This window comes from Bubalus bubalis, chromosome 7 (genome assembly GCF_019923935.1).
Source record: "Bubalus bubalis isolate 160015118507 breed Murrah chromosome 7, NDDB_SH_1, whole genome shotgun sequence".
Lineage (NCBI taxonomy): Eukaryota > Metazoa > Chordata > Mammalia > Artiodactyla > Bovidae > Bubalus > Bubalus bubalis.
Genome location: NC_059163.1, coordinates 33,328,026 through 33,616,383, shown reverse-complemented (window position 1 = coordinate 33,616,383; position 288,358 = coordinate 33,328,026). Strand labels below are relative to the sequence as shown.

Here is a 288,358-nt window from a genome sequence, read left to right as displayed (position 1 = left end):
ATGGTCTAGTGATTTTCCCTACTTTCTTCAATTTAAGTCTGAATTTGGTAATAAGGAGTTCATGATCTGAGCCATAGTCAGCTCCTCATCTTGTTTTTGTTGACTGTATAGATCTTGTCCATCTTTGGCTGCAAAGAGTATAATCAATCTGATTTCGGTGTTGACCATCTGGTGATGTCCATGTGTAGAGTCTTCTCTTGTGTTGTTGGAAGAGGGTGTTGCTATGACCAGTGCATTTTCTTGGCAAAACTCTATTAGTCTTTGCCCTGCTTCATTCCGTATTCCAAGGCCAAATTTGCCTGTTACTCCAGGTGTTTCTTGACTTCCTACTTTTGCATTCCAGTCCCATTTAATGAAAAGAACATCTTTTTGCGGTGTTAGTTCTAAAAGGTCTTGTAGGTCTTCATAGAACCATTCAACTTCAGGTTCTTCAGCATTACTGGTTGGTGCATAGACTTGGATTACTGTGATATTGAATGGTTTACCTTGGAAACTAACAGAGATCATTCTGTCATTTTTGAGATTGCATCCAAGTACTGCATTTGGACTCTTTTGTTGACCGTGATGGCTACTCCATTTCTTCTGAGGGATTCCTGCCCACAGTAGTAGATATAATGGTCATCTGAGTTAAATTCATTCATTCCAGTCCATCTTAGTTCGCTGATTCCTAGAATGTCGACATTCACTCTTGCCATCTCTTGTTTGACCACTTCCAATTTGCTGATTCATGGACCTGACATTCCAGGTTCCTATGCAATATTGCTCTTTACAGTATCGGACCTTGCTTCTATCACCAGTCACATCCACAGCTGGGTATTCTTTTTGCTTTGGCTCCATCCTTTCATTCTTTCTGGAGTTATTTCTCCACTGATCTCCAGTAGCATATTGGGCACCTATTAACCTGGGGAGTTCCTCTTTCAGTATCCTATCATTTTGCCTTTTCGTACTGTTCATGGGGTTCTCAAGGCAAGAATACTGAAGTTGTTTGCCATTCCCTTCTCCAGTGGACCACATTCTGTCAGATCTCTCTATCATGACCCACCCATCTTGGGTTGCCCCACAGGCATGGCTTAGTTTCATTGAGTTAGACAAGGCTGTGGTCCTAGTGTAATTAGATTGACTAGTTTTCTGTGAGTATGGTTTCAGTGTGTCTGTCCTCTGATGCCCTCTTGCAACACCTACCATCTTACTTGGGTTTGTCTTACCTTGGGCGTGGGGTATCTCTTCACAGCTGCTCCAGCAAAGCGCAGCCTCTGCTCCTTACCTTGGACAAGGGGTATTTCCTCACCACCGCCCTTCCTGACCTTCAATGTGGGATAGCTCCTCTAGGCCCTCCTGTGCCCACGTAGCCACCCAGACAAACACTAGAGGATTGTTCAAAATTTCCCAAGCATTCACTAATCTCCACCTAGATCTAAGCAGGAAGGTATGAGTTTGAGGCTCATAAGAATGCACTTGTTTTGAATACAGATGAAGCGTAGCTGAAACCATTAGGAAAGTAATCCTATGTATTTCTGAAATTTGTCCTCTTGAAAATATTTAATAGGGGTATATCTGAAAAACTTTTATGGAGAGTACTGATGTTTGGGAGTAGAAAGGGAAGAAAGATCTAACAATGCCCTCCTCATCTCCAAAACTAAATTTTAAGTAGAAGTTGGGACATAGATTCTGATAATGGAACAAAATGTATACAAATAGAACTTCACAGGAAACCTTTAATATCTGGTTATCATACTCACAATTACATAACTCTGTGACTTAAAGAATCTTAAATGGTTCAGAATTTAGTACTAAGCAGAGTACTTGAAATATACTTTGTTAAATTATGACTTCGAAGTGATTTTGATATTTTCCACTGTCAATTATAAGGTAGCTTTAACAATATTCCCAGTTGATTGATTATAGAGTTCTCCAATATATTATGGTAAAATATGTTGTTTAGTTGCTAAGTCATGTCCAACTCTTTTGTGACCCTGTGGACTATAGCTCACCAGGCTTCTCTGTCCATGGGATTTCCCAGGCAAGAATACTGGAGTGGGTTGTCATTTCCTTCTCCTGGGGTTACTCCCAACCCAGGGATTAAACCTGTGTCTCTTGCATTAGCAGGCGGATTCTTTACTATTGAGCCACCAGGGAAGCCCAAAATATGCTGTAAATAAAATAAATAGGGACTGTATTCATTCTTAAAGCTATCAAGTGAACAACAATTTGATTTGCCTGGTAGTTTTCAAGATAAATTAATATTACTCATACAAGCTGTGGAGTTAAAGAGCCTCTTGATAAAGGTGAAAGAGAAGAGTGATAAAGCTGGCTTAAAACTCAACATTCGAAATACGAAGATCATGGCATCTGGTCCCATCACTTCATGGCAAAAGTTGGGGAAACAATGGAAACAGTGACAGTCTTGATTTTATTGGGCTCCAAAATCACTGCAGATGGTGACTCTAGCCATGAAGTTAAAAGATGCTTACTCCTTGGAAGAAAAACTATGACAAACCTAGACTGTATAAAAAAGCAGAGACATTACTTTGCTGACAAAGGACCATATAGTCAACGCTATGGTTTTTCCAGTAGTCATGCACAGATGTGAGAGCTGGACAATAAAAAAGAGCAAGCCCCAGAGAACTGATGCCTTCAAACTGTGGTGCTGGAGAAGACTCTTGAGAGTCCCTTGGATAGTAAGAAGATCAAACCAGTCAATCCTAAAGGAAATCAAACCTGAATATTCATAAGAAGGACTGATGCTGAAGCTTAAGCTCCAATCCTTTGGCCATCTGATGGGAAGGGCCCACTCATTGAAAAAGACCCTGCTCTGGGCAAGATTGAGGGCAGGAGGATAAGGGGATGACAGAGGACAAGATGGTTGTATGGCATCACCAACTCGATAGACATGAGTTTGAGCAAACTCCAGGAGATGGTGAAGGACAGGGAAGCTTGGTATGCTGCAGTCCATGGGGTCACAAAGAGTTGGACACAATTGAGTGACTGAACAACCTGTATGAGCTATATTATACATTATTTCTCTTCAAGAAAATGATAACTATAATTTCAACAAAACAGTGGTATTTGCAAAATACATAAAGCAATACTAATGATAAACACAAATGCTAAGACTGTATAAAAACTTAATGAAATCTTAGTGCGTGTACAGCATCAGCTATTCTGTTACCAGTTTATAATAATATACTTGGCACTTTTCAAGCAGTTTGAAACATTCTCTGAACTTGGACTCTCTCATTCAAGAAGAAAATCTCACGACATTGTGAGGTAGATAGGTTAACGTTCCATTTAAAAAGTTAAGGGCAAGTGGGAGCAAAGATATATTTCTCTTAATTGCCTGACATGATTACATTTCTCTCATTTCTTATTAGCCATAGTTAAAACTTTCAGGCAAGAAAAATACTGAAACATGTAAAAGAATGTTCATTGTAAGTGTTCACAAAATCATCTTAATCAAAACTTCTAGTTCGCTGCATTTTAGTGCACTTCCTGTAGTTTTGTTTATAAAACAGATCTTCTAATGAGGCATTAAAAAGAACAAAGTTCAAAGCAAACACTTTGTTTTAGCAAGATCTGAAATCTTTTGCTGCTCCTCATTTAAAATATGGTATAGATTCTTAATTTATGCCACTAAAGGCTTTAATTAGAAAGTTTAGTGTAGAGGGATGAGAAAGAGAAGGGATATTGTGTAGATTTGTAGGGGAAACTTTCCATGGATTATTCTGACCTGCCAATTTAACTAGCTCTACAACTTTACCTACATTAAAATCATCCTTCATTTCCATAGGTATAGTTGGATATAGTTTTAAGTGGTATTTATCTTAACCATAAAGCTGGTTTGATTAAATGACATACTTTGCCAAACACGATATGAGTTGAACTTTTTTCCTAGGAGAAACACTGGTCTAGCAATAATCATTTCATTCCAGTGATTTCTAGAATCACAATATCCCTGTCTAGTGAACATGCATAACTCATGACTGAACTGGATGAAAGAGTTCCTGCATTCTCTTCCTCTACTGATTATCATCTACTGTGTTTCCTGAGGAAATTCTCTTGGCTTTGAATTCTTGAAAAAGAAGTTTCATATAGATAATCTCTTAGGTCCTGTCTAGCTCTAACAGCTATAACTTTAGCATTAATTTCAATAATTTGTAACAGGTTCATTTTTCACTTCCATGATGACATGAATGAATGCCTTGCACACATCCCATCTCTGTCAAATAAATATATGAGCAAAGCATCAAGTTCATTGGATGATTGCTATTAATGTATTTTTTTCTCTTAGTGCTATTGAATCATGAAGATTTTCCTGAGAGGTGGTTAGACATTGCAAAATTTTTGTTTCAATCTTGTTCTAGCATTAAAAATTAACCCTTTCATCCACATGGCACCCCAAATTCTACCAAGGTTCTACAGGAATTATGTGCTGTCATAATTTACTGTCAACTAAATGTCAACTAAAATGGCTTTGACCTGTCTTTTTAAAAACAATGAGTCAGACAAATTGTAGAGTTGTTATTTTTTTTTTCTATGAAAAGATGTGTGTGTTATTATAGTATTCACAGCATACAAGACACAGCCCAGGCTTTTTTTTTTTTTTTTAACCACAAAACATCAGCAAAATTCACAAAGCAATACTATTGATAAATAAAAATAACACTAAAAAAACCCACTTCTGTGTAATTTTAATGCATTTACAGCCTCATCTGTACTAATATCAGTTTGCAGTAATATACTTTGCATTTTTTGAGCAGGTTTTAAACATTCTTTGATTTTTCAACTCTATTATTTTACAAGAAAGCTTTACAACAATGCCATGCGCTAGATCACCCAATGTCCCAAATAGTAGATGGAAAACATGAGGAAGCTATTGCATGATCCTCATATCACCACACAACAGATCAGAATCAAACTATAAATAGTATATATAAATCTATTTTTAAAATCTGCTTTTCCATTTCTTAGATTTTTATAGTCTATTGCATTTATTCCTCTATATGTGTCAAAATGTCATTGGGCTGAATTAAATTAACTGTATTATAATTTAAATATGTGTATGTAGTTTCACAGATATTTATATTCAAAGAGTAGTCACAGTCTTCCGAAATAAAAATATAGGTACACAAAAGCACATATCCATCCAATCTAGACAGATTTGTTTTCTTGTGTCTACTAAAGGCTGTGTTAGGCTTTAATATAAAGAAGTTACATCATCAATCAAACACATTTTGAATATGTTAAATATTTTCCAAAAAGCTTTGGCTGTATCTCTACATATAAAAGGAAGCATAATGATTTAAATTTTTATTCTGCTTTTTCTGTTGATATTTAGTTGCTAGGAGTCATCAGATCAGAAATTTGGTGATCTTTTGTTTTCAAAAAGGCAGTATATATGAATAACCATTTTGTGACTATTATATCTTAACATTTACATTAAATGACTAGGAGTTGTTTAGTTACATTTTATCTTGTTTACATATATATTACATATAACACACATACATGCAAATTTAAAGTTTTGGTCATTAAAGAAATTAATAGGCTAGATTTTTCTTAGATAAATCAGAGCAACAAGTCTAGAATTTGAGACCTCATGTTTGGGACCTGAGTGTGAATCTAGCTGCATCTCTGTGGCCACAGCCTTGATGACAGATGACCAAGCATCTTATAACTACTTGTGTATAAGCAAACTTGGTTCGACATACATTACTGAGGCATACAAAACTGATTTTGAAAACCTAGTAATTCACCTAATTTTTTACAATGTAATTTAAACTATTCTGAAATCAATTACATGATTTTAAAGAAGCAAAGTACAATTTTTAAAAAGTATTTTGCTTTACTGAGTCCAAAGCACATTAATAATAATTCGTAGCAGCTAATCCATATACGTGCTTCCCAGGTGGCTCAGTGGTAAAGAACCAATCTGTCAGTGCAGGAGACATGGGTTCGATCCCTGGGTCAGGAAGATCCCCCTGGAATAAGAAACAGCAACCCATTCCAGTATTCTTGCCTGGAAAATCCCATGGACAGAGGAGCCTGGCGGGCTTCAGTCCATGGGGTCACAGAGATAGATACAACTGAGCATGCACTCATGGCATGATACACAGTCCATATTGAGAGCCTGTTGTATAAAGACCCTGTTCCAAGTAATTTACCTGTATGAGTGCATTTAATCCTCATAATGATATGAGGTAGGTATCATTTTTATTCTCACTGTAGAGATGAAAGTGCTAATGCAGAGATGTTAAGGACCCATAGTTTACACATGTCAGAGTCAACATTCAAGCTCAAGCAGTCTGGTTCTAAGCCTGTGCTCTCTCCTACTAGACCTGGGGCTGTTTTAAGCCCCAGGTCATTCACTCATTAAACAAGTTCATTAACTTTAAAATTCATAAAGGCATTCCTTCCCATTATAACAAACTTTTATATAGTGTATAATATATGCCAGACACTGTGCCAAGTACTTTTCACAAATCAGATTTCCTAACCTGACATTCTAGTAGACATCTGACTTGTCAGAGAACTGAAGACTTATAAAAGCACTGTATATGATATAGGTATATCTAAATGATAATTGGATGTTTCATTCCACCAAAAATCTAAAGAGTGCTTGTTTTGTTAGTAATCATTTGAAACATCTCTGATAGCCTAGGTTCCATTAGTTCTTTTTATCCTCCTTATACCCATGAAAAATTGCTCCCAGGAGTTGTCTCCTTTTCAGTCTAGCTTCAAATGATGTGTGAATGGAAAGATGCTGTTAAAGAAGAAAGCAGAAATGCTTATTAACAATACAACATGTGTTCTGAAGCTAGCACTGATGTGTATAACCCAATGTTAATAGCAAGTTCAGATATATTTAAACACCTTTTACATGGCAATTCTCATGGTTTATTATTTATTTACTCTGTATTATTTTGTGTTTATTCTGTATTTATTATTTATTCTGTATTATTATTTGTAAACCCAGGGTAGAATTCAAGTTATATTGCAAATCTCACATACTCCATTCAAACCATTGAAGGTCCAGTAATCAGTCCTAGAATACTGGAGCCCTAAATCCTCAAGGATGGTTGCTGTTTCATATTTTGCTAGATGAATCCCAAGTGCTCCAGGTACTATATGAGGTAAGATTTTGAGAGCCCTGGCAGCACTTCATATCCTGTGGAAAATGATGTTCCCATCTTCAATGGAAGGAAAGTATATATAAATATTCATCTGATTAATACGATCACAATTTCCCATGTGAGTGAGGTAGAGAAAGATTTCTGTCCCATGTACACAAAGTTCACCTCATGATATTAGATTGCTCTGTCTCTGAAGGACTTCTTGACATTCAGCAAAAGAACTGATTCAAATCACAAGAATATAAATAATACATAATATGCAGGAGTTTTAGCTCTATGTGCGATGGATAAAATTCAGGGTCAGTTCACACTAGATACCAGTCTTGGAGGCAATCCAGTCTCGATATTGAGACACTCTTGTGTAGACGCCAGGTTTTTTGGGAAGAGCACATGATTGTCCCCAACTTACTATACCAACTAGGTACCAGATTTCATGATTATCATAAACCAGAGGTCCACCAGAATCTCCCTAGAGAAAAAAAAAAAAATTTGAGATTGTTAACTCTAATTTAATTCAGTAGGACAATCACTGCAATCATGTCTTCCAGAGGAAAAATGGAAAAAGTTACATAGAGCATGCAACCAGATTAGAGACAGATTATATGATGGATCTCTTGACTGAGTTAAAATTTTGTGCTAAATTATTAAGTAAATTATTTTCTAGAAAGACCAATACTAATTTATATGGAATGGCTACATTATTTATGCTTCAGCATACATATTTTTTTTGCTAGCTTTATTAGACACTTTAAGCATGATTTAGTAAGCATTTATCTAAAATATTTAATATGAGGTTGGTATTTGTACATTGAAGGAAATGGCAACCCACTCCAGTATTATTGCCTAGAGAATCCTGTGGACAGTGGAGTCTGGTGGGCTGCTGTCCATAGGGTCGCACAGAGTCAGACACCACTTAAGCGACTTAGCATACATGCATGCATTGGAGAAGGAAATGGCAACCCACTCCAGTATTCTTGCCTGGAGAATCCCAGGGACAGAGGAGCCTGGTGGGCTGCCGTCTATGGAGTCGCACAGAGTCGAACACAACTGAAGCAACTTAGCAGCAGCAGCAGCAGAAATTTTCTGTGATCTCTTCTGAGTATGTTAGCTCTTGACTGTATTTTATGAACCTACTCTGGCTTTCTTTTCTTTCACTTACCTATTTCTATCTATGTTTGCTTTCTGAATTTTATATAATCCTTCTTAAATCTCTTTTGAATCAAAGAAGATTATGCAAATAAATAGACGCAAGTATCGAGGTTAAGATTGTGGTCTCAGTAGTTGAACTGCCCAAGTTTCAGGTCCAGCTCTATTAATTACTTGTTGTGTGATCTCAGGTAAGATACACAGGATAAATTCTCTGTGCCTCTCCCACTTGCTTCATTTGTTTTTTCTTTTATCAACTATTTATTGAGTTCCTACTATGTGTCACAGGGCTGCCCTGGTGGCTCAGATGGTAAAGAATCTGCCTGCAATGCAGGAGACCCCTGGGTATTGAGGACGCCTGGGTTGGGAGTATCCCCTGAAGAAGGGAGTGGCTATTCATTCCAGTATTCTTGCCTGGAGAACCCCATGGACAGAGGAGCCTGGGGGGCTGCTGTCCATGGGGTTGCAAAGAGTTGGACACAGTTGAGTGACCTAACACTTCGCTACGTGTCTCAGGCATTTTGATGGGCACTGAGGATTAACAATGACCAAAAATGAACTGTCCCTATGCTCATAGAGCTTGACATTTAGGATAAGAAAAAAAAATATGAAATAAGCCTACAAATATGCAAATGACAACTGTTATGAGTGCTATGGAGACATACAATAGGGGGATTTGACTAGTCAGGGAGGTTAGGGATGTTTCCCTTGGTCAAATGTAATCAATCAAATAGCTGAAGGAAGAGAGTAAATCATGAAAAGCAAGGCGTGAATGAAATGTGTTTTAGACAGAGGGAAGCATGACAAATGCTCTGTGTCATGAAGCAACATGGCATATGCAAAGGCTTGTAGAAATAGGAGACTGGAGAGAGGACAGCAAGTGAGCAAGTGGTACATAATGAGGCCATAGCAGTAAGGAGAGGCTATTCTATATAAAGTCCTATGGGTCTTTTTAAGAAGTTTTTATCATAAGATAAAAATAAAGGTAAAGCACTGAAGATTTAAGTGTTTTTTTCAGATCTGTATTTTTTTATTTTTTTTAATTTAAATTTATTTATTTTAATTGGAGGCTAATTACTTTACAATATTGTATTGGTTTTGCCACAGTGTTTTAAGGAGGGTGTTAACATGATCAGATTGCATCCTGTTAGAAACCATCCTGAAATTTATTTGACTAATGCACTACAGGATCATAAGAATGAATACAAAGAGATAAACTAGATAGTTAATGTGTATGGGAGGTGGTCAAGGGACAGGAAGGGGAGGAGAGGTTGAGAGAGGATAGAAAGACAAAAGATGGTGGAGAGAGATTTAAGGAAGTAAAATCCATGGGATTAGGTGGTTATTTGAATATGGAATAAAGAGAAATTACAATCGTTTCTAGCCTTTGGCGTATCTAACAGAATGAAAGGGAATGCCATTTACAGAAATACAAAACACAGAAAGAAGATTAGTTGGGGAGAAGAATCAGAGCAGAATCGGGTACAACATTTGAATCTGAAGTGCCTTTGAAATATCCAACTGGAGCTGCCAAGTAGGAATAGAATAGATAAATCTGGAGATCAAAAGAGAGGATGGGGCTAAAAGTAAAATTTTATGTAGTATCGGCAAAAAAAAAAAAAAAAAAAAGATAATTGAAGCTATGAAAGAGAATTAGATTCTCTGGGGAGAAAGTATCGAGTGAAAGGATAAACAGGCATAAACTAACATGTAATGGGTGGGATTAAGAGAAGGACACTGAAAAGGAGACAGAGAAGCAAAGTGAAAATTATTACAAGCCAAGAGAAGACAATATTTCAATAAAGAGGGAGTGGTAAGCACTATTAAATACTGGTAAGAGGAAAAAAAGACCCCCTCAAATTGTTGATGGTCATTAGTGATTCATTGAAAACATTAGGAAGAGAGATTTTGATGAAGCAATAGGGCAGGAACCATATTGAAACAGTCTGAGGAGTTAGTGAGAGATGAGAAAATTGTGACAATAAACATTTTCTCAAATATTTGATGGTAAAGAGATAAAATGAGAGGCTAGCTGAAGGCTTTTTTTTTTTTTTTTCCATGACTTGAGAGATCTGAATAGAGAATTTAGTTACAAGAGAAATGTTGACTCTGGAAGAAGAGAGACTGTAATTGCTAATATATGCATGCTAAATCACTTCAGTTGTGTCCAACTGTTTGTGACCCTATGGACTGTAGCCCGCTAGGCTCCTCTGTCGATGGAATTCTCCAGGTAAGAATACTGGACTGGGTTGCCATTTGCTTCTCCAAGGAGTCTTCCTGGAGATCGAACCCTCGTCTCTTATGTCTCCTGCATTGGCAGGTGGGTTCTTTACCACTAGTGCCACCTGGGAAGCCCACTTGCTAGTGTAAACTTCCCCAAAAGGTCAACAAGAAGAGGAATTTGAACAGTGGGGAAAGGGCTATCCTTAGCGAAGGAGCAACTTCTCTGTAGTAACCTAAGCTGAAGGTGGATGAGAAGGGTCCAGATAAAGGCAGATCTGCAACGTTTGATGCTAGGAAGATGGGGAAATTCCTTACTATGACTTTATTTTTTTTTGAAAATTCAGAACAGAATCATCAGTTGAGAATAAATGGACAGGAAAAACTGGAAGTTAAGGAAAGTGTAGAATGGTGGGAGAATTCAGAGAAAGGTAAATTTAGGAAAAAGCAACAAAAATAGTAAGGTTGTCAGCTTTGTTATGTGGAACACATACTGGAGCCATGTGTTCTGCTGTATTTTTTTCAGGAGCATATGACTTCCCAGATGCAGGCAGAGAGTCTGAATAACTGAGTTCTTCCAGGTTTGGAACTTGTCAGACATAAACACTAGGAAGAGAGAACATCAAGTGGGTTTGGGGTATAAGCAAAAATGTTTAAAAAATGATCACAGTGAAATCTAAATTGGACAAGTGAACAGTGGAAGAAAGGAAAGAATTAATGGACTGTGAAACAGCAGATAATCTGTGCTCTACAAGACTCTGTGAAATTGAAGAAGGGTGGTATTCAGCCAACAAATATTTGTGCCAAGACTGGTTGAGGTATTCATAAAACAGAGGTAAATAAAATAGATGCTCTAAAATGAGTGCCTTCACAGAGTTCACTTTCTAGGCTAGTGAGACAGTTAAATAAAATATATTGTGCATTGAATGGTGTAAGAGCTAGAAATGAAAATAAAACAGAGAAGGGACACAAAGAATATGTGTGTAAGTTGTGTATGTTGGGCAGTGAGGATTGGTAGGTTGGATTATAACAGTGTGACCAAAGAAACAGAAGTAGTTGAAAATCAGGCAGAAAGGACTGAGGATAGTCGTTAAATAGGAAGATTTGGGAATTTAGTGTCATTGGAGATGGAACAGTTTTTGATGACAAGGTTCAAGGTGTGGCCCTAGGAATAGGTGACTGAGGCGGAGTGAAGGTCCCTGGAGGTTGAGATCTACGAACTAAGGATCCAGTATTTAAATGAGCTGATGACAATATTGCAGAAGTTAGAACTAAGGTGGAATCTATTCTAGGCATCAATGGCATGAAAGAATGAGTGGAACAAAGTAGAGAGATTAGGAGGTGGGATAAAAACAAGATAGATGAGAGATGATGATACAGCTGAATAAAGTGCTTTTCAGAGGAGAGGTTTCTCTGCCTTTTGATTACAAATTTGCCTTAGAAAATAACAATAGAGCATACGAGGTTGTCTGAACCAGAAACGGGAGCAATAGACTAATTTTCTATTTTGTAAATAGTACTACGTCATGGTACTACGTCAATAGTACCATGCAAAGATGGACACAATAAAGGACAGAAATGATATGGACCTAACAGAAGCAGAAGATATTAAGAAGAGGTGGCAAGAATACACAAAACAACTGCACAAAAATGATCTTCAGGACCCAAATAACCACGATGGGGTGATCACTCACCTAGAGTCAGACATCTTGGAATACAGAGTCAAGTGGGGTTTGGGAAACATCACGATGAACAGAGTTAGTGGAGGTGATGGGAATGCCAGTTGAGATGTTTCAAATCCTAAAAGATGATGCTGTGAAAGAGCTGCCCTTGATACACCAGCAAATTTGGAAAACTCAGCAGTGGCCACAATACTGGAAAAGATCAGTGTGCATTCCAATCCCAAAGAAAGGCAATGCCAAAGAACGTTCAAACTACCACACAATTGCACTCATTTCACATGCTAGTAACATAATGCTCAAAATTCTCCAAGCCAGGCTTCAACAAGTATGTGAACTGTGAACTTCCAGATGTTCAAGCTGGTTTTAGAAAAGGCAGAGGAACCAGAGATCAAATTGCCAACATCCATTGGATCATAGAAAAAGCGAGAGTTCCAGAAAAACATCTACTTCTGCTTTATTGACTATGCCAAAATCTTTGACTGTGGGGATCACAAGAAACTGTGGAAAATTCTTGAAGAGATGGGAATACCAGACCACTTGATCTGCCTCTTGAGAAACCTGTATGCAGGTCAGGAAGCAACAGTTAGAACTGGACATGGAACAACAGACTGGTTCCAAATAGGAAAAGGAGTTCGTCAAGGCTGTATACTGTCACCCTGCTTATTTAACTTCTATGCAGAGTACATCATGAGAAACGCTGGGCTGGAAGAAGCACAAGCTGGAATCAAGATTGCCAAGAGATGTATCAATAATCTCAGATATGCAGATGACACCACCCTTATGGCAGAAAGTGAAGAACTAAAGAGCCTCTTGATGAAAGTGAAAGTGGAGAGTGAAAAAGTTGGCTTAAAGCTCAGCATTCAGAAAACGAAGATCATGGCATCTGGTCCCATCACTTCATGGGAAATAGATGGTGAAACAGTGGAAACAGCGTCAGACTTTATTTTTTGCGGCTCCAAAATCACTGCAGATGGTGACTGCAGCCATGAAATTAAAAGACACTTGCTCCTTGGAAGAAAAGTTATGACTAACCTAGACTGCATATAAAAAGCAGAGACATTGCTTTGCCAGCAAATGTCAGTCTAGTCAAGGCTATGGTTTTTCCAGTAGTCAGGTATGGTTGTGAGAGTTGGACTATAAAGAAAGCTGAGTGCTGAAGAATTGATGCTTTTGAACTGTGGTGTTGGAGAAGACTCTTGAGAGTCCCTTGGACTGCAAGGAAGTCCAACCCATCCGTCCTAAAGGAAATCAGTCCTGAATATTCATTGGAAGGACTGATTGAAGCTGAAGCTCCAATACTTTGGCCACCTGATGTGAAGAACTGACTCATTGGAAAAGAGATACTGGGAAAGATTGAAGGCAGGAGGAGAAGGGGATGAGAGAAGATGAGATGGTTGGATGGCATCACCGACTCAATGGACATGAGTTTGAGCAAGCTCTGGGAGTTGGTGATGGACAGGGAGGTCTGGCGTGCTGCAGTCCATGAGGTTGTAAAGAGTTGGACATGACTGAGTGACTGAACTGAACTGAACTATGTCCATCTCATTATATTAAATGAAATAATGTATAGAAAGTGTTTAGCATTGTTTTTGCTTAATAAACACTCAATATAATAATTTTTATTATCATTGGTTATTTAGGTAAACTGATTCTTTGATAAAATTCATGTCATTTTTTTCTTTCAGGTAAACATATAGGCTCAAATTAGAAATCATTAATGGAAACTTTCCTTTTGAAGTGTCGACCTTGACTTTGGACTTACCTTACATGCATCTACTTTTCCTTCCATGAATCCGGCACACAACATTCCTGAAGTTATCATGCCATCATATACATCCTTTCTGTTACACTCCTCAGTGCTTATGGTTTCTACCCTGGCTTGCCGTAGTTTATTTTGTGTTGGTCCTATTACACAAACAAATGAAAAAACAAAACATGTTCTTTGAACACAGCTATATCTAAGAGTCAGAAGACACATGAATTGTATATTCTTAGGAGTAAAAGCATTAGATTTTTCATTATTAATGATTGCCTAATTTTATTTTCTGTGGCATAAATGTCTACATGCAAGGAAACAGTACACATATATGTGGTGGTGGTAGTTTAGTTGCTGTCGTGTCTGACTCTTGCGTATTTGTGGACCTTCAAAAGTTCTTTGAACCCTCAAAACTACACACAATATTGTGTGCATATGACTTTTTTTCATCATTTTCCACATAAGGAAGTTGAGGCTCAGAGAAGTTCATTGATTTTCCAAAATCTACTCAAGTATAAACCAGGATACAAATTGCACAGGGCCCTGCTCTATGCTGTACAGTGTTATTTCAGAATGTCTCAAAGCATGAGAAACAAAGCAAATGCTGAAGATATACCAACAACATGACACCAGCAGAGAAGAAGGCCAGTGGTTAGGAGGAAAAAATACTGCATACGTTAGTCTCAAAACATTCACAAACCACTTCCATGTTTATGACCATTGTATATCCTCATTAAAATTAGGAAGAATTAAAACAAAACAAAAAAAAGCATATGAAGTATACGCAAGCCAGGAGTGTTTATATCTGGTGAATATACAATTTGTAGTAATTTACTTCCCTGTACTCCCATAGCATTTTGTTCCTTCTTAGAGTACCCAGAACCATCTGTTCATCTTATCCATGTTATTGAACTCTCCTCTGCCCCACGACTGCTACAAATAATTGTGAACTCCTCAAGGATGGGTATATGATTCCTTTTACTTTTTTTACTTTAACACACAGCACCTTGTTCTTCTCAGAGCCATACTTTCCTTCTCCAGGGGATTTTTCTGACCAAGGGATCGAATCCGGGTCTACTGCACTGCAGGCAGATTCTTTACCATTGGAGCCACCAGGGAAGCCCATATACGTTAGAAGCATGAACATTTTAATGAAAAGTCTAAAGAGGTATCCCCTAGATGGCACACTAGATCCCAAGATAAATTTGTACTAAGTAAATTACATTGAACAACTCACCATCATCTACAATGGATCCAAATCCTGTGACAAATACACCTGTTTTAGGTGGCAACTTTATGGATGAATCTGGGAGGCAAACTCTCTGAACTACATTTGAAAACTCAACTCGGGTATCAAGCTGAGCCAAAGCAATGTCATTTTCATTTGTTTCTTTACGGTAATTTTCATGAATGATAATTTTCCTCAAACTTCGTTGCACTGCAGGTGGTGTTATAGTTATACCAAAAGTAACGATCCATCTATTTGGGTCTTTATTTCTGCAAAAAAATAAAGAATACGATTAGTTATACTTAACTGTATCCTCTAAAAACAGTTGAGACAGTATTCTCAGCAACTATTGGAATTATGTCCCTGAAAAATTCCTATAGCGAGAGAATTTGCAATTGATGGCCTTATGTAAAAAAAGTGGTTAAAATACTGATGATACAAGTGAGAGTAGGAAAGCTCTTAAAATATTTCACAAGTTCTAAAATTTAAAAGAATACAATAGCTAAGTGGAATTCCATGCTGCAGTTGGAATAATAATAATGGGTACTATACAATTAGTTTCTCACATTTTAATTCTAACATTTTAATGTTAAATTAACATTTAATTTTGTTCATTAGAAACTCTTCAGATTTGATTTTTTTCTCTAATTTCAGTGAAGTGTATAGAAATTAATTTTGATCTGTTTTGGACATTATCACCCTAAGAGGCATTTCCTTCTGTATGAGGCATTCTCTCCATTCTTATTTTATGATTTAACCTGTTGACTCTTGTTTACTAGGTCTTATCTTGATCTTTGAGATAAAGTATAATTTGTCTTCTTCACAAACCCTCATGTGTATACAGGATTATTTCTCCACCCAGTGCCCATACCCTACCCCAATACTCAAGGGCTAAAAGCAGCCTTAACTCATTGCTGTGCTGTTAGAGCTCCCACTACCCTTTCATCTGCCCTGGTCAGTCCCTTTTACTATTTTTGAGGCTTTCCCTTAACACAGATGCTTTTCTCTACCATGAGATTACACTACAAGCAAATTCTGCATCCTTCTATCATCTCTTTACTCCCTGCTCTACCCTAAACCTCAGTTCCCTGTTTGTCTAATCAGCCCTTTCAAGAATGACAAAAATATATAGAAACTTGAATTCTCTCTGTAAAGGAAAATTATGTAAAAGGAAATTACACATAAGAGAATTTAAAAAGGGAATTTCCCTGTTCATGCAGGATTACTGTGCTGGTGAATCATAAAGCTTTAAGTGTAATGAAAAACCTGAAAGATCAGTGGCTTTCAAAGTACTCTGTACTGCCCCAGGGATAAGCAGGCAGAGCCTAGGGGCCAAGGAATTGGGGTATGCTGTTGGGGAGGGGGGGCTCCTCTCTCAGCTGCTCTACTTATTTACACTTTAAAGGAAGGTTTAATTGCTGATAGTAGTCTCTTATGATCCTTTGTATTTCTGTGTTGTCTGTTGTGATCTCTCCATTTTCATTTCTAATTTTATTGATTTGATTTTTCTCCCTTTGTTTCTTGATGAGTCTGGCTAATGGTTTGTCAATTTTATTTATCCTTTCAAAGAACCAACTTTTGGCTTTGTTGATTTTTGCTATGGTCTCTTTTGTTTCTTTTGCATTTATTTCTGCCCTGATTTTTAAGATTTCTTTCCTTCTACCAACCCTGAGGTTCTTCATTTCTTCCTTTTCTAGTTGCTTTAGGTGTAGAGTTAGATTATTTATTTGACTTTTTTCTTGTTTCTTGAGGTATGCCTGTATTGCTATGAACTTTCCCCTTAGGACTGCTTTTACAGTGTCCCATAGGTTTTGGGTTGTTGTGTTTTCATTTTCACTCGTTTCTACGCATATTTTGATTTCTTTTAATGCATATATATGGAATTTAGAAAGATGGTAACAATAACCTTGTATGCGATACAGCAAAAGAGACACAGGTGTATAGAACAGTCTTTTGGACTCTGTGGGAGAGGGAGAGGGTGGGATGATTTGGGAGAATGGCATTGAAACATGTATAATATCATATATGAAATGAATCGCCAGTCCAGGTTCTATGCATGATACTGGTTGCCTGGGGCTGGTGCACTGGGATGACCCAGAGGGATGGTATATGGAGGGAGGAGGGAGGGGGGTTCAGGATGGGGAACATGTTTATACCTGTGGCAGATTCATGTTGATGTATGGCAAAACCAATACAATATTGTAAAGTAATTAACCTCCAATTAAAATAAATAAATTTATATTTTAAAAAAATAAAGGAAGGTTTAATTCAAAGCAGAAATTTTAAGGATGAAGCATTCATTTGAAAACTAGAATTCTGGAATCTACAAAGACATATTACTTCAGTCCTTAAGGATCTTGTAAACCAACTGAGTAGACAAAACAGAAATACCTATCTCTTCATGCATGAAAAACCAGAAAGGGAGACTCAAGTAATAGGCACAGTTCAGCATGCTTTGCAGATAAGAACACTGAAATTCAGAAATTAAATGACTTGGCCAGGTACATGATGTATTCAGCTGGTTAGTGTCAGAGACAGATGGCCCAGGTCTCATGATATCCTGTCAAGAACTTTTCCCTATATACACTTGTTTCACAAAGACAGGGATCATTTTTCATGGGCATAAAGGTACTAACATTTGTCTTATATATGATTTTTTAAATATAGTATTTCTGTAGGAAAAAACATAAAATTTTAAAAAGTATTTGGATAATTGTGATATTGTCTTCAAAGTACCCTTATTTTTCCTTCACAATAGTGCACTTCATTATGCAATTATATGAAATTATATCACATGCAAAATTGATTCCTTCCTCTCCAGAATCATTATAATTTCAAACTCTTTATTATTAGTGGCAAAAAATATGCTATCACAGTTCTCACATTAAAAAAAAAAATTCCTCCTTAGAATCCACAGCCACCCTGGACTATCAAATTTCTCTGCTCCCATTCATTAAAAACTCCTTGAAAGTGGGGTCTAAACTCACTACATCCTATCCTTCTCTTTCTTTTCTCTCTCATTTTCACCCCTATCACATCATCACAATTTCTTTTATCAAGATCACCAGTTATCTCTGTTTTATCAAACTCAATGGCTAGTCCCTCTATATGTCTGCCCACACAGAAATGGAACTGGACCTGCTAGAACATGGATCTCAGTCTATATAGCTTGTATTCTTCACTCAATAGTTAAAGACTTTACATTCTGAGCTTATTTCTTTTTAATTCATGTAAGCAAATATCAGTTATAAATTTTAAAAATGTATGAAAAATGGAGGACTATATGAGCATGAGAAAATCATAAAGCCTTGAAAAGTTAGTGAGACTCAAGTTTACCTGAGCACGATGATATTACTGAGGTTGTAAATGCGTACATGTGAATCCTTTTTCTCTTTTTTCATGAGACAGTGACAATCAACTTAAATCCATTAGGTCATTCTCATTACACATCTACTCCATAAATAAAGGTGTAGGCATCTTAGAACAATTTGGGTGTTACCCTTAGAAGGATGATCAAGCACCACCTAGACTCACCAAGGATAGTTTCTTCTGAAAGGGTGTGTGAACAGGGTCATTGGCCAGGACCTTTTTCAGAACTTTTGTCTTTTGAGGGTTTAAATGGAAAAACTCTCTGTACCCTGATGTTGAAACCTCAGGGAAAAAAGATAGTGTGTCCCTGATCTTGGGCAATAGCGTGCCTGTGCACGTCTGTGTATGTGAAGTGATATAGCTAAGTGTTAAGAGTTACAACTGTGAAAGCCAACAGAGAGCTCTTTTCAGGTTTTGTAGGACCCATCTTCCACACTGTGAGGCCAGTGATATAGGTTGGTAGATCTCTCCCACCATCCACACACCTCTCTAGTCCAGAAAAGCCCACATGAAATGAAGTGAAAGTCGCTAAGTCATGTCTGACTTTTTGTGACCCCATGGACTATACAGTCTATGGAATTTTCCAGGCCAGAATATGGGAGTGGGTAGCCTTTCCATTCTCCAGGGGATCTTCCCAACTCAGGAATCGAACGCAGGTCTCCTGCATTGCAGGTAGATTCTTTACCAGCCCACATGGTTCTTGGATAATTGGAAGCTGTTGCTGCTAAGTCGCTTCAGTTGTGTCCAACTCTGTGCGACCCCATAGATAGTCCACCAGGCTCCTCCGTTCCTGGGATTCTCCAGGCAAGAATACTGGAGTGGGTTGCCATTTCCTTCTCCAATGCATACATGTGTGCTAAGTTGCCTCAGTCGTGTCCGACTCTGTGAGACCCTATGGACAGCAGCCCATCAGGCTCCTCCATCCATAGGATTCTCCAGGCAAGAATACTGGAGTGGGCTGCCATTTGCTTCTCCAAAATTGTAAGGGAGAGCTTCAAAAATGATACCTTTGCTTTTTTTTCCCCTATAAGTGGTGGTGGATGTTGATAGTTGGAGGATAGATGAAATAATTTTTTAAAAGTAAAAGTGGCAGAATTTTCCTTAAATATACAGAAGTTTAAATTTGTACATGTATAATAGTCTTTAAAATAATTTATGATGTAATAGAAAAAGATCGCATAGTTTCATGATGCTACATACAAGGAAACAGATGGAATGAGCCATAAGAATGGCTCTTTGGTTTGGTTTTCACCAAACCAAACATGATATATATTGAGAGAAGGGTGAGGGGATGAGTTCGATTGGGGCATGGAGCAGCCATTATGCATTTAGGGGATAGCGTCCATCTAGAGTGGAGTAGAGGATACTTTGGTGAGATTGGACTCTTCCCAGGCACTAAATTGATGGTAATTAATAACTGAGTAAACAAGACTCACAAGAGCTCTAATAAACTTACCTGCGGAAGCAGTGAGCTGCCGTGAGCAGCCACGTGTTACTGATGAGGCTGGCTCCACATTGATGGCCAGCCCCTATGAGCTGGAGGCTGGCCTGCCATGGCCACTCCCCTTCCAGAGCTGCTTCACTTCCTTGGACAATTCTTTCCACAGACGCAAATGCTGGTAATGGCATGTATGAAGGTGTCACCCTTATTCCACAGCCTGTCACAGAAACAAGTGTTACCTTGATTTCATGAAAACGAGGGGAAAAAAGCACATCCTGATTTGCATTGGGCGCAGATGCTTAGAGGGTCCATTAAACCTGTTGCTCTTTAACCCATTTCTAGTACTCAGTCTCTGGGGTTATTCTCTAGGGGTGCTACTATTCCCAGAGAGGTACAAAAGAAATATTTACCAACATTTCAAGGTATCCAAACCAGAATGAACTTCTGCCTCTATATGGAGCATATACAGATGAATAAATAGATAAGTAGATAGATAATTTAAGAGCATAAAAATGTGTAGATCCTCTGCTGAGAGTTTTCGATACATGTGTAGCAAAACAGTTTTTAAATGAGGAAACAAAAAGAACATAAATTACTGAAGGTAACACAGCTGGCAAGAGACAGAGTTGGATATTGGAAGGATTAGAAGGCTCTAAATCGAAATTTATATTCTTACTACTGAGAGAGTGCAACACTGAATGTCAGCCATGATTCTGCCTTGACATAAACCTGTACATTGTCTTTGAAACCTGAATTTTAACCATCTTAAATACTAATGACTATCTTGCTTTTCTAAAATTTAAAAAGACTAGTTTTTTTTTTAACATATTCTGATTCCCTGATAACAAATTCTCAGTTGATTAGACTTCAACCCTAAATAATACCTGATAGTGTATTAGTATACTTTATTAGTGTGCCTTCTAATTATTAATGTTTATATTTTTATTAACAATACACTTTTTGAAAAAGAGGTTTTATTAAGAAACAGATTAAAAAATAGTTGCTTGAAATCATATTTATAAATTTATCATAATTCCATCATGTAGAGTTTCTCCATTAATATGGTGCCACATGAGTAGAGTCTAATGCTTCCTCTCCCAATTTCCCCTAAAAATAAATGTGAAGGTAATAATAATAAAAATAATATCTACTAGTTATGATCCAGACTCTGTACATAGTGTTACATGCACTTGCCCTAATTTTAATAACTGTTATTATCTCTCTATGTTATTAGATGTTATTATCCTCAGACTGAAGATGAAAAATTTGAGTCTATGGTATTGCTCAAAGGCAAAAGGAACAAAATCACCAAAAATTAAGGAAAGATAAGAAAAAAATATATACACTTTGGAGGTAATTTTCAGTAACTGCAGTATTCAGTGGGTTGGTTTAAAAAACAACTTCTTGGACTGCCCAACCTATTTCTTTGAACCAGAACTGTGTGGAGAACCCTAACAATTCTGACAAAGCCACTGATATTGTGATTTTCCACACCAGAAGTAAAGCTATAATTCACCAGTCCCTCGCCAAACAGAAGCTCTAGTTTGAACCTTCCAGTCGTGACCCATCAACTCTTTTCTCTATGTATGCATTCAGAAGCCACAATGCCTGCACACCATCTCATCTAGGAACACAGGAAAGATGAAAAGTTCTATGAAAGTGTGGTTACTTCATGCAATGGTCTGAATGTGTACTCCCCAAATTTATAGTTGAAATCCCTAACCCTTAAAGGTGGTGGTATTAATAGGTACAGCCTTCCAGAGGTGCTTAAGTCATGAGAGTGGAGCTCTCATGAATGGATCAGTACCATATAAAATAGTCTGCAGAGGAACTCCTAGCCCCTTCCACCACTTGACTGTACAGCAAGAATCTGTGAGTAGGAAGTGGGCCCTCACCTCACAACAATCTCGGACTTCTAGCCTCCGGAACTATTAGCAATATATTTCTGCTGTTTATACACTACCCAGTCTGTAGTAGGTGTTTTTTTATAGCACTGTGATTGGACTTATGAAAAGGAATTTAAACAGAGAATGACAGAGTACTGGCACCCGTGAATGCTGGAGCTGGTGGTGCCCTAAAGTGGGTGGTTGATGGAATTTTTATATACTCTGTTTTTAAAATCCAAATTTAATCCTGCATCTAACTGTATGGCATGGCTAAGACCCTCTAAATAAGATGATATATAAACTTAGAAGACAGACATATCACTGAAAATTTTCCTCAGAAATTTTCAGAACTTGTGCTTGGTATCAGCAAAGATATTCAAGAAAACATGGCCTTAATAAAACAAAGGTAGCCAAACATAAGGGGAAAATCTAAGAGTACACACAACAAAAGAGTACACACAACAAAAGATTTGTATGTCAATCAAGAAAATTCAAGAAATCACAGAAATGTCATAACAGATAATAAATCCACATAGAAGAAGAGAAAATGTGACACCAGACGATTGAGGTAAGTGGTTGTAAGGAGTATAGATCTGATGAGATCTTTCATAATGCACTGAAACTGAACTGGAACTAGAAATAATGATTGTCATAGAGTTCAGTAAATGGACATTCAGATAATAAATCATTTGTGTTCCTGAGGAAGAAAAAAAACCAAACCAGTTAAAACAGAGTCAATCATCAAATTTATAAAGGAAGAATATTTTTCCAGGATGAGAAAAAACAGTGTACAAGTTGACAATCTCATAGTGTCCCAGACAAGGTTCAGTGTCAAATACACATCTAGATCTCTTGACCAAAAAAAAAAAAAAAAAAAAAGTTATAGGATAAAGATTTCCTACCTTCTTCCAGGAACCAAAAAGATAACCTAAAAGAATAAAAATCACACCAGCCTTAGACTTCTGCTCTATAACAAAACACTAGAAGAAGGTGGAATGATATATATATATATAGTTATTTGAGAAAATTTATGATCCAAGAATCCTATAAAACATTAAGATAAAGGCAATGGAAAGAGATTCTGATATATGCCACTTCTCAAAAATACACCATCTATGTAGTTGTCTTATTGAAAAATAACTTAAAGATATAGTTTAGCAAGCAAAAAGGTGAATTCAAATCAAGACTCAAGAAAGGGAAATAGTAAAAGTATAACAAGAGACTTTGACCCTGAGGCTGAAGTTCCGACACTTTGGCCACCTGATGTGAAGAGCTGACTCACTGGAAAAGACCCTGATGCTGGGAAAGATTGAAGGCAAAAGGAGAAGAGAGCGGCAGAGGATGAGATGGTTAGATAGCATTACTGACCCAATAGACACGAATCTGAGCAAAGTCTGGGAGATAGTGAAGGACAAAGAAGCCTAGCATATTTCTGTCCTTTGGGTCACAAAGAATCAGACATGGTTTAGTGACTGAACAACAATCAAGCAAGAGACTTTAGTGATGGGTAAATGACTGTGACTGTTGGGATAAAATGGAACATATTGTTTTGAAAAAGATTAGTAATAGAGTATATAAAGTTTGTGCTGGTGCTCAGTCATGTCTGACTCTTTGCAACCTCATGGACTGTAGCCTGCCAGCTCCTCTGTCCATGGGATTATCCAGGCAAGAATGCTGGAATGGTCTGCCATTTCCTCCTCAAGAGGATCTTCCTGAACCAGGGATCGAGCCTGTATCTCCTGTGTTTCCTGCATTGGCATGTGGATTCTTTACCTCTGAGTCACCTGGGAAGTCCATGTAAAGATTAGTGATAAGTAAAATGTGAAATTGGTCTTCCCAGGTGGCTCTAGTGGTAAAGAATCCACCTGCCAATGCAACAGACATAGAGATGCAGGTTTCATCCCTGGGTAGGGAAGATTTCCTGGGGAAGGGCACGGTAACCCACTCCAGTATTCTTGTCTGGAGAATCCCATGGACAGAGGAACCTGGAGGGCTATGGGCCATAGGGTCACAAAGAGTTGAAAACGACTAATGGAACTTAGCACACATGCATGCAAGAAATTAGAAATATAGCTACATATGTTATGTATGTAATATCAAGAATACTATGTAATTTTTTACCACATTCTGTAAGTCAAAACACTGAAAATTGTATTTGGCGTAAATGTATAAATTTAAATGTCTTAAAATGTCAACAATAATAAAACATAATAAAAAGATTAAGTGGTTTACAACAGAAAAAAACAGCTCAGGATTACTGTTATGATCATTTTGAAATACAGATATCAAATAATTATACATTGTACATTCAAAACTAATACAATGTTATATCAATTATACCTCATAAAAGAATGTGGTAAATTCTACTTGCAACTTTCTGGGCTTTTATTAATTATCTTTGCTATGAAATAGACAGTTAATCATGGGCTTTGGAACTTACGACTATTGAGAAAATTCCTCATCTTTTTGTTGTCGATAGCTGGAATAAACAAAACATGAATTAGTTGGTGGAAGTGTATGTTCCTATTTTCATGTGATTTTGTTCAAATGGTTACTATAAAATGCCTATTGCCCAAAGAATCCATATAATATATTTTTTGTAACCAAGAAATATATAAATAACCCTCTACTCTGATTTGGCTCAAAAATGTATAATTTTACTCTAAAAAGGTAGCATTTTGTTTTCTGATTTTCACTAAGAAACCAAAAAACAGAAGTTAGGAAATGAGGAGAGAATGATTAGGATAAATGTCCATGATTGATTTCTGTGGGAGCTCCAATAAAAGTAAGGGAAACAACCTCTATTCCCATCACAATTGGTGTTCGCTGTAGCAGTTGGACTAGCCTATGTGTGTTAGGCATGTGCCTGGAAGCCAGGTTGATAGGCATCCCAGGTCCCTCACAGACCAATTCCCAGGCCTTTGACTACAAAGGGTGGGAACTTGGTCATTGCAGGTTGATGGCTTCTCTCACTGAGGATGACTCTCACAGCGAACATGGTGGAAGTCAGCAGGTACTGGAGGGATGAAGGTCTCTTGTATACAGCCAGCCCCCTATCTCTCCCTCCACTTTATGTCTCCCTTCTGTGACACCTTTTCCCCTTCAAACTTATCTTAGTGCTCCTTTATAGTTAGTTTCATTTGATTGGGGTGGTTTGGTATTTGTTTTATTTGTTAGAAAGTAGGAAAGTATATCATATTTTCTGCAACATTACTGACTTTCCCATAAGGGGAATGTGAGCCCCAAATCCTATTAGAAGTCTCCTGGACATTTTACTTCTCTTTATTTAGTGTGAGCTTTGTATGTAGCAGAAGAAAATGTATGTGGTAGAATTTTGGTTATCAAGGATGGTCATAGAATATCATTTAATGTTAAAAGTCAGTATACATGTATATATGTAATATACATGTAATAAATGTATATTTATTTATAAATATAATAATGAAAAGTCAGTATACATGACCAGGAAGGCTGAAAAATGATTTTTAAAATTGTAAAATAAGAAACTCTACAATTTTAATTTATGGTGGATATTTTACTTTAGCTTACATAATCATGTGTTAGGCACAATTACATTACAAGGAATTGAGATTTAGTTTGACATTGCCATTTACAATGCCATGTTTTTCTTTGGAATATAATTGATTTAAAAAAAAAGGCGGATACCATATTCTTAATCATTTCTAATTATTTTATGAAGAAGTTATCACTGTTGTGCATGGGGATTCTATCAAAATGTATTTAAAGGATTTTCCTGGTTTTCTAACAACAGAGAAATTAGACAATCTGTTTTTTAAATTCATAGTTGTTGGGAGGGGAAAAGATTCAAGATTTAAAGGACAAGTCTTATTTTTTGGTATTAAATCAGAAGCAACCACATTTGGAAATACTTAATTAGAAACAATGAACAGAGTTGGAATACCTAATGCCTGTGAGACATATGCTAGAGTTCAGGGGGAGGAATAAGAAAATAAAAAGACACAGTCCCTGATCTTGGCACTTATAGTCTTATTTGAAATACATTATTTTACTTTCTCCAATTTTGTGTTGGTACAGAAAAACAGAAATGTCTCTCAGTTTGGATTCCCACTGGCTGTGAGGCAGTTTTAGTTTTACTTTCATAACCTTTTTGAGCTCCATTTTTTTTCCTGCTTTTGGGGGAAAATGAAATGACAGCTTTCCTGAATTTGTATTCTGAAGAATCTGTGAGGAGATGACTAAAATTGTTTTAAATTGGAAATAAGCTAGAGAGAATCTCTTTACGGTTCATGTTAATGCTTCTTCCAACAGGCTTCAACCTTCATAAAGATTCTGTTTCTTTGATACTATGGAAGCTAACCCCCAGAACTGGCCTCTGGGAGTCAGGATACCTGTGCTTTAATACCGCCCCTGCCCCGCCCCCCGCCGCCAATGCTTGCAGGTCCCATGTTTGACACCTTCCCTGAGCCTGTGAAGTGAAGTGAAGTCGCTCAGTCGTGTCCGACTCTTTGCGACCCCATAGACGGTAGCCTACCAGGCTCCTCCATCTGGTGCAATTATTGCCTACCCGTTCATGCTTTTGAAAAGATCCAACATGAAAATTCACATACAGGGCTGAATTAAAAACCCATAGTGATGCCCAAGTTAAATATGAAAAAAAAAAATCATAAAACTAGACTTTACCTCATAGCAAATTTTTATTTTAGTTTTAATCCACACTGACATACATTTATCAAGGGTGAATTCTTGAAATGAGAGAATACATTGACCTAAATTCTTATGAAAAATACAAAGAGGATTGTGAAGGGAGGGAACCACAAAGATGGTAAAAGGACTTACGTGTGAGTGTAAATGATGGTTTGTATATAGTCAAAGGCATGGGTTCTCTCTTCAGACTTTGATATAGAATCCTTTCAATTTTTTTCCTGACTTGCTCAGCACTATTGGTGGATGGGAATTGAAACACAAGCACCATACGAATGTTCATACCATTTTGATCTGGACTAAAGAGGAAAAAGCAGATAGAGGTAATCATAATAAAGTCAGTTCTCTAACCAGGAACTATTTTTACACATTATGATTCACACTAGATTTAATGAAACATAGTGAGTGGCATGTGTGCATATCAGATTTTTAAATGATCTCTAGGAATACCGGCTAAGATAAATAGCTGGAAAAAACATTATTCTTGCCTCTAACTTAGTTCACCATCTAGCTGTGAGATAATTTTAGTTTCGTAACCTTTTTGAACTTCAAAAAGAGGAGGTTGTGGGAGGAGGAGAGGTTCGTGAAATCATGCTTTACACGTGCACTTAAGTGATTTGCTTTTTAAGGGATTCTAAACCAAGTTGTAACCAAGGTCATTATTCCTCAGTTGTGGTGTGGCAAAGACAATGCTTTGTACTCACCAAACCCTTCTTCTAAGCTTTGTCTTCTAAGCAAGAGCTAAATTTCATTTCCTCGCCTTCCTTGAAGTTTATTGAAACTCTCTAGTGAATCCTGGACAATGAAATGTGGGAAGAAATGATGTACCTGCTCCCAGACCTGGCCCTGGAAGAATCCCTGTACCATCCTCCATGCTGTCACTCTTCCCTTATTTGCCACCCAGAGATTCAGTGGGCAAGTCCATTCTACAATCCCAATCATTCCTACATCCACTTATGCCACATCTGTTTGGACTGTACCATGGAAATTAAATAGATCTTTATTGTGTTGAGCCATTGGTATTTTGGGGCTTGGTAGTCAGTTAATGTGAGTTTGAAACATGGATGATTAAAGAAAGCAATTATAAAAGGAGATCATTTGATAAGTTCAAATATAAAAATTTACAATAATGTGTAGAGGTCTAGAAACCTTCTAGTTATATTTTGAGAACAAATTTAGTTGGAAATATACAAAAAATGAAGGAAGAAAGGAGAGTAGAAAGGGGAAAAGGGATAGAAAAGACATGGACTCTTGACCATATGTATATTTACCATCAAGAAGTGAAGTAAATAAGTATTACAAATATATATGTGTATTTCCATATTTATGTATATGCATATTATCACATGTGTATATATATCTCTATATATAGATATATATGTTGTTTAGCTACTAAGTTATGTCTGACCCTTTGCAATCCCATGGTCTGTAGCCTGCCAGGTTCCTCTGTTCATTGGATTTTCCAGGCAAGAATACTGGAGTAGGTTGCCATTTCCTTCTTCAAGGGATCTTCCGACTCAGGGATCAAATCTGAGTGTCCTGCCTTGCAGGTGGATTCTTTATCACTGCATCACCTTTGAAGCTCGTGTGTATAAATATGTATGTGTGTAAACTGATATCACAATAAAAATTTTAAAATTTCATCAATTTTTATCAAAATTGATAGAAAACAAGATATATTATTTCAGTAAATGCCAAGCCTTTTGGACTTTCTATTAAAATATATTCAGGATAAATTCCAGTAACTTTAGCCTCTGATAATGCATATCTTCAATTTATATATGTTGCCTTTTATCAGAACAGAGTGAAAAGGCATTAGAAATAAAATAATGCAGGAGCATTCGAGGAAAAACCTTATTGAAGAGAAAATCATAGTCTGGTTTTTGGGTAGGTGGAACTGTGGTGTTGGAGAAGACTCTTGAGAGTCCCTTGGACTGCAAGGAGATCCAACCAGTCCATTCTGAAGGAGATCAGCCCTGGGATTTCTTTGGAACAAATGATGCTGAAGCTGAAACTCCAGTACTTTGGCCATCTCATGCGAAGAGTTGACTCATTGGAAAAGACTCTGATGCTGGGAGGGATTGGGGGTAAAGGAGGAGAAGGGGATGACAGAGGATGAGATGGCTGGATGGCATCACTGACTCAATGGACGTGAGTCTGAGTGTACTCCAGGAGTTGGTGATGGACAGGGAGGCCTGGCATGCTGTGATTCATGGGGTCTCGAAGAGTCGGACACGACTGAGAGACTGAACTGAACTGAAAGTGAGGATAATCAAAAGGGGCTGGCCTTAATGGGCTAAGTCACTTCAGTGGTGTCCAACTCTTTGAGACCCTAGGACTATAGCCCACCAGGCTTCTCTGTCCATGGGATTCTCCAGGCAAGAATACCAGAGTGAGTTGCCATGCCCTCCTCCAGGGGATCTTGCCATGCCCTCCAACCCAGGGATCAAAACCATGTCTCCTGCATCTCTTTCATTGGCAGGCAGATTTTTTACCACTGCCGCCACCTGGGAAGCCCCAAGCCAAGTTTACATACCTTAATTTGATAACATGAGATTTGATAAACCGACCCTCTCCAGAATGTTGAAATATCCTAGACATCTGAATAGAAAAAAATTTAAAGTGTTAATCCTAAGAAAGTGTTACTCCTCATCTTATCCAGAGACTTATGGAAAAGGTAAGGATGCCAGTTTATTCCCAGACTTGTGAACTGGCTATCTGCAGTGGTAAGACTTCAACCAACTTCTAATCCTTGTAAAACTGAACAATCTTATCATAATAGTTTGATTCTGCTCTAAAATGATGCAACAGAGTTGTGTACGTTGTAGAGTTGTGTTGAGGATTAAAAGAAACAATGTATACCACATGTCACACATTGCCTGATATACTAAATACTATTCATAATGTTCATTTTGATTGTCAAATAATTTAAACTATTGGCGCTATTTTTCAAGGCAGTGTTTCTCACTTTCAAGAAAACCTACCATATATTTGTCTCATTCTCCAATATGGCATTCTAGTCTACTATTGATATCAATTTGCTCATTTCTCACATGAATATACCTTATGAGAGCATTTGGCATAATATGTATCAACATCTGTCATGTGACTCTGACACCCTCACACACAATCATCTCTTTGGCAGGTCTATATTTCATCACATTTCATACTGTCAGCATTTTATTACTTGGCTTTTCTAGTCTGAACCTTTGAAGGATTTTGGATATTCTGTGAAATTATCTCCTAAAGGTACCTGATTCCCGAGGTACCCTGCCTTCCAGTATTGAGGCACTGCCTGAAAAGATTAAAAAAAAACCACCAGAGTGAAAGTCAAAATTCAGAAATTGCAGGTCCATGTAAGTTTACGTAGGGCCCAGTTCCATGGTAAATCATGCCCCCCTTGGGAAGAGGGAATATTGGTTCCCTTACCCAATAGATTCTTCCTTTTCCTTGATTCCTCTAAATTAATAACAGTGCTCAGTAGATTTTACCTTGTTAAATATTCAATCTCCCTCTCTTCCTTCCATCCCACTGCTGTGGTCTAAAATCAGCTCCTTCGAAACTTGTGTTCAGGTTTTTGCAGTGGTCCTCTCACTGGCACCTTTACGTGGTTCAACTCTGTCTTTCCTCCCCTACTTGTTACCCAACATGCCAGCAGCCAGGATGATATCCCTAAAGCACAAGTCTGAGTATATTACACTCCTGCTTGAAACCCAGCATCTCTTAGTATGAGCTCCACAATCTTAACCCTTCATGGGTCTTGTTGTTATTGCTGTTTAGTCACTCAATTGTATCTGACTCTTTGAGAACCCATGGACTGCAGCATGCCAGACTTCTCTGTTCTTCATTATCTCCCAGAGTTTACTCAGACTCATGTCCATTGAGTCGGTGATACCATCCAACCATCTCATCCTCTGTCGTCCCCTTCACCTTCTGCCTTCAATCTTTCGCAGTTATCAGGGTCTTCTCTAATGAGTCAGTTCTTCACATCAGGTGGCCAAAGTATTGGAGCTTCAGCTTCAGCATCAGTCCTTCCAATTAATATTCAGGGTTAATTTTCTTTAGGATTGACTGGCTTGATCTCCTTACAGTCCAAGGGACTCTCAAGAGTCTTCTCCAGCACTACAGTTCAAAAGTATCAATTCTTTGGCGCTCAGCCATCTTTATGGTCCAACTCTTACATCTGTATATAATTACTGGAAAAACCATAGCTTTGATTATATGGACTTTTGTGAGCAAAGTGATGTCTCTGCTTTTCAATACAGTGTCTAGGTTTGTTATAGCTTTTCTTCCAAGGAGCAAGCAAATTCTAGTTTTACGGATGCAGTCACCATCCACAGTGCTTTTTGGGGCCCAAGAAAACAAAGACTGTCACTGTTTCCATTTTTTTCTCCATCTGATTGCCAGAAAGTTATGGGACTGCATGCCATGATCTTACTTTTTTGAATGTTGAATTTTAAGCCAGCTTTCTAATTACCCTCTTTTATCCTCATCAAGAAATTCTTTAGTTCTTCTTTGCATGCTGCCATTAGAGTGGTATCATCTGCATATCACAGGCCTTTTAAAATCCTACCCCTATTATCTTCTCTATTACCTGTTCTTTCCTAATCTCACTGGCCTGGTTCACACCTTTACAATTTTGCACATTCATTTCCCTCTTCCTTCAGTATACTTTTTTTTTTCAGGTAAGTTTCTTCAATGACAATTATGGTGTTCTCCAGTGACAACTAACTTGTCTTTGACTTGCCTTCCTCAAACAAAATTAAATTCTCCTTTTCATGGCAAATAGATGGAGAAACAGTGGAAACAGTGGCAGACTTTATTTATTTATTTTTTTGGCTCCCAAATCACTGCAGATGGTGACTGCAGCCATGAAATTAAAAGACGCTTACTCCTTAGAAGGAAAGTTATGAGCAACCTAGACTGCATATTAAAAAGCAGAGATATTACTTTGCCAACAAAGGCCCATCTAGTCAAGGCTACAGTTTTTCCAGTAGTCATGTATGGATGTGAGAGTTGGACTATAAGGAAAGCTGAGTGCTGAAGAATTGATGCTTTTGACTGTGGTGTTGGAGAAGGCTCTTGAGAGTCCCTTGGACTGCAAGAAGATTCAACCAGTTCATCCTAAAAGAGATCAGTCCTGAATGTTCATTTGAAAGACTGATGTTGAAGCTGAAACTCCAATACTTTGGCCACCTCATGCGAAGAGTTGACTCATTGGAAAAGACCCTGATGCTGGGAAAGATTGAGGGCAGGAGGAGAAGGGGATGACAGAGGATGAGATGGTTGGATGGCATCATCGACTCAATGGGCATGAGTTTGGGTAAACTCTGGGAGTTGGTGATGGACAGGGAGGCCTGGCATTGCTGCAGTCCATGGGGTTGCAAAGAGTTGGACATGACTGAGTGAACTGAACTGAACTGAAGCCACCCCAGCATCTTGCACATGATTCTATTGTAGCAATTATCACACTGGTTTACAATTGTCTTTCCCACTCTGGACTGTATGTTCAGTGTTTGACACAATGCCTGGTCCACAGTAAATGCTCAATGTATGTTTGATGGATTCAATAAATTAATGAATAAATGAGAAAATGAATGAAAGATCCAGAATACCATAAAGGAGATAAAATAATAACATGGTTGTTTTTGCTTTATCTGAAAATCATGTTGTCAAGGGTAAGTAGAACTCTATGGGAATCTAAAAGCAAGGCAGAAGCCAGGAGACCCCAGTAGTGACCCCCACCCCCTTCATAAGTGGTCATTCCAGGGGTTTGGGACAGTTCTGATTTATGTCACTTATGATTCACTAATCTTTTCAGAACACATTTCATTTTCAGTTCTCAAGGAACAAGGAGAAAATGTGATGTTAAGATCTCTGCATGTGTGTAGGCATGCTCACATGTCTGACTCTTTTGTGATCTTATGGATCATAGCCTTTGCTCGTCTGTCCATGGACTTCCCCAGGCAAGAATACTGGAGTAAGTAGCCATTCCCTTCTTCAGAGGATCTTCTTGACCCAGGGATCAAACCCACATCTCCTGTATCCTGCTTTGGCAGGCAGATTCTTTACCACTGAGTCATCTGGGAAACCCTTAAGATCTTTAGCACTTTAATATAAATGGCTTCTGAAATTCTGAACTGTGTACATAATGGCACTGTAGGAAAGGATGAGGATTCTGTCATATCAGAGTGTAAGAAATTACTAAGAATCTATTTGAACTAAATTGTTATATTAATAAGATCATGGTCCCTTGAGGAGTCGACCTCTATTTAAAAAATGAGTAGCTTCTGGTATAGTACACTATTCGTGTAACCACTAATAATAGCTTACATGTATTAAGTCCATACTACGTGGTAGGCATTGGACCAACTCCTTAGTCAACTTCATACAGCCTTGAGGAGAGTATTTTCTTTATTCTCATCAGTCCCATTTTATAGGTGAAAAAACTGAAGCTCAAGACACTTAATTGTCTAAATTGGCATTAGAAGTGGTTGTTCTGCCATGTGAACCCAGGATATCTGGCTCAACATCTTGTATTCTTAAGCTTTAAGTGACATTGACAACCCTGAGTTACTTATATGCCTGATGACAGATTTTCAGGTTGGTGGGGGTAGAGGTTTGGGGGCAGGAAGCCCTTAAAGAAGTCCTCAAAGCAGCTTTATTTCCTGAATCTAAACCTAATAAAAGATAATCTCCTAGGAATTTGCTTTTTTTCTGCTTCTAGTTTAATAGGGCTATGGGAACCACTTTTTTTTTGAACACCTAATCATTGTTGTAACCAATTTCTGGAGAAGTTAAATCTATGTTTATATTTATCTACTGGAAGCTCAATATATATATAAGTAAATGTTATATTTAGTCCAAATTACAAAAAATTAATTGTATCCTTCTTTTTTTTAATGGTCTAAACTTAAGAATGGTTTGGCTTGGAAACTAACAGAGATCATTCTGTTGTCTTTGAGATTGCATCCAAGTACTGCATTTCAGACTCTTTTGTTGACTATGATGGCTACTCCATTTCTTCTAAGGGATTCTTGCCCACAGTAGTATATATGATGGTCATCTAAGTTAAATTCACCCATTCTAGTCCATTTTAGTTCCCTGAATCCTAAAATGTCGACGTTCACTCTGGCCATCTCCTGTTTGACCACTTCCAATGTGCTTTGATTCATGGACCTAACATTTCAGGTTCCTATGCAAGATAGTTCTTTATAGCATCACACCTCACATTCATCACAAGTCACATCCACAACTGAATGATTTCTGTTCATTTCCAAGGCAAACCACACAATATCAGGGTAATCTAAGTCTATGCCCAGACCAATAATGCTGCAGAAGCTGAAGTTGAACAGTTCTATGAAGACCTACAAGACCTTTTAGAACTAATACCCAAAAAAGATATCATTTTCATTATAGGGGACTGGAATGCAAAAGTGGGAAGTCAAGAAACACCTGGAGTAACAGACAAATTTGGCCTTGGAGTACAAAATGAAGCAGATCAAAGGCTAACAGAGTTTTGCCAAGAGAACACACTGGTCATAGCAAACACCCTCTTCCAAGAACACAAGAGAAGACCCTACACATGGACATCACCAGATGGTCAATACTGAAATCAAACTGATTATATTCTTTGCAGTCAAAGATGTAGAAGCTCTATACAGTCAGCAAAAACACCAGGAGATGACTTTGGCTCAGATCATGAACTCCTTATTTCCAAATTCAGACTTTAATTGAAGAAAGTAGGGAAAACCACTAGACCATTCAGGTATGACCTAAATCAAATCCATTACAGTTATACAATGGAAATGGGAAATAGATTTAAGGGACTAGATCTGATTGATAGAGTACCTGGTGAACTATGGATGGAGGTTCGTGACATTGTACAGGAGACAGGGATCAAGACCATCCCCAAGAAAAAGAAATGAAAAAAGCAAAATGGCTCTCTGAAGAGGCCTTACAAAAAGCTGTGAAAAGAAGAGAAGCAAAAAACAAAGGAGAAAAGGAAAGATATACCCATTTGAATTCAGAGTTCCAAAGAATAGCAAGAAGAGATAAGAAAGCCTTCCTCAGTGATCAATGCAAAGAAATAGAGGAAAGCAATAGAATGGGAAAGACTAGAGATCTCTTCAAGAAAATTAGAGATACCAAGGGAGCATTTCATGCAAAGATGGGCACAATAAAGGATAGAAATGGTATGGACCTAACAGAAGCAGAAGATATTAAGAAAAGGTGGAAAGAATACACAGAAGAACTGTGCAAAAAAGATATTCATGACTCAGATAATCACAATGGTGTGATCACTCACCTAGAGCCAGACATCCTGGGATGTGAAGTTAAATGGGCCTTAGGAGACATCACTATGAAAAAAGCTAGTGGAGGCAATGGAATTCTTGTTGAGCTAGTTCAAGTCCTAAAAGATGATGCACTGAAAGTGCTGTACTCAATATGCCAGCAAATTTGGAAAACTCAGCAGTGGTCACAAGACTGGAAAGGTCAGTGTGCATTCCAATCACAAAGAAAGGCAATGCCAAAGAACGTTCAAACTACTACACAATTGCACTCATCTCACACACTAATTAAGTAATGCTCAAAATTCTCCAAGCCAGGCTTCAACAATATGTAAACTGTGAACTTTCAGATGTTCAGGCTGGTTTCAGAAAAGGCAGAGGAACCAGAGATAAAATTGCCAACATCCGCTGGATCATCGAAAAAGCAAAGGAGTTCCAGAAAAACATCTATTTCTGCTTTATTGACTATACCAAAGCCTTTGACTGTGTGGATCACAATAAACTGTGGAAAGTTCTGAAAGAGATGGGAATACCCTACCACATGGCCTGCCTCTTGAGAAATCTGTATGCAGGTCAGGAAGCAACAGTTAGAACTGGACATGGAACAACAGACTGGTTCCAAATAGGAAAAGGAGTACATCAAGGCTGTATATTGTCACCCTGATTATTTAACTTATATGCAGAATACATCATGAGAAACGCTGGACTGGAAGAAGCACAAGCTGGAAGCAAGATTGCTGGGAGAAATATCAATAATCTCAGATATGCAGATGACACCACCCTTATGGCAGAAAGTGAAGAAGAACTAAAGAGCCTCTTGATGAAAGTGAAAGAGGAGAGTGCAAAAGTTGGCTTAAAGCTCAACATTTAGAAAACTAAGATCATGGCATCTGGTCCCATCACTTCATGGGAAATAGATGAGGAACAGTGGAAACAGTGTCTGACTTTGTTTTGGGGGACTCCAAAATCACTGCAGATAGTGATTGAAACCATGGAATTAAAAGATGCTTATTCCTTGGAGGTTAAAGCATCTGCCTGCAATGCAGGGGATCTGGGTTTGATCTCTGGGTTGGGAAGATCCCCTGGAGAAGGAAATGGCAACCCACTTCAGTATTTTTGCCTGGAGAATCCCGTGGACAGAGGAGCCTGGTGGGCTACAGTCCACGGGGTCGCAGAGTCGGACATGACTTAGTGACTTCACTTTATTTTACTTTACTCCTTGGAAGGAAAGTTATGACCAACCTAGACTGCATATTAAAAAGCAGAGACATTACTTTGCCAACAAAGGTCCGTCTAGTCAAGGCTACAGTTTTTCTTGTAGTCACGTATAGATGTGAGAGTTGGACTATAAAGAAAGATGAGTGCCAAAGAATTGATGCTTTTGAACTGTGGTGTTGGAGAAGACTCTTGAGAGTCCCTTGGACTGAAAGGAGATCCAACCAGTCCATCCTAAAAGAGGTCAGTTCTGAGTGTTCATTGGAAGGACTGATGTTGAAACTGAAACTCAAATACTTTGGCCACCTGATACGAAGAGCTGACTCATTGGAAAAGACCCTGATCCTCGGAAAGATTGAAGGCAGGAAGGAGAAGGGTGTGACAGAGGATGAGATGGTTGGATGTCATCACCGACTCAATGGGCATGAGTTTGGGTAAACTCTGGGAGTTGGTGATGGACAGGGAGGCTTGTCGAGCTGCAGTCCATTTGGTCGCAGAGTGGACACTACTGAGGGACTGAACTGGACTGAACTGAAACCTAAGAATAGATTACTAGAGGGTACTCCATTTTAAACAAGATAATGACTAAGCCCATTTGTTGCGGTTCAGTCACTAAGTCATATCCAACTCTTTGCTACCCCATGGAGTGCAGTAGCCCAGGCTGCCCTCTCCTTTACTGTCTTCAGCAGATTGCTCAAATTCATGTCCATTGAGTTGATGATGTTATCCCACCATCTCATCCTCTGTTGCCCTCTTCTCCTCATGCCCTTAATCTGGTAAAATGAAAATAAAACATTTTCCTTAAAATCAGACACAAACTGTTGTCCTTGATGTGACTCCAGGATCAAAATTAAAATAGCATAATTGAAAAAATATGTATGACTCTGACTAAAAGTACACCCAGTAACTAAAAGTTACTGTCTTTGGCAGGCTTGAGCTTGTGTCTTCCCTCTGGCTGGGAACTACATGCAGATTAGGTCTTTATGGAAGATTAGTAGTTACTGGTGAGAACTAGGAAATCCCTTTCTGGGTCCACCCATGAAAGTAATCAGACAAGTTCTGCAGATACCCTGCTTCTTTCAGGGGAAAAGCTACCAGCAGAGGACAAACATACACACACACACACACCCCAACCAAACAAAAAAACACTCCCCTCCCAAACCACACTAGACTGCTTTCCTCTCCAAGGAAGCTTTCTGCTAGCTCAAAGAGATGTTTACTTCCTCTGAACCCCTAAAATACTGATTGTTTGAGTCACATATTTGACTATTATATTTTGCAGTGTGGCAGCTCTAGTATTATCATTTCAATCTTATAAACTCTTACATGTCATATCATTTGCTACATAAATTTTCTTTTTCTATTATTGTCCATGTCTAAACTTCCACATATAAACAATATTATACACTCCAAATAAGGAAGTAACTGTACTATGTAGACCTTGGCATTTTTCATTAGCTTGCACAAAGGAGGTACACAATAACATTTTCATAAATTCATTGATTCTCCAGCTATGGTTAATCTTAATCAGTGTTACGAAGAAAAAGAAATGCTGGCTTTTGCAGTGCTTCAAGACTCTTGCATTATATCCCATTGTTTCCTTTTTTTTCCTCTTTATTTGTTCATTCAGAACAATTGGCTAGAGTATCCTATATTTCAGATACTGTGACAATACTGGATAAAGAGTAGGAACAAAAAGCTGTGGTCCCTGGGCTCATAGAATAGAGAGATAGCCAGTAATAAATAAATAGTTAAATACAAAGGCAGGAATTTGCTGGTGGTCCAGAGGTTAGAACACACTCTCACTGCTGAGGGCTTATGTTCAATCCTCACCAGAGAATTAAAATGCCACAAGCTGTGGAGTGGCCCCCCAAAAGGTAACTAAAACAGTAAGGTAATACAGGATAATGGCTGAGGGTCTATAATTACTTCCAGAAAGGTAACATGATACATGAAGGATACATGAAGGATCAGAAGGATCAGAAGAAGTAAGCAACAGAAAAAGTAGGATCAGGGGGCAGTTCCAGATAGAAGGAAAAGAATGTGTAGGTAATCTCAAAGAATTGATGCTTTTGAACTGTGGTGTTGGAGAAGACTTTTGAGAATCCATCAAGGAGATCCAACCAGTCTATCCTAGAGGAAATCAGTCCTGAATATTCATTGGAAGGACTGATGTTGAAGCTGAAACTCTAATACTTTGGCCATCTGATATGAAGAACTGACTCATTTGAAAAGACCTTGATGCTGGGAATGACTGAAGGCAGGAGGAAGGGCATGACAGAGGATGAGATGGTTGGATGACATCACTGACTCAATGGACATGAGTTTGAGTAAGTTCTGGGAGTTGGTAATGAACAGGGAAGCCTGGCATACTGCAGTCCATGGGATCACAAAGAGTCAAACATGACTGAGTGACTGAACTGAACTGAATCTCAAAGAAGACCATTATGGTCAGAGAATAGTAAGCAAGGAGGAGAATGTAAGAGTTGGAGGAATAGTCAGAACCTCTGGTTGTTAGATGCCAGCAGCTTTCCTCCTCCCAGTGTGACAACAAAAAGATGTCTCCAAGATTGCAAAATATCTTTAGGGAAACATAAGTGCCCATAATTGGAAATCACTGGACCAGACTGTGGATCAAGGCAACTCAACCATAAAGGGAGTCTCTCTGCTCTAAAAGCCCCCAGGAGAGACTCAGCACTTGGAAATACCACATGTGAAAAAGAAGACAGAGTTAAAAGAGGTTATAAAAGCTTGTCACATTTGTATACACTGGTAAAAACCAGTTTTAAAGAATGCACTTTGATACAAAAAACCTCGAATAGCCAAAGCGATCTTGAGAAAGAAGAATGGAACTGGAGGAATCAACCTACCTGACTTCAGGCTCTACTACAAAGCCACAGTTATCAAGACAGTATGGTACTGGCACAAAGACAGAAATATAGATCAATGGAACAAAATAGAAAGCCCAGAGATAAATCCATGCACATATGGACACCTTATCTTTGACAAAGGAGGCAAGAATATACAATGGATTAAAGACAATCTCTTTAACAAGTGGTGCTGGGAAATCTGGTCAACCACTTGTAAAAGAATGAAACTAGAACTCTTTCTAACACCATACACAAAAATAAACTCAAAATGGATTAAAGATCTAAATGTGAGACCAGAAACTATAAAACTCCTAGAGGAGAACATAGGCAAAACACTCTCTGACATACATCACAGCAGGATCCTCTATGACCCACCTCCCAGAATATTGGAAATAAAAGCAAAAATAAACAAATGGGACCTAATTAACCTTAAAAGCTTCTGCACATCAAAGGAAACTATTAGCAAGGTGAAAAGACAGCCTTCAGAATGGGAGAAGATAATAGCAAATTAAGCAACTGACAAACAACTAATCTCGAGAATATACAAGCAATTCCTACAGCTCAACTCCAGAAAAATAAATGACCCAATCAAAAAATGGGCCAAAGAACTAAATAGACATTTCTCCAAAGAAGACATACAGATGGCTAACAAACACATGAAAAGATGCTCAACATCACTCATTATCAGAGAAATGCAAATCAAAACCACTATGAGGTACCATTTCACACCAGTCAGAATGGCTGCGATCCAAAAGTCTACAAGTAATAAATGATGGAGAGGGTGTGGAGAAAAGGGAACCCTCTTACACTGTTGGTGGAATGCAAACTAGTACAGCCACTATGGAGAACAGTGTGGAGATTCCTTAAAAACTGGAAATAGAACTGCCTTATGATCCAGCAATCCCACTGCTGGGCATACACACTGAGGAAACCAGAATGGAAAGAGACACGTGTACCCCAAGTTCATTGCAGCACTGTTATAATAGCCAGGACATGGAAGCAACCTAGATGTCCATCAGCAGATGAATGGATAAGAAAGCAGTGGTACATATACACAATGGAGTATTACTCAGCCATTAAAAAGAATACATTTGAATCAGTTCTAATGAGGTGGATGAAACTGCAGCCTATTATACAGAGTGAAGTAAGCCAGAAAGAAAAACACCAATACAGTATACTAACGCATATATATGGAATTTAGAAAGATGGTAACAATAACCCTGTGTACGAGACAGCAAAAGACACACTGATGTATAGAACAGTCTTATGGACTCTGTGGGAGAGGGAGAGGGTGGGAAGATTTGGGAGAATGGCATTGAAACATGTAAAATATCATGTATGAAATGAGTTGCCAGTCCAGGTTCGATGCACGATACTGGATGCTTGGGGCTGGTGCACTGGGACGACCCAGAGGGATGGTATGGGGAGGGAGGGGGGAGGAGGGTTCAGGATGGGGAACACATGTATACCTGTGGAGGATTCATTTTGATGTTTGGCAAAACTAATACAATTATGTAAAATTTAAAAATAAAATAAAATAAAAAAAAAAAAAAAGAATGCACCTTGAAAAGATATCCATTAACAGTGACCAAAAACAAACAAACCCCATATACACAAAAAAACAAACAACAACAAAACAGTCATCTAGGATTAAATTTATCTAAGATATACCAGACATTTAAGAAAATTATTTTAAAGCTCTATTGAAATACAGCAAATAAGTATAAATAAATGGTGTCAATTATTTCTCTAGATTTCTAGATTTGGAGCACACTAATCAAAACCCCAATATGAGGGGATGTGAGTGTGTGTGTGTGTGTTTACAGGTATGTGAAATAAAAAGGACAATAAAAACTACAGTATACCTGAAGGAGATGATGATAAATCCAGGTATACGGGTTGAATGTTGGCCTCCTAAAGATATATTTGACTGTGGGAACATGTAAATGTGCCCTGACTTGGCAAAGAGTCATTGCAGATGTAATTAAGGATATCAAGATGAGACCACTGTGTAGGCATCATCCAGGAACACTTTGAATCCAATGATAAGTATTCTTATCAGAGTAGAGAAACAAAGAAACCCAGAGAAGGCCAGGTGAAAATGGAGACAGAAATCAAGTTCATGTAGTCACATGACAAGAAATGCCTGAGGCTACCAGAAGTTGGAAGAGGCAAAGAGAAACTCTTCTCTAGAGACTTCCAAGGCTGCTGACATCTGGATTTTAAGATTTCTGGTCTCCATAGCTGTGAGGGAATAAATTTCTGTTGTTTCAAGTCTTTAGTTTTTTGTAATTTGCTACAGCAGTCCTAGGAAATTAATACAACATGTATCAACACATTGTCAAACTGTAGAGGTTAAAGTGTCATGGTACTGACCCAATGAAAAACAAGCTGATGGATGGAACAGATTAGAGATCCCAGCAACATTCCATATCATATATGGAAACTGGAATTGTGGTGGAAATGACATGGCAGATCAACCAGGAAAGGACTGACTATTCAATCAGTGGTGCTAAAACAATTGTTTGTTCACATAGGGGGAAAGAACAAAATTAAATCCCTAAATCAACCATACTACCACTGCTATTAGTCATGCAATAGCTGAGACAGGGAAGCAAACTAGATGTTCATTGATGAATAAATGAATAAAGAAGAAGTGGCATATACATGCAATGGTATATTATTCAGACATAAACAAGAATGAAATCTTGCCATTTTTGACAATTTACTGATGGACCTTGAAGGCTTTATGCTAAATGAAGTAGGTCAGACAGAGAAAGATAAATACCATATGATCTCACTGATATAGAATCTAAACAAACAAGCTAAAAACACAAATTCATATCTAGAGAACAGATTGGTGGTTGCCAGGAGTGAGAGATGAGAGTTAGGTAAAATGAGCTGAGGTGGTCAAAAGGTTCAAACTTCCAGTTATAAAATAAATAAGTTATTTGGGATATAATGTATAACGTGGTGACTATATCTACTAAGACTTCATTGTATATTTGAAAGTTGCTAAGAGAGTAAATCTTAAAAGTTCTCATCATAAGAAGAAAAATTACTACTACCTGTAGTGTTGCAAATTAACTATACTTATGGTGGTGGTCCTTCTCAATTTATACAAATATCAACAATTATGTTGTACATCTGAAACTAACATAATGTTATACATCAATTATATTTCAATTAAAAATTAAAAATCTAAATAAAGCCACCTACCAATAAAATTAAAAAAGAACTGTGGCAACAAAACTGTAAAAACACTGTCCTATTTAAATGCAAAACTCTATTTAAATAGGTACGAAAAATAAACCAGTGTTTGTTTTCAACATTTAGAATGGAACTACATATAATTGGGCTATATAAGAATAAATAGCCAAATAAAATGCAAATGCTTTCCTATGTTGTTAACAATTAAGAGAAAGGAGAGTACAATTAAGAGTGGGAGTGCTAAAGTCCTCCTCCTTTAATTAAGTGAGAGTCTGTTTGACATATGGTAATGTATATGTTTCAATGCTATTCTCTCAAATCATCCCACCCTGTCTGTCCTTCTCCCACTGTGTCCAAAAGTCTGTTCTTTATGTCTGTGTCTCCTTTGCTGCCCTGAACGTAGGATCATTGGTACTATCTTTATAGATTCCATATATATGAGTTAATATATGATATTTGTCTTTCTATTTCTGACTTACTTCCCTAAGTATAATAGGCTTTAGGTTCATCCACTACATTAGAACTGACTCAAATGTGCTCCTTTTTATAGCTGGGTAATATTCCATGATGTATATGTACTACAAGTTCCTTATCCATTCATCTGCCAGAGGGATGGGGTAGGTGGGGAGTTTTGAGGGGGATTCAGGATGGGGGGTCACATGTATGCCAATGGTGGATTCATGTTGATGTATGGCAGAAGCCATCACAATATTGTAATGTAATTATCTTCTAATTTAAATAAATAAGGAAATAAAAAAGAAAGATAGTGTCTATAGCTAATCATAAAAACCATACTAATTAAGTCCCCTTTCTATAGACCCCTTACTTCCTTAGAATAACTCTCATGACTTTAAATTATACTCTAGTCTAATGCTGTGGGTTTTGCTAAAGAAATCTATAGTCTCCAAAGACATGTTTTTTATTAAACAAAAATAGACTCTTTTATTTGACTTTCTGCTATAACAGGCAAGGATTTTGCTTGCCTGATATACTTTAAAAAATTAGAAATGCCTTGATAATTGCCTAGGTTTTCAAGGAAAGCCAAAATAATTGAGGGACATAACTAAATTTGAGGTTCATAAGAATCATAGGCACACAGTCTTGTATGTGACCCTTTATGTGTTTCAAAAGCAAAATCACAAAACGATGAGGCAAAGCATCACAATCCTATATTCTTAGGTTGAAAGAAAAGTTTAAGAAAAATGAACCAAGAAAGAAAATTAAGAGTTTATAAACTGATCTTTTTTTTTAAACAGAGAAATTTAAATTTAAACATAACTTAAACTGAGAATACCTGTTTCAACCAACAATTTCCTCAGATGTTAATTAGTTGCCTACTCTAATCTACATACGTTTAATGGCATATGACATTACTGTAAATATTTTACATACATTAAGTTATTTAATCTTCACAACTATATGACCTAGTATATTATCCTCATTTTATAGAAGAAGAAACTGAGCCATGGAGCAATTATGTTCCTATAACAATCACATTCAATGTCAGGCAGAGAAACATTCATAAACTTTCAAAATTTCTATTGGGCTTACCATTCTCTCAATCTGATGACTCCTTTCTATAAACTGTTTTGAGGTTCTTATTCCATAACATTCTCTATATTTTATATTTGTAGCTTTAAAAGAAGCAAGATAGTAGAATGACTTATCATCTGAAAGGCAAAAATAAACAAAAGATCCATGCTTAGACATGATCAATTGCTTGACCCCTTCCCCTAGGAAATAGATTTACAATAACACAGCTTATTTCTTCTTAGCATTATACAATTAGTCATAGTCATTTTTAAAAATATTGCATCCAGCTAAAATAGAGTGTACTTTCAGAACACCCATTTATAGTGTCTATGCATATAAAATTTTTCACACAATTAGATACACAACATACATACAACATATACAACAATGAAAATTCAAACATTGCTGACAGTCATATAATAAAAATTATTGTTTTCCTTAAAGAATTGTAATATAGGTATATTATAACTAAGCTGCATTATGAAGCTATATCGAATGGGCGATCACTTTTTTCTACGCTACTGACAAGCTTACTTAAATACAAACCAGTATTTTAAATTTGCATTTTCTTTTTGCCCATGCAGGCATCAATTCTCTGTAATGGACTCCTAACAAACCACTGCAGCTGCTGTTGTCAAGGGCAAAACAGTTGTTATATCTAACATCATGTTTCTTTTGGTCTTTTTCAAAAATCATCTTGATTTCTTAACAGACTTAATCATATTCCTTGAAAGTTTGTCTTTGGCTTTGTCAAGCCATCTTCTAATTTTCCCCTCTTGCTCTTACTTTGGAGAACTCTCTAGTTCTGTCCTTTGTTGTTGCTGTGTAGTTGCCAAGTCGTGGCTGACTCTTTTGCAGCTCAGCAGACTGTAGCCCTCCAGCTCCTCTGTCCATGGGGTTATCCAGGCAAGAATACTGGAGTGGCTTACCATTTCCTTCTTCAAGGGATCTTCCTGACCCAGGGATTGAACCCATGTCTCCTGCATTGGCAGGCAGATTTTTTACCACTGAGCCACCAGGGAAGCCCACTTCTATCCTTAACCAGGGTCATTTACCTCTTTTTAGATTCAAACCTTGCTTCATATCCTCTGTTTTCTATCTTCTTAACAACTTACTCGTCTATACATTCACCCAAAGTATGGCTTAATTCTCATTTGCAATATCCCATTTTTCAGTCTTAAGATCTATGAATGTAACTTATTAATATCTTCTGAATCCCTTATCCTACCCAGAAGAGTTATATCCTTAATTCAGATCCTCATCAACCACCCAGCTAATGTCTATCCAAAACAAAATGACCTTTCTATTAAAAAAGTACTCTGTCTAGATTCTCTATCTTAAATTCTGTCATTACAATCTACTTCATGACCCAGACTGGAATTTTTAAAGTAAACTTTGATCTCTTCCTATTAATCAACAGATTCTGAAAATTTTATCTCCTAAATTTTAAAACTTCATCATCTTTTCACAAACTCTATTGTCATTAGTGCTGTAGTTCATTTCCTCATCATTTATTGTCTGGAAAATGTAACAACTTTCTAACTAGTACCCTGCCTCATGTTCTGTTTTCCTCAGTTCTATTCCCCACATAGCAGCAGAAAAATCTTTTTAAATTGCAAATTTGACAATATCACTTCTCCAATTAAAACACCTTCATTTTTCTCCATTGCCAATGGGGAAGGAGTCACAGCACTTTACTATGATCTACAAAGGTTTTCCTTGACCTAGGTCCTGCTTACCTCTTGAGCATATTTTTTGCCACATTCCCTTAATAATTTCTGTTGGAAAAAAAAAAATTTCTGTTGAAACTATAGCAGACTGCTTATATTTGTCTGCATTCACCACACAGTCTTCTTAAAATTTTTCTTACATTATCCCTTTCATCTTTTTATAGACCACTCCACTTAAGTGTAGGAACTTCAGCTTCAGCATCAGTTCTTCCAATGAATAGTCAGGGTTGATTCCCTTTAGGATTGACTGGTTGGATGTCCTTGCAGTCCAGGGACTTACCTCTGTATTAATTTCCTATTGCTGCTGTGACCAGTGACCACCAGTTTAGGTCAAAAGTCTGAAATGAGTTTTACAGGGCTTAAATTAAGAACTGTTTGTATGTCTATTTGTTTTTCTGGAGGATCTAAGGCGTGAATCTTTTTCCTTGCCTTTTTTGGCTCCTAGAGGGATCCTCGTTCCTTAGCCTGTGGTTATACATCACATTGTTTTCCTCTTCCCTGCTTCTATTGTCACATAGCCTTCTTCCTTCTTTGGGCTTTTTGTCTGTCCTTTATAAGGATACTGGGATTACATTTAGGGCCCATCCAGAAAATCCAGAATAACGGCTCTTCAAAATCCTTTAAGCAATCACATCTGGAAAGTCCCTTTAGCCATATGAGGTAACACTCATCAGTTACAAAGGTTAAGACACGGATGTATTGGGGTGTGGGGACATTATTCAGCCTAACACAACTTCTATGATATTTTTAAAATACTTTATTGGGGGATTGATCATATTCATTTCTTAAACTCATATATTCCCATTATTTGTATTATTCCTTTACTTTTTTATTTCTTGAACACATGAAATATTGAAGATGAACTGCATTCTAAACTCAAAAGATATTAACAAGAAAGACATAGAGGTTAATGTAGTTTATTTTTTATTATATGAGTTTAAGAAATGAATATGATCAATCCCCCAATAAAGTAGGTAAGCTAGTAAACTGAGCACATTGGACAATAATTCATCCCCATTTGGGAATTCTTTCAAATGTGGTTTTATTGTTATGGGTCATTCAATTCTGTAAAATTTTTGGCAAAGTCTCAGTCATATGTGATTATAAATACACATACCAAAGACAAAGGTAAATGACTTTAGTTGATTTTCATTTGGTTTAAATGTGGTACCGATTCTCTATTTTCTCACCTAAGGTAGAATAATTCTGAGTTTTTTCTTCTTCCTTCAGTCATAAAACAATGTATTTTTTCTTTTAAAAATAATGTTTAATCTTTAGCCCTTTAAAGATATTTTTCATGTAACTTTCTCATATTATTAATTTTTCTTAGAGCACCTCATTGACATTGATTTTGAAAAATATATATATTACACTCAACACATGATGTGATTTGTTTTTATTCTAAAGATAATGTTTTCATTCTTTTTTTAAAAAATATGTATTTATTTTCAATTGTCTTTGTAATAATATAAATATATTGCAAGCATCACTGGATGGAAATATGAAACATAGGACTCAATATTGGGGCAAACTATAATTTAACATCAGTAAAAGATTAATAATTAAAATGCTAATAGCATGCAAATAGAATTTTTATACGACTGAGAATTTCAAGATATTAAGTCATGGAGCACTGAGGCAATAGAAATGTGACCTGTATACTTACCCTCAACAACAAAATGAGTAACAATACCAATGGCAATTCCTATGATCACTATGATTGCCAATGTGAAAAGAGATAGACTTATAGGGCCCCAGCATTGCTGTCTTCTTTGATATTCAACTTGTGGGTAATTAGCTTGTGAACATTCAAGTGGCCTGTGATAATAGAAAGAAAAACAGTAAGGTAAAAAAAAATTGTAGTACAGTTCTAATCCAAGTCCACGTGTGATATAATTCTGTGAAAAGAGTTTCTACTGCTAATTCACAATAAGATACTTAGATTTTGATAGGAACACCAGGTTTTGTTTACCCTCCACCAGCACCTCAATCCCTGTATGTTTTAATTAAAGCTCTATTGATGTTGACGTTGAAGGGAGGGCATCTCCCCTCTACATTTTGTCAAACATATTGACAATTTGAAATTTGGGTGGTGAAGTACAAAGGCTCATGTAATAAGAAGGTAATTTATAGATAACATTTTAATATTTTAAAAAGAAACTTTTAGCAACAAAGTTATATAATAATCTCACTAGTATCTCTTGATTAAAAATAAAAGGTTTTAATATGTATACTTTTCAATGACCTTAAACTTTTTATTAATTGCTTATTTTAAAAGGAGAAAAGATAGTCTCTTCAATAAGTGGTGCTGAGAAAACTGGACAACCATGTATAAAAGAATGAAATTAGAACACTTCCTAACACCATACACAAAGATAAACTTGAAATGGATTAAAGACCTAAATAAAAGACCAGAAACTATAAAACTCTTAGAGGAAAATATAGGCAGAACACCCTTTGACATAAATTAGGGCAAGATCGTCTATGACCCACCTCCTAGAGTAATGGAAATAAAAACAAAAATAAACAAACAGGACAAATTAAACTTAAAACCTTTTGCACAGTAAAGGAAACCATAAATAAGACAAAAATACAGCCCTCAGAATGGGAGAAAATAATTGCAATTGACAAAGCATACAAGCAGTAGATACAACTCAATATCAGAAAAAAAAAAAAAAAAGGCAGCCTAATCAAAAAATGGGAAGAAGACCTAAACAGACATTTCTCCAAAGAACTCATCCAGATAGCTAATAGATGAAAAGATGCATAACATCACTAATTATTAGAGAAATGCAAATCAAAACTACAATGAGGTACTACCTCACACTGGTAGGAATGGTCATCATCAGGTATCTACAAACAAAAAATGCTGGAGAGAGTATGGATAAAAGGAAACCCTCTTGCACTGTTGGTGGGAATATAAATTCATATAGCCACTATTGAGAATTCCGGGAGCAGGAGCTTTGCCCGTGGCAAAGGTCATGAGGAAGGAGGCTTGGCATACGCAAAGGCAGGATCGAGCCTCAGGAGTCCCCCTGGAAATTCTTGAGCATCTACCCCGAAAACCAGAGTCTGCCTACTTTCTGCTTTGTGCTCTCACCTACACCTCTGACTTTACGGGGGGCTGTCCCCCACTACCTCTCTCTGAAAAAAAGAGTTAACTTACAGCTCCAGTTAATAATTCCTGGGTGTGACAGTGTTTCAACCTACAAACTCCTTTGGAAATCCTCTAGCCTGCCTGGCCACATGTGATTGTTCAGAGCCTCCCAACTATGAGAGGCAGGAGATGTTCTAAACTGTCTAAATATAGATTCCTTTGAGCAGTTAAAAGATTGATTAGAAATTGTATTGGTGAAGGGTTTTTCACTTGGGCCAATGTTTGCTGCTAAGTCTCCATATCCCTTACCTGCTGTGTCCCTGGCAGTGTATTGATTAATATAATTGGTGTAAGTAGTAGCTTTAATGTGGTTAATTCTTTTTCTTGTTGTAGCCCACCACACCTTTGCCCTATAGGAATGCAACTTTATTTAATGCTTTTGGAGGGTGGCGCCTGACTAATCACCTTTAGAGAAAAATAAGTTTTCTGAAGAAAGGGTCTTAAAATGTTAACAGGCCTCCGGGCCAGAAGATGATGCAAATCACCTAAACTTTTGCATATGATAAGTTTGCAGGAAGAAAGTCTGGCTTACTGCTGACTCTACCCCTTCCCCCATTATCCTCTATGCATAACTTAAGGTATAAAAACTACTTTGGAAAATAAAGTGCGGGCCTTGTTCACCGAAACTTGGTCTCCCCATGTCGTTCTTTCTCTTACCTTCTGGCTGAATTATTCAGCCTCTTTTCTCCACTAAATTTTCTCACTGAGCTATCCTTATTTATCCACTCTTTATATCTTTAATTAACATTTAAATAAGCTGTTGTTTCCTGATCACCAATGCGGTCTCCCCTTCGAATTCCCTGGATCCACCGGGGCTGGACCCCGGCAGAGAATAGTATGGAGATCCCTTAAAAGAAAACCAGGAATAAAACTGCCATATGATCCAGGAATCCCACTACTAGGCATATACCCAGAGGAAACCAAAATTTAAAAAGATACATGTACCCCAATATTCATTGCAGCACTATTTACAATAGTCAGGAGATGGAAGAAGCCCCAGATGTTCATCAACAGATGAATGGATGAGAAAATGTGGTACATATATACAATGGAATATTAAAAGGAAAGAAACTGAGTCAGTTTTAGTAAAGTGGATGAATCTAGAGCCTGTTACACAGAGTTAAGCATGTCAGAAAGAGAAAAACAAATATCGTATATTAATGCACATATATAGAATATAGAAAAATGATACTGATGAACTTTTTGTAGGGTAGCAACAGAGATGCTGACATAAACAGACTTGTGGACACAGTGGGGGAAGGAATGGGTGGGATGAATTGAGAGAGTAGCATTGAAACATATACATTACCATATGTAAAATAGCCAGTGGGAATTTGCTCTTTGGTTCAGGGAGTTCAATCCCATGCTCTGTGACAACCTAGAGGGATGTGATGGGGTGGGAGGTGGGACGGAGGTTGAAGGGGGGAAGACAGATGTATCCCTATGATTGATTCATGTTGATATATGGCAGAAACCAACAAAACCTTGCAAAGCAATTATCCTCCAATTAAAATAAAGTTTTTTTAAGGAGTAACAACATTGCTCTTGAAGTCCTGACTACAGTTCTCCCATTTTTATTAGTGAAACCACAAATTGCAAGTTATACTTGATAAGATTTCAGTCCCTACGAAAACTCTTCATTTCCATTTTACACTTGTTATTGTTGTTCAGTCGCTAAGTTGTGTCTGACTCTTTGTAACCCCATGAACCACAGCATGCCAGGCCTTGCTTTCCTTCACTATCTCCCAGAGTTTGTTCAAACTCATGACCCTTGAGATGGTGATGCCATCCACCAGTCTCATCCTCTGCTGCTCCCTTCTTCTGCCCTCAGTCTTTCCCAGCATCAGGGTCTTTTCCAGTGCGTCAGCTCTTTACATCAGGTGGCCAAAATATTGGAGTTTCAGCTTCAAAATCAGTCCTCCAATGAGAATTCAGGGTTAATTGTCTTTAGAATCAACAATTGATCTCCTTGTTGTCCAAGGAACTCTTATGAGTCTTCAGCACCACAATTCAAAAGCATCAATTCTTTGGCCCTCAGCCTTCTTTATGGTCCAACTCTCACATCTGTACATCACTATTGGAAAAACCATAGCTTTGACTATACGGACTTTTGTCAGCAAAGTGACGTCTCTGCTTTTTAATACGGTGTCTAAGTTCGTCATAGATTTCCTTCCAAGGAGCAAGCTTCTTTTGATTTTGTGGTTGCTGTCAACCTCTGCAGTTTTTTTGGAGCCCAAGAAAATAAAATCTGTCACTGCTTCCACATTTTCCCCTTCTATTTGCTATGAAGTGATAGGACCAGATGCCATGAGCTTAGTATTTTTAATGTGGAGTTTTAAGCCAGATTTCACTCTCCTCTTTCACCCTCATCAAGAGTCTCTTTATTTCCTCTTCACTTTCTGCCATTGAAAGTGAAAGTTAGTCACACAGTTGTGTCCAACTCTTTGAAAACCCATGGACTGTAGCCTACCTGGTTCCTTTGTCCATGGAATTCTCCAGGCAAAACTACTGGAGTGGGTTGTCATTTCCTTCTCTGATTTCTGCCCTTAGAGTGGTATCATCTGCAAATGTGAGGTTGTTGATATTTCTCTCAGCATTTTGAGGAAAAAAAACCCATTTTTGATTCTGGGTTTCCCTAATGACACAGTTGGTAAAGAATCTGCCTGCAGTGTAGGAGACCCAGGTTTGATCCCTGGGTTGGGAAGATCCCCTTAAGAAGGAAATGATAACCTAAATTAATACTCTTGCCTGGAGAATTCCATGGACAGAGGAGACAGACAGGCTACACGGTCCATGGGATCATAAAGAGTCAGACACGACTGTGCGACTAACTTTGATTTTTCCACTTTCAACCTTGATGGCAGCTTGTGATTCATCCAGCCCAAAATTTCATATGATGTTCTCTGCATAGATGTTAAATAAGCAGGGTGAAAATATACAATCTTGATGTACTCCATTCTCAATTTTGAACTAGTCAGTTCCATGTCCGGTTTTAATTATTGCTACTTGACCTGCATACAGGTTTCTCAGGAGACAGACAAGGTGGTCTGGTATTTCCATCTCTTTAAGAATTTTCCACAGTTTGTTGTGATCCACACAGTCAAGAGCTTTCCCATAGTCAATGAAACAGAAGTAGATGTTTTTCTGGAATTCTCTTGCTTTCTCTATGATCCAATGAATGTTGACAATTTGATCTCTGGTTCCTTTGACTTTTCTAATTCCAGCTTGCACATTTGGAAGTTCTCCGTTGATTAGATTGAAGGATTTTGAACATCATCTTTTTGACATCTGACGGGAGCACAACTGTGTGGTAGCTTGAATACTCTTTGGCATTTCCCTTCTTTGGGATTGGAATGAACACTGATGTTTTCCAGTCCTATGGCCACTGCTGTTTTCCAAATTTGCTGACACATTGAGTGCAGCAGTTTAACTGCATCATCTTTTAGGATTTGAAATACCTCAGCTAGAATTCCATCACCTCCACTAGCTTTGTTCATAGTAATGTTTCTTAAGACCCACTTGGCTTCACACTCCAGGATGTCTGACTCTAGGTGAGTGACCACATCATCATGTCTATATGAGACATTAAGATCTTTTTTGTACAGTTCGTCTGTGTATTCTTGCCACATCTTCTTAATATCTCCTGCTTCTCTTATGTCCTTACCATTTCTATCCTTCTTCATGCCCATCCTTGCATGAAATGTTCTCTTTTTTATCTCAAATTTTCTTGAATATATCTCTAGTCTTTCCTATTCTGTTTTTTCCATCTAATTCTTTGCATTGTTCACTTAAGAAGGCTTTCTTATCTCTCTTTGTTATTCTCTGGTACTCTACATTCAGTTGGGTATATCTTTTCCTTTCCTCCTTGCCTTTCACATTTCCTCTTTTCTGGGTATTTGTAAAGCCTTCTCAAAAAATCTCTTTGCCTTCTTACATTTCTTTTCTTTTGAGATGTTTTTGGACACCACTTCCTGTACAGTAATACAAACCTCCATCTATAGTTCTTCAGGCACTCTGTCTATCAGACCTAATCCCTTAAATCTATTCCTCACCTCCAGTGTATAATCATAAGGGATTTGATTTAGGTCATACCTGAAGGGCCTAGTGATTTCCCCTACTTTCTTCAATTTAAGTCTGAATTTTGCACTAAGTTCATGATCTGAGCCACAGTTAGCTCTAGGTCTTGTTTTTTGCTGAGTGTATAGAGCTTCTATCTCTTTGGTTGCAAAGAACATAATCAGTCTGATTTCAGTATTGACCATCTGGAGATGTCCATGTGTACAGTCGTTTCTTGGGTTGTTGGAAAAGGCTGTTTGCTATGCCCAATGTATTCTTTTGACAAAACTCTGTTAGCTTTTGCCCTGTCTCATTTTGTCTCTTGCCTATCCCAACTCATGTATTACCTGTCCACCCAAAATACCTTAAGTAATTTAAATTATCTTTCTCCAACTTGAGAGCTGGTATTTATTTGCTTTATGTTCTGAATCCCCAAATAGGATTCAATATTTAATATTTTACAAGTGAGATATTTTGGAGCAGTTTATATGTTTTTAATTTTGTCTTAAAAATTTAATCTTAATGTATTTGAACTTAAATCCTTTAAATGAGATGATCTTGAGAACATTCTTGAAATTATTCTAGAGCCCAAGAGGTATAAAAATTTTTAAATATGTATTTAGGATGCTCATATTATAAATGAGGACACAGACATGGAAACAAGTAATCAATAGACAGTATTAACTATGCCAAAATAAAATTTAGTACAAGAAGAGAAAGCAACCTCTTTGAGTGCTGTGTCAGGGAGTTTTATCAAGAAAGAAACATGCTTAAAACTTTGATAAAAGTTGTCCAGGAATAAAAGAGAAGAAGGGAACAGAGGAAAAAAATATTATGTGCAAAAAATAAAAACAAAAAACACTAGGGAGGTGAAACAGCATTTTGCAATAATAATTATACTGGGAAAATACATACATAAAATATGAATTTTGCCCTTAAACAATTATGTCTTCCAAAGTATATCCATTATGTCAAGTCTTTCACAGCATTATTGTACTCAAAAGAGGACATGCTAAGGCTGGAGGGTTGGACCAGCTCATGAGGAGTCTTATAACCCAAAGTAAAGAGCTTGAAATTGATTCTGTCGAAGGTGAGGTGAGGAAACAATAAAAGTTTTAGTTAGGCTGAGAATTTACAATAATCACAGAGGTATGAATGAAATTTACAGCAAGAATGCAGATGGAAAGACCAGTTTAGATGTCATTTTGAAGGTCCAGGAGAAACGGTGATGGCTTGGACTAAGGCTGAAGCAGTAAGTAGGGTGGAGAGGAGAAAATGGATTTTGCTCTAGTCCTTGAGCTTTGTTGATTTCTTAGCTGTGAGCCAAAGAAAAGATTAATGGCTCCCTTGTTTCCATGATTGTGCCTCCGGCAAGATGAGGAAAATTAAATGAAGAGAAAATATTTCCATTGTAGACATGCTGCTGCTGCTGCTGCTAAGTCGCTTTAGTCGTATCCGACTCTGTGCGACCCCATAGACGGCAGCCCACCAGGCTTCCCCGTCCCTGGGATTTTTCAGGCAAGAACACCGGAGTGGGTTGCCATTTCCTTCTCCAATGCATGAAAGTGAAAAGTGAAAGTGAAGTTGCTCAGTCGTGTCCGACTCCTAGCGACCCCATGAACATAAATGTTGTTAATAATGAGCAGTGTATGTTCCTCATATTTGGTCTCAAATGGTAAGTATCCAGTTTGCATCTTCTCTTTGACTCATTTTATTTTAATTTTGTCACTAACACCTGTTTGTATGACTCTAATAAAAGTAACTATTAAAGTTGATATCATACAGCCCAGAAATAATTAAAAAAAAAAGTTACTTCTGTCTCCACATAAGTAATATATACCTTCTCATTCATAACTGAAATCTCCAGCTCCAAAATCTATGACATTAAGTATTCTCAATTGTTTAGTTATAGATATTTTGTTTGCTGCAATTTAAAAAAACTCTCACTTCCTTTTCCTGTAAGTTTTGTCAGTTTGGTTTTAGTACTCTGAGCCCTTCAGAAAGCAAGAAATGACAAAAATCAAATTTATGGGGATGATGTTATTAATCATGATATTATATCATGATAACGCTATCTTATGAAGGAGATTTTTTTTTATCATGGCAATATTTAATTTTAAAATAAGTTTTGTTTGGTAATCAGCTATTCTAAGTCTGTTACAGCTGGAATATAGACTTTTTGTCTCACGTGGAAGCCTAAATTTTTACCAAATGCTCATTTCCATGTTTTGAAGTAGAGCTGGAGGGAGCATTATGCAGACACCAGATAATTATAAAGGAAGTGGTTTACCCTAATAGAGAAAAATAAGGTGGTAAAAACCAAACAAAGCATTCAGGAAATTTAAAGTTTATTAGCTAGACTGTTGTGAAATGTTTGTGTAAGCATAATATACAAAATGCATTCAAGGCAATTTTAAGTGTTCAATGAACTTTGAGAACTTGGCTATGATAAAGTGGATTTTTTCAAAATGTATAACTGGTTCAAACTTTGAAAAAATATTGCTTTATTTTAGTTACATTTAAATTCCATTTACATTATTCCCATATGTTTATTCTGATTTGTAGATTACAATGATTTACTCATCGAATGTGATTCAGACAATAAAGGGAATTTTTACTGTCTTTAATAGTGCCTAGTATTTGATCTGTTTAAAAGAGAATTAAGCCTAAGTTTGTCCTTTAAAAAAATAAAATGAACAAAATACAGAAACTAAAGTCTTTTGGTAGCTTAAACAGAAATAAAACTTGAGTGGTTACACAAATGAAGTATGTATGGAAACAGCACTAGAAAAAGTATGACATTCAGCATAAGAAATCTAAGGTTCAAGTCTTTGGTCATATATTGATCCTTTTATCTTGATGCTCTGATTCTAAGAATCCCTTGTCTATCAAATTAGAGTGATGATATCCATCCCCCCCCCATTTTAATGTGGTTGTATTTTAAGAAAGTATATATGAGACATTTCCTAATTCTGAAGAACTATATGAATAGAAATTGTCAGAAACCAGAAGCTTTTTTGAGAAAAGTGAAAGTGAAGTCACTCAGTCGTGTCTGACTCTTTGAGACCCCGTGGACTGGAGCCTACCAGGCTCCTCTGTTCATGGGCTTCTCCAGGCAAGAATACTGTAGTGGGCTGCCATTTCCATCTCCGGGGAGCTTACCAACCCAGGGATCGAACCCGGGTCTCCCGCATTGCAGGCAGATGCTTTACCCTCTGAGCCACAATAATAGACTACTCTAATACTCTGCAACTAATGCTAATAATATCTAGCATAATTCCTGACATAAATGTCGCTGCTCTTGGATGAATGAATGAATGATGAATGAAAGGATTTCAGTCTAGGTCCTACATCCAGAAAAATCACTTGCATATAAAAGCTAAACAATTCTAAAATGTGTTATTATCAATACTTACCAAACAATCATATCACAAACACTATGTTTTAGGCACTAATCATTATTGAATACACAGTAAATAAAAGGAAAACACATTATCCTTGCTGTCATAGTGTTTGTAGTTTACAAGAGAGGAAAGATAAAATTAGTAAGCATAGAGATCCTTAAAAGTAGGGACAAGAGCTTAGAAGAAGTTGAATAAGATATCTGTGGTTGAAAATAAGATTTTATAGATTAAGTTGGGAGAGAGGGAGTACTTGAAAAAAGTAATGGAGTCCTCTGTGTGAAAGTTATATTAATGCTGGGATGAAGTGCGAGGAGAACGTGTAGAATTGTTGCAAGTCCTTCAGGCAGATAGAATGTGTGTGAAGAGCTTGCATTAGAAAATAATTTGGGTGTTTGGAATTGTTAATTAAAAAATATTATGAATAAGAAGTTATAAACCAATGAACATTGCTTGGCTTAAAATATTGTTAATATTAATAGAAACATTTTGGTTTTTTAGCATAAGAAATTTCTTCTATATTACTACAGAGATAGTTCCTATTTGTATTTCTCCTTTGTCTAAGCATATGCTGCTATTTCATTCCTATGACTTACTCACAGACCAAGAGAGGTCTGTTAAAAAAGTCAGTCTTACACCTTTCTCTCTAAACAGTCTCACAAATGTTTTGATCAAGAGAGCAAATATAAAATCTATGACTGCCCCCTCCAAAATGCAGCTGTGTAGATTAGAAATTAAGCCTGAGAGTTATATCCTTTTTTAGAGACAGGTTCTTTAATGATAAGTGCTATAATCATACTTAAATAAACAGGTGAGAGAATTTACCCCTTCCCAATCACTACCTGCAATGAGCTCTGTAATTAGTATATCAAAAATAGCCGATAATTGGACATATGACAAATAATTATTGAGAAGCCTACAGCTAGTTCAGTCTTGAAATTTTCAGTTTGTTTAAGCAATTGAAACAGACGCTTTCCCACAGTTTCCTTCACAGAACTTTTCTTAAAATGGAGACTTTAAAGAAAAATTTGATTGGGGTTCTAACTAGTTTAAATAGCACTGTGCAGAAGTAGGCCACTTTAATTATGCATTACATTAAATAACATGGATCTCATGCCTTGCAGTTGATCCTCATTGCTTATCTATTTTACGTATAGTAGTTTATATCTTTTAATAATAATATACCCCTAACCTCTCACTCCTTCCTTCTCCCCTTTGGTAATATAAGTTTTTTTCTTGTATGTCAAAACAACTAAGCAGATAGGGGTTTTTTATGTTAGGCACACAGGAGCAATTGTTGTATGAGTAAGACATATCCCCAGTTTCTCAAGCCTCAATGTGCTATGCTGTGCTCAGTCACTAAGTTGTGTCTGACTCTTTGCGATCCCATTGACTATAGCCTGCCAGGCTCCTCTGTCCAGGGGATTTTCCAGGCAAGAATATTGGAGTGAGTTGTCATCTCCTTCTCCAGGGGATCTTCTGGACCCAGGGATCCAACTAACCCATGTCTCCTAAATTGGCAGGTGGATTCTTTACCACTGAGCTACCATAGAATAAGTTATTCAAAAGTCAGTCAAATATGGAACTACATTTATGAGTCATAGTATTTTGACCAGACTAAAGAGCAATGAGTTACAAATAAGTCATGACAAAAAAGATTTGTAAAATAACCAATTAATGGATTGTACAAGTCACAAGAGAACACTCATGATAAGAGATGAACCAGCTTGTTACTGAAATATCATTATTGGCACTACTTTTCCCATTTCTAGACTTCACAACATAATTGGTATGTGTGTGCTCATGTGCACACGTATGTGCTTGATTTTCTAAGATTATTTCACCAGCTGCTGCTGCTGCTAAGTCGCTTCAGTCGTGTCCGACTCTGTGCGACCCCATAGACAGCAGCCCACCAGGCTCCGCCGTTCCTGGGATTTCACCAGAGGCATTAATATATTGTTGAATAATTGCGTGTTGGTTTAGCGTTGATTGACTACTTCTCAGCTTCTCTGAACTCATTGTATATATTGCTTTCCAGGGCAATATATATGTGAGAAATATATACACTTATATTAAAAATGATATATATATGAGACATATTATACATCCATAATATATATATATATCTCACACATAAATCATGTTTAAGTTTTTTATAATAGACATACTTCAGATCTATGTACTACAGTACTTTATGGATTCAGATGCAAAGGTTCTTGAAAGCTTTGTAAACTTGGGTATTATCAATATCTACTGTCTCTAAACTCCAATTAGATTAGAAGGTTTCCCAGTACTTTTCTCTCCCACAGTCTTGCTACGAGTATTAAGTTCATTGTAAAGATCCTAAAACTATTTGTTAATAATAAGATAATTACTTATTCATGTTAAATATGTCAGGTGTTGCCAGGCAAAACTCTGGTAGTACTGAACTTGGAACATACCCAGAGCCACATGACACATGATCAGGTCAGCAGGGTTGTCACATGCCCTTTCGTTATACTTGTTTCAATTCTATTTAAGAACCTTTTATTACGTGCCTAATATATTTCAACCACTGGGTGGGGATACAAAAATCTAAAAACAAAACAAGGACACAGACTTGGTATTCAAGGGGCTTATGGTAGAGTAGAAAGACATAATAAAATCAACAGAGTGTCATAGGAAAATAAAATAGATTTTACCAAGTATTGTAATTAGGAAACAGAGAATTGACTAATAAAAGTTGTTTGGGAAAAGAATAGAAATAGATACAGGTAAGACTTCTCAGATAATATGACAGGTGGGTCAACCCTTGAGGGATACAGGAAGTTCTTCAGCATGTGATACAGGTTAAACATATCCTTCCCTTTTTACTCCTTGCTTACAAGCAGAACAAATTCTCATGATCATATTCTCATTATTCTTTTAAAACAGAAATATGACTATAGAATTTATTTGGAAGTCAAAGAAAACTACGTGATTAATAGCATTTTCCACTACTACTGAAAAGAAAATTTGATGAAAATGACAAAAGAGAACAATTCACAGAAGATGAGAAGTGGAAAGAGTTTAAGAAAATCTGGGGAACTATTTTGATAGTTTAAACAGTCTAATTTACTTCAGCTATGGTAGTGCAGTTCTCTTCGAGAGATTTCTTTCTATGGGAGGATTGTTAATAACACTGAAAAACATGTCAGAAACATGGCAAAATGATGTGTAGCTAAAAACAGGAGCTGATTGGATTGCTGCATCACTTAAATGATCCGGCTATCTAGGTAGTGATGACACTGGCATTTTCATGACAAGGCAAAATCTGTCTCAAACTTGATAAAAATTCCAAAGACAAAAGTCACAAATCAAAGGGTGATGGAAAGAAATGTGCTTGGTTTTGTCTGAAAGACACATGTCATATTCTGTAAATGCCACGGTAATAAGTGACTGCAGAAGCACAAGGAGCTGGCAAAGTGGGGAGAAACTGGGGGAATTTCAAGTATGAGTTAGTCATCAAGATTAACTTCCCCACCAGCCAGATACGACTGGCTTGGCAGGCAATGGAGGAGGGCAAAGTTGCAGAGTGTGGGCAGAAATTGCATAGCATCGTAACCCTTTGCTGCAATGTGTGCTCTGTATATGGGGGGAAGGGAGGAGGAGGCAGGATGCTAGTCTTATTAAATCCTATTTATATAGTATAATACAATATAAAAGCATGTGAGATATGTCAGGGTATCACAAAAATGTCATATGTTTTACAAAAATTCCTTAAAATAAATGTTTAAGACCTATAAGTTCTAGAGCCAGCCTAAGATCTATTCCCCTTTATACCTGACCTTCAAAATCATGATTGCCATCTTATAAGCACCCAGAAGCAACCTCCTCCCATGCTTATAATATCAGCAAGTTCAGACCTACCTCTGAGAGCAGCTACATAAACAACAATATTTACTAATTTAATTTAATTGCTTATGCTACAAATATGAGCAACATTTCTACGGTTTCCCTGTGTCCTTCAAAGATATGCCAGAGAATACATAGACTGAGGTGGGAATTCATGCCTGCTCCTGCCAGAGATGAAGGTGGGAGCCCAGAGTGCCTTTTTCCTGCCTGAAAATGGGCAGCAATGGGAGGCCAGGCGCTGAGCAGTCTGAAGGGGCAGAGATAACTCAGAGACGGTTGTTAGAAGTCTGAGAATGTAACTGCAGGAGCACATCTGTGCTCTCAAGCCCCATGTCAGGAGTCAGAAATGGTTACTACAAAAATTGCCTTAGAATGATCACATTTTTCCCCTCAAGAAGACTTATGGCTACTATGACTATCAAGCACACTGCTAATAAGACACCTTTGATTTTATTCATTAACTCACCACATTTTCATTGAGTATTGACTTATTTCAAACACTATTTTAGATAGTAGAGATATAGTAGGACTGAGTATATCTTCTCTGCCTTCATGTCTCCAGGTGGGAAGGTCAGACAGTGAGCAATAAATAAATCTACTCATAAATGGAAAGTGCCAGGTAAGAGGAGAGTGAATGAACAGGGATGCAGCGGGATTAAACAGGTTAGCAGAGACGTCTCAGCAGAAGTGACATCTAAGTGGAGATATGAACAAAGTGCAGGATAGAATCATTCAGATATCAGGGGAGAAAGTATGGCAAGCAAAGGAAATGGTAAGTACAAGTGTCATGAAGTGAGGGAGACTTGGGGTATTTGCAGAAGAGCCAGTGTCATTAAGGCCACAGGGCAGTGAACAAGGAGAAGCAGGGGGAAAGATGAGGTTGAAGAGGGTCTTAGTGCCAGTTTATAATCTCTCAGGCCATAAGGAACTCTTTATGTTATTCTGAATAAGAAAGAAAGACATTATAGAATATTGATGTGTGGAATGCCATGATTGTTTCAAAGAATCACTGTGTGAAGAATACTCTGATGGGGGGTGGGGGTAACATGCAGGGTAGAAGCAGGGAAACTGGTTAGGGGACTACCACAGTGGTTCACGTGAGAGATGATAGTGGCTTGGACTGACACATTAGCAGTGAGGAGATCAGAATTTATAATTAGATTCAGAATGTATTTTGAAAGAAGAGCTGACAGAATGCTGATGAACTGGTCATAGAATGTGAAAGAAAGAGGTTAGGAAGATTGCAACACATTTTTGCCTGGGGAACAAAACATTTTGCAGGCCATGAGACCTCCTTCTCAAAGTAATGCTTATTTGAACTCTGATGTGTAGCACTGATTTAAAACAGAGCTGCTTCTAGGATGCAGAAGGCACACAGAACTCTCAATCAGTTCAGTCCCTCAGTCGTGTCCGACTCTTTGTGACCCCATGAATCACAGAACGCCAGGCCTCCCTGTCCATCACCAACTCCCAGAGTTCACTCAGATTCATGTCCATCGAGTCAGTGATGCCATCCAGCCATCTTGTCCTCTATTGTCCCCTTCTCCTCCCACCCTCAGTCTTTCCCAGAATCAAGGTCTTTTCCAATGAGTCAACTCTTCGAATGAGGTGGCCAAAGTACTGGAGTTTCAGCTTCAGCATCACTCCTTCCAATGAACACCCAGGACTGATCTCCTTTAGGATGGACGGGTTGGATCTCCTTGAAGTCCAGGGGGCTCTCAAGAGTCTTCTCCAACACCACAGTTCAAAGCCATCAATTCTATGGGGCTCAGCTTTCTTCACAGTCCAACTCTCACATCCATACATGACTACTGGAAAAACCATAGGCTTGACTAGACGGACCTTTGTTGGCAAAGTAATGTCTCTGCTTTTGAATATGCTCTCTAGGTTGGTCATAACTTTTCTTCCAAGGAGTAAGCGTCTTTTAATTTCATGATTTCAATCACCATCTGCAGTGATTTTGGAGCCCCCCAAAATAAAGTCTGATACTGTTTCCACTGTTTCACCATCTATTTGCCATGAAGTGATGGGACCAGATGCCATGAACTTCATTTTCTGAATGTTGAGCTTTAAGTCAACTTTTTCACTCTCCTCTTTCACTTTCATCAAGAGGCTTTTTTTAGTTCTTCTTCACTTTCTGCCATAAGGCTGGTGTCATCTGCATATCTGAGATTATTGATATTTCTCCCGGCAATCTTGATTCCAGCTTGTGCTTCTTCCAGTCCAGCGTTTCTCATGATGTACGCTGCATATAAGTTAAATAAGCAGGGTGACGATATACAGCCTTGACGTACTCTTTTTCCTATTTGGAACCAGTCTGTTGTTCCATGTCCAGTTCTAACTGTTGCTTCCTGACCTGCATATAGGTTTCTCAAGAGGCAGATCAGGTGGTCTGGTATTCCCATCTCTTTCAGAATTTCCCACAGCTTATTGTGGTCCACACAGTCAAAGGCTTTGGCATAGTCAATAAAGCAGAAATAGATGTTTTTCTGGAACTCTCTTGGTTTTTCAATGATTGAGCGGATGTTGGCAATTTGATCTCTGGTTCCTCTGCCTTTTCTAAAACCAGCTTGAACATCAGGAAGTTCATGGTTCACGTATTGCTGAAGCCTGGCTTGGAGAATTTTGAGCATTACTTTACTAGCGTGTGAGATGAGTGCAATTGTGTGGTAGTTTGAGCATTCTTTGGCATTGCCTTTCTTTGGGATTGGAATGAAAACTGACTTTTTCCAGTCCTGTGGCCACTGCTGAGTTTTCCAAATTTGCTTGCATATTGAGTGTAGCACTTTCACAGCGTCACCTTTTAGGATTTGAAATAGCTCAATTGGAATTCTATCACCTCCACTAGCTTTGCTCGTAGTGATGCTTTCTAAAGTCGACTTGACTTCACATTCCAGGATGTCTGGCTCTAGGTCAGTGATCACACCATCGTGATTATCTTGGTCATGATCTTTTTTGTACAGTTCTTCTGTGTGTTCTTGCCACCTCTTCTTAATATCTTCTGCTTCTGTTAGGTCCATACAATTTCTCTCCTTTATCGAGCCCATCTTTTCATAAAATGTTCCCTTGGTATCTCTAATTTTCTTGCAGAGATCTCTATTCTTTCCCATTCTGTTGTTTTTCTCTATTTCTTTGCTTTGATTGCTGAGGAAGGCTTTGTTATCTCTCCTTGCTATTCTTTGGAACTCTGCATTCAGATGCTTATATCTTTCCTTTTCTCCTTTGCTTTTCACTTCTCTTCTTTTCACAGCTATTTGTAAGGCCTCCCCAGACAGCCATTTTGCTTTTTTGCATTTCTTTTCCATGGAGATGGTCTTGATCCCTGTCTCCTGTATAATGTCACGAACCTCTGTCCATAGTTCATCAGGCACTTTGTCTATCAGATCTAGTCTCTTAAATCTATTTCTCACTTCCACTGTATAATCAAAGGGATTTGATTTAGGTCATACCTGAATGGTCTAGTGGTTTTCCCTACTTTCTTTATTTTAAGTCTGAATTTGGCAATAAAGAGTTCATGATCTGAGCCACAGTCAGCTCCTGGTCTTGTTTTTGCTGACTGTATTCTATACAGTCTTCTCCATCTTTGGCTGCAAAGGTCTTCATAGAACCATTCAACTTCAGCTTCTTCAGTGTTACTGGTTGGGGCATAGGCTTGGATTACTGTGATATTGAATGGTTTGCCTTGAAAACGAACAGAGATCATTCTGTCGTTTTTGAGATTGCATCCAAGTACTACATTTCAGACTCTTTTTTTGACCATGATGGCTACTCCACTTCTTCTAAGGGATTCCTGACCACAGTAGTAGATATAATGGTATAGAACTCTACCAGTACATAATTTCCCCACTAGGCACAGGTGTAGGAATTCACTTCTGACTTTCATGATGACACACAAATTTTTTAATATAACCCTAAACGTCCCACATGATGGAGTCCTTGGCATCCTGATCTGTCAGCCCCTTCTCATCTCTAACATCTAAGTCTCCAGCCTTTACCGGCCATAAACCTAGAGGATACCTTATCACTTTTAAAGTGTCCCTCTCTACCATCTTTCCAATGTATGAAAATCCTGGGCAGGCTTCGATCTGTAAGAAAGGAACCAGCAAGGTGAGCAGTAGATATAAACATGAGCCGTGTATTCCCTCCATGTCCCAGGGCCTCAGAAGAGGAAGGAAAGGCTGGGATCTAGCGAAGTCATCTTTAATAGAGGGACCTGCTTCCTGAGACTGGTTGTAGATTCAAATGTATTTTTAAGTCTGGGAGTAGGGATATGAAGATGCGTATCTTGATTTTCCCCAAGAATCCATATGAAAGCTTGGAATTCATAATTAAGCATAACTTATAATGAATCCATTCAATCAGCAATGCTACAATGTCCTGTATTATATCACTACTATACTGTAAAGTTGACCAGCATATTCTTGAAACACTTCCTCCCTAATTTTCTGAGGAAATTTCTTTCACCTTTGAATAAACTGATGTGATTTTTAGAAACGCATCCCTAAACTTTATATCCATTACGCTGGTTATATTTCCTTAGGATCAGACAAAATGGATCTAATCCTTCTGTCACATGTGATTCATTCAACAAGTTCTTATTGAGCACCTACTGTGCCCAGCGCAGTTACAGACACTGGGGTATTTGCTGATGAATAAATCTAGGTCCTTGTTGTGACATAAAATCAGGTGAACCTTTCCAGTTCTTTCTACCAGTGGGCCAAATCTTTTTACTGCTTTGGGAAAACAATGAGACATGTTAAGAAAGTGTTTCTCATCACCTCTCAGTACCTGAGAAATGTTAATAGGAATTATATAGCAGGTGAATAGAAATGATGAAAGCAGAGCTCCCTGAGAATTTTGTAAGCACACTTTTTTCATTCAGTATTTTTTTGTCTTTGTTTTAAAAATCAACCAAGTGATGCTTCTCAAAATTAGAAACAGAGAACCAAGAATTTACCTTTGAATAAAGTCATATATTAATTTGACTCGGTAACACAACGGAAAGGAAGATGAGTTGGCTAAGGGTCTTTTGAAATACAAAAGACAAGTAATTTTGTGAAGACTCTATGACCAACTTTATTTATATAAAGTGTGACCAATATTTTTCAAACCTTGAAGATTACTCTTAGATGACTTTCTCTTTGGGCAATATCATTAAATATTTGGGCAATATTATTAAAATATTACCAGGAAACCCTGTTTAATTACTTTGAAGTAGGTGAAGTGAATCCATCAGATAACTATTGATATTCACATGAGAATTTAAATATCTGACTATTCTTGGTACTAAAGACATGTAAATATCCAAGCTTAAAGTAAATAAGATACACTCCTCCATGGGCAGCATAAATATCTATGTGTTAATAAGGTGTTCTCCTGACAGCAGCCCTAAGGGGAATTCTTATTATATCTTACACATGTCTTAACATATTTGTATTCAACCTGAAGCATAGATACATATTAGATATTCTGTTCGGGCACAGTCTTCTCCACTTCTTGCCAAACAGCATATATTACTGGGAATTCCCATGGTTAGTAATACCTCTATAATGACATGGGTTAACTGAGGTTAACAACCTTCCTTAAAACACACACACACACATAGAGTGACACACACACACAGTGACACACACACATAGTGACACACACAGGTTAATGCAGAGAAGCAGCAACAGAAAACTAACACAATATGCATTTTTAATGCAATTTTGAATGCACAAAGGAAGCTTCACACCTCAGCAATATCTGCAGACTTTTTCAATATGCCATTTTATTTTGATTCTCACTCAAATGGAATATATTTCTGCATTCTTATCTGACTTTCTTGTCTTGAAAAAGGGCTCTAGTAGGAGTCCAAGGGTGGAAATGGAGAGTAACACCTCTCCAATCATTTGTCAGACATGGTACTAAGTAACCTCAAAATAATCAAGGCCATCATGCATTTTAATCCCATTTTTATTGCCTTTTTTAGGTGAAGCTCACCCATAATGGGTCGTTTATAAATTCTGCATTGCATTAAGTACGATGCTGTAACATATTGACCTCAGCACTAAAACCCCAAAATGAGGTTGTTTTCCCTGCCTTTACTTTGTTGGCTTAGTCTATAATTGAAGCTTATATGTCTACTAATACAATTTTCACTCATATCAGTTTAGTATTTCTGAAATTATTCATTCTCTTACACTGAATCTCTTAATAAACACATTCTCTTTACAAAAATTGTGTGACTACTGTTGTGACAACCCATTCTTACCTGTTGTATTAAAATACCATGAAATAGATTGCCGAATACTTGCAGATGACAGCAGGTTCTACTACTTATTAATACCGTTATAACTTCTTGATAGATTTCAGTTCTCTGTTAAAAAGCTGGGACAATGGCTCACATTTTCTGTACTATATTAAGAAATAATGGAAATGGAATTCTGAGCACAGTGCCTGACAAAGAATAGGCAGCCAATGAAAGGAAAGTGTTATAATTACAGTTCATAAACTTGAAACTATAATTCTTATGCTGGTATTCCCCAAATGTCGGCAGAAATATCAACAACCTCACATATGCAGATGATACCACTCTAATAGCAGAAAGTGAAGAGGAACTAAAGAGCCTCTTGATGAAGGTGAAAGAGGAGAGCTAAAAAGCTGGCTTAAAATTCAACATTCAAGAAACTAAGATCATGGCATCTGGTCCCATCATTTCATGACAAATAGAAGGGGAAAAGTGGAAGCAGTGACAGTTTTTATTTTTTTGGGCTCCAAAATCACTGTGGATGGTGACTGCAGCCCTGAAATTAAAAGTCACTCCTTGGAAGAAAAGCTATGACAAACCTAGAAAGAATATTAAGAAGCAGAGACATCATTTGCTGACAAAGGTCTGTATAGTAAAAGCTATGGTTTTTCCAGTAATCATGTATATATGTGAAACTTGGACTATAAATAAGGCTGAGTGCTGAAGAATTGATGCCTTTGACTTGTGGTGCTGGAGAAGACTCTTGAGAGTCTTTTGGACAGCAAAGAGATTAAACCAGTCAGTCCTAAAGGAAATCAACCCTGAATATTCGTTGGAATGACTGACGCTGAAGCTCCAGTATTTTGGCCACCTGATGAGAAGAGCCAACTCATTGGAAAAAACCCTGATCCGGGAAATATTGAGGGAAGGAGGAGAAGGGGGCAATAGAGGATGAGATGGTTAGATAGCATAACTGACTCAATGGACATGAATTTGAGCAAACTTTAGGAGATAGTGAAGGACAGGGAAGCCTGATGGGCTGTAGTCCATGGAGTTACAAGGAATTGGACATGTCTTAGTGATTTAACAACAACAAATCCAAATGCCACCTTGGGAAAAGCACTGTTGGTGGGAATATAAATTCATATAGCCACTATTGAGAATTGCCGGGAGCAGGAGCTTCACCCGTGGCAAAGGTCATGAGGAAGGAGGCTCAGCATACGCAAAGGTGGGATCGAGCCTCAGGAGTCCCCCTGGAAATTCTTGAGCATCTACCCCAAAAACCAGAGTCTGCCTACTTTCTGCTTTGTGCTCTCACCTACACCTCTGACTTTACGGGGGGCTGTCCCCCACTACCTCTCTCTGAAAAAAGAGTTAACTTACAGCTCCAGTTAATAATTCCTGGGTGTGACAGTGTTTCAACCTACAAACTCCTTTGGAAGTCCTCTAGCGTGCCTGAATAGGTTTTTCCGGCCACATGTGATTGTTCAGAGCCTCCCAACTGTGAGAGGCAGGAGATGTTCTAAACTGTCTAAATATAGATTCCTTTGAGCAGTTAAAAGATTGATTAGAAATTGTATTGGTGTGTGACTTCCCCTTTGGAACATATCCCCTCTATCACATTGGTACTGAGCATTGATATATTTTATCTCAAATTCATACAAAAATTCTGGTATGCAATCATTAGTAGCCTCTGTTAATGATAAATTAACTAAGATTTAGATTAATTTGGGCAAGGTGAGATTGGCAAGAATTAGGACAAGAATTTAAAATCAAGACTATGATTCTAAATCTCAAGGCACTTCTATGTTCTACATATTTTCCTTTGATAAGTAAACCCGAAGATCTGGGCAATTCCTGCCTCATTATGTTCTTACTGAACTATCATAGTGGAATTTTAGCCACTCTGTTTTCACTTTTCCTCCGCATCAGTCTATTCAGCACCTTGTAAACAGAGATATTTTGGACATCTCATTTTCTGTGGTGTTTCTTCTGCTTAAATGTCTCTTCAGCTACTTTCTGTTTCCTGAATCAAGCCTAGACATTCACTCATAGCTCTAAATCCATCTTTCTAGCCGGTTGGTTGCTATTTTCAGTAAAGTTCCCAGTAGCTTGCCTACTGCATGATCTTTGATCCTCTAGACCTGCTCACACTTGAATGATTCTGTCTAAGCCGTCGTCTCCATATGCATTGCTCTTTCCCACCTCTACCCCAGGCCAAATCCCACCCATCCTTCGAGATCCAACTCAATCACTATGTTTCTGTGAGGGCTTTCTGAATCCCTGGCTAAAAATGATCTTTCTCTTCATAACTACAAATGTCTTTGGGGTTAATATTCTTATATGTTGTGTTCTCATACAACTGTATGTATGCTCCCATAGTGCCCTCTACCTTTCCAAATTTAAAATAAATAATCAAATATTATTTTTATTTATGTTAATGTCTCCCCCCCACCTCCCCACTTTTAGGTGGCAAACAGCATAGATAGTACCAGTCTTGCTCATTGCTGTATCTTCTGTGTCTAGCAGAGTGCCTGGTATACAGTAGTTGCTCAATAAACACTTTTGAGTGGGTACATAGATACTATCTTCTACTTCATTTAATAATCTGTTATACTAATAATCTCCTATATCTTCTCTTGGGTTATAATTTCCTAAAGGATGGAATTTGTGACTGTCTTCTTTATATCACTCACTGAGTTCACATGTGGCTTAAATATATTAATAAATATTTCCCATACAAAACTGGTTTTATAAGAAATAAGATTTAAGAATATTTACATTTCTAATTTTGTGCACTATATTAAATATTATACAGCTATATTCTTATACTTCAAATAAAAATATCCTAAATGGTTGCTTCTAGATAATTAACTCGGGTTTCACTAATCAATATTTTATCAAATACTATTTGGAACTAACTCACCAGTGCTAGTAGGAATAATATATAATCCCAAGAATTTGATCATAGTGGAATAAAGGTTTGAAGTTGACTGAAGAAGCATGTTGATTCATATAAAAACCAAATCAATAGAAAGCCTCACTCAGAGTCTTCTAATCTTGCCAAAGTTTTGCTTTGAATAAACAAATGGTGTGTTGTTGTTGTTTTTTAATTTAAGAAGTTTGTTTTCATAAACAGTTAAGAAATAACATTTAGTCCCATATTACCATTAAATTAAATTATAAGTGTGCTAACTATTTTGGTGGCCCAGTTCTACACATAACATGTGTATCATTACATTTTCAAATATTTCATAATTCAAGATGTCTTATCTCCCAGTTATTCTGGTAATATTTTACTTTGAATCATTAAAAAATATTACCTGCATCTTTGCATTAGGGTTCTCCTTTTGCTTGCCATACTCCCTCCCCAGATATCTACATGTCTCACTTTATAAAGACACTCTGGTTACCCTAATAACCTGTCTTACTGATGGCCCAACTCACTCCCTATCTCTTTATTCTTTTTCATTTTTCTTTGTTGTACTTATTATTACCCAAATTATGATATATGTATTTACTTATTTTCAGCATCAATTAAAATATGTTACCTTAATAACAGACACATGATAGATATCAAGTAGCTACTTGATGAGTAAATGAACTTAACATTTAACTCATCAGAAATCTTCAGAACTCATCAGAAGTATTCATTGCTTTTAGTATTTTATAGCATAAACCTCTTTATCAGGTTGAACTCCAAGTTTGTGTCAAAAATATACTCAGTTTTTTGTAATCGTTTTTCAGATGTTTATACAGCTAAACAAGAGACACATAGCTGCATAATAAAAGCTTCTCAAGGGAAGTTTTTTCTTATGTTGATTTTCCACTTTTTTTTTTTTCCCTATTCAACACAGTAAGTCAGCATCCAAGGGAAATAACTATCTTTCTAAGTTACCCATATATTTTTAACTCTAAAAATGTACTGGACGTAGTTTGTGAAGTACCCACGTTGTAACTTTTAGTTGGTCCTAGAACAATCTCAAGAGTGATGGTCATATCACATGAAAAGCTCCTCTTCACAAGGAGACCTTTCCATTCTAGCTTTTGTTGTCATTAATTTGCACTTAAATTTTAAAAATCTAGTGAAAAAGGCTTCCCAGGTGGCACAGTGATAAAGAATCCATCTGCCAGTACAGGAGATGAAAGAGACACAGGTTCAAGCCCTGGGTGGGGAAGATCCCCTGGAGAAGGAAATGGCAATCCACTTCAGTACTCTTGCCTGGGAAATTCCTTGGTCAGAAGACCTTGGCGGGTTATAGTCTATGGGATCGCAAAGAATCAGACACGACTGAGCAAGTAAATGATGTCATTTTAGTCTTTTTTAGGAACACTTCCATTTCAATATTAAAAACAGAATCATAGCAATGTGATAGTGATGTTTGACATTTAAAAGAAGTCTGTGTACTTGAAATATTAAACAAAATGCACATGCACTTGAATATTGACCTGAATGCTTCTCCTAAGACTGGGATCACAGCAGGGATCACTCCTATTCATAGTGGAGGCCCTAACCAGTTCAAGGAAGCAAGAAAAAGAAATTTAGAACCTACAGAATGAAAAGAATAAACTGCCTTTATTAGCATATTGAAGAAGGCAATGGCACCCCACTCCAGTACTCTTGCCTGGAAAATCCCATGGACAGAGGAGCTTGGTAGGCTGTAGTCCGTGGGGTCGCTAAGAGTCGGACACGACTGAGCAACTTCACTTTCACTTTCATTAGCATATTATATAGAAAATATCTAAGTATTGATCAGAAAGGGATTAGTATGTAAGCTTACAAAGGCTACAGGATAGCAAATTACATATAAACATTGAACAATATGTTCATATATTATCACTGGATGAAAGAGTATTGAAATTATAAAAGCAGTACAATTATACCTCAGAGATACAGGTTCAGTTCCAGATAACTGCAATGAAATCAGATATCACAATAAAGCAAGTCACACAAGTTCTTTGTTTCTCAGTGTGTATAAAAGTTATGTTGATACTATACTGTAGCCCATTAAGTATGCAATGACATTATGACTAAAACAGCAATGTCCAGCAGATCAGATCAGATCAGATCAGTCTCTCAGTCGTGTCCGACTCTTTGCGACCCCATGAATTGCAGCACGCCAGGCCTCCCTGTCCATCACCAACTCCCGGAGTTCACTCAGACTCACGTCCATCGAGTCAGTGATGCCATCCAGCCATCTCATCCTCTGTCGTCCCCTTCTCCTCTTGCCCCCAATCCCTCCCAGCATCAGAGTCTTTTCCAATGAGTCAACTCTTCGCATGAGGTGGCATTGCTAAAAAATGCTAATCATTATATTAGTCTTCAGTGAGTTGTAATCTTTTATCTGATGGAGGCTCTTGCCTTGATGTTGATGCCTTGCTGACAGTAGTGGTTGCAGATGGTTGGGATGGATGTGAACATTTCTTAAAATAAAATGACAATGTAATTTGCCACATTAATTGACTCTTGCTATGACAAATGATTTCTCTGTGGCATGCAATGTGATTTGATAGCATATATCCATAGTAGAACTTGTTTCAAAATTGGAATCAGTTCTCTAGAACCTTACCACTACTTTATCAACTAAATTTATGTAATATTCTAAATCCTTGTTATTTCAACAATCTTCATAGCATCTTTACTAGGAGTATATTCCATCTCTAGAAACCAATTTCTTTGCTTGTCCATAAGGAAAAAGCTGAGCACCGAAGAACTGATGCTTTTGAACTGTGGTGTTGGAGAAGATTCTTGAGAGTCCCTTGGACTGCAAGGAGATCCAACCAGTCCATTCTGAAGGAGATCAGCCCTGGGATTTCTTTGGAACAAATGATGCTAAAGCTGAAACTCCAGTACTTTGGCCACCTCATGCGAAGAGTTGACTCATTGGAAAAGACCCTGATGCTGGGAGGGATTGGGGGCAGGAGGAGAAGGGGACGAGAGAGGATGAGATGGCTGGATGGCATCACTGACTCGATGGACATGAGTCTGAGTGAACTCTGGGAGTTGGTGATGGACAGGGAGGCCTGGCGTGCTGCGATTCATGGGGTCGCAAAGAGTCAGACATGACTGAGCGACTGAACTGAGCTGAACTGAACTAAAGGAGTAACTCCTCATCTGTTTTATCATGAAATTGTAGCAAATTAGTCACATCTTCAGATTCCACTTCAAATTCTAGTTCTCTTGCTATTTCTGTCATATCTGCAGTTCCTTCCTCAACTGATGTCTTGAACCCCTCAAAGTTATCCAAATGGGTTGAAATCTACTTCTTCAGAGCTCCTGTTAATGTTGACAACTTGACATCTTCTTATGAATCACAAATATTCTTAATGATATCTAGACTGGTGAATCCTTTCCAGAAGGTTTTTAATTTAGTTTGCCTAGATCCATTAGAGGAATCTTTATCTGCGGCAACTATGTATGTGTGCCTCAGTCATGTCTGACTCTGCAGCCCTATGGACTGTAGCCCACCGGGCTCCTCTGTCCATGGGATTTCCCAAGCAAGAATACTGGAGTGGGGTACCATTTCATCCTCCAGGGGATCTTCCTGACCCAGGAATCCAATCCACATCTCCTGTACTTCAGGTTGATTCTTTACCACTCAGACACTGGGGAAGCCCATGACAACTATAGTTTTACAAAATATATTTCTTAAATAATAAGATTGAAAGTTAAAATTACTCCTTGATTCATAGGTTGAAGAATGGCTATGTAAATAAATAATAATAATAATGATAGTAAAATAAAATCTGATAATAATAAAAAATTTTATTTATCAGTGCTCTTTAGTGACCAGGTGCCTTGTCCATTAGCAGTAATATTTTGAAAGGAATCTTTTATTCTGAACAGTAGATCTCAACAGTGGGCTTAAAATATTCAGTAAACAATATTATGAACAGATATGCTGTCATCCAGGCCTTGTTGTTCCATTTATAAATTACAGGCAGAGATATATAGCATAATCTTAAGGACACTAGGGTTTTTTGGAATGATAAATTAGCATTGGCCTTAATTTAGAGTTACCAGCTGCATTAGCCCCTAACAAGAGAACCCACCTGTCTTTTGAAACTTTGAAGCCAGGCACTGACTTATCTCTAGCTCTGAAAGCTTTGCCATCTTCTTCCAATATAAGGCTGTTTCATTTACATTGAAAATCTGCTGTTCAGTGTTGCCACCTTCATAAATTATCTTAGCTAGATCTTCAAGATAATTTACTGAAGCTTGGATAATGCATCAGCACTTGTTGCTTAACTTCACACCTTCATGTTCTAAAGATGGCTTCTTTCCTTAAACCTTGTGAACCCACCTCTGCTGGCTTCAAACTTTTCTTCTGTAGTTTCTTTACTTCTCTTAGATGTCATAGAATTAAAAAGAATTAGGACTTTGGCTTTGGCCTAAAGGAATGTTGCAACTGGTTTGATCTTCTATTCAGACACTAAAACTTTCTCCATATGAGCAATAAGGCTGTTTCTTTTCATTCATATATTCACAGGAGTAGCACTTTAAAGTTCCTTCAAGATCTTTTCCTTTGCATTCACAGCTTGGCTAACTGATGCAAGAGACCTAGCTTCTGGCCTGTACACAGGCTTTCAACATGCCTTCCTCACTAAGCTTAATCATTTCTAGATTTGACTTAAAGTGATAGATATATGACTGGTCCTTTCACTTGAACACTTTGAGACTATTGTAGGGTTAGAAAGTGGCATAATTTCAATATTGTTTTATTTTAGGGAATAGGGAAGCCTGAGGAGAGAAAGAGAAAAGGGGAAATAGCTAGTGGATGGAACAATCAGAACTCACACATTTATCAATTAAGTTCACTATCTTACATGGGCACAATTTGTGGTGTCCAAAATATTTACAATAATAACATCAGAGATACTGACCACAGACCACCATAGCAAATATAATAATAAAAAGGTTTGAAATATTGTGAAAATTAACATAATGTGACACAGAGACACAAAGTGAGCAAAACGTTCAATTTGTTAAAAAATACAGTATCTGTGAAGTGAAACAAAGTTAAGTAAAATGAGATGAGGTATGCCTGTATTGCCTCCAATAGCATTAAAATCCAAGGGAATTATAGATATTATCTTAAAATAACTTTTAATGGAATATTATTTGTAAAAATACTGAAGCACAAGCTGGAATCAAGATTGCCGGGAGAAATATCAATAACCTCAGATATGCAGATGACACCATCCTTATGGCAGAAAGTGAAGAGGAACTAAAAAGCCTCTTGATGAAAGTGAAAGTGGAGAGTGAAAAAGTTGGCTTAAAGCTCAACATTCAGAAAATGAAGATCATGGCATCCAGTCCCATCACTTCATGGGAAATAGATGGGGAAACAGTGGAAACAGTGTCAGACTTTATCTTTTAGGGCTCCAAAATCACTGCAAATGGTGACTGCAGCCATGAAATTAAAAGACACTTACTCCTTGGAAGAAAAGTTATGACCAACCTAGGTAGCATATTGAAAAGCAGAGACATTACTTTGCCAACAAAGGTTCGTTTAGTCAAGGCTATGGTTTTTCCTGTGGTCATGTATGGATGTGAGATTTGGACTGTGAAGAAGGCTGAGTGCCGAAGAATTGATGCTTTTGAACTGTGGTGTTGGAGAAGACTCTTGAAAGTCCCTTGGAGTGCAAGGAGATCCAACCCGTCCATTCTAAAGGAGATCAGCCCAGGTGTTCTTTGGAACGAATGATGCTAAAGCTGAAGCTCCAGTACTTTGGCCATCTCATGCGAAGAGTTGACTCATTGGAAAAGACTCTGATGCTGGGAGGGACTGGGGGCAGGAGGAGAAGGGGACGACAGAGGATGAGATGTCTGGATGGCATCACTGACTCGATGGACGTGAGTCTGAGTGAACTCTGGGAGTTGGTGATGGACAGGGAGGCCTGGCATGCTGCAATTCATGGGGTCACAAAGAGTCGGACACGACTGAGCGACTGAACTGGACTGATGCTGTACTCCAGAAGCTAATACAATATTGTTAATCAACTTTACTTCAATGAAAAGAAAAATTGAATAAAAAAATAGAGCAAGGGATCAGGGAAGATTTCCCTGAGGCCATTTGAACCAAAACCTAAAGGATTCTCTGATTAGGTGAAGCTTACGAGGAAGAGAAAGCAGTGTGTGTTAGATGAGTAGGAGCTTGGTTAGTTCATGTTACTGATATGACAAGTGTGTATGAAACATAGTGAGCATGAAAGAAAACAGCCTATAGTTATTGCAAAAAGAAATGCAAAATCACTCCACAAAAATTTTAGTATATGAGTGTTCAAAATTAGCTTCTTAAATCTGGCCAATTTTATAGTATTTTAAGTTAATGCATGCATGTGTGCATACTAAGTCACGTGTTCAACTCCTTGCGACTCTATGGACTATAGCCCACCATGCTCCTCTGTCTATGGGATTCTCCAGGCAAGAATACTGAAGTGGATTGTCATTTCCTACTCCACTGAAGTTCATTAAGGAGTGATAATGTATATGCAGATTTATATCACATTATGCTGAATATTTTCTAAATGTAGTTATTGTGACAATGTTGAAAAAACAGCAATAATAGGAATACTATATAGAAAAAAGGTATACAAATTCTAGAAATGCTTCCTGCAATGATTATATATAAGCATCCTAGCATATTATTAATATTCTTCTGTCTTTTCCACCAGTATTTAATAGACTATTACACTGTTCACTGCTTAATTGAATGCTAATTTAATATTCCTTGTGTGATTAAAATTTACTTCCCAAGATTGTAAAATCCTAAAAGGTAGAGGTTTTCTGCTTCTTTTGTATTTCCAAAAGGCCCTTGCTTAGCATTAATCAGAAACTTATTCACTTGGAAATTTCAACTATGAATACGAATCACAATAAACCTCAGATTCACAACTTGCCAGCATTTCAGGAAGACAAGGAGGGTATAAATCAACATCTGACACATAATTAAGATCAATTAATAGCAACCATAGTGTAACTTCCCAGAGTCAAATTAAGAATTCCTTGTCTGAGGGTAGCAAAGGAGACGCAGACATAAAAAACAGACTGGTGGACACAGTGGAGGAAGGAGAGGGTAGAACGATTTGAGAGAGCAGCGTTAAAACATATACATTACTATATGTAAAAAAGAGAGCCAGTGAGAATTTGCTGTATGAAGCAAGGAGCTCAAATTCAGGGCTCTGTGACAATGGTGGGGTGGGGCGGGAGGTGGAAGGGAGGTTCAGGAGGGAGGGGACATATGTATACCTATGGCTGATTCATGCTGATATACAGCAGAAACCAACAGAATGTTGTAAAGCAATTATCCTCCAGTTAAAAAAAAAAAAGAATCCCTGCTCTGAGGTTCTACTTTCAGTCCCCTGAAACTGTGGACAAATACATCACCTAACAAGGGACAGACAAGATTTTTTCCACTAGGTTTTTGAACTTCAGATTAGGCGACAGGCAAGGCATGTTTTGTCCTCAAAAATGGCCCAGGAGTTCTCTTTTCAAATATTGGCAAAAGAGAAATTGAAAAGAAAAATGCTAAATTTCACGAAATTACATACAAATTTTACCTTCCTTTATATGTAACACTCTCAGCTGACTGGATCCATACCTCCCATGTTAGCTTTTTTTAAAAAATTATAAGATAGCTCAATAGACTCTCAATAAATTCTTAAAAATAAAAACAACAACAAAACTCTAGTCCCATTTCCTTGAACTAAAGTAATTTTAACCATTCTTACCCAACACAGCATAAAATGCTTCTTGAGAAATCAAATTCTGTTACTTGAAACTGAGTTTATTAGAGCATCTTAGGGGACAAAAGCAGAGTTAAAACAGTTTTAATCACTAAAAAAGAATTTGTAACCTGTTAAGCACGCACTCCTCTGACAAATATTTAGAATGTTTATTGATGCTCAATATTTTTAGCATCCATCCTTAAAAAAATCTTCAGAATTTTGTCTCCTAATCAGAAACCAAATAGTTTATATAAAGTGCAATCTTACAATAAATTGAACTTGCAATAAATACATACTTTATATACACACTTGTATACACACATATTGTGGGCTTCCCCGATAGCTCAGTTGGTAAATAATCTGCCTGCAATGCAGGGACCCCGGTTTGATTCCTGGTCAGGAAGGGATAGGCTACCCACTTCAGTATTCTTAGGCTTCCCTTGTGGCACAGCTGGTAAAGAATCTGTTTGCAATGTGGGAGACCTGGGTTCTATCCATGGGTCTGGAAGATCTCCTGTAGAAGGGAAATGTTACCCACTCCAGTGTTCTGGCCTGGAGAATTCCATGGACTGTAGAATCCATGGGGTTGCAAAGAGTCAGACATGGCTGAGCGACTTTTGCTTTCCCATACACAAATATTGCCAAAAAGAATGTGGTATTACTATTTTGTCTCTGGTAAAATAAATAATTAAATGCATAAATATGTATTTTAAAAACACAGTTGCTTTCAATAAGCAACCAGTTTTCTTTCCTTAGTTTCCTGTTAGGTTGACATGCATAAAGGTTTGCATTTCAGTGGTATTTTGCAATCCAGTTCAGAAGGAGGAGCTATGATTAAGATGTAAATGTCCTAGATAAGAGAGAGCAACAATTATTATAATCTGCATATTAAATAAACAAAATTAACATGCTCCAGAATCTGTCACATTTCTAAAGGGCCAGATGTGAAAGAGGTAATGAGTAGGTTAGAGTGCTTGCATATGAAGAAGAAATGTAAGAGTTTCTCATTCTTGGAATTTTCCCCTCAAAAGTTGAGCTGCCATATCATTGACCAGTGAACTAAACTATTATGATGGCCAAAAGGTTCATTTGAGTTTTTCCATAAGCTCGTATGGAAAAACTTGAACAAGCTTTTTGGCTAACCCAATATCATACAGCCCAAATGCTATTTCATTAGATTTATAGTTTTTCTAAAAAGTCATTTTTTATTTTTTGAAGGTCAAGTATACATTAAGTGGTTACTTGATAGCTCTTTGCTATAGTAAAATCATCTAATTCCTAGAAATTTAAAAAGACATACCTAATAGCTATAAAATTACATTGAATAATTAAGCTGTATTTCCTGAGCTTTTAAAGAAAACTGACAAACTGTGTGTATAGCTTAAAAAATGTAACTACTAAATTTTGTCTTTGTAAGAATGAAAGTGTGAAAGTGTTATTTGCTCAGTTGTGTCTTACTCTTTGAGATCCCATGGACTGTAGCCCTCCAGGCTCCTCTGTTCATGGAATTCCCCTGGCAAAAATACTGGAGTGGGTAGTCATTCCCTTCTCCAAGGGATCTTCCTGACCCCGGGATCCTGCAGTGCAGGCAGATTCTTTACCATCTGAGCCACTATCCATTCTTCCTTAATAATAATGACTAAGGTTCTATTATTGAATTTCATTTTCTGAGAGATCCTACTTTTATTTCTATAAATAGGTCAACAGAAATTTCCTTCTCTATTTGCATGAAAATCTATTAATCAATTTATTACAATATTACATTTCCCTATAGATAAAATTTTGAAAAGGAATTACATCCAGAAAAAAAGCTTATTTCATGGCTTTATGTATAATAAATCATATTTCATTAAATATACTGCAGCATTTGGAATCTGGTTTTTATATAGTTTTCCTGATGAAATTAGGCATTATAAATGTAACATTAGCATTAGCAAATGCAACACAAATCATAGAAAATGTAATTCTAATCAATTTGATTCTAAATAATGTTTATTTCATTTATTTTAATGAATGGAAAACACATAATTAAAGTAGATAATCCAGTTCCAGGCATTTAGAACAAATCTTACCACACAGCCTGTTGAATGAAAGACACCTTGTTTAAAATTTATAAAACTACTTTCAGAAAGGCAATCATTAATAGTATCTCTTATCCTTGTTAGTTTAAAGATATGCACATTAGGGTCCTTGAATTCCTGATCCACTTAAAAAAATTGGGAGGAATTAGAAAGATTTTTTTAGTTTGAAGAAATGTAGATTGATGCTTAAATATGAACTCTGACTTTCAAATATCAGCAATAGTATCTAGTTCAGCTTATTTGAGTTGGTTAGTAAGACAAGTATATAGCAATAATTGGCTTTACTACATTCTTTGTTAATAAACTGCAACTTTGCTTCAGCCATGCACATGTCTAAGCAGTGGAAGTTTCTGAGATAATCAACACAAATAGATCCCCATAATATAAATAAGGTATATATAACACTATCAAAAAATCTATTCAAAAACTATAAATTTGTAAATGAATAAATTCTTGGCTAATAAGCCATATCTTCCACATTGTTACAGATCATTTACAAGTAATATTTAAGCAACCAACAAGGTATTAATTTCCAAAATTTACAAACAGTTCATGAGGCTTAATATTATCAAAACAATAAAAAAAATTGGGCAGAAGACTTAAAGAGAAATTTCTCCAAAGAAGATATACAGATGGCCAAGATACACATAAAAAGAGGCTCAACACCACTAATTATTAGAGAAATGCAAATCAAAGCTACAATGAAATATCACCTCACATTGGTCAGAATGACTATCATCAAAAAATCTACAAACAATAAGTGCTGATGAGAGTGTGGAGTAAAGGGAACCTTCCTACACTGTTGGTAGGAATATAAATTGGTATAGCCACTATGGAGAATAGTATGGAGATTCCTTTAAAAGCAAAAAATAAAGCTACTGTATGATTCAGCAATCTTACTTCTGGGCATATATCCAGAGAAAACCTTGATTCAAAAGGATACACAATGGAGTATTACTCAGCCATTAAAAAGAATACATTTGAATCAGTTCTAATGAGGTGGATGAAACTGGAGCCTATTATACAGAGTGAAGTAAGCCAGAAAGAAAAACACCAATACAGTGTACTAACGCATATATATGGAATTTAGAAAGATGGTAACAATAACCCTGTGTACGAGACAGCAAAAGAGACACTGATGTATAGAACAGTCTTATGGACTCTGTGGGAGAGGGAGAGGGTGGGAAGATTTGGGAGAATGGCATTGAAACATGTAAAATATCATGTATGAAATGAGTTGCCAGTCCAGGTTCGATGCACGATACTGGATGCTTGGGGCTGGTGCACTGGGACGACCCAGAGGGATGGAATGGGGAGGGAGGAGGGAGGAGGGTTCAGGATGGGGAACACATGTATACCTGTGGCGGATTCATTTTGATATTTGGCAAAACTAATACAATTATGTAAAGTTTAAAAAAAAAAAAAAAAAAAAAAAGGATACAGGGACCCCAGTGTTCATTACACACTGTTTACAATAGCCAAGACATAGAAGCAACCTAAATATCCATCAACAGATGAATGGATAAAAAAAGATGTGATACAGATTTACAATGTAATACTTAGCCATTAAAAAGAATAAAATAATGCCCTTTGCAGCAACAAAGATGGATGGAGATTATCATACTTAGAGAAGAATAGTAAGTAAGACAAAGAAAGACAAATATCATATGGTATCACTAATATGTGGAATCTAAGGAAAAAAAGGATACAAATGAACTCATTTACAAAATAGAAACTGACTCACAGACTTATGATTGCTGAATCATACAGTAGCTCTACTTTTTGTTTTTAAAGTAATCTCCAAACTATTCTCCATAGTGGCTGTACCAATTTATATTACCACCAACAGTATACGAAGGTTCCCTTTACTCCACACTCTCCCTAGCACTTATTTGTAGATTTTTTTGACTCACTGACTTACATACTCACAGACTTAAATAAATTTATGGTTACCAAGGGGAAGTGTGGAGGGCAGGGATAGATTGGGAGTTTGAGATTGACATGTACACACTGCTATATTTAAAATAGATCGAGTGAGAACCTACTGAAAAAGTAAAAATCAAATAAAGGAAAAAGTGCGGTCAGAAAGAGGTAGATGGCAGTTGACTAGCTAAATAAATTAAAACAAGTAGAAATGAGTGGTTTTACCAACTTTAAAGAAATTTTAAATACTACTTAATTCTTGCTGTTCTTACTAGACCAAGGGGTAAAGAACACAGGAACAATCCTAAACAAGGAATGGTGGTGGTGGTTTAGTTGCTAAGTCATGTCTGACTCTTGCGACTCTACAGACTGTAGCCTGCCAGGCTCCTCTGTTCATGGGATTCTCCAGGTGAGAATACTGGAGTGGGTTGCCATTTCCTTCTCCAGGGGATCTTCCTGACCCAGGAATCAAACACGGGTCTCCTGCATTGCAGGCTGATTCTTCACCGAATGAGCTACGAAGAAAAAAAGCAAGGAGTATTTGCCCCCCGAAAGATGAATCAGGAAAGAAAAAGGACCTAAGTTTTTGTTTTCCTCAGAAGAGGACATCTTTCTTGAGTTAATTTTGGTGGAAAGGAGAAAAGATTAAGGTACTTGTTTCAAGCATTTTATCTGATAATAGCCCACGTGTTGATTTACAATACCCCATGAGTTAATATGTTCTTAAAAGTGATATGATATATAAGTAATGAAAACAATGGATTGATCTTTCCTCTACCTTAACTGTAACAGAAATGATGGCCTATAGTCCATAGGCTTGCAAAGGGTCAAACACAACTGAAACAACAAAGCATGCGCACACACCACCTGAAGCAAAGCAACTGAGGTTTGAGATCAGAATTAGAGATGTAATCAGAGAGCAGTAAACACCAAGAAGAAAAATGATTGTGCAAGGATGGATGGTAAGAAGAGGAAGGTAGGTAGTAGGGTCATAATGGGGCAGGAAATGCCTCATTGACTTAATAGAGACGGGAGCTAAGATGATACCATTGACATAGTTTTGAGGTGATGTCTATGCTACTTAGTATGTCAAACTCAGTTCTAGCCAGGTCTCTACAAGTTATCCAGGTCTATGCATATAACTAAAATCATGACTGAAATCATGATTTCAGCACATATGTAGCTGAGATGGCCAAAAAGTTCATTCTGGTTTTTCTGGACAATGATATAAAACCCTGAATGAACTTTTTGGCCAACCCAATATGTATGAAAATATCAGTGATTTCAGTATGGAAATGACCTAAGTGACCTGATTTTTAGTCTAGTTTTTAAAACTTTTATAAAGATGAAACTATAAATTCTTACTGTGTATAGCTTCACTTATGATTTGACACTGAAATATTGTCCAAAGGCTTTATTCATATTAGGTCTTTCTACCTATTCAAGTTTATTTGGCTGATTATGAAAAAGAAGCAGTGCAGAGCATATACAAGAATCTGTCACTAGGTGAGAGAGGGGAAATACAAAACTTGAAGCAGCTGTCTGGCACTTGTAAATCAAATGATTATCTAGACTATTTTCCTTTTGACTTGCAATAGACACATTTTACACTTTGTTTTGCACTGGATTTTATTTTTTCTGTTTTTAGGACTTAATTCTTGCCAATTTGCTCTATTTTATCTCACTAGATTGAGATGTGTGTTCAAGATTTTTTGACATTCTAGTATCTAAGCCTGTATTTTTTAGGTAGTATAAAGGGTGTTTCAAAGGATGCTTTGATAGGTTTTAAAATCATGTAAGTTTTAAGTTGTATTGCTCATTCCATATATAATATTCCAGAATAAATAAAACAAGACGTGGAAGAGACTTGATAGGTTTGAACCCTGTGAAATTTCTGGTATTCATATTTTTTTACCCTACACAAAGGTCAATTTCATATGGTTTCCACTTGTAGATTATACTACTGTATATTTTCTATAGTTATATTTTAGAGTAATTCATTTTTATTTTATATAAAAGACTTAAAATAGGGTCTGCTTTCTTCACCCAATGATAATGTTATATAAATTGTTGATGCCTCAAAGTAGCCTGATTTCAAATTGTGAGCCATAATAAGCAATTAATTATAAAATCTTAAGAACTGTGCAAAATAATTTAAAAGCAAGTCTATACATTTTAAATACTGGCAACTATAGGGAATCAGTTAAAATTCACGGTTTAGTCATATACACTATTAAAAGAAAATATATTGTACAGAATTGAAAACAACAAATGCAAACATCTCTGAGTGTCTTTGGGCTTTTGAACTTGGATTTTGAGTATTAGGCTTCCTGAAATGCTAAGGTTTCAAGTGCTTCATAATCATTATATGAAACTATATAATGGTTATATGATTCAAGAGTATGAAAACTTTCTTGTCTCTACATATTCATTATCCTAACACATCCAGCCCCACAGTATTCCAAAAACACAATATCTTTTTCAAAGACTACTGCAAATAACTGCTCGAACCAACATAGTCTTATCTTCTTGGTCAAAATACTGGTTTCTATGCTGTCTTCCTACACACATATATGCACAACATATAGCATGTGTATATATATATAATGCACAAAGATATGCACATACGGTATGTGTGTAGTGTGCTACTACACTACAAGCAAAAATAATAAACATTTGTTGAATTAACAAATAAAGAAAACTATAAAATCTAGTGTATAAGCATCTGATATTTTCACATCATCCACAATAAATCCTTATCAGTACCACAAGTTTCAATTCAGTTCGATCGCTCAGTCGTGTCCGACTGTTTGTAACCCCATGAATTGCAGCACGCCAGGCCTCCCTGTCCATCACCAACTCCAACAAGAGAAGACCACAAGTTTACTTGGAATGAATTATTTCCACTGTTCAGTTCTTCACCTTCTGAATCACTATATCTCAAACATTCCATAGGTCTTCTTAAACAATTATGTAATGAAAAACAAACTTGAAATTTACATTTATTCCTGATCTGTTGTCTTTTCTTATTATCTGTTCTTTGGCTTTTGGCATATGTTACCCTAAGTCAGCATACAAATCTTGAATACTTACAATGGGCCAAGCAATGTGTTTAGCGCTGGAAATACAGACAGCTCTCTGTTTAACTAGAGAGACACAACTGTAAGCAAATAATTAATCATACAGAGAAGTGCCAGCAGAAGCATATACCATCTGTTATGCAAGTTTGATTAGGATAACTAAGCCTCGGGAATAATTAGATTAAAGATATGAGGGTAGGAAGACAATACTGCTACTGCTAAGTCACTTCTAGTCATGTCCAACTCTGTGCAACCTCATAGACAGCAGCCCACCAGGCTCCCCTGTCCCTGGGATTCTCCAGGCAAGAACACTGGAGTGGGTTGCCATTTCCTTCTCCAATGCATGAACGTGAAAAGTGAAAGTGAAGTCGCTCAGTCATGTCTGACTCTTAGTGACCCCATGGACTGCAGCCTACCAGGCTCCTCCGTTTTCACCTAATGTGAGAAGGAAATTCATTATAGGCAGAAGAAACAACGTGTTCAAGGATGGTCTCCTTGCTACTCCCTTCATTTAGTTCTGCAACTGTACACAAAAGATAAGTAGAACCATGATACTGCTCTGGTAGTCTACCATAGCATTTCTAAAATTGCAAATTTCATCACTTCTTCCTCTTGTTTAATTTTTCACTCAACTCTCAGAGTTCAAAGATTTAAACTGGGTACAAAAGGTCCTTTTTAGTCTTACTGATCATTTCAGTTTCATTTGATAATTTCCAACATCTATTGGTGAGTGTATCTCAAGTCTTGACTTATGCAAGGGCTATGTTCTTTTAGCTCAAGAACACCATCTTTCTCTTCCAGCTAATCTCTACCTGCCTTTTAAAACTAAATTCAATCATTATACTTTCAGAGAAGTTTTTATGAGATTGAGTAGGCACCTCTAGAGCACTTTGTTTATACTTTCTATAAACATTGATCAGTTCATACAATCAGCATGTGGATTTTTGACTTGCCTCTTGCTTCTAAGATCACTATTTGCTGATAACTATATCTGTTATATATGTCTCACTGGTAGAGAGCATCAGATATAGGGACTAAGAAAAATCAATCTATAATATAGAGTAATTTAAGAGGTTCTCTAAGGCCTTAAACAAGATAATGTTCTCCATATTAACTACCTATTAGCACTTTAGAAATCATATCATTTAAGTATTTAAAAGGACTTTAAGGCTATCTAATGGAAAGTTTTTAAAAATATTTTTGACCATGACCCACCATAAGAGATGTTCCACATCACAGTGTGGTGTACACACACAATCATATATTTAAAATAACAGTTCCACAACATAATACACTTACTACTTACAATACAGTAAAACTACAACAATATTAATATCAGATATTATTAATACAGCAAAGAAAAAACAAAATGAATAATGTAAAAATATGCAAATTATAATCCAATAAACTAATAATAGCTTATCCACAAAAAATATTTCAAGTCCCCTTAATGCTTATAACATCCCCAAGCCCCCATTTATTTTACTGCAAATTCTCCCTATAGCACCAATAAAAGTGAAGTCTTGAGAGGTAAGTGTCTTGTTGAAGACTGGATCTAGAACACATCTAAAGCTCAGGCTAGTATTCTTTCCACTACATCAGTGAGAAAGAACTTCTGCTAAGAAGCCATCACATATCTAACTCATTCACTTTGAGGGACTGGATCCTTTGGCCCAGGTATCTTTACAAATGAATTAAGTGAACCACTGTCTAATCATCTTATTTCTATGGCATAATCTGTATTTTTAGACAAAATACCTGTATTAAAAATAGTACTGATCTGGAATCCGATTAGAAAGATACTTTAAAATCCTCAGAACTATAAGCTGTGAATCAATGCTGATGAAGCTTATATTCAGAAATTTCATATATCTCTAACAGTTCCTTCAAAGTGGAAAAGTGAATGAATAGATAATGCCATAAATTGGGAAGAGGAGAACCAGGCTGATAGATAAGTCATACCACAAAATTCTGAAAAAAAAAAAAAAAAAGGAGAATGAGAGTACTTCAAATCCTTTGCTACTTTTTTAAAATTGAGATTGTTGACATATGTTTATCTGAAGTTTGTTAAATATAAGAGTAAGTTTTTTTTCTAGTGCACATTTTGTCTTCCTCTAACCTTATCTTGGTAAATAAAAAATACAATTTCTTAAAATACATTTTAATAAAAAGTACAGATAATACTGCTATACAATGCTGTCATGAAAGGGTCTATGGGGGAAGCTTCATTCATGAAATGGACATTTTTCCTCAGTATGTGCTGTTGTTTGAGAGTAAAGTAAGGAGGGCAGGAACACTCATTATTTAAGTGTCATAGCCTAATGGCTTAAAGCATTATATTTAATTGAAGACAAAATCAAATGATTGTACAATTACAATGATCACAAAATCATGATTGCAAGTTTGAAAGAGTCAGTGCTGAACATGTGGGAAATTGCTGTCTCTACAGAGATTAAGAATCTTTGAGAAGCAAGGTTAAACTAAGAAGGTGTTTGAACAAAATTACTCATCAAATATCAGTTATTCATTTCCGAGTCTGTAAAACAATAGCCTGAAGTTACCTAAATGTAAATATAAATTTATTTACCTTAAATTCATCAATTAATCAATCACTTTGGAGTTCAATTACAACAAATGTCACATAGAGTCTAGACTTTGTTAATGCAATAAGTCTTTAGATAAGAATATTTTAATTCATTTCATTCATATGGTAGAAACAATCTTATTGCTACATACTTTCTATTATTTAGAGAAGCTATGCTCTTACTTTCATATTTCAAATTTTCCCAGTATATACTTCAATTAGCAACATAGACAAAAATTTATACCAAGCTATTAATCATACTGAAGAAATTAAATGAACTATATTAAATACTTTATTTTTTAAAGCATAGATTTTTCTAAATGTTTAGGTACAATATAATTTACCACTGTGGATCATTTTTATTTCTACCATTTAGAAAGGACCACATTGTCTCATTTTGAGCACAGGAAACTGTCTCTACTCAGTGCTCTGTAGTGACCTAAATGGGAAGGAAAGATAGATAAGGAGGGGATAAATGTATACATATAGCTGATTTGTATACAGCAGAAACTAACACAACATTGTAAAGCAGCTGTATGCCAATAAAAATTTAAAAAAAGAAAATAAAACTTTAACACAAAATACAATAACACACATGAAAAACTCTTATTTTTAAAGCACTCTCCACCAGTCAACATCTGTCCTGACCATCTCAGGAGTAAGTCATACCCATTGATAACCCGGACTGAGAAAAGCTGAGTACTTACTGGTACATCATGGAATCGGGGCTGCAACAGCTTCTATTCAGTCACTATCTGATCTTTATCAGCCAGGTCAGGGTTGGGAGGCTGGAAAATAATGAGAATAATTGACAACAAGAAAGGAAACAAGTCTGACTAGTTTAGTGACTGAGTTCTGCAGCCTGAAAATAGTCTGATAAGAACATGATCAATTTGCACCAGCTGGTTCCACACAGTGAAGTAATTGTCAATACCTTTGTAGAGAAGCCCCATGCAGTAGAGAAGCACAACATCAGCTGCTGATGATTCAGAGAGCCACACTTTTCTGGTTGGAGAAATATGATCAGCATGAAGTGTGGCCTTAATTTGTTTTCAAAAAAAATTAACACAAAAAACATTGATGCTGCTTCATACTTTTTCATTAGAATCATTATTTCTTCTCCATTTTCAGGGAACCATGAAGTGTTGTGATGTGGAGAAGACCTGGGTTATGGACTAGGATGCTTGTCTTTGCTATCTATCTTGCTGGTATGATAGTATCTATCTTGTTGGGATTTATTTTTTTCATAAATAAATATTAGGAGTATAATAGCTTTTGATAATACTGTCCATTGTAACTCTAAAGATAACAAATTTATTTAAATAATTTATTAATCCCCAAAAGTCAAAAAAAGAAGAGAAAATTTCAAAAACTGAACTATTTTTCTCCTTTCTTATTAAGAATACTTTAGTCCATTTTAGTGTGTGTGAATTTCTCAGTATTTAGAGTCACTTTAGATGATTGCATTCATCCACAGAAATTTTAGTCTGACTACATGAACTTCTTTAGAACAGTGAAGTTGCAGTATGAATATTATAATTTTAAGTGCTGCTTTTAAAGGCTCAGAGGTAGGAGATATTAAAGGAAAAAAAGCTTTAAAAGTGCATCTTCGTTGCTCATACAGAATACGTTATATAGGGAATTCCCTGGTAGTCCTGTGATTAAAACTCAGCACTTTCTCTGCTGTACGCCCTGGTTCTTTGCTTTAATTGTAATAAATAAAGGCATTGACGTATTAGGATCTAATTAATGTATCATATGAAGGTTTTTAAATGAATGTTCCTTAGAATTGACAACTCAATCAGTTAATTCTAAAAGTTAGCAGGTAATAGTAACTATAGTAGTGAATTTTTGAATTTGACTTCATTGATATCATCACATGCAACCACATATGGGCAGGAACTATGCTGGTTCTACTGCTGTGCTGCTGATTGATTTATTATCAGTCAAAGACAATGAGTGTATGATGCAAAGCCTCAATGGGAAAAAGTTTACAATAAGATGACCTAACATCTTACATTCTGATGACAGGGCATCAAGGCAAAGTTGAGATACTCCCGAATTGATCATGTTTCATCAGTGTCCAAAGTTAAAGAAAGGAACAGAAAAATACACCTTTTAGAGTAGATTCTAAAGGTACATTTCTCTGTAATTTCAGATTTTTATGGTAAATTAATTAAACTTATGAACATAGTAAGTACTGTCATCACAAAGAAATAATTTAACCTCATACTTTCTAGTAGCCTAAGGTTTGAGTGCTGACCTTAAGTCACCTTGCACTTAGTAAGGCAATCAGTGTACTACTTTGCCGTTGAAAGAATGTAAAGGAGGTTTAGTGGAGGATCACACCTTGCCTAAAAACCTTTTGGTGGTTGTAGTGATGGTTTAGTCGCTAAGTCATGTATGACTCTTTTGCGACCCCATGGACTGTAGCCCACCAGGTTCCTCTGTCCATGGGATTTCCCAGGCAAGAATACTGAAGTGGGTTGCCATTTCCTTTTCCAGGGGATCTTCCCAACCCAGGGATTGAACATTCATCTCCTGACTGCAGGCAGATTCTTTACTGCTGAGCCACAAGGGAAGCCGTAGCTCTCTATCTTTCACCTCATCAAGAATTTGTTCATTAAGTTCAAAATCCTCTAAGAATCAAATTTATCCAACGTTTTCCCCCATAATACATCACATCATGACTTTGTGATTTCTCTTGTTTTCACAACCTCCTTCCCATTGGGGTGTTCTCCTTATTCTTTCACTCACTTCAGATAACATTTAGTAAAAGCCCAACGCAATTACTACCTCAATCAAATCGCTAACTGTTTGAGACAGTTTAACATGCAGCTTCTGGGCATCCATACTTTGATTCAAACTCTTGTTTTGTGACCTTGGTTATCTCTCTGTGCCTCAATTTCTTTGCCATATAAAATAAAAATAACATATAACTTTTATATTATTTTATTTTTATTCTAGTATAGTTGTTACAAAATTTATATTAGTTTCAGGTATACAACAGAGTGATTCAATATTTTTATAGGTTATATTCTTTCTAAAGTTATAAAATAGTGACTATTTTCCCTATACTATACAGTATCTCTTTGTAGCTTATTTATTTTATACAAAGTAGCTTGTACCTCTCAATCCCCTACCTCTATTTTGTCCCTCCCTCTTTCCCTCATCAACATTTTTTATTTGTGTTCTTTTTGATGATAGCCATTGTGACCGGTATGAGATGATAGCTCATTGTGCTTTTGATTTACATTTCTCTGATGACAGTGATGTTGAACATTTTTTCATGTGCCTTTTGGCCATCCATATGTCTTCTTTGAGAGAGATCTGCCCAGTTTTGAATTGGGCTGTTTGTTTTTTATATGGAGTTTTATGAGCTGTTCATATGTTTTGAATATTAACCTCTAAAGACCAACAACCGGATCGTTTGCTTCTGTGATGTCTTCTAGTGTCTCAGGTAGACAATAGTAGTCAATAGTAGGTCAATAGTAGGTGACCAATTAACACTTACTGGGGGATTTGTCACATTACTTTCCAAATCACAATTCATTTTTACCTTCTATGTTGTTTCTGGGCTTCCCTGGTGGGTCAGTGGTAAACAATCTGCTTGCCAAGCAGGAGAATCAGTACATGTGGGTTGCAACCCTGGATCAGGAAGATTCCCTGGAAAAGGAAATGGCAACCCACTGCAGTATTCTTGCCTGAGAAATCTCATGGACAAAGGAGCCTGGTTGGCTATTGTCCATGGGGTCACAGAAGAGCCAGACATGCCTGGTTGACTAAACAACAATGTTGCTTCTGGAAAGTTGGAATTTAGGTTTTGCAGTGGCTTATATTTTATTCATAAGTAGCTTATAATCTTCACTGATAATTTGATAAAAATATGACTCTGGTATGGAATAACGTGGAAAAATTCTTTGCTGCTCTAAAACAGTGGTACACCAAGGTTGGAGTCAGGGCTTGTGGAAGCTGTCTATTCTGCATATAGAAAATAAAGGGGATGTGTTTTCTGTAAATAATTCTATTAATAAAACAAAAGAAAACTGATTAAAGTCAGTGTTGTTACTATTGTCACCATGCACCAGAATTTCTAAACATAATTAATAAAATGTTCCTTCCTGATGAAGGGTTGAAAACTCCAACTAATGCCCCTAGTCTAACTTATCTTTTGCATCATGTTCCAAAGTTATCCTGTGGGCATTAAATTTCTCCTGGTCAGTAATGAGGATCCTGATAGGTCTTAGTGCAGACTTCTCACCCATATTTTTACTATGTGTCACAGTAACAATACATTTCATATCACAGCAAAGTTCCCACACAGATACACATATATGTTTCATTAGTGGACATCTTTATTAGTAACAGAATGGCACCGATTTTGAAAACTATCTCTTTAATTTGATCCGTAGCCATCCAAATTAGAACTTTCAAGAAACTGTTCTACAATGAATTAAATAGTCTCCAGAGGTTCTGTGAACTAGATATAGCACAAAATTGGAAATAAACTTAACTGCTGATATTTAGCGGTAAAAATAGAATTTAAGAAACTGATTTACTTTCTTTAGCACACTAGTAGGGTTATACTACAGAAAAAATAGTATATCAAAACAAGTATTAAAGAAATAAAGAGGCAAAATGGTTGTCTGAGGAAGCCTTACAAATAGCTGAGAAAAGAAGAGAAGTTAAAGGCAAAAGAGAAAAGCAGAGATATACCTATCTGAATGCAGAGTTTCAAAGCAGAGCAAGGAGAGATAAGAAAGCCTTCCTCAGTGGTCAATGCAAAGAAGTAGAGGAAAAGAATAGAAAGGGAAAGACTAGAGATCTCTTCAAGAAAATTAGAGATATCAAGGGAACATTTCATGAAAAGATGGGCACAGTAAAGGACAGAAATGGTATGGACCTAACAGAAGCAGAAGATATTAAGAAGAGGTGGCAAGAATACACAGAATAATTATACAAAAAAGATCTTAATGACCCAGATAACTATGATGGTGTGATCACTCACCTAGAGCCAGACATCCTGGAATGCAAAGTCAAGTGTACCTTAGGAAACATCACTAAGAACAAAGCTAGTGGAGGTGATGGAATTCCAATTGAACTATTTCAAATCCTGAAATATGAGGCTGTGAAAGTGCTGCCCTTGATACATCAGCAAATTTGGAAAACTCAGCAGTGACCACAGGACTGAAAAAGGTCAGTTTTCATTCCAATCCCAAAGAAAGGCAATGCTAAAGAATGTTCAAACTACTGCACAATTGCACTCATCTCACACTAGCAAACTAATGCTCAAAATGCTCCAAGTGAGCCTTCAACAGTACATGAACCAAGAACTTCCAGATGTTCAGGCTGGATTTGGAGAAGGAAGAGGAACCAGAGATCAAATTGCCAACATCCTTTGGATCATAGAAAAAACAAGAGAACTCCAGAAAAAGATCTACTTCTGCTTTATTGACTATGCCAAAGCCTTTGACTGTGAGAATCACAATAAACCGTGGAGAATTCTTAAAGAGATGGAAATACCAGACCACCTTACCTGCCTGCTGTGAAATCTGCATGCAAGTCAAGAAGCAACAGTTAGAACTGGACACAGAATAACAAATTGTTCTAAATTGGGAAGAGAGTATGTCAAGGCTGTATATTGTCACCTTGCCTATTTAACTTATATGCAGAGTACATCATGTAAAATGCCAGGTTTGATGAAGCACCAGCTGGAATCAAAGTTGTCAGGAGAAATAAGAATAACCTCAGATATGCAGATGAAACCACCCTTATGGCAGAAAGCAAAGAGAAACTAAAAAGTCTCCTGATGAAAGTGAAAGAGGAGAGTGAAAAAGCTGGCTTAAAACTCAACTTTCAAAGACTAAGATCATGACATCTGGTCCCATCACTTCAAGGCAAATAGATGGGTAAACAATGGAAACAATGTCAGACTTTATTTTGGGGGGCTCCAAAATCACTGCAGATGGTGACTGCAGCCATGAAATTAAAAGACACTTGCTCCTTGGAAGAAAAGCTATGACCAACATAGACAGCATATTAAAAAGCAGGGACATTACTTTGCTAAAAAAGGTCCATCTAGTCAAAGATATGGTTTTTCCAGTAATTATGTATGGATGTGAGAGTTGGACTATAAAGGAAGCTGAGTGCCAAAGAACTGATACTTTTGAACTGTGGTGTTGGAGAAGACTCTTGAGAGTACCTTAGACTGCAAGGAGATCCAATCAATCCATCCTAAAGGAAATCAGTCCTGAATATTTATTGGAAGGACTGATGCTAAAGCTAAAACTCCAATACTTTGGTCACCTGATGCAAAGAACTGACTCATTGGAAAAGACCCTGGTGCTGGGAGGGACTGGGGGCAGGAGAAGGGGACGAGAGAGGATGAGATGGTTGGATGGCATAACCGACTCAATGGACATGAATTTGAGCAAGCTCTGGGAGCTGGTGATGGACAAAGAGGCTTGGCATGCTGCAGTCCATGGGGTTGCAAAGAATCAGACACGACTGAGTGACTGAACTGAGCTCAACAGAAATAATAGTATGTCAAATCTAGTATCCAGGCTGAGGGATGGTTATCACCCAAAGGCTCCTTGCCCTTCCTCTTTGAAGTCTCAAATCCTGCCCTGATCAGAGTACCATCTCTCAATTTCTCCCCCAACTTTGAAAAAAAAATGTGTGAGCTAGTCACTCATTCGTGTCAGACTCTTTGTGACCCCATGGACTATAGCCTACCAGGCTCCTCTGTACATGAAATTCTCCAGGCAAGAATATTGGAGTGAACAGCCATTCCCTTCTGCAGAGGATCTTTCTTACCCAGGGATCAAACCCTGGTCTCCTGTATTACAGAAGAATTCTTTACCATCTGTGCCACCACTTACTCCTCATCTAATAATGTGTTAATTATTCTCATTCAACTCTGGTCAGTTTCTTATTCCATTCCAAATTCACATAATACTGAAGTTCATTAACATCCATCTCTTTCTAAAGCATTTGTTCATTCCTCTCTAATGAGTGTACCAATCTCTTAGTCATCTCTCTATCTATGCATAATTCAAGTACTTCTTACTGGAGGAATTTCTTTATGCCTGCAATACATGAATGCATCATTATGTAATGTTGACTGGTCAGGATGTCCTCATGAAACCTATAGTTAGATGGCCCATTAACTGCAGGATTAGAAATTTATGCTTAATGACACATCTTAAATATTACAAATTATTCTCCCTTGTCCATTCTTTTTAAGATAGAGACTGGTTGTAATTATCATTTTACAATTTTTAGAAGTTCATTAAAAATAACTAAAATTTTGTCAAATATATTGATAAAAGTTTAAAAAAGGATGATTTATTCTTAGTTCTACATGAGTAAACCTTCAGCTGTTTTATTTCAACTGAGAATATGACCATAAGTCTATTTGAATAGAGACTGTAGGGAATGATTACAGATTAACATGCATACATTTTTTTTTTTTTACAGAGTAGTATTCACATAGGTTATTATTTCCTCTGAGTTGTGATTTTTCTCACTGTTAAAATGTAGGCTATAAATATTAACAGTTTTCTGTATGTTCATGATATGATATGGCATGAAACTGTAAAAGGACATGTAACTATTGAAAATTTGTTAGGTAAAAATAATATTTCTATATAAAAAATGCAGGTTAAGTAAAAGAAAAACTATAAACTAATAAAAGATTTCAAAGTTGCCTGATTCAAGACATAAATATACCAAGCTTAGTAACTTACAATATTAGCCAATTATAAATTATAATAAAATCATTTCTTTCAGAAAGCAAAGAAATTATACAATATAACTAGTAATATCCTTAAGAAATTACAAGACTCATGTAGAGAAAGCTATATACACATTTTAAAAAGGATAAAAAATACTGCAAAGATATGTGCAAAAATGTTACAAAAGATAGAGATTTATATAACGATAAGATGATTTTTATATGTGAAAACTGGAAACATACAATTATTGAATAAATGTAACATTTTAAAATGTTAATTCATTTTAGGTTTGAGGATGGGAAAGGGAAGCTGTAGAGAAGAGAAAAAATGGGCAGAAAACAATTAAAAGATGAAAGAAAATGAGAGAAAGAACATAGAAAATTGATAGAACCACTATGGAAGACAATATGGAAATTCCTTTAAAAACTAGGAATAAAACCACCATATGACTCAGCAAGCCCACTCCTGGTGTATACCCTGAGGAAACCAAAATTGAAAAAGACACATGTATCCCATTGTTTATTGCAGCATTATTTGCAATAGCTAGAACATGAGAGCAACCTAGAGGTCTATCCATAGATGAATGGATAAAGAAGTTGTGCTCATATACACAATAGAGTATTACTTAACCATAAAAAGGAGTGCATTTGAGTTAGTTCTAATGAGGTGAATGAACCTAGAACCTATTATACAGAGAGAAGTGAGTAAGAAAGAGAAAGATAAATATTATATTCCAATGCATATATACAGAATCTAGAAAAATGTTACTGAAGAATTTATTTGCAGGGCAGCAACATTAGGCAATACATATGGATGTGAGAGTTGGACTGTGAAGAAAGCTGAGTGCTGAAGAATTGATGATTTTGAACTGTGGTGTTGGAGAAGACTCTTGAGAGTCCCTTGGACTGCAAGGAGATCCAACCAGTCCATTCTGAAGCTCAGGCCCAGGATTTCTTTGGAACAAATTATGCTAAAGCTGAAACTCCAGTACTTTGGCCACCTCATACAAAGTGTTGACTCATTGGAAAAGACTCTGATACTAGGAGGGATTGGGGGCAGGAGGAGAAGGGGACGACAGAGGATGAGATGGCTGGATGGCATCACTGACTCGATGGACGTGAGTCTCAGTGAATTCCAGGAGTTGGTGATAGACAGGGAGGCCTGGCGTGCTGCGATTCTTGGGGTCACAAAGAGTCGGACACAACTGATGGACTGAACTGAACTGAATGGAGAAACAGACATAGAGAACAGACTTATGGACATGGGCAGAGGAGAGGAGAGGAGAGGGTGAGATGCATGGAAAGAGTAACATGGAAACTTACATTACCATATGTAAAATAGATAGCCAAAGGATATTTACTGTATGGCTCAGTAAACTCAAACAGGGGTTCTGTAAAAACCTAGAGGGGTGGAATGGAGAGGGAGGGAGGATCAAAAGGGTGGGGATATATGTATATCTAAGTAAGAAACCTATATGCAGGTCAGGAAGCAACAGTTAGAACTGGACATGGAACAACAGACTGGGTCCAAATAGGAAAAGGAGTACGTCAAGGCTGTATATCGTCACCCTGCTTATTTAACTTATATGCAGAGTACATCATGAGAAACGCTGGGCTGGAAGAAGCACAAGCTGGAATCAAGTTGCCAGGAGAAATATCAATAACCTCAGATATGCAGATGACACCCCCTTATGGCAGAAAGTAAAGAGGAACTAAAAAGCCTCTTGATGAAAGTGAAAGAGGAGAGTGAAAAAGTTGACTTAAAGTTCAACATTCAGAAAACTAAGATCATGGCATCTGGTCCTGTCACTTCATGGGAAATAGATGGGGAAACAGTGGAAATAGTGTCAGACTATTTTGGGGGGCGCCAAAATCACTGCAGTGACCACAGCCATGAAATTAAAAGATGCTTACTCCTTGAAAGGAAAGTTATGACCAACCTAGACAGCATATTAAAAAACAGAGACATTACTTTGCCAACAAAGGTCCTTCTAGTCAAGCCTATGGTTTCTCCAGTAATCATGTATGGATATGAGAGTTGGACTGTGAAGAAAGCTGAGCGCCGAAGAATTGATGCTTTTGAACTGTGGTGTTAGAGAAGACTCTTGAGAGTCCCTTGGACTTCAAGGAGATCCAACTGGTCCATCCTAAAGGGAACCAGTCCTGGGTGTTCATTGGAAGGACTATGTTAAAGCTGAAACTCCAATACTTTGGCCACCTCATGCGAAGATTTGACTCATTGGAAAAGACTCTGATGCTGGAAGGGATTGGGGGCAGGAGGAGAGGCATCACCAACTCGATGCACATGAGTTTGGGTGAACTCCGGGAGTTGGTGGTGGACAGGGAGGCCTGGCGTCCTGCGATTCATGGGGTTGCAAAGTGTCGGACACGACTGAGCGACTGAACTGAACTGAAGGCTGATTCACGTTGAGGTTTGACAGAGAACAATAAAATTCTATAAAGCAATTATCCTTCAATTAAAAAATAAGTAAATAACTATAGGCCCTCCTAGTGGACTGAAGTAGTGGGTGAAAGCTTCAAAAAGCGCCAATTTAGGTCTGTGGAACTGCTGTATCATTATAATTGAATATTTTTCACTCAAGATCAAAGATTTCACACATCAGAAGGTGGAGAACTGGAGAAAATAATTAGCAATATAGTTAAAATAATATTTGACTAGGAAGCCAGATTCCAGTTTTAGAATTAGTCACTTAATAACTCATGCTTCCCTGGTGGCTCAGATGGTAAAAATCCACTTGCAATGAGAGATACCTAGGTTTGATCCCTGGTTTGGGAAGTTCCCCTGGAGGAGGGCATGGCAACCCCCTCCAGTATTCTTGCCTGAAGAATCCCATGGACAGAGGAGCCTGGTGGGCTACAGTATATGGGGTCTCAAAGAGTTGGACAGGATTGAGTGACTGAACACACACACCACCTTGTTTGTTATCTATCCCTCTCTATGCCTCTACTTCCATCTCTGCCAAAGGAAAGCTTGTACTACATAATCTCTGATGTCTTTTTCTATTCCAGAATAATTATACTTCCATGATTTTAATCATGTAATCTATGACAAACCTAATTGACTTGTAGTAGGGTCTCACAAAGTTCGGATCATCAAAATATATGTATATTTAGAGATCCTCAGTGTGGTTATGGCAACCCACTCTAGTACTCTTGCCTGGAAAATCCCATGGATGGAGGAACCTGGTAGGCTGCAGTCCATGGGGTCGTGAAGAGTCAGATATGACTGAGTGATTTCACTTTCACGCATTGGAGAAGGAAATGGCAACCCACTCCAGTGTTCTTGCCTGGAGAATCCCAGGGACAGTGCAACCTGGTGGGCTGCCATCTATGGGGTTGCACAGAGTCGGACACAACTGAAGCAGCTTAGCAGCAGCAGCAGTGTGATTATGGATGTGATTGTGTTAAATTGCTGGGACCAGGAGATAAACATTAAAACAAACAAAAAATACCACCTGAAACAGTAGTGCTAAACATTTTAAAGCTTCTGATATGCAATCATTAAATGTATAATCACTGTGTTAAATATGTGATGGACTAAGTCACTAAATAAGAAAATAACAGATGACATTTTATGAGATTATATATTTTTAAAATCTAGCTTCAAGGCTATTAAATTAACACCCTTTCATAACAAAGTTATATTCTGATTGACTTCTCCCTTGCAAAGAATTAAAAGAAAGGTACTTAGATATTTTATTCTCATGAAACTGACATATCCTTAAAAATTATTGAGAACACTAAAAACTATGGTTTATATAGACTATCAATATTTACTGTATTAGAATTAAAACAAATAAATTCCAAACATTTATTAATTTAAAATTGAAGATAATCAGCCATTTAAAAATAACATCATTATTTTTAAAACTATTTAATATCATTTATATCTGTATATTTATAGATATATTTAATATCTATATATTTATATATATTTAATATTTATATATATTTAATATCATTTTATATCTATCTGCTTTTGAACTCACTTCATTGCAATGGGTTGTTTTGATTGAAGTATTTTAGGCAAATTCTGTCTCCACAGAGATGTAGTTGAAAAGAAAGAGTATCTTGATAGCCTTTTCAAATTATTATGGATATTCTTTGATTCTACACAAAATCTTGAAAAGCAGTAGTTTCTTAGAGGCCAGTTGTTGCAATAGGAAGCCATATCAATGAAACTGTTGTATTTAATTATGCTAAAATCCCTCAATCCATGTCACTTTGTGAGGAAATCTTTTGATGTGCCTGATTTTGTAAAATATTATGCATTGGCTATTTATGAAGTATAGGTTTACTTAGTTCACACAGTCATACAGATCTCCCAAATGCTGACATATTTCATCATGCAATATCACCACCAACCTCATTATAAAACTCTCCATTTATAAGGATTAGTTACATTTTATAAAATTCTCATTTTCACTTCAGAGTTTAAATTTTATCACAAGCAACACATTACTAATTATTTTTCCTGAAGTGATTGACTCACTTTATTAGTTTTCAGTAAACTGTCTGTAAAAGAACTAAGTTTAAATTACCATGGTATTGTCTGTTAGTTGTTCTTTCAAGTAAAAGTGGCGCTATGTGATAAACAGCAGCTACTTCAGCTTTTGACTCAAATGTCCAAGAACTTTCCTCAAGACAACCACCATCCTTCAGTATGCAGCAGAGGTGTTTATGCATGTTTTCATTTTGTAACCTAGCATATTAAAGAAAATCTGTACTCAGTGGGCAAGATTTAATAAAATTAATATTTATTGCTTCATCAAGAACATTCTTAAATGAAACAAGAACTTTTTTTTAGAGCCCTTAAAAAGAAAAAGATGAGCACTAAGGTGCTAACAATTTTAAACATCACTGCTTTGATTTTATCAGTACCAGTGTCAGCACAGAGCAACCACAAATGATACTTTAGTTTTGATGTTGCCAGCCCATGAGAGACTCAGGGATATCTGAGAGTAGATGGTACCCACTTTAAGAAACACCGAATCAGACTTTTCAAACCAAACAAATACCATTTTAAACCTCCCAAAATATCTTTTAATTGACTAAAAATCTACTTCTAAGCAACACATTGAAAATGCCTTATCATTCATTTAAGGTTCAAGTAGAGAAAATAAAATTTGAACAAGGCAGATAGAAAATGTAAACATGGAAGTACATTTAGGAAAGATCATGCCATAGAAAAGTATAACATGGTATAAGGAGAAAAATAGATTTTAAAGTACACATTAATCTCATAAATACTGTTTTCCATACCTTGAAATTTATGATCTTGAAGTGGTTCTGACATTAGATTGCATCTTCTCCTTTGCCTGGCAGCTGTTGTAAATGGCCCTAGAATGAAACTCTTGAAACTTTCCTCTGAAATCCAAAATATATGAAAGACAATACCATCTCCTTCTTGACTAGGACTTGGGTCTTTAAACCTGAGTAAGGCATGCACCATGATTTCAAAATGATTCTTGACAATCTGAAGTCAGTCACATGCCATCTTTCTTTAGCCAATCATAGGGTGATGCTAAAAACAACAATAGGTCAACTGAGGCATTTTCTAACACACCTATAACCACCACTATCATTATTCCTGGCTCTCTTCCAGAGATCTCTGATGATAGCACAGATCCCATCTGGTCCTACAGCTCCCAACATGTAGCAAGAAAACATCATGCTTAATTTCTTCTCTACAAGGATGATGCAGCTTGCCCAAAGTCTCATAGAAAATTTAGGAGTGAAAATGTTGATGAAAGAACTTGGGTATAGAATCCTTATTTCAAGAAATACCTATTTTACTCATATTACTTTATGCTTTTGAAGAAAATGAATGGAAAATATAACTTACAGTAATAACTTTAGAGTATCCTTTGCTAGTACATTAAATTTCTGCTGATGAAACATTGCAGCATGAAACTAATATTTATTCAGTCCATACTTGCAAGATACACTTTTAATCACTAAACAATTGAAGGATTCAGCAGATATTATCATGGCATAAATTATTCACAGTGCTTTTAGTGTCTGATAAAAACATCTAATTCAAAAGGTTATTGAGTAAATACCCCGAGGAAATAGTTTTGCAGCTACATTTTGGCTTTAAATTATTGCTAATTAACAAAGGAGATATGTTCAAACTACCCCATACTATGTTATTGGTGCACCCTTTGCAGTAGATTGTATCTAATACTTGAAACACGAGTCAACAAAGAGTTATATGAGGGTGGTGGTGGAGTCCAACTTTTGCCACCCCATGGACACTAGCCCTCCAGGCTCCTCTGTCCATGGGATTTCCCAGGCAAGAATACTGGAGTGGGTTGCCACTTCCTTTTCCAGGGGATCCTCCCAACCCAGGGACTGAACCTGTGTCTCCTACATTGCAGGCAGGCTCCTACACTGCAAGTGGATTCTTCATCACTGAACCACCAGGGAAGCCTAAAAGGACTCCTTAACAAATGCTCATTCTTCAAAATTTTTGCTGAATCCTCTACCCCTTCTCAGCTACTAAATTTTGCAAATTCTCTGGGCTCAGCCTTCACATGTTTTCTATTCAGATAATTTCTTCAGATAATTCCTATTTTTTCTCTATCACAGTTGCCTAACTCATCTAATTCCTTTGTTTCAAATGCACTCTCTATGTCCAGGAGTCCTAAACTTACATTTCCAGTCGTTATCTCCTCTCTGAACTCCATATTTGCATATCAAAATCTCCACTCAGCATACTCACTTGTATTTTACATAAGCATCTTATGCTTAATATGTACCAAATTTAACAATTAATTCTCCCTAGTTCTATAACTGCTTCTTTCAGCACTTTCAAATCACAACAAACTGCACCGTTCTTAACCCATTTGGTCATGACAAAAACCTTAAAGTCATGCTAGACTCTTCCCCACATCCAATCCATTAGAAAATCCTAGCATCTCTACCTTCAAAATGTATATTCGAATCTGACCACTAGTCATCATCTTCACTAATACCACCATAATCCATGATCTAATGACTAGTCATCTGAATTACTGCATTGTCTCCTAACTGGCATCACTGCTTCCATAATTAGCCCTACTCAGTCTATTCTGTATACAATGATTAGAGTAACATTACTGAAATGTCAGTAAAGTTATGTTGCTGTCTTGAATAAAACCCTCAAATGCCTTTTTGGCACAGTCAGAACAAAATTAAGTCTTATCTTAGCAGGCAAGATCATGTATAGTCTTGTTCTTCTTGTTCTCCCGCATTTCCAACATCATCTTCACTCAGTTCCAGACATGTTGCATTTAGTCTTTGTAATTTCTATTCTCTCTCTTTGAAGCTCTTGCTGCAAATACTTCCAAGTCTTGCTCTTTCACTTCTTTTACATCTCCACTCTGATGTTACCTTATCAAAGGAACTTCTCTGACCCTGTTGTCTAAAATAGTTACCTCATCACTTTCTATTCACAACTTTTGCTTACTTCTTTTTCTTAGCATTTATAGCTTGTTACCTCTACTTTCTTTTTGTGTACACTATACATATGTATATTATATTCATGTACATATATATTAATTTATCAATTTATTAATAGAATGAAAATATGGGTTATCACTTGAGTAATAAATAGATTAATCAATTATTCATTCATATGGACTTATACATAAACACTATTTATAATAAATAATTTTTGAGTCATTTGCTCAGCTTTACCTAGTAGCCAATGCTTAAACAATTCTTTGATAATAAAGCACTGGAACTTACTGCTGGAACTATATATACTATATAATATTTTGTAAATTGAAACAACTACACGTATATATATCAGATCAGATCAGTCACTCAGTCGTGTCCGACTCTTTGCGACCCCATGAATCGCAGCACGCCAGGCCTCCCTGTCCATCACCAACTCCTGGAGTTCACTGAGACTCATGTCCATCAAGTCAGTGATGCCATCCAGACATCTCATCCTCTCTCGTCCCCTTCTCCTCTTGACCCCAATCCCTCCCAGTATCAGAGTCTTTTCCAATGAGTCAACTCTTCGCATGAGGTGGCCAAAGTACTGGAGTTTCAGCTTTAGCATCATTCCTTCCAAAGAAATCACAGGGCTGATCTCCTTCAGAATGGACTGGTTGGATCTCCTTGCAGTCCAAGGGACTCTCAAGAGTCTTCTCCAACACCATAGTTCAAAGGCATCAATTCTTCATCACTCAGCCTTCTTCACAGTCCAGCTGTCACATCCATACATGACCATAGCTCTAGTATAAAAATAAAAACCAACTAAGTGAAAACAAGTAATGACTATTTATTCAGAGCATGCTATATACAGCCAGGGAGTCAGCCACCATCATTTGTGTTTGGCAGAGACTCAAAGGTAGGCACAGTGGGGGAAGCTTTATAGTATTAAAAAAGATTTCAAATATGCCCTGATTGGGGGCCACTAGCATAGGAAAACTCTAAGAAGGTTAGTTAGACATGAAGCATTGTATTCGATTGGATAAAGCATGCCTATTTAGCTTTCTCTGGTTGGTCCTAAGTTGGAAGTGGGGGAAAATATTAGGAAAGTTATCAGTTATTAATTAAGACCAAATCATTTGCAGCTGATTGCATGTTGTTTGGCCTTCTGGACTGGTTGTTGCAGATAGTGGTTTGGCTTTGTGGGCTGGTTGCCAAAGCAAATGATAAGGGTGCATCTTTTTATATGATCTGGACATTGCCTGTTTGTATTTTGAACCTCTACCTAGGTGACTTTTAATAAGCTAAATATAATTTATTTTACACTCTAAAGTATTTTATAATAATAATATTTTAACATTATCTCATTTAGTATTTTTTTGTACTCAAAAAGGGAATACCTGGAGGTACCTCCAGGTATTGCTATTGATAAATATCTACAAGTAACAGACTCTCCAACTGAATCCACCCAATCTGCCCTCTTCCCCTTCCTGTTGATCTTGCATCAATTGTTCCTATCTGAGGCTCTTGTTCTTGGGTCCTAACACTGATCTCCACTAATATATCAAAAAATGTCACTATAGAAACTAATGGTCTTGCTCTCCTGCAAGCAATTTTTCTACTTTGTACTGGATTGTTGTTTTTAGCATGCAACCATGTTGGATAAACCTACTTTTAAGAAAGAAAGAAAATCCTTGAAAGCCCCCCTACCCCGATTAAGACACTGCCTCATTTTTTTTACTTTGCTTTTGAGCAAATTTCTATAAAGAATTGTTACTTTCTAGTAAATTAAAAATACCCCCCAAAAAGGAACAAAAGTGACTGACAAACATTGGAAAATTTGTAATCTCAGTAGAAATCAGGGAACTCTAGATTTAGAGACATATCATGGGCATCCATTAAATGAGCATTTAAAAATCTCTTTAATATCAGATCTCAACATAGATATGGAGAGAAGGTCCTCTCATATGCTGCTGGGGGAAGTATAAATTCTTTCCTCAAGTCTTTCTAAATGTTAACATTATGTTTATTTAAAAATCTATCAAGCAAGTGCTTCTCCCTTCCTTCCTTACTTCTTTGTTTTCCTCTTTCTTTCCTTGGGTGTTTTCTCCATTCTTATTTTAATAATTCACTCCCAAATCAATTAAATGGGTCTGGGGGACGTAGGTGTCTGTGGTGGTGGTGGTTTAGTTGCTAAGTAGTATCAGACTCTCGAGACCCCTTGGACAGTAGCCCACCAGGCTCCTCTATCCATAGGCTTTCCCAGGCAAGAATAACGGAGTGGGTAGTCATTCCCTTCTCCAGGGGATCTTCCCAACCCAGGGATCAAATCTGCCTCTCCTGCATTGCAGGCAGTCTCCCATATTGCAGATGGATTCTTTACTGCTGAGTCACCAGGGAAGCCTGTAGGTGTCTATATGTGGAGGTTAAAAAAAGCTCAACTGGGATGAGGGCATCCATACAGGGAAATGCCAGTGGCAGCAGGCTGGCTTAAGTCTGGAGTCGTGAGAGTATGTTCACACAGGAGCTCAGGAGCGGGAAATAGTAGATAGAAGTAGTAGAATGAGCAGGAGTCAGGTAATTACTCAGTAACAGCTTGACTGACTTTATCTGGGTTCCAAAATCACTGCAGATGGTGATTGCAGCCATGAAATTAAAAGACACTTACTCCTTGGAAGGAAAGTTATGACCAACCTAGACAGCATATTCAAAAGCAGAGACATTACTTTGTCAACAAAGGTCCATCTGGTCAAGGCCATGGTTTTTCCAGTGGTCATGTATGGATGTGAGAGTTGGACTATAAAGAAAGCTGAGCACAAAAATTGTTTCAAAATTGATGCTTTTGAACTGCGGTGTTGGAGAAGACTCTTGAGAGTCCCTTGGACTGCAAGGAGATCCAACCAGTCTATCCTAAAGGAAATCAGTCCTGAATATTCATTGGAAGGAATGATGCTGAAGTTGAAACTCCAATACTTTGTCCACCTCATGCGAAGAGCTGAATCATTTGAAAAGACCCTGATTGAAAGGAAAGATTGAAGACAGAAGGAGAAGGGAGTGAGAGAGGATGAGATGGTTGAATGGCATCACCGACTCAATGGACATAGGTTTGGGTGAACTCTAGGAGTTGGTGATAGACAGGGAGGCCTGGCGTTGTGCGGTTCATGGGGTCACAAAGAGTCGGACACGACTGAGTGACTGACCTGAACTGAAACAAGTAAATATACCAAGAACAAAAGGGGGAGCTAGGTTTCTCACAATATGAGAGAGAAGTTACAATATTAAAAGAAAGAAAGCTTGAGTGAATCTTGTAACTTTGGATTGAAATTGGAGATATTGTGATGAATTAATTTTCACTACAATGATAAAGATATATAGATGTAAATATGTATATACATATACATAGGTAGTTACTGATACACATATCTTCATTAGCTCTGTCCACTAAGAGAGCTTGGTATAAACAATAACCCAATAACAATGGTCACATCTAGCATTCAGATCTTAGTTTCTAAATACCATTCTCCACTATGGTAACCAAAGATTTTAGAGAAACAACTGGATAACAAAAAGCACAAGATGAGCTTGGAACATTTTGTCCTGACAGAAATTATGGAAGTACTCAATTATGGGAACTTGTCAAAAAAACACTAAAGCCAGAGTAAAGGGGACACCACTATTCAAATCTATGATAATTGTTGCATCCAAATAAATGATATAGTAACAGATTATAATTCATTAAGTAAAATAGGAAGCTACAAAACAACACTTACAAATAACTAAATGTTACATTCATGTTTCTTTATTAGAAATAGTTTTGACTTACAGTGGGATATCCACAATGAATGTGAAATGAATGACGGGATTATATATAAAAATCATCTCTTGGCAATCAAGTTAGTACTGACTGATTCAGGCAGAAAAAAATTGGATGAGAAATCCATTAAGTGAAAGTTGATGAAGAATAGAATATTTGCATAGACTTGGCATATTTCCCACAAATTACATACGATTTAAAAAAACTATCACCATGAAAAGGCCTTAAAGACACCTTCTTAGTTAAATGATGAAAATTAATGGGACCAGCAATGGGGGAATACAAAATTGTGGTCCATTTGACAGGATATAACAAATACAGTCTGAATTTGGCTATAAGGAGTTCATGATCTGAGCCACAATCAGCTCCCGGTCTTGTTTTTGCTGACTGTATAGAGCTTCTCCATCTTTGGCTGAAAAGAATATAATCAATCTGATTTCAGTGTCAACCATCTGGTTATGTCCATGTGTTGAGTCTCCTCTTGTGTTGTTGGAAGAGGGTGTTTGCTATGACCAGTGCATTTTCTTGGCAAAACTCTATTAGTCTTTGCCCTGCTTCATTCTGTATACCAAGGCCAAATTTGCCTGTTCCTCCAGGTGTTTCTTGACTTCTTACTTTTGCATTCCAGTCCCCTATAATGAAAAGGACACCTTTTTAAGGTGTTAGTTCTAAAAGGTATTGTAGGTCTTGATAGAACTGTTCAACTTCAGCTTCTTTGGTGTTAGTGGTCAGGGCATAGACTTGAATTACCGTGTTATTGAATGGTTTGCCTTGGAAATGAACTGAGATCATTCTGTCGTTTTTGAGATTGCATCCAAGTACTGCATTTCAGACTCTTTTTGTTGACTATATTGGCTACTCCATTTCTTCTAAGAGATAAAAGTAGATAGAAGCACACAGTAGTAGATATAATGGTCATCTGAGTTAAATTCACCCATTCCAGTCCATCTTAGTTCACTGATTCCTAGAATGTTGAAGTTCACTCTTGTCATCTCCTGTTTGACCACTTCCAATTTGCCTTGATTCACGGACCTAACTTTCCAGGTTCCTAGGCAAAGACTAATAGAGTTTTGCCAAGAAAATGCACTGGTCATAACAAACATCCTCTTCCAACAACACAAGAGAAGACTCTATACATGGACATCACCAGATGGTCAACACCGAAATCAGATTGATTATATTCTTTGCAGCCAAAGATGGAGAAGCTCTATACAGTCAACAAAAACAAGACGAGGAGCTGACTGTGGCTCAGATCATGAACTTCTTATTGCCAAATTCAGACTGAAATTGAAGAAAGTAGGGAAAACCACTAGACCATTCAGTGATGACCTAAATCAAATCCCTTATGGTTATACAGTGCAAGTGAGAAATAGATTTAAGGGCCTAGATCTGATAGATAGAGTGCCTGATGAACTATGGAATGAGGTTCGTGACATTGTAGAGGAGACAGGGATCAAGACCATCCCCATGGAAAAGAAATGCACAAAAGCAAAATGGCTGTCTGGGGAGGCCTTACAAATAGCTGTGAAAAGAAGAGAAGCAAAAAGCAAAGGAGAAAAGGAAAGATATAAACATCTGAATGCAGAGATCCAAAGAATAGCAAGAAGAGATAAGAAAGCCTTCCTCAGTGATCAATGCAAAGAAATAGAGGAAAACAACAGAATGGGAAAGACTAGAGATCTCTTCAAGAAAATTAGAGATACCGAGGGAACATTTCATGCAAAGATGGGCTTGATAAAGGACAGAAATGGTATGGACCTAACAGAAGTAGAAGACATTAAGAAGAGGTGGCAAGAATACACAGAAGAACTGAACAAAAAAGAGCTTCATGACCTAGATAATCACGATGGTGTGATCACTGACCTAGAGCCAGACATCCTGGAATATGAAGTCAAGTGGGCCTTAGAAAGCATCACTACAAACAAAGCTAGTAGAGGTGATGGAATTCCAGTTGAGCTATTTCAAATCCTGAGATGATGCTGTGAAAGTGCTGCACTCAATATGCCAGCAAATTTGGAAAACTCAGCAGTGGCCACAGGACTGGAAAGGGTCAGTTTTCATTCCAATCCCAAAGAAAGGCAATGCCAAAAAATGCTCAAACTACCGCACAATTGCACTCATCTCACACGCTAGTAAAGTAATGCTCAAAATTCTCCAAGGCAGGCTTCAGCAATATGTGAACCATGAACTTCCTGATGTTCAAGCTGGTTTTAGAAAAGGCAGAGGAACCAGAGATCAAATTGCCAACATCTGCTGGATCATGGAAAAAGCAAGAGAGTTCCAGAAAAACATCTATTTCTGCTTTATTGACTATGCCAAAACCTTTGACTGTGTGGATCACAATAGACTGTGGAAAATTCTGAAAGAGATGGGAATGCCAGACCACCTGACCTGCCTCTTGAGAAATCTGTATGCAGGTCAGGAAGCAACAGTTAGAACTGGACATGGAACAACAGACTGGTTCCAAATAGGAAAAGGAGTACGTCAAGGCTGTATATTGTCACCCTGCTTATGTAACTTATATGCAGAGTACATCATGAGAAACGCTGGGCTGGAAGAAGCACAAGCTGGAATCAAGATTGCCGGGAGAAATATCAATAACCTCAGATATGCAGATGACACCACCCTTATGGCAGAAAGTGAAGAGGAACTAAAAAGCCTCTTTATGAAAGTGAAAGAGGAGAGTGAAAAAGTTGGCTTAAAGCTCAACATTCAGAAAACCAAGATCATGGCATCCGGTCTCATCACTTCACGGGAAATAGATGGGGAAACAGTAGAAACAGTTTCAGACTTTATTTTTCTGGGCTCCAAAATCACTACAGATGGTGACTGCAGCCATGAAATTAAAAGACGCTTAATCCTTGGAAGGAAAGTTATGACCAACCTAGATAGCATATTCAAAAGCAGAGACATTACTTTGCCAACAAAGGTTCGTCTAGTCAAGGCTATGGTTTTTCCTGTGGTCATGTATGGATGTGAGAGTTGGACTGTGAAGAAGGCTGAGCACCGAAGAATTGATGCTTTTGAAGTGTGGTGTTGGAGAAGACTCTTGAGAGTCCCTTGGACTGCAAGGAGATCCAACCAGTCCATTCTGAAGGAGATCAGCCCTGGGATTTCTTTGGAAGGAATGATGCTAAAGCTGAAACTCCAGTACTTTGGCTGCCTCATGTGAAGAGTTGACTCATTGGAAAAGACTCTGATGCTGGGAGGGATTGGGGGCAGGAGGAGAAGGGGACGACAGAGGATGAGATGGCTGGATGGCATCACTGACTCGATGGACGTGAGTCTGGGTGAACTCCAGGAGTTGGTGGTGGACAGGGAGGCCTGGCGTGCTGTGATTCATGGGGTTGCAAAGAGTCAGACACAACTGAGCGACTGAACTGAACTGAACTGATGCAATATTGCTGTTTACAACATCGAATCTTGCTTCTATCACCAGTCCCATTCACAACTGGGTGTAGTTTTTGCTTTGGCTCTATCCCTTCATTCTTTCTGGAGTTATTTCTCCACTGATCTCCAGTAGCACATTGGGCACCTACCGACCTGGGGAGTTCATCTTTTAGGGTCCTATCTTTTTCCCTTTTCATACTATTCATGGGGTTCTCAAGGCAAGAATACTGAAGTGGTTTGCCATTTTCTTCTCCAGTGGACCATATTCTGTTAGACCTCTCCACCATGACCAATCCGTCTTGGGTGGCCCCATACATCATGACTTAGTTTTATTGAGTTAGACAAGGCTGTGGTCCATGTGATCAGATTGGCTTGTTGTCTGTGACTGTAGTTTTGGTCTGTCTGCCCCCTGATCCCCTCTCTCAGTGCCTACTGTCTTACCTGGGTTTCTCTTACCTTGGACTCAGGGTCTGTCTTCATGGCTGCTCTTCAAATCCCTTATGACTATGCAGTGGAAGTGAGAAACAGATTTAAGGGACTAGATCTGATAGACAGAGTGTCTGATGAACTATGGATAGAGGTTCCTGACACTGTACAAGAGATAGGAATCAAGACCCCAAGAAAAAGAAAAGCAAAAAAAGCAAAATGGCTGTCTGGGGAGGCCTTACAAATAGCTGTGAAAAGACAGGAATTGAAAAGTAAAGGAGAAAAGGAAAGATTTTCCCATTTAAGTGCAGAGTTCCAAAGAATAGCAAGGAGAGATAAGAAAGCCTTTCTTAGCAATCAATGCAAAGAAATAAAGGAAAACAATAGAATGGGAAAGCCTAGAGATCTCTTCAAGAAAATTAGAGATACCAAGGGAACATTTCATGTAAAGATGGGCTCAATAAAGGACGGAAAAGGTAGGGACCTAACAGAAGCAGAAGATATTAAGAAGAGATGACAAGAGTACACAGAAGAACTGTACAAAAAAGATCTTCACCACCAAGTTAATCACAAAGGTGTGATCAGTCACCTAGAGCCAGACATCCTGGAATGTGAAGTCAAGTGGGCCTTAGGAAGCATCACTATGAACACAGCTAGTGGAGGTGATGGAATTTCAGTTGAGCTCTTTCAAATCCTGAAAGATGACACTGTGAAAATGCTGCACTCAGTATGTCAGCAAATATGGAAAACTCAGCAGTGGCCACAGGACTGGATAAAGTCAGTTTTCATTCCAATCCCAAAGAAACACAATGAAAAAGAATGCTCAAACTATTGCACAATTGCACTCATCTCAATGCTAACAAAGTAATGTTCAAAATGCTCCAAGTGAGGCTTCCAACAGTACATGAACCAAGAACTTCCAGATGTTCAAGGTGTATTTGGAAAAGGAAGAGGAACCAGAAATCAAATTGCCAACATCCTTTGGATCATAAAAAAAGCAAGAGAGTTCCAGAAAAAAACATCTGCTTCACTGACTATGCTAAAGCCTTTGACTAAGTGGATCACAGCAAACTGTGGAAAATTCTTCAAGAGATGGGAATACCAGACCACCTGTCCTGCCTGCTGAGAAATCTGGTAGGTCAAGAAGCGATAGTTAGAACCGGACATAGAACAACAAATTGGTTCCAAATTGGGAAAGGAGTGCAGCAAGTCTGTAGATTGTCACCCTGCTTATTTAACTTGTATGCAGAGTACATCATGCAAAATTCTGGGCTGGATGAAGCACAAGCTGGAATTAAGATTGCTGGGAGAAATATGAATAACCTCAGACAGGCAGATGACACAACCCTTCTGGCAGAAAGCAAAGAGGAACTAAAGAGCATCCTGATGATGGTGAAAGAGGAGAGTGAAAAAGCTGGCTTAAAACTCAACTTTCGCATTCCTATACACTAATAATGAGAAAACAGAAAGAGAAATTAAGGAAACAATTCCATTCACCATTGCAACGGGAAGAATAAAATACTTAGGAATATATCTACCTAAAGAAACTAAAGACCTATATATAGAAAACTATAAAACACTGGTGAAAGAAATCAAAGAGGACACTAATAGATGGAGAAATATACCATGTTCATGGATTGGAAGAATCAATATAGTGAAAATGAGTATACTACCCAAAGCAATTTATAGATTCAATGCAATCCCTATCAAGCTACCAACAGTATTCTTCACAGAGCTAGAACAAATAATTTCGCAATTTGTATGGAAATACAAAAAACCTCGAATAGCCAAAACAATCTTAAGAAAGAAGAATGCAACTGGAGGAATCAACCTACCTGACTTCAGGCTCTACTACAAAGCCACAGTTATCAAGACAGTATGGTACTGGCACAAAGACAGAAATATAGATCAATGGAACAAAATAGAAAGCCCAGAGATAAATCCACACACATATGGACACCTTATCTTTGACAAAGGAGGCAAGAATATACAATGGATTAAAGACAATCTCTTTAACAAGTGGTGCTGGGAAATCTGGTCAACCACTTGTAAAAGAATGAAACTAGAACACTTTCTAACACCATACACAAATATAAACTCAAAATGGATTAAAGATCTCAATGTAAGACCAGAAACTATAAAACTCCTAGAGGAGAACATACGCAAAACACTCTCTGACATACATCACAACAGGATCCTATATGACCCACCTCCCAGAATAATGGAAATAAAAGCAAAAATAAACAAATGGGACCTAATTAACCTTAAAAGCTTCTGCACATCAAAGGAAACTATTAGCAAGGTGAAAAGACAGCCTTCAGAATGGGAGAAAATAATAGCAAATGAAGCAACTGACAAACAACTAATCTCAAAAATATACAAGCAACTCCTACAGCTCAACTCCAGAAAAATAAATGACCCAATCAAAAAATGGGCCAAAGAACTAAATAGACATTTCTCCAAAGAAGACATACAGATGGCTAACTAACACATGAAAAGATGCTCAACATCACTCATTATCAGAGAAATGCAAATCAAAACCACTATGAGGTACCATTTCACACCAGTCAGAATGGCTGCGATCCAAAAGTCTACAAGTAGTAAATGCTGGAGAGGGTGTGGAGAAAAGGGAACCCTCTTACACTGTTGGTGGGAATGCAAACTAGTACAGCCACTATGGAGAACAGCGTGGAGATTCCTTAAAAAACTGGAAATAGAACCACCTTATGATCCAGCAATCCCACTGCTGGGCATACACACTGAGGAAACCAGAAGGGAAAGAGACACGTGTACCCCAATGTTCATCACAGCACTGTTTATAATAGCCAGGACATGGAAGCAGCCTAGATGCCCATCAGCAGATGAATGGATAAGAAAGCAGTGGTACATATACACAATGGAGTATTACTCAGCCATTAAAAAGAATACATTTGAATCAGTTCTAATGAGGTGGATGAAACTGGAGCCTATTATACAGAGTGAAGTAAGCCAGAAAGAAAAACACCAATACAGTATACTAACACATATATATGGAATTTAGAAAGAGGGTAACAATAACCCTGTGTACGAGACAGCAAAAGACACACTGATGTATAGAACAGTCTTATGACTCTGTGGGAGAGGGAGAGGGTAGGAAGATTTGGGAGAATGGCATTGAAACATGTAAAATGTCATGTATGAAACGAGTTGCCAGTCCACGTTCGATGCACGATACTGGATGCTTGGGGCTAGTGCACTGGGACCACCCAGAGGGATGGTATGGGGAGGGAGGAGGGAGGAGGGTTCAGGGTGGGGAACACATGTATACCTGTGGTGGATTCATTTTGATATTTGGCAAAACTAATACAATTATGTAAAGTTTAAAAATAAAATAAAATTAAAAAAAAATAAAAAACAAAAAACTAAGATCATGGGATCTGGTCCCATCACTTCATGGCAAATAGATGGGGAAACAATGGAAACAGTGACAGATTTTATTTTCTTGGGCTCCAAAATCACTACAGATGGTGATTGCAGCCATGAAATTAAAAGACACTTGTTTCTTGGAAGAAAGCTATGACTAACATAGACAGAAAATTGAAAAGCAGAGACATTACTTTGCCAACAAAGGTCCATCTAGTCAAAGATATGGTTTTTCCAGTAGTCATGTAGGGATGTGAGAGTTGGACTATAAAGAAAGCTGAGCACTGAAGAATTGATGCTTTTGAACTGTGGTGTTAGAGAAGACTCTTGAGAGTCCCTTGGACTATAAGGAGATCCAACCAGTCCACCCTAAAGGAGATCAGTCCTGAATATTCATTGGAAGGACTGATACTGAAGCTGAAAATTCAATACTTTGGTCACCTGATGCAAAGAACTGACTCACTGGAAAAGACTTTGATGCTGGGAATGATTGAAGGTGGGAAGAAAAGCGGACAACAGAGAATGAGATGGTTGAATGGCTCACTGACTCAATGGACATGAGTTTGAGTAAATTTCAGGAGTTGGTGATAGACAGGGAGGCCTGGCATGCTGCAGTCCATGGGGTTGCAAAGAGTTGGACACGACTGAGCAACTGAACTGAACTGATGTGTGGATGTGAGAGTTTGAAAGCTGAGTGCCGAAGAATTGATGCTTTTGAACTGTGGTGTTGGAAAATACTCTTGAGGGTCCCTTGAACTGCAAGGAGATCAAACCAGTTAATCCTAAAGAAATCATTCCTGAATATTCACTGGAAGGACTGATGCTGAAGCTTCAAAACTTTGGCCACCTGATGCGAAGAACTGACTCATTGGAAAAGACCCTGATGCTGAGAAAGATTGAAGGCAGGAGGAGAAGGTGATGACAGAGGATGAAATGATTGGATGGCATCACTGACTTGATGGGCATGAGTTTGGGTAAGCTCTGGGAGTTGGTGATGGACACGGAGGCCTGGATTGCTGCAGTCCATGGGGTCACAAAGAGGCAGACACAACTCAGCAACTGAACTGAGCTGATAGTCTTCAAAAATATCAGAATAATGAAAATCAAAGAAAGACTGAAGAACTCTTCTAGATTGAATGGATCTAAACAACAAAATGTAGTGTGTGATTCTGGGTCCCTTGGCTGTAATGAATATGGTTGGGATAATTAATGACACTTGAATAGAGTATTTGGATTGGGATGTAGTAATGTATTTATGTTAGCTTCCTGATTTTGATGATTTTGCTAAGTCACTTTGGTCATGTCCAACTCTTTGAGACAGTATGATCCATAGCCTGCCTGGCTCCTCTGTCCATGAGCTTCTCCAGGCATGAGTACTAGAGTGGGTTACTCCAGTTGGTTACTCCTTTGGGTTACTCCAAAGGATCTTCCTCACCCAGGAATTGAACCCATGTCTCCTGCGTCTCTTGCCTTGGTAGGTGAGTTCTTTACCACTAATGCCACCTGGGAATATTTTACTGTACTAGAACAATACCCTTGTTTATAGGAAATACACACTGTAGCACCTATGTTGGAGTGATTAGACATGATGATTGCATGTTACAAACGGCACAGAGAAAATAAATTTCTTGTAGTATTTTTGCCACTTTCTCTAATTTTGAAATTATTTTTTAAAAATAGAAAAGAAAAAGAAAATGCTCATGAAGATTACATCTGAAATAAAACCACAGCCTTCACATTATTTTCTGTAACAGAAAAGAAGGAAAGATAATTATTTAAAGTTCAGGGAAAGAAATCCACCTGGCTGAGTTTGTTAAAATTGTATCTTTTTGAGTTAACTTTAAACAACAGTTGGTACAATTTTGTGTCTATTAAATGCAATAAATATTCTTGGGTAATTCTTGTTATTCCCATACCAACAGATAAATATCTATTCCATATTTGAGTTATATAACTATATTAAATTCCTAGAACTTGTACCTGCAAATTTGAAAATCTTGTTTCATTTTTGCTTAAATTCTTAAATCTTGAATTTTCCATATTTTAGTAATTTAGATTCTATAGCATATATAATAGATTCTAAATGTTTGATAATTTGTCTAAATCAGATTAATTTTAGCTTTTCTAAATATATAAATATCTTGTTTAAAAAATAGTTTTTTTGTAAAAATGGCTGTCTCAAGACTTTTGAGTTTATGAAGAAAACAATTGACAATCAAGTGATATCATTATTATCATTATTTTATATTCATGTAAAATCAAAATAAATTAGAAGTCAGGAATTGGTTAAATGTTTACTGTTTCTTCTTTATTAATTCATATTTTCAGTGCTTGCTTTGTTAGATCTGATCTTTTCTGCTGTATGTTTTTTCTGCATTCATGATTAAATGATTTGGATGAATTTCTCATTGAGAAAAAGTGAAAGTCTCTCAGTCTTGTCTGACTCTTTGCAACCCCATGGACTATAAAGTCCATGGAATTCTCCAGGCCAGAATACTGGAGTGGGTAGCTTTTCCCTTCTCCAGGGTATATTCCCAGTCAAGGGATCAAACTCAGGTCTCCTGCATTGCAGGCGGATTTTTCACCAGCTAAGCCACCAGGGAAACCCAAGAATACTGAAGTGGGTAGCCTATCCCTTCTCTAGCAGATCTTCCTGACCCAGGAATCGGACTGGGATCTCCTGAATTGCAGATGGATTCTTTACTAGCTGAGATACCAAGGAAGTCCTCTCTTTGAGAGATGATGCTTGTGAAATGTTAAGTTTATGTGGATCTGTTCATCATTGCCCTTGATTTCTTTTAATATGGTGCGTGGTCTCCATAGCTGGGAGATATGTTATAAATATGATTGAACAGAGATGGCAGGTGTGAGGAGAGAATCAGCTCTAGGTAATTTCTCCATTCTTCATTTATCTATTTTAGGAGATGTATTGAGATCAACATTTACTCACTACAGTCAGATATGCAAAGAAATATGGTTAATTTTCTTTTTCTGTCACAGATGCCATCTTATCCCCTGGCACTTCTTTACCCTGGGCAGTGTGCAACAGGACTGAGATACCTATGTTTTGCATTTAAATTCTTTCAACTTTTAACTCCCTAACTGGAATAGATTAGTTTCTTGAATTCAAAATTACACTTTCTGTTAGGTTGGTTTAAAGATTGTTCTTCAGGTAAATGTCCATTTTTACTGTATTTTTCTCTTGGTTTCTTACTCCTCCCTTGGTCCTCTCCAAGTATATTGATGTATGAATAAATAGTGCTTGTGACTAAGGCAGCTGTGCAGTGGAGACCTCGGATTCATGGGGTATTCTCTTGATCCTTGCTCTTTTCTGACCCAGTCCATAGTTAACACTGAGGTTTTCTTGCCCAGCTTCTTTGGGATAGCATGATGGCACCCAGCAATGTAGTCTGATCCTGGTTGTTTGCTCCTAGTCTCCAACTCCCTTCTTTCTGTGACCAGTTTGGGTCCAGGTCTCAGGACCTCCACACTTCATCACTGAAGTACATGGAAACAGCCTTTTTCCTTGTATGCAGAGTAGGCCTTGAAGAATAAGACTCAGGTTTATCTATATACTTACATTTCTACGTGCAACATCTCTCCTTTATCAAGCTCAGTAAGACCACATACAGGGCTTCTCCTAGAACTTCATAGCTTTCCCTAGCTATCACAGTTTCAGCATTTCTGGACTTACCCACTTCTATTTGTATTTGCTACTCCACTCATCTTAGAGTTCTACCTCAAGAGAAAACAGGAGAACATGTGTATCTAACCAGTCTTCCCAGCTCTGTTTCTCCACACATATTCTCCCCCACCCCCCACCCCCACACACAATTTACCCAGGTAGAAAGAATGGAGTGTCACTTCCTCCTTTTTACCACTGTAGACTCACCTTGCTTCATAACTTCCTTTCCTGAGGAAGTAATCCTCAAAGTTTGGTTTAAAGAAGAAAAAAATATTTTGCATATGCTATGAAAGGAATTTAATGATTTTATCCAGGACTGGATCTAAAAATAATTGGAGCTAAAAAATTTGAAAAATATTTTTATTCCTTGATAAGACTTGGCTTTCAAAATTATTGTTTTCTCTCAACTAAAAGCAAACCCTACTTTGGATTTTAAAAAGTGCATCTTTTTCTTACAAAATTTTCATTGTAAAAATTCCAACCCTGAAGATAGCTGGTCATGCACAAAAAATGTGCCAAAGAAAAAAGTACTGTAACATAATTTATTAAATATTGACTTATTATATGTGTTTTATTATCCTTCACATCCCACAATACTGTGTTTCTTATAGTAGCTGAATTGAATCTTCTAGAGAATAATACTATCTTTTACTCTTCATAAAGTATGGAAACCACTAGATTTTCTAGCTACTTGTTTTGTTTTCATTGTTTTTGCTGCCCACACCCCATCTAGACCCTCAACTGGACATTTTTTTTTTTACCTCCTTGAGTCTAGGCTTCCGTGTTTAAGTGTAATTATTTACCCTTTGACACATCATTGTAGTCATAGGGAATTACAATCAAGAAATTTACTGGAAATAGAGTGTTCTTGTGTAAAGCGCTTGCTTCTGAAACACTCAGGATTTTTTCTTGAATCATAAATTTTCATTTGCTTTTATGTCTAAAGGCACTAATGTACATTATTAGATTCATAAAATTATAAGTCTACACTCAAAAACTGTACACATAGAATGTCATTAAACAATTATGGTATGAGACAGCTGTCACAATATGAATCTATTTAATTTATACCTTAGGCTACAACAAATATCTGATGAAAAAACAAGACTGACACTTATAATACCTTTGGGTTTTTTTTTTTTTTCCCTAATTATATTGTACATAACACTAGAAGATTCTTCTTCTGCAATGAAACTATATATGACCTATAGCCCTTTGGAATAGTTAAAGGACACATCATTGTTTCTCTCATTTTCTCATAGACCAATTATACTGAACAAATTCAAATCACGAGAACAGTTAAAATTCATAGATGCAATGGTAGCTCCACTTACATAAAAAGATATTATCTTAATAGCATTTAACCTTAAATTTCTGATTGCTATTGCTAAGTCACTTCAGTCGTGTCTGACTCTGTGTGACCCCATAGACGGCAGCCCACCAGGCTTCCCCGTCCCTGGGATTCTCCAGGCAAGAACACTAGAGTGGGTTGCCATTTCCTTCTCCAATAAATCTCTGATTAGGAAACTATAACAATAAAGAGAAAATCTATTTATTAAATTTCTATCATGTGTCATGGGCTTTGTTATATCATTTTTAATCTATACAAGAGCACTTTGAGTTGTATTACTATCTTATTAGTAAAAGGTGAAGAAATCAATGCTCAGAGAGGCTAATAAACTCAAAGTCACACAGATAATAAGTAGCAGAATCAAGATTTTAACATATACATGTTTGCTTTTTCCATTGTGCTATGTCAGCTATTAATTTGAAGAGACATCTTGATAGATGTTGGTCTCATCTGTACTCAAGTGTTTTACGGGCTCCCTTTCCAAAATTTAAGCAAGGGCTGCGAAGAGATGGTTTTCAAAAACTACTAATCTCTCCCACCCCTGACTCTACTTCCACAGATATAAGAACTGTCAAATCCCAGATAGTAATTAGGGTGAGTTACAAGTTCTATCTGGTGACTTCCTAATGGAAACAGTTGACTCATGCCAGATATTTTCTGAAGGACAGTTCTTGAAAATCCAAATGACTCTTTTGTCTAAGAAGAGGGAATAGCACAGAAAGATGGGATTGAGAAGAAGAAAATGCAGAAATCCAAATGGCAAAGATCCATTGACCAGTTTAAAAGGAAATACAATCAAGATAAACAGTTCAGAGAGCTGGGGTAAGTCACAAATCACGATCTTAATTAACCAATTGGCTGAGCCTTCAGCTGAAAGCTGAAAAAAAAAAAGATGAAAATGATAAGTGAAGAAGAAAGCAGCAAAGGAATGGAGAATTCAGCTCAGAGCTCATTAAGCTCTGAAAGAAAAGTTTTCTTTCTTTCTTTTTTTTTTTTTGGTCAGTGTAAAACAACTGATACCAGAGCATATATGCCCAAAGACTCTTCTGTGATTCAACAAAGCATGGGAAAGACCATGACTCACAACATAATGAAAAAACACCTCACAGATACAAGGGGACAAGAAAAACAGGCTCTGTTACTCTGACTCAAACTACTTTACTTCCTTAATGTGATGTTTTCATGCTGTTTCCTTCACTCCCTTAAAAAAATAATATAGACTACAAGAATGGAGATGGCAGGTCATTATGATGAAGAGAGGAGGAGATGGTGAGGTGGTAGAGAAGGAGGGAAATGTTCATGAGTGTGTGGTTTTGTGTGTGTTTGTGTGTATGATAGAACAAAAACTCAGGGCTGGAAGAGGAAGAAAAATTATATGTTTGAATCCTGAAGCATTTTGTTTTATTTTTTTTTGTTTGTTTGTTTGTTTTTTAATTTTACTTTATTTTTAAACTTTACAATATTGTATTAGTTTTGCCAAATATCAAAATGAATCCGCCACTGGTATACATGTGTTCCCCATCCTGAACCCTCCTCCCTCCTCCCTCCCCATACCATCCCTCTGGGTCGTCCCAGTGCACCAGCCCCAAGCATCCTGGTGACTCATTTCATACATGATATTATACGTGTTTCAATGCCATTCTCCCAAATCTTCCCACCCTCTCCCTCTCCCACAGAGTCCATAAGACTGATCTATACATCAGTGTCTCTTTTGCTGTCTCGTACACAGGGTTATTGTTACCATCTTTCTAAATTCCATATAATTGGAAAAGAAGTAAAACTCTCAGTATTTGTTTTATTTTTGAGAGTAAGAAAAAGCTACCAACTCTGATCAAAAGATTTGAAAAAAAATCACTCCATATTTAGATCTGGTTAGAAAATGGTGGAGGGGAATCAGCATTAATCTATCAATGGGGTCTAAGAAGTTAAGTTGCCAGATAAAATACAGGGTGCCTGGTAAAATTTGAAATTCACATAAACAATAAATAACTTTTTAGTGTAAGTATATTTTATGAAATATTTAACATCTTCCTACATTTCACAACTGCCCAGGTCTGAAACTCAGCTAAGCCATTTATTTGCAAGGATAAGCAATATTTGAATATATTTATATATAAATATATTTATACTAAATATTTTTTGTTTATTGAAATTCAAATTGAACAGAGGGTGACTGATCTGTGAATATACTTCTCTGGGGGTGTATTGTCGTGTAATAAGACATTACCATATAGAAAAAGAGTGCTACTGCTTTAATAGAATAAGCCAACAGCAGTTTCTGTGATCAACTAGAAGTTTAAGAAGGAGTGAGTTTTTCTATATGACACAACATTATAACTAAGAATTTAACTTTTGGATGAGATATATTTTGGTTTAATCTCTAGTTCTGTAGTTTTCTAGCTATATAAACTTGGGCAGGTGACTTTTCAAACCTTGATTTTCTAATTTTTTAGTAAAGCTACTAAGAATCCCTATCCTACTAATTGCTTCATGAAAGCACAATTTTTATAGTCTTAAAGGATATCTCCCACCAGAAGGGCTCCCACTTGGTTTAATGTTCTATTGAGCCATCTTAGAATTCTTAGTAATTTTATCTGTGAACATATCCGTGAGAGAGGCAACACACTGGGTAACAATGAGCACATATGATTATGAGCAAACATAGTGCCCAGAACTGAAGATTCAAGTCCCAGGGCAGGAAGGGCAGTATAGGTGACAAGAAGTGGGTCATGTTGTCTGGAACACATGTGCATACCTGAGCAGGCTGCCAGAATAGAACCTTGGCTCAGATTGGTAGTGGAAATTGTGGCAGCAGAGATAGCTGTCAGCAGTGGCAGTGACCGTGGTCCAGGAAAGTTCCCCACATGGACACAGGGATGAGACAGATGGTAGAAGACCCTTCTAGCTCATCCTTCTATTCTAAGGCTTTCCCTGCCAAGTCTGCACAAATATTAGCTCTCTATCCTGAGCTTTGTTAAAAGGAGTGCAAGCATTCAATCGGTAAACTTTCTCAATAAATTATCACAAAATAATAATTCCCTGGCTTGCCAGGTGGCACCAGTGGTAAAGAACACACCTGCCAATGCAAGAAACATAGGAGATGTGTGTTCAATCCCTTGGTTAGGAGTTATATAGGTGTCTTCCCTGGTGGCTCAGAGGGTAAAGCATCTGTCTGCAATGCAGGAGACCTGGGTTTGATACCTGGGTCAGGAAGATCCCCTAGAGAAGGAAATGGCAACCCACTCTGGTACTCTTGCCTGGAAAATCCCATGGACAGAGAAGCCTGATAGGCTACAGTCCATGGGATTGCAAAGAGTTGGACATGACTGAGCAACTTCACTTTGAGTTATTAGAATTCTTAAAAATATTTAAAATCTCCAGCTTTGAAAACTGCTCCACCATTGCACAACAAATACCTATGGGCTTAGAAATTAAAATTTCATGTAAAGATCATGGCAGTCAATGGAAAAGAAGACGATTTTCAAATGATACTTTGAATGAAGTGATTATTAATGCAAAAGATAATTTAAAAATTAAGTTTTCTTTGTATAGGCACTTTGAATTATGTACAAATTATGATGCCACTTTCAATTTTTTGTATGACCTCTGCAAATTACAGGAAATGTCTGACGAAACATTAAAATTCCATTAGGTAAATTTGAATTTAAAATTAATTTCAGGCTTATTCAGAACTAATTTCTATGAATAGTTAAATATTTTGAGAAAAAGAGTTATGTAAGAATCATCAGCTCTAGAAGTACTGAAATATATTTTTAAATAATTTATTAGAAATTTATCCAAATGTCAGTTCCTATAGAACACTCTTAAGGAAATTCCCTGGTAGTTCAGTGATTAGGACTCTGTGCTTCTACTGCTGAGAGGCTGGTTTCAATCCCTGGTCAGGAAACTAGGATCCCACAGGCCACATGGTGTGGCCAAAAACAATAAATAAAACAAAATAAAATACTTTTAAGAGGTCCAGTTGCAGTTGCATCAGTGAAAAGAACTTTCTCAAAATTAAAAATTCTCAAAAATTTTAAGACTCAAATGATCCATGAGGTAATGAATTAGATTTAGAGATATTTAGTTGAAAATACATACAAATTGTTACACAGGTAAATATTTATAGATATGTACATATTGTCACCCTGCTTATTTAACATATATGCAGAGTACATCATGAGAAATGCTGGGCTGGATGTAGCACAAGCTGGAATCAAGATTGCCGGGAGAAATATCAATAACCTCAGATATGCAGATGACACCAGCCTTATGGCAGAAAGTGAAGAGGAACTAAAAAGCCTCTTGATGAAAGTGAAAGAGGAGAGTGAAAAAGTTGGCTTGAAGCTCAACATTCAGAAAACGAAGATCATGGCATCTGGTCCCATCACTTCATGGGAAATAGATGGGGAAACAGTGTCAGACTTTATTTTTTTGGGCTCCAAAATCACTGCAGATGGTGACTGCAGCCATGAAATTAAAAGACACTTACTCCTTGGAAGGAAAGTTATGACCAACCTAGATAGCATATTCAAAAGCAGAGACATTACTTTGCCAACAAACTTCTGTCTAGACAAGGCTATGGTTTTTCCAGTAGTTATGTATGGATGTGAGAGTTGGACTGTGAAGAAGGCTGAGCACCGAAGAATTGATGCTTTTGAACTGTGGTGTTGGAGAAGACTCTTGAGAGTCCCTTGGACTGCAAAGAGATCCAACCAGTCCATTCTAAAGGAGATCAGTCCTGGGTGTTCTTTGGAAGGACTGATGCTGAAGCTGAAACTCCAGTACTTTGGCCACCTCGTGCGAAGAGTTGACTCATTGGAGAAGACTCTGATGCTGGGAGGCAATGGGGACAGGAGGAGAAGGGGACGACAGAGAATGAGATGGCTAGATGGCATCACTGACTTGATGGATGTGAGTCTGAGTGAACTCCGGGAGTTGATGATGGACAGGGAGGCCTGGCATGCTGCAGTTCATGGGGTTGCAAAGAGTCGGACACGACTGAGCAACTGAACTGAACTGAACTGAACATATACACTGGACATATATATATATATGTATATAATATATTTACTGTGTGTATGCTATGCTTGTACATATGTATATGTAGTGTATAACAAATCTATAAATACATACATATATTAACTATGTGTGTATATATGTAGGCATATTTCCTCCCTCTTTCAGCTGAGAGGATTTAGAAGCAAGGAAACCCAGTGGCTAGAAACAAACTTCGCTCCCAGATCTTGAATTCTAATATTATTCTTAAATAAAAGACATCAGGACTCCATGAAGAAGTGACTGATTTTAGGTCTGGGACAGGAAATACATAAGATGAGCCCCTAGTACCTTTTACTTCCAGAAAGGAAGTGGTAAAAAACAAACAAACAAAATGACAGTGATATGTCAACTAGTTGGACACAGGAGGCAAGTGAAAGAGCTCTGAAGGTTAACTTTGGACCAATTCGAGCAACAAAGTATTTGATTGTAACTCAAGTGCAAAATAGATATCCTGGAGTATATACTGATGTAAGTAAATGCTTGAAAAAAAAAAAAAAAGTGAGGGAGAAGAGACAAATCTCTTACACTAAAGAATTCCAAACAATTTATGTAGTTACTACATTCTCAAGGAAGTGGAATATAACTCTCCACTACTTACGGATGTGCTGCAAATAGTGACTTCCTTCCAGAGAGTACCATGCAGGAAGGGGAGCAGGAAGAGTAACTTTGCGGTGGAGAAACCACAGAAACATTACCTCAGTAAGGTGAACGAGTCATTAACAGTAATAAATCATGTTAATAGAACATAATGATGTAATGACAATGAAACTTTACCTCTGTGGTCTTCCTCCCTCAAACCTGTGACTGTAATCTAATCATGAGAAACATGAGAAATACCATGTTTTTATCATATTTCTCATGAGAAAAATCATGAGAAATATCCCTATTTAAGGGATAGTCTACAAAATACCTGACCAGTACTCTTTAAAATCATCAAGGTCATCAAAATAAGTTTGAGAAACTGTCACAGACAAAATGATCCTAAGGAGATATAACAACTAAATATTGATATAATATGGTAGCTGGGATGGGATCCAAGAACAGAAAAGGACATTAGGAAAAAAAACTGGAGAAATATGAGTAAAGAATGGGTTTTATTTTAATAATAATGTATTAATATTGGTTCAATAATAACAAATGTACCATATTAATGTTAGATATTAACTATAAAGAGAACTTTGTAGGGACATAAGAACATTGCACTTTTCTGTAAACCTAAAACTGTCTAAATTATGCTTATTTTAAATAAACTTTTGACTAAAATGTTTACATTTCAAAAAGAAAAAAAAAGTGTGGTCTTGCCAAGAGTTATTGATATAAATTTTTAAAATACCAATTGAAAGCAAGGTTGATAAAAGTATAAATTTTCATAAGTTAACAAATAAATTTCCATAAAAGTCCCAAAGTCTTATGATAAACTAAGACGTGATATATAGTGTTGCTGTTTATTGTGACAGCAATAATTATATTTTTATAATTTATTAGTTTTTAATGTTACTCATGCACCATCAATAAATAATAAAATCTTTTTAGAGGGAAAAGCTTAAAGGGCCTCATATTTTCACATTTCACTAGGCCCTACAAATTATATAGCTGATTTGCATAATTTCTATATCATAGGACTGCTAGGAAGTTAAATGAGATTATCTATGTTAAGCACTTAGGTACCACCTGCTACATAAGAACTGCTTGATAAAGAGTTAAGTATTGTTATTGAGGAGTTATTGTCAGTGCCCAGATATTAATACAGGAGAACAATATTCTTCAGAGAATGTTTGCAATACCTCAGTTGGATTTTTAACTAATTCAAAGCAAAATCACTTTTAGATTCAACAAACTGGTGTTACACAGATGGTGAGAGATACTGGTAAATATATTTGCATGTAAAATTGAATATTGGAGAAGAAAAAAATGTGATGAAAGAAAGTTCAGGAACAGTTTCTGATTTAAACAAGATATGCTGATTTCCTGTTGCTGTAATGAGAGTTTAAATACTTTGTTTTCTTTAATTGTCAACAATGCTGTGAAGTGTAAGCACAAAGCAGGAAACCAAACTGAGGTCTGGGAAGCCAAGTAAGATGCTCAGTTCACAATATGAGTAATAGAATTGGGATTGGAATCAGGTTTTTCTTATTTCCATGTAGTTTTCTTATCATTACCTCACAATGCCTCACATTTCTCATGGTGCAGTTTTCTATTTTCTCCCTTTTCTTCCCTGAGATATAGTTGATTTACAATGTTCTTTAAGTTTCAGGTGTACAACATAGTGGTTCACAACTTTTAAAGGTTATGCTCGATTTATAGTTATTATAAAATGTTAACTAGATTCCCTGTGCTTTACAATATGTCTTTGTAGTTCATTTATTTTTTACATAGTGATATGTACCTCTCAAACTCCTATCCTGCCCCTCCCCTCTCCCTTCTCTTCACTGGTAACCAACTAGTTTGTTCTCTACATCTGTGAGTCTGTTTCTTTCTTGATATATTCCCTAGTTTGTTTTATTTTTTAGGTTTCACATATAAGTGATATACTATAGTATTTGTCTTTCTCTGACTTTTTTCATTAAGCATAATACCCTTCAGGTCCATCCATGTTGTTACAAATGGCAAAATTTCATCCATTTTTATGGCTGAGTAGTATTCCTTTGTGTGTGAGTGAGAACACACACACACATATACCACATCTACTTTGTCTATTCAGCTGTTGACAGTCACTTAAGTTGCTTCCATATCTTGGCTATCATAAATAACGTTGCTATAAGCACTGAGATGCATACATCTTTCTGCTGTTGCTGCTAAGTCACTTCAGCCGTGTCCAACTCTGTGCGATCCCATAGACGGAAGCCCACCAGGCTCCCCCGTCCCTGGGATTCTCCAGGAAAGAACACTGGAGTGGGTTGTCATTTCCTTCTCCAATGCATGAAAGTGAAAGGGAAGTCGCTCAGTCGTGTCCAACTCTTAGCGACCCCATAGACTACAGCCTACCAGGCTCCTCTATCCATGGGATTTTCCAGGCAAGAGTACTGGAGTGGGGTGCCACATCCTTCTGAATTAATAATGTTGGTTTTTTTTTTTTTCCCTGGATATATAATTGCTGGGTCATATGGTAGTTCTATTTTTAGTTTTCTGAGGAAGTTCCATACCGTTTACCACATTAGCTGCATCAATTTGCATTCTCAACAGTGTACAAGGGTTCCCCTTTGTTCACATCCTTACCAACATTCATTATTTGTATTCTCTTTTTGATGATAGCTGTTCTGACATGTGCGAGGTGATATCTCATTGTGGGTTTGATTTGCATTTCTCTGTTGATTAGTGATGCTGAGCATCTTTTCACATGCCTGTTGGCCATCTGTGTGTCTTTGAGTACTACTGGCTCTGGTTAACATTTTCTAATTTTAGTGAATGAAAATGGCTGGATATCTTTAATGGACTTAGTTTGAACAGGTAAGAATTAAGAGTGGCTTATTCCCCTACTTCTTTTACAAGCTTAATTTCCATAAATAGTTTTGACTCATAATTTCCATAAATACCTTTCTCCTTATAGTGGCTATAATACTCTGTAATGAATTCACTCCTTTCCATCTCTGTTGGGTTATGACTAGACTCAATTTTTATCCAATGTTTGGTCAGGCAGTCCCATGGAAGTAACTGCTCCCAGACCCTCATGGGATTCTCAAGCAAGACTGACATGTTGTCTCATTCTTTATACATTGTGCTTTCCACCTGGGCCCTTCTTTTACCTATGAGCCACACAGGAGGTGCAGTGGCTTGCCCAGCTTGGTCTTTGAGACTGAATATGGACAGGTAGGCAGTATCACTGACTTGCTTCCACTCTAGCTCCCTTCATGTATTGTGGTGGGTGCTATGAATGCCATCACTCTGGTCCTGCTATTTAGATTCCCCATGGCTCCTGGAAGGACCAAGTGGTACAACCTGAAAGTGTGCCACTATTAATTCACTATATGGTGAACTTTGTTCAAAGGCAGATAGAAGGTAGATCAACTCTTCTTCTTCTTGCTCCCTGGTCAGACTATGCAGCAACACAGTAGCTCATGTAGACTTTCTGAAGATACTATATTTACTTGATATAAAGTTCTAGCCAGTCTGGTAACCTACATTTGCTTTCCATGCCTTCCTCATTGGCACTTTTCCTTCACTGTTTCTTTCCTAGAATTGCATGTCCAAAAGTAAAAGTAAGGGGATTTTTTTTGCTTCAGGCTCTGTTTTCAAGGAAATCAAGACTAAGATTGTTGGTGATTCTAAGATCCCCTGTGTTAGGTTTTCTGCCTAAAGGTCAAGTCCTATTCCCCTTCTTAAAAAAAAAAAAAATCAGCAATAGCTTTACATTGTAGATACAGAATCTTTGTGTTCTTGCCTAAAACTAATTGATTGAGAGATAAAAGATAAATGGAAGGATCATATCTATTGGGCTCCAAGTATGTAGAGGAGGCTGTCCTTCTAGGAAAACCATGATAAATTCATAGGTTAATAGCTGATTTGGTGGGGGAAAGAGTTATTCCTACAACTATTCCAGTCATTAGCACTGTAAAAATTCTTGATTTGCAAGAGGTAGAGTTTAGGCTTTTTAGGGGATGGGCATATCATAAATAACTCTGAGGGAGTAAGAGGTGAGTATATAGATAAACAGGTTATTCCATGTGCAATTGTTTATTTGCTTACTGCTTTGATTTATAGGGCTTCTCCAATGGATCATCAGTTAAGAATTCACCTGCAATACAGGAGATGCAGGAGATGCAGATTTGATCCCTGGGTTGGGAAGAGCCCTTGGAGGAGGAAATGGCAACCAACTCCAGTATTCTTGCCTGGAGAATCCAATGGACAGGAGTCTGATGGGCTACAGGGCATGGGGTCGCAAAGAGTTGGATGTGGCTGAGTGGCTGAGTACAGCACAACACATTGTGATTTATATTAATGCATTCTATTCATTCATGGCCAAACAACTAGAGTAAATTTGCTACTGTAATGTGTTTAAGTAAAAACAACCAGACTGTAGAGAAGAACACAGGATAACCACTATTTTCACACTCCTTTCACAGGAAGACAATGAAGTGAAGACAACAACCCAGTCAAATTCTTGGGAGAGGAAGCTCAATAACATAAAATAATAGAGTTACCAACTTTTGCCCTATAATTAGTGGTAATCTAATTGATATGTCAGAATAAAGGTCAGGGAAATGAGTAAACATGTCTAGGTAACAATAATGTGGCATTGATATTAAAAATTCAGATGTCTCTTGACATGATATTTACTGAGTACTTTGCATCACACCAAATTTCTTGTTAAATGTTTAGTTCTTCCTTTGATGACTTGCTTGCTTAATGTATAATCACAGATCTTGTTTCTAACATGCCTTTAAGCAATATCATGACGTGATCATTTTCCTGTGGTAACTGGGGTTGCAGGAGTTCAAAATGTTTTGGGAATGAATGACTAGGCATCCAAGTGACAACATATATTACCTAATTTTAAATAATATGGTAGAGATTTAATCTGTCTGAGTTTAGGGGAAGCTCTGATTAATGTCTTTATCATTTAAGCACTGAAATGAATGGTTATGTCATTTATTTATATCTCAAAAGCAATGTTCTTTCACATGATTAAGCTGCAGCCTTTTAAAACAAAGAAAACAAAACAAAACAAAACAAAGACTCATTTCCCTCTTATGTGTGTCGTGATTGGGCTAGTTCTTCTGTGGCATCTCTTATATTAATAAGAAATTCTCATTTTATGCAAAGAGATGATGATGATTATAAAGAGGAAGTGAAGAGTTTTCTGCTGCTATTTTAATTTAAATTACTCACTGAGAGGACAAAGATGACAGCCTATAACCTCAATTCACTTACCTTGTAGCATGCATTTGAACCTAGTATTTTACAGACTTTATTCAGCAAACATTTACTGGTGGCCTATCATGTAGAGGCACTATTATAGGTGTTGGTGTTTTGGTAGTGAATGCAATAAAATCCTTGCTTTGAGGTAGCTTACAATCAAAGAGAGGAGACAGGGAGTAAGCAAATAGACACACATAATATACTTCCAGATTGGTTTTTGGTGCTAAAGAAACAAATTAAAGCAGAATGAGAGCTAGAGAATGGAGAGGTCTTGGGCACTATTTCATGGTGGAATGAGGAAAAAAATCTTTGAGGATATGAGATTTAAGTTGAGACCTGAAGAATGGCATTCTTTGAGAAATATTAAAACAGCTTTAATTCAACAGCTCCTTCAAATAAATTTACATTTTATAAATTTCAATAGCATCTATACATATTTGGAAGTGGGAAGTAATATATATTCACAAGGTATTGTTTGGAGCACTAATAGATTTAGGATTCTTTATGATAACTACACACCCCAGTCCTTCCTTTAGGGCTCCAAAGCTGAGAAGCGCTTCTCTAGATTACCCCCACATGCCAGGTCCCATCCTCATAGTCCATAATGTGCATTTCTTTTCTAGTGTGCTCAAATGTGTGCTATCTTCATTATTTTGTTCAAGTTCATTATTCTCCTCACTCAAAATGCCAGCCTTTCTCCACAGTTTCTTCCTGTCTAAATCCTCCCTTTCCATCAAGGCCTAAACTACCCTAAAGCTTCTCTAGCAATAGGTCATATCGCTAGAAAAAAAATATGTACTTTTCCTAACTTGGTCCTGCCTCGCTTTGTCCATAGTATTTCATATATTTAGTTTATACTCTCCAGGTTTGTAGGCAACAAACATATTTTGTATTTCTTGACCAGATTCAGTAACTATGTTTATGGTTCTGAACATACGTAAATTCAGAAAATATTTGGCAGTCCACCTCCTGTGCACAGGCATGGTGTTGGACCCTACCAGCAGCTGTTCCCTGGCCAGCCAGGCCAACCAGCACAACTGGGCATTGTCTGGTGCCAGGTAGAAATGGCTGAAGGAGTGTTGTACTTTCTACATTCTCTTGGGCAGATGCAACAGAGGAGAGCAAAGCCCCTGCCTCTGGAAATTTGCGGTAATCATTACTGTCGCTATAGTCACATCTACAAGCTCCTCAAGGCAGAGGTCTGGAGCAACCTCCTCAAAGGTTGCTGTCCTCTGGGCGTGAAGCTCAAGAGTAAACCCATACCGCTGTACTCTGACTTCTCCCTCGGGCCTCTGGGGTGCTCAGAAATAAGAAATGGAGTTTAGAGGTTGTAAAACAGGCAGTTATTATATTAAATGCCATCTTGCATCTGAGTTTGCTGTGTATTTATACTTTCTCCTCACTAGATAATGTGGTTTCTTTTAAAGCAGAATCCATTATTTAATAGATATATTTTTATTTATCCTGAAACTGTATACTGTCCTCTGCAGGAGTAAATTTGAAAAATAGAACTTAGTCTGTGCTTCTTCCCAGAACCATTTTTAACCTTCCCTAGATGTGAAGCCACCCACATTAAAAGCTGTTTGCCCTCTGAGCTGTTAGCGATCTCCATACACTTGATGCTTGGCATAGGTTGATAAGAATATGCACAAATTATCTCAGTTTATATTCCTTGTATTCCTTATTTATATTCTTGAAATAAGGATTGAAAGGGAATTTTTTCCTTTGTCTATTCTATCTCCTAGTGGGACTATACTTTGCCCATGCATAAGAATTGCCGAGTGATAACTATGTGTTTGACTTTCATGAAAAATTGTGAAGCATGATGCTTGGATTGCATTGCCCTCTGCTGGGAGAAATGATAAAACATAGGTGTTCTCTCCTGCTTGCAAAAAACAAAAAGCCCAGGTAAAAATTAAATGTTTAGTATCTTATAAGCAAATATATATGTCACACACACACATACACATGTACACACACACACACACACATATATATATGGAGAAGGAAATGGCAACCCACTCCAGTACTCTTGCCTGGAATATCCCATGGGTGGAGGAGCCTGGTAGGCTGCAGTCCATGGGGTCGTGAAGAGTCGGACACGACTGAACTATTTCACTTTCACTTTTCACTTTCATGCATTGAAGGAAATGGCAACCTACTTCAGTGTTCTTGCCTGGAGAATCCCAGGGACGGGGAAGCCTGGTGGCTGCCGTCTATGGGGTCACACAGAGTCAGACACGACTGAAGCGACTTAGCAGCAGCAGTATATATATATATATATATATATATATATATACACACATCTTATACAGAAAAATAATTCAGAGTAATACATTATTTAAATACAAGCTATTTTAGTAATTAAAAATGTAATTCAGTGTATAGAAATTGGATTAATGTAAATTTCAGTAACATGTTTGTGGAAAGCAAGAATGTATGTTGTAATAAATATGTATATCATATATAAACATGTCACATTTGAGCTTAAAGAAACGTGATTACAACTTTTCAGTTCTTTGTGGCTATGCAGCCATATGATTTTCCAGGACTACTTGATGCAAAATTTTCAGTCTTGTCAAATTTTATATCAAGCCACACTTCCCAGTTTAAGCTGGGGGAAAGCATGTTCACCACATTAATGAATGTCACATTTCAATATCAGACTTATTATTTGTAGATAAAGTATCATTTAGATTGGCATTTTAAAATGAAGCTTAAGTTTTTCCTTTGGTTACAAAGTATCCATGCTCATTATGGAAAATATAAATATCACCAGAATTAGTTGTTAAAATCATCCTATATTTCCTTTTAGACTTTTTATGCCAGTTTTACACAGTAGAGGCAAACCACATAGTAGTTAATATAACTTTTTTTTCCCTAAGCATTATTATATATTAAAAAAGAAAAAAAATTGCTCAGTTGTGTCCAACTCTTAGTGACTCCATGGACTGTAGCCTGACAGTCTCCTCTGTCCATGGAATTCTCCAGGTGAGAATACTGTCATGGGTTGCAATTTCCTCCTCCAGGGGATCTTCCAGACCCAAGGATTGGACCTGGGTCTCCTGCATTGGAGACAGATTCTTTACCATCTGAGTCCCCAGGAAAGCCCCCATTATGATAGAAATTTGTGTAATTCTAGACTTCTCCCTACATAGTACCTGTTTTACTGTGGAATCTTGAGTCACAAAAAAACACCTTGGAGGGCACTCAAAACAGTGGAGTATGGTTTATTACACCAGATGGTCCAAGGGAATCAGTTCCCAAGGACCCTGATGTTTCTGACAGGCCCGGTTTTATACCCCCACTAAGTGGCTGGTTACATGTTAGCAACCTTTTAGTTGTATATGATTGAGTTTTACAACAAGTAGGTGCTAGGAGAACAAACAATTGAGGTTAAAGGAGGGGAACAACAATGATTATGTATCAAGGAAGGGTGTCTCCATGGTTAATCTAACAGGGGCAGCCTGACCTCAACTATAGTCTCCGTTTGCCATCTGTAGGGAGGGAAGTCTCCAGGAGACCTGGTTTTCACTAGCAATGGTTTCCTCATTCTTAGGCAGGGTTCAGGCCCACTTCACATCCTGTCTTTAAGATGGATGACAGGCCTCAAGATGGAGTTTCTCCTGCTTTCCTCACACTGGCCCCAACAGTTTCTCTTTCCCTCTTTTATCCACTTAAAAAAAGTTAGCTCTCCAATACTAGACTGGGATTTTGCTCTTTATACCACAAAGAATCTCTTGCTTATTATCTGATCTTTCCTCCTTGACTTCTATTCCTTTTTGGTCTGAAAGTGCAGTGTGAATCTCCCTTAATTCTTTACTCTTAGAAATTATCTCTGTGCCAAGGGTCTGTTTTAAAGAACTAGTTTCAGCCAGAGAAGTGTAAGGCTCTCCAAATATCCAAGCACTCCCTCATATTTCTCAGCCGCCTTAAAGTTAGAAGGGGCCATTTGAGGAGTTACAGCTGATGGTCTAGGAGCATTAGTGGATGCATGTTAGGTTCTGTTAGTGGAGCTATCAGCAGCTTTCTCCTCCTGTCATGGATTGTGGAACCCACATGTCCATGTGACAATGCCACAAGACAAAAGAAGCCTTAGTTGCTGCTCCAGGTGCCTTGGAAAGCTGTCCTATTGTTGCAGGAAGGAGGACCCCTTCCAGGGCCCGAAACTGGGCTCTTGTCTAACGCTCAGAAGTGAATTGTCCGAAGAGACACATGTGCTGACAAAGCAAGAGATTTTATTGGGAAAGGGCACCCGGGTGGAGAGCAGTAGGGTAAGGGAACCCAGAGAACTGCTCTGCCACCCGTGGCTCGAAGTCTCGGGTTTTATGGTGATGGGATTAGTTTCTGGGTGGTCTTTGGCCAATCATTCTAATTCAGTCTTTCCTGGTGGCACACCCATTGCTCAGCCAAAATGGATGCTAGCGAGAGGGATTCTGGGAAATGGACGGACATGCGGAGTCTCCTTTAGACCTTTCCCGAACTCTTCCAGTTGGTGGTGGGTTATTAGTTCCGTATTCCTTATCAAGATCTCCTCTCATAAAACAACTCATGCAAATGGTTACTATGGTGCCTGGCCAGGTTGGGCGGTTTCAATCAGTGTGCTTCCCCTAACACTACTGGCAGTGAGACAGACTAGGACCTGGGACCCTTTGCAGCAGTGCTGCCATGCTTGCATTTGGACAAGCCTCTCCTTGAGCAACAAAGTACAAAGAAACTATATGGGACTAAAAATAACTGCATGCATATGCAGCTGGGACAAATTCTGGACCAAAGGATACAAAAAGACAAACAAACAAACAAACAAAAAACCCCAAAAACCAACAGCCACTTCTGAAGCACTGTGCTGTGCTTAATTGTGTCCGACTCTTTTGTGACCCCCCATGGACTGTAGGCTTTGTGAGATGAAAATATCTCCTGACATATTAACAAACAAGAAATGACTCAACCACCAGCAATTTCTGGCCTCCAAATGTGAATGAAGGCTCCCCAAACTGAGATTCAGTCCCTATGGTGATGGCTGAGGAGCTGGGAGAATGCAAGAAGCAAGGTGAACAAGGAAGCAGCCCGGCCCAGATAGCTGAGGTGCATATGAAAGGAATGAATTCAGTGAGCCCAGAGGCTTGCATCTTCCCACACAAAGAAGGCTAAATTCCTTAACTTGATCCGTGATTTGTGATGTTCAGACTGTCTGCTCCCTTTTGTTGCAAGCTTATGTATAGCCTGATTTTCCCTCCTGTCTCCTTAGAGCTGTTTTCTCAGAGCTACTGAGATGGTCTCTCCCAGGCTCAGAGTCCTAAACATTCCCACCAAATAAAATAACTACTTTCAGGTTGTGACTGTACTTTTTAGTTGACACCTTTCGTGTCCTTTAATGGCTCATTTGTCCATTTGAAAAGCCTGGAGCAAAACCAGAGTACTGCAAACAGGCTCTGAACTCAACAGGACCAGAGAGATGGGCAGAGCACAGAAGCCACCCCTCAGGCCTGACCTGCAGGACACAGCCCTAATCTCACCCACCCCTCACCCCTCCTCAAGGAGCAACTGTTACTTGTTCTCCCTCCCCTCTGCTGCAGCAGGGACCCCAATAAAGCAACTTCTGAATTGCCTGAATCTCTTGTCTGGCCTCTAGTTAATGTCTATTGATTGGGGAAGGCCAAGAACCCTAGCCAGTATCAATAATAGTCTTTGAGGGAGAAATAAATTTGGATGTGGTAAACTATGAAGATTTCGGTGTGTGTTAGCACAGTATACGCTAGCCTACCCTGAGTATGATGCTATGTTCAGTCACAGTGTTTGACAATGTGTTTTCTCTATTTTGGATGCCATTGCCAAGTAACCCCACCCCTTTACCAGGAAGTCTTTTCCTGAATTCTTCTTGTGCATGTTATAAGTGCTTTATTTCATAGGCACTTCCTCTGATAAATCTTTGATTGACCTCATTCATCTTTCTGTTTTTTTTTTTTTTGCCTCTTCCACATGCTTCTGTCATTTATGAGTATATAGATTAATGATTTTTGGTTATATATAGTTAATAGGATTATTTTGGATATTGGTTATGAACATTGCCCTTGAGAACAAACAGTGGTTTTAAAACCGTGGCCATTGATCCTGGACAATCCTTAAGATCCTTTCAAGAGGTCTGCGAAATCACACCAATGTGCTAAAGCAGTGGTGGCTAAAACTGCTAGCACCTTAGCAAATCAAAGTAGTGGAATCAAACCAATACTAGGAGTCATCATGTATGCGCTCAGCTGCTCAGTCATGTCAAGACTCTGTGACCTCATGGACTTTAAACCACTAGGCTTTCTGTGCGTGAAATTCTCCAGGTGAGAATACTGAAGTAGGTTGCCATTTCCTACTCCAGGAGATCTTACTGAGCCAGAGACTGAACCCAAGTCTCTTGTGTCTCCTACATTGGCAGGTGGATTCTTTACCATTGAGCCACCTGGATTGCTAAGATTATTTTGGATATTGGTTATATAACCTACCCTTGAGAACAATTAGTAGTTTTGAAAGTGTGGCTGTTGACCCTGAGGATCTCTAAGATCCTTTTGTAAGGTGAGCATGGAGAAAAAGAGAGTGAGCCAGGCATTCAGGCAGAGAAAGATTTATTATAGGAAAGGAAGAAAGAAAGAAAGTGACTGGCTTTAGAGAGAAACCAGTACTTTCTTTTTACATTCAATCCTTCTTATATCCTATCGGTGGGAAATTGTGCTCTGGAGGGTGGGAGCCTCAGTTTATCTTTAGCCAGTAGCTGGGGTCTTATGGTCATGTAGTTGAAGGGGTCTCATGGTCAGGTGGTCATGTAGTCTTAAGAAACTGGCACCAGCAGGGAAAAACAGGATATCACCTTAAGGAAGATACAGGATGCTTACCAAGGCAATGTGGCCACTGTGATTTCATCCCTTGTTTGTCAGGTCACCACAATGAGCCATATTTTAACTATATGCTATGAGTTCCTTCTTTACAGCATTGGACTTTTTTTCCATCACCAGTCACATCCACAACTGGGTGTTGTTTTTGCTTCAGATCCGTCTCTTCATTCTTTCTGGAGTTGTTTCTCCACTGATCTCCAGTAGCATACTGGGCACCTATTGACCTGGGGAGTTCATCTTTTAGTGTCCTATCTTTTTGCCTTTTCATACTGTTCATGGGGTTCTCAAGGGAAGAATACTGAAGTGGTTTCCTATTCCCTTCTCCAGTGGACCACGTTTTGTCAGAACTCTCCACCATGACTCATTTATCTTAGGTGGCCCTACGTGGCATGGCTCATAGTTTCACTGAGTTAGACAAGGCTGTGGTCCATGTGATCAGATTGGTTAGTTTTCTGTGATTGTGGTTTTCATTCTGTCTTCCCTCTGATGGAGGAGGATAAGAGACTTATGGAAGCTTCCTGATGGGAAAGACTGACTCAGGGAGAAACTGGGTCTTGTTCTGATGGGTGGGGCCATGCTCAGTAAATCTTTAATCCAATTTTCTGTTAATGGGCGGGGCTGTGTTCCCTCCCTGTTGTTTGGCCTGGGGCCAAACTATGGTGGAGGTAATGAAGATAATGGCCACCTCCTTCAAAAGCTCCCATGCACACACTGCTGCACTCAGTGCCACCAGCCCTGCAGCAGGCCACCGCTGACCCACACCTCCACTGGAGACTCCTGGATACTAACTGGCAAGTCTGGGTCAGTCTCTGGTGGAGGTCACTGCTCCTTTCTCCTGGGTCTTGGTGCGCATAAATCTTTGTTTGTGTCCTCAAGAGTCCTGTGTAAGTTCTGGTAGGTCTATGGTGGGGTTAATGGCGACCTCCTCCAAGAGGGCTTATGCCATACCCAGGTCTACTGCACCCAGAGGCCCTGCCCCTGCAGAAGCCCACTGCTGACCCATCCATCTGCTGGAGACACTCAAACACAGTTCTGGCTCAGTTTCTGTGGGATCTCTGAGTTCTGGTGTGCACAACATTTGTTTGAGCCCTCTGAGCATCTCTGGCAGGTATGGGGTTTGATTATAAATGTGATTTTGCCCCTCCTACCATGTTGCTGGGGCTTCTCCTTTGCCCTTGGACATGAGGTATCTTTTTTTGGTTGGATCCAACATTCTCCTGTCAATGGTTGTTCAGCAGTGAGTTATAACTTTGGAGTTCTCGCAGGAGAAGATGGAGACAGAGCCAAAGCAAAAACAACACCCAGTTGTGGATATGACTGGTGTTGGAAATAAAGTCCAATACTGTAAAGAGCAATATGGTATAGGAACATGAAATGTTAGGTCCATGAATCAAGGCAAATTGGGAGTGGTCAAAGGAGATGGCAAGAATGAACATTGACATTTTAGGAATCAGTGAACTAAAATGGACTAGAATAGGTGAATTTAACTCAGATAATTATTATATCTACTACTGTGGGCAAGAATACCTTAGAAGAAATCGAGTAGCCATCATGGTCAACAAGAGAGTCCAAAAATGAAGTACTTGGATGCAATCTCAAAAAATGACAGAATGATCTCTGTTCGTTTCCAAGGCAAACCATTCAGTATCACAGTAATCCAAGTTTATGCCCAAATCAGTAATGCCGAAGATGCTGAATTTGAATGGTTCTACGAAGACCTACAAGACCTTCTAGAACTAACACCTCAAAAAGATGTCCTTTTCATTATAGGGGACTGGAATGCAAAAGTAGGAAATCAAGAGATACCTGGAATAACAGGTAAGTTTGACCTTGGAGTACAAAATGAAGCAGGTCAAAGGTTAACAGTGTTTTGCCAAGAGACCACAATTGGTCATAGCAAACACCCTCTTCCAACAACACAAGAGAAGACTCTATACATGGACGTCACCAGATGGTCAATACTGAAATCAGATTGATTATATTCTTTGCAGCCAAATATGGAAAAGCTTTATACAGTCAGTAAAAATAAGACCGGGAGCTGACTGTGGCCCAGATTGTGAACTCCTTATTCAGACTTAAATGGAAGAAAGTAGGGAAAGCACTAGACCATTCAGGTATGACCTAAATCAAATACTTTATGATCATACACTGGAAGTGACAAATAGATTCAAGGGATTAGATCTGATAGAGTGCCTGAAGAACTATGGCCAGAGGTTAGTGACATTGTACAGGAGACAGTGATCAAGACCATCCCCAAGAAAAAGAAATGCAAAAAGGCAAAATGGTTGTCCTAGGAGGCCTTACAAATAGCTGAGAAAAGAAAAGACCCTAAAGGCAAAGGAGAAAAGAAAAGATATATCCATTTGAATGCAGAGTTCCAAAGAATAGCAAGAAGAGATAAGAAAGCCTTCCTCAGTGATCAATGCAAACAAATAGAGGAAAACAACAGAATGGGAAAGACTAGAGATCTCTTCAAGAAAATTAGAGATACCAAGGGAGCATTTCATGCAAAGATGGGCACAATAAAGGACAGAAATGGTATGGACCTAACGAAGAAGATATGAAGAAGAGGTGGCAAGAATACACAGAAGAACTATACAAAAAAGATCTTCAGGACCCAGATTAACCACGATGGTGTGATCACTTGCCTAGAGCCAGACATCCTGAAATGTAAAGTCAAGTGGGCCTTAGGAAGCATCATTACGAACAAAGCTAGTGGAGGTGATGGAATTCCAGTTGAGCTATTTCAAATCCTAGAAGATGATGCTGTGAAAGTGCTGCCCTTGATATGCCAGCAAATTTGGAAAACTCAGCAGTGGGCACAGGACTGGAAAAGGTCAGTTTTCATTCCAATCCCAAAGAAAGGCAACACCAAAGAATGTTCAAACTACTGCACAATTGTACTCATCTCACATGCTAGTAAAGTAATGCTCAAAATTCTCCAAGCCAGGCTTAAATAGTACATGAACCAGGAATTTAGCTGGATTTAGAAAAGGCAGAGGAGATCAAATTGCCAGCATCTGCTGGATCATCAAAAAAGCAAGAGAGTACTAGAAAAACATCTACTTCTGCTTTACTGACCATGCCAAAGCCTTTGATTGTGTGGATCACAACAAACTGTGGAAAATTCTTCAAGAGATGGGAATACCATACCACCTGACCTGCTGCTTGAAAACTCTGTATACAGGTCAGTAAGCAATAGTTAGAACTGCACATGGAACAACAGACTGGTTCCAAATTGGGAAAGGAGTACATCAAGGCTGTATATTGTCACCCTGCTTATTTAACTTCTATGCAGAGTACATCATGAGAAATGCTGGGCTGGATGTAGCACAAGCTGGAATCAAGATTGCCGGGAGAAATATCAATAACCTCAGATATGCAGATGACACCACCCTTATGGCAGAAAGGGAAGAGGGACTAAAAAGCCTCCTGATGAAAGTGAAAGTGGAGAGTGAAAAAGTTGGCTTAAAGCTCAACATGCAGAAAACTAAGATCATGGCATCTGGTCCCATCACTTCATGGCAAATAGATGGGGAAACAGTGGAAACAATGACCGACTTTATTTTTTGGGGGCTACAAAATCACTGCAGGTGGTGACTGCAGCCATGAAATTAAAAGATGCTTACTCCTTGGATGGAAAGTTATGACCAACCTAGACAGCATATGAACAACTCCTTGGATGGAAAGTTATGACCAACCTAGACAGCATATGAACAACAATAAGACAGCTTATTCAGAGAAGACAATGGTAACCCACTCCAGTACTCTTGCCTGAAAAATCCCATGGGCAGAGGAGCCTGGTAGTCTGTAGTCCATGGGGTTGCGAAGAGTCGGACATGACTGAGTGACTTCACTTTCACTTTTCATTTTCATTTATTGGAGAAGGAAATGGCAACCCACTCCAGTGTTCTTGCCTGGAGAATCCCAGGGACAGGGGAGCCTGGTGGGCTGCAGTCTATGGGGTCACACAGAGTTGGACACGACTGAAGCAACTTAGCAGCAGCAGCAGCAGCAGCAAACAACATATTAAAAAGCAGAGACATTACTTTGTTGCCAATAAAGTAATGTCTGTCTAGTCAAAGCTATGGTTTTTCCAGTAGTCATGTATGGATGTGAGAGTTGGAATATAAATAAAGCTGAGCACCGAAGAATTGATGCTTTTGAATTATGGTATTGGAGAAGACTCTTGAGAGTCCCTTAGACTGTAAGGAGATCCAACCAGTCCATCCTAAAGGAAATCAATCCTGAATGTTCATTGGAAGGACCGATGTTGAAGGTGAAACTCCAATACTTTGGCCACCTCATGCAAAGAACTGACTCATTTGAGAAGACCCTGATGCTGGGAAAGATTGAAGGCTAGAGAATGGGAGTCAGAGGATGAGATGGTTGGATGGCATCACCTACTTGTTGCACATGAGTTTAAGTAAGTTCCGGGAGTTGGTAATGGACAGGAAATCCTGGCATGCTGCAATCAATGGGGTTGCAAAGAATAGGACATGACTGAGCAACTGAACTGAACTGAACATGAACCACTGGTGAACTCTAACACCTTTCAAGAGGTCTGTAAAATCACACCAGTTGTACCAAAGCATTGGTGGCTATAAAGGCTAGTACCTTAGCTAATGGAGGTAGTGGAATCAAACTATAGTAGGAATCATCATATCCTTGTATTTTTCAAAGTCAAATATTTACAGAGGAAGATATCATTTCATCAAAAATGCCTTGAATGAAACATTAAAAATTACAAATTGTATGAAATTTTGACACTGAGTACCTGTCTTTATAATGTTCTGAATGACAAAATGGGAAGTACACATGAGCACTTCTGCTGTACGTTGAGTGATTGTACAACTTGTAAGCTGAACTCACCAGTTTTATCATGGAACAACACTTTATGTGAAAAGAGTGACTGAAAACTGCGGCTATTTAGAATCAGTATTTGGTAGACATTATCTTGAAAATGAAGGAAGTAAGTCCATGATAAGGGAAAAAACTGAAGATATATGTTGCTAATGATAAAATTTGAGATTTATTGTGAAAAATTAGAATTTTGGTAAATGTATACATGTCCTTGTGAACTTGGGTGTCCTAGGTAGCACCGCTGCTGCTGCTGCTAAGTCGCTTCAGTCGTGTCCGACTCTGTGCGGCCCCAGAGACGGCAGCCCACCAGGCTTCCCCATCCCTGGGATTCTCCAGGCAAGAACACTGGAGTGGGTTGCCATTTCCTTCTCCAATGCATGAAAGTGAAAAGTGAAAGTGACGTCGCTCAGTCGTGTCCGACTCTAGGGACCCCATGGACTGCAGTAGCGCTAGTGGTAAAGAACCTGTCTGCCAACACAGCAGATGTAAGAGGCGTAGGTTCAATCCCTGGTCTGGGAAGATCCCCTGGAGGAGAAAATGGCAACCGACTCCAGTATTCTTGTTGGAAAATTCCATGGACAAAAAAGCCTGGCAGGCTACAGTCCATGAGATCACAAAGAGTCAGATATGACTGAAGTTACTTAGTATGTAGGCACGTGAACTTGACAGCCCCCAGATAATGAAAGATTTTTATGATGATATTAGTTCTGATATTGATTAATATGATTATTTTGGTATTATATAATAGAAGATGTCAATACTTGAAACATAGGAATAACTCAAAATGACCAATAAATACTGCAACAGAATCACTTATGGATAAAACATTCACTCAAAATGCAAGGTCTTCTAATGGATTTTAATATAACAGCACAAAAATTTCATTGAATTCTATCTACCTTGGAAGAAACTACACTTGTTAAATAGTATTTTCAAAGGAGACTATCTAGAAATAATGTTGCCTTAGTCTTCCCTTTTTCAACTGTATACCTGTGTCAATGGCAGATTTTCTTCATATACTTTAACCAAAACAGCAAATTTAATACAAAGCAGAGATGAAAATGCAGCTGTCTTCTGTTAAGCTATATATGAAAGACATTTGCAAAACTATAAAGCAATGCCATTTTTCTCATATTTTTGTCTTAGAAAATACCTAGGGATCAAACCTGGGTCTCCTGCATTGCAGGCAGATTCTTTACTGCCTGAGCCACCAGGAAAACCCTTAGAAAATATAGCTATTTTCAAATAAAATTCTGTTATGTTATCATGTAATGAGTTTATTATTATTTTAAGTGGATTAAATATTTTTCTATTTTAACTTTGAATATGATAAATATCAGTAGATATAACCTATATAAGCAAAATCTCTTTGGGATCCTCAATAATTTTGAAGAACAGAAGTATCCTGAGAGCTCAAAGTTTGAAAACCACTGCTGCAGATAATTTAAGATCAAGGATATGCATCTGGCAAAGCTAGCATAGTAGGCTGACTACAAGAGTGCAGAGAAAAGAGATTAGAACAGAGATAAGTACCCTCAAGCTCACAGGGCTCATGCAACTCATTTATAAGTTCAGAATAGATACTGTCTTCAAAGAAATTAGCAAACTTCTCACTATTTAAGATTCCCAGGTACAGTAGGGAATTCCTTACAATAGCCTGATGGATCTCCCCTGATAGAATGGACCCTGTGCCAGGTCATTTTGGCCATTGCTGCTATGTTGATATTCACCTGAGAGACAATAGAGAGTAATGGAAGGACCTCTCAACCATTCATCAATAATAGAAATGCATATAGATTTTTCAGTTGACAGGAAATACTAAGAAGCTATAAAATGTCAACTAACTTTTCAAAGCTGTGAGCTAAACAGGCCAAGCAAGTTCATTTATGACAGATATTGCATAGCCTCAAGCAATAGCTACTACTTGTATAGGAGACTTTGAAAAAGAAAAGCAAAGAGGAAAAAACATCGAAGCCCAACAGAACATGGACAAGAATGGAGGGACTTATCTTCAGCCTTCACAAACCCAGTCTTCAGAGTCTCTGAGGGGTGAAGATCCCTTCTTTCCCAGAAGAGTGGCCTTCCCTAAGAGAAGCATATGACACAAATTCAAGTGTTTTTGTTGTTGTCGTTGTTGTTGCTTTTTGTTTTTGAAAGGCTCCAACACTCCAAGAAAATGAGTGAACCAAAAAGTCCATGTACTATTGGAAGCAAAGCCTCAAAGGACATCATAAAAGAATGAACTAATAAATCCAGCACACATATTAGCAGATCTGAAGAGGTATGTGGATAGTCTTGTGGCTGAGGATGAATGATTCAAAAAAAAATATGCAGCTTAAAACTGAAAAGACAAGACTCTGAGGTCCAGTATAAAAGTAACTGGATCTAGATACTAGTTTTATAGAAAAATCAATTACAGAATTTGCCACCACCAAGGACAATGTCAAAAGCCTAATGAATATATATAAGGCCAAGGAGATAAATGGTTAAGATGGCTACAAAAGAACAAATCACCAACAATAATCCAACAACACTTCACAGTGCTGTAGAAGAAGCTTCTTTCCCAGAATTTAGAAAAAGTGTGTTAGGGTTGTTGACTGGACATCAAGTTTCCAGACTTTGTGGACACTGAGATTTTGATGTTTCTTCTGATACAAGCTGAATGAATACCTGGAATAACTCTTTCAAGTCATCATTGTTTTCCTTTCTTAATCTCAGATTTTTAAAGTATAAAATTTTAATATGTATACTATATAATATACATTGCCATAAATATTCAAAACAATTTGAAACCTTTTTTATGTATTAACTGCATGTGTGTTATGCACATTTAACTAATGTATAATGAAGTATTTAAGATAAATATGTTTCTAATCAAAAGCACCTGTGCCAAAGTTTCCAGTGTCCTTAACATAATGATAATATCAAGGCTATCAGGAAATAATTTTTAAATTATCATTTCATGGATAAAGGAACTGAATTAGTAATAGTTCTTTTTTTTAAATTGATAGTTTACATAATTAAGCAGAATATACTTTCAGTTCAGTTCAGTTCAGTCACTCAGTCGTGTCCAACTCTTTGCGACCCCATGAATTGCAGCACGCCAGGCCTCCCTGTCCATCACCAACTCCCGGAGTTCACTGAGACTCATGTCCATCAAGTCAGTGATGCCATCCAGCCATCTCATCCTCTGTCTTCCCCTTTTCCTCCTGCCCCAAATCCCTCCCAGCAGCAGAGTCTTTTCCAATGAGTCAACTCTTCGCATGAGGTGGCCAAAGTACTGGAGTTTCAGCTTTAGCATCATTCCTTCCAAAGAAATCCCAGGGCTGATCTCCTTTAGAATGGACTGGTTGGATCTCCTTGCAGTCCAAGGGACTCTCAAGAGTCTTCTCCAACACCACAGTTCAAAAACATCAATTCTTTGGCGCTCAGCCTTCTTCACAGTCCAAGTCTCACATCCATACATGACCACTGGAAAAACCGTAGCTTTGACTAGATGGACCTTTGGCAAAGTAATGTCTCTGCTTTTGAATATGCTATCTAAGTTGGTCATAACTTTCCTTCCAAGGAGTAAGTGTCTTTTAATTTCATGGTTGCAGTCACTATCTGCAGTGATTTTGGAGCCCAAAAAAATAAAGTCTGACACTGTTTCCACTGTTTCCCTATCTATTTGCCGTGAAGTGATGGGACCAGATGCCATGAGTATATTCAAAACAGGAGCTACAGGCACAGGGTACGGATCTGTCTCTGGTTGGAAGGTATCTGTCCCTCCAGCCTCTAAACATCCTCAACTTCCTCCTCAGCTCTCAGCCTCAGCTTCTTTTTTAAAAAATTTAATGGAGTCTAGTTGGTTTACAATGCTGTGTTGATTTTGGCTATTCAGCAAAGTGAATCAAAGTGAATCAACTCCACTCTTTTTTAGATTCTTTTGCCATATTCATTACAGAGTATTGAGTAGAGTTCCCTGTGCTATACAGTGGGTCCTTATCTATTTTATACATAGTAGTAGGCATATGTCAATCCTCATCTCCCAATTTATCCCTCCCCCCTCCTCTCTTTTCTCTGGTAACCATAAACTTATTTCCTACATTTCTGACTCTGGAGCTGTCTTCTTGGTTATTCCATCACCATTTGGGGTGTGAGGTTGGCTCCTAGCCACCCATGAACCATGAGCCCCCAGATCAGGTAGACATATTCCTCCCAAACAGAGGCCACCATTAGTGCCTGGTCAACCTGCTCCTGTGGGTCTGGCTCACCTCCCTCCTTCTGGGCCTGCATTCCCACTAGACAATGACCCCCAGATGGCTTTTTCCGTGAGTTGATCCAGCAGTGCACAGGCACCCAGCACCTCTTGAAGATGCAAGACCTGCATGGCTACTGATCCCCAGGAAATCCTGATGTGTGGGGAGGCAGCCTGCCCACTATGCAAATCGCCTTGGCCTGGGAGAGGAGGCATGCCTGGGTTCTGCCTGTCACCTCTGTGGCTTCCTAGAGAGCCACTTCCTAGACTCCAAGCTGAAATTCATTCAGATTGTGCATGATGACCTGACCAAACTCCACAGGCTGTCTGGGGCCTCAATTCTGATGAGGCTGGGCCAGCATCATCCTCAAGTGTGTCCAGGAGCCTCCAGCTTACAGGGCCCTTTGAGGGTCCCACTCATTGTTTCCCCACCCCACCACCTCCCTACCCCTTACTCCCCCACCCACTTGCCCAAGCCTCTCTCTCCAGCCTTGAGGTAGATTTCTTTTCTGCTTTTTATCTTTCTTTTTTATTTTTTAAATTAGTAAAATATGATAACAAATTTACTAGAGACTTGGAAAACACAAAACAAAATTACAAGTAGTTCCACTATATATTACAAATGTTTAAGTAGATAAATTAAGATTTTTTTAGTTGGAGTTTCAATATTAAGCTTTCAGAAATTAATAGAATGAACAAGGTAGCTTTTTTACCACCCTGGAGCCCTCTCCCAAGTTATGAACCAAGTGGCAAGAATAACAGGGAAAAAAAAAGAGAGAGACGGTCAACAGTAAGACTCTAGAAAACAAACAAAAAACAAACCAAAAAAGAAGAAAAAGAAAAGAAAAAAAATTATATTGAACAAAGAGAGTTTGTTTTTAAATTTGTTTTAATTAAAATATACTTTCATGGTTCATAGCTACTCTTTTTATACATGTTACAAATGAAGAATCTCCACATAAGCCTGTATGAACAAAGCAAAATTAGTGTACCTGGTTTCTGTGAGTCAAAAAGGTGTTGTTTTGCCTAACGTTGCTTATGGTGAAATTCTTAAACAATGATTTCAAGAGTTGATCAAGACCCCATGACAAATAGGAGACTCTCTAAGCCATGCCTAAATTCAGACCAGATTTAATTCACAGCTACATCCCTTCCACAAAAGATGGAAAGGAAGGCATATCCAGTGTGTTCCAACCAACTCTCAGAAGGTATTGGTTCTAGTCTCCTAGAGTGCTGCTTGCTAACCTGCAGTGGACAAGGACATATTTTCTCAATTCCAGAAAGTCTGAATGACTAAAACCAAGAGTGTTATGGTGTGGAGAGATAACCATGTTGTGAGCGTGAGAAATAGAAAACAAATAGTAATGGTACATTTTGATAGGAACATTTTCTTTAGTTAGGCTTTTCTCAACTAAACATGAGATTTTTTTGTTTTGTCTAGTCGAGTCTGCTCAAAGTTCATAAATATTCCCTCAAGACCACAGTTTTTTCAAAATAATTATTATACACACGAATTTAAAATACAAGTTAAATAAGGCTTAGGAGTAAGAGGCCAAAATGACCTAAAACAGGGTCTATAAGATGCTTTCCTCTTAGATACCAGTCTTCGAGGCAATCCAGTTGCGGTAGGCAGTCACTCGTGTATAGACTCCTGGTTTATTGGCTGTACCACATTCTGCTCCCCAGCTCACTATTCCAACAAGGTACCAAATATTTCGAGAGTTGGGATGAACTAGTGGTCCTCCAGAGTCACCCTAAATAAAAAATATTTGTCATTATGAGACTTTACCTCCATAAAGAATTTACTTACATAAAGTAGTAAGCCCAGATGAGTTTGCGGTTCACGCTTCATAGAGACTGTCGGAAGGTGTATGATGTAAGTCTAACCTCAACTGTGATGGACTAGCCTATATATTCACTGGGGCTCTTTGGGGTAAACTTGAGTCTTGAAGCATGAACTGATAAGCATTCCATGAGAACGCTTTGGGAGACATATATTATGGATATACTTGGAGTAGCAGGCTTCATATCTGAAAAATGTAACAAAACTGTAGCCCATGAGGCTACAAAGTAAAAGAAATAGTCTAGAAGTAATTTAAACATTTCTGAGACCGAGAATCTAGTGAAATATTGCTTAGAGTATGGACTGTGATGCTAGGCTATTTTGGTTTATATACCTGTTCTCCCACATGCTAGCTTTGTGCCCTTTTGCAAATTACCTTCCTCTGCCTCAATTTCCTCATCTATAAAATGATAGTAATGATAGCATCGACATCACAAAGTTGTGATGAGGATTAAATGGATTCATATTTGTAAAGGACTTCAGTCAGTGCTTAACTCAGAGCAAGTCCAACATGTATTTATTAAACACTTATAAACACATGTGGCATATAGGGGAGAATTACTTTAGTCCCAGAGCCGAGAGGGAGTTTGACTGGATTGTAAAGAGTAAATTAACTGAAGCACAGAATTACTTTCATAGTGATAATTTACATAAAATAGTAGTTGCTTATATACTATATGGTCAGTGTGAATAATATTCGGACTTACCTGGCATGCATCAATATTTCCTTCTATGTAGCCAGCACATAGCATTGTGTCTTGTATCATCCCATTATATGCTTCCCAAGCATTACAAGTGTTTGTATCAATAATCTTCACAGGTGCTTTTTGAAGTAATACTGGGTATTCACCTAATGGACACAAACACTATCAGCAAAAGAGCTGCTCTGTAGCAGAGCAGGATGGAAAACTAGCTTTGTCCTCTCTGTATAAGACTTATATTTGACTCTGCTTATTCTAAGAGTGAAAAAGCCCCTTTCCATCACTCAAACCAAAGAAAAAGAAATTTGTAAAGAATTGGGCTTCCACGGTGGCTCAGATGGTAAAGTGTCTGCCAGTGAGGCAGGAGACCCGGGTTCAATCCCTAGGTTGGGGAGATCCCCTGGAGAAGGGAATGGCAACCCACTCTAGTACTCTCGCCTGGAAAATCCCATGGATGGAGGAGCCTGATAGGCTACAGTCCAAGGGGTTTTGAAGAGTCAGGCACAACTGAGCGACTTCACTTTCACATTCTAAGAATGAAAAAGCTCCTTTCCCTCACTCAAACCAAAGAATATATTTTTAAGAATAATTTGAAACATCTTTCTAATGCTGTCTTCCTTTGACCTTATTTCCCTTCTTACATCTTTGCAGCAGCACCTTTTTAGTTAGGTTCTCCAGGTCAAGGGGTTTCCTCTACCAAATTGGCCTCCTTGGAATGTTCCAAATCAAGGATTTGCAAAGTCATAACTTCATATGCACCTTCCTCGAACAATTTCCTGGAAGTACTGGGCCTCCAGGGCTAACTGATCCTTTCATTCTATCCCTGGATCATTTTTTTTTATTGTTTCTTTTGTACCTTGAATATTAAGTTCCTACTCAAAACTTAACTTACCATCATATGAAAGTGCTCCCCATCCTGTGACAACAACTCCTTCACCTGGTGGAAAAATCTGTGCGGCTTCAGAAAGACAAACTGAATGGACATCGTTCTTAAATAAAACTTTTTCAGTAAGCAATATAACTGCAATATCATCATGAAGTTCACCCCTGATGTAGTTTTCATGAATAAAAATTTGCTGAACATAGTGTTGCATATAAGGGAGATTTACTCTGGTGCCAAAGGTGACAGTATAGTTCCTTGGATCTTGTGAACTAAAAGAAACAAAAATCATGTATTTTGCATTTATTTCAGAGAAATAGAGGTACAGGCTACATCTGTTATAGTCTTTTCATGACATTAATGACAATTTCTTGCTTTGCAATCCATTAGCAGTGGTACAATCTGATTTTTTAAAATTCACTTGAAAAATCTTCTTTGAGTCCTTATACCTACACTATGTAAGATGATTAAGATGTAGAAATTAAATAGTTCATGCCTTCAAGAAATTTAAATTTAATGAAAGATGGGCATGAACACAAAAAGTTATAATTCCGTAAATGGTTGTGTGACCACAAAATAGGAGGACTTAAATCTGCATGCTCTTGGGACTGGAAGATTTCTTAGGAAAAGTAGCATTTTGATGAGACTATAGAGCTGAGTCATACTTGCCTAAAAGACAAGGAGAGAAGAAGATAGGCAGGTGCAGAGTGGGAAGGAGGTATGAAACAGGATTTTGTGTGATAACAATTGCAAGTCATTTGGGATATCTGGAGTATGACGTGATGAGAGATAAGAAACATGTGAGAAATAAAATGTCAAGAATGAATGACTTTTTCCAATCTTACTAATAAGATAGGAAAGCCTTAGATTGGCTTATCATATGATTTGTGTTTCAAACCAGAACACTTGAGAACGAGAAGGAATCCTATTGATGATTACACTGGGATAACAGGTGTAAACTGGAACTTTAGCCTCCCTGAAAGAAAGTGTTAGTTGCTCAGTTGTGTCCGATTCTTTGCAACCCCACGGACTGTAGCCCACCAGCTTCCTCTGTCCATGGAATTCTCCAGGCAAAAGTACTGGCGTGGGTAGCTGTTCCCTTTTCTAGGGGATCTTCCCGACCCAGGGATCGAACCCAGGTCTCCTGCATTGCAGGCAGTCTAACTGTCTGAGTCACCAGGGAAGCCCTAGCCTCAGGCAATATGATGAACTTACTTTTTAAAGCAGTGAGCTGCAGTCACCAGGTATCTGTCACTGATCAAAGATGCCCCACAGTAGTGCCGGCCATTCTTTTTGAGACTTGCTTGCCAGGGCCACTCTCCTTCCTGAGCAGTGGATCCACCCCTGATTCTATCATATGTAGCTGACATCCTTGGTCGTCTCCCACAGCCTGTCAGAAAGAGTCAGTGTTATACTGTTGAGAATAGAAAGATCCTGTTTGATTACAAAACTGAGATTGAGCTCAGTTATTCTTGTGTTATTTTATCTGACAGTGTCTCTCACTGAAAAGAACAGAATGTAATCTACACAGGAATTACTAGTAACCCCTGGATCACCTTCCTACCCATCATACTATCTCCAAGACTCTTCAACACTTGGAGGATATGGAAACTGTGCAAGGTGGATAGAGACACCATTAAGTACATGGACTCTGCAACCAGACTCCCTGGTCTGAATTCCGGCCCCATCATTTACAAGCTGGATGAATTTGAGGAAATTGCTTCACTTCTTTATGCTTCAGTTCCCCATCTCTAAAGTGGAATAATAATTTTTGTTGTTCAGTTGCCAAATTGTATCTATTTGTGACCCCATGGATTACAGTTGGCCAGGCTCCCCTGTCCTCCACTGTCTCCCAGAGTTTGCTTAGATTCATGTCCATTGAGTCAGTGATGCTATCTAACCATCTTATCCTTGGCCATTCACTTCTCCTTTTGCCATTAAATTTTCCTGGTATCAGGATCTTTTCCTATGAGTTTACTCTTCACATCAGATGACAAAATACTAGAGCTTCAACTTTTCAGCATCAGTCCTTCCAAAAGAAATAATAATAATAGTTATCTAGGATTGTTGTGAGGATTGAATGAGTTACATGTAAAGCAATTAGAACTGTGTCTGATTGAGAATAACAAATCTTGATCGATATGTTTTACATCATCACATACGTTTAATTAAAAAGTATCTGAACTTACGGTTGTTGATTATCTTTTCAGCTTTGGCCTTACTGATTTCTGAAATAGAAGAAGAGGTTCATTGTAAATTTAATTACTAGCATTAGTCACTGACCCTGGGGCTGGAGATGGTAGGTCCAGAGAGAAATAATTTTGAATCCCAGGATAAAGTGTCAACAGAAGGGAGAAAATATTGGCTTATTTGAATTGTTCTTTTACTATATATGAATGTGAAATATGGAAATACTATCTTCATAGTTCCACATGAGAGACTTCATTTAATTGGAATTGTATTCTATATCATCCAAAGTGGAAAATTACTAGTATGCTTCCTTTGAAGAACAGGAAGACCTCCAGGTGAACCTGATTCCTGTCAGTAAACAAAAATAACTTTTAAAAATTGACTTGTCTTATAATGGCTGATCGAATCCTATTTCTGAAAGTTATAGGAGATCATGAAAAGAATACAAGAATACATCACTACTGTAAGGATTATTCAAAGTTTTGCTATTTACTTTAGAATAAAGAGCAGCTTTTCCCTCAGAGAACTAATTTTAAGGTGTGGCATTATTATGATCTAAGTGTGTTTTAATAATGAAGAATACAAATTGTTGCTCTGATATAAAACTGTGACTTATTCATTAAAAAAATGGGAATCAGCTTTGTGTTTGGTGCTTGTGATACATGTCCAGGATAAAAAGGTGAGAGTAACACGACTTCCATCTAGTACATAAGCTTACCCTCAAGTGTAAGCGAATCAGGATCTGTGGTCAAGGATCCTGAGTGGTTCCTCAGCATTTGGCGTAAGATGCTTTCAATGCCTCTTCTTGTGTTTTCCTTCATTGATTTGGGCGCCTTGAATACCAGCCATATATGTGCTGTCACACTGTTGTCAGCAGGACTAAAAACACAGTAAAGGTTTCATATGTTGCTAAAAATGAACATTTTGTCTTTATTCCCTGACCTCTTATATCTTCACTTCGGTTCTTTTGTAGGTGTTTGTAGTACCTTCACTTTAAGTTAATCACAGCATCATCCAGCTGCCTACCTTTGCTTGTATGCATACAGCTATTCAGTTTAGAAGTCAAGTGGTTCTACACATCTAAAAATGTAGGAAAGGCTTGAGACACAGAGTAGAAGTATCATATAAGAACCGGGATCATTTATTCCTACATTCATCAGTCATTTATTGAGCTGCTATGAAAAGTGACTAGTTGTTATGGGGTGATACAAGGGTGACTATAACAGAGTTCCTACTCTCAAGAAGTTTCCAGATTTCTAAGACAGACGACATCTATACAAAGACTATAATAAGTGAGGCAAAGCAATAAGATGTTTATCTTATCTGCAAATAAGACAAGTCATGGTTTCCTTAAAGTATCAGAGAAATTTTTATCTAAGAGGTAACATACACACTAGACCTTAAAATATTTTTATCACTATTTCATCATCAAGCAAAAATTGCTATCAGGCAGAGCAAAGGAGGAATAGTACTGCAGAATAACTGAGTAGCAATAATATTAATTAGCATTTACTGGGTATCTGCTGTGTTCCAGGTACTACGTTACCACATTTGTTATCACACTTAGTCTCTACAACAACCCTGCACCTTAGGTGTCATTACCTTCCTTTTGCAGACAAGGAAAACTTGAGACTTTGAAAGTCTACCCAATGTGCTCAGAGGCTTCCCTGGCGGTGCAGTGGCAAAGAATCTTCCTGCTAATGCAGGTTCAATCTCTTTCTTGGGTTCAATCTCTGGGTTGGGAATATCCCCTGGAGAAGGGAATGGCAACCCATTCCAGTATTCTTGCCTGGAGAATTCCATGAAGAGAGGAGCCTGATGGGCTACAGTCCATGGGGTCTCAAAGAGTCAGACATGAATGAGCATGCAAACATTTAATGTGCTAAAGATCACACAGTAATTAAACTAAGATCCAGATACAGTACAATTGACTGTCTAACCCAGGCTCATTACATTATGCACTCTTTCTCCATGCCCAGTTGGCCAGTGACAACAGTGTCTAGGAGACTGAGTTCAGATGGAAGAGGATTTGAATACTAGCCAAGGGGTAGCAGTAAAGAGAAGTTGTTGAATAAAACTGTGCTTGTGGAAGATTAACCTGACTGTCATGTTCAGGACAGATTTGGTTGGTATTGGAATGCAGGTGGGGGTAGTCCAAGAGGCTGGCTAATGGACTTGTAAGAATTGTTGAGCATCTCCAAGGTTAGTGTCTGAAGTGGTATTATTATGCTTTAGATCTTTCTAATGAATGATTATCTTTTGTTATGTAAATAAATAGTCATTCCTAGGTAGCACTCAGCTAATACAAGTTTGATTATAGTAGCAGTTGAAAGTCAAAAGTATTAGATGCTCAATCGTGTCTCTTTATGACTCCATTGACTGTAGCGAACCAGGCTCCTTTGTCCATGGAATTTCCCAGGCAAGAATATTGGAGTGGGTTGCTATTCCCTTTTCCAGGGGCTCTTCCAGACTCAGGGATTGAACCTAGGTCTCCCACATTGCAGGCAAATTCTTTACTGTCTGAGCCATCAGCAAGGTGTGCCCAAATGAAAACCTCAGACCTATAGCCTCTCCATCACTTTCCATGGGCTCACACTTCCAATAGATACCTGAAGTTATGTGTGTGGGAAAACCAAGCAGAAGCCTTGGGGTGGTTGCAGTCCTGTTTGAAAGATATCCTTTAGTGTTAGCCTCCCACTGTTTCCAATACTAAAAATCAATTCCCAAGATTAATTCTAGTTGAGCTTTTGAACCATTCTGCAATTCTAGGAGTCCCCTTGAGTTTCAGGAGCAGTGGAAGAAGGGCAGACATAGTCTGGTGGCCTTGATTAAGGTAAAAGCAATAATAGCCTTCATTGGAAAAGTGTTTACTTGCAAATATTTCCATACACATTATCTTCTTTGATCTTGAGTATAGTTTTATGAGGAATGCCGTGTATGTGTTATTATCACTATTTACAGACAGGAAAGCAGAGTCAGAATGGTGTAGCGATTCACTCAAGACTCTAGGGTTATTAAGTAGCAAAGCTGGATCAGGTTGTTTAACTCGTATTCTAGAGCTCCATTGGACTTCCCTGGTAGCTCAGCTGGTAAAGAATCTGCCGGCAATATAGGAATCCCAGTTCAATTCCTGGATCGGGAAGATCCCCTGGAAAAGGTATAGGTTACCCACTCCAGTATTCTTGGGCTTCCCGTGGCTCAGACAGTAAAGAATCCACATGCAATGCGGGAGACCTGGGTTTGATCCCTGGGTTGGGAAGAGTCCCTGGAGGAGGCCATGGCAACCCACTCCAGTGTTCTTGCCTGGAGAATCCCCATGGACAGAGGAACCTGGTAGGCTACAGTCCATGGGTTCGCAAAGAATCAGACACAACAGTGACGAAGTACAGCACACAGAGCTCCATTAGCTAGTCCATATTTCTGCAAACTCTTGCAGAAAACACAGCACAGCTATTTTGCTTCTTGTTCTGGCCACTAAAAGGATTTCCTTGGCATCAAAGTCTGGTGTAGAAATGCTTTTTTCTACCGTAAAAGAACTCTAGGGCAGTTCTCCAAGGTGTTTAGCTAACTTGCAAGAATAGAAAAACATGAAAAAACATATGTATTTATGTTACAGCTAAATAAAAATGTTATACCATCAAACATTGGTCTAAGAGACCAGTTAGTATTTGCTGAACATAAAAACTTTAAATACTAGAGAAATGATTCATATGTGATTTAAGAAATAATGTATTCTCAGTGCTGCTAAAAATGAACTTAACTAAATAGCTCAAACTTTGCTTTAATTGTACACTAAGCAATTAGCCTGATATTTAGTTTAGGATGATGTCATTCATTAGTAACTTACTGGCTAATGATTGTAATATGTCAACAGACTCTTTTTATAGTGGTATTTGAAATATAATGATATATGTGATAGGTTGATAGCTTTTCTTACAGTTATTAGTTACTTACACCAGTGTGATGACTTGAGAATTGATGTATTGTCTGTAAATGCTAGAACTCTGAAATGCATCAGACATCTGTTAAAGAGAACATAGAGTCAAACATTAAATTCCAGTAATAAATTTATGTTTCACAGAATTAACAATGAACTAAATATAAGAAAATATTACTTTACCTTCGTCTCAAGAATTTTGCTAAGATAGTTATTTTCTGGTGATGTCTCCTTTTCATAATTTCTATTATATGGGATATTCAGCACTTTAAAGCTACCTTGGTAATAGTAGGTCTTGTTTTCTGTGAGATAAGGAAATGATCCACAGATTATTTAAGTGAAATGGACTTCAAATCCAAATATAAATTACATGGTAATACCAGCTATGAATAGCAAATAATATGTTCATATTAGATATTTACAAGCCTTGTGAACCTTTCTGGGGCAGTTGATTAGATAAACTGGGCTTTGCGGAAAGTATTTATAAGACCAATAATGGAGCAGATCTATTTCAGACAAAGGTCAGAAAGAAGAGTTACATCTTGATTGAGACAGATGAAAGTGAAAGTCGCTCAGCCGAGTCCGACCCTTTGCTACCCCATGGACTGTATGTATAGTCCATGGAATTCTCCAGAATTCTCCAGAGTGCGTAGCCCGTAACCTTCTCCAGGGGAATTTTCCCAACCCAGGGATCAAACCCACATCTCCCACATTGCAGGCAGATTCTTTACCAGCTAAGCCACAAGGGAAGCCCAAGAATACTGGAGTGGGTAGCCTATCCCTTCTCCAGCAGATCTTCCTGACCCAGGAATTGAACCGGGGTCTCCTACATTGCAGGTGGATTCTTTACCATCTGAGCTATGAGGGAAGCTAGGACTTGCTATAAATGATATCTGTCTAGAATAATCAATTTTTGAAGTATAAATAAAAATTGTTGGGACTTCCCTGGTAGTCCAGAGGCTAAAACTCTGTGTTCCCAATTCAGAGGCTCTGGGTTTGATCCCTGATAAGGGAACTAGATCGCACATGCTACAACTAAAGATGTTGCATGCTGCAACAAAGATCAAAGATCCCCATGTGCTACAACTAAGACCTGCTACAGCCAAATAAATAAAATAAAAAGTAAATACTTTAAAAATTATTAGCATTAGCACCCCACTCCAGTACTCTTGCCTGGAAAATTCCATGGACGGAGGAGCCTGGTGGGCTGCAGTCCATGGGGTCGTGAAGAGTTGGACTCGACTGAGCGACTTCACTTTCACTTTTCACTTTCATGCATTGCAGAAGGAAATGGCCACCCACTCCAGTGTTCTTGCCTGGAGAATCCCAGGGATGGTGGAGCCTGGAGGGTTGCCATCTATGGGGTTGCACAGAGTCGGACATGACTGAAGTGACTTAGTAGTAGTAGTAGTAGTATGTGAAGATACTTTATAAAAACCATGTGAAGAATACCCATTTTCCAAGAGAAATGTGGTCTCAGAGATATTCAGTGATTTACCTAGCATCATTTAGCTACTAAAAAGAGCCAAGTATCAATACCTGACCTCTTGACCTGTCTGACCCTGAAGCCCACATCTAATCCATTACATTTCCTTCCTAAATTTTTATAGATATTATACTGTTTGATATATAATGCATCTTACTCTCAATATGTGATAGATAGAAGCATCTAGGAATATGCTAGATAACGGATAGTAGTGCTTAGCATATAGTAAACACTAAAAAAATGTTAACATTATTTTGTAGTATGATCGTTGCCTTTGAAGATAATCTTGTGGGAGAGACAGGCTCAAAATGGAAAAAAGCATACATGAGATACGAATAACGACATAATTAAATGATAAATTTAACTGTTAAACTACAAGTTCTGTATGAATATAGAAAGGCAGACACAATAATTAAAATAAAATATGAAAGAGGAAAACAATAGAATGGGAAAGACTAGAGATCTCTTCAAGAAAATTAGAGATACCAAGGGAACATTTCATGCAAAGATGGGCTCAATAAAGGAGAGAAATGGTAGGGACCTAACAGAAGCAGAAGATATTAAGAAGAGGTGGCAAGAACACACAGAAGAACTATACAAAAAAGATCTTCATGACCCAGATAATCATGATGGTGTGATCACTCACCTACAGCCAGACATCCTGGAATGTGAAGTCAAGTGGGCTGTAGGAAGCATCACTACGAACAAAGCTAGTGGAGGTGATGGAATTCCCATTGAGCTATTTCAAATCCTGAACGATGATGCTGTGAAAATGCTGCATTCAATATACCAGCAAATTTGGAAAACTCAGCAGTGGGCACAGGACTGGAAAAAGTCAGTTTTCATTCCAATCCCAAAGAAAGGCAATGCCAAAGAATGTTCAAACTACCACACAATTGCACTCATCTCACATACTAGTAAAGTAATGCTCAAAATTCTCCAAGCCAGGCTTCATCAGTATGTGAATTGTGAACTTTCAGATGTTCAAGCTGGATTTATAAAAGGCACAGGATCTGCCAACTTCAAATTGCCAACATCTGCTGGATCATAAAAAAAGCAAGAGAGTTCCAGAAAAATATCTATTTCTGCTCTATTAACTATGCCAAAGCCATTGACTGTGTGGATCACAATAAACTGTGGAAAATTCTGAAAGAGATGGGACTACCAGACGACTTGACCTGCCTCTTGAAAAATCTATATGCGGGTCAGGAAACAACAGTTAGAACAGGACATGGAGCAACAGACTGGTTCCAATAGGAAAAGGAGTACATCAAGGCTATATATTGTTACCCTACTTATTTAAATTATATGTAGAGTACATCATGAGAAATACTAGGCTAGACAAAGTACAGCTGGAATCAAGATTGCTGGGAGAAATATCAGTAACCTCAGATATGCAGATGACACCACCCTAATGGCAGAAAGTGAAGAAGAACTAAAGAGCCTCTTGGTGAAAGTGAAAGAGGAGAGTGAGAAAGTTGGCTTAAAGCTCAACATTCAGAAAACCAAGATCATGGCATCTGGTCCCATCACTTCATTGCAAATAGATGGGGAAACAGTGGAAACAGTATCAGACTTTATTTTGGGGGGCTCCAAAATCACTGCAGATGGTGACTGCAGCCATGAAATTAAAAGACATTTACTCCTTGGAAGGAAAGTTATGACCAACCTAGACACCATATTAAAAACCTTATTTTGTCAACAAAGGTTCATCTAGTCAAAGCTATGGTTTTTCCAGTAGTCATGGATGGATATGAGAGTTGCACTATAAAGAAAGCTGAGCGCCAAAGAATTGATGCTTTTGAACTGTGGTGTTGGAGAAGATTCTTGAGAGTCCCTTGGACTGCAAGGAGATCCAACCAGTCCATCCTAAAGGAAATCAGTCCTAAATGTTCATTTGAAGGACTGATGCTGAAGCTGAAACTCCAATATTTTGGCCACCTGATGCAAAGAACAGACTCATTAGAGAAGACCCTGATGCTGGGAAAGATTGAAGGCAGGATGAGAAGGGGACAACAGAGGATGAGACGGTTGGATGGCATCACCGACTCATTGGACATGAGCTTGAGTAAACTCTGGGAGTTGATGATGGACAGGCAGGCCTGCCATGCTGCAGGCCATGGTGTTGCAAAGAGTCCGACAGGACTGAGTGACTGAAATGAACTGAACTGAACTGATACATTGTCATTATAAATATGGTGGAAATATTTTACAGTTAGAAAAGTGAAGGAAAAAGATGTTGAAAACTTCTTAAAATGCTGAAAATGTGTAGTTATAAATAATCATTTGTGAGTGAACATTGTTAATTGTTGTTAGCTGGTTTGTGGTCATGGATCATTTATCATAGAGATAGGGCTCTGCAGTGGTAGTGTACTGGGTTTTACTATAAGTAGCAAAAAATAGACCTTGAAGCCATTCAATTTTATTTTTCATAATTCATTGTTCACAATGCATCCTTTAGTTCTTTATTTAGATTTCTAAATATCTCTGTAATACGTGAAGCGTGAACTTTCTGATGTTCAAGCTGGTTTTAGAAAAGGCAGAGGAACCAGAGATCAAATTGCCAACATCCGCTGGATCATGGAAAAAGCAAGAGAGTTCCAGAAAAACATCTATTTCTGCTTTATTGACTATGCCAAAGCCTTTGACTGTGTGGATCACAATAAACTGTGGAAAATTCTTCAAGAGATGGAAATACCAGACCACCTGACCTGCCTCTTGAGAAATCTGTATGCAGGTCAGGAAGCAACAGTTAGAACTAGACATGGAACAACAGACTGGTTCCAAATAGGAAAAGGAGTACGTCAAGGCTGTATATTGTCATCCAGCTTATTTAACTTATATTCAGAGTACATCATGAGAAACGCTGGACTGGAAGAAGCACAGGCTGGAATCAAGATTGACGGGAGAAATATCAATAACCTCAGATATGCAGATGACACCACCCTTATGGCAGAAAGTGAAGAGGAACTAAAAAGCCTCTTGGATGGGAGGAGCCAAGATGGCGGAGGAGTAGGATGGGGAGAACACTTTCTCCCCCACAAATTCATCAAAAGAGCATTTAAACGTCGAGTAAATTCCACAAAACAATTTCTGAATGCCGGCAGAGGACATCAGGCACCCAGAAAAGCAACCCAACTCTTCGAAAGGAGGTAGGAAAAAATATAAAAGACAAAAAAAGAGACAAAAGAGGGAGGGACGGAGTTCCATCCCGGGAAGGGAGTCTTAAAAAGAGAGAAGTTTCCAAACACCAGGAAACCGTCTCACTGCCGAATCTGTGCCGAGCTTGGGAAGCACAGAGGGCAACATAAAAGGGAGAAAAAAAATAAATAAACAATTAAAAATCGCAGATTGTGAGCCCTACGGTAACTCCCCCAGCGGAGAAGCAGCGCAGACGCCTGCACACGGCATTAGCAAGCGGGGGCTGGGCAGGGAAGCGGGCGCGGGCTGTGTCCCTTAGAGTAAGAATCGGCCCGAATATCCTGAGCGCTATCTGAGCGAAATAATTTGGGCTAGCAAACCAGACTGTGGGATATCTACCACGCGAAAAGCCAGCCCTAACCTAAGACACCGCCAGGCCCGCGCACAGAACAAAGGACTGAACAGAGATAGCCGGCTGCAGACCTTCCCCCTCCGGTGACAGGCAGCCAGAGCCGGAAGGGGGCAATCGCAGCCCAAGAGAGACACTATCTATAAAACTGTAAGCAGGCTTCTTTGCTAACTAAAACTTCTTGGGGGTCTGGACGGTCAACATCTGCCTGAGAAGGTGCGCCAGTTTTACACCCAGATAACCGAGTGGCGGGGAGGCGATAGGTTGCAGCATTGGCGCCCGCCAAACACATCACCTGAGCTGCTCGGATCTGCGAAGAGCACAAAACGCAGGCCCAACCGAGCCTGTGCCTCTGAGGACTACCCAAGTGCCTGAACCTGAGCGGCTTGGACCTGGGAGCTCAGCCCAGGGCCGGCCTCTGATTGTTCCTGGCGGAACAACCTAGAGCCCGAGCAGTGTGGGCAGGGAGGCTACACGTGCCGCGAGCTGGGGCAGACCCAGTGTGGCTGAGGCATTGGGAGCACACGCCAGTGTTATCTGTTTGCAGCATCCCTCCCTCCCTCCCTCCCCACAGCGCGGCTGAACAAGTGAGCCTAAATAAAATAAAAGAATAGTGTCCTCCACCGTCCCCTTTGTGTCAGGGCGGGAACCAGACACTGAAGAGACCAGCAAACAGAAGAAGCTATAACAGAGGGAAACGCCTTGGAAGCTACAGACTATAGATTAAAACCCTGTGGTTACTACGGACTACATAGGAAGGGGCCTATAGATCTCAAGAAATATAAGTCAGACCAAGGAACTAGCCAAAAATGAACTGAACCCACAATACTCACAACAAAACCAGTGAAAGACCTAGATATATTTTTACTATTTTTATGATCAATCTTTCTTTCTTTTTTTTAAAAAAAATTTTAAGTCCTCTATTGTCCTTTAATTTTCACTTTTATAACTATTACTTTGCAAAAAAAAAAAAAGATGCTATTTTTTTTTCTTCTTCAGCAAACTTCATATATATATTTTATAATTTTTTGACCATGTTTTGTTTTGTTTTGTTTTGTTTTTCTTCTTTTCTTTAACATTGTCTTTTTGAAATTCCAAACTCTACTCTAGATTTTTAATTTTAGCCTTTTGGTATATGTTATCAATTTTGTACCTATAGTTTTTTTCATAATTTCTGTGACTTTTTTTTTCCCCTCTGTTTCTTTCTCTTCTTCTTTTGTATAACATCATATATCTGCAATTCCAAACTCTACTCAAGATTTTTAATGTATGCTTTTTGGTATTTGATATCAATTTTGTACATGTATTTTCTTTATAATTTTTGCGACATTGTTTTTGTTGGTTTGTTTGTTTTCTCTATTTTTCTTCTTCTTTTTTTTAACATTTTATTTTTGAAATTCCAAACTCTACTCTAGATTTTTAATTTTTGCTTTTTGGTATTAGTTATCAATTTTGTACCTGTAGTTTCTTTATAATTTTCGCAACCTTGTTTGTTTTTCTTTGTTCATTTTTTCTCTTTCTTTTCCTTAACATCGCATTTTTGAAATTCCAAACTCTACTCTAGATTTTTAATTTTTGCTTTTATGTATTTGTTACCAATTTTCTACCTTTAAGAACCCAATCTTCAGGACCCATTTTTCACTAGGGAATGAGATTACTGGCTTGACTGCTCTCTCTCCCTTTGGACTCTCCGTTTTCTCCACCAGGTCGCCTGTATCTCCTCCCTAACCCCTCTCTACTCTACCCAACTCTGTGAATTTCTGTGTGTTCCAGACGGTGGAGAACACTCAGGGAACTGATTACTGGCTGGATCTGTCTCCCTCCTTTTCATTTCCCCCTTTTATCCTTCTGGCCACCTCTGTCTCCTGCCTCCTTCTTCTCTTCTCTGTATAACTCCGTGAACATCTCTGAGTGGTCCAGTTGTGGAGTGCACATAAGGAAGTGACTACTGGCTAGCCCACTCTCTCCACTATTGATTCCACCTCATCTCATTCGGGTCACCTCTAACTCCCTCCTCCCTCTTCTCTTCTCCATGTAATGCTGTGAACCTCTCTGAGTGACCCTCACAGTAGAGAAACTTTTCATCTTTAACGTAGATGTTTTATCAATGGTGCTGTATAGAAGGAGAAGTTTTGAAACTACTGTAAAAATAAGACCGATAACTGGAAGTAGGAGGCTTAAGTCCAAACCCTGACTCCAGGGAACTCCTGACTCCAAGGAACATTAATTGACAGGAGCTCATCAAATGCCTCCATACCGACACTGAAACCAAGCACCACACAAGGGCCAACAAGTTCCAGGGAAAGACATACCAAGCAAATTCTCCAGCAACAAAGGAACACAGCCCTGAGCTTCAAGATACAGGCTGCCCAAAGTCACCCCAAAACCATAGACATCTCATAACTCATTACTGGACATTTCATTACACTCCAGAGAGAAGAAATACAGCTCCATCCACCAGAACATCGACACAAGCTTCCCTAACCAGGAAACCTTGACAAGCCACCTGTACAAACCCACACACAGTGAGGAAACGCCACAATAAAGAGAACTCCACAAACTGCCAGAATACAGAAAGGACACCCCAAACTCAGCAATTTAAACAAGATGAAGAGACAGAGGAATAGCCAGCAGATAAAGGAACAGGATAAATGCCCACCAAACCAAACAAAAGAGGAAGAGATAGGGAATCTACCTGATAAAGAATTCCAAATAATGATAGTGAAATTGATCCAAAATCTTGAAATTAAAATGGAATCACAGATAAATAGCCTGGAGGCAAGGATTGAGAAGATGCAAGAAAGGTTTAACAAGGACCTAGAAGAAATAAAAAAGAGTCAATATATAATGAATAATGCAATAAGTGAAATTAAAAACACTCTGGAGGCAACAAATAGTAGAATAACAGAGGCAGAAGATAGGATTAGTGAATTAGAAGATAGAATGGTAGAAATAAATGAATCAGAGAGGATAAAAGAAAAACAAATTAAAAGAAATGAGGACAATCTCAGAGACCTCCAGGACAATATTAAACGCTACAACATTCGAATCATAGGGGTCCCAGAAGAAAAAGACAAAAAGAAAGACCATGAGAAAATACTTGAGGAGATAATAGTTGAAAACTTCCCTAAAATGGGGAAGGAAATAATCACCCAAGTCCAAGAAACCCAGAGAGTGCCAAACAGGATAAACCCAAGGCGAAACACCCCAAGACACATATTAATCAAGTTAACAAAGATCAAACACAAAGAACAAATATTAAAAGCAGCAAGGGGAAAACAACAAATAACACACAAGGGAATACCCATAAGGATAACAGCTGATCTTTCAATAGAAACTCTTCAAGCCAGGAGGGAATGGCAAGACATACTTAAAATGATGAAAGAAAATAGCCTACAGCCCAGATTATTGTACCCAGCAAGGATCTCATTCAAGTATGAAGGAGAAATCAAAAGCTTTTCAGACAAGCAAAAGCTGAGAGAATTCTGCACCACCAAACCAGCTCTCTAACAAATACTAAAGGATATTCTCTAGACAGGAAACACAAAAACGGTGTATAAATTCGAACCCAAAACAATAAAGTAAATGGCAATGGGATCATACTTATCAGTAATCACCTTAAACGTAAATGGGTTGAATGCCCCAACCAAAATACAAAGACTGGCTGAATGGATACAAAAACAAGACCCCTAAATATGTTGTCTACAAGAGACCCACCTCAAAACAGGGGACACATACAGACTGAAAGTGAAGGGCTGGAAAAAGATTTTCCATGCAAATAGGGCCCAAAAGAAAGCAGGAGTAGCAATACTCATATCAGATAAAATAGACTTTAAAACAAAGACTGTGAAAAGAGACAAAGATGGTTGCTACATAATGATCAAAGGATCAATCCAAGAAGAAGATATAACAATTATAAATATATATGCACCCAACACGGGAGCACCGCAGTATGTAAGACAAATGCTAACAAGTATGAAAGGAGAAATTAACAATAACACAATAGTAGTGGGAGACTTTAATACCCCAGTCACACCTATGGATAGATCAACTAAACAGAAAATTAACAAAGAAACACAAACTTTAAATGATACAATAGACCAGTTAGACCTAATTGATATCTATAGGACATTTCATCCCAAAACAATGAATTTCACCTTTTTCTCAAGCGCACATGGAACCTTCTCCAGGATAGATCACATCCTGGGCCATAAAGCTAGCCTTGGTAAATTCAAAAAAATAGAAATCATTCCAAGCATCTTTTCTAACCACAATGCAGTAAGATTAGATCTCAATTACAACAGAAAAACTATTAAAAATTCCAACATATGGAGGCTGAACAACACACTGCTGAATAACCAACAAATCACAGAAGAAATCAAAAAAGAAATCAAAATTTGCATAGAAACGAATGAAAATGAAAACACAACAACCGAAAACCTGTGGGACACGGTAAAAGCAGTCTTAAGGGGAAAGTTCATAGCAATACAGGCACACCTCAAGAAACAAGAAAAAAGTCAAATAAATAACCTAACTCTACACCTAAAGCAACTAGAAAAGGAAGAAATGAAGAACCCCAGGGTTAGTAGAAGGAAAGAAATCTTAAAACTTAGAGCAGAAATAAATGCAAAAGAAACAAAAGAGATCATAGCAAAAATCAACAAAACCAAAAGCTGGTTTTTTGAAAGGATAAATAAAATTGACAAACCATTAGCCAGACTCATCAAGAAACAAAGGGAGAAAAATCAAATCAATAAAATTAGAAATGAAAATGGAGAGATCACAACAGACAACACAGAAATACAAAGGATCATAAGAGACTACTATCAACAATTATATGCCAATAACATGGACAACGTGGAAGAAATGGACAAATTCTTAGAAAAGTACAACTTTCCAAAACTCGATCAGGAAGAAATAGAAAATCTTAACAGACCCATCACAAGCACGGAAATTGAAACTGTAATCAAAAATCTTCCAGCAAACAAAAGCCCAGGTCCAGATGGTTTCACAGCTGAATTCTACCAAAAATTTAGAGAAGAGCTAACACCTATCCTGCTCAAACTCTTCCAGAAAATTGCAGAGGATGGTAAACTTCCAAACTCATTCTATGAGGCCACCATCACCCTAATACCAAAACCTGACAAAGATGCCACAAAAAAAGAAAACTACAGGCCAATATCACTGATGAACATAGATGCAAAAATCCTTAACAAAATTCTAGCAATCAGAATCCAACAACACATTAAAAAGATCATACACCATGACCAAGTGGGCTTTATCCCAGGGATGCAAGGATTCTTCAATATCCGCAAATCAATCAATGTAATACACCACATTAACAAATTGAAAAATAAAAACCATATGATTATCTCAATAGATGCAGAGAAAGCCTTTGACAAAATTCAACATCCATTTATGATCAAAACTCTCCAGAAAGCAGGAATAGAAGGAACATACCTCAACATAATAAAAGCTATATATGACAAACCCACAGCAAACATTATCCTCAATGGTGAAAAACTGAAAGCATTTCCTCTAAAATCAGGAACAAGACAAGGGTGCCCACTTTCACCATTACTATTCAACATAGTTTTGGAAGTTTTGGCCACAGCAATCAGAGCAGAAAAAGAAATAAAAGGAATCCAAATTGGAAAAGAAGAAGTAAAACTCTCACTGTTTGCAGATGACATGATCCTCTACATAGAAAACCCTAAAGACTCCACCAGAAAATTACTAGAACTAATCAATGACTATAGTAAAGTTGCAGGATATAAAATCAACACACAGAAATCTCTTGCATTCCTATACACTAATAATGAGAAAACAGAAAGAGAAATTAAGGAAACAATTCCATTCACCATTGCAACAAAAAGAATAAAATACTTAGGAATATATCTACCTAAAGGATCTAAAGACCTATATATAGAAAACTATAAAACACTGGTGAAAGAAATCAAAGAGGACACTAACAGATGGAGAAATATACCATGTTCATGGATTGGAAGAATCAATATAGTGAAAATGAGTATACTACCCAAAGCAATCTATAGATTCAATGCAATCCCTATCAAGCTACCAACAGCATTCTTCACAGAGCTAGAACAAATAATTTCACAATTTGTATGGAAATACGAAAAACCTCAAATAGCCAAAGTGATCTTGAGAAAGAAGAATGGAACTGGAGGAATCAACCTACCTGACTTCAGGCTCTACTACAAAGCCACAGTTATCAAGACAGTATGGTACTGGCACAAAGACAGAAATATAGATCAATGGAACAAAATAGAAAGCCCAGAGATAAATCCACGCACTTATGGACACCTTATCTTTGACAAAGGAGGCAAGAATATACAATGGATTAAAGACAATCTCTTTAACAAGTGGTGCTGGGAAATCTGGTCAACCACTTGTAAAAGAATGAAACTAGAACACTTTCTAACACCATACACAAAAATAAACTCAAAATGGATTAAAGATCTAAACGTAAGACCAGAAACTCTAAAACTCCTAGAGGAGAACATAGGCAAAACACTCTCTGACATACATCACAGCAGGATCCTCTATGACCCACCTCCCAGAATATTGGAAATAAAAGCAAAAATAAACAAATGGGACCTAATTAACCTTAAAAGCTTCTGCACATCAAAGGAAACTATTAGCAAGGTGAAAAGACAGCCTTCAGAATGGGAGAAAATAATAGCAAATGAAGCAACTGACAAACAACTAATCTCGAGAATATACAAGCAACTCCTACAGCTCAATTCCAGAAAAATAAATGACCCAATCAAAAAATGGGCCAAAGAACTAAATAGACATTTCTCCAAAGAAGACATACAGATGGCTAACTAACACATGAAAAGATGCTCAACATCACTCATTATCAGAGAAATGCAAATCAAAACCACTATGAGGTACCATTTCACACCAGTCAGAATGGCTGCGATCCAAAAGTCTACAAGTAATAAATGCTGGAGAGGGTGTGGAGAAAAGGGAACCCTCTTACACTGTTGGTGGGAATGCAAACTAGTACAGCCACTATGGAGAACAGTGTGGAGATTCCTTAAAAACCTGGAAATAGAACTGCCTTATGATCCAGCAATCCCACTGCTGGGCATACACACTGAGGAAACCAGAAGGGAAAGAGACACGTGTACCCCAATGTTCATCGCAGCACTGTTTATAATAGCCAGGACATGGAAGCAACTTAGATGTCCATCAGCAGATGAATGGATAAGAAAGCAGTGGTACATATACACAATGGAGTATTACTCAGCCATTAAAAAAATTCATTTGAATCAGTTCTAATGAGGTGGATGAAACTGGAGCCTATTATACAGAGTGAAGTAAGCCAGAAAGAAAAACACCAGTACAGTATACTAACACATATATATGGAATTTAGAAAGATGGTAACAATAACCCTGTGTACGAGACAGCAAAAGAGACACTGATGTATAGAACAGTCTTATGGACTCTGTGAGAGAGGGAGAGGGTGGGACGATTTGGGAGAATGGCATTGAAACATGTAAAAAATCATGTATGAAACGAGTTGCCAGCCCAGGTTAGATGCACAATACTGGATGCTTGGGGCTGGTGCACTGGGACGACCCAGAGGGATGGAATGGGGAGGGAGGAGGGAGGATGGTTCAGGATGGGGAACACATGTATACCTGTGGCGGATTCATTTTGATATTTGGCAAAACTAATACAATTATGTAAAGTTTAAAAATAAAATTAAATTAAAAAAAATTAAAAACAAAAAAAAAGCCTCTTGATGAAAGTGAAAGTGAAGAGTGAAAAAGTTGGCTTAAAGCTCAACATTCAGAAAACAAAGGTCATGGCATCCAGTCCCATCACTTCATGGGAAATAGATTGGGAAACAGTGGCAACAGTGTCAGACTTTATCTTTTTGGGCTCCAAAATCACTGCAGATGGTGACTGCAGCCATGAAATTAAAAGACACTTACTCCTTGGAAGGAAAGTTATGACCAACCTAGATAGCATATTGAAAAGCAGAGACATTACTTTGCCAACAAAGGTCTGTCTAGTCAAGGCTATGGTTTTTCCTGTGGTCATGTATGGATGTGAGAGTTGCACTGTGAAGAAAACTGAGTGCCAAAGAATTGATGCTTTTGAACTGTGGTGTTGGAGCAGACGCTTGAGAGTGCCTTGGACTGCAAGGAGATCCAACCAGTCCATTCTGAAGGAGATCAGCCCTGGGATTTCTTTGGAAGGAATGATGTTAAAGCTGAAACTCCAGTACTTTGACCACCTCATGAGAAGAGTTGACTCATTGGAAAAGACCCTGGTGCTGGGAGGGATTGGGGGCAGGAGGAGAAGGGGACGACAGAGGATGAGATGGCTGGATGGCATCACTGACTCGATGGACGTGAGTCTGAGTGAACTCCGGGAGTTGGTGATGGACAGGGAGGTCTGGCGTGCTGCGATTCATGGGGTCACAAAGAGTCGGACATGACTGAGCAACTGAACTGACTGAACTGAAATATCTCTACTTATTATAATAGTCAGTCATGACTATTCTTCAGTGTAAATCAATAAGTTGGCCAGATCCAAACTGATTTTATTACAATTGCAAGGAGCACCTTCCCAGAGCCAGTGGATAAACTGGAACATTTAATATCTAAGATATTTAAGGCTGAGAAACTATACCCTAGAACAAGGAAATCAATTCTTTTTCAAATTTTCTTTATCTATATTTGGCTGCTCTGGGTCTTCATTGCTTCAGGTGGACTTTCTCTAACTGTGGCGAGTGGGGGCTACTCTCCAGTTGCTGTGCTTGTATGCGAGCTAAGTTGCTTCAGTCGTGTCAGACTCTCTGAGACACTATGGACCATAGTCCACCAGATTCCTCTGTCCAAGGGCTTCTTATTGTAGTGGCTTGTCTTGTAGTGTGTGGACTCTTAGAGCACAGGCTCAGTAGTTGTGGCCCATGGGTTTAGCTGCCCCACGGCATGTGGAATCTCCCAGACCAGGGTTCGAATCTGTGCCCCCTGTATTAGTAGGCAGATTCTTAACCACTGGACCACCTGGGAAGTCCACGGAAATAATTTCTTGAGTATTCTATTCTTACTTTAATTCTATGCAAGAAGCCTAATATATCACTGAGTTTGTTCAGTATGCTAAGATCACTGTGAATATAGCCTTTGTACTCTGTTGGTACCTGATGAGATGAAAATAACCCCTTAGAGATGAAAAATCTAAAACACATATTTGCACCTTATGATTAACATTCTCATCTCTAAAGTAGTCCAAATGCAAATATGAATTGAGAAAGATAAGGTGCAGAAAGATTTATTTTACAACCTTGCCATGACTTGATTACTTACAACTTATTTCTGTATAGAAACCCTGCAATTTACACACACATGGTTTTGAAGGATTGGGTTTTGGTTTTTTGTTTGTATTTTTTGTACTGAGTGCTCTAGGTGCCATAGAGTTTAAGAGAACATTTCTATTTAAGGCTGTGGGAGTAAAAGAACTACAACATTCTCCTTTCTCTAAGCTCAGAAAAAGACCAAAAGACAAGGGAAGGCTTAATTTAAAGAGCTCTAAATGATTGACACAATTGTCAACTCCCCCAATTGCTAAATTTTCTGGATTAGTGAAAACTGAGACACTGTTGAAAGCACGTGCACATTCTAAAAATGTATATGCTGAATTCTTCCCCTACCCCACTTCATTTTTCCCCCAGCCCAGAATATGCTCATGTAAAACAAATGAAGTTTCTCTACACCGAGGAATTCTGACCAGTTCAAGAAAAAATATCTAAACGTACTGGTAACTTGAATTCTCTCAACAAAACCACCTAAATAGCAGTCTACAGTTAAAACCATTGTCAACAGATATCTCTTTCATAGTGAGTTTCAGTCAGCTCTTTAATCTCTAATCTTAAATATTAGCAGACACTGAGCTGAAAGATTAACATATATTTGAGACAAGTATCTAATATGAAATATTGCCAAAATAAACAGAGAAAACATTTGAGGAAAGAGACTAAAAACTAAAACAGATTATTATATTCAGAGAAAATTTTGTAAGAAATAAAACCAAAATGTTATATAAAGGAACAACCAGATAATTAAAAAGCAGTTATACATATAACTGCAGAATTAAAGAATTCAGTAGAAGTTTGGAAGATAAACTTGAGAAAATGACCAAGAAAGTCATTTTTAAAAATACTAAGGGATGGAAAAATAGAAAGAAACAGATAAGAAAATTAGAGACTACATTTAGGAAGCCTAATATCCAAATTACAGTAGCCCCAGAAAAAGGGAAAAAAGGCTAGAAAATTATCAAAGGAAAAAAATCTAAGAAAAATTTCAGGAACTGAAGCACATGAGTTTCTAGATTGAAAGAAAGAAAAGAAAGTGAAGTCGCTCAGTCATGACCGACTCTTTGCGACCCCATGGACTGTAGTCCACCAGGCTCCTCCATCCATGGAATTTTCTAGAGAAGAGTACTGGAGTGGGTTGCCATTTCCTTCTCCAGGGGATCTCCCCAACTTGGGGAACAAACCCGGGTCTCCCGCATTGCAGGCAGACGCTTTTACCATCTGAGCCACCAGGGAATCCTAAGAATCCCACTTCACTTCACTTTCTAGATTGAAAGGACCCATTAAATGCCAGCACAATGAATAAAAATAAGATCTAGATTATATCAAATTACCATAAAATTTCAAAATACTGGAGACAAAGAAAAAAAATCCAATAAGGTTTCAGAAGATGGGAGGGTAGGAGAAGAGTTTTCATTCAAAAATTTGGAATCAAAATGTCATCAGAATTCTTGGCAGAAACTATAAAACATGAAGATTATAGAGCTCTAACTTCAAAATTCAGAAGGAAAACATTTTTCAACCTAGAATTCTATACTGTTAATTAAGGTCAAGAGTAGATTGTGATATTTTCAGACATGTCAAAATGTAAACTTCCCTGAAAGTTTCTGGAACATACATTCCACAACTAAGTGAAAGTGAAATTTGCTTTCTGACTCTTTGAGACCCTGAGGACTATATAGTCCATGGAATTCTCTAGGCCAGAATTCTAGAATGGGTAGCCTTTTCCTTCACCAGGGGATCTTCCCAACCCAGAGATCAAAGAGAGATCTCCTGCATGGCAAGTGGATTCTTTACCAGCTGAGCCAAAAGGGAAGCCCAAGAACATGTCAGCAGATAGCCTATCCCTTCTCCAGAGGATCTTCCTGACCCAGGAATTGAACCGAGGTCTCCTGCACTGCAGGCAGATTCTTTACCAACTGAGCTATCAGAGAAGCCCACAGTTAAGTGAATAAAATAATAAAAAGGAAATCCAGGTATTAGGGGGTTAAACACAGTCGACAGTTGAAAATAACTCTTAGAAAGTCGCTAAAGGGAAATTCCAAATCAACAACCATGTAGCCAGGGAGTGTAGAAGTATGACATGAATAGTAGAAAGTAAATAGATATCGATAGCTGAAAAGTCCAGGTAATAGCAATGTTAAGCGGAGAAGGCAGTGGCACCCCACTCCAGTACTCTTGCCTGGAAAATCCCATGGACAGAGGAGCCTGGAAGGCTGCAGTCTATGGGGTCCCTGAGGGTTGGACACGACTGAGCGACTTCATCTTCACTTTTCACTTTCATGCATTGGAGAAGGAAATGGCAACCCACTCCAGTGTTCTTGCCTGGAGAATCCCAGGGACGGGGAGCCTGGTGGGGTGCTGTCTATGGGGTCACACAGAGTCAGACACGACTGAAGTGATTTAGCAGCAGCAGCAATGTTAAGAACCAAACAGTTGAAAACGGCTGCTCTGAGAAATGGGAAATAAGGGTAGCGGAGGAGGGCTTGCTTTTTTATAAAAAGCTGTAACAGTTTGACTCTTAAAACTAAAGTATATGAAGCTTGCTGCTGCTGCTGCTAAGTCGCTTCAGTCGTGTCCGACTCTGTGCGACCCCATAGACGGCAGCCCACCAGGCTCCCCCATCCCTGGGATTCTCCGGGCAAGAGTACTGGAGTGGGTTGCCATTTCCTTCTCCAATGCATCAAAGTGAAAAGTGAAAGGGAAGTCGCTCAGTCGTGTCCGATTCTTAGCGACCCCATGGACTGCAGCCTACCAGGCTCCTCCGTCCATGGGATTTTCCAGGCAAGAGTACTGGAGTTGGGGTGCCATCGCCTTCTCTGATATGAAGCTTAGGAGGAAAAAAAAAATCCAAGCATAGCAAAGTCATGGATAAAGGAGTAATGGTGAGCATATGAATATTTGAATATGAAAATATATTCATTCAAAATTCCAAAACTGTAGTAATTATAATTGTAAACCAAAATAAAGTGCTATAAATGTTGACAGTGAAAAATAATAATATTGGTAACAAACTACTGGGAAGTGTGACAGACAAATGAGAAGTCTGTGTACCTATTTTTAAACTTTCATAGCAGGATATGAATAACAATGTCTAAAGTTAAAACACATGATTTTTAAAAATGACTCCAACTTCTCTCTTGTTTTCCAAAGTCTTTTTTAAAATGTATGTAGAGAAGACTTTTTATTGTTAATATCTTTGTTATCAAGAAACAAATAGTCAAAATTCAATATTCTTTGATTTCTCTTCATCACATGGACTGTAGCCTACCACGCTCCTCTGTCCATGGGATTTTCCAGGCAAGGGTACTGGAGTGGGTTGCCATTTCCTTCTCTCTTCATCACATACAATGAGTATAATATTTTAATTATCAATATAAAATAACACCCTTGATACCATCTTGGTAGATTACTTTTTCTGACTATCTACCAATTTTCCATGCACTCATGTCCTTATATAGCATACATTATGCTGGTAAAGAATCCACCTGCAATGTCAGAGACCTGGGTTGGGAAGATCCCCTGGAGAAGGGAAGGGCTACCCACTAGTATTCTGGCCTGGAGAATTACATGGACTGTGTTGTCCATGGGGTGGCAAAGAGTCACACACAACTGAGCGACTTTCACTTTTTACCAATTATCTATGCACTCATGTCTTTATAAAGCATACATTATGTTACCTGTGTATATTCAAAAAGATGTCTGTAATACACTGACAAATGTTGACAATGCTTATTTCTGGGATCTTGGGTCATTCATTAATGGCCTTTCTAAAAGGAGATTATTTGTTGTTTGCAATTGTTTCTTTGTCTTGTAGAAATGAAGATTGAAACAAACTTAAAGAAATAGAAATGTTTTCTTTACCAACCTACTGCCAGAAAATGAACTAGGAGACCAATAGTGGTTCCTAGGATTGCCACCACTCCAAACACGATGAGGACAATCACCCACGGTGGCAAAGATGTCCGAGAAACTGTCACTGGTCTGCAAGTAAAGAATATGAATAAGAAAGGCATATTAGAAAAGTCAGCCATTCCAAATATTTATTTATTTTCTCTTGCTCACCCCTAGAATATCCACACTCTAAACACATTAGTAGCAAAAGACATTTGAAGACAGGAAGGAAGGAAAGAAGAAAGGATGGAAGGAGAGAGGAAGGAAAGAAGGAAGAAAGGAGAAAAAGGAGGTGAAGCCTATGAGCTTATCTTAAAGCTTATGACTGAACCTCTCTGGATCTGTGCTATGAAATTATTTTTCAGGAGTTATGATGCTTGGTGCCAAGTTACCTTTACTTAGACTCTAGTTTCCTCCCCTGATCAATGGGTAGTGGAAAAAGTAAGTGAAAACCTTGCCAGGTGGGGGGTGGGGAGGGCAGGAGGAGAAGAGAATTTATAATTTTTATCCTATGATTATGATCCTATGTTATTTACTATTCCCTTATTATATAAAAAGAACACATGCAAATATGAAGTGCCATATTGGATCAGAGCAGTGCCCATCTCACTGCCATGAATTCTCAAAGCTTCTGTGGCAAGGATCTAAAACATAGCTTTCTTTTAAGAGTTTTCCTATTTCACTGGACTAGCCCTACAAAATAATTTGAAACTAATAAAATATGGTTTTGAAGTCTTTACTTTCACTTGTAGTGTTTCCTCTCTTCCTCTTGGTCTTTCATCACTCAGAACTCTTGTGCAGCCACAGACTACCTAAGGTCTCATCAAATGCACCTTCAGAGGCAACCATGCTTTAAGATTCCCCCAAGATCCCCCAGGCAATCAGATTATTGCCTCACCCTGAAAAGTTACTCACTGAACTAGGGCCTGAACCTTTGCTGGCTAACTAGCAGTGCTTAGAAACAATGGCTTAATCCTTTGGACTCTCAGTTTAGGACTTCACACAAGTGTCAGAATGACGGAGAAGGAGGAGGTGCTCTATAAATAAAAATAATATTACCCGCCCAGCATAAAGGTGATGACTAGCTTACAGGCAAAATGAAACAGAACAAAACAATCTTTTTGTTTCTTCTCCACTTTTAAGTGTGTGTGAACGCTCTTTCCTTACTGATAGACCAAAGATGTGACTAATAAGAAAACATCAGGGTTACAAATATCATAATATTTTTAATAAACAAAGAAATCACATAACACTATTTACTTTAGTTCAATAAAAATATCCTTGGTTTGCGCTATCGCAGTGAGCATGCTCTTTCTTTTTTAAAAATTACAAATTTATTTCATTGAAATATAGTTGATTTACAATGTTGTGTCAATTTCTACTATACAGGAAAGTGATTCAGTTACACATATATATACATTCTTTTCATATTCTTCCAATATGTTTATCAGAAGATATTGAATATAGTGTCCTGGGCCACACAGTAGGACCTTGTTGTTTATCCATTCTATGTATAATAGCTTGCATATGCTAATCCCAAACTCCCAATCCTCTCCAGTACTCCCCTGACTGAGCATGCTCTTTCTAATTATATTTTTACATGAATTAATTTTTATTTTATATTGGAGCATAGTTAATTAAGAGTATTATGTTAGGATGCACATTTTTTAGAGAAATATTTGTGTAAAGTATGAGTTTGTATTTCAGTTATCCTAATTTATAATGTTATAGATATTATAAATTAGGATCAGTTAATTTTGGTATATTGTATACATTGCAATGAAAACTCCATGCATGTTTTTAAAAGGTTGGCATGAATAATCATTGTTCACATGAGGAAGTAATAATCTAATTAGATACTTGAGGGAACACATATCTATACATAGTTACACTATTCTAGCTTATGAACATTTTACAGATAAAAATACATAATTTTATATATTATTCTATAAAGAACCCTTATGAAGCAATGGTACTGTGAGATTCAAGGTTATATCCATGAAAGCACGTCAGAAAGCACAGATATTAAACAAAAATGAAGGATTCATAATCATTACCACCAATAACAATTTAACATTAGCTTTATGAGAGAAGAAACTTCTCTCTCTGCTTCCTTCTCTCCACTTTAAAATAGTCACACATTGACCTAAATGGCAAGGAAATCCAAAAAAGAGGGGTATATGTACATGTATAGCTGATTCGCTTTGCTGTACTGTAGTAAATAACACAACATTGTCAAGCAATCATACTCCAAGCAGTTTTTAATAAATAAAAATATAAAATAGATAACCAACAAGAGACCTGCTGTGTAGCACAACGAACTCTGCTCAATACTTTGTAATAACCTAAATGGGAAAAGAATTTGAAAAAGAATAGATACATAAAAAAAAAAAGAATAGATACATATATATGTATAACTGAGTCACTTTGCTGTACACCTGAAACTAACACATTATTAATCAACTAAATACTCCAATATAAAATTTTAAAAAGTTTTAATTAAAAACCAGTTACACATTAATATTGTTTTTCATTCACAGAATGTTAAGCAGCATGTTAGCTTTTTGAAGCATTCCCCAAATTGCTAAAAAAAAAAAAAACTATAGATCCCAGGTACAACATGTAAATAAGAGGGTTGCTCCCAGGCAGGAAATCCAAACTGCTGTGGAAAAATTATGAATTCCCCTCAAACTCAATTGTTTTACTGCACCCCTTGGGTGGGAGTCATAGTGGGAAAAGTGTTAATTCTTTTTATGTCAGAATTTTAGTCAAGCAAGTCTCCACTTACCTGTACATAATGTACTGATACAATGGCTGTTGATGTTAATAATGATAAAGGAAACTTCTGCACTTCTTTTGTCCTGATCAGTGGTTCTCAGGTAAATATACTAACCACAGTGATACTTGGGATCTTAAGGGCTGGGTGCAATAGCAGAAAGCAATTAAAGGGAAACTTGTTTAACAAGTGTTGATGACAACTTGGATCTGTGATTTAAAGCAAGAAATGAAAATTCTCTTTGAGTTGGATACTAAGACACAGACATAATGTGGATTGGTCATCTGACAGGTCCACCCAAGACATATCACCACAAATTGGTGAATCAGTGTTCTGACTCAGATTCCATCCACCCCTTTCCTGATACTGTGGCTCCTCCTCAGTGAAACCAACTGTACCTACCAGAGCAGTCTCTGCAAAGGACTTAAATGTACATTGTGGGTTTTTTTTTTTTTTTTGATACAATAATTCTGTTACAGTATATACACTACCATGTGTAAAACAGATAGCTAAGTAGGAAGTTTCTATATAACACAGGGAGCTCTGTGATGACCTAGAAGGGTGGGATGGGGATGGGAGGGAGGCTCAAGAGAGAGGCTGCTGCTGCTGCTGCTAAGCTGCGTCAGTTGTGTCCGACTCTGTGCGACCCCAGAGATGGCAGCCCACCAGGCTCCCCCATCCCTGGGATTCTCCAGGCAAGAACACTGGAGTGGGTTGCCATTTCCTTCTCCAATGCATGAAAGTGAAAAATGAAAATGAAGTTGCTCAGTCGTGTCAGACTCCTAGCGACCCGTGGACTGCAGCGCACCAGGCTCCTCCGTCCATGGGATTTTCTAGGCAAGAGTACTGGAGTGGGGTGCCATTGCCTTCTCCCAAGAGAGAGGAGATATATGTATGTATGTATATATATATATATATATATATATATATATATATATATCTGATTTACTTCATTTTATAGCATTAACTAACACAAAACTGTAAAGCCATTATACTTCAATTAAAAAAAATTATTTTGCCACAGCATTGCTCATTTGAAACACACTTAATCTAAAAATTCTCCCTGGACTCTCTGCACATTTTTGAAGGAATGGATCTACTGATGAAAGTGGGTTTTGGTATAGGATTTATCAGTTCTATTTTGATAATTCTTTATGGGAAGTGGAGTTAACTAATCTAGCCAAGCATTATTTTACTAAATGAATCAATAAAATACTAAATACTTAACTTAATATGAGATCTTTATGAATGCTGTAAAGAAAATAAAGCAGAATAATTGGGTAGAAGATGGTGGGAGCCTATCTTTATGGTGGTCAGGAAAGACGTCTCTGAGGAGGAAATTTTTGAACACAGACCTGAATGATATTAATAGGTATGACTCATCTTCCTAAAACATATTCACAACATTTCTACATTTAAAAATCATCAAAACTCTCACTTGCTTTCAGGATAAAATAGAAACCTCACTGGTTAATATTCAAGGTCCTTAGAATGCCATTTCTTTTTACCAATACTGTTCCATTACAGCATGCTCTAACAGGAAGGGCACGACCTCTGTCCCAAGGCCAGGACCACTAGTAGCTAGTTGTTTGGCATAAATCTTTCTGAGCTTCCCTTTTCTCTTAAGAAAGAATGGAATCTAACAAGATTGTACATGTAAAGTAATTGTTATCAACCAATTGTTATCAATTGGCCATGTAGGCCAAGTGCTTGACACAATGTACAGGACATTGTATTATCTTCACAATGACTTTACCTAAAACTTGATTTTCCTTGAGCTATTTCTCACAGTTCTATTCCTTGAATGGCTTCCTGGGTAGCTCAAATGGTAAAGAATCTGCCTGCACACGCAGGGAAACCTGGTTTCGATCCCTGGGTCAGGAAGATCTGCTGGAGAAGGGCATGACAACCCACTCTAGTGTTCTTGCCTAGAGAATTCCATGGACATGGACAGAGGAGCCTGTTGGGTTACAATCCATGGAGTTGCAGAGAGTTGGACATGACTGAGTGACCAACACTCACACATTCCTTGAATGGCAAGTGCTTTCCTACCTCTAAGATTAACACACCCGGGACTGCCATTCTACCATCTAATGTTTATCCATGCTTCATGGTCCAACTTAACTACTATGACCTTCATAAACCCTTCCCTGGAATTGTTAATCTTTAATCTAAACCATTCTCTTTAATCTTTTTTATGGCCCATAATATATACTATCATCAATATTCATTTTCAATTTAATAGAAATTATCATATTGATTTCTATTTGAATCTGTTCTGTGGAGGGTTCTATCATATCAATGAAAATATGAGTTACTTAAACCTGAAGACAAGAACTATAGCTTATATTTGTTTTTCATAATGTTTATCAAAGTTCTTAGTATCCAGTAGATGATCATCAAATAACATATATGCTTAGATAAGATGATTAATATCCAAAAATAGGTAGACCTCCTAAAAATTAATAAAATATTTTTTAAATGTAATATGGATTGTAGATAAGATTTTAACAGAGCATTCACGAAAGAAATAGAGATGGACATTGACATAAAATATGCTTAATACCATCCATGAATAATTATATTAGCATATTAGAACAATTCAATAATGCTACTAAAACTAAAAATTAAGAATTCTATTTCAAAATGAACTCTCATATATTGATGGTAGGAATTAGAATTGAGTCACCAACTTTAGAGAGTAGCTTGACATCACCTATTTAATTTTAACACTGTATTCCCTATGGGCTAGAGTCGGACGTGACTGAGCAATTAACACACACACACACATTCCCTATAACTAAGCAGTTTCACTTCTAGGTATACATCTAGATATCTATCCTGGCACATATACTGAAACAGGAGTACATAAGGTGATTTATTACAGTGTTCTCAACAGAAAAGATAGAAACAAAATATTCATTGATAGAGCAGTGGTTAAATTATGGTGTACCTATATAATGCAATATTGTTTGGCAGTTAAAAGGAATGAGGTTATAATTGGTGTGGTGCCTTACTCATCATCCTTTCTAAGGTCCCTTTCTATTCTGCAGAGACTGGAAAGCTTAAAAAGACATTTCCAAGAATGCCTTGCATTTAGAATTCTGGATGCAAAATAGATTCTGCCAGCTAGATGCAGTTGTATGAAACTTGAAAGGGGGAAGCAAGTCAGATGCCTTTTAAGGCAAAAATGAGACTGTCTTGGGATTTATGTTAATAAAAGGTCATGGGGATATTCTGTTTCTTGCAGCAGCATTCTACTTTCTATTCTCCAGCTTCCTAGGGTCTAAGAAACAATTTGAGAGTAGGCAAAGACCAGACCAGCTTATGGGAGTCAGGAGGCTGTAGTAGTAGTATCATTGCTGCTAGTGTCTTTCTGATCCCTGAATCTTAGCTATTGAATTCAATACGGCCAGTGGCTATCTCTTCTGGGCATCAGTTCTCTACGGTTCTATGGGTCATCCTTGAAGTTCAGCCTAGGGCCTTCACACCAGCCCTTCTAATAACTTTTGAAATACATGATTTCATATTTCAAATTGCTTTCTGTTTAAAATGTCTGTTCTAAAATAAATAAATAAAATGATTTTTCTACTCTGAACTCTGACTGATAGAGTTGTAAATCTGTATAGAAAAAAATTTAAGAAAAATTATTGAGTAAAAATATGAGATGCAGAATCACAATTTCATACAATAACAGAAATAATTAAAAGAAAAGAATATTTACATTTTAATGGAAGTTAATGTATATACTTAAATTCACATACTTATTTATAAAAAGGTAAATATATTAAAAATATCAAGAAGGATTCCAAAATAATGATTACCTCCAAGGAGAAGGAAAAAGACAATAACTGAAAATGATAACTAAAGAAACTTTATCTTGATCTGTAATGAATTTATTATTTTCACAAGAATAATGTGTTAATATGTCGCTTGCTTGTATAATTAAACAATTTTTAAGTATACTTGTTGAAATGAAATAAAAGTTTGTCTTTAATATGTATCTGAGTAGAGGATAAAAAGAGGAATTGGTAAATAAAATGTAGGAAGTTAGGGCCAAATTAATATTGGCTAAAAATAAATTGTATTAATATTTGTTGGCTTTGTAGAACTTTCCAGGATGAGATGATGGCTTGATGACAATAAGCACAAAATCCATAAGAACACAGTGGATTGGGAATCCCTGGTGGTCTAATGGTTAGGAATCCACACTTTGACTAATGAGAGGCTGGGTTCAAATCCTTGGTCAGGGAACTAAGAGCTCGTATGCCAAGCTGTGCTGCTGCTGCTAAGTCACTTCAGACACAGTCGTGTCTGACTCTGTGTGACCCCATAGACAGCAGCCCACCAGGCTCCCCCATCCCTGGGATTCTCTAGGCAAGAACACTGGAGTGGGTTGCCATTTCCTTCTCCAATGCGTGAACGTGAAAAGTGAAAGTGAAGTCGCCCAGTCATGTCCGACCCTCAGTGACCCCATGGACTGCAGCCTACCAGGCTCCTCCATCCATGGGAGTACTGGGGTGGGGTGCCATTGCCTTCTCCAAAGAGCTCGTATGCCAAGCTGTGCAGCATGGACTAAAAAAAAGTTGATAAGTCTCACAAAGGTGTGAACTAATTTTTAAAGTACAGTTACCAGGAGAAAAATGTCAGAGGAGGATATTCTAAATAAGGAGCACAGCATTTGAAAGGCCCAGACTAGCATGTTTCAGAAATCTGAAGTAGTAGCAAAATTAGAGCACAGGTTAAATACAAGGGCACAATGGGAGAAAGCACAGAGCTGCATACAGAAGCTAGATCTTAATAGTACATTTCAGTGTTATTCAATTGGATGGGATTATTACTTCCATTGAACCAGACACCAGTTCAAGAACACAGAGACAGAAAAGAGCTCTTGAGAAACTGTCTAGTAGGATACTCAGATGCAAAACTAGATGTTTCCATTTTGTAGAAAGCATAGTAACAGTTGTATGGCTGGGGCAATCTGAAACACCAGACTAGGGATGCCAGAAAAGGCTTCCTGGTAAAAGAGGAACTCCCAAAATGTGTCCTGACTAATGAGTAGGAAGAGTGTCAAGCTTTTTATGGATTTGCAAATCATAATAAATAGTTTAGGTTTTATTCTGCAAGGGTGATGAGTCCAGGGGTGGAGTAGATTTTAAGCAGAACAAAGAAATTCTCCTAGACTTCCTCATAACAGACTTTATCCCTGCTCTGATCATGGCTTGGTTTGATGCCCTTTAATCCCTTCTCTTTCATCAAATGACTGGGACGGAAAATTTGGAGACAGACTCGCATTACTCTGACTAGTGATTTCTGCTTTGTTGAATCTTTTTTTTGATAGATGATATAAATCTGATGTACGGTATAAACATATGAAACCAAAGATAGTTATTTAATGCAATTCTTGTATACTCCTATGTTTAATTAAAATGAAGTTTTGTTTATTCAACCACGAGTGTGAATTGTGACTAAATTTATTGAGGAAACAATGTAAGAAGTACAACAGAATTATTTTATTTTCACAAAGAATTATAATAATTATAAAGAAAACAATCTTTTATGAAATATTGATTTTTTGTTATCATATGATCTTTTTGTAAAACACAAAAACATATGATTTTTTTGTAATCCTTTAATTAACCACTGTAAACTGCAAATCTGAAATGTGCTTGACATACCTTTATGAAACGTCTCAAAAATAATTTCTAAAACTTCCTTACATTGAAATCATGAAAAATGAAAATTAGTAACAACTTATGTACCTCAAGTGCTAAGCAGGCATTCCTTAAGGCATTTAACAAAATATCTGACACAATGGGCAGAAAGCTAGTTTGTAATGTCCTAGAATAGAAATCATGCTCAAGTTGCATCATTACCTTCTCCAGGGGATCTTCCTGACCCAGAAACTGAACCTGGGTCTCCCACATTACAGGCAGATTCTTTACCATCTGAGCCACCAGAGAAGCCCATCATTTGGTGAAGATTTCTTTTAAAAGTGTAAATGAGTAATACATAGTAACATTCAGTGGTGTCCTGGTAAATACTTAACAACTTAACAACTCAGGGAGCCAGGCTTCCCTGTCCCTCACCATCTCCTGGGGTTAGTCCAAGGTCATGTCCATTGAATTGGTGATGCCATCTAACCATCTCATCCTATGTCACCCCCTTCTCCTCTTGTCCTCAATCCTTCCCATCATAAGGAGGGTCTTTTCCAATGAGTCATCTCTTTGCATCAGGTGGCCAAAGTATTGGGTCTTCAGCATCAGCCCTCCCAATGTGTATTCAGGGTTGATTTCCTTTAAGATTGACTGGTTTGATCTTGCTGTCCAAGTGTCTCTCAATAGTTTTCTCCATCACCACAGTTTGGAAAACATCAATTCTCTGGTGCTCTGCTTTCTTTACAGTCCAGCTCTCACATCAGTACATAACTCCTGGAAAGACATAGCCTCAACTATATGGACCTTTGTCAGCAAAGTGATGTCTTTGCTTCTTAATACACTGTCTAGGCTTGTCCTAGCTTTCCTGCCAAGAAGCCATCATCTTCTAATTTTATGGCTGCTGTCACCATCCACAGTGATCTCAGAGTCCAAGAAGAGGAAATCTGTTACTGCCTCCACATTTTCCCTATTTGCCATGAAGTGATGGGACTGGATGCCATGATCTTGGTTTTTTAATACTGAGTTTTAAGCCAGCTTTTTACTCTACTCTTTCACCTTCATCAGGAGATTCCTTATTTCCTCTTCACTTTCTGCTGTTAAAGTGGTATCATCTGCATATCTGAGGTTTTTGATATTTCTCCCTGCAATCTTGAGGATACTATTCTGAAAAAGTTGCTCAGACCGCCCAATCTCAAGTACATCTCATCAGCCTTATTATTTTCTATCATATCACTTTTTTTCCTTTGTAACACTTATTGAGATTATCTTACTTATGTCTTTACTGCCTATCTTTATCCTCTAAATGCAGCATCCTTGAAAGATGATACTGTGTCCATACCTGATATTTCCTGAAACACACTGGAGTTCAATAAATACGTGTGATCGTCCCGAGTAAAGAGTGAGGAAGAAAAAAGCACCATCTTGTCATACTTGGTTATGGATTGACTTTACATCACTGTGCTTTCCATTTGAGTCACAATTTACAATAAAGAAAAAAGCAGAAGTAATGTCAAAAACAGTTGAAGGAAGAGAATTTTTTAGTTTATTTTAGCTGTTTTTTGAAATTTTAAGCTACATTTTTATTTTTTGGAAATTATAAAAGGTAAATTATTCACAGAGATTACAAAGTCAGCCTCTGTGTGCTGCACATGTACTGTCAAGAGAGCTACTGTAATAGATGCCGTACTATCCTCTTCCCTCGAGGACCTCACATTATTTTTGCTGTAAGAGAATGAAAACAAATGACAAAAGAAGGACATGAAGAAAATATATAAATAATTACAACTTTAAGTCATTTTAAAATTCTCGACTCATTTTGAATTTAAATTATATCGAGGGAAAATTTATGTGAGGGTTGCTGCCAAGTCGCTTCAGTCATGTCCGACTCTGTGCGACCCCATGGACTGCAGCCTACCAGGCTTCACTGTCCATGGGATTCTCCAGGCAAGAACACTAGAGTGGGTTGCCATTTCCTTCTCCAATGTGAGGGTTAGAGCCTATTAACTCTTCGCATGAGGTGGCCAAAGTACTGGAGTTTCAGCTTTAGCATCATTCCTTCCAAAGAAATCCCAGGGCTGATCTCCTTCAGAATGGACTGGTTGGATCTCCTTGCAGTCCAAGGGACTCTCAGGAGTCTTCTCCAACATCACAGTTCAAAAGCATCAATTCTTCGGTGCTCAGCCTTCTTCACAGTCCAACTCTCACATCCATACATGACCACTGGAAAAACCACAGCCCTGACTAGATGGACCTTTGTTGGCAAAGTAATGTCTCTGCTTTTTAATATGCAGTCTAGGTTAGTCATAACTTTTCTTCCAAGGAGCAAGTGTTTTTTAATTTCATGGCTGCAGTCACCATCTGCAGTGATTTTGGAGCCCAGAAAAATAAAGTCTGACACTGTTTCCCCATCTATTTGCCATGAAGTGATGGGACCAGATGCCATGATCTTCATTTTCTGAATGTTGAGCTGTAAGCCAACTTTTTCACTCTCCACTTTCACTTTCATCAAGAGGCTTTTTAGTTCCTCTTCACTTTCTGCCATAAGGGTGGTGTCATCTGCATATCTGAGGTTATTGATATTTCTCCCGGCAATCTTGATTCCAGCTTGTGCTTCTTCCAGCCCAGCAGTATACAGCCTTGATGTACTCTTTTTCCTATTTGGAACCAGTCTGTTGTTCCATGTCCAGTTCTAACTGTTGCCTCCTGACCTGCATATAGGTTTCTCAAGAGGCAGGTCAGGTGGTCTGGTATTCCCATCTCTTGAAGAATTTTCCACAATTTATTGTGATCCACACAGTCAAAGGCTTTGGCATAGTCAATAAAGCAGAAGTAGATGTTTTTCTGGAACTCTCTTGCTTTTTTGATGATCCAGCGAAGAATTGATTAATTGGAAAAAACTCTGATGCTGGGAGGGATTGGGGGCAGGAGGAAAAGGGGACTACAGAGGATGAGATGGCTGGATGGCATCACCGACTTGATGGACGTGAGTTTGAGTGAACTCTGGGAGTTGGTGATGGACAGGGAGGCCTGGCGTGCTGCAATTCATGGGGTTGCAAAAAGTCAGACATGACTGAATGACTGAACTGAACTGAACTGAACTGAGAGCCTATCAAAGGCTGCAGCAGAATGACTTTAAGCAAATAATTGTTCCTCTTAGCGTTCCTCACTCTATGAATTAAGAGACTTGGTCTAGCTGAACTTCTGATATCCCTTCTCCATTCCAAGATTATAAGATTTTACAAGATTATAAAAACTATCTCAAATAGAAATAAAATGTGAATGTCCATTATTTGTCTTATACAGTCCAGTTTAATAAAATGAATTTGTAATTTATAGAATGAAAAATAATTTATTTGGTATATCTAGCATATTTGTTCTCATTCTAACAAAATGTGAATTTTTTTAAATTCTGAAAAATAAAGTATATTTCTAATTTAATAGCAAGGTAAATCAGAACTAGGGTATTAATAAAAATATTTTGATCTTCCTTCTTTTCTTTCTGCTTTCTATATTAGTTAAATAAATAAATGAATGAATGGATAGTGTTTTAGATAAAACACTAATCAAGACCTTCATTCATTTGTATGTAAGAAAATAATTGTTGTATCAACAATAAAAAGAAAAATACTTTGAGAAAATGGATAAGAATATCCTATAGTTGTCTTTCTGTTATGTTCCAAATTTACTTCTCTTTCAGAGTCCTGTCTTGGAGGTAATCCAGTCATGATAAGCAGTCACTCAAGTGTAGACACCTGGTTTATTCTTTTTACCACACTCTTCTCCCGCTCTTACTATTTGAACAAGGTGCCAGATGTTCCTAGAGTTGGAGTAAGCTAGTGATCCACCAGAATCATTCTAGAAGAAAACAAGAAAAAAAAATGTTTCTTGTCCTGAAACATTTCTCTCTCTTCTCTGGAGTTTTCAATAGGCTCTAGGCAGTGCAGACAATTCATGCTCTTTGGGCTTAGAACTGTGGAACTACTGAGTTTCTTCAAAACCCAGGGCAATTACAAACCAGAACACAGTGCCTACAATGGGATTGGATTGGGCTGGGAAGACTAGAAGTTGACCTTAACAATGGCAAAAGTGACTCCATGATGAAGCCTCTGTGGAATGGATGACATGTGCAAGTGGCATCTCTGGATAAGGAAGAGGCAGCCTCTTTAGGTCTGCAGGTTGCCCAGAAAATAGGGCCAAATTTATTTTATTACCTTGTAACTATGGATTCCTAGACTGAAAACTTCCTGAGAGCAGAGTTGTGTTCACCACTGCATTTCCAGCTTCTTAGCTGGGGTCTGGTACATTAATGAGATGAATAAATATTTGTTAGGTGGATTGAAATAAGAAGCTACTCTGTGAAAATCATTAAGAAAAAAAAAAAAAGTGGAAAAAACTTCCAATGAATTAGTACTTGGGAAAAATGATTTGACAATGTATCTAAAAGTACCTGACAGGCATTTGCTTCTCCTGACATAAATCCAGCACATAGTATTGTATCAGTCACCAAGCCAGATAATGCATATGGAGCATTGCAAACTCTGTTATCAATAATCTTCAAAAAGGTCTGCTGAAGTATCACTGGAAGAAGACCTAAGGGCAAGAAATTCTGCATATTATGGAGATCTTAACCTTGTTTGTTAAAACAAAGAACAATTTGTAGAATAAAGCAGATTCTTTTGGTCTCCAAGAGGCAGACCAGTCCCAGGCTAGACTGATTTCTTTCTAATGTTTATTATAGCTGGCTGCCTCACACAGAAATTCCAAATTTTCCAGTTCGTATTCCCGGAGATATTTCAGAAACTGAAGACAATGCCATGCTTTTTTGGTCCCATCACTTCATTTTCTTTTCAGTTTTTTTTTTTTTTAATGAATTGGTTAATTGCATGAAAGAGTGAGTGATTGAATAAATAATTATTCCTATGAAGCTATTACATATTTATAGAAAGACTTACCATTCACATAAACTTACCATTCATATAAAGTGTTCCCCATCCTGTAACTACAACACTGTCATTTGCTGAGAGTTTCATTTTGGCTTCAGGAAGACAAATCTTCAAATCTTATGAACATACCTCGTAAAAGAGACTTCTTCAGCGAGCTGTACAAGGGCAATATCATCATGAATGCCAGGGCCACTAAAATTTTCATGAATAATAATGTTTTGAACTTTCCGTGTCATATACGGTTTATTTACTACAGTTCCAAAGTTAACCCTCCAATCTTCTGATTATTTTTCTTGGAGGGCACAATTTAATTAAAATACACTGAATTTGTGGGTCAAAATAGTATTCTCAGTGGTTATCTTATCACTTTAAGCTATGTTTCCGAAACAGTACTATAAAGCACTTAAATTATTATCTTAAAAATGTCTTTGGTGTGGGGATGTCATAAATGCTGCAGACATATAAAAACAGCTTCCCTGGTGGCTCAGAGGTTAAAGCGTCTGCCTCGAATGCGGGAGACCTGGGTTCAATCCCTGGGTCGGGAAGATCCCCTGGAGAAGGAAATGGCAACCCACTCCAGTATTCTTGCCTGGAGAATCCCATGGACAGAGGAGCCTGGTGGGCTACAGTCCATGGGGTCGCAAAGAGTCAGACATGACTGAGCAACTTAACTACTACTAACTAAGGACTATTAGATTTGTTTGTTGTTTAGTTGTCAAGTCGTGTCCAACCAGACTCCTCTCTCCATGGGATTTCCCAGGCAAGAATACTGGAGTGGGTTGCCATTTCCTTCTCCAGGGGATCTTTCTGACCCAGGGATTGAACCCATATCTCCTTCATTGCAGGCAGGTTCTTCACCATCTGAACCACCAGGGAAGCCTGTATTGGAGATGTTGTGTGTATGTTAGTTGCTCAGTCATGTCTGACTCTTTGCAACCCCATGGACTGTAACCCAGCAGGCTCTTGAATCCATGGAATTCTCCAGGCAAGAGTACTGGTGTGGATTGTCATTTCCTTCTCCAGGGGATCTTCCCAACCCAGGGATCAAATCCTGGTCTCCTGCATTGCAGGCAGATTCTTTACCTTCTGAGCCACCAGGGAAGCCCATATTGGAGCTGTTGCTGCTGCTGCTGCGACTGAAGTTGCTTCAGTCGTGTCCGACTCTGTGCGACCCCAGAGACGGCAGCCCACCAGGCTCCCCCTATCCCTGGGATTCTCCAGGCAAGAACACTGGAGTGGGTTGCCATTTCCTTCTCCAATGCATGAAAGTGAAAAGTGAAAGTGAAGTCGCTCAGTCGTGTCCGACTCCTAGCCCACTACAAATCCTCCTAAACAGTCGCTGATGTCTCCTGCTACTTCAGCCACATCTGGTTTCTATGCATTTGAGTTAGGGAGCAATCACATGAGAAGCCTCAGTGCATGGGGTCCAGAATCACATGTACTGCCATGTACGCTGGACTCCATGAGCCTGTGGCAGGGCTCTTGACCTCTGTCTGCATACATAAAAAATTGCAACTCGTTCTCACCAGTCACTCCACTATATGTACCAAGTCAATGAATCTTGGCTTCTAATTTAGATTTTTGGACCAAATTCTCCAGTTCCTTTGCGATGCTTTCTTAATTTAGGCCCTAACATTCTATTTAATTACTGTCACTTTCCTCAAAATGTCAGGTGCATTTTTTTTTTAAGATTTCAAGATCTTTGTTCAACTGTGACCTTCTTGAATCCTTCTCCCACTCTGAAGACTTCAGTGACTCCACATATTCAATAGCTGTGTTTCTTTAGTAAGTAAGCATCTTGTTATTTAGAGGTGTCCCTGATGAATAAAACTATATTTTCTAACGTTTCCATTTAAAAATCTTCTTTATTTCAAATAGTTATTTTTGTTTGCTGTCCATAGAATAAGACTTGTATCTCTACATCTCAACACATTTGAAGATGACTATTTTATCAACTCAAAATATGCATTATTCTTTCTGATATATCTACTCCAATCAAACAAACTTCATCTCTTTAGAGTCTGGAACAAAACTTGCAACTGCATATCTCAGTTAGAATATGTTCTCTATCTTCATCAAGTCTTCATAGAGCATACTAACATCTGTGTTGTACGTGTGACACTTACCACTATGCTGCATAATACCTTTAATACATCACATTTAAATTTCTTCAACTAGATTGTAAATCCCTAGAGCACAAGACAAATAAGCACCTTGTAACTGGATTTAGACATACCTGACTTCACACTTGGTTCCTGTTGTTTAAGAGTGGTAGGATCTTGGTCAAGTTGTATCACCATTTCTAAACCCGATTTTCTCATCTTTAAATAGCTTCAAGTATACATTTCATTACTTTGCCAACAAAGGTTCGTCTAGTCAAGGCTATGGTTTTTCCTGTGGTCATATATGGATGTGAGAGTTGAACTGTGAAGAAGGCTGAGTGACTAAGAATTGATGCTTTTGAACTGTGGTGTTGGAGAAGACTCTTGAGAGTCCCTTGGACTGCAAGGAGATCCAACCAGTCCATTCTGAAGGAGATCAGCCCTGGGATTTCTTTAGAAGGAATGATGCTAAAGCTGAAACTCCAGTACTTTGGCCACCTCATGCGAAGAGTTGACTCATTGGAAGACTCTGATGCTGGGAGGGATTGGAGGCAGGAGGAGAAGGGGACGACAGAGGATGAGATGGCTGGATGGCATCACTGACTTGATGGACGTGAGTCTGAGTGAACTCCGGGAGTTGGTGATGGACAGGGAGGCCTGGCGTGCTGCGATTCATGGGGTCGCAAAGAGTCGGAGGCGACTGAGCGACTGATCTGATCTGATACATTTCATATGGAATTATTGTTATGATTACATGAAATGATGTAAATAAAGCACTTAGCATCAGGCAAAAGCCCTTATTTGGAAAATGTTACTTGCTTCCATTCGCTTTTCCCTTAGTTGCTCCCATTTAAATGCCTATGTTGGCATGTGTGTGAGCTCAGTTGCTTCAGCTGTGTACAACTCTTTGCGACCCTACAGACTGTAGCCTGCCAGGATCCTCTGTCCATGGGGATTCTCCAGGCAAGAGTACTGGAGTGGGTTGCCATGCCATCCTCCAGGGGATCTTCCTGATGCAAGGATCGAACCGGAGTATCCTGTGTTGACAGGAAAGTTCTTTAGTGTCACCTAGGAAGCCCTTAAATGTCTTCACTGCCCTTAAATTATGAGAGTACTTGTAAATTTCATGTAGTCTTGGTGAATGTCACACATTTAGGTTAACCTCCACAGACCTCCTAAATAGATCTGCAACCAGAATCTTAAATTTAGTCAGACTTTCAAACTTACCTAGCAAAGCAATGCGCTGCAGATAGGAGCCACCTGCTGCTGATCAGTGGAGGCCACAGTGGCATTTTCCCCATTCACAATTCGGTTGCCTACTGTGATACTGTTGGTCAGTCTTCTCCCACAACCTGAAAAAAGGATTTATTTATACAAGAGCAGGTAACTTTGATTATACTTTATAAGAAATACATTTTAAAACAATTCTTGAAATCCTTCAATGATTGTCCTGCATCTCCTAACCAATGCTGTTTTTTTCCAGAATGTACTTTTTTTATGGTAGCACTCTATCCTTGTTTCAATGACTTTTACTTTTCCTCTTTTCCAGTTTCAAGAATCTTTCAACTGTTGACCTTTGTTGTATTATAATTCTAGTCTCCCCAAGTAAATTGCATAATTTTAAAGGTGGAGACTTTGCTTCATTAATGTCTTGCATAGCATGTACAATACTGTCTGTAAAGCCCTATGTGGACAACATATACTCCATAAATATCCACTGAATGAATGAATGCATGGATGTATCAAACTGTGGGACACATGATGCTCTAAAGAGAATTGGCTTAAAAAGTACAGACTGTTTTTTTAACTTATAATAAACACATTTTATATAGCCTAGTTTTGCATTTTCTTATTACCCTCCATTTTTCATTCACTTAGAAAAAAAAACTAATTCAGCCATGATATTCTTCATGATTCCATTTTTTGAAAATAATTCTCACTTCACACTTTTGGACAACCCATTACAAATAGTCAGTGTTTTTCAAAAAGAAATGCTAGATAGATATGTGGCATCGCCAATAATTTTGAAAGACTATTACAGGTTTCCAAAATGAAGTACTTCTAGAAACTTTGTAGCAAGACGATGGGGAACTATTTATGAAAGTGTTAAATTTATAATAAAATTTCTAAACTTACAGTTTAGAAGCATTTGTTGGTAAGCATTTCAACATTATTCTTGATGATTTCTGAAATTAAGAAACAAAAACATAAGGTTAATAAAATATCACCAAGCAATTCTTTTCAACCAAAGGACTAAATTTCTCAACCCAAGTACACCCAACATTTGACTATTCAGATTAGTTCATGTGTTATTTATCAACCCCTCTGACTCCTACTTGCTCAATTTTGGCTATCTCTCCACATCTCTACCAGGTGGTATAGGCAAAAGGAAAAGGAGATAAAAAAGCAAAGCTCTCAGTTTTATAACAGTTGAAGTATAAAACATTTAGAGAAATAAGAAGCTGACACTCTTACTAAAAGAGGCACTGAGCATAATCTTAGGATTTTTTTCCCTATGATAATTCTCACTACTTTGAAATAGAGTTGTCTATATTTTAAAGAAGAATAGCAATTAAAATTACATTTTATTGTGCTTACCCTGCTCTTTAGAAGTCATCTCATTACTTAGACTGAATTGTGAAATTTTGAGAATTTGACTTAAATTTAAGTCTATTTTCTACTGGAAAGATACCTTAGAGAGAAAGAAAAGAGAACATAAAAAAAAGGCACATCGGAAAGTGTTGACCCTGCATTTCTAGGAGACAGAGGGGCCATAACTGGTACAACCTTCTTTCCTAATGACTAAGCACAAAGGAATTATCTTGCTCCTTGCAGAAGCTCTAACTCAAACTCACTTCTTATGAGTGGCCCATTGGTAACAGGGACTGTATTGAAGCAAAGGAGCTGTAACAGGCAGTTGGTGACCATTATAGCCTTCAAGGATACTAGGATCAATTGTCAGTCTGGAAGAATCACAAAACTGGGCTCTGGAAACATAAGCTTATCACCTAACAGACTTTTTAATAATTGGAGTTTAGAGTTTCAAGATCTTTGAAAAATCATCAAAAATTTATGAATAATTACTTTCTGTACTAGGACAAAATCCTATCATTTTCTTCCCTTGTTTTCTAAGGAATTATTCCAGGCAAACTTTATCTTTAATAATATTACTTCCATTCTTCCACAAGAAGTAATGAGAATTCCCTAATCTTTAACTTTACCCTTACTCCTGCAATCTTTACACTGAATGATCAAGAAAACCCCAAGTCTGTTTCTTATAATGAGAGCCTGACATAAGTAGAAGGTAAGGAGGAACATATGGAGGAGAGCTTGGCAGCCCACTCCAGTATTTTTGCTTGGAGAATCCCTGTGGACAGAGAAGCCCAGCAGGCAACAGTCCATGACATCACAAAGAGTCAGACTCGACTGAGTAACTAAGCACAGCACAAGGAGGAATATGGCTTCAGTTATTATTTTTCACCCCCTTTTCATCCATTACAGCCAACCTTTCCAAACTCACAAGCATGCCTGTAGCTTAACACATTTCTATCACTGTTCAAACAAAGATTCTATAACACTTCCCTTTCCAATACCACCTCAATTATAGGAGTGCCACAGTTGGGAAAACTAATTTTTCCTAAGAAAATTCCTAAAAACTTTGGTTCATTTTTTTTTCCAGTCCTTTTTTGTTTTTAATAGTCTAGGTATTTAAGTAGTAGAAAATAGTGTAAAAAAGTAAAATACCTGTAACTTTAATGGAAGTGGGAACTGCATTCCAGGATGCCATGGTGTCCTTCAACTTCTGATGTAAAATAATCTTGATTTTAGTCCTCATGCTATTCTTTTTTGCTGGAGGAAACTTGAATGTCAACTGTAACTGTACATTTGAACCATTGGAATCAGGACTAGAAATAACAGAAATATTTTAGTGTGCTGTTTTCTGATTTTTTTAGATGTTTCATGAACACATTAGATTTCCCACATTTTAATTATATTGCCTTTACATATATTAAAAAATAATACAGATATTGTCTCAGTATATATAAAGTGTAATGGTCCCTAAGAACTTAACTGGTTAAGAGGTATTGCTCATGAAAAAGGATGTGAACCACAAACTAGAAATCAGAATATTTCAAACATATGTAAGAAACTGACTACTGGCCAACAAATAATTGGCTTGAGATTTTATTGTAATGTAGAAAAAAAAATAATGTTCTTATATAGATATTTTCTAATAGCTTAATTTTAGAGAAAAAGATAAATGAGAACTTAAATGTAGGGTCTGGAAATACTCAAAAGACAACTTCTAGCATGTATTTGGGAGTCAATACTAAACTTCTTCCTATAGATTCTTATACATGCCCACCCCAATAGATCTATGCAATGAGAAAGTTCAGAAAGATAACTCTAAAGCATGAAGACAATCTCCATTATCTACATATTCAGTACATCATTTTTATTAATCAGGAAATAAGATAAATTCATTTTGGAAGATTTTCAAACAAAAATCCATATTAAGCACTATTAAAAAAAAACTTCAACTCTATTTTCAAATAATTATGATTAATTGAAGACCCTTTGAAGATTTTTGCTTGTCTGTAAGAAAGTAGATTGGTTGGTTGGTTAGTTGGTTGATTGGTTGGCTAGCTGGATTTTTGTTTCATTTTGTTTTGTTTAGGGAGTTCAGACTCACAAGTATTCCCTGTGTCACTCATTCCCTATGCTTTGTGACACTGTCTCCCTACATCCCTCATCCCCACCACCACCAAGCGTACTTACAATACATATTTAGACAAAAGTTACCTTAAAAAGATTCACTTTCTCCGGTCATTAAAGTGATGGCAATTGTGAGAGAGAACAAAAGAGGATTATTTTAGAAAAAATATGGCCAGATGGGTATGAATGGGAAAAGAGATGATTTTAGTGTATCGGTAGCAAAACAATCAGCTAGAACTTCTGGTTTTGCATAGAGTTACAATTATCTTTTATCATAGAAGTCAGTTAGGACTGACTGCCACCAAAAACCTTATAATTCCCCTTCAAGTACAGAGATTAAAGATTTGAGCAGAACACTTCCTACCTGAATAGAAATTTGTTCAATACAGTGATGCTATAATATATGGGGAACTCTTTCAGATCAGATCAGTCGCTCAGTCGTGTCTGACTCTTTGCGACCCCATGAAATGCAACACGCCAGGCCTCCCTGTCCATCACCAACTCCCGGAGTTCACTCAGACTCACGTCCATCGAGTCAGTGATGCCATCCAGCCATCTCATCCTCTCTTGTCCCCTTCTCCTCCTGCCCCCAATCCCTCCCAGCATCAGAGTCTTTTCCAATGAGTCAACTCTTCGCATGAGGTGGCCAAAGTACTGGAGCTTCAGCTTTAGCATCATTCCTTCTAAAGAAATCCCAGGGCTGATCTCCTTCAGAATGGACTGGTTGGATCTCCTTGCAGTCCAAGGGACTCTCAAGAGTCTTCTCTAACACCACAGTTCAAAAGCATCAATTCTTCAGCGCTCAGCCTTCTTCACAGTCCAACTCTCACATCCATACATGACCACAGGAAAAACCATAGCCTTGACTAGACGAACCTTTGTTAGCAAAGTAATGTCTCTGCTTTTGAATATGCTATCTAGGTTGGTCATAACTTTCCTTCTAAGGAGTAAGCGTCTTTTAATTTCATGGCTGCAGTCACCATCTGCAGTGATTTTGGAGCCCAGAAAAATAAAGTCTGACACTGTTTCCACTGTTTCCCCATCTATTTCCCATGAAGTGATGGGACCGGATGCCATGATCTTCGTTTTCTGAATGTTGAGCTGTAAGCCAACTTTTTCACTCTCCACTTTCACTTTCATCAAGAGGCTTTTTAGTTCCTCTTCACTTTCTGCCATAAGGGTGGTGTCATCTGCATATCTGAGGTTATTGATATTTCTCCTGGCAATCTTGATTCCAGCTTGTGTTTCTTCCAGTCCAATGTTTCTCATGATGTACTCTGCATGTAAGTTAAATAAACAGGGTGACAATATATAGCCTTGATGAACTCCTTTTCCTATTTGGAACCAGTCTGTTGTTCCATGTCCAGTTCTAACTGTTGCTTCCTGACCTGCATACAAATTTCTCAAGAAGCAGATCAGGTGGTCTGGGATTCCCATCTCTTTCAGAATTTTCCACAGTTTATTGTGATCCACACAGTCAAAGGCTGAGGAACTCTTTAGCCCCTTTCTTTTTACCTTCTTTCTTCCCTTCTTTCCTCCCTTCCTTCCTCCCTTCCTTCCTTCTCTCTCTCTCTTCCTCTATCCCTGTTTCTTGCTGTTGTTGTTATTTAAAGCTGAGGTGTATGTGATATATTATCTACTTCTCATTCCATAAGATCTTGAATGAATTTTTACTTACAGAAGTTTGATGACTTTTGAGTTTATATATTCTTTGTATACACTAGAATTTTGAAGTGCATCAGACATCTGTCAAGAGAAAAAACAAAAAAGCTACCATGTATGTTTTAACCAAATTTATAATAAAATAAATAAACTTCTGACTTACCTTAATCTCAGTATCTTTGCTCAGATCTGTGCTGGCCTGTGAAACCGTTTTTTCACAATTATCATTGTATGTGATTCCAGAAATATCAAAATCACCTTGGTAATAGTAAGTCTTTTCTGTGAAATAAAGAAATACTTTAAAAACTTAAAAATAAACTTGACCTCAAGTCCCTCCATATCTTTATCTCAAAATTAATAATCAATACTGGGAAATTAACTTATCACCACTTGAATGAGAGATCCCCCTAGCTCTCAGCCAACTCTAATTACTCTCAGTATTAACAAAGACTGTATTAATTCGTAAACCAGAATCCTAGAGTAAGCCCATCTTCCAAAATTGCTTCAAAAAACTTTTACAACCAAGTTTGAGTGTCTAATTTTATTTCAAGAAGTCCAGTTCAACTAATTTAGATTTAGGTAATATAAGCTTGTCTAGCATTGAATCTGAAATGGTAGATAGCTGACCATGTAAGAAACTCAAGAGTAAATTCTCATCCCACACACTTCCTGCTCAAGCCAGGATGACTGTAGTGTTCCATTTTGTATCACTTCTTTCCACTAAGTCATTGTTTCTTTTAAAAAAGGGACTTGTTAAAATGCAAACCATATTTTGGAAGACTAGCTAATTAAGCTACTGGTCCCCACTAACATACTGACAAGGCTTCTTCATGGGAGCCTGCTTTGGAAAACTCAGAGAGCTATCCATAAGGAAACTATGTGAATAAAGTTATTTTTTAATGAGTAGAGATAGAAGTAGATAGAAAGATTCAGACTATGGAGACGTGGTGGATAGACAAGGTAGGCAAGAGACTGTGAGCTTCCACTATGCTTCCAAAGGATAAGTTTTGAAATTTGATATTAAGATGGCTGGGTAAAAACAAAGGAGAAGAGGCTAGGTTGAAAAAGAACTGAAATTTTCACTGAATCAAGCAAAATATATCCACATTGCATTACTGCATAGGGTGATATATTTCAGAGGAATAAAACAGGAAAATCATGAAAAAGTATTGTTAGAATCATACACTTAAAGTATTAAGATGTGGATTTGTGCTCAACTATACTAAAAAGCTTGTGATATCTAGGAAGTCACTTGGCTTTCCTGAGCCTCAGTTTCCTGCATGTGAAAGTAGGGACAGTAGTAAAACCTGCCCTCCCAGGCTCAGAGAATTAGTGTGAGGATCAAGTGGAGTAACACATGCCAAGTTTCTTTAAAAAACAACTAATCTCAAAAATATACAAGTTTCTTTAAAAAACAACTAATCTCAAAAATATACAAACAACTCCTACAGCTCAATTCCAGAAAAATAAATGACCCAATCAAAAAATGGGCCAAAGAACTAAATAGACATTTCTCCAAAGAAGACATACAGATGGCTAACAAACACATGAAAAGATGCCTATACCTGTGGCGGATTCATGTTGATATATGGCAAAACCATTACAATATTTTAAAGTTAAAAAATAAAATAAAAAATAAAAACATTAAATGGATATACAAATTTCAGGGTTTACTTTTCCTGAAAGATAAAAATAAAACAAGCTTTCTGGATGTAAACTTAATGAATGTTATTAATAATAAGATCAAGTTAGTATGAGCATTCAGCAATTTAACCACTCTTGACTGTCCACTATTAGAAAAGCCATTAGTGGATTATCCACAGCTGCTTATCAATTATGTCATTCAGAAAAGTTTGTTTATATATTTGCTGCATCAAGTCTTAGTTGCAGCACATAAGATCTTCATTACCTCATGTGGGATCTTTCATCATGGTGCAGACTCTCTAGTTGTGGCACAAGAGCTCCAGAGCATGTGGGCTTATTAGTTTTGGTCCCGGACTTAGCTGTTCCACAGCATGTGGGATCTTAACCAGGGACCAAAATGCATTCCCTGCATTATAAGGCAGATTCTTCATCACTGGACCACCAGGGAAGTACCTCAAATGGATCTTAACAACCAATATCAGAGCACAAGGATTGGCTCAGACAGTAAAGCATCTGCCTATAATATAGGAAACCCAGGTTTGATCCCTTGGTTGGGAAGATCCAATGGAGAAGGGAATGGGAACCCACTCCAATATTCTTGCCTGGAACATCCCATAGGCAGAGGAGCCTGGAGGGCTACAGTCCATGGGTTCGCAAAGAGTCAGACACAATTGTGTGTGTAGATCTTAATAACCAATATCAGAAGGAACCAAAAAGAGTAGGGAATCTCTGAAGTTTGAGGTATATTTTTTACCAAAGATACAAGTTAGCTACAAACCTACTCTACAAGCACCTTTATTGACAATGAATACTGGCATCACAGTACTGAGCATTTCAATCTTGCCCACACTCCCATAGCTGTTGATATAACTTATAGACTGGATCAAAGAGGCATCTGATTCAAAAAAATTGCAAACTTTGATGTCAAATAGCATAAAATTATGTTGAAATAAAATAGTAATTTGATGAGAAAGTTTCCATAAAGAAATTTAATATTCTTGTTGTTTCTTGTCAATTTTTAAGAAAATGAGAGTCAATACTGACCAACTGCCAGAAAATGGACAAGGAGGCCAATAGTTAATCCCCAAATTGCCACAACTCCAAGAAAAATAAGGATGGTTCTCCATAACGGCCAAGATCTTCTCTGAGAAGATACGCTGGTGTGTCTACCAAAAGAAGGAAGGTGACTTGAATCAGATGATGTGCTGTGTGTTGTGCTGAATCAGATGATAAATATTCTAAATTTACCTGTCTCTCCTCCAACTCATACAAACAAGTTATAGTTTATGCATCATATCTTTGTGTTAGCTTAAAACAAGAAGCCTCAGATGTGTAAGGAGGATAGACGCTAATGCTCACTCCAGTACTCTTGCCTGGAAAATTCCTGTGCAACTCCACCCAGTCTTAATTCCTCTCTGTTCTGTTCTCAATTCTTAATCCTACCTCTTCCTTATATCTCTTTTGATGACTTGTTTATTAACACTACCCTATGCCAACATTGTGAAAGCACTTCAAAGAAATTCCCTACATTCCATACGTGCTTTTATACTGGAGTTCATTTGTATAATCTAATTTTCATAGAAAAATATTTCTTATATTAGATAAATCACACTTTAAAAGGAGCATTTAATTAATGTGAACAATAATATTTATAACCTTATTAATATCTGAAAATATATGTCTGCTAATAAGTAGAAAAATTTACTATGATAGTCTCAAATTTGTTTTGGAATAGGCATTGTAACTTAAGCTGGTAGCTTAGTCTCTCTGAGACATGAATATTAGTTTGAGAGACTCAAGCACTATATAGCCTAAATTATGTACATAGTACAGAAAGTAGCTGGCATGGTTTCGATATAAAATAGTCACTATACTACAGTGTATAAAATGCTTTTCTTTGAAGATCCCTTTTATTTATTTATTTTTTAATTTAATTTAATTTTATTTTTAAACTTTACATAAAATTCTAAAGAATACACAGTGTTGACTATAGAACTGGTATTGCTTTTTCCCTTTAATTGTGAATTTCTTCCTATCATAAATAATTGAGATTTTTTATATATAAAATATCACAGTTTATGATTTATTCAACCTCTCCTCTAGTATGATGTTTGCATTCTGAAATTGATTATTATTTTTAATAACAGCTGAAATCATTAAAATCATGTTCTAAATATCCAAAAAAGTCCATTCATGAAATAATTTACTCTCATCTATCAAGTATATATTTTAGCCATAATTTTTTAAAGGTAGAAATCTGAGTTCCTGAATGAATCTCTCATTTAACAAAGATAATAGGGTAAAAATTAATCTTCAATAAATTTAACCAACTCCATATGCTAAACTAAATTATACCTGACTCACTTTTGGACAGAACCTACTGCAAGGAAGAACTCATTGCTATTCTGGTATAATTCAACTATTACCTTTATCATATTATAATAATGTTAAAAATTACGGTAACTACACTATCCACAATTTTAAAACATTTATCTCACAATAATTTATTTCCCACAGCCCATACCCAGTATCATATCCTAAATCAGACTTCGTTATAACAAATTCTGACACTGAATTAGCAGTTAAATTACAAAGCCTTACAAACTGTAGTTCTCATTTACTAAAACTTCATTTCCAACCACTTGAATTGGATGAACCTGAGTTCTGTTATATAGTGAAGAGTGTAAAACATAATTCCAATGCAAAATTCCCCAAATCTTATAAAGATACTTTTTTTTCCCCATCATTAAAGTTGTTCAGTCTTTTCCAACTCTTTGCGACCCCATGGACTATACAGTCCATGGAATTCTCTAGGCCAGAATACTGGAGTGGGTAGCCTTTCCCATCTCAAGGGGATCTTCCCAACTTAGCGATCAAACCCAGGTCTCCCAGATTGCAAGAGGATTCTATACCATCTGAGCCACATAGGGAGAGGCTTATTAATAAGGAAGAAAGTATGAATAATTAATGATCAAATAAGTCAAAGAGCCTCCACCACCAACTTTCTTCCAGAACTCTAGGAAAGCCTAGAGTCTGGACAGGAACTTATTTGGAAATGTATTACGTTTTGAGGGCCCCCTGCAGTTTGCCAGGTGCTAATTTAGAGTCTGTGTTGTAAAGTATATTATTCCAAAAATCTATAATGGCATTCAGGTTTTTAAAATATTTCTTTAAAAATTCATATTAGAATACATGGTTTTCGTTACACTATTAGAGAACAAAAATGGTAGTATTCCTTTTTTTTTTTTGGCTGCACCTTGCAACATGTGATATCCTAGTTCCTTGACCAGCAATCAAACCTATGCCCCTGCACTAGAAATGTGGAATCTTAACCACTGAACCACCAGGGAAGTCCCAGTGGTATTCTTATGAATGATTATTTTTAAAATAGCAAATAAAATTTTGCTAAAATTTGATTAATATTTTCCAAATTTCTGAAAATTTCCCAGAGACTTTACAGGGCCTTTAGATATCAGAAACAGTAACATGGATCCAGAAATAAAAATCTAAATTATAAAAAGCAACTAATGAACAAAAAACTAGAAGCTACTTTGTAGCAACCTGTTAGCTTTTATAGACTTACTCTCCCAAATAAAATTCCATTTACCTGTACATAGTATTCTGGTTATTATGGTGGAGTCAGGAACAAAGATAGTGATGATGTTGACCATGATGACGATGATAATAGTGGTAATAAAAATAAGGGCTTTCTGGTGGAGCTTTTAAGATGATCAGAGTTTCCCAGGTTTATGTGTTACATTCAGTGTTGGTTGGTTCATTTTTATGGGCTGGGTGAAATAAAGAGAACAAATAAAGTGAAACTTGTCTGACTAGTGTCAACGACTGTCATATTTCTATGGTTTCAAGATAAGAGTCCTCCAGGGAATGACAAGCTTCCTTGACTTGGCTATTTAGAAAAAACTAATAGCCTAATCTTTGTCTGGTCACTTAAAAGGTACACCTAAGAAATAGCTTTTTGGTATATCCAGATAATTCTAACTGTGTTTGACCAGTTTCATCATTCTGGATTCTTCCTCCTCAACTGGAACCAGCTATAATTAGGTAGAAGTTGCTGACAAAAGACTTTTCACAAGGTATTGATATTAACATAACCAATATCACCACCATTTTGATATAATGAATTCTATTTCATTGTTGTTTACCTCTTCATTTCCCTAATTACCAGTGAAAATGATCATTGCTGCTACTGCTGCTAAGTCACTTCAGTAGTGTCTGACTCTGTGTGACCCCATAGATGGCAGCCCAACAGGCTCTGCCGTCCCTGGGATTCTCCAGGCAAGAACACTGGAGTGGGTTGCCATTTCCTTCTCCAATGCATGAAAGTGAAAAGGGAAAGTGAAGTCGTTCAGTCAAGTCCGACCCTCAGCGACCCCATGGACTGCAGCCTACCAGGATCCTCCGTCCATGGGATTTTCCAGGCAGGAGTACTGGAGTGGGGTGCCATTATGATCATTCTTTCACATATTTCACTTTTCAGCTATGCTACAGCCCCAGTCTTTGTGTTCTGACTCCTACAGCCTGTTGTACCGTGGTTTTCTGTTTAATTTTTAGCTCCTCTACCTCACCTGGACTGGCCAATGGTCTCTGGCAAGAAACTATATGTATGTAAATCTCACCCAGTATAGCCCCTTCTCTTCATTAGTTTTCTTTGAGACAGCTTTTAAATTTCACCCAGTATAGTCCCTTCTCTTCATTATTTTTCTCTGAGACAGTTTTTGCCAGTGTTTGGTCACTCTGTATTACCTTCATATGGTTGTTATATTTTTTCCAAGGTTTATAATTATTAATTATAGAAAAGCTTGATGGAAGATATTTCTCCATTGCTGGAAGTGGAACAAGTCATTGGTGGTGTATAAAAAACAGAATCTCTTAATTTTAGTTTAAAATTTGCCAATATTTCCTTTTAAGGTTAGTATTTTATGAGTATATGTACATAGTTTGTTGAAGAATTCTTTGCCTTTCATAAAGATATACTTGCATGTTTTCTTCTGAAAACCTTGGTGTTACCATCTGCACTTAGATCATTAATTCACATTGCATTCCTTTGTGTGTATATTATGAAGAAGGAGTAAAGATGCATTTTTTTCCATATGACTATTAATTGACCCTGCACATCTTACTGAAATCATGTGCATGCAATTCTCTATCCACTATCCTGCATTGCCACCTCTGTTATAAATCAAGTATTGATATAAATCAAATGGGGGTCTCTTTCTGAATTTTTTATAGTTAATTTTTTAGTGTACTCTATCACACTGCCTTAATTATTGAAGTTGCATCATGTCATGTGTCGACTTAAAAACACACAACATAAGAGTTGTTGGTTTAAGTTGTGTTCAAGGTCTTACTGAGGACTATAGCTTGGAGACAGCCACTGAGTTAGCTCTGAGGAAACTGCTCCAAAGAGATAGTGGAGAAAACCAGTTTGTATGATTTTTGGCTAGGAAATACATACAGTCAAGTATACATCTTAGTAAAAGACTACTGCTAGTCACAAAAAACAAATATCTCAAGTCAATGATATTAATGCTTTTCAATGTATGGGAAAATTCAAGAGTCCAGGGTTATTCAAATTCTGCTGGAGATGTTTACCCAAGTATCTAAGAGGCCTGTTTGTCCAAAGCACAATGGGCCTCATTCTTTATCATCTGTGATGGATTGCAATTTAATACTTCTAGAACAGAACTTTTTCTCTGTTCACACTTGATATATGGTATGTAAGCCCATATTATTTTTCTTTTCTCAAAATGGTCTTGCATATTTTTAGTCCATTATATTTCCTTATAAATTTTACATTGATTGATCAAGTTCCAAAAAGAAATCTCTAGACTTTTGTTGGTATAGTATTGAATCTATAGATCAAATGGGGAAGAATTAACTGAAGCTTCCAGTCCATGAACTTGGTGATTTCTTCTATTTATTTCGATTTTTTAAAAATTTCTCTCAATAGTGTTTTATAAGTATCTGAATAGAAGGTTTATACATGTTTTCCTAGGTTCAGTCTCATGTATTTGTTTTTTTCTATTCCAGTGTAAATCGTTGTTGATGGTGGTATTGTTCAGTCACTAAGTCATGTCCTACTCTTTGAGACTCCATGGACTGCTGCACACTGGACTTCCCTGTCTTTCACTATCTCCCAGAGTTTGCTCAAACTCATATCCATTGACTTGGTGATGCCATCCAACCATCTCATCCTCTGTCATCCCCTTCTCCTTTTGCCCTCAATCTTTCCCAGCATCAGGTTCTTTTCCAACGAGTCAATTCTTCACATCAGGTGGCCAAAGGATTGGGGCTTCAGTCCAGCATCAATCCTTCCAATGAGTATTCGGACTGATTTCCTTTAGGATTGTCTAGCTTGATTTCCTTGCTGTTCAAGGGATTCTTGAGAGTCTTCTTCAGCACAATAGTTCAAAAGCATCAATTCTTTGGCACTCAGCCCTCTTTATGGTCCAGCTCTCATATCTGTGCATGACCTCAGGAAAGTGATATTATTTGTAAATGGTACTATTCTTTAAATTTTATGTTATATTTATTGTTGGCATATATAAGTACAATTGACTAGTATATTGACTTCATATTGAGAAACTTCATTTATTAATTTTATTTTTCTATTTGTGTAGTATTTTGGATTTTTAGCATATACCTACATCAGCAAATAAGTACAATATTATTACTTCCTTTTCATTGCTTATTTTTATTTTCTTTTAGCTGATTGGTTGTTTGATTACTTTTGCCATACATCATAGAATTCTAGTTACTGTTGAATAGAATGGATGATAGCTGGCATCCTTCTCTTGTTCCTACTTTTAGGGAATGTTTTTTGGTATTTCACCATTGAATAAGATAGTTACTATCATTTTATCAGATTAAAGAAGTTCTTTTTGGTTTTAGTTTGCTAATTTTTATAATAAATTAATTTTGAATTTGACCAAATGCTGTTTTCCATTTATTGAGATAATCATTTTCTATTTTTGTCTGATAAATATTATGAATTAAAATGATATTTAAATGTAAAATCAAACTTATATTTCTATTACAATAACCCCCAACTGTATTGCAAATAAAATGTGATACATTTTATATTTTACTAGGTTTGATATCTTATTTTCTTTAGGAGTGTTGTATTCATGCTCCTGAAAGAGAATGACATAATTTTATTGTCTTTTAATGTCATTGTTAAGCTTTGTAATCAAGGTAATGTTGTTCTAATGAAACAAGTTGGAAAGCAATTATTTTATTGAAAATAAAATTTTAAATTTATATCAGGTGGAAAAATTCCCAGAAAAAATATTCAAGTCTCCAAAACTGACATAATCACCACTGTAAGAATTGCTACCTATCCTTCAGGAAAACCACTTTTTGGACTTTGCACAAACTTAAACTTTCTCTTTACATACTCACTGAGATTCAGAAAATTATTTGTTGAAGCAACTATTAGAAATATAATCCACAACTCATATGTATGTTATATGACATTTACTGTCAGTTACCTTCTTAAAATAAGACAAAGATTTGAAGCTAATGTATATTACATATTTATGTTAGATATCAATCATCTCATGTGCAGACATGCATGTCAGTCACTTCAGTCGTATTCGACTTTCTGCAACTCTATGGACCATAACCTGACAGGCTCCTCTATTCATGGGATTCTCCAGGCAAGAATGCTTGAGTGGTTTGCCATTTTCTCCTCCAAGGGATCTTCTCAAGCCAGGGCTCAAACCCATGTCTCCTGGGTCTCCTGAATTACAGGAGTATTCTTTACCCATTGAGCCACCTGGGAAGCCCCAATCATCTCATATGCATCTCTTTTTTCTTTTGATTTGCTTCTAATATCAAAAATAGCAACTTCAGAAGATGTGTTCCTTCAACTTTCCTTGGATAAACAACGTTGCTTATGAAACAGTATGAACCTTTCTTCCATCCTAAACAAAGACTAAAATTTCAGTACTTATGCTATTTTTCTCCCTTTGGTCCCATAACTACAAAAGGCCTCTCCAATGTAAAGGAAAAATATGTCATATTATATTAATGGCTTTGTTGAATCACCATTCTCTAAAATGAGTACATTATAGAATGTACATGTGTTCCAAAACATTCCCATAGACTGCATGTTCCAGTTTCAATTCAATTATGAAGTCTCAGTGTTTTAACAAACTCAGATAAAAATTAATCAAGTGCTCCATAGCATCTGGAATTATCCATCTTATGAGAGTACTTTCTCTTCCTGGGTTTATATTTTCTCCAAGTTGTATCATGATATTTGCATCCAAATACATTTCATTTCAAATTTTTCAAAATCCTTCAAACCCACCTTAAGATTTTCTATTCTACTGAATCTTCTGAAGTTACTCTGGCCCACATTAATTTTATTATTTTCTGTCATAATATTGCACATACTTCATAACAATTAATTATTATTTATTGTTCTATTTGTGCCATATTTATTTCCCCAAGAAGACAATAAGATCCTAAAGTGCAGGGTTTACATCTTATACTAATTTTTCATACACTCCAGTTTCTCAATAGGCACTTATAGTCTCATTGTCAGGAACAGGAAGCAAGCACCTCTTCTCCTTTCTTTTTATTGCTTGTTTATTCCTACATAGTGCTGTGTCCTGCTTAGTTGCTCAGTCATCTCTATTTGCGAACCAATGGACTGCAGCCCACCAGGCTCCTCTGTTCATGGGGATTCTCCAAGCAAGAATACTGGAGAGGGTTCCTTTGCCTTCCTCCAGGGGATCTTCCCAACCTAGAAATTAAACTGGGTCTCCTGCATTGCAGGCGGATTCTTTACCAGCTGAGCCACCAGGGAATTCCTACATGGTATTTGGCTCTTATTTGTACTATTTTTTTATTTTGCATTTGCAAAATTTTGGTTTAGCTTGTCTGGAGAGCTACTAGCAGCCTTTTAAAGGGCACTGTTTCTTAATAAGCATACTTCTCACAGGACTTAGTTCTCAAAATAGCAAAACTAGAAGCTCAGTTTTACCAATAGTTCATCATGATCAAGCTCTAGGGAATTATTTGATATTTATCAAACTCATAACATTGTTTTTGACCAAGATGTCATGTAGTGAACTTAGAATGGGAGCTGCAAGATTCTCTATCTCTAGAATGCATGCGTCTATAACTAGGATATTACTTTCATATTCTCAAGGAATCTGGATAACCTAGTTTATAGGTCTGTTACTCAAATGATGTGTGTGTATCAAATCCAAATATTCTGATACTAGACCGCCTGCCCACTTCCTATAAATTCTCTAGATTAAAACACCATTTTTTGTGCAATGGTAATTTTTGTTACTAAAAATATAACTTCATTATATAATTTATTCCTACTAAAGAAAGGCTGAAGGAAGATTGACATTCTTTGCCAACCCTTGTAACATAGTGAACCGAAGTCTAATACTCAATAAAAAGATAGATTATAAGAGACCAAATTGCTGTTCGATGAGTTTTCGTCTTTTGTAAGATGAATTACATTCCTAGGTACTAACAGTACTTACAAATGAAACTATGTGTAGTGTTATAGCTAATGTTTATGAGATTTTGATGACTCATAAAATGAGAGGAGTCCAAGAGTGGAGATAATATAGTTTATTTTTTAACTGAGAAAAGTTGTTAGTGAAAATCCTTTGCCACTAAATCAGAAAAAATTTTGGGTTAAAAAAAAGTGGATAAATTACCAAAAGTATGGCTTGGGCAAATATAAAATTGGAAGCAGTCATTATTTGAAGCCTATGTTGATTCACTTAAAATAAATATTGTCATTAACTTTATACCACTTTTAGAGTAGGAGATTCAGTTTGGTTCAGTTCAGTCGCTCAGTCATGTCCGACTCTTTGCGACCCTATGAATTGCAGCACGCCAGGCCTCCCTGTCCATCACCAACTCCCGGAGTTCACTCAAACTCACGTCCATCGAGTCAGTGATGCCATCCAGCCATCTCATCCTCTGTCTTCCCCTTCTCCTCCTGCCCCCAATCCCTCCCAGAATCAGAGTCTTTTCCAATGAGTCAACTCTTCACATGAGGTGGCCAAAGTACTGGACTTTCAGCTTTAGCATCATTCCTTCCAAGAACACGCAGGACTGATCTCCTTCAGAATGGATGGGTTGGATCTCCTTGCAGTCCAAGGGACTCTCAAGAGTCTTCTCCAACACCACAGTTCAAAGGCATCAATTCTTCGGCGCTCAGCCTTCTTCACAGTCCAACTCTCACATCCACACATGACCACAGGAAAAACCATAGCCTTGACTAGACGGACCTTTGTTGGCAAAGTAATGTCTCTGCTTTTCAATATGCTATCTAGGTTGGTCATAACTTTCCTTACAAGGAGTAAGCATCTTTTAATTTCATGGCTGCAATCACCATCTGCAGTGATTTTGGAGCCCAAAAAGGTAAAGTCTGACACTGTTTCCACTGTTTCCCCATCTATTTCCCATGAAGTGATGGGACCAGCTGCCATGATCTTAGTTTTCTGAATGTTGAGATTAAAGCCAACTTTTTCACTCTCCACTTTCACTTTCATCAGGAGGCTTTTTAGTCCCTCTTCCCTTTCTGCCATAAGGGTGGTGTCATCTGCATATCTGAGGTTATTGATATTTCTCCCGTCAATCTTGATTCCAACTTGTGCTTCTTCCAGCCCAGCGTTTCTCATGATGTACTCTGCATAGAAGTTAAATAAGCAGGGTGACAATATACAGTCTTGACGTACTCCTTTTCCTATTTGGAACCAGTCTGTTGTTCCATGTCCAGTTCTAATTGTTGCTTCCTGACCTGCATATAGGTTTCTCAAGAGGCAGGTCAGGTGGTCTGGTATTCCCATCTCTTGAAGAATTTTCCTGAGTTTATTGTGATCCACACAGTCAAAGGCTTTGGCATAGTCAATAAAGCAGAAATAGATGTTTTTCTGGAACTGCCCCTGACCTCGGACGTGGGGTAGCTCCTCTTGGCCTCTGAGTAGGAGATTAGGGCAATGTGGTAGACAGAGTTACTTAGAATTCTTACTGTCTTCATCATCACCTTAAGAATTATTATCATTATTAATATAGCAAAAATAATAGCTATCATTCATTGAAGGTACACTAGTAGCCTTACTTCTTTATTTTCCAATGTCTCTATATACCTATTTCATATTAATTTTTTCAAGAATAAATGGGGTACCTTGGTGACTCAGTGGTGAAGAATCCACCTGCCAATGCAGGAGACATAGGTTTGATCCCTGGGTTGAGAAGATCCCTTGGAGGAAATGGCAACTCATTCCAGTATTCTTGCTTGGGAAATCCCAAGGACAGAGGAACCTGGAAGGCAGTCCATTGTGTTGCAAGAGTCGGACACAATTTAGTGATTAAACATGAGGTAAATATTGTCACTCCCACTTTACAAATGAGGAAATTGAACTTCAAAGAGTTTGTAACTTATCAAAATATACCTAGATAGTGAGTAGTAAAAAACAAGATTAATTTTTTTTAAATGCATGGGACTGGTATTTCCTAAGATGATGGACTAAGGAAATGAGACCAACATTCCTGAAAATTATAGTAGGAAAAATGGGTAAAATAGTTAAGAACTCTGTTGATGACATAAAGCTAACAAAATAAAAATTCCAAGGCCAAGATCTTGGTGAAGATAAACTCAAAGAAGTAAATTAGCCTGCCATTTGGAGCTGCTATTTCTAAAAAAGGATGCGAAAGCTGAGAAGGGCATCTAATAGTATCAGGGCAACAGCGTCAACAGTGTCAAAAATTGGAATCCAGGGTCTGCACTGAGTAAGGGTGGTTGTTAAACCCACCACACTTTGAGTTGGGCTCCTGAAAGGCAATTTGCTAAGTGTGACTATATGCCCAATATCTGGATTGGATATCTCTGTGAAAGAAAACCAATGATACTGGATCCCTACATGGCATTCTATTATTGGAGGATCATAGATCTTAATGCAAAATAATAAATCTTTTAGAAAATAATTTAGGAAATAATCTTCATGATTGTGAAGATAGCAACGTCTTCACACAATAAAAAGGTATTACCACAGAAACCATACTTTGTGATATTCTCATGTAATAAAACATTCTACAGCACTTTAAGTAAAAGAACTTCAGATGCATGCATCAACATAAATGATTTTCACAAATGAGAGTCACAATATATACTATACAATTTCATTTCTGTAATATTCAAACACTGTTAGATGTAGGGTGTTGAGTTATAAGTCCAGGATACTGTTCTCTGTGATGCTAGCAGTGTACTATTTCTAGTCTAGGTGGTAATTACATAGCTGTTTATCTCGCGACAATTTATTGATCTGTACATTTGTCTTCTGTGTTCTTTTCTGTATTATACATCCCCACAAAACTTCTGAAAAACTAATATATAAGCTATTAGAGAGGGAATTATTTCTGTATGAAAGCAAAATAAAGAGCCTGCCAACATGTACTGAAAAGTTACTGCAAGGGTGCTATGCAATTAGATACAAAAGATACAGAAAAGAATGCATCTGTGATCTATAGGGATTACACATGATAAGATAAATTAAATATATGTGAACCAATACCAGAATATTGTTATAATAACTACATGACTTTTTCCAAGAAAGCTGATGTGTCCAAGAGATACACATTTCAGTGCATTCTATTTTCATAGAAAGAGAATATTCATTATTTATATAGCTAAATGTGTAATCCCTTGGGATAGCAAATGGCAACCTGCTCCAGTATTCTTGCCTGGAAAATTCCATGGACATATGAGCGAGCCTGGTGGGCCATAGTCCATGGGGTTGCAAAGAGCTGGACACAACTGAACATGCATGCATAAACATGTAAAATTTTAAATACATAGCTGGTTGTCAAACTTCTACTTTCAAATCTTTATAGCCATAAATATAAATATATTTATTTGATAAATGAGATTTTGTTCATGCAATTAAGCATTTCAAATTTAGCATTAGCAAATACTTCCTAAATTCTGGGGCAAGAACTACTAAACTCATAGATATTACATATTTTATTATACTTTGCAAAATATTTTCAGCTTCCTGAAGATACTAATATTTTTACCACTTCACATGAGGTTTTTTGGGGGGAAGTGCGATCACAAATAGAATGGAATTCTCTTCTTTTATCATGTTTCTAAAATACAAATATCTTAATTGTCCTTGCGGAACTCCTCCACGTGGACCAGCAGATTTTCTCCCTTGACTGAAATTCTGATTTGCAGATTAGTAACACCATCTGGAGTTCTACCGACATATATTTCTGTGGGAAGAAAACTCCATTAAAAAAAATATTTCTATTTTATATTGTACTATAGTTGATTTACAATGTTGTGTTAGTTTCAGGTGTACAGAAAAGTGATTCAGTTATACATACACATATTTCTATTCCTTTCCCATTTAGATTATTACAGAATACAGAGTTTCCTGTGCTATATAGTAGGTCCTTTTTGGTTATCTATTTTCAGTATAGTAGAGTATATATGTCCGGAGAAGGCAATGGCAACCCATTCCAGTACTCTTGCCTAGAAAATCCCATGAATGGAGGAGTCTGGTAGGCTGCAGTCCATGGGGTCCCGAAGAGTCGGACACGACTAAGCGACTTCACTTTCACTTTTCACTTCATGCATTGGAGAAGGAAATGGCAACCCACTCCAGTGTTCTTGCCTGGAGAATCCCAGGGACGGGGGAGCCTGGTGGGCTGCCGTCTATGGGGTCGCACAGGATCGGACACGACTGAAGAGACTTAGCAACAGCAGCAGCAGAGTATATATGTCAATTCTGAAATCCCAGTTTATCCCTCCTCCCCACCTTTCCCCTTTGGTAATCATAAGTTTATTTTCTTAGTCTGTGAGTCTGTTTTGTAAATAAGTTCATTTGTATCTTTTTTTTTTTTTTTTAGATTCTCCATGTAAGCAATATCATATGATATTTGTCTTTTTCTATCTGACTTACTTCACTTAGTATAATAACTTCCAGGTCCATTCATGTTGCTGCAAATGTCATTATTTCATTCTTTTTAATGGCTGGGTATTATTTCATTGTATATATGTACATCTTCTTTACCATTCATTTGTCAGTGGACATTTAGTTGCTTCCATGTCTTGGCTATTGTAAACAGTGCTGCAATGAACAGTGTGATGCATACATCCTTTCAAACCATAGTTTTTCTCTGACTATATGCTGGATCGTATTGTGGTTCTATTTTTAGTTTTTTAAGAAAGCTTCATAATATTCTCCATAGTGGCTGTACCAATTTGCATTCCACCAACAGTACTTTCAATAACTTAGGAGTTTCCCTTTTCTCCACACACTCTCCAGCATTTATTGTTTGTTGACATTTTGATGATAGCCATTCTGACTGGTGTAAGGTGCCTCATTGTAGTTTTAATTTGCATTTCTCTAATAATTAGCTATGTTGAGCATCTTTTCACATGCCTCTTGGCTCTCTGTATGTCTTCTTTGAAGAAATGTCTATTTCAGTTCAAAAAGTCCATTAGTAATGGCACATTGTATGCAATTTATTTAATAACATCTTCACATTTATTTTCAAATGTAGAATTACTTTTTAGTGTTAATTGTATTAATAATGTTGTACATTAAACCTGCTGCTGCTGCTGTTAAGTCGCTTCAGTCATGTCTGACTCTTTGCGACCCCATAGACGGCAGCCCACCAGGCTTCCCTGTCCCTGGGATTCTCCAGGCAAGAACACTGGAGTGGGTTGCCATTTCCCTCTCCAATACATGAAAGTGAAAAGTGAGAGTGAAGTCGCTCAGTCATGTCCGACTCTTAGCGACCCCATGAACTGCAGCCTACCAGGCTCCTCCGTCCATGGGATTTTCCAGGCAAGAGTACTGGAGTGGGGTGCCGTTGCCTTCTCCGACATTAAACCTAGTACTTATTTATTTTATAACTGACAATCTTGATCTTGGATTTTTCAGCCTCCAGAAACCACAAGAAACAAATTTCTGTTATTTTTAAGTCACCCAATCCATGGTATGACTGCTTCTTTTTGCAGAAAGAAATCTGAACATCACCAATATTTGTCAATTTACACCACCAGAAGTGCTAGAACTAATAAGAGAAATATTCTAGACTTAGTAAACATCATTGCTGCACTTGCTTTCTGCTAAATCTATTTCTTTGAAAATGCTTTGTGAATTTATTGAATGTTACAAAATTTGATTATTAAATTCCCTATGTTTACATAAAAGGATATTAATATAATAACCCTATTAAGATATAACCTTATTGTATTTGAACATACAATTGGCCAGGCAAAGTCTCTAAGTGGCCAGTAAGTGCGTAGGATGGTATAGCAGGAACAGAGGTAAATGTAAAGTTTGTACACAAAGGAAGTTAGGGTTGACAATTGATGCACGTCTGCAAAATACTTTAAGATTGAGAAAAAAATGGAATGGTACAAACAATGAACAATTACGTTCACGCAAAGACCTATACATCCACATACAAATATTGAAGTATCTTTATTCATAGTAGCCAAAAACTATAAACAATTCAAATGCCCTTCAATGTATGAATGGTTAAACAAATTGCAGTGCACTCATACTGTGAAACACACACAACAATAAAGTAAGAATGAACTGTCATGTGTGGGCACGACACTTGCAATTTGGATTGATCTTAACCTAGATAGCATATTGAAAAGCAGAGACATTACTTTGCCAACAAAGGTCCGTCTAGTCAAGGCTATGGTTTTTCCCGTGGTCATGTATGAATGTGAGAGTTGGACTGTGAAGAAAGCTGAGCACCGAAGAATTGATGGTTTTGAACTGTGGTGTTGGAGAAGACTCTTGAGAGTCCCTTGGACTGCAAGGAGATCCAACCAGTCCATTCTGAAGGAGATCAGCCCTGGTATTTCTTTGGAGGGAATGATGCTAAAGCTGAAACTCCAGTACTTTGGCCACCTCATGTGAAGAGTTGACTCATTGGAAAAGACTCTGATACTGGGAGGGATTGGGGGCAGGAGGAGAAGGGGACGACAGAGGATGAGATGGCTGGATGGCATCACTGACTCGATGGACATGAGTTTGAGTGAACTTTGGGAGATGGTGATGGACAGGGAGGCCTGGCGTGCTGCAATTCATGGGGTTGCGAAGAGTCGGACATGACTGAGCGACCGAACTGTGAATTGAACTGTAAAGCAATTATGCTAAGTCAAGAGGCCAACCCCCAAAGTAGACATATTGTATGACCCCAGTTATTAATATATACCATTCTTAGACAAAATTATATAGATGGAGAACAGATTAATGTTTGTCAGGGATTACAGACTGGGAATGGGGATGCGGATGATGCCGGATGGCTGTGCATAGCATAAGGGATTTTTTGACCAAACTATTCTGCATTGTGACTTGGTTCAGTTCAGTTCAGTTCAGTCGCTCAGTTGTGTCCGACTCTTTGCGACCCCATGAATCTCAGCACGCCAGGCCTCCCTGTCCATCACTATCTCCCAGAGTTCACTCAAACTCACATCCATTGAGTCGGTGATGCCATCCAGCCATCTCATCCTCTGTCGTCCCCTTCTCCTCCTGCCCCCAAACCCTCCCAGCCCAAAAAGATAAAGTTTGACACTGTTTCCACTATTTCCCCATCTATTTCCCATGAAGTGATGGGACCAGATGCCATGATCTTCGTTTTCTGAATGTTGAGCTTTAAGCCAACTTTTTCACTCTCCTCTTTCACTCTCATCAAGAGGCTTTTTAGTTCCTCTTCACTTTCTGACGTAAGGGTGGTGTCATCTGCATATCTGAGGTTATTGATATTTCTCCTGGCCATCTTGATTCCAGCTTGTGCTTCTTCCAGTCCAGCATTTCTCATGATGTACTCTGCATGTAAGTTAAATAAGCAAGGTGACAATATACAGCCTTGACGTACTCCTTTTCCTATTTGGAACCAGTCTGTTGTTCCATGTCCAGTTCTAACTGTTGCTTCCTGACCTGCATATAGGTTTCTCAAGAGGCAGGTCAGGTGGTCTGGTACACAAATCCACATGTGAGATAAAATTACATGGAACTAAATACACACATACAAATAATTGCATGTTTTAAAAACATAAAATCTCATAAGGTTGATAGATTGTCTCACGGTCAACTTCCTGGTTATGATATTGTACTACAGCTAATCAAGATGTTACCATTTGGTGAACTGGATAAAGAATACATAGGATCTCTCTGTATTATATTTCTGGTCTTCCCAGGTGGTGCTAGTGATAAAGGATCCAACAACTGCCAGTGTAGGAGATATAAAAGATGTGGGTTCCATCCCTGGGTCAGGAAGATCCCCTGGAGAAGGGCATGGCAACGCACTCCAGTATTCTTGCCTGGAGTATCCCATGGACAAAAGAGCCTGGCAGGATACCATCCATGGGATCGCACAGAGTCAGACACGACTGAAGCAACTTAGCATGCATGTATTATATTTTACAGCTCTGTGTGAATCTATGATTATCTAATTATAAAAAATTATTTTAAGTGGTCAGAAATTTCAGAAAAAAGAATATCTCCACTTGAGAGAGTCGAGGAAGGCCTCATGAACTAGACTGTAGATCTTCATATGGTCCAGTAGCTCTATAGTTAAAAAGGTTTATCATTTTTAAAAGTTGAAATGAAAAACGAGAATAACAAACAACTTGGTAATATGTTTTGGAATGATCTCAATAGAAGTTCTTTTGTAGAATTAAAATTAAACAAGAAACCAGCCCATTCTGAATATTATTATCCCTGTTTTATAAATGAGTATATTGAAGCTTAATGTGTTTAAATAACTGGCTTATATCACACAGTGTAAAATCTGGATTACTTCTTAAAATTGATGTGTAAATAGTAACAAAGCTACACGTTCTGTATAATACAAAAAGAAAAGGTCAGTTCAACAACATTTGTTGAAAGACTTATATGCAGAGCACTTTACTAAGTACTGTGCGAAGAGAGAAAATATAGCTGAGAAATGCCTGCCTTCTTGCACAGTTAATAACTATTATTTCAGTCCTGACTTCTTAACTTTCTCCAATGAAATGGCTAAAAGAGACAAGTTCAAGAATGCTGAAAGCCTTTGTTGTGTTAGTCACTTGGTCATATCTGACTCTTTGCCACCCCATGGACTGTACTCCAGGCTCCTCTGTCCATGGGGTTCTCCAGGCAGGAATACTAGAGTGGGTTGCCGTTTCCTTCTCCAGCAGATCTTCCCAACCCAGGGATTGAACTCTGGTGTCCTGCATTGCAGGCGGTTCCTTTACCAGTTGAGCTACCAGGGAAGATCTGAAATCCTGTAAAAGTTAACTTTCAAAGAATATTGTCTTTTAAAAATATGATACTCTTTTATCTATTTCTCTGTGCACATTAAGTTTGAACTATTGCTTATATATTCACTGTGGCCAAACCTCTATTTCTAAGATCTTTTGAGAAATATTTCTCTGAGAAACATGATGCCACTGTGAAATTAGACTTCTAAAATTTCTTCTTAATTTAAATCTCTTCAAGTTTGCCAAAGAAATTCCTATCACATTATAAATTGTACTTTAATTTGGAAACTACCTCCAGAAATGTGGAAAATACTAACATGCTGTCAATTTATATGGATTAATTTTTAAACAACTTCTTAAAGATGAATTGTATTCTTTTGGTTTTACAAGACCCTGATACAGAATGCCTAACTACAGCTTTCATCATTACTTGAAAACCCTAAGAGCTTGCTTCCCTTTATTTACCTACAGCCTATGGGTGCCACCTAGAGGCCTAACTGTGAAGTATACTCAAACAAGAGGAACACAGAGAAATGGTAGGAAATGTACTTGTCTTTCTTTAAAATTCATCGTTTTCCTCAATTTTTTCAAAAAAATTCATTAAATATATGTCTACAAAATATTTAACACCGTCAATTCATGTCAGATTTCTTTTTTTTTTAATTTTATTTTATTTTTAAACTTTACATAACTGTATTAGTTTTGCCAAATATCAAAATGAATCCGCCACAGGTATACATGTGTTCCCCATCCTGAACCCTCCTCCCTCCTCCCTCCCCATTCCATCCCTCTGGGCCGTCCCAGTGCACCAGCCCCAAGCATCCAGTATCGTGCATCGAACCTGGACTGGCAACTCGTTTCATACATGATATTTTACATGTTTCAATGCCATTCTCCCAAATCTTCCTACCCTCTCCCTCTCCCACAGAGTCCATAAGACTGTTCTATACATCAGTGTCTCTTTTGCTGTCTCGTACACAGGGTTATTGTTACCATCTTTCTAAATTCCATATATATGTGTTAGTATACTGTACTGGTGTTTTTCTTTCTGGCTTACTTCACTCTGTATAATAGGCTCCAGTTTCATCCACCTCATTAGAACTGATTCAAATGTATTCTTTTTAATGGCTGAATAATACTCCATTGTGTATATGTACCACTGCTTTCTTATCCATTCATCTGCTGATGGACATCTAGGTTGCTTCCATGTCCTGGCTATTATAAACAGTGCTGCGATGAACATTGGGGTACACGTGTCTCTTTCCCTTCTGGTTTCCTCAGTGTGTATGCCCAGCAGTAGGATTGCTGGATCATAAGGCAGTTCTATTTCCAGTTTTTTAAGGAATCTCCACACTGTTCTCCATAGTGGCTGTACTAGTTTGCATTCCCACCAACAGTGTAAGAGGGTTCCCTTTTCTCCACACCCTCTCCAGCATTTATTACTTGTAGACTTTTGGATCGCAGCCATTCTGACTGGTGTGAAATGGTACCTCATAGTGGTTTTGATTTGCATTTCTCTGATAATGAGTGATGTTGAGCATCTTTTCATGTGTTGGTTAGCCATCTGTATGTCTTCTTCGGAGAAATGTCTATTTAGTTCTTTGGCCCATTTTTTGATTGGGTCATTTATTTTTCTGGAGTTGAGCTGTAGGAGTTGCTTGTATATTCTCGAGATTAGTTGCTTGTCAGTTGCTTCATTTGCGATTATCTTCTCCCATTCTGAAGGCTGTCTTTTCACCTTGCTAATAGTTTCCTTTGATGTGCAGAAGCTTTTAAGGTTAATTAGGTCCCATTTGTTTATTTTTGCTTTTATTTCCAATATTCTGGGAGGTGGGTCATAGAGGATCCTGCTGTGATGTATGTCAGAGAGTGTTTTGCCTATGTTCTCCTCTAGGAGTTTTAGAGTTTCTGGTCTTACGTTTAGATCTTTAATCCATTTTGAGTTTATTTTTGTGTATGGTGTTAGAAAGTGTTCTAGTTTCATTCTTTTACAAGTGGTTGACCAGATTTCCCAGCACCACTTGTTAAAGAGATTGTCTTTAATCCATTGTATATTCTTGCCTCCTTTGTCAAAGATAAGGTGTCCATATGTGTGTGGATTTATCTCTGGGCTTTCTATTTTGTTCCATTGATCTATATTTCTGTCTTTGTGCCAGTACCATACTGTCTTGATGACTGTGGCTTTGTAGTAGAGCCTGAAGTCAGGTAGGTTGATTCCTCCAGTTCCATTCTTCTTTCTCAAGATCGCTTTGGCTATTCGAGGTTTTTTGTATTTCCATAAAAATTGTGAAATTATTTGTTCTAGCTCTGTGAAGAATGCTGTTGGTAGCTTGATAGGGATTGCATTGAATCTATAGATTGCTTTGGGTAGTATACTCATTTTCACTATATTGATTCTTCCAATCCATGAACATGGTATATTTCTCCATCTGTTAGTGTCCTCTTTGATTTCTTTCACCAGTGTTTTATAGTTTTCTATATATAGGTCTTTAGATCCTTTAGGTAGATATATTCCTAAGTATTTTATTCTTTTTGTTGCAATGGTGAATGGAATTGTTTCCTTAATTTCTCTTTCTGTTTTCTCATTATTAGTGTATAGGAATGCAAGAGATTTCTGTGTGTTGATTTTATATCCTGCAACTTTACTATAGTCATTGATTAGTTCTAGTAATTTTCTGGTGGAGTCTTTAGGGTTTTCTATGTAGAGGATCATGTCATCTGCAAACAGTGAGAGTTTTACTTCTTCTTTTCCAATTTGGATTCCTTTTATTTCTTTTTCTGTTCTGATTGCTGTGGCCAAAACTTCCAAAACTATGTTGAATAGTAATGGTGAAAGTGGGCACCCTTGTCTTGTTCCTGACTTTAGAGGAAATGCTTTCAATTTTTCACCATTGAGGATAATGTTTGCTGTGGGTTTGTCATATATAGCTTTGATTATGTTTCATATCATATTTTAGCCAAGTGCCTAAATTGTATCAGTTCACATGCCAATATTATTTAGGTGGATTTTTTTTTTCTACTAATGTTTCTTTCAAAGTAGTTATGGTACAACACAGAACTCATACAAGTAGTTATACACAATGAGGAAAGGGTAATGCAAAGATTCAGTGAAATCTCACCATTAACATGAAACCAATCCTAACTTCATAGTGCCTACATCACTTGAATGTTGTATGTCTAACAACTCAATAGTAATTTATCAAAGCTGAAATCAGGAAGGTGGTTGATATTAGGCTTTTTCTATCAATTTTATATCCAGGCAGTGAGTAATTCAGTGTCATGCTAGATGTAGCAGGGAGGCATCTTCCAGGATAAATTCTCCATAATATCCTCCCATCTGAGCCCAGAGAAGTCTAAGAGACACATGGTGTAAGAACAGACTGGAAATGAGGGCAAGAAGGTGGAGTGGTAAAGCTGGAATCAGCAGTCATCTCAAAATAGAGGTCTGACCTTTAGCTGCATTTCTACAACTATACACACCCACACCTGGATCTTATTTCCCTTCACAGCTATGCAATGTGGAAAAACTTTAAATACAAACACACAAGCACTTGGTGATAATACCATTTCATTCAACAGTTCATACAGATTCTATTTTTATTTCCTCCCACCCAACCATACAAAAATCTTACCACATAATGTACGCTGCTTATTCTTAGGTAAATTTTCACTCTAGCCTCAGATTTGAAAGGAATTCATAGTAAATTGATGAGTAACATTTTCCCCATCTTCCCCTTCTTTGTGGATTATCATAATGTCAAGCAAAGTGATGATATTTATTTTTTTATTATGATATGTTGACATTCTCAGTAGTGCCATGTTAAATAAATACTATTTGCTTTAACTTAAAACAAATACATTACATAGAGTTTGTATAATTATTACAGGCCACAAGAAAATAGAATCTTCCCCACATTTATCTCTGTCAGTTTGCTGGAAATGCAAATAAATTATATCTTGGTTGCTCTTTATTTCCTTAACTTAGTTCTCATTCTTTCAACATCATAAAGTATTTGGTTTTTTGATGTCTCTTTACCTGACCTTTCATAATGATTATGATCATTTTCTTCATCACATTAAGAAATAACACCTAATATTTTTCTGTATGTAAAAAATGTAGGTTTTTTTTCATATTTCATTTTACTCTTTGTCCTGCACCTTGAAAGTAGAAATTTATTGAGTTGAGAAAAGCCAGTGAAATGAAGGAAGGGATCACTTCAAACAGCATACACACATGAGAGAGATTTATGTCAACAAGTCAAAATTTGATGACAGAAAACTTCCAGAAAAACAAGTGACTGCAAGTTGAGACAGAATCCATCTGGTAGAAGCAAGATGGTGTGCGGAGAAGAGCTAGGAAGGAAATAGCAGATGGTTTAGTTCGATTGGTCAGATCTAGGTGACCTGCATGATGACTTCTGCAATTCTGTATCTCTAAGAATGACCTGTACACAAAAGTGTGTTCCATTCTGCTAGGCTGTTCTCTCTTAGACACCAGTTTTGGAAGTGATCCAGTCCCGGAAAGCAGTCACTTTAGTATAAACACCAGGCTTATTGGGTTGCCCACATTCATCTCCCCAGCTCACAATTCCAGCAAGGTACCAGATATCTCTAGCATCTGGACTAACCAGAGGTCCTCCAGAGTCGCCCTAAAGGAGAAGGGAGAGATTAGTAATTAATAATGCACCTTATTACAGAAAAATGTGCTATTTTCTAATGTGAATTTAATGAAAGGGGCAGTTTAAAAAAATCTTCAGTGTACTCAAATGACAAGTGGTATCCTTTATCTATGCCAGTAATTCACATAAAAGAAGAGCTCCCCTGCCTGGAGAACTGGTTAGACTCAGGGTTCAGTACTCTGAGATGAAAGACTCCAACTCCATCTCTTGGCAGAACAGCCCCAATCTGATACATCTGACAAATAACTGCCCATACTCTATCAGTAGGACACATCTCCTAAAAGAAGGGTGAAGAGTTTAGTACTGATAAAAAGCATGGACGTCAGAGTCAGACACCTGGGTTTAAAGCTCAGTTCTGGTCCCTCCAAGCTGGCTAAGACCTTTAACTTACTTATTGCTAATGCTCCTAATAATACCTACCTGCAATAATTTTGAAGATTACCTAAGACAGTGTACATAACATGCTTAGCATAGAGCCTGGCACAAAACAGAACTTAGTGAATATGTATACATAACCACAAAGTCCAATTGTTTATGCCTTGTGAAAGCCAGTACGCTATTTCTTTTATATGGGTCATAAAAACAAGGTGCTGACTGATCTTCCCCCAAAACCCTGGGGTCTCTAGTTACTGACCACTCATTACATGTTTAACACTATATGAAGTGTTTAAATAATTAATATATTATTTCTTAATTCATGTAATTCTGGCAACAAAGCATGGAGTTAGGTTTCATTTTCTCTATTTTAGCAATGAAGAAGCTGAAACTAACAGAGTTTAGCAATTTTCCTGATATCACATGCTATTCAATATCCAGAGTGATTTCACCAAGAAGTCCATGCTTTTTTCCCTTACATACACTAATTTCTTTGCAAATTTTCTTTCATCTACATAAAAGTATTAACTAACACTAATAATAACTCAATTAGATATAATGTGTTTGTAATTTTTAAATCAATTCACCAATAAGTATATTTCCTTATACTCTCATATGTGGTAGGAGATGTAAAAAGAGTCTAAACACATGAGCCCTCCCCTCAAGTAGTGCACAATCTACAGATAGAAACAAAGTGTACTGTATGAGCTATCGGATAACAAATCATTTTGGTAATTGACACCCAGGCCTATGTGAAGACATAGCAGATTAGGAAAAAGAAATAGAATATGCCAGAAACTACAAAGCTTAAATCTGTTTAAGAGACAGGAGTGAATGAGTCTGTTAATAAAGTAATTAAGGAAAAAAGACAGCAGTGAGTCTAACAGCAATACAAGCTGAAAACTAAGGTGATGTCCAGCAAGTATCAAATGGAGAAAGAGACAGTTGGTTCTGTTAACACTAGTTAGCTCATGTGTGATTGGTGAATAGGGGAGTTACATCAATACAAAGTGGAAGTTGTGATGGCTTATAGGTGTTTGGACTTAGGCAAGGGAGCCAGAATAATGGGAGTAGAACTGCAATCTCCGGAAAAAAAAGGTCTCAGCTCAGCTATTGCACAGGCAGAAGCCTTGGAGGTTCTAGTTTGTGAAAATGTTAAGCGTGTCTATGTCCAGGAACCCTTCTCCCTACCCAGAGAGGCACACCCCATCCTTGCTTAATTCTTGGGTCCTGCCAGGTTGTACTTCCTCCTCTGCCCAGAGCTACACTCCCATGTGCATTGTCTCACCCTCAGCAAGCCAGTATTTCTACTCTATTGTTTTTGTGCATTTTTAACTTTCCCTCAGTCAGCCACTAGCCACCCTGGGCAATCTGCCTACCTACACTAAGTTATTTTTCAAGGTACAATTATTTTTGCTGTTGATGATGTTGTTAATTCTCTGGTTACAAAGTTGCATAACTTTTGAGGGATAGGTTGGTCTGTATCTACTGCTGTTTTTCCCTTAATTGCAGTTATTTTTAGTGAGTGGTTTAATGAGAAACAGAACAGGAAATTTCTTCAAGAATATGGGTATGTATAGCTGATTCACTTTGATGTATAGCAGAAACTAGCACAACATTGTAAATCAAATACTCCACTAAATTTTTTTACAAAAGAATGTACATATTACAACAGAAACTTAAAGCCAGAAGCCAAACCACAAACAAGTTTTAGTGATTAAGACATGAAGCAATGAAGCAATAGATTAAGTTCTTAACACAAAGAATGGAGACAAAGAGATAAGTATGGAAGAAATAGTAAGGGGTAAAATATTCTATGATTTAATTGATTACTGTGAAAGAGATTTAAAAGTAAAAGTTTTCAAGAATAATGAAAGCCAACCACATAAATGAGAAACTTGAAATCAAAAAAAACATTTCATGGACAGGGAAGCCTGGCATGCTGCAGTCCATGGGGTCACAAAGAGTCAGACATGACTGAGCAACTGAACTGACTGAATGCCTGTTGTGTTTAAGATGGAACATATATAAAAGTTAGTCGTATGCTACTGCTAAGTCATTTCAGTCGTGTCCGACTCTGTGCGACCCCATAGACGGCAGCCCACCAGGCTTCCCCGTCCCTGGGATTCTCCAGTCAAGAACACTGGAGTGGGTTGCCATTTCCTTCTCCAAAGCATGAAAGTGAAAAGTGAAAGGGAAGTCACTCAGTCATGTCCGACCCTCAGCGACCCCATGGACTGCAGCCCACCAGGCTCCTCCATCCATAGGATTTTCCAGGCAAGAGTACTGGAGTGGGGTGCCATTGCCTTCTCCATTAGTCGTATACTAACAACTTAAAACATATAAATGGAAATGGTTTGGGAGTATGTGGAAATGAGAGACTGAATTTGAGCAAGAGATTAATTTTGGAGATGTATATTTGGAAGACATTAAAGTGACAGCTAACTTAAAGAAAAGGTAATTTCTTTGAAGGTATATGTAGAGAAAAAAAAGATGAGTGTTAAGGAACAGCCAAGCTTAGAGACAGGCAGAGAGGGAAATAAAGAGAAACCAAAATAAGGAACCAGAAATGAGTTGTTGGAAAAGGAGGGAGGGGGAAATCAGCATATTTCAGGATTATAGAACCCCAAACAAGATCATATTTTAAGAGGAGGTAGCCACATGCCATTGAGATGGGAGGGAGTAAGAGAGCCAAGTAAAGATTTCTGCGTATAAAGTTATTGATGATTTTTGAGAGGGAGAAGTATCAGATTCCTCCTAAAACAGAAAAGCAGTGTGTTATAATCACAAGGCCAAACTTGGTTTCTCCTCTTTAGTTCCCCAAATTTATGAGACATTCGTATCTAATACTATCATCAAAAAGGCATTGTATTAACAGAAGAGGTAACATATTTTCAAATGAAATTATAAACAACTGTGATTTACTTCAAAATAGATCTGGAGTTGAAGATGGGAAGAAGGTTGGGGGTTAAAATATATAGGAATGAAATACGGTTGGTCATGAGCTGATAATGTATAAGCTGGGTGATGTGTACACACTGTGAGTCAATCACAGAAAAAAGTGTGGTCCCATCCCAACCCCATCAGCAAGGGCCAAGTGGGGAAACTGAACTTCCCCCTTACAGAATCTAAGGAAGTCCAATTCCCACCTGACTGGTGTCAGAGGAGGCTGAGTGGGGAGCCTCTCTGTCATCCCTGCCAGGTGATGATGAAGCCTTCCTCTTCCTCCCCTGTGGTAACCAGCTGTGGAGCATGAACTACCCCCAGTACCAATGAGGCAGAGCTCTCTCTCCTTCTAGGGTGATGTCAGAACAGACCTAGTGGAGAGCCAAGCAGTGATAAGGCCACTCTCCCATGATGTCAGTGGAGACCACAAGGGGAGCAGTAACAAGTTGCCCCCATCCAGAGTGGTATTTTTTTACTTCATCCTCACCATCCCAGACTTTATATGTGAAATCCCCTAAATGGAGGGTGTGAGGGGATTTTCTGTTCCTTCACCAAGAAGGGTGAGAAGGGAAAATGGTACATATTTTTTAAAAAATTAGATTTAATAGGTTTCAGGACTTTTCTGTCAGTCCAGTGCAGGGAGGGTGGGTTGGATCACTGGTCGGGGAACTAAGATCCTGTATGCCAGGCACTGCACGGCCAAAAAATAAAATAAAATAAATTTAATAATTTTCTCCCATCTTAAAAGAAAAAAAAACAAAAACAAAAACCACACTTAGTGAAAGTGAAAGTGGCTCAGTCGTGTCTTATTTGTGACTCCATGGACTATACAGTCCATGGAATTTTCCAGGCCAGAATACTGGAGTGGGTAGCTTTTCCTTCTCCAGGGGATCTTCCCAACCCAGGGATCAAACCCAGGTCTCCAGCATTGAAGGTGGATTCTTTACCAGCTGAGCCACCAAGGAAACCCTAATGAGAAGCCTGCAATTCCACCTCCATCCAGCAGTAACAAAGGTCTCTTTCCCCACCTTGGTGTCAGGGGACAATGAGTGGTAGAAGTGCTACCTCATTCCCCTACACACTCCACTGTCATGTCAGAGGAGTCCTGTAAAAACAGAAGATTTAAATGAGATGCCAAAACTCATAACATAATATCCAAAATGTCCAGGATATATCTGAAAATCACCCAATACCAAGAACCAGGAAAATTTTGACTCGAATAAGAAAAGGCAATCAATCAGACACTGACACTGAGATGATAGATGTTGGAATTATCTGACAAAGATTTTAAAGCAGTCATCACAGAAATGTCTTAATGGGCAGTTTCCATCATGAAACAAACAAAAAATCCAATAAAAAGCTCACTAGATGTTCTTAACAGAAAAATGAAGGAGATGATGGAAGTAAAAACAAAATCAATGAAATTGAAGATAGAATGATAGAAATTGCTCAATCTGAACACACAGAAAGAGGAGTGGAAAGAAAATGAACAGAAGCTCAGAGATCTCTGAGAGCATAATGAAAGCGCTAACATACCTATTATTGGATTCCAAAATGAAGCTGAAAATTTTTCAAGGAAATAAAGGCTAAAACCTTCCCAAGTTTGTCAAAGGGCATAAACTTGCAGATTAAAAAGCTGAGCAAGCCCTAAGCAGTATAACCAAGAGAAATCCATGCCAAGATACAAACTCAAACTTCTGAAAACTAAAGACAAAGAAAAAACCTTGAACACAGTAAGAAAAAAATGACACTTCATCTGCAAGAGGAAAGCAATTATAATAACAGCAAGTTCTTATCATAAATTACAGAGGCCATCATTTAAACACACACACACAAAATACAAACTGTCAAGCATAAATTATATGCCTGGCAAAATTATGCTTTACAAATAAATCGGAAATAGAAATTTTGCAAACAAAGAAAATCTAAGGGAATTGACACTAGCAGATCTACCCTTTTAAAAAAATGGCTGGACTATAAAAAAAATCAAAATGGAATTCTGAAAAAAAGCTACTGTATGATTCTACTCATACAACATTCTTGAAATTATAAAATTATAGAGATGGCAAACAGATTGGTGATTGCCAGATGTTAGAGATGATAAAGTGATGGGGGAAGGAAATGGATGTTTTTATAAAGGAAGAAAGATCTCTGTGGTGATGGAAGAGTTCTTAACTGCAGTGATGACGACACAAATCTGCAGATGTGATAAAAAGCAAGAAGTACACCTGTACCAAGATCAGTTCCTAGCTTTTATATTCTATTCTAGTTATATGAGACGTAGCCACTGGAGAATACTTGGTGAAGGTTATAGGGGACCCCTCTGTACTATCTTTGCAACTTCTTGTAGAACTGTAATTATTTCAAAATAAAAGGCGAACAAAAAATTATGCACTCTATCACTTACCTGGCACGCATCTTTATTTCCTTTCAAGGAGCCAGCACATAACATTGTAGGAGTTATGGCATTATTATAAACTTGGGGTGCATTGCAGATTTTAGTGTCTATGAGATCTACCTGTACTTGCCGAAGATGATTTTGACTGCTACCTAAAGGGAAAAAATTAGACTTCATATTTATATATATACATATATTCTATAAACCTGAAGAAAGTCTTTTACAATTAGTTATTGGATGAGCTGGCACATAGAATCTTAGGAATGTATTTTTTCAGATATAGTGGTATTTGGGAAATGAAGTATAACTATTTTAAATGAAGTTAAAGTGAAGTCTCTTAGTCGCGTCCGACTCTTTGTGACCCCATGGACTGTAGCCTACCAGGCTCTGAGGAGCCTCTCAGTCCATGGAATTTTCCAGGCAATAGTACTGGAGTGGGTTGCCATTTCCTTCTCCAGGGGATCTTCCCAGCCTGGTGAAGTTAGGTGCCTAGAAAAGAACCTCAAGTTGCTTAAGTAATTTCTATGTCATTATTAAGCTTAGAAGTTAATTTCAGTAGGGAAAGATGGTGGTTTTATGATGCTCTAATCTTCACAATTGGGTGTAAGTATTAATGATCCCTAATCTCTTATGTGGTAATACCCTGGTGGCTCAGATGGTAAAGAATCTGCCTGCAATGTGGGAGATCCAAGTTTGATCCCTGGGTCAGGAAGATCCCCTGGAGAAGGGAATGGCAAAGCCCTCAAGTATTCTTGCCTAGAGAATTCCATGGACAGAGGAGCCTGGCAGGTTACAGTCCTTGGAGTCACAAAGAATATCAGACACAAGTAAGCAACTAATACTCCCACTTCACAATCTTATGTGGTTATTACCCTAGTAAAAATTTCAGACATATTCACGCTTTCAGCCATCTTACCAAGCAGCATTACTATAGTTGTAGTGATGTACATGAAAGTAACCTAAAGCATGAAGGAATTTACATATCTTCTAAATTACTTAGTTCCCAAGTAGGACCTGATTGGCCCAGGTCCATATGACCAACCCACCAACATATTTTGGCATAACAGCATTCCATTCTTTAAATGCCTTAGCATACCAAATTAGGTTACTATGATTTGACTTTCTCCTCAGATGCTCACCATCATTTTGCAGTGCTCCAAATCCTGTCACAAACATCTCATTACCAGGGCGGAACTCATGGGATGCATCGGGGAGACAAATTTTGTGTACTGCATTTGTGCAGGGAACAGGCCTGGAAAGCTCTAAGACTGAAATATCATAGTCATGCGATGGATATTTGTATTTTTCATGCACAATTATCCTCCGGAGGGCTCGTTTCATTTTTGGAGGATATATTGTGACTCCAAAAGAAGCCGTCCACCTGGCTGGGTCCTTATACCTGAGGATAAAGTATGAGGAACAAATCCCACTTTATCATGTTACTAATATAATTATTTATATTAAATAATTTAGCACACACATGTCAGAGTAAGTTTCCCTTTTAAAATTATAGTTTCTATGCATAGATACAAATGCTTTCCAATCTAAGTTTCAGGGGTCAGATAAGGTGGAAATACCACTGTGTCATGTTTCTTAGGGCTTCCCAGGTGACTCAGTGGTAAAGAATCCACTTGCCAATGCAGGAAGACACAGGAGATGCAGGTTCAGTCCCTGGGTCAGGAAGATTCCCTGGAGGGGGAAATGGCAACCCACTCCAGTATTCTTGCCTGGAAAATCCTAAGGACAGAGGACCCTGGAGGGCTTAAGTCCACAGGGTTGCAAAGACTTGGGCATGATTGAGCAACTGAGCACACATGCATGTTTTCTTAGGATGTGCACTTCATTCTGCATACTGAGCCACCCACTCCAGATCCTAGGGCCTTTTGATATTTCTGGGCATCAGTGACTCCAATGAACATATGGAAAGCATATCTTGTACAGAATGAGAGAACTGTATGCATTCTGTGGCACCATGTTGCCTATCCACACATTTCTCTGAAAATCAAAACTGCTACACAATAACTTAACAAAGCATTACTTATCTTGTATACCTCAGGCATTTTGCAATGGGTTGGAAGATTGAATGAAAATTCCTTGAAATATAACTAGTCAATCTATTCAATTGTATCAATATAATTTGTTACTACCAAATTTCTTCATATTTAATTTTTTCTTAGAATTTCTCCATCAGGATCAAAACAACAGTTCACTTAGCATCTATCTCAGGTAAATATGTAGAATCTACCTGAGAAATGGCTCTTGTTTTTCACACCAAGCTCAATGTCCAGAGATAATTCTCGAAGTCCTGCTCTTTTGATAAATTACTGTGTAATTGTCAGTGGATAATTTATCTACATGTTCTTTGATACCTTTTCTATTTCTAGACTATAAGACCTCTTACTAACATTTATGTGTTTCCTACTTTCTTGTATCCAACTCTATGGGACCCTGTGGACCATACAGTCCATGGAATACTCCAGGCCAGAATACTGGAGTGGGTAACCTTTTCCTTCTCCAGGGGATCTTCCCAACCCAGGGATTGAACCCAAGTCTCCCTCATTGCAAGCTGATTCTTTACCAACTAAGCCACCAGGGAAGCCCTTTGTGATAAAACATGCATATACATGCATATGTATGTATATAATCTTTAATTTGTATTAAACTCCTCTCTCATGAAGTATTTCCATCCTACTAAGCCCAATGCATTTTGCTTACCCTCATAGAGAAGGAAATAGAAACCCACTGCTGTATTATTGCCTGGGAAATATCATGGATGGAGGACCCTGGGAGGGCTAGAGTCCACGGGGTCGCAAGAGTCAGACAGGACTTAGTGACTAAACCACCGCCCCTATCCAGTCATTTTCAAGGTTCAATACTTACGTTCTAAAGCAGTGGGCAGCACTCACAAGCCATGTGTCATTAATTAAAGTTGCTCCACAGCGATGGATCCCATCCCATTGCAGACTAGTTTGCCACGGCCATTCACCCTCTTGTACCTCTGTTCCACCAACAATCCTGAGACTCTGTCCTGGGGTTTTGTTCCTTCGTGTCCCACAACCTGCAGAAGAGAGGATGCACTTGTTAGCAATTGTTTTTACACATCAAACTGTGTTGTGCATGCTCAGCCATGTCCTACTCTTTGCAACCCCATGGGCTGTAGCCCACCAGGCTCCTCTGTCCATGGGATTTCCCAGGCAGGAATACTGGTGTGGGTTGCCATTTCCTTCTCCAGAGGATCTTCCTGACACGGGAATCAAATCCAAGTCTCCTGAATCTCCTTCATTGGCAGGTGGGTTCTTTACCCCTGAGCCAACTGTGAAGCCTGTGTATGTATATACATATGTATATATTTATCTCTATATACAACAGATTAATATATATTAGTACATATACTAATTGTATGTATATGTATCTAATATTAGTAATAGAATATTGTTTATAATAGAGTTTCTCAATCTTGGCATTTCTGACATTTTCAGATGGATAATTCTTTGTTGTGGGGGTCCATCTTGTGCATCACAGGATGTTAAAAGGATCCCTGGCCTATACATATTAGATACCAGTAGTATCCCTGCTCCCCAACCATCATGATAACCCAAATGCCACAATAGGACGTAGTCACTTGGGGTGGGGGGGGGAGGTAGGGTCAAAACTGCCCCTGTTTGAGAACAACTGTCTTGTAATTCTGTGTCCATGTATTAGTCTCATATATCTAGTCTCACTGAAGTATAAGCTGCTTTAAGCAAGGATTAAATCATCCATCTTAGGTCCCTATTGACTAACACAGCACTGGTACCTAACAAGTTCCCAATAAATACTAGTAGTGAAAAGATATGCCATGTGATGGGATTATTCTTTGGTTTTACATTTAGTTAAGTCCATGAATTAACCCACATTCTGAGCTGGTGAGTAGTGCATTTCATTTCATCTTTTAATATAAAGGTATTGTGTAATTCTGTTAAATATATTCTCTAAATCATAGTAGGGTATTCTGCCATAGGAGGAAGGAACACTGTGCCTTGAGTCAGTACCTTTAAAATATGGTGAAGATATTTGTGCCTTCAGTAATTTCATCCACCTATACCCCAGTCCCGTCACTTCAATTCAGTTGCTAGTCGTGTCTGACTCTTTGCAACTCCATGTACTGCAGCATGACATGCCTCCCTGTCCACCACCAACTCCCAGAGTTTACCCAAACTCATGTCCAAAAAGTCAGTGATGGCATCCAACCATCTCATCCTCTGTCATCCCCTTCCCCTCCCACCTTCAATCTTTCCCAGCATCAAGGTCTTTTCAAATGAGTCATCTCTTCCCATCAGGTGGCCAAAGTATTGGAGTTTCAGCTTCAACATCAGTCCTTCCAGTGAACATTCAGTACTTATTTCCTTTAGGATGGACTGGTTGGATCTCCATGCAGTCCGAGGCACTCTCAAGAGTCTTCTCCAACACCAGTTCAAAAGCATCAATTCTTCGGCCCTCAGCTTTCTATATAGTCCAACTCTCACATTCATACATGACTACTGGAAAAGCCATAACCTTGACTAGATGGACCTTTGTTACAAAGCAAAGTAATGTCTCTGCTTTTTATTTATTTATTTTTTTAAATTTTATTTTTAAACTTTACATAATTGTATTAGTTTTGCCAAATATCAAAATGAATCCGCCACAGGTATACATGTGTTCCCCACCCTGAACCCTCGTCCCTCCACCCTCCCCATACCATCCCTCTGGGTCATCCCAGTGCACCAGCCCCAAGCATCCAGTATCGTGCATCAAACCTGGACTGGCAACTCATTTCATACATGATATTTTACATGTTTCAATGCCATTCTCCCAAATCTTCCTACCCTCTCCCTCTCCCACAGAGTCCATAAGACTCTTCTATACATTTGTGTCTCTTTTGCTGTCTCGTACACAGGGTTATTGTTACCATCTTTCTAAATTCCATATATATGCGTTAGTATACTGTATTGGTGTTTTTCTTTCTGGCTTACTTCACTCTGTATAATAGGCTCCAGTTTCATCCACCTCATTAGAACTGATTCAAATGTATTCTTTTTAATGGCTGTGTAATACTCCATTGTGTATATGTACCACTGCTTTCTTATCCATTCATCTGCTGATGGACATCTAGGTTGCTTCCATGTCCTGGCTATTATAAACAGTGCTGCGATGAACATTGGGGTACACGTGTCTCTTTCCCTTCTGGTTTCCTCAGTGTGTATGCCCAGCAGTGGGATTGCTGGATCATAAGGCAGTTCTATTTCCAGTTTTTTAAGGAATCTCCACACTGTTCTCCATAGTGGCTGTACTAGTTTGCATTCCCACCAACAGTGGAAGAGGGTTCCCTTTTCTCCACACCCTCTCCAGCATTTATTACTTGTAGACTTTTGGATCGCAGCCATTCTGACTGGTGTGAAATGGTACCTCATAGTGGTTTTGATTTGCATTTCTCTGATAATGAGTGATGTTGAGCATCTTTTCATGTGTTGGTTAGCCATCTGTATGTCTTCTTCGGAGAAATGTCTATTTAGTTCTTTGGCCCATTTTTTGATTGGGTCATTTATTTTTCTGGAGTTGAGCTGTAGGAGTTGCTTGTATATTCTCGAGATTAGTTGCTTGTCAGTTGCTTCATTTGCTATTATCTTCTCCCATTCTGAAGGCTGTCTTTTCACCTTGCTAATAGTTTGCTTTGATGTGCAGAAGCTTTTAAAGTTAATTAGGTCCCATTTGTTTATTTTTGCTTTTATTTCCAATATTCTGGGAGGTGGGTCATAGAGGATCCTGCTGTGATGTATGTCAGAGAGTGTTTTGCCTATGTTCTCCTCTAGGAGTTTTATAGTTTCTGATCTAACGTTTAGATGTTTAATCCATTTTGAGTTTATTTTTGTGTATGGTGTTAGAAAGTGTTCTAGTTTCATTCTTTTACAAGTGGTTGACCAGATTTCCCAGCACCACTTGTTAAAGAGATTGTCTTTAATCCATTGTATATTCTTGCCTCCTTTGTCAAAGATAAGGTGTCCATATGTGTGTGGATTTATCTCTGGGCTTTCTATTTTGTTCCATTGATCTATATTTCTGTCTTTGTGCCAGTACCATACTGTCTTGATGACTGTGGCTTTGTAGTAGAGCCTGAAGTCAGGTAGGTTGATTCCTCCAGTTCCATTCTTCTTTCTCAAGATCGCTTTGGCTATTCGAGGTTTTTTGTATTTCCATAAAAATTGTGAAATTATTTGTTCTAGCTCTGTGAAGAATACTGTTGGTAGCTTGATAGGGATTGCATTGAATCTATAGATTGCTTTGGGTAGTATACTCATTTTCACTATATTGATTCTTCCAATCCATGAACATGGTATATTTCTCCATCTGTTAGTGTCCTCTTAGATTTCTTTCACCAGTGTTTTATAGTTTTCTATATATAGGTCTTTAGTTTCTTTAGGTAGATATATTCCTAAGTATTTTATTCTTTCTGTTGCAATGGTGAATGGAATTGTTTCCTTAATTTCTCTTTCTGTTTTCTCATTATTAGTGTATAGGAATGCAAGGGATTTCTGGATGTTGATTTTATATCCTGCAACTTTACTATAGTCATTGATTAGTTCTAGTAATTTTCTGGTGGAGTCTTTAGGGTTTTCTATGTAGAGGATCATGTCATCTGCAAACAGTGAGAGTTTTACTTCTTCTTTTCCAATTTGGATTCCTTTTATTTCTTTTTCTGCTCTGATTGCTGTGGCCAAAACTTCCAAAACTATGTTGAATAGTAATGGTGAAAGTGGGCACCCTTGTCTTGTTCCTGACTTTAGAGGAAATGCTTTCAGTTTTTCACCATTGAGGATAATGTTTGCTGTGGGTTTGTCATATATAGCTTTTATTGTGTTGAGGTATGTTCCTTCTATTCCTGCTTTCTGGAGAGTTTTGATCATAAATGGATGTTGAATTTTGTCAAAGGCTTTCTCTGCATCTATTGAGATAATCATATGGTTTTTATTTTTCAATTTGTTAATGTGGTGTATTACATTGATTGATTTGAGGATATTGAAGAATCCTTGCATCCCTGGGATAAAGCCCACTTGGTCATGGTGTATGATCTTTTTAATGTGTTGTTGGATTCTGATTGCTAGAATTTTGTTAAGGATTTTTGCATCTATGTTCATCAGTGATATTGGCCTGTAGTTTTCTTTTTTTGTGGCATCTTTGTCAGGTTTTGGTATTAGGGTGATGGTGGCCTCATAGAATGAGTTTGGAAGTTTACCATCCTCTGCAATTTTCTGGAAGAGTTTGAGCAGGATAGGTGTTAGCTCTTCTCTAAATTTTTGGTAGAATATAGCTGTGAAGCCGTCTGGACCTGGGCTTTTGTTTGCTGGAAGATTTTTGATTACAGTTTCAATTTCCGTGCTTGTGATGGGCCTGTTAAGATTTTCTATTTCTTCCTGGTCGAGTTTTGGAAAGTTGTACTTTTCTAAGAATTTGTCCATTGCTTCCACATTGTCCATGTTATTGGCATATAATTGTTGATAGTACTCTCTTATGATCCTTTGTATTTCTGTGTTGTCTGTTGTGATCTCTCCATTTTCATTTCTAATTTTATTGATTTGATTTTTCTCCCTTTGTTTCTTGATGAGTCTGGCTAATGGTTTGTCAATTTTATTTATCCTTTCAAAGAACCAGCTTTTGGTTTTGTTGATTTTTGCTATGGTCTCTTTTGTTTCTTTTGCATTTATTTCTGCTCTAATTTTTAAGATTTCTTTCCTTCTACTAACCCTGGGGTTCTTCATTTCTTCCTTTTCTAGTTGCTTTAGGTGTAGAGTTAGGTTATTTATTTGACTTTTTTCTTGTTTCTTGAGGTGTGCCTGTATTGCTATGAACTTTCCCCTTAGGACTACTTTTACCGTGTCCCACAGGTTTTGGGTTGTTGTGTTTTCATTTTCATTCATTTCTATGCAAATTTTGATTTCTTTTTTGATTTCTTCTGTGATTTGTTGGTTATTCAGCAGCGTGTTGTTCAGCCTCCATATGTGTCTCTGCTTTTTAATATGCTGTCTAGCTTGGTTATAACTTTCCTTCCAAGGAGTAAGTGTCTTTTAACTTCATGTCTGCAGTCACCATCTGCAGTGATTTTGGAGCCCGGAAAAATAAAGTCAGCCACTGTTTCCACTGTTTCCCATGTATTTGCCATAAAGTGATGGGACCAGATGCCATGATCTTAGTTTTCTGAATGTTGAGTTTAAGTCAACTTTTTCACTCTCCACTTTCACTTTCATCAAGAGGCTTTTTAGTTCCTCTTCACTTTCTGCCATAAGGGTGGTGTCATCTGCATATCTGAGGTCATTGATATTTCTCCCGGCAATCTTGATTCCAGCTTCTGCTTCATCCAGCCTAGTGTTTCTCATGATGTACTCTGATATAAGTTAAATAAGTAGGGTGACAATATACAGTCTCGACCTGCTCCTTTTCCTATTTGGAACCAGTCTGTTGTTCCATGTCCAGTTCTAACTGTTGCTTCCTAACCAGCATACAGGTTTCTCAAGAGGCAGGTCAGGTGGTCTGGTATTCCCATCTCTTTCAGAATTTTCCACAGTTTGTGGTGATCCACATTGTCAAAGGCTTTGGTATAGTCAATAAAGCAGAAATAGATGTTTATCTGGAACTCTCTTGCTTTTTTGATGATCCATTGGATGTTGGCAATTTGATCTCTGGTTCCTCTACCTTTTCTAAAACCAGCTTGAACATCTGGAAGTTCACAATTCATGTATTGTTGAAGCCTGGCTTGGAGAACCCCAGTCCCATAATTGTCAGCAATTTTTATAATATGAAATTAATAACATCAAGATTTTATTTAGTGTGGAGTAGCACTAAGTTTCTGCCTTTAGCTGAAAAATATCTATGTACAAATTACTTCTATACAATCTTTAGAAAATTTTCATGAGGATATATTGTAGATATCTGCAATCACAACATTAAGAAATATTTTTGCCTTTTCTTTAACAACTGTACCATTCACTTCTATTACACATCTGCCACCGGCCCCATATATCCATTTCAAAATTCTCCTAGTTTTTATCCTTTTGCAATAAAAGGTACTTCAGAGGTAAGATAAACACCATGAGATGTGCATAAATCAAACTTTATTCTGACCCCATAATACTGACAAAGTAAACTTAAATAATCTAGAATTAACTTTATTCATTCAGGTAATACAATTTTAATAAATGTGTTAAACTTACATTTGTTCAGGAAGTTGTCTGTTTCTGTCTTGTTGATTTCTGAAACACACAGAAATGGTCAGTAGAACAGGATCTGCACATCAGAATTCATAAGGCCTCTGAGTACTTAAAATACTAAAGTTTGCTCAATTCCATTAAAAGATAGTATCTCTATGATGTAAAACTTTCAAAAAGCAACAAAGTTTATCATAAACATAGTATATTCATTTTCTTGGGGAGAAGGGAGATTTGAACAGTTTCTTAAACTTTAGCGTGGCTAAAAGTCACCTGAAGAGCATCTTTATACTGTAAATTCCTTTTCCTTTTCCCAGTAATTCTGAGTTTGTCCTGAAACCCAGGAATCTGAGTTTTATAGCAGAAAATAGGATGTAAGTAGTTCATAGCTTTTAGGGGGGAAATCTTATTCTAAATCGCAGTGTTATTCCTTAAATAATTGACCATTATTTCAGTTTTGTATTATTTGTTTTACCAAACTCATAAGCATAGTTCCATCTGTACAACATACCCTAGTGCATGTCCATAAGTTAGTTCTCACTCCCATTGAAAAACAATGCTGTCCATTTCTTGGTCTTCTTTTTGCCAAGTTTTAGCAAGACAATTTATCCTCAAATTGTCATTCAACTCTAGCCAGGGGCTCCTTAGCTCAACAATCAGACCCTAATCCTATCCAAATGCTAAACCAACCAATAGTTACATAAAACTCTCAATACTCAAATTTCCTGATTCAGTAGATTTCTAATGAATGAACCTATTTTCTTTGAACATGGCAAGATAGGATTTCTAAATGTAAAAAAAAATAGTGTTAATTTCTTTAGTATTCAATAGTATTGATTCACAAAAAATCTATTTTCTAGAAAGACTTTTCTGACTTTATTCTGGCTACATTTGGAGAAAATGAAAAAATAAGGAAGAAGTGGCCATTTATTCTCAATAAATATTTAAAAACACCACCACAAGTCTCCCTATTTCAATATTCTTTATTTCAAGCTTTTCCTAGAGAAAATCTGGGCTTTGCATGTTGATACTATTACAAAAATAAATAAGAGACTCAAAATGGAGTTATTGTGCTAAGTCGCACATCGGTAAGCCAAACTTACCATTTAGCCTAATTGCAGTTTCAACCTATTTCAGGAATATGACCTTTAATCAGTGAATTTGGAATTACCTAGTCAGCACTAGTGAAGTAATCTGTCTGCTGACCCCCATCATCCCCCAAATGAAGTTGCCCTTTCCTGACACAATCCACTTTGCCAGAAAACTTCTTGCCTCCTTCTGGCCATAAAAGTCTTCCATTTTGTATAGCTCCTTGGAGTTCCTGTCTGTCCGCGAAGGCAGAGTGCTGCCCAATCCGTAAATCATTAAAGTCAATTAGACCTTTAAATTTACTTCTTTGAATTTCTTTCTTTTTTTTTTTTTTTAAACGTACTACTGACAGAGTTGACTTCATGAATGCATGGCTTGTGTATCTGCACCAAGTCCTATACTCAGCATGACCTTGCACTTGGTTTAATGCTCACTGTGTTGAAATTGGTAATAATTGTTTCTTATAATTTGTGTTTGGAAGTGAAGTTTGACAGGATAATTGAGTATGGCACAGGCAGAGGAGATATATACCATGTGTCCATGGATTCATGCTACCCCTTTTGCGTGTGTTATTCATGATATCCTATGAACTAAGAATTCCAATGGACCCACAATGTTCAGCAAACTCAAAATGAGTACAAGATAGTGTGTGATGTCTACCACTATATAAACAGAGGTTACTGACAGCCCCAGGAGGCCAAGTTTTCTGTTTGAACCAGAACTTGCTTAGAATACTAAAGAAGTAATGGCATTCAAATAAACACAAATGACTAAGGGACCTACCATACCCTTTCTTGTGCCTGTTACTTCTTTGTATTAGCCAAAAGCTTTAGCTGAAAATAATGATATAGAAGGATGTTTTGGTCCTTCCTCACATAAGCTGATGGTAGAGAGCACTGGTAAAATGTGCCTGTATCTAGAAAGGAAATAAACAATGTTGAGCTAGACTTCTCTAGCATTTCTTTGGTTCTGGTAACCAAGATGCATGCATGGATAAGCTATGAAATACAGTTGTATAATTTTCATGATTCCAAATAAAAATTAAATGCTTTCATATTTGCATTTGAAATTGACATTTCACAATATAAAGGTCATCAGCAAAACTCATGCTATTAATTTAAAATTTTGACTTTATCACTTACTGCTGCTGCTGCTGCTAAGTCGCTTCAGTCGTGTCCGACTTTGTGCGACCTCATAGATGGCAGCCCACCAGGCTCCCCTGTCCCTGGGATTCTCCAGGCAAGAACACCGGAGTGGGTTGCCATTTCCTTCTCCAATGCATGAAAGTGAAAAGTGAAAGGGAAGTCGCTCAGTCGTGTCTGACTCTTCACGACCCCAGGGACTGCAGCCCACCAGACTCCTCCATCCATGGGATTTCCCAAGCAAGAGTACTGGAGTGGGTTGCCATTTCCTTCTCCACTTTTTCATTTAAAATATCATTAATTAATAGATAAAAATGCCATGACAAATCAAGAAAAATCATATGTCTTAGTACCTTGAACAGCACCGTCTAATTGCTTTTCAAGAGTCTCAGACTTTCACTTTTCACTGGGCCCCACAAATTACATACTAATAGCTGGCCCTGACTAGTGGGCTTCCTTTTCTAAACAAGTAGAGGGACTAACCACCAGGTTTGGTCTCTAGTTACATCTGTCAGCTTTTATATTAGCACTTTTATTCCTTCTTTCTACTTGTGCCTTATTCTGTAGTTTTTAGTCCTGCCATATCCAATACTTTATTCACCAGCCACATGTGCCTAGTAAGCTCTTGAAATGTGTCTAAACTGAAGTGCATTATAAATATAAACTATACAATCGATTTCAAATCTCATGAAAAATGTTTACATGGACTATTTGTCAATATGAATTACATTGTGAATACAATGTATTATAGATTACATTATTATTTCAAGAGTAGACAGTTATATGAACTACTTGTTGAAATAGTACTACTTTGGATATTTTGGGTTAAATGCATAAATTAATTAAATACATTTCACATGTTTACTTTTACTTTTTTAATGTGGCTACCAGAAACTTTAAGAATATACATGTGGCTGGTACACCATTTCTAGAGACTAACACTGTACTATAGCATATGACTGAGCTTTTAACCAAACTTATATTTCCCCTGAGGGTCTTGTATGTTTTTCACTTTCTAGTTTTGAGGATCTATCACTGTTTATCTTGTTCCCTTGCCCTGACAAAATAAAAAAATTTAGGTTTTTCAAGTTAGTTGTAAAATATACCAAAAATAAGTTTTGCCAAAAGATAAACGATATACTTTTCATCGGCAAAGGGCCTAAGAGAAGAAGCTGCTGCTGCTAAGTCACTTCAGTATTGTCTGACTCTGTGCAATCCCATAGACAGCAGCCCACCGAGCTCCTCCATCCCTGGGATTCTCCAGGCAAGAACACTGGAGTGGGTTGCCATTTCCTTCTCCAATGCATGAAAGTGAAAAGTGAAAGTGAAGTTGCTCAGTCATGTCCGACTCTTAGGGTCCCCATGGACTGCAGCCCACCAGGCTCCTCCGTTTATTGAATTTTCCAGGCAAGAGTACTGGAGTGGGTTGCCATTGCCTTCTCTGAGAGAAGAAGCTAATAAGGTTTATTAATGACATTTGAATGAAAATGTCATTCAAATGACATTTGATGGCACGAATCTTTCACAAAATCTAAAAATCAGTAGCATATAAGCCATCACACTCAGAACATAAAAAGTAAGCAACAGGAAGAGGAATAAATACACAGAGCCACTTTTTCCATTCATTGGATTCTATAGCTAAAGTGTAAGGCCCAATATAGAAAAAGAATCCAGGCTCATGAGTTAATGACAGACTTGCAGAGGAGATGTAAGTTTAAGGTAGTATTAAAATTTTAACAACTTCATTTGGATCAATTTAGTCCCAAAGAAGTATTTTCTTGGTGGCAAGACCCCATAATGAAAAACATCCAAAAACTTTTAAAGATTAGTGCCCAAAACCAAAGTTATTCTATGTAAGAGAATTGAATTAGAAGAGATAAACTTACTTTTAATTTCAACTGATTCAGGATCTAATTTAGGGGGTCCTACAGCATCTTGCAGATTTTCATGTAGAACATGTTGTATTATTTTATTGATAGTTTCAGGGTCCTTAGTAGAAGGAAATCTAAAAATCAGCAGCATATGAGCCAACACTCCATGTTCCTCTTGACTGTGGACCAAAAAAAGAAAAAAAGAGAAAAATACAGTTTTAAAAGGTTAAGTTCCAAATAAGATTTATGGCAATATCATACTCTATATTTTCTTTATAACTCATTTGAAACACAAACACACAAAATGAATCTATAAATTCAATTTTAAAAGATCTAATGTGTTTTATTCTATATTTCTGATGCTGGGAAAGATGGAGGGCAGGAGGAGAAAGGCGTGACAGAGGGTGAGATGGTTGGATGGCATCACGACTCAGCAGACATGAGTCTGAGCAAACTCTAGGAGACAGTGAAGGACAGGAAGCCTGGCGTGCTACAGTCCACGGAGTCACAAAGAGTCAGATATGACTTAGGGACTGAACAACAACAACAACAATATTCCTATTGTTTGCCACATTCAAAACTCCCATCTCAGACTTTCAGCTAGTAGCCTATGATCTTCCTTACCACCACAGGATCTAGTTAAACACTGGAGTTATTAACATCAAAAGACAATTTTCTTATCAACCATTCAAAATTATCAAATAAAATGTATGGTAAATAAGAAACTAACTCTGGCTTTGGCTTTCAGGATTAATTAAATCCAGTGATTTCTCCCAAGTAATCTTCAGGCTCTTCTAAACAACTCTTAACCCTAAAGACATTAGAAAGCTTGACAAAGTCTTGACTTCATGTGATTTTATTTCCACAATAGAGTGTTAATGAGCCTTGGCATTATTTGAATGAATTACTACTTTGGAATCACCCTTGACTACTCTTTCTCATTCTCAGTCTATACTCTACCCCTTCTTTCACAATCACAACCAGTTCCCTTTCAGCCTGGGTACAATAGGCTTTCACTGTGCTGGGCATCTGAGGAGGGTGAGTCCAAGTGCATGGGCACTTTAAGAGCCATCTCCCAGATAGATACAATTTTGTAGATCTCAACATTTGACTCCTGTTCATTTTCAGAGTTAGATGTTTTGAAGGCTTGTCTCAAGGTACAGGTCCTAAAAGCTGAGGTTCCTGATTTGGGGTTGAAACTTATCACTCATCAGGGAGAATCTCTGGGTTTGAGATTTTTTTTCCTGGTGTGGCAGAATAGGATTTATTGAAAGATTGTGTCCCAGCCTCTCCAACCCGCTTCAGTGTGACTTTCTTCTCATTTGCTCAATGTGCAGTAATTACTCAGTAAACATTTGTTTGTTTGTTTTTTTTTTTTTTTTCTTTAAGAGAAAATTGTTTCTTCTGTGTCTGTAGATTCAGTGAGTCCATGGGAGGAGGTGAATTTTTTTCTTCCTGCTTCACCATCTTGAACCAGAACCCCAAAGAATCTTACTCCTCACCTATATGCTGCATCAACTTCTGTGCTCCCAAACTGTAGGTAGGAATACCAACTAGAATTCATTTTTGCAAGGCGGTTTATCTGTTATAAATTTGATTATCTATCCTCTCTGATGCAGCATGTCTACTCTTAGAAGTTTAATCTTCAAAATACACTCTTCTGGTGCAAAGAGATATGTATACATACAGCATCTTAACTTAATCTTTAAATCAAAAAAATATTGTAACAACCCAAGTGCCCATCAAAAGGGCAATGGCTAAATCAATTTTGACATACACTTGTAGTGAAAAACTATATAGCCAGCTAAATCAATATGCAGTCATTGGGAAAATATTAAAAGTAAATTACTAACAAGATGTGTTGGGTGGCCGTGTGCAGGCCAAAGAGTCCTTCCTCCTACTGGGGCTCTTGGTGTCACTGTGACCAGCGAGCTGGACATCTTCATGGGGAACATGACCCTTATCAACGAGGATGTGTATCACCTCTGGCTGGATGGTGATTTGGTGAGCGGCGCGGTGGCCCTGAGGGTGTGCTTGCTGGGGAATCCTGAAGCAGTCCTGTGCCACAGCAGCAATGCTCCAGAGCGACACCAGGGACCACTACGGTAATTTCCATGTGCTTGAGCACCTGCTCCACGCACCACCAAAACTACGGCACCAGCTCATCTTCCAGATCCCGCCCTCTCGACAGGCACTGTTCATCTAGAGGGACTCTGCCTCTAACCGGGCCTTCATGCTGGAGGCGCTGGGAAAGAATCTGTCCAAGGGCACCAAGAAAGACCTGGATGACACAGGCACCAAAACTGGCATCAGCCTCAAGAGCTACTGGAGACAGTCTGACAACTTTAAGCGAGTCTTCAAGGTGGTAGAGGAAATGAAGGGCTCCCTGGTCCACAACTGGGAGGAGCTATCCCACACCCCCACGCCTGAGGCCAGGGGCGGAGGCCGGGAGGAGCAACCCACGTCCAAGGAGCTGTGGCTGCACGGGTGCAGGAGGGCCTAGAGGAGCTATCCCACGTTGAAGGTCAGGAAGGGCGGTGGTTAGGAGATACCCCTCGTCCAAGGTAAGGAGCAACGGCTGTGCTTTGCTTGAGCAGCCGTGAAGAGATACCCCACGCCCAAGGTAAGAGAAACCCAAGTAAGATGGTAGGTGTTGCAAGAGGGCATCAGAGGGGAGACACACTGAAACCATACTCACAGAAAATGAATCAATCTAATCACACTAGGACCACAGCCTTGTCTAACTCAATGAAACTAAGCCATGCCCGTGGGGCAACCCAGGACGGGCGGGTCATGGAGGAGAGATCTGACAGAATGTGGTCCACTGGAGAAGGGAATGGCAAACCACTTCAATATTCTTGCCTTGAGACCCCATCAACAGTATGAAAAGGCAAAATGATAGGATGCTGAAAGAGGAACTCCCCAGGTCAGTAGGTGCCCAATATGCTACTGGAGATCAGTGGAGAAATAACTCCAGAAAGAATGAAGGGATGGAGCCAAAGCAAAAACAATACCCAGCTGTGGATGCGACTGGTGATAGAAGCAAGGTCTGATGCTTTAAGGAGCAATATTGCATAGGAACCTGGAATGTCAGGTCCATGAATCAAGGCAAATTGGAAGTGGTCAAACAAGAGATGGCAAGAGTGAATGTCAACATTCTAGGAATCAGTGAACTAAAATGGACTAGAATGGGTGCATTTAACTTAGATGACCATTATATCTACTACTGCAGGCAGGAATCCCTCAGAAGAAATGGAGTAGCCATCATGGTCAACCAAAGAGTCCAAAATGCAGTACTTGGATACAATCTCAAAAATGACAGAACGATCTCTGTTCGTTTCCAAGGCAAACCATTCAATATCACAGTAATCCAAGTCTATGCCCCAACCAGTAATGCTGAAGAAGCTGAAGTTGAACAGTTCTAGGAAGACTACAAGACCTTTTAGAACTAACACCCAAAAAAGATGTCCTTTTCATTATAGGGGACTGGAATGCAAAAGTAGAAAGTCAAGAAACACCTGGAGTAACAGGCAAATTTGGCCTTGGAATATGGAATGAAGCAGGGCAAAGACTAATAGAGTTTTGCCAAGAAAATGCACTGGTCATAGCAAACACCCTCTTCCAACAACACAAGAGATGACTCTATACATGGACATCACCAGATGGTCAACACTGAAATCAGATTGATTATATTCTTTGCAGCCAAAGATGGAGAAGCTCTAAACAGTCAACAAAAACAAGACTAGGAGATGACTGTGGCTCAGATCATGAATTCATTATTACCAAATTCAGAACTTAAATTGAAAAAAGTAGGGAAAACCACCAGACCATTCAGTGATGATCTAAATCAAATCCCTTATGATTATACAGTGGAAGTGAGAAATAGATTTAAGGGCCTAGATCTGATAGATAGAGTGCCTGATGAACTATGGAATGAGGTTTGTGACATTGTACAGGAGACAGGGATCAAGACCATCCCCATGGAAAAGAAATGCAAAAAAGCAAAATGGCTGTCTGGGGAGGCCTTACAAATAGCTGTGAAAAGAAGAGAAGTGAAAAGCAAAGGAGAAAAGGAAAGATATAAGCATCTGAAATCAGAGTTCCAAAGAATAGCAAGAAGAGATAAGAAAGCCTTCTTCAGTTATCAATGCAAAGAAATAGAGGAAAACAACAGAATGGGAAAGACTAGAGATCTCTTCAAGAAAATTAGAGATACCAAGGGAACATTTCATGCAAAGGTGGGCTCGATAAAGGACAGAAATGGTATGGACCTAACAGAAGCAGAAGATATCAAGAAGAGGTGGCAAGAATACACAGAAGAACTGTACAAAAAAGAGCTTCATGACCCAGATAATCACGATGGTGTGATCACTGACCTAGAGCCAGACATCCTGGAATGTGAAGTCAAGTGGGCCTTAGAAAGCATCACTACGAACAAAGCTAGTGGAGGTGATGGAATTCCAGTTGAGCTATTTCAAATCGTGAAAGATGGTGTTGTGAAACTGCTGCACTCAATATGCCAGCAAATTTGGAAAATTCAGCAGTGGCCACAGGACTGGAAAAGGTCAGTTTTCATTCCAATCCCAAAGAAAGGCAATGCCAAAGAATGCTCAAACTACTGCACAATTGCACTCATCTCACATGCTAGTAAAGTAATGCTCAAAATTCTCCAAGCCAGACTTCAGCAATATGTGAACCGTGAACTTCCTGATGTTCAAGCTGGTTTTAAAAAATGCAGAGGAACCAGAGATCAAATTGCCAACATCTGCTGGATCATGGAAAAAGCAAGAGAGTTCCAGAAAAAACATCTATTTCTGCTTTATTGACTATGCCAAAGCCTTTGACTGTGTGGATCATAATAAACTGTGGAAAATTCTTCAAGAGATGGAAATACCAGACCACCTGACCTGCCTCTTGAGAAATCTGTATGCAGGTCAGGAAGCAACAGTTAGAACTGGACATGGAAGAACAGACTGGTTCCAAATAGGAAAAGGAGTACGTCAAGGCTGTATATTGCCACCCTGCTTGTTTAACTTACATGCAGAGTACATCATGAGAAATGCTGGACTGGAAGAAGCACAAACTGGAAACAAGATTGCCGGGAGAAATATCAATAACCTCAGATATGCAGATGACACCACCCTTATGGCAGAAAGTGAAGAGGAACTAAAAAGCCTCTTGATGAGAGTGAAAGAGGAGAATGAAAAAGTTGGCTTAAAGCTCAACATTCAGAAAACGAAGATCATGGCATCTGGTCCCATCACTTCATGGGAAATAGATGGGGAAACAGTGGAAACAGTGTCAGACTTTATTTTTCTGAGCTCCAAAGTCACTGCAGATGGTGACTGCAGCCATGAAATTAAAAGACACTTACTCCTTAGAAGGAAAGTTATGACCAACCTAGATAACATATTCAAAAGCAGAGACATTACTTTGCCAACAAAGGTCCGTTTAGCCAATGCTATGGTTTTTCCTGTGGTCATGTATGGATGTGAGAGTTGGACTGTGAAGAAGGCTGAGTGCTGAAGAATTGATGCTTTTGAACTGTGGTGTTGGAGAAGACCCTTGAGAGTCCCTTGGACTGCAAGGAGATCCAACCCATCCATTCTAAAGGAGATCAGCCCTGGGATTTCTTTGGAAGGAATGATGCTAAAGCTGAAACTCCAGTACTTTGGCTACCTCATGCGAAGAGTTGACTCATTGGAAAAGACTCTGATGCTGGGAGGGACTGGGGGCAGGAGGAGAAGGGGATGGCAGAGGATGAGATGGCTGGATGGTATCACTGACTGGATGGACGTGAGTCTCAGTGAACTCCAGGAGTTGGTGATGGACAGGGAGGCCTGGTGTGCTGCAATTCATGGGGTCTCAAAGAGTCGGACACGACTGAGCGACTGAACTGGACTGAACTGAACTGGTCGACAACACACAGCAGCACTTCCTCCTGTTCAAGTGACTGGCCAGGGACTATGCAGCCATTGTCTTCTTTGCCAACAATCACTTTAAGACAGGGAAGGAAAAAACTGCAGTCTCTGAGCTTTTGGGATTTTGCCTTCTGTGCTGAGTTCATGTTCCCAAACTGGACCCTCGGGGTTGTGGACTCCTGGGTAGATGACATGGATGTGGACTTAGAGGAGGAGAGTCTCCAGGACTTGAAGGAGATCAAACTGCCCTCTGGGGAAAGCTCTGTGTCTTTTCAAAGATGGAAGCCAGGTCCTGGGGGATGGTGAATGTGGCCTCCAAGCTGACCCACAGTAAGGATGTCAGAGACCTGTTTGTGGACCTTATGGAGAAGTCCATGGAACCCTGTGGCCCAGACCACTGGCCATTGAATGATTAATCAGTATTGGGCATTGGTCCACTCCCTGGATGACTCTTGGCACCAGGCCCTCTGGGAGGGCTACATGGACACCCTCCCACCCTCCTTGGCTGCTTCCTGTGTCTCTATCATGACTGAGGCCACCGCCACACACTGACAATAAAGTTGCCATGACTTTGGAAAAAAAAAAAGATGTGTTATTTCTGAGCATGAAACTATTAAAGAGGGGACTTTTGCTTTCTGTTTTTTGTAATCTTGTGTTTTTTGAATTTTACACAATTTTGTATTGCTTTTGTAATCTGGAAAAATAGAGCTTTAAAGGGATCATTGTTATATATCTCATCCCCCTTTTCACTACCATAGCAGCCCTATACATCCATTACTTTCTCTTTTCTTCTTTCCCATAAAATACTCCTCTACTGGCTGGCTGAGAGAGACAAAAACAACACCTCCCTCTACCCTAGCTATGTGATTTACCTCACACCTTTATATCACAGAAAACCTTCCTGAATGGGTAAATTACTTTCTACCTCACATTTACTTCATTGCAGTCTACTTCCTCCCCTTCTGTTCAACTGAGTCATTTCTCTACTTGAACACTACTGACTTCCTCATTGACACTTCCCATGGATTCTTTGTAGTCATATTACTCAGTCGCTCAGGAATCTTGTCAATGCTGACCACTCCCTCACTAAAACTTTCTGTTATTAGCTTCAGTGGTGCCTCTCTCGATTCTTTGTTTTGCCTGCTCCTTCCCTGTCTATTTCCTAGTTTGCTATTTTTCTTCTATTTCCTTAAATATGTCATTCCTCAAGTTTTCTTCAAGATCCTTTTTTTCTTGCATTATCCCTTTTCTTAGAAATTCTGTTGACACCCACACTTCCTAATACTCTGAGTTGATGTTAAGCAAATTTATGTCTTCAACTCAGTTTCCATTTCCTCCCTTATGTCAGACTCATATTTTGGGCTCATAGGATCACTTAGTATCTCAAATCAATATCTCTAAGACTGACTTTATCTTTCCAACAAACTTGCACATCTTCATATTATGATAACAGAAGAAAGAATAACAAATAGAAAGATTTCTGGGATGAAGGGGTAAACAAATTAGAAAGTGATTCAGAAGATATAATTGATTGTTGTTTTACAGTTGCTCCATCATGTTTGACTCTTTGCAACCCCATGGACTGCATCACACCTGGCTTCCCTGTCCTTCATCATCTCCCAGAGTTTGCTCAAACTTATGTCCATTGAGTTGGTGATGATATTTAACCATCTTGTTCTCTGTCATCCCCTTCTCTTCCTGCCTTTGATCTTTCCCAGCATCAGAGTCTTTTCCAGTGAGTCAGCTCTGCATCAGGTGGCCAAAGTATTGGAGCTTCAGCTTCAGCATCAGTCTTTCCAATGAATAATCAGGGTTTATTTCCTTTAGGATTGACTGGTTGATCTCCTTGCTGCCCAAAGGGAATCTCAAGATTCTTCTCTACCGCTACAGTTCAAAGGCATCAATTCTTCAGCAGTCAACCTTTTTTATTGTCCAGTTCTCACATCCATACATGAATACTGGAAAAACCATAACATTGACTATATGGACCTTTGTAGGCATAGTAATGACCCTGCTTTTTAATACACTGTCTAGGTTTGTCTTTGCTTTAGTTGCAAGAGCAATAGTTCTTCTCCAGTAGCATATTGGACACCTACTGACCTGAGAGCTTCATCTTTCACTGTCATGTATTTTTGCCTTTTCATACCATTCATGGGGTTCTCAAGGCAAGAATGCTGAAGTGGTTTGCCATTCCCTTCTCCAGTAGGCCACATTTTATCAGAACTCTCCACCATGACCCATCCATCTTGGGTGGCCCTACATGTCATGACTCATGGTTTCATTGAGTTAGGCAAGGTTGTGATCCATGATTCAGGTCTTCATTCTGTCTTCCCTCTGATGGATAAGATGCTTGTGCAAGTTTCTTGATGGGAGAGACTGGCTGTGGAGAAAACTGGGTCTTGTTCTGGTGGGCAAGGCTATGCTCACTAAGTCTTTAATCCAATTTTCTGCTGATGGTTGAGGCTGTGTAATGGCAGAAGTGAAAGAAGCCTACACCTTGGAAGAAAAGCTATGACAAACTTGCTGCTGCTGCTGCTGCTAAGTCGCTTCAGTCATGTCCGACTCTGTGCGACCCCATAGACGGCAGGCCACCAGGCCCCGCCGTCCCTGGGATTCTCCAGGCAAGAACACTGGAGTGGGTTGCCATTTCCTCCTCCAATGCATGAACGTGAAAAGTGAAAGTGAAGTCGCTCAGTCGTGTCCGACTCTCAGTGACCCCATGGACTGCAGCCTACCAGGCTCCTCTGTCCATGGGATTTTCCAAGCAAGAGTACTGGTGTGGGGTCCCATTGCCTTCTCCCATGACAAACTTAGACAGCATATTAAAAAGCAAAGATATTTCCTTGCCGACAAAAGTCTGTAAGGTCAAAGCTATGGTTTTCCTAGTAGTCATGTATGGATATGAGAATTGGACAATAAAGAATGCTGAGCATCAAATAATTGATGCTTTTGAACTGTGGTGTTGGAAAAGACTTTTGAGAGTCCCTTGGACTGCAAGGAGATCAAACCAGTCAATCCTAAAGGAAATCAGTCCTGAATATTCATTAGAAGGACCAATTCTGAAGCTGAAGGTCCAATCCTTTGGTCACCTGACCCAAAGAGCTGATTCATTGGAAAAGACCCTGATGCTGGGAAAGATTGAAGGTAGGACGAGAAGTGGACAACAGAAGATGAGATGGTTGGATGGCATCACTGACTCGATGAACATGAATTTGAGCAAGCTCCAGGAGTGGGTGAAGGACAGGGAAGCCTGGTGTGCTGCAGTCTATGTGGTCACAAAGAGTTGAACACAACTGAGTGACTCAACTGAACTGTACTGAATGGCAATAATGGTGACCTCCTTCAAAATGACTTATGCCAGCATGCCAGGCCTCCCCGAACTGTTGTAGTCAGTTCCCCTGACCCCATGACAGGCCACTGTTGACCCACACCTTCCCTGGAGACTCCCAAGCACACACAGGCAAGTCTGACTTATTCTCTTATGATGTCACTGCTCCTTTCTCCAGGATCCTGGTGCACACAAGGTTTTATTTGTGTTCTCCAAGAGTCTCTGTTTCCCCAGTCCTGTAGAATTGGTAGAACTTAGTTATTCATGAAGTTCAAGGGGCCCAGGAAAGGGAGGAGCAAGGGTGACTTCCAGGTTTCTTATTAGCATAATTAGGTTTTTCTTGAGTTTGAGAATTTTCTGTGAAACACCCACATGGAAGTGTGCATGGGCAAACATATATTTCTAGAACCAGGACAAAAATTTAGACTGGAAATAGAAACTTGGATTTCCATAGCCAAGGAAACCATGGTGTGAGTGAATGAAATCCCCTTGAGAGAATGAAAATTTGATAACTGGAGAAGCAGATAAAGATCCAAGAAAAAGGAATATTTTGAACATCAAAGAGTATGGGATTTTCAAGAGAAAGTGGGCAACTAAGTAACAGGCTGATGAGCAACTTGGAGCTTTTGTCATTGAAACACTGTTGGAAATAGCAGCTATTTTATTCTGGAAATTACAAATAATTCGTATGAAGATAATACTTTAAGATCCTCATACAGTATTTTGTTTTTAATGTTATGTCTTGGATTCTATTTATTGATGGTTGATGAAATTGAAGAAAGTGGAGAAAACCACTAGACCATTCAGGTATAACCTAAATCAAATCCCTTGTGACTATACAGAGGAAGTGAGCAACAGATTTAAGGGACTAGATCTGATAGAGTGCTTGATGAACTGTGGACAGAAGTTCCTGATATTGTACAGGAGACATGAATCAAGACCACCCTCAAGAAAAAAAATGCAAAAAGCACAATGGCTGTCTGAGGAGGCCTTACAAATAGCTGTGAAAAGAAGGGAAGTGAAAAGGAAAGAGAAAAGGAAAGATATACCCATTTGAATGCAGAGTTCCAAAGAATAGCAAGGAGAGATAAGAAATACTTCCTCAGTGATCAATGCAAAGAAATAGAGGAAAACAATAGAATGGGAAAGACTAGAGATCTCTTCAAGAAAATTAGAGATACCAAGGGAATGTTTCATGCAAAGATGGGCTCAATAAAGGACAGAAATGGTAGGGACCTAACAGAAGCAGAAGATATTAAGAAGAGGTGGCAAGAATATACAGAAGAACTGTACAAAAAAGATCTTCATGACCCAGATAATCATGATGGTGTGATCACTCACCTAGAGCCAGACATCCTGGAATGTGAAGTCAAGTGGCCCTTAGGAACCATAACTATGAACAAAGTTAGTGGAGGTGATGGAATTCCAGTTGAGCTATTTCAAATCCTGAAAGATGATGCTGTGAAAATGCTGCACTCAATATGCCAGCAAATTTGGAAAACTCAGCAGTGGCCACAGGACTGGAAAAGGTCAGTTTTCATTCCAATCCCAAAGAAAGGCAATTCCAAAGAATGCTCAAACTACCGCACAGTTGCACTCATCTCACATGCTAGTAAAGTGATGCTTAAAATTCTCCAAGCCAGGCTTCAGCAATATGTGAAATGTGAACTTCCTGATGTTCAAGTTGGTTTTAGAAAATGCAGAGGAACCAGAGTTCAAATTGCCAACATCTGCTGGATCATGGAAAAAGCAAGAGAGTTCCAGAAAAAACATCTATTTCTGCTTTATTGACTATGCCAAAGCCTTTGACTGTGTGGATCATAATAAACTGTGGAAAATTCTTCAAGAGATGGGAATACCAGACCACCTGACCTGCCTCTTGAGAAATCTGTATGCAGGTCAGGAAGCAACAGTTAGAACTGGACATGGAACAACAGACTGGTTCCAAATAGGAAAAGGAGTACCTCAAGGCTATATATTGCCACCCTGCTTATTTGACTTATATGCAGAGTACATCATGAGAAATGCTGGGCTAGAAGAAGCACAAGCTGGAATCAAGATTGCCGGGAGAAATATCAATAACCTCAGATATGCAGATGACACCACCCTTTAGGGCAGAAAGTGAAGAAGAACTAAAGAGCCTCTTGATGAAAGTGAAAGAGGAGAGTGAAAAAGTTGGCTTAAAGCTGAACATTGAGAAAACTAAGATCATGGCATCCAGTCCCATCACTTCATGGCAAATGGATGGGGAAACAGTGGAAACGGTGTCAGACTTTATTTTTCTGGGCTCCAAAGTCACTGCAGATGGTGACTGCAGCCATGAAATTAAAAGACACTTACTCCTTGGAAGGAAAGTTATGACCAACCTAGATAACATATTCAAAAGCAGAGACATTACTTTGCCAACAAAGGTCCGTTTAGCCAATGCTATGGTTTTTCCTGTGGTCATGTATGGATGTGAGAGTTGGACTGTGAAGAAGGCTGAGTGCTGAAGAATTGATGCTTTTGAACTGTGGTGTTGGAGAAGACTCTTGAGAGTCCCTTGGACTGCAAGGAGATCCAACCCGTCCATTCTAAAGGAGATCAGCCCTGGGATTTCTTTGGAAGGAATGATGCTAAAGCTGAAACTCCAATACTTTGGCCACCTGATGGGAAGAGATGACTCATTTGAAAAGACCCTGATGCTGGGAAAGATTGAGGGCAGGAGGAGAAAGGGAAGACAGAGGATGAGATGGTTGGATGGCATCACTGACTCAATGGACATGGGTTTGGGTGGACTCGGGAGTTGGTGATGGACAGGGAGGCCTGGTGTGCTGCGGTTCCTGGGGTCACAAGGAATCGGACACGACTGAGTGACTGAACTGAACTGAACTGATGAACAGATCTGAGATCTTAAATATTTATATCAAAAAAAAAGATGAATAAAATGAAAAGAAAGAAATATGGTAGGAAGGAGTACCAAGAAGAGAAAATAAAAAAACTCCTCTACTACACTATTTTACATAGGACACTTATTTGTTATTAAACCAAGAGATGCGGCTTAGGTCCCTATTTGTTCTAACTAGTTTCCTAAAATCAAACAAGTCAAAAAACCCAAGTCTATAATATAGCCACCGATAACACTTAGAATCTGCCTGCAGTGTAGGAGACCTGGGTTTGATCCCTGGTTTGGGAAGATCCCCTGGAGACAGAAAAGATTACCCACTCCAGTATTCTCGCCTGGAGAATTCCATGAATTACACAGTCCATGGCATTGCAAAGAGTCAGACATGACTGAGAGCCTTTCACTTTCATTTTTCCCTCAAAATCATCTTGCAAATTCTTTCTTTTGGATTTAAAGAATGAGTAAGACACATTGTAACCCACGACTTAACACAGAACAGATACAAAATTAATCTGTTAAGTTATATCACATATGAACAATTCAAACTATTTTTTACTGACCAGATTAACAGCTTTAGTTTCAAATTATAATCAGAAGTCAGTATTTTAGATCTACATACCTGAACTTGATAATGTGAGACTTGACAAATTTTCCCCTCAATGAAGATTTATGAAATGCATTTTTTACCTGTTTCAAAAATATTCAAAATATGTCAGCAAGGATAATTTTCTAAAATTCTGCAAACTGATTCAAAGCTTAAAACATTTTTAAAAACAAAACACACTGACAGACATTTCACAATTGCTGAACTTGAAGAGTCTCTTTTTGTACTCTGTTCAGTGATTTCAACTGAACTCTGACTTAAGAATTATATGAGTTGACAAAGTAATGTCTCTGCTTTTTAATATGCTATCTAGGTTGGTTATAACTTTCCTCCCAAGGAGAATCATAGGAGGGGGGCTAGGAGTGATGTCTGCTGTGCTATACTCGGAAAGAGATAAAAGAGAGTAAACAGACTGGGTTTTGAAAAGCAAGAGAAGTATTCACTCTATGAGAGAGAGGCTTTTACTGTAGGTAGACAAAGGAAATGAAAAAAAACTGTGGCAGGTGGTAGGTCATAAATTCAATCCATGGCCACACCATCCTGAACACACTGGGTCTCATCTGATCTCAGAAGCAGAGTTAGGCTTGGTTAGTACTTGGAAGAGATAATGAATGTGAGAATGAATGCATAATGGTGTCACATGATTCTCAAACCTAGTGAAAAATATTACCAAATATCCCGTCATAATCTACACCCAATTCAGCACTCAAGATGCTCTTAGGAAGGCTCAGATGAACTGGGATACATAGCCGATGGTGTGTGTGTGTTAGTTGCTCAGTTGTGTCCGACTCTTTGCAACGCCATGGACTATAGCCCACCAGGCTCCTCTGTCCATGGGATTTTCCAGACAAGAATACTGGAGTGGGTTGCCATTTCCTTCTCCAGGGGATTTTCCCAACCCAGAGATCAAACCTGGGTATCCTGTTTTGGCAGGCAGATTCTTTACCACTGAGCCACCTGGGAACCAAACACAGATACTACGGGCTGGTGACTAATTGACAAACAATGAGCCTTTTTATTCTTTCTTACATTTTGTTTCACTTCTGACTTTGTTCCCAAGGACAGTTACTTCAATTATGAATAAATCAGCACAATTCAATTGAGCCCTCTAATGACAGCATTCATTTGGAAATAAATTTAAAGGTTTTTTTTTTTTAATCAAATAACTTCAAAATTACTTGTTTTGAAGAGTACTAGAGTCCTATTTATATTCCTTTATGTTTAAGTCAGTCTGAATCTTCTACAAAATTTAGTGACTGGCACAGAAAACAAGAAAAACAGTTGCATTTTTTCTTAATATATTTACTTCCATTTCCTTTCCTTTACTATATATTACATTTATATTACATTATTTTTATATATAATACTATATATTACATTATACTTTACTATATATTACATTTCCTTTCCTTTACTATACACTACATTTCCTTTCGTTTACTATATATTACATATTTTATATATATATCCTTAAAATATGTATGTATGTATATATATATATACATACATATCTTTAAACAGATATATCGCTTTAAAAAGAGTTTATTTGATATTTCCCTGATTTGGTGTTTACAAATACAAATTCAACCAGGATTTCATCTCCTTAGCAAAGTATCCAAATCCTTAGGCTTCTAATTTACCAGACAGTTTCCAGGTGGACCGCTGCCATTCTGTTCTCTCTCAGGATATTGGAAAACAGTTTGGGAATTTTCTAGTCTAGTGGCTTAATTTTCACATAAGGGAATTTTTCCAGAATGGCAAAGAGATGTGCCAAATGACACATCATTGACTAGTAGATGGTCCTAGAAGTAGGTGTCCCAGCTCCTAGTTTAGGGTGATTTTCATCACGTCATTTCACTAATAACCTCACAGACTAACAGGAAACTTCCAAATTATTCTCTAAGTAGTCTGACAATGATAAGTCTTCACCCAGGCTCTTGCTCTTTTGGCCTATACTGCTAAGTTTTCCCAAGTGGTGCTAGTGGTAAAGAATCTGTCTGCCAATGCAGGAGATGTAAGAGACGTGGGTTCGATCTCTGGGTTGGGAAGATGCCCTGGAGGAGGTCACAGCAACCCACTCCTGTATTCTTGCCTGGAGAATCCCACAGACAAAGGGACCTGGTAGGCTATGTTCCGCAAGGATCACTAAGAGTCAGACATGACTGAATCGATTTAGCATGCATGCCTAGTTTTCCACTGTTTATAATATTTCATTTATTCCTCAGGATACATGTTGATGACCTAAGGATAAAGATGAATATCCAAGGATTTCCTATAGATTTATGTACTAAAAACTTGTCCACGGTTGGATACTTTTTAGTACTAAAATACTACTCAAGTATGTGTCTGAATAGCTTCAATCTTGTGTCTTCTGCTAAAGGTCTCTTCTTGAGGAAATCAATGACACAACAACCATATTTTGGGTCACCCTCACATTCTCAGAATTTCTGGGCTCTGCTAATCAATAGTGTATCACTAGCTAAAGGGTAAGTAAGAAGGACAAATAGAAAAGACTAAAGGTCACTAGGTTTAGTCCTATAAGGAATATTCCTCCAAGTCATGTATTGTCAATTTTGTTTTATATCTCTCAGGTAGGGTCTCTCCCCATTTTGCAAAGATATACAAGCTCAGATGAATGGATGTTTGAGAAGCTAGGATACTAAAAATTTTTGGTAGAAAGTGATAGCAAATGTCCTAGAAATGGGGGGAAATGCTTACCATTGATTCAATTTTCTGGCTCATTTCTGTGAAATTTTTAGAAGCCTCTTTTCCAAACTCATCATATACTTTGTTACTTGTAAATGACAATGTGCTGTAGTAATTGTAGGTCTTCTTTTGATCTATAAGGAAAGAGGCAAAAATGTATCATACTTTTTCTCAGATGTGTGTAAAGCATCAGGCATTTCCTTGTTTGGTAGTTGCTAGACAGACTGAGACAGGAAAAAATGTCCCACCCAGATTATCTCCATCATCCTGCTCTGAGCTTCATGGTTATCTCAAAAATAAAAGACAACAACATTCATCATTATAAGATTTAGAGTGTAAAATCATTATAAGATTTAGAGTGTAAAATCCATACGAAATGCTTGGTGTTCCTGTATGCTAATTAGTTACATGGATATTTCTGAATAAACCACAAAAAGCAGCTAGTCAGGCCATCTGAGCTTCTGAATAGATTCAGAAGCTTCCCAACAGCAAACACATCTTTATATTTTAAAAGTAGATTTCTTCCAATTCCTTAAACTACCCATCAATTCTGGCTGCAAGGACTCTAGAATAAGAAAATTTATGCTTTTGAACTGTGGTGTTGGAGAAGACTCTTGAGAGTCCCTTGGACTGCAAGGAGATCCAACCAGTCCATTCTAAAGGAGATCAGCCCTGGGATTTCTTTGGAAGGAATGATGCTAAAGCTGAAACTCCAGTATTTTGGCCACCTCATGTGAAGAGTTGACTCATTGGAAAAGACTCTGATGCTGGGAGGGATTGGGGGCAAGGGGAGAAGGGGACGACAGAGGATGAGATGGCTGGATGGCATCACTGACTCGATGCACGTGAGTCTCAGTGAACTCCAGGAGTTGGTGATGGACAGGGAGGCCTGGCATGTTGCAATTCATGGGGTCACAAAGAGTCGGACATGACTGAGTGACTGAACTGAATGCCAGGAGTTCAGTGTATAGACTTTTGAGGAGCTAAAGTTGCCACCTTGGTAACCCTCCAGGGACACTACATAGTCTCACCTGGTTCCCTTGGCTCTCCATTTATTTTCTCCCTCCAGCCAGAGGCATTGGCTTTTTTGTTTCTTTAGCCAGTGTCTCCACTTTCTGCATCCAGTTCAAGCAGCCCAAGTTTTTGGTCTGCTGAGAATTAATGCAGCATAGTTTTTCTTCTACTCTCTTTTACATGAAGCAAGCACAGAGCTAAGAAGATTCTTTCAATGAGATATAATGCTGACTATGTTTTGTGTGAGAGATTGTGCCAAGCATTAGGAATACAATGGTGACCAAGACTGTTGTGTACGGTTATAATAGGAAAATGGAGTGTGCCTCATTCAACCTGAGTTTCTCTCTTGCTTCTCATTCTTTATCTCACTTAAACACCAGAGGGAAAGGAAATTAACATTAGACACCTCTATCCCTAGCATATTCACATATCTCACTCAGTTTAAAATTACCCTTATAAGAAAGCAATGTTATCCGCATCTAACAGTAAGGACTGTAGTCTCAGAAATGTAAATGCATTTGTCCAACCTCAACATAAGGTTGCCAGAAAAGATTAAATTGGGTTTCAACCCAACATCTAACTCCCAAAGCACACATTTTCATGATACACTGCTTCTTGGAATGGAGAAAACCAAACTCACTCACTGAAGCTATAGGAGAAATCTCTAGTTATGCATGAGAGCTATCAGGAAAAAAAAAACAAAAAAACAAAAAACAAAAAACACGACTTTACCAGATCATTCTGGTCATTCTGAGGATTTATTGGGATAGAAAGGGAAGCCACTGGTCAGACTTGGACAAGACCTGGGGAAAGAGTAGTGATTTGTAAAGGAGATGGATGGTGCTGAACAATCAAGCTCTCCTAAGCATTTGCCACCTAAGTGAGGGTCTAGGGAGGATTTTCCTTCTTCCTTTCCTGGCCCTGAATGGCCTGTGTGACCTGAAATGCAAACAGATCACAATATACACAATTTCAAGTATGATTTTTAATATATTGAAATAGGGACCAACTGTTTACCTTCAGTCTAAAGCTAGGTCCAAGACTCGGCATTTCTAACAAGCCCCTAGGTTCTGCTGATGTTGCTGGTACCAAATCACACAATGAATAGTAAGGTTCTAAAAAAGAGGTGAACATACTCTTCTATATCCTTAGACTTGTTTTTTTTAATTATTAGATTGAATTATTTGAAAGTGCCATTTATATAGGTTAAAAATGGTCAAATATCAGCAATTTCATATGCTACAACTAAATTAACAAATTACTATAATCAATATTTTAATTTGCCTGATAGAGTCAAATAGGTTGCTAGGTGTCAAAACACATTTGCAGTTGACAGAATTATATGGCATGTGTAGTTGATGAAAAATATCAGAGTGTTAACAGAAAAGTAAGAAAAATGAACATGAGTTGGCTAATAATATTCTAACAGGAAATTATTCATTGTAGGTGATTCTATAACCCACAATGACGTTCATAGGAGACATACTGCTATTGTTCAAGTTACTGAAGAGATAGAAACATAGTCCCAAAGGCCACCAGACACAAACTGTACACACAGTTCTATGTTGCCTGGGTTTTATGCCAAAATGATGTTTTTCCAAGTCTGATCATCTCCATCTTTATCTGCCCGTTTCTACAGTAGATTTGTTTAGCTCACTTTGGTTCTCTAGGCATGCCAGCTCCTAAATGCTCATGTGCTTTATCTACTCTGTTCTTATGTTACATCTGTAAACAGAAGATAGGGGACAAATATGACAGCAACACACATCATAACAATCACTATTTATTCAGGTGTATTGTGTGGGCAGTGGAAGTTGTGTGTTCCACATCACTCAGATGATCATCCCAACAATAGGATATATAGGAACAGGGCACTGAAGAAATATTACCAGGTTGTTATTGTATGTGTATGAGTAAAATTTGTAAGCTTTATAATACATGACTTGGAAAGAGCAAAGGAGAAGTACTAAGGAAAATTTTCTCTCACTGAAGTAATGAGATCCTTAACATTACTAGGAATTCCTTGTTAAGTCAGACAAGCCTAAATATGCTCCAAGAAAATATCATAGGTATGATTAATTCATTTTCATCATTCAGCATTCAATAAACATTAATTATCTAACATGTGCTGGGAACTTGCTAAGTTCTAGAAATACAAAAGTGCATAAAACATAGTCTTAGACATCCATAGAAATGAATAATGATGTTTGCGGCATAATGAGACTTAGTATATTCAGAACAGAGCTATAGAATTATAAAATTATTTTAGCTATTCTTTTTATATTAAAAACATGTTTCAGAGAAATTATCAAAATGCAGATACTACAAATTCAAAGACCTGCATGTAGGCAAATTCTATCCCCCCTTCAAAAAAATCTTTAAATACTTTTTCTTTAAATTTCCCAGAAATAATCCACCTTGTTTAGGAAATGAAGATTGGATTTGTGTCTGTTAGCAGAAGATAACCAATTTACAGATCACCATCTTTCTTCATAGGAAAGCAACTTCTTCAAATTCCCAATTAAATTACAATCATGTGATTAGGTTTTTGGTTACAGGGCCTTAAATATCAATGCATTATCTAGTCACTAAGGGAGATATTAAACCAATAGATCAAAATGGAGTCAACTAATTAAAACCTGAGACAGAGTAAGAAGGAAACTTCAAAAGGGTTGTTATGCCCTGGAAAAACAGTTCTGAAGTACCCTGGGGACTTTTCTAATAACAGAAAAGTGTTCATGGTTCATCTAGCAGGGAGGTACCTGATTACCACAGAGTGAACTTCTTTATAATTAACATTTTCAGCATATCCTGTCTTCTTTAATCACTTGCAATATATCCCAAGATGATTTTAAAATAATGACAATAGACATTTATTCAACATATACTGCCATAAGCACTTTTCCAGCTTACTAGTACAGAATAGAGCCTACCAGTTTATAATCTCTGACTGTATAATTTATTGAACTGTAAGGATTTCAATGAGTTGGAGTTATTTTAAATCAAGATGATTTAAAGCCCTATGACCTCAAACTTCTCCAAACATTGGACTCTACCTTTCCTATGGTTTTCCCATAATTAAGACTTGATTATTGCTTGTCAGTGAATATGAAAACTAGCATGGTACTCCCAGCAGGAAGCATTGCTACATCAAAGATTGAAGAATCTTCCTTGGCTTGTGCAGATTAAATGAGTAACAAGGCAGGTAAAGATCCTTTTGAACTATCCATGCGAACAAATTATGGTAATGAATGAATAAGCCTGAGACAAATCAAAACAGAAATGTAGATCAGGAAATATTTGAGGTAAATCACATGATGCCAGGGCAACCCATACTTACTGTATCTTGCATAATGAACGATGAGTCCAATGCACACTGCCAGGACAATTAAGGAAATAAAGGTGATGAGGCCGACAACCCAGGGCTCCAGACAAGCCCTCTTCCTGGCCCTCACCACAGATGACCTGAGAAAGAAAGCAAACGGATGGATTATATTATAATGTACACCACATCCACTCCTTAGGTGAAACAGATATTCCTGGGGAATTAATTCAGGACACTCAGAAGGAAGAGTACTGTTTTGATTTAAAACATACCCCAATCCCAGGCTGCTGAAGCCATTCCTGGCTCTGGTTGCCTGACTTTAGGCAGGTAATTTGATTTCTCTGTGCCTCAGTTTCCTTGCTCAAAAAATGAAGATGATAACGATAGCACCTGTCTCAGAGGATTATCATTAGGGATTAAATGAATTACTGTAGGTAAAGTGCCTACAACAGCGCCTAGCATGTAGCAAGTGCAATGTAAGAGTTCGCTATGATTTACTGAGCCGGTCACATGCAAGATACTTTCAGGCACTGTACAAGCTATGAAAATGTTTAAAGCCTATTTCCATCATATAATTTTAAATGGCCTATGATACATGCTAGGGTTTCCCTGATGGCTCAGTGAGTAAAAAATCTGCCTGCAATGCAAAAGACACGAGATGCAGCTTCAAGTCCTAGGTCTGGAAGAGCTCCTGGAGAAGCAAATGGCAACCCACTCCAGTATTCTTGCCTGGAAAAGAATTCCTCCCATGGACAGAGGAGCCTGGTGGGCTACAGGCCAAAGGGCTGGAAAGAGTTGAATTCAACTGAGTGACTAAACACACAGACCACCAGGGAACTCCCTAAATCCTAAACTTTTGGGCTTCACAGGTGGCACTAGTGGTAAAGAACCTCCTTGCCAATATAGGAGTAACTCAGTCTCTGGGTCAGGAAGATCCCACAGAGTCAAACACGACTGATGTCACTTAGCATGCACATGATATATGTTATAGATTGAACCATATCAGGTTCCAGGCAAAGCTCCTAATTCTATTCTCGTAATATTTTTCTGAAACAAACTTCGAGGATACACTAGATAACTTCTAGGATAACTCTAGAAAAGAACCAGAGTTCTTTTCTACAGAGCCAGAGTGTTTGAACTGATGTTTACCTCTAAACTTCAGCAATGCTGCAGAAAATCCCCTCTGCATGCAACTTCCTCAACCTCTCCCATTTGTTCTGCTTTCAAAAATATGTTACTGAAAAATGCTGATCAACCTGCTTTTTGTTTGATTAGTAAAGTTACCATTCCCTTGTGTTACAATAGCTTCTAAACAAACTCAAAAGTTAGAGAAAATGAAAAGTCAGAGTGGGCCAAGTTGTTGAATCATGATGCTGTTATTTTCGATTTCTTGGGGCATTTATCATGCTGGTAGAAACAAGGCATGTGTTCTTGTCTACACAGAAGCCTGGTACATGAGAATTAGGGGGAAAGGAGAGGGTTATCCTGGAAGGTGGATTCATAATAAAGAGAATTCCAAGCCCAACCCTTTCCTTACCAACTTGGACAAGTTATTTAGACCCTGAACTAAGTTCCTCTATCTGGCAATAAGAGACAGGTCACCCACTGTCTAAAGCACATGGTTGACTGTAGGACCCTGAATGAGATCACGAATGTGAAAACTTCTTGAAAATTGTGAAGAATTTTACAGTAAATAATTGTTGCTTACAGAAACCAAGGGGACTCCATTTCCTGGTGATTCAGGACTTGTTTAGTCACTAAGTCATGTCCAACTCGTTCGTGACCCCATGGACTGTAGCCCGCCAGGCTCCTCTGTCCATGGGATTTCCCAGGCAAGAATACTGGAACGGGTTGCCATGCCCTCCTCCAGGGGGTCTTCTGGACCCAGGGATTAAACCCACATCTCCGCATTAGCAGGTGGATTCTTTACCACTGGGCCACCAGGGAAGCTTGATACAGGACTGCTTCTGCTGCTGCTAAGTCGCTTCAGTCATGTCCGACTCTGTGCGACCCCATAGACGGCAGCCCACCAGGCTCCCCCGTCCCTGGGATTCTCCAGGCAAGAACACTGGAGTGGGTTGCCATTTCCTTCTCCAATGCATGAAAGTGAAAAGTGAAAGTGAAGTCATTCAGTCGTGTCTGACTCTTAGCGACCCCATGGACTGTACCCTACCAGGCTCCTCCGTCCATGGGATTTTCCAGGCAAGAGTACTGGAGTGGGGTGCCATTGCCTTCAGAAGTGGTATAATCGGTCACTGGCCGATTATAATTTGGTCGCTGGCACACCTTCATCCCATCTTGACTCTGTGTCAATGTCCTGTTCAGTGGGAACACTGTCACAGGAGCCAATAGTGTCGTCACTACAGACCTCTGCCCCTGCTGAAGTCACTGGGATGTAGTGAAGGCTCCAGGGATCTACTTGGTCTCCGTCCTTGGTTCTGTGATTTCCCCATGGGGCTGTAGCCAAGGAAACTTTATCTTCCTCTCCCCAGTCTCTTCCATCTCCAGTTTTCCTTTAAGTGGGATTCCAAACACCTGTTCCTAGAATGACGATTACTGAAGTATAAAAAGACTTCTCCACTTGTGCAAATTTGTTATGTGAAGATGTGCCTAAGAAGCTTATAAACTGATACCTGTCCCTCCATCCCTGAATGCTTGCTATTCACTTGTTGCAGAAGAAAGGAGATGTGTACAGCAGACGTAAGCAAAATGTTAGAGGGAATGTTCAGAGGGAAAGGCTTCATAACTAATTTCAACACGTGCCAGATGAATATAATTTGTAATTGTAGGAAACAATTGATATAATCATAAATGAATGTGTAAAATTGTGAAATATAAGACAGAAGTTATATTTATTGTACAATAACTTTTCATTGAGATAGAAAATTTTAAAATGCAGCCACTAAATTTATGAGGTAGTATTTACCTGTATCAGCATACAAAAGACCAATGAACTATTTTAATGAAAAAATGTTGCAGAATAATATGCATCCTATGTTTGGCTTTTGTAAATGTTAATAATAAAAAATACATGTGTGTGCATAGAGAAGTATATAGTATATTACAAAACCACAAAATTTTTAATAGTCAGAAGTGAAATAACAAAAGTGAGCAACTTTTAATTTATGTATTTTTTATGATGGATTCTTTTTAAAAGGAAATATCATGGCTTTCAAATTAAATGACAAAAGAAACTAAGGAGGACAGTTATACATGTCTTTTTAAAAAAAATTTTGATTAGAGTGTAGTTGCTTTATAATGTTGTGTTAGTTTCTGCTGTACAGCAAAGTGAATCAGCTATATGTATACATGTATCCCCTCCCTCTCGAACTTCCCTCCCATCCTCCCCACCCAATCCTCTCTGGGTCATCACAGAGCACTGAACTGAGCTTCCTGTGCTATACAGCAGCTTCCCATTAGCTAACTATTTTACACGTGATAGTGTATATATATCAATGCTACTCTCTCCATTTGTCCTACCCTTTCCTTCCCCCACCCATGTCTACATGTCCATTCTCTACACCTGCGTCTCTATTTATGCCATGCAAATAGATTCAGCTGTACCCTTTTTCTAGATTCCATATATATGCATTAATATACATGTCTTTTTATGGAGTTCCTATCTCTAACTTGTTTGAGATACTACTGCATCTTCTGTTCCTCTCTCCCACCTCTCAAAACTATTTTAGAGATGCTCTGTCTTTGGTGGCTTTGAGGGAAATAATAGGGATAGCATAGAATAAACCAAGAGAATCCATTAAAAACATTCTGAATAATTAAGAGAGTAAATTTTTGATTCTGACCACCAGCTTATTTATTGTACAGTGTGATACCAGAAGATTCTATTCTCTCCCTTATTTTCTACATATGAAAGACAAGGATAAGAACTACAGTCCCTTCCTAACTTGATACGCTCTTAGAGAGAGAAATGATAAAATATTTTATTACTTTGAGTTGCCAAGTAGAAAATCATTGTACAAATAGTAAGAATTACTATTATCATTATTTTAATTATTAATAATAATGGCAATGGCCATATTACTGAGATTTTGTCATTGGAAACATCTCTTCCCTTCCCTGTATGGCATTGCTTTTCAAACTGATTAACCTTGTTTCTTAATTACTTTTTGGTTTGCTCTCTCTGCAAGTGGTTCAGTGTTGAATTGCTCCAAATTAGATGTAGTAGAAATGTGCTAAAAAAAAAAATAGAGGTATAAATCTATTTTAAGTATTAACAGACACCTGTGTAACTAACCCCTTCCTGCACATAAACCCTTGTCCAATTATGATTGGGGTCTGTTGAAAATTATGTGAACCTCCTCATGTAAAACTACCTTCAGATAGACTAGATAAATTCTAATAGCTTCAGTGGTATCAAGTTTCTTTCTTCCTAAATTTTTCTTTTCAACTGAGGACATGTTTAACTAGACAGTGAATGTAACAGGTGAATATAGCAGTTAAAATATGGTTATATATGTGGCAAAAAATATGGTTTTATATATAGGGGTAAAAAACCCGCCTGCCAATGCAGGAGACTTAAGAGATTCTGGCTCGATCCCTTGGTCAGGAAGAGACACTGGAGAGGAAATGGCAACCCGCTCCAGTGTTCTTGGAGAATCCCAAGGACAGAGGAACCTGGTGGCCTACAGTCCATAGGGTCACACAGAGTGGAACACGACTGAAGAGACTTAGCACAGCACAGCATATTTTTATAAGCCCCAAATTGCCAGAAGGCAAGCCCAGAGTTGCATTATCATGATCACCTCTTAATGTGTCATTTTCTAGAATAGTATAAAAAGAAAAGCAGGAGCATTAACAAAAATGTGAGGGGGGGTGGGGAAATGTATTTATACTATTGCAGATAAACCTCATGGCAAGCATTGGAGAACCATACGACAAGCCTCACAGTGCTTCACAGGGAAGTTTACCAAAACAAATGCCAATGTAAAACTACCACCATGGACTGATTAATAATGGATATTGAACTTGCTCTCCAGTCTCTGTAAGGGTGGTGGTGGTTTAGTCGCTAAGTTGTTTCCAACTCTTGCAACCCCATGGACTGTAGCCTGCCAGGCTCCTCTGTCCATGGGATTTTCCAGGCAAGTGGGTTGCCATTTCCTTCTCCAGGGGATCTTCCTGACCCAGGAATCGAACCTGGATCTCCTGCATTGCAGGCTGATTCTTTACCGACTGAGCTATGAGAGAAGCCCCTTCTGTAAGGGTAAGCAGTGCTAATATTCTTAGCTGGAATGTTTCATCTGCTCAGTCCAGTTGAACTGTTTTGAATGAACATGTGCACAATGTCTATAAAGCTGGTGATCTCAATACATTATTAACTACTTAAGCCACAGATCAGCAAAGTTTTCGGTGAAGGCCGCGTAGTAACTGCAGGCTTCCCTTGTGGTTCCCCTGGTAAAGAATCCTCCTGTAATGTGGGAGATCTGGGTTCGATTCCTAGGTTGGGAAGATCCCCTGGAGAAGGGAAAGGCTACCCACTCCAGTATTCTGACCTGCAGAATTCCATGGACTGTATAGTCCATGGGGTCACAAAGAGTTGACAGGACTGAGCAACTTTCACTTTCACTTTCATAGTAATTTTAACAGATTTCTGTGAAGGTCCCATAGTAGTAGCAGATTTCTGGATTTCTATTGCAACTAGTCAGCTATGCCATTGTAGTTTAAAGGCAGCTACAGCTAATATAAACAAAAATGAATATGGCTGTGTTCAATAAAACTTTATTTCTGCACACCGAAATTTGAATTTTGTATAATTTTCACTTATAAAATTTTTTTATTCATTTCAACCATTTAAAAGCTATAATTCTTAGCTCAAGCTCTGTACAAAAATAGATGGTGGGACAGGTTTGGCTCTTGGGCCACAGATTATTGATGGCTGTTGTAAGCACCATCCTACAAGTCAATGTTAATTGTGTTGAGAACTTACAATAATTGCAATTTTTGGTCTGAACTACATGGCAAATCTAATGTAACATGTCTCTAATACCATTACCACTGACCTTGTTTTGACAAGTCTTACTAAAACTCATCATACAGCTTATTTCCTTAATCTCTAAATCATTGTCTATTACAGTAAGCTGTTCTTCTGGAAATGATAGAGCCAGTGACTGAAACCACTTGAAATCCAAGTTGGCCTCAGTTGGCCTGGCATTCCCCTTCTTCCCCATGAGCTTTCTGGCTGTTTGTCTTTGCTTCTGCTGCCTCCTATATAGAGTAATTTAGAGTTTGTATTTTGCTTTCGTCATAGATGCCTCTGTATACATAAGATTCAGTTCAGAAAAGTCCCCTCCACTTCAGTAAATTTTATTCACCCCTAAGTGTCACATCAGAATATACATTTTGAGTTCCCTTGAGGATAGTGTCTGAGCCTTACTTATCTCTATTCTCTGACCACTCTGCTGCTCAAGATACATTCACAGAGGGAACTGAATAGAAGTTGATTACTCCAAATTGAACTGATCATTTGTCAGTACCACAGTATGGGTTTCAATCTCCTGTCTTTCACAGCACTTCTGGATTGCCTCAGTCTTACACACAAAACTGGAATACTACACACAGGAAAAGATAAGTCAGTCATTATGAAGACTATTTACTATTTAAGTAAAACATGATTTTCATAAAACACTTTAATGTAATAATTAAACTTTTGGTTAATATAATATGTTTATTTTACCTGTTTAAAATATATAATTTTCCAACTGTGATTTTATCTATCTACTGTTAAGTATTATTGTAACACAGAAAAGTGATATTAAAATAAGGGGACAATAATTTCAGGAGACATATATTATTTGGGATCATTAAATGTCTGTACATAATTACGATATTCAAACAAAAGCATAAGGAAAGATACCATGATGAAGTAACAGCATAATCCCTTATGATGTTCTCATGCTCATGTTCAGTCACTAAGTGGTGTCTGACTCTTTGTGACCCCATAGCTGCCTCTCTGGCTCAGTGGTCAAGTCAAGAATCCCCCTGCCAATGCAGGACACATGGGTTTGATCCCTTGGTTGGGAAGATCCCCTGGAGGAGAAAACAACAATCCACTCCAGTACTCTTGCCTGGAAAATCCCATGGACAAAGGAGCCTGGCAGGCTACAGTCCATGGGGTCACAAAGAGTCGAACACAACTGAGCATGCAACTTATGACATTATCAGTTCCCTCAGTCAGTGCTTCAGTTTTAAAATATCAATTGATAAATATTGATTCAGGTTTTATTTTATATTTAGCTCATTTCTCTACATCATAGAGTGTGCCTGCTTGTTTAATCCACACAAATACTTCAGATACTTTGTGCTTTGTGAAAGACTTGTATCCACAGGTACTGGTGAGATCTTCAATCTTATGAGATTAGAGTCTTACTATAAACTAGAACGACACTATTAAAATATCCAGGGTGGAACTAAAATTTTGTATATATGTTTGCATTGCCATGTTTTTTTTTTTTAAGAAATACAAATGCATTACTCCTTATAAAGTTACAAATAACATGTTTGTGTTGCGTCCACTGTTATACGAATATACATATAAATTATCTGATAGCATCAGCCAGCCCCTTGGACTGAATTATGTATGTATTCCCTACAATAATAACTATGAATAGTTCTCAAAGAGAAGTTACAGTCATAACAAAGTAGTAATCTAATTTCTAGACAGTTGTTTTCATTTTCTTTTTATAGCACCAAGATAAATGATGGGAAGCTCATTGTTTTTATTATAAATGTTTTTATTTATATTCTATCTTGTTCTAGATTGATTTAAGGTACCCCCATAAAGATGTATGGGTTTCTCTGGTGGCTCATATGGTAAAGTATCTGCCTGCAATGCAGGAGACCTGGGCTCAGTCCCTAGGTTGGGAAGATCCTCTGGAGAAGGGAATGGCTACCCACTCCAGTAGATATATACTTACATTTGTATAATCATTAAAGTATATATAGTATTAAATTACATTACTATATGGTTTTATTTAAAGATGCAGGAAGAAAGTAAAACATAAGTGAAAACACAAAATGAGACTAATACTAAAACTACTTATCATAATTCCCCTTCTGGATACTTCCTTAAGTCAGACCACAAAATTTGAAGCTTTCTAGCAGCCAACTCAAAAACAAAACAAGGAAAACAAATAAACCCTGTCCATGTACATTCTTCATAGTACCCATAAGATAAAACCTGAACAATTATTTGGCTGCAGTGAAATTCTTTTAGATTCTAATAGAATACTCGGTAATGTCATGACCAATATTCTCCATAATATTCTTAGCATAGAAACAAAAATTAGTTTTATAATAATCTTAATATGTTCCTCAATACTGGAAAATAGCACCAATTATTATTCAATGAAAACAATTTTATGTGGGGGGGGCAGTGTGAAATTATTTATATCAAGCTCTAAGATAATTTTTTATCTAACAACACTTCACTAATTATTGAAATGGCTCTGTGTGGCATTTTCACATTATAAAGAAGCTAAAAGTTATTAAAATCATAGACATAAGAATACAGTATTACTGAGTGCAGTAGTAAATTTTTAATAAGCATTGTATTACTTAATACAATAGTAAGTTTTTAGTAAATGTTGGAAAAGACAGAAAACCCTACCACTAACTGTTAACTTAGACAAAACCCATAGCTTAATGATTCTTGTATTTAACTGACCATAAAACTCAAGTGATAATATCTTTCATCCTGCCTACATTAAAAGGAATTTGTGATTACACATGTGGTATCATCAGACTTTTTTGGACACTTGTTATTATATAAGCATTAATGACAATTCAACCGTAAGGAATGTCTCTGATCTCAACTGTGTTTTCAACTTGCTCTTTATTAAGTTCCCAGCCAGATATGGTATAGCACAGGAAACTACAAACTGAGATTTAGGTTGGCACTCTGCCTGACCTCTAGAAATTTATAGTCACAGATAGGTGGGATACAAAAATTTAAAGATCATATTAAGTAACTAGATATGGGTCTTTATACTTATAAAGTGAGCTATTTTAGTCCTTAATTACAGTAACATATTTGCTTTATTTTCTTCAAACTTTCCAGGTCAACATAGTAAGTCAAAATGACCTGAGTAGGCAATTTTAAAGGCAGCAGTTTCACACAGAAATGTTGAGACATCATTGCAACTAGCCATAGGGAATTGTATGCACTTGAAAATGTGGAAGAAAAACAAGCATCAACTGGGAATGCATGAGTAATTTTGGCAGGAGTATCAGAAGAAAAAAATGATTGAGCAAACTGACCCAGAGACATTCTTGAAGCTGCTAATGCACAGCACTGACTTTCAGAATGTTTTGTAGCGTTAGATGTCCTCCTACCACATCTTTCCCATGACTTTGTCTAGATGCCTCTCATAACAGTTCACACGATGTAGCAAAAATAACTCTGAACTGAAAGACCAGTGACCTGTGTCTCTGTATTAGAGCTTTTATTTAAGAACTAAGTCCTTTCATGTAAGTTTTTTTCAGATGAGAAATCTGAGAGCAAATTCAACATCCCAGAAGTTCCAGCAACCCGTAATTCCCAATTTAAATGATGTTGAATATGCTCTCATTTTCTTCATTTGTAGGAAACATTTGGAATTTTAATTGATCTACATATGCTTTAGTTTCCACCAAAGCTAGTGTTCCATGCCTCAAATAACCTAAGAAATGTTCAACATTATTACAATTAAAATTTACAATTTTCTAAGCAATCAACTTTAGCATAATTTTTCACACGTATCATTTTTCTGATGGATGATGCCAGATTATTTGGCATGGTCAAATGACATGGTCAATTGAAATAATCTGAGTTTTATATGAGAAAGTCATAAAGTTTCTTGACTACTTACATCCTAAGCCAGTTTTGAAAGTCCCAAACTTGTAAAATTGCATTTTGTACAAATCACTGATGGGCCTTAAAATTAGAATGTGCCAGCTGGAACATGTGTTAAGACTCTGTGGTGTCCTCCTCATTGTTGTTTCCCTGGCAAGCACTGTATGCCATATACAAAGAATCCCTTAGAAAATCTAGTTTATGTACATAATAAAACCCATATGAATTAATTTAACAATGAGGAAGAATTGGAAAATGTATGGATTCTGTTAATGTTTATATTATTCTTACAAAAGTGGGATTTTTGGTTAGTGAATTTCCTGTACCAATTGCTGATCTATAATATAGTGGCTGTATTGAGTTTTAACTTTTGGATGGAACATGAATTTGTAAAGTTAATCATTGGATTATATACTCACCTTAACTTAGTTATAATTCAATGTATTGTCATTGTATAGTAGCAGTGAAATATGCTCAGATTCATATTAACATAAGGTAGAATTAATAGTCCAAATTAACCCCAGAAAAGTATAAGAAAAGTATTATCTTATCCAAAAGAACTAAATATTTTCAGTCACCAATGTCTATGGCTTTAATTCACATCTAAATGCTAATGGCTACCAAATCTATAAATGCAGATCACTTGTCTAAACTTCATACCCATATATCTATCTGCCTACTGTTCACAACAGGACATCCCTCTCATCATTCAAATTTAGCATGTCTGTGCTAGAAACTCATGGGTGCCTATTCCAAATATTTTCCTTGGTTGTAGAATCTTTGACTTCTGGTTGAACATATGGCCCCCTGGAAAATAGAAGAGTGTCCCTTGTTCGTGAATCTCCATATGGATTTAAGTTCTGACCAGTGGAGTCTCTATCCCAGTGGGTAGAATCCTAATGTGCTGGTTGGAGTTCAGGCAATCACACTGAACCATGATTGGGAGGCTGTATGTTCATGCTCATGGGACAGCACAGCAATGGAAACCTGGATTCCTAAATACTTGGTGAATCTCCCTATCAGACATTACTTTCCTAACTCCAGACCTGCCTTACATTAAACTGAAATAAAATGACGTTTTATATAAGACACTTTAAGTTTCCTATCAGTCATAGCTGAACTGGAACTAATCCATTATGCAAAACAGATTAGTTGCAACCAGGGTAAATTGTGATTTTTTAATGTAATTATCTTTGTGACAAGAGGACATTCAAGAAATATATTTACTATATGAGAGATACATAAAGTATTTTACTTAGTCTTCTCTGGCCACACAATTTTGAGATACAAGTAATTAGTTTGATGCTAATAAAAAAAGGAAACCAAGATTCCACTTAGGATTCATTGTAACAAGTTCTATGACTTTATGCAAATAAATTCTATTTTCTTGTTTAGTGGATATAGGTCTGGGCTTTGGGGTCAAACAGCTTGGGTTTAGGCCCAGTTCTACTTCTCACTTGCTGCAAGCAAGTTACCCTCTCTAGGTCTACATTTACCCTCCTATAGAGATAATGATAGACCCTAACTGTATGGTTCTTTTAAGTGTTAATGAAATAACACATACAGAGCAATTGGCATCATGACAGGTAAACAGTACATGGTCAACAAATGTTGGCTTTGTCATTATTCCTCCTTCATAATGAAGAATTAAGTTGCTTTCAAAGCAGGTTGAAAAATCCCTCAATTCCCTCATGTGCCTGAGGGGATAAGGAGATGATAGAGCAGGTAAGGCCTCCAAGTCTCAGTCCCACTCCACCCATAGCAACACTGCTCCATACAGCAGGGGTTTGCATGAATCTTGTGTCTAAACAGATGGGGAAACAATGGAAACAGTGAGAGACTTTACTTTCCTGGGCTCCAAAATCACTGCAGATAGTGACTACAGCCATGAAATTAAAAGGCGCTTGCTCCTTGGAGGAAAAGCTATGGCAAACCTAGACAGCATATTGGAGAAGGCAATGGCAACCCACTCCAGTACTCTTGCCTAGAAGATGGACGGAGGAAATGAAAATGCTCCTCCTGCCATGGACGGAGGAGCCTGGTAGTCTGCAGTCCATGGGGTCGCTAAGAGTCGGACACGATTGAGCGACTTCACTTTCACTTTTCACTTTCATGCATTGGAGGAGGAAATGGCAACCCACTCCAGTGTTCTTGCCTGGAGAATCCCAGGGACGGCAGGGCCTGGTGGGCTGCCATCTATGGGGTCGCACAGAGTTGGACACGACTGAAGCAACTTAGCAGCAGCAGCAGCAGCAGACAGCATATTAAAAAGCAGAGACATTACTTTGCTGGCAAAGGTCTGTCTAGTCAAAGCTATGGTTTTTCCAGCAGTCATGTATGGATGTGAGAGTTGGACCATAAAGAAAGCTAAGCGCCGAAGAATTGATGCTTTTAAACTGTGGTGTTGGAGAAGACCCTTGAGAGTCCCTTGGACTGCAAGGAGATCCAACCAGTCCATTCTAAAGGAGATCAGTCCTGAATATTCATTGGAAGGACTGATGCTGAAGCTGAAACTCCAATACTTTGGCCACCTGATGTGAAAAACTGACAAATTGGAAAAGACCCTGATGCTGGAAAAGACTGAAGGCAGGAGAAGGGGATGACAGAGGATGAGATGATTAGATGGCATCACAAACTCGATAGACATTATTTGAGCAAGCTCTGGGAGTTGGTGATGGACAAGGAAGCCTGGCATGCTGCAGTCCATGGGGTCGCAAAGAGGTGGACATGACTGAGCAACTGAACTGAACTGACCTGTGTGTAAAAAGGATTCAACTGGTAAGGAAAATGTGTAAAAGTACTCATCTTTGGAGCTGTCTAGCTCTAAAAATCTGTAAATCAAGCCAATGATCAGCCATGAAGTACACAGTTTAGTGCAAAGCTTTAGAACTCTGCTTAAGAAGCCCAAATCTAGCTTTGCTGTTGGATCTAGTAATATATATCCAAGTACTTAATTATGATTTGAATGTATTTTAAGGTTTGAAAGATTGCTTTGAAATATTTTATATGTATTATTTATTATCTTTGCTATTTTCTGGACTAGGGAAGTGGAGACACTAAGGTTAAGCTAATTATTTAAAGAGCAAGGAAAGTTATCTCTACTTAACCAAGAGAGTGGGCTTCCCTGGTAACTCAGATGGTAGAGAATCCACCCGCAGTGCAGGTTCGATCCCTGGGTTGGGTTCGATCCCTGTGGGAAAATCCCTTAGAGGAGGGCATGGCAACCCAATCCAGTATTCTTGCCTGGAGAATCCCATGGACAGAGGAGCCTGGCGGGCTATAGTCCATGAGCATCTGAGCACATAGTACAACCAAGAAAGCACTTGAGATTATAGGGATCATGATGTGGTGGTGGCAGCAGGGAGTATTAGAGAGTTCAGGCCCAGAGTTAGAGGTGTATGTTCAAACTCCAGTTCTACCAATCACTTAGAGATTTGGAAGTCTCAGTCTTCCTAATCTTTGGTTTTCCTACCTGTAAAATCATAATCATATTAAAATTGTCTGCCTCACAGTTGTTGATAGGTGTAAAATAAGAATATATGTTGAAGTTTTGTGTAAAGAACATATGTGCATATATAATATATCCATATATATGTATATACATATCTATCCTACTATATATACATATATATCTCTTCTGAATTTTACTATGACCTGATAAGCTTTTAATGTGCAATAATCAATTTTTTAAAGTCCATACATTTCTATACAAATTCAAATGGCAATAATAACAACAGCAACAATAATATCTCCTGGGTCAGGTAGACACCTGTGTTAGTTTAACTCTTCTACTTGGTAACACTGGACTCAGTACACAGGTGAACTGGGAGGACAGAGTCCATCTTTAGTATTGACTGACTCACTCATTCATGTGATTACATGTGAATTACCTAATCTTTGACTGTTCAGTTCAGTTCAGTTCAGTCACTCAGTTGAGTCCAACTCTTTGCAACCCCATGAATTGCAGCATGCTAGGCCTCCCTGTCCATCACCAACTCCCGGAGTTCACCCAAACTCATGTCCATCGAGTTGGTAATGCCATCCAGCCATCTCATCCTCTGTCGTCCCCTTCTCCTCCTGCCCCCAATCCCTCCCAACATCAGAGTCTTTTCTAATGAGTCAACTCTTCGCATGAGGTGGCCTATGCTGCTGCTGCTGCTAAGTCACTTCAGTTGTGTCCAACTCTGTGTGACTCCAAAGATGGCAGCCCACCAGGCTCCCCCATCCCTGGGATTCTCCAGGCAAGAACACTGGAGTGGGGTGCCATTTCCTTCTCCAATGTATGAAAGTGAAAAGTGAAAGTGAAGTCGCTCAGTCATGTCCTACCCTCAGCGACCCCACGGACTGCAGCCTTCCAGGCTCCTCTGTCCATGGGATTTTCCAGGCAAGAGACCTATGGTATCCCTTAATTTATAGAACACAGAGAGAAATGCTTCCTGTCTACTAGCCTCAGAGGTCTACTTAGAAGACTATCCATTGAATGATAACGTTGTTTCTTGAAAATATAACTTTTATATCTTTTGACACATGAGACAGTTAAATCAGCATAGCAGTAGCACTACTGAGGTAGATAGAGGAGGCATTGTGGGGATGGTATAGCATTGTGATTAAGAACCTATGTTTGCAATCAGATAGACCGAGGTTAGGGCTTTCCTGTGGCTCAGATGGTAAAGAATCAACCTGCAATACGGGATACTCAGGTTCGATCCCTGGGTCGGGAAGATCTCCTGGACAAGGGAATGGCAACCCACTCTGGTATTCTTGCCTGGAGATTCTCATAGACAGATGAGTATGGCAGGCTACAGTCCATGGGGTTGCACAGAGTTGGACATGACTGAGTGACTAACACACTCACACACACACACACAGAGACCTGGGTTAATTACCAGTTCTGCCATTTATCACCTCTGGGCAAATATTGTTACTTGACTAAGCCTCAGTTTCCTCATCTAGAAAATAGGTATAATAATATAACCATTGTTTTTTTAATAAAGATTAAATGCACATGATATTTTAGAACAGTAGGTAGCACACAGCACATGTGAAACAAATGATGGCAATTAGTACTTTGTTCTGCACTGACTTATAGCTCAACTTTTAAGAGTGCTAAATCCTTCTGTAACTGCTTCTGCAGCTTCAAAAAAGATATCATCTGACATCTTCAGATGAAAGATTGCAAGATACAATTTAATGGTGACTATATTATACTTTGGAATCCAAAATATCTGATTACAAACTCCAGTTTATCTGATTGCAAACAGCTTCTTAATCACAATGCTATACCATCCCCACAATGCCTCCTCTATCTACCTCAGTAGTGCTACTGCTATGCTGATTTAACTGTCTCATGTGTCAAAAGATATAAAAGTTATATTTTCAAGGAACAATGTTATCATTCAATGGATAGTCTTCTAAGTAGACCTCTGAGGCTGGTAGACAGGAAGCATATGTCTCTATTTTGTTGTTGACAAATATCATAAGCTTATTTCTATCACCTTGGGCTTATTATTCTAAAAATCTCAGAAATTGCTCAGTCATGCAGGCCATGTATGTACATAGGAGAAGGCTGGGCTTGCAGGTTCTGGCATGACGTGGTACCTCTGTAGCCCACTTTTCTTTCTCAACCTCTTAAAATTTTCCTATTCTCTAACCCACTCATTTCAAAATTTTCAAATTATGCTTGAAACCATGAGACCATTCTTCAAAATTCTCATCCACCATCTTCGATGAGAGTATGTCCAAAGGAGTACGCTTTGAAACGTACTTAGCAGAATTCCTCTAAACTAATCCTGAGAAAGCCATGAAATGCAGACAGAACACCCATTTCAGCACTGACAGTCTTAGAAGACCTGCTCCACAACTGCCTGGTGTCCCCATCCTCAAGGACGAAAGCATCAGGCATGTTTGTAAATCTCAGTGCTGACAAGAAAGCTGGAATGTTGTTTTATTTTTTGAATGTTTCTCTTTATTCCCATATTATATTGAAACAAGGCTATTTTGGAGGAAAGCAGACAAAAATGAATAATAACAAAGGTTCACTAGACAGTTACAGCTATTACAGACTAATGAATTTCTTCCATGAAATGGTGCACTAAGGAGAACTTGATTTTTACACTATAGCACATGTTGCAATCTTTTTTAGAAAGAAATTATATAATTGAATGCTGATCACTTTTGAGATAGTACATAAAAGTTAGTTCACATTATCTTTTTTAAATACAGAGACAATTTTAAGAAAATTAAGTAAGGGCAGTCTATGAATTCTTCAAAACATTTCTAAAGATCAATCAATGAAAATAAAATTATACCACCATCCTTCCTCCTTTGGTATATATGTCCATTCTTTAATATTAACTGGTATTGACTTGTTTCTTTGCCTATACATTATATAAACAGGTATTCCTACACATGCATATCCATTTTCTCCATGTGTGTATATGCATATATGTGTGCTTTCCATTTCTCTGTTAGAAAGCAAATTTTCCAAAGACTCTTCTTTTAGCTTCCTACACACAATAGACAGTATTATAGTAAAAATAATAGACTACAGAGCCAGAAAGGTCAGGGTCAGTTTCTCGATCCAACACTCACTATCCCCGAGCTGCAATTATTTTCTCTTTTAAAGGAGAGATCATAATAACAGCTTCTCAAAGGATCGTCAACATTAAATCAGATAGCATTTTACAAAGGGTGTAATACATAATATAGGTGCCCAACAAATCAGTTTCTTCCACAAAGAACTTAGTACAGAATGAGAACTCATTAAAAGCTATTACATGGACCAGGACAGATCTCAGCTGAAAGAGAAGTGACACAGAGCATTAAACACTTGGAGCACCATGATAAGGCATCTCTGGACCTACACCTCACCCTTCATTATCACTATCTGTTGGCTAATTTCAGGGCAGAAAGGAAGATGTTGCTAGATTAATTTTACTTTGAGATTTTTCCCTATAAGCAAATAGATTTTTAGCCCAAGTATGACCACCCTCTCTGTCAGACACAAACTACCCAAATTATGTCTGTATCCACCCTTCAGTTTCCCATATTCTGAAATTATCTTCTCTTCCTTAATCATCACTATGTTGTGTAAATGACTACTCTTCTCCCTTGGAGGAAAAGGTGACCGGGAAGAGAACACCTCCCATTAATACATAATTATACCAATTTAAAGAAAACAAAGGGCCACCTCTTTAATAGCTGACCTATTTCATTTCTACTTTAAGTTCTTTCTGTCTTAAAAGTTCCTTTCTTTTTATGGCTTTACACTGTATCAATAAATAAGAATTACTCTGTGTAACTTTTAAAAATACAATTCCCATACCTCAACCGGAGATTCATGGGAATTCTTGAATGAGAACTGAAGTTTTCTACTTTTAATAAGTACCCAGTGAATTTAATGGAGGGGATCCATGGGTTATAAGTTGAGAGATAATGCTTATCCTACTGAGTAAAAATTAAAGTTGTCCATTTTGTTTCATTGGAATAGTACTCAGTTTACCTTCATCTGTCTAAACATGTGAAATATTAATGTCTATAAATTCTGTCTGCTGTCAGTGGTTGCTGGTTGTCAGTGCCTGCTGGTGAATACAGTAGGCAGACTGTCCATCAATATTATTATATTATTATATATGTATATATTATATTATTATTTAATAAATATATTCTTCTCTTCCAAAATCTCTTCCCTGTAAACTTATACCTGAAAAAGTTTTCTTTAACCTTCTGTTGTATTTTTTTTTTAATACAAGTAATGTGTTGATTTCTTCATGTTCAAAGGACAGCATAAAATCAGAATTTGGAGAAAACAATAGTATTTGATCTGAATTTCTTCTAACTTTTAAATTCTAAAATCCAGGTCAGTTCAGTTCAGTTGCTCAGTCATGTCTGACTCTTTGCGACCCCATGAACCACAGCATGCCATGCCTCCCTCTCCATCACCAACTCCTGGAGTTTACCCAAACTCATGTCCATTGAGTTAGTGATGCCATCCAACCATCTCATCTCTGTCATCCCCTTTTCCTCCTGCCTTCAATCTTCCCCAACATCGGGGTGTTTTCAAATGAGTCAGCTCTTCGCATCAGGTGGCCAAAGTATTGGAGTTTCAGCTTCAACAATGAATACCCAGGACTAATCTCCTCTAGGATGGACTGGTTGGATCTCTTTGCAGTCCAAGGGACTCTTAAGCAGCTCCTCCAACACCACAGTTCAAAAGCATTAATTTTTTGGCACTCAGCTTTCTTTATAGTCCAACTCTCACATCTATACATGACTACTGGAAAAGCCATAGCCTTGACTAGACGGACTTTTGTTGACAAATAGTGGTTTTCATTTAGAACAGGTAAAGTAATGAAGGAGCTATGTAGCTGAAGTAGTGAAGAAGTAGTGAAGAAGCATATCAGAAATATGCTTAAAGAAAAAGTAGCAGAGTTCAGTGTTATATGCCACCCTGGATGGGAGTAAGGTTTTAGGGAAACTGGATACGTGTATATTTATGGCTAAGTCCCTTCACTGGTCACCTCAGACTATCACAACATTGCTAATCAGTTACACCCCGATACAAAATGTTTTTGGTGTTAAAAAAAAGAGGGGAAAAAAAAGAAGCATGTCATTTGATAAATTTTTCTACCTGTTTCTGATTTGCCTTCCCAGTTATGAACCAGTGGCCTTAAAAAGAAATTGCCTATAGAGAATGGAAATTCTTGGAAATAGTCAATGGAAGTGAAGAAAGAAAAAGCTTCAGGAGGGCTGATTTCTTGATCTGAGTGCTTTTGACACAAATGTGTTCAGCTTATGAGAATCCACTGAGTTGTAAAAATATTTAATGCATACTTTACTATATATACATTATATTTCAGTAAAAAATAAAAACTTATAACAATCACTGTTAAAAAATGAAATTCCCTATATATTTCAATATACCTCTTTCTTCAAAGCATTCTAGTTGGTACATTTATTCCAGCAAATGTGCATAATAAGTTTAATTCCTTTTGACTCTACCCATTCTCTGAACATCTCCTAGGCTGACACAAACATAATTATGCTTCACTTTCTATACAATTTTTGGATCAGGAAGGTGTTGTTTGTTTTCTGTTGATACATATCTTTCATCTATGATGAAGCAGATTTCATCTATGATGAAAATATTTTTTGCTTCAAATTAGAGATTATATTCAGAAAAATTCATTCCAATACCCCCACATTATAACTCCCCTACACAAAGTCCAGACTCAGATCAATGTAGCCTGAAATCAGATTTAGAATCTTGAGTTTGATAGGATTATATATTTAAATAAAAACCATTTTCTATAGTAATATTGTAAAAAGTAAGGCAGAGAAAAGTATAGATACAAAACCATCATGGATTATAGAGAAGTACTTGAAAAAGGCAGGAAGCCTTGAAAAGTCTGATTAAATTTGTGATGTCTAACTCTGAGTTGACTCATGAACAAATATAGAGGGTATTAAAATTCTCATAACTTTGTAGGACTCTTTATCAATTACAGAGCCTGCATGTTCTTCATTTTTAAGATCCCATTAGGAGTTTTATACTTTTCAAACTATTTTCTTCTGAAAGCAGAAATTAAAAAAAAAATAGCATGCCAATATTTTAATCAGAGAAAATAAATTTTTAATATGAGGATAAAATTTTCAGAGTCCAAACTAGTACACTGTAAACTTGTTACTATTTAGTTTCTAACTTTTAAAGAAAACAGCCTCAAAATAATTATGATTTCTCTATTAGAGAAGTTGTGTCATTGGATTTATTTTGAAAATCCAACTGTAATAATTTCATCCCATTGTCTTCTTAAATTTTTCTTGTTCTTTTAAAACATATATAGTTTTTAAATTTTATACTATTTATTTACAGAAAGAAGCATAAGTTTAATCTTTACAGTTGGTTTCAGTTTTTTTCTCATGTATAATTTTAATTAAGTATATAATATAGTATAATGCACTATAATACATAATGTTGTTGTTGTTTAGTTGTTCTGTCGTGTTCAACCCCATGGACTGTAGCCCACCAGGGTCCTCTGTCCATGGGATCTCCCAGGCAAGAACACTGGAGTGGGTTGTCATTTCCTTCTCTGTAATATATAACATGACTTGGGACAAATAGAACTCAAGGTAAAAACACATTCTATTTTCCTCAAAACAAACTAAAAGACAGTTGTCAAACACCATGTATCTTAATCTTTTGTTGAACTGTTTTTAAAGTATATAGAAAAACATTTTGGAATGAGACAGAAGAGGACAGGGAACACTAGTACATAAAGAAGAGAAATCTATTTCTTGACAAAATTTCAGTTTAAATATCAAAAGTATTTTTCCATATTAAGCAAATAATGAACTAGAGATCTACACATTCCTTGATGTGGGTCATGCCATTTTAAACAAGTTAACTTTAGACACAGGACTCACCGATACATTGCTGACCAGCAGAGAAGATTCCTGTGGAGACCAAGGTCTGCAATCAGTGTGTGTATCTGACTCTATCAGCAACTTTGAAGGCTGGATTAAGAAGAGGGAAGTCACTGATGATCTAATTAGAACCAGTCTGACGGGTCTTGGCTAGTTGATGGAGACTGTGTTACTAGTAAGACAAAGTCAAATTTTATAGGGAGCAAGAAAACATAAATAATATTGGTACTTTCTAGGAGTGGGAACGTAAAAGCTATTGTCTTCAGATTATAATAATTTAAAAGTCTTACTATAAACCATATAAGGTAGATTTTTTCAATAAAAGTCAGATATTTAAATCTAGAAAAAAAAAATAAATCTTTCTCAACTTCACATTTCCAATAAGAAACTTTGGTTTAATTAAGTTAAATTGGTCAAAATCACAGTTAATACCTCTATATAGTACTAACACCTATTTCTTAAAGAATATTTTTGTTTATTAATAAAAGGTGCTTTGGGGAAATATATATATAAAGGAAGACATGATTTTTGTTGCTTATAAGGGTGATTATTTTTTTTTAATTGAAGGATAATTGCTTTACAATGTTGTGTTGGATTCTGCTGTACAACACGGAAGGAACATAGATGGAGACATAGAGAACAAACTTGTGGACACAGCCAGGGACGGAGAGGGTGGGACGAACTGAGAAAGTAGCATTCACACACACACACACACACACACACATATATATACACTATCATGTGTAAAATAGATAACTAGTGGGAAGCTATTATATAACACCTATTTTTTTTAACTAATCTGACATGCTTTCCACTCTACAATCCATATAATAAAAGTTTCACTTTGATATTTATTGAAAATACAGTAACGATTAGAAAAGCATTAATATCTCAAAATTATGTGCCATCATTCTTCTAGAAAATTCATATAGTTTGCATATATTAACCCTCAGTTAGGTCAGTGGTGTTTCCTATGGTGGAGACAGGCATATCTGCCAACACAGTCATTATTATCTTATTTCTGAGAAGATAATAATCTAATTTTTAAAAATGTGTACTGACACATGTATATGCAAATGTCTGGTATTCGTGTTAGGTAAAATGTTTAAACCGCCTCCTCTAATTCCTGTAAACTAGATGTTTCTCCTTTATGTTCTCATAGTATCATAACACTTACCATAATGTATTAGAAATTTTTGTTTATTTTATCTCAACCCCACTAAACTGTAAATCTTAACAGACAGTAACTTTATTCCTAAAACAATGGGCTTTCAAAAATATGCATGGAAAGGAGAGAGGGAAGGACAGAGAAAGGAGGTATGTGGAACCAATCCTAAAAATCAGTGTAAAGAAGGCAAATAAGTATGGTTGAATACTTCTACTCAGCCATTTAATGAATGGCTCATCTGAACAGCTGTAAAAGTTGGGGTCCACAGTGAAATGTGGGATTAGGCTGCCAAGAACTGGAATAATTCTCTAAAGGTAACTCAAGAAACCTCTTCATTGGGGCATTCTGTACTTGGGATTGGAGAGAGCAACACCTTAGCTTTCTTTATTCTAACTAAGAGATAACACTGAAGAAAAGCATGGATATCTACTCGAAGTTATTCAATATATAGTATCATGTCTCTGTCTGCTGCTGCTGCTGCTGCTGCTGCTAAGTCACTTCAGTCATGTCCAAATCTGTTCGACCCCATAGACGGCATCCCACCAGGCTCCTCCGTCCATGGGATTCTCCAGGCAAGAACACTGGAGTGGGTTGCCATTTCCTTCTCCAATGCATGAAAGTGAAAAGTGAAAGGGAAGTTGCTCAGTCATGTCTGACTCTTAGCGGCCCCATGGACTACAGCCTACCAGGCTCCTCCATCCATGGGATTTTCCAGGCAAGAGTACTGGAGTTGGGGTGCCATTGCCTTCTCTTCATGTCTCTGTCTACTCACTTGAAATTACAATTCAGCCAGAAACAAAGAAGAAACAATGATGAAGTAAAAACTTCTAGGTTATGAGATTAAGCTTTTCTTGTTTTATAGCCCTTAAGAAATGAAATCTTCATTAATTAAAATATTAATGCTAGCTTCACATACTATGTTCTACTTCACATTAAAATTTTATTAAAATTTTGATTATACTCTTTCATTCAAAGGAACCCATTCTCGCCAGAGTGACTTTGGGCTAAGACTTGTTAGACTCATTTTTTTATTTTTTTCACTTTAAATATTGTATTGGTTTTGCCATACATCAACATGCATCCATCATGGGTATACACGTGTTCCCCATCCTGACTCCCCCTCCCACCTCCTTCCCCATACCATCCCTCTGGGTCATCCCAGTGCACCATCCCTAAGCTTCCTACATCCTGCATCGAACCTGTTAGATTCATTTTAATAGGACCTCATGACTTTTTTTCTCTATGAAAATCTACATTCCAAACTCAAAGAAATTCTTTATATGGTCCTATATTCTTATATACTTAGGTTTCCTGTGCTGTGCTGTCCTGTGTGGTACTCATTCATATCCAACTCTTTGTGACATTGACGGTAGCCTGCCAGGCTCTTCTGTCCATGGAATTTTTCAGGCAAGACTACTAGAGTGGGTTGCCATTTCCTACTCCAGGGATCTTCCCAACCCAAGGATCAAACCTGAGTCTCTTGCATCTCTTGCATTAGCAGATGGATTCTTATCCACTGAGCCATTTGAAAAGCCCATATTTAGGTTTATGTATTTCTAAAATGGCAGATGGTGACTGCAGCCATAAATTAAAAGAACGTTTTCTCCTTGGAAGAAAAGTTATGACCAACCTAGACAGCATATTAAAAAGCAGGAACATTACTTTGCCAATAAAGGTCCATCTAGTCACTGCAGATGATGACTGCAGCCATGAAATTAAAAGATGCTTACTCCTTGGAAGAAAAGTTATGACCAACCTAGATAGCATATTGAAAAGCAAAGACATTACTTTGCCAACAAAGTTTCGTCTAGTCAAGGCTATGGTTTTTCCAGTGGTCATGTATGGATGTGAGAGCTGGACTGTGAAGAAAGCTGAGTGCCAAAGAATTGATGCTTTTGAATTGTGATGTTGGAGAAGACTCTTGAGAGTCCCTTGGACTGCAAGGAGATCCAACCAGTCCATTCTGAAGGAGATCAGCCCTGGGATTTCTTTGGAAGGAATGATGCTAAAGCTGAAACTCCAGTACTTTGGCCACCTCATGCGAAGAGTTGACTCATTGGAAAAGACTCTGATGCTGGGCAGGACTGGGGGCAGGAGGAGAAGGGGATGCCAGAGGATGAGATGGCTGGATGGCATCATTGACTCGAGTGATGGACGTGAGTCTGAGTGAACTCCGGGAGTTGGTGATGGACAGGGAGGCCTGGCGTGCTGCAATTCATGGGGTTGCAAAGAGTCGGACACGACTGAGCGACTGAACTGAACTGAACTGAACTGAACTGAGTCAAAGCTATGTTTTTCCCAGTAGTCATGTATGGATGTGAGAGTTGGACTGTGAAGAAAGCTGAGTGCCGAAGAATTGATGCTTTTGAACTGTGGTGTTGGAGAAGACTCTGGAGAGACCCTTAGACTGTAAGGGAATCAAACCAGTCCATCCCAAAGGAAATCAGTTCCGAATATTCATTGGAAGGACTGATGCTGAAGCTGAAACTCCAATACTTTGGCCACCTGATGCAAAGAACTGACTCATTGGAAAAGACCCTGATGCTAGGAAAGATTGGAAGGCAGGAGGAGAAGGGGATGACAGTGGATGAGATGGTTGGATTGCATTACAGACTCAATGGACATGAGTTTGAGCAAGCTCTTGGAGTTGGTGATGGACAGGGAAGCCTGGTATGCTACTTCCGTGGGGTTACAAAGAGCCGGACATGACTGAGTGACTGAACTGAACTGAATCCTTTGCCTATCATGTGAAGAAAATGTATTCAGAGTTACCTCCATGTGTCTGAGTTAGATGGACTGTTTCCTGTGTCCTTCTGTGCAACATAGAAGCTGAGTCAGGAGGAATATATTTGTGGATTTAGGTGTCTTGGAAACCCACAGTAGATGTATCACATTGTTGTTCTGTTCATAAGTTGTATCCAACTCTTTTGGACCCTATCAACTGCAGCCTGCTAGGCTTCTCTGTCCTTCCCTACCTTCCAGAGTTTGCTCAGACTCATGTGCATTGAGTCAGGGATGCTATCTAACAATCTCATCCTCTGCTGCACACTTCTCCTTTTGTCTTCAATCTTTCCCAGCATCAAAGTCTTTTCTAATGAGTCAGCTCTTCACATCAGGTGACCAAAGTATTGGAGCTTCAGCTTCAGCATCAGTCCTTCCAGTGACTATTCAAGACTGATTTCCTTTAGGATTCACTGGTGTGATTTCTTGCAGTCCAAGGGACTCTCAAGAGTTTTCTCCAACACCACAGTTCAAAAGCATCAGTTCTTTGGTGTTCAGCCTTCTTTGTAGTCAAACTCTCACATTTGTACATGACTACTGGAAAAGCCATAGCTTTGACTAGATGGACCTTTATTGGCAAAGTGATGTCTCTGCTTTTTTAACATGCTGTCTAGGTTTGTCATATCTTTTCCTCCAAGGAGCAAGTGTTATTTAATTTCACCATCTGCAGTGATTTTGGAGCCCAAGGAAATAAAATTGGTCAATGCTTCCACTTTTTCCTCTTCTATTTGCATGAAGTGACGGGACCTGATGCCATGATCTTAGTTTTCTCAATATTAAGCTTTAAGCCAACAAAAACTAGTTCCTCTGCCTTTTCTAAATCTATCTTGTACATCTGTAAATTCTCAGTTCATGTACCACTGAAACCTAGCTTGAAGGATTTTGAGCATAACCTTACTAGCATGTGAAATGAGCACAATTGCACCATAGTTTGTACATTCTTTGGCACTGTCCTTCTTTGGGATTGGAATGAAAACTGACTTCTCCAGTTCTATGTCCACTGCTGGGGTTTCCAAATTTGCTGACATATTGCGCATAGCACTTTAACAGCATCATCTTTTAGGATTTTAAATAGTTCAGCTGGAATTCCATCACCTTCAATAACTTTGTTTGTAGTAATGCTTCCTAAGGCCCACTTGACTTCAGACTCCAGGATGTCAGGCTCTAGGTGAGTGATCACACCACTGTGGCTATCTGTGTCATTAAGACCTTTTATGTCTAGTTCTTCTGTGTATTCTTGCCACCTGTTCTTAATACCTTCTGCTTCTATCAGGTCCTTACCATTACTGTCCTTTATTGTGCCCATCCTTGAATGAAGTGTTCCCTTGATATCTCCAATTTTCTTGAAGAAATCTCTAGTCTTTCCCATTCTATTGTTTTCCTCTACTTTGCACTGTTCATTTAAGAAGGCCTTTTTTTATGCAATCAAATTTTTAATAAAAAGATACTGTTTTTAACATGGTCAAATATATTTGGCTAAGTCCAGATTTTAAAAAACAAAAGTATCTAGCCCAACTGTACCACCATACAGCTTTGTACAGAACATTTCATAGATCAACAGAAAATATATCTGAGCACAAAAATAAAAAATATTTTAAAAGAATCATTTTATTTCTGCAAAATACACATATAGAACTGAAAAGTTATGAAAATAAACAAAAGTAAATTATTTTAAATGCTCATTAAAATGTGTCTGTATACTTGTTATGCACATTTTCCTAGGGTTCAAAACTTGAGGCATTATTCAGAAATGCTTTTTAAATTTTAATTATCTTTAGAATCAAGTGAAATATATTAAATACTAGGTCCAATTTTCTTCCATCTTTCAGAGATTCATGGAATAAGAAACTAATCTAGTACAAACAGAACATTAAATATTTCTGGACAGTGGAGAGATATTGAGCAGATTATGTAGACATGGACTTCACATCAGTCCAGCCAGAGCAGACATTTTGCACATTACAGATGGAATGGGACCAGCCTAACTTTGTTCAGAATAGGTTTTCTTTTGCTAAGAAGGCTTCTTATCTCTCCGTTCTCTGGAACTCTCTTTTCAGTTGCTTATATCTTTTCCTTTCTCCCTCACTTTTTGCTTCTCTTCTTTCCTCAGTTATGCATAAAGCCTCCTCACACAATCACTTTGCCTTCTTGTATTTCTTTTCTTTTGGATGATTTTGGTTTTGGTCACTGCCTCCTGTACAGTGTTACAAACTTCCATCTACAGTTCTTCAGACCAGATCTAATCCTTTGAATCTATTCATCACCTCCACTGTATAATCATAACGGATTTGATTTTGGTCATACTTGAATGGCCTAGTGGTTTTCCCTGCTGCTGCTGCTGCTGAGTCGCTTCAGTGGTGTCCGACTCTGTGTGACCCCATAGACGGCAATCAACAAGGCTCCTCCATCCCTGGGATTCTTCCAGGCAAGAATACTGGAGTGGGTTGCCATTTCCTTCTCCAATGCATGAAAGTGAAAAGTGAAAGCGAAGTCGCTCAGTCGTGTCCGACTCTTAGCGACCCCATGGACTGCAGCCTACCAGGCTCCTCGGTCCATGGGATTCTCCAGGCAAGAGTACTGGAGTGGGGTGCCATTTCCTTCTCCGGTGGTTTTCCCTAGTTTCTTCCATTTAAGCCTGGATTTTGAATAAGGAGCTCATGATCTGAGCCACAGTCAACTCCAGGTCTTGTTTTGCTGACTGTATGAAGCTTCTCCATATCCAGGTGCAAAGAATATAATCAATCTGATTTCGGTGTTAACCATCTGGAGATGTCCATGTGTAGAGTTGTCTCTTGTGTTGTTGGAAGATGATGTTTGCTATAACCAACATGTTATCTTGACAAATCTCTGTTAGCCTTTGCTCTGCTTCATGTAGTACTCCAAGGCCAAATTGCCTGTTACTTCAGGCATCTCTTGACTTCCTACTTTTGCATTCCAATCCCCTATGATGAAAAGGACATCTTTTTTTTTGGTGTCAGTTCTAGAAGTTTTTGGAGGTCTTCATAGAACCATTCAACTTCAGCTTCTTTGGCCTTAGTGGTTGGGGCACGGATTTGGATTACTGTGATGTTGAAGGATTTGCCTTGGAAACAAACTGAGATCATTCTGTAATTTTTGAGATTGCACCCAAGTACTAGGTTTTGAACTCTTTGTTGACTATGAGGGCTACTCCATTTCTTTTAAGAGATTCTTGGGCACAGTAGTAAATATAATGGTCATCTGAATTAAATTCACCCATCCATTTTATTAATAGTTCACTGATTCCTAAGATGCTAGTGTTCACTCTTGTCATCTCCTGCTTGAAAAGTGAAAGTGTTAATCGTTCAATCATGTCCAACTCTTTGCGACTTTATAGACTGTAGCCCACCAGACTCTTCTGTCTATGGGAGTCTCCAGACAAAAATCCTGGAGTGGGTTGCCATTTCCTTTTCCAGGGGTTCTTCCTGACCCAGGGATCGAACCCAGGTCTCCTACATTGTAGGCAGATTCTTTACTATCTGACCCACAAGGGAAGCCCTATCTCCTGCTTGACCGCATCCAATTTACCTTGATTCATGTACCTAACATTCCAGGTTCCTATGCAATATTGTTCTTTACAGTGTCAGACTTTACTTTCACCCTCAGACATAGCCACAACTAAGCATCATTTCCACTTTGGCCCAGCTGCTTCATTTTTCTCTGGAGCTGTAAGTGATTGCTCTCCACTCCTCCCCAGTAGCATGTTGGACACCTTCAGATCTGAGGGGCTTATATTCTGGTGTCATATATTTTTGCCTTTTCATACTATTAATGGGGTTCTTGAGGCAAGAATATTGGAGTGGGTTGCCATTTACCCCTCTAGTGGACCACATTTTGTCAGAACTCTTCACTATGATCATCCATCTTGGATGGCCCAGCATGATATGGCTCATAGCTTCATTGAGTTACACAAACCCTTTCGCTACAACAAGGCAGTGATCCATGCAGGGGACTCTTCTCCCTTGTTGTCTCTTTATACATATGCAGAGCTGGGTGCTGGTAGTTGTTAGGAGAGCAAATCTTTTGACTTCATAGGGTGTCTACCCCTACCAGAGGGCCATGACTGTCCCCAGTTTTTGGCATCACTTTGGAGATTTCAATAGGAAGTTCACTCTAAAGCTGAAGCTCCAGTACTTTGGCCACCTGATGTGAAGAGCTGATTCACTGGAAAGGACCATGATGCTGGGAAAGATTAAAGTCAGGAGAAGGGAGCTACAGAGGATGAGATGGTTAGATAGCATTACTGACTCAATGGACATGAATTTGAAAAATCTCTGGGAGACAGTGAAGGAAAGTTAAGCCTGGTATGCTTCAGTCCATAAGGTCACAAAGAGTCAGACATGTCTTAGTGACTGAACAATAGCAATTCTTTATCAAGAGCCACTTTCTTTCTTTCTTTTTGGATGTACTGGGTGGCTGCCATTGTTACGGGACACAGGCCCTAGGACTCGGGGACTTCAGTAGTGTGGCTTTCAGGCCCTAGAGCACAGATTCAGTAGTTGTGATGCAAGGGCTTAGTTCCTCCACAGCATGTGGGATCCTCCCAAATGAGGGATTGAAATCATGTCTTCTGCATTGGTAGTGGATTTTTTAAATCACTAAACCACCAGGGAAGCCCAATCTGTCACTTTGTAGTGACAGATTTTTGTGTCTGTTGAATACCTGAAATGGAGGAGAAAAGGAGACTAACAGTGGAAAAATAAAAGTCCAGATACAAGACAGTCTTTTGCTTAAGTAACCTTAAGGTCAGGACTATACATCTGTAGAAGAGCATACAAAGGGTAGGCACAGGGCTTTCTTCATTTGTTTTCTCACTCAGCTCTATTACTCAGCCCTGATTAACTGTGCGTCAACACAGCCTATCCTTCTATCTCCACCTTAGAGGAGTTCATCATTGCTTGGGTGTGTTTGTTTCCGAATTTCTCAATGGGAAATAAGTGTTGCATCATATTCACTCAATCAAGATGGTTTCAGAGCAAATGCCAATGTCACCACCACTATGCCATTCTTTTGCCGAGAAACAATAAAGAAAAAATAAAGTTAAATTTTTTGACTGATATAGTCTTTTAATGATAAAGTAATCAAAATAATCAGTTCACTATAAATATTAAATTAAATTTTAATCCAGTTAGCCCATATACTTCTTTAAAAAATGCATTATAGTTAAATACTGTATAGAGTTCTGCGGAGAAGAAAATGGTAACCCACTCCAGTATTCTTGCCTAGAGAATCCCATGGACAGAGGAGCCTGGCAGGCTACTCTCCACCGGGTCACAAGAGTCAGACATGACTTAACAACTAAACCACCACCACCATACAGAGTTCTGAGGTTAGTAACTAGAATGATTAATTGTTTTCTCAACCAGGAAGGCACAGGAGGAGAGGCCAATACCAATGGTTCGAAGCTCCACCTGTTAAGAGATGGTGTTAAGGGAAAAGAAAGAATAGAGCAACTGATTCTGCTTGGCAAAGATTTCACAGAAGACCAGTGAAAAAGTGAAAGTGTTAGTTATTTAGTTGTATCCAACTCTATGCGACCCCGTGGGCTGTAGCTCACCAGGCTCCTCAGTCCATGAATTCTCCAGGCAAGAATACTGGAGTGTGTAGCCATTCCCTTCTCCAGGTGAGTTCCTGATCCAGGGATTGAACCTGGGTCTCCTCCATTGTAAGGAGATTCTTTACCAGCTGAGCCACCACAGAAGGCCAAGGACTCACCAATGATTAAGATGTGATCAAGATAACAAAGAAATTTCATTACTGGAAGAAGCAACATGAGTAAAAAGTACCAAGACTTGAATAAAATTCCAAACACACGTGAAAGATGCTCACCAAAAAAGTTCAGGCTGAAAAGAATACAATTAGTTTTCTAATTTCCACCCCAAAGTAATCAAAGTCTTTGTGCTCATTCCTTCTTGCTAAATCAGTGTAGTAAGTGTACGAAGCAAACCCTAGAAACAATTTCCTGCTTTTGACTATCCCCTTACTTCTAAGAAGCCACTCTCTGTGGTTAAACAAGAGCAAGTCTTCATTAAAATATAGAAAACTACTACCAAGACACTCCTTCCTTGTCTCCCAAATCATACTGCATCATGTTTTTGGAACATATTCCTGAGCCACTTAAGGAGCCCTGCTCTGAGCATCACAGGACACAATACTTCATAAAACATGCACTTCTTAGCTCCTTTTATAATTGTCTATACATTACTGGTGTCTCTGATAACAGTGGATTGTGTCCTTTCTTTTAACTACACTATTCCCAAAGCCTAGCTAAGTGCCAGACACATAGTTCAGCTCAGTTCAGTTTAGTTCAGTCACTCAGTCATGTCCAATTCTTTGCAACCTCAAGGACAGCAGCATGCCAG

The 288,358-nt window shown here is 38.0% G+C and overlaps 4 protein-coding genes and 1 pseudogene across 5 annotated transcripts; 1 reads left to right on the top strand and 4 right to left on the bottom strand.

Annotated features, from left to right (window-relative positions):
• Positions 1–3,080: 3,080 nt before the first annotated feature.
• On the bottom strand, positions 3,081–99,704 carry TMPRSS11F (transmembrane serine protease 11F). Of its 2 annotated transcripts, XM_044945832.2 has the most exons (12): positions 99,524–99,704; positions 87,213–87,293; positions 47,057–47,208; positions 45,400–45,438; positions 43,679–43,797; positions 29,078–29,142; positions 26,677–26,840; positions 24,299–24,337; positions 19,988–20,189; positions 15,172–15,431; positions 13,941–14,083; positions 3,081–7,599 (listed from the first exon to the last, which is right to left on the bottom strand). In XM_044945832.2, exons 2-12 carry the CDS (start codon positions 87,221–87,223, stop codon positions 7,441–7,443), a joined length of 1,353 nt encoding a protein of 450 aa, XP_044801767.2. In that variant the 5' UTR covers positions 87,224–87,293; positions 99,524–99,704; the 3' UTR covers positions 3,081–7,440. The 2 variants fall into 2 exon arrangements, with proteins under 2 accessions (XP_044801767.2, XP_025145771.3); XM_025289986.3 differs by lacking the exon at positions 45,400–45,438 and having other exon boundaries at positions 3,082–7,599.
• Positions 99,705–145,520: 45,816 nt separating this feature from the next.
• Positions 145,521–175,455, bottom strand: LOC102396808 (transmembrane protease serine 11B-like protein). Its single transcript, XM_025289985.3, has 10 exons — positions 175,272–175,455; positions 172,458–172,573; positions 154,384–154,502; positions 154,218–154,285; positions 150,982–151,142; positions 150,263–150,301; positions 149,289–149,463; positions 148,086–148,345; positions 147,200–147,342; positions 145,521–146,403 (listed from the first exon to the last, which is right to left on the bottom strand). Exons 1-10 carry the CDS (start codon positions 175,277–175,279, stop codon positions 146,242–146,244), a joined length of 1,251 nt encoding a protein of 416 aa, XP_025145770.2. The 5' UTR covers positions 175,280–175,455; the 3' UTR covers positions 145,521–146,241.
• A 9,154-nt stretch (positions 175,456–184,609) lies between these two features.
• TMPRSS11B (transmembrane serine protease 11B) lies at positions 184,610–199,654 on the bottom strand. The gene is given in 14 exon segments (XM_045166235.1): positions 184,610–184,771; positions 185,364–185,506; positions 185,886–185,976; positions 185,979–186,151; positions 187,166–187,167; positions 189,189–189,248; positions 189,250–189,313; positions 190,109–190,147; positions 191,706–191,866; positions 194,356–194,423; positions 194,503–194,618; positions 197,028–197,149; positions 198,508–198,553; positions 199,591–199,654. Coding segments are annotated over 14 exon segments (1,311 nt in total).
• An 18,379-nt stretch (positions 199,655–218,033) lies between these two features.
• Positions 218,034–278,136, bottom strand: LOC102406367 (transmembrane protease serine 11E). Its single transcript, XM_006078731.4, has 10 exons — positions 278,030–278,136; positions 257,776–257,900; positions 253,434–253,555; positions 250,731–250,798; positions 237,994–238,157; positions 233,883–233,921; positions 227,539–227,716; positions 225,798–226,057; positions 224,668–224,810; positions 218,034–218,909 (listed from the first exon to the last, which is right to left on the bottom strand). The coding sequence occupies exons 1-10, from the start codon at positions 278,035–278,037 to the stop codon at positions 218,748–218,750; spliced, it is 1,269 nt and encodes a 422-aa protein (XP_006078793.1). The 5' UTR covers positions 278,038–278,136; the 3' UTR covers positions 218,034–218,747.
• On the top strand, positions 239,732–244,742 carry LOC102406899 (annotated as a pseudogene).
• Positions 278,137–288,358: the final 10,222 nt, after the last annotated feature.

Excerpts from the sequence above, each read along its gene's own strand:
- TMPRSS11F (XM_044945832.2), bottom strand. Across the intron at positions 26,841-29,077 it reads TCTCATGTTATCAAATTAAG|TCCAGATCAAAATGGTATGA; the intron begins GTATGTAAACTT and ends TTTCCTCTTTAG. Across the intron at positions 24,338-26,676 it reads ACCATCATTTACACTCACAC|CTATCGACAACAAAAAGATG; the intron begins GTAAGTCCTTTT and ends TGTTTATTCCAG.
- LOC102396808 (XM_025289985.3), bottom strand. Across the intron at positions 154,503-172,457 it reads AGTTCATTTTCTGGCAGTAG|AAAACAAGACCTACTATTAC; the intron begins GTTGGTAAAGAA and ends CTTATCTCACAG. Across the intron at positions 147,343-148,085 it reads GGGAGCACTTTCATATGATG|GTGAATACCCAGTATTACTT; the intron begins GTAAGTTAAGTT and ends TGTGTCCATTAG.
- LOC102406367 (XM_006078731.4), bottom strand. Across the intron at positions 226,058-227,538 it reads GCTGCCCACTGCTTTAGAAC|GTATAAGGACCCAGCCAGGT; the intron begins GTAAGTATTGAA and ends CTTTATCCTCAG. Across the intron at positions 218,910-224,667 it reads GAAATAAAGATGCGTGCCAG|GGCGACTCTGGAGGACCTCT; the intron begins GTAAGTGATAGA and ends CTTCTCCTTTAG.